The sequence below is a fragment of the Cuculus canorus genome, chromosome 3 (genome assembly GCF_017976375.1).
Source record: "Cuculus canorus isolate bCucCan1 chromosome 3, bCucCan1.pri, whole genome shotgun sequence".
Lineage (NCBI taxonomy): Eukaryota > Metazoa > Chordata > Aves > Cuculiformes > Cuculidae > Cuculus > Cuculus canorus.
This window is the reverse complement of record NC_071403.1, coordinates 114,620,003-114,908,360: the sequence shown is the minus strand read 5'-3', so window position 1 is coordinate 114,908,360 and position 288,358 is coordinate 114,620,003. Positions and strand designations below refer to the sequence as shown.

The 288,358-nt window shown below is 39.5% G+C and overlaps 6 protein-coding genes across 19 annotated transcripts; 2 read left to right on the top strand and 4 right to left on the bottom strand.

The window, feature by feature from the left end:
* Positions 1-41,810: 41,810 nt before the first annotated feature.
* KCNS3 (potassium voltage-gated channel modifier subfamily S member 3) lies at positions 41,811-71,349 on the bottom strand. 5 transcript variants are annotated; one of them, XM_054063176.1, is made up of 6 exons: positions 67,937-69,239; positions 67,022-67,234; positions 66,524-66,925; positions 64,775-64,930; positions 54,281-55,587; positions 41,811-51,951 (listed from the first exon to the last, which is right to left on the bottom strand). In XM_054063176.1, exons 5-6 carry the CDS (start codon positions 54,329-54,331, stop codon positions 50,419-50,421), a joined length of 1,584 nt encoding a protein of 527 aa, XP_053919151.1. In that variant the 5' UTR covers positions 54,332-55,587; positions 64,775-64,930; positions 66,524-66,925; positions 67,022-67,234; positions 67,937-69,239; the 3' UTR covers positions 41,811-50,418. The 5 variants fall into 5 exon arrangements, with proteins under 5 accessions (XP_053919151.1, XP_053919152.1, XP_053919154.1 ...); XM_054063177.1 differs by adding an exon at positions 52,646-52,825 and having other exon boundaries at positions 67,022-69,238; XM_054063179.1 differs by lacking the exons at positions 54,281-55,587; positions 64,775-64,930; positions 66,524-66,925; positions 67,022-67,234; positions 67,937-69,239 and adding an exon at positions 70,716-71,349.
* A 15,921-nt stretch (positions 71,350-87,270) lies between these two features.
* Positions 87,271-99,588, top strand: LOC104055544 (uncharacterized). Its single transcript, XM_009556678.2, has 21 exons — positions 87,271-87,293; positions 87,541-87,593; positions 89,054-89,146; positions 90,452-90,579; positions 91,265-91,408; positions 92,092-92,175; positions 92,701-92,868; positions 92,937-93,033; positions 93,130-93,353; positions 94,145-94,298; positions 94,374-94,582; positions 94,674-94,791; positions 94,940-95,145; positions 95,598-95,715; positions 96,108-96,277; positions 97,015-97,088; positions 97,167-97,294; positions 98,112-98,301; positions 98,733-98,874; positions 99,167-99,263; positions 99,569-99,588. Exons 1-21 carry the CDS (start codon positions 87,271-87,273, stop codon positions 99,586-99,588), a joined length of 2,640 nt encoding a protein of 879 aa, XP_009554973.2.
* Positions 99,589-106,555: 6,967 nt separating this feature from the next.
* On the bottom strand, positions 106,556-107,074 carry MSGN1 (mesogenin 1). The gene has a single exon (XM_009556689.2). The coding sequence runs from the start codon at positions 107,072-107,074 to the stop codon at positions 106,556-106,558; it is 519 nt and encodes a 172-aa protein (XP_009554984.2).
* Positions 107,075-125,579: 18,505 nt separating this feature from the next.
* Positions 125,580-144,359, bottom strand: GEN1 (GEN1 Holliday junction 5' flap endonuclease). Of its 6 annotated transcripts, none has more exons than XM_054064225.1 (15): positions 144,244-144,322; positions 141,199-141,253; positions 140,837-141,034; positions 138,901-139,087; positions 137,538-137,714; positions 135,863-135,973; positions 134,031-134,104; positions 133,411-133,502; positions 132,526-132,676; positions 132,372-132,408; positions 132,186-132,266; positions 130,776-130,906; positions 128,944-129,005; positions 128,278-128,421; positions 125,580-128,045 (listed from the first exon to the last, which is right to left on the bottom strand). In XM_054064225.1, the coding sequence occupies exons 3-15, from the start codon at positions 140,995-140,997 to the stop codon at positions 126,613-126,615; spliced, it is 2,841 nt and encodes a 946-aa protein (XP_053920200.1). In that variant the 5' UTR covers positions 140,998-141,034; positions 141,199-141,253; positions 144,244-144,322; the 3' UTR covers positions 125,580-126,612. The 6 variants fall into 6 exon arrangements, with proteins under 6 accessions (XP_053920200.1, XP_053920197.1, XP_053920199.1 ...); XM_054064222.1 differs by lacking the exon at positions 144,244-144,322 and adding an exon at positions 142,901-143,397; XM_054064224.1 differs by lacking the exon at positions 144,244-144,322 and adding an exon at positions 141,809-142,481.
* Positions 144,271-179,825, top strand: SMC6 (structural maintenance of chromosomes 6). The gene is made up of 28 exons (XM_054064219.1): positions 144,271-144,409; positions 146,464-146,615; positions 149,386-149,534; positions 150,951-151,068; positions 151,825-151,930; positions 153,005-153,141; positions 153,702-153,763; positions 154,648-154,728; positions 155,254-155,355; positions 155,543-155,662; positions 155,746-155,844; positions 156,977-157,123; positions 157,496-157,584; positions 158,033-158,197; positions 160,056-160,234; positions 161,321-161,522; positions 161,658-161,772; positions 163,492-163,652; positions 165,301-165,436; positions 166,285-166,365; positions 167,245-167,415; positions 170,243-170,380; positions 171,150-171,295; positions 172,019-172,144; positions 174,187-174,292; positions 175,577-175,729; positions 177,451-177,548; positions 179,362-179,825. Exons 3-28 carry the CDS (start codon positions 149,391-149,393, stop codon positions 179,468-179,470), a joined length of 3,291 nt encoding a protein of 1,096 aa, XP_053920194.1. The 5' UTR covers positions 144,271-144,409; positions 146,464-146,615; positions 149,386-149,390; the 3' UTR covers positions 179,471-179,825.
* A 3,485-nt stretch (positions 179,826-183,310) lies between these two features.
* Positions 183,311-274,743, bottom strand: VSNL1 (visinin like 1). 5 transcript variants are annotated; one of them, XM_054064229.1, is made up of 5 exons: positions 274,587-274,730; positions 273,503-273,637; positions 232,822-232,988; positions 185,411-185,626; positions 183,311-184,297 (listed from the first exon to the last, which is right to left on the bottom strand). In XM_054064229.1, exons 3-5 carry the CDS (start codon positions 232,981-232,983, stop codon positions 184,100-184,102), a joined length of 576 nt encoding a protein of 191 aa, XP_053920204.1. In that variant the 5' UTR covers positions 232,984-232,988; positions 273,503-273,637; positions 274,587-274,730; the 3' UTR covers positions 183,311-184,099. The 5 variants fall into 5 exon arrangements, with proteins under 5 accessions (XP_053920204.1, XP_053920202.1, XP_053920207.1 ...); XM_054064227.1 differs by lacking the exon at positions 273,503-273,637 and having other exon boundaries at positions 274,587-274,743; XM_054064232.1 differs by lacking the exon at positions 273,503-273,637 and having other exon boundaries at positions 232,822-232,984; positions 274,587-274,732.
* Between the last annotated feature and the right edge of the window lie 13,615 nt (positions 274,744-288,358).

Genomic DNA, 288,358 nt, shown 5'->3' with positions numbered 1-288,358 from the left:
AGCCATGAACTATAGTAAAATTTGGGATGCAAATACAATTATCTTACTAATGTTCCCTGCCCCCTCAATGTCCCATTAACTCTGACATAGTGTGCAAAGAAACGGAGCCATTCAGATGGTGAAAACTATGAACTTCTACAAATGCAGCTAGTGATGTAAATCATAGCAAAATCTAAATAGGAATAGATTTTTCATTATAATTGCTATTTTTACTGCTACATTTTATAGATCAGATGTGTATGCATCAGTCTGCCCTGAATTTATCCTCTTTAATTTAAGCAACATATATTCCGCTTAGCTGAAGGTCAGGGTCCATCTCACCTAACTCCAATCGTCCAAAAATTAGACACTTGCAAATCTTAGCAATTCCTCTGAACCTTCTCCATGATCTTAAGACATAGAAAGACACCTTCAGAATGTAATTCACACTACAGACATTAAGGGTCCAAGATGAGAGGCAGCGCTTTCTGGAGAATCCTCCGTCTTTTTCTTTACAGCAGAGGAAGCCAAGCCTCTTTACACTATCTGGGCACATCTTGTAAATGGTTATGATTTGCTGCACTGTTGGCTTTATGACACTTCTAGTAATGAAATTGTGGGAATATACAGCTGGAAGGAAGGAAGGAGAAGCAGGTACAGATCACAGATCAATTTCAAGTGTCATGTGGCCACATGATTTTTTTTTAATGTGGTTTTCAAGGTGGGTCACATAGTCCTACCTCTCCATAATCCAAAATGGTCTGTGTAATGCAGTTGCTGAGACAGGAGAATGTGTGTATACAGTAGGTGTGAAAAGAGCGCTTAAAACTTCCTGAGAAGACGTTTGCCCAGAACTGATTACAGAATCATAGAATTGTTTAGGTTGAAAAAGGCCTTTAAGACCATTGAGTCCAATGCTTAACCTAGCACCACCAAGTTCACCACTAAACCATGTCCCTACGTGCCACATCTACATGTCTTTTGAATACCCCCAGGGATGGTGACTCAATCGCTTCCCTGGATATTCTGTTGTAGTGCCTGACAACCCTTCTGGTGCAGTAATATCTCCTAATACCTAGCCTAAACCTTCCCTGGTACATCTTAAGGCCATTTCCTCTCATGCTATCACTTGTTACTTGGGAGAAGACACCAACATCTGTCTCCCTAAAACTTCTTTTCAGGTAGTTGCAAAGAGCAATAATGTCTCCCCTCAGCCTCCTCTTCTCCAGACTAAATGGCCTCATGTTCCTCAGGCACCACCAGTCAGTTGAACACGAACCATGGAATGGCAAAGCAACTGCCGTTTCACAGGAGTTCCTCCCCCATGCGTGCACCAGGGTTGTCAGGGGGAAATATGGGTTCTGGTAGCTCTGGAGCACCTGCATCTCCCACAGGAGAGGGGGTGGAAATAGGCACTGGACGCCCCAGAGGAACCTGAAACCCACACAGCCTGTCAAGGACTAGGGGTGAAGGAGAATTAAAGCATTTTAAAATAAGTTATAGCAGGAAATTTCAGAATCTGTAAGTATTTAGTAACATTTTATAAGTGCTAGAGCATTGTGGGTTTTCTGCTGTATTTGATATGAATCCTGAATATATAGTTCGCTGGTTGATGTTGATTGTGTTGTTAAGAAATCAATAAACCATTTTGATCATGATTTATTTTAACCAAATAAAATGAGTAGGTTTTCCCTGCATAGCTGTTACCATATGACATTAATTTGCTGTTAGTTTGAGGTCACTCATGCATCTACTCGCAATTCTGGTCTTCATCGAGGATGAGATTCCCACTCTTTCCAGTATGCCAAACAGTGACATAATTTTGAAATTCAGCTGCTCAGGCTCTGCTTGTCAACGTTAGAAACTCTTTCTTGTCTGATGTTGAGAACTTCTGCCTAAATATAGGAAGTCTATTTATTATATTTTTTTCTGATGACTCCTAAAAATTAATAATAATGTCAGTACATCATATGGCAATGGTGATTTCATTAAGATTAAAACAGACAGAAATAATCAGTCTTTTTGACACTTATTGTAAAAGCCAAGACAACACAGAGAAAACAGATTTTTCTGTGCTAAATTTACCTTAAATTTTGGTCCACTTAATGTCTTTCATCAATTTCTATTGTCTTAGTTTAACAAATGGAATCATAAATAATGCAATCTACATCAATTGCACTTATTTGCAATTAGAAGGTTTTTTGGTATTCTGTTTTATGAATATTTAATAAACTGTGTAACCTTGATGGAAGGAATGCAATTTAGAAGGACATAATGAATATTTAGAAAGTCTTGCTTTGTGATCTCAACTTCTGATTTTAAATTAACATACAGTAAATCTTTCTGCACAATGAGCAGCTCAGCAAATCTAACATTCTCCTGACCTGGAAATACATGGATAATTTCAAGATACTTTTTCTATTTCAAAGGAACTAGGTGGGTTTTTTAAACTTCTAATAATCTAAAATTTTTTAGTACATATTTTAGAGTGCATATTCAAAAATTAAAATTGGTGCAATATGGCACTGTGAGATCTTAGGCACATCCCTCCCTCCACCTCACTTCAGAATTGCCTCAGGAAGCTGCTGGAAGAATTATGCTAAACACATAAGACGTCTGTTAAAAATGTGCTGATTTCAGAGCCTACAGACACCTACAGTTCAGGTATTTGGGGGAAGCTGGAGATGGGAATCTACCCAAAACACAAAATTAACCAAACACACACTTTCTTCACTGAAGGGGTAGTGTTGATTTTGCTCATGTTACACTCAGGGAAATTAATTATTCACTGCAGAATGAAAAAAAGGGGGTTGTTCTCAGTGATGTCACTCACTGTGGGACATTGTTCTTCTGCAGGCAAAATGGGTTCCCTCTTCTGCCCACTCGGTTGTTGCCCTGAGCACAGATCTCAGTGTTCTGTAAGCAGCTGCTGGCAAATTGCCTAAGTATTATATAGTAGCAATTGTCTTCCTCCACACTGTCAGGACTGAAGGGAAGAAAGACAACATCAATTTCAATGAACACGTTGACCAAAGGCAAAAAATTAGAGGGATACCATTTCTGACTTACTCGTTGGAAAGATGAATCTGTTCTTGCAAAAAAGTTCATTCGCTGGTAGATATTTTGCAGTTTGCAAAAGATATTGGAAGAGAGCTACTAGCTAGCTGTAAAAACAGTTCCCTTCAGCAGGACAGTGTGAGGAACAGGGATGGGATTCTACTGCGCAGGGGGCAGTCTGGTTTCCCCTAGACTCTCCATCTTCATAATCAACCTGTAATTACGTGGCCACATGGGCATCTCTGGAGCTATCTGACAAGAGTAATCCTAACTATCAGTAATAACGTCCCTCCTTTAGCAGATTCCTACAAAACTGGTATTGGATCTTTAAGCCTCTCAGCACTACCACTCATAGCAGAGTGCCTAAACTCTGGTGTAGGCAGTAAAATGAAACAAGAATTTGATTCCCGACAGTCTTTCTTTTGTTTTAGAATAATGCAGAAGTATCAGTACAGCTGCAGAGCCCAGAGTGAAAGAACTACTTCAAACACAGATTCATTTGGAATCTGATTATTAAATTACTTGAGTTTGGTATTTGATTATAAAATAGTTTTGAGCTTGTTGGCATTTTATCTGCTATTCTTATCAAAGTTGACATGAGAAAATATTTATCTTAGCTCTCAGAATGGAAATTATCTTGCGGAATATGAACATTACTGCTTAATATATGGGTTTCAATGTCTTCCTAAGCAAGCTATTACTTTGTTTATCTTTCATTTGAGAGTCAAGATAAAACATAAACAGAAATGAGCTTGTTCCCCTGAAGCTGGAACTGTTTTTAAGAATGTTCTAACTGCAAAGATGGAAACAAGACTTCAAGTATTATTGTGGTAAATTTATTTAACTAATGTTTGATGAAAAAAAAGGGGAGGTGGGGGAAAGGAAAAAAGATTAATTTGGCTGAAAGCTATTATATGTTTGTATTTCAAATGGAAAATTTTCCATGAGGAAAGAAATGGTTTTCTAAAGGACAAAGGGAAATGGTTGATCCCATAAAGCAATCACACAGAAGGTGCTTTAAAAGAGAAAGAGCAAGTGTTAAACCTCAGGTTAGCAAAGTCAAGAGCTGTGATTCATAGCTCCTGAGTTACCACTCTGACTTAGAGACTGGAATTGCAGCTGCTAACTTACACTGCTGTTGTTGAAGAGTGATGTGAATGATGAAGTCTTTGTTGCTGTGTGGTTGAAATGCTATTTTTTTCTTCTTTGTTCTACTTTTAAAGATAACACACCTTTAAGAAGGTAAGTAAATCAGACCATGAGGGGAACCATACCTAGAGACTTCATTCATCTTCAGCCTTCCAGTAGTCAAATAAGATGTTGGCCCTGCCTGCACAGAATTTACATTTCCAACATAATTTGGTATTCCCTAAAAAGAAAGGGGCTATTACCCTATGATCTCTTTTCAAGGAAAATATTCAGTTGTCAAAAGAAACTGTCTTGCAAGAACAGGTTGTCTAACCAGCAAGCTGTGTAAGCAAGCTCCATTTTTTTCTAGTCTCAGTATATGTATATATACCAGATTTATAACAGTCTTTGAAAGACTAGGGCCCCAGACATTGGTTTTTCATAAAAATGAAACAGCATTTCAGCTAACTGTAAAACACTATTGGTTTTTTTTGCAAAAATATAACTTAACAACTTATATGCTTATAAACCATAAATTCTGATCAAAAAATTATCTCTATTGTGGCTGAGATTACATTAGTTATTAAAGAATTAAGTAATGATTTTTGTTTAGCTTTTTTTTAATTGGAAAAAATCTAAGGGGAAATAAAACAAATAAATATTCCTACAATACTTCCTTAGAAGTTCAAACTACATTCCAAAAAGACATTGCAAATCATTGGTATAATTCAAAGAACATCTGTAAATTTAGTACTGAAGAAATAAATAGTGCAGCCAATTTTAGTGCTACAAACAGACAATTTCTCTTAGTTTTTTTTTTTTTCCTTCTTTTCTTCTTCTGCAATCTGGAAATAGTGAGATTAGCTTCAATAGGGATGAAACTATGAAGTTATGTGGGCGTTAAATTACAACGAAGTTAAAGGCAATATGTCTCCAATCTTAATAGTATCAGGATGTTATTACAGGCCTTCAAGCCTAGGGACACTGATCAGGTATATGATACCACAACTGCAGTTTGTAGAGCTGGCTTGGGTCAGCTTGGAATTAGTTGCCTGCTCAGAGCAGATAAGATGGACTTTATGCCCTGATCTGCTTTCAGTATGTCCACAACCAGGTTGTACCTATGCCTTATCTATCCACCTCAGAGACACTGGAGACAGTAGCATCTCCAGAACCCTGAACAGAACAGCTAGTTCAGACACTGACATGCCTTCAATGCTCTGCAAGCCTACTTGGTTTTCTCATACTCTGTACCACCAAGCTAGCATCATCAGTCTTTCACAGAAGCTTATTGTTCTTTGATAGCTGTCTACTCCTGAGCAGCCTGCAGGAGAAACAATGACTACAACACCTTTGATGTGCTAAGACTTTCTTGTAGAGGCTGCAAATATCAATACAATTTTATCTAATATTCCCACTGCAGACAACAGTGCGACTCCTACTGGTTTAAATCAGTACCTCTGCAATCACTAGACAAGCACACGTTGTAAGATGGCCATGGACCTCAGCTACTGAACAAGAGACTTATCGAAAAGGCCATAGTTTTCTCCCAGCCCATATGCCCAGATTTCTTTCCAAACCAAATTAGGATACACCAGTGTATGGTCACACTCGGGTCTCACTCTCACAGACAATTGGAATGATGTCAGATTGCAAAGCTAAGGACCACAGCCAATGGAAATGCAATGAGGAATATCTGCCCAACTTTACTTGCAGAGCCAAAGGGCTCATGATGTTGTTTCAAGTGAGAACTATAATTTCTGGACAAAGACTTGCAACACAGAGGTGAATTTCAGTCTTTGTTGTTACACTTTTCTTATTTCATGCTCAACCTTTGTTACTTCAGCACTAAGAGTCCACAGGATGCTGGATAGGCTAAATGAACATTGATCGGGTAAGTTAAAAAAAACCAAAAAGTCTAATAGTTACCTAAAAATTGCTTGGAAATAAAACAAATGCACAAACCTTTATGATGGTATCAAATTGCTGTAAAATGTATTTTGTACACAAGTTCTTGTAGGGCATGAACAGACTGGAAACAGCAGCAAAAGCAATACAGAGAAGACCAGCCAACGGAGTAAGTCACTCTGACAGAGCTAATGCAATAACACTTTTCAAACTGTACAAACATTTGGAATATAAATGCTCTATTCCCTTCCTTTAAGCACAGCATATTTTGCTCTACAAATATCTCAAGCTTTGATTTAGCAAAGCATTCAGCCATGTGCTTGCCTCTAAGCACATAGTTAAATTCTACTTGCCACATGCTAGATTTAATATATTGCAGATCTGGAAACCCATGGTGTTTGACAATGACATAGAAAGCTTCCTTTTGCCCTTGAGAAGTCTGTAATTCATCTATCAGTCAAGAAAGTTTCGCATTTTCTTTTTTTTGCACTGATTGAGAAAAATGCGCTTCAAGGGAAACAAAAAAAAATAACCTAGGCTGTAGGAATGAGCCACTCCAATAAAATAAAGTTGGTCATGTACCAACTTTATAGCACCATGATAGGTTTGCAAAGCCTGTTTCAACTTGGTCAACATAGTACTCCTCTGCTTTGGTCTGTGCAGAGGAGGTTGCAGGATCAATCAAAAAGAGCAAAGGTATGCACACATAAACCCATGGACCAAAGTGGAGCAGAAACCATACAAAGAAGAATGTTTCCTGATCTAATATTGTAAACAGCAAAAAAAAGGAAAGATAAATGAAAATCACAGTCTAAACAAACCCTAGAAACTGGATCTGAGGAAAGAGGGGTATTGGGACTAGTTTTGACTAAAAAGATTCTGTAAGATTCTGTTGTTGTCTCTTGTTTCAGTCACAGTGTGTTCAGAGGAAAAAGGACTTTGAATTTTCTTCCCAATTAACATCAAAGAGCCATCTGAACAACTGAAACAACCCTTAAGTTCCTGCATTTTTGTTTAAGTGCTTAGATGAAAAGCAATCATTTTAAAGATCTCTGTTCTTGTTCCCTGTCCTTGTCTGCCTCTGAACTGACTGCACAATAACTCTGCATTTAGGTTTATAATCAATAGATTTATATTTAAAATACTTTTTCCCTTCCTAACCTCATTGTATTTTAATATTTTAAAGCCATTAAATTGACTGTGGTGAAATTGCTAATCATAAAATACTTATTATTTTAAATACCTGTGTTTCATTAAGTATTTTAGAGCATCCTCCATCTCCTTATTTTTCACTGGTATCTTTTTCATTATCTGCATCCCTTTCCCTGCAGACTACTTTGGTGTATGACTCTATACTTCCCCATATAACCTTCTAAAATACACTTGAAGAATGTTTTGGGTTTTGATGTCACTCCCTTAATTGAAGGTAGAGTAGTAAGGTGTCCAGTGTCTCCTTCACCGAGCCTGTTACCACATATCATGAAACACTTTACCAGTAAAATTAACATGACAAAATAGTACATTCTGTGCCATCCTATTACTCTGTGTCTTAAATCTTGTCTTCTTCACAACATCCATGATTCTCTTATTAAATCTCATTGAAAAAAAAATGACAGGTCAGTATTCCATACTATTTGTCTGTCTTCTAAGTTTTATGCTTTCTAAAACTTCCTGAATCAAATATGCTACATAATACAGCTCAGGATCCCAACTTATTCAAGATTTAGAAGTAGTAGTTGCTCTAGAACAAGCTGTAATGTCTCTTTGGACACGCGATACCGGAAAACTATTCGTCAGGCTTCTCAGACGTGGCAGAGGTCACGAGGCAAGATACGTTCAGCATGTGAAAGTAAACCCAACACTGGTCTTAATACTCTCCAGGTTCCAAAGGTGGATTAAAACTGAAGACTGAGACTGCAGTTCCATGGGATTCTGTTCCCTCCTCACAGCTCTTCTCATTTTGAAGTACTAATGAAATGGTAAACTCTTTTAAGTATTTTTGCATTAAGAGAAGGAATGTTTCATGTGCTATAAACAGTATGCCTATCCCCAAATTAATCTTCTGGCCTCTTATTTTGTTATTTTTAAAGAGATGGGATTTTATCAAGGACTGTGCTGTCTTCTTTGGGGTTCTCATGGGCTCTCTGGCAGTCCTGGAACTGGAGCAGAAGTTTAATTGATGACCCACTCATATTTTTGACAGATGCAGTTCATTTGATACGTTAACGAATATTTCAGGTTTGGTAGTCTATTTAAGGTTGTTGCCATGAAATTGTCATAATTTATCATTGTTTGTCACACAGTGTTATCTAGAGTCTGGCAATATGCCTTGGCTTTGGAATTGAAGCTAAGAGCTACAGGAAAACTACTGGCCTTTTGACTCTGTCTTTAGCCTAAGGCTTATTCTGAAGACATTTCCACCATTAAAATGCCAGTTCATCTCTACTGTTGCAGCAAGATGGGGAGTGTTTGAATGGGAGTCCTTCTGCCTGAATTTAGATATTAAGTGAAATTTAGCCATGAGGTTCTCTCTAAAGATGCTACACAGAGCTCAGAAACTCCAGAGGACAAGCCACTGCTTCCCGATGTATTTGTGATTAACTGATGCATTGAGTTACCTTTTTGAGGTATGTGCATAGCTCAGACTGAACAACCAACTTCAATGCAAGAGTTTCATGAGAGATTAATCACCTCTCTAATGAAAAGTGTCTTCCTGAACTTCAAATGCTATGGCAAAAACTTTAGAAACATAGGAGATGATTCTGTGAAGATGTTTGTATGTTGTGCTGCAGTATCTCATTTTCCATGGCCTTTCCCCCAACAGAATCCAGAGGCTTAACGGACAATTTTGGTTTTTATTTTGAGTGGGGTTTTTTAAGTAGCTAACTGAAAGTCGATCTCATCAGCTGGAATATGGAGCTTATAAAAAAGCTGAATGCTGACACTTGCAAGACAGCAGAATATTAGCCTGACCATTAGATCTGATAAGTCCTTGGAAATTCAAGCCTTTCATGCTGTAAGACAGCAATAGTTAGTGTTAGAGCATACCTGAGTTTTCTTTTTTTTCTGCTGATATTCTCCAAATAAATATTTTAAGTAATATCTCCTCTATTCTTAGTCTCCTCTTAGAAACAAATTTCGAATCAGGTCATTTGACTGGAATTTATTTCAGACCATCCTCTTTAAGACAAATAAGATTACTTGTTCACAGGTGAACAAAGTAGATACCTTTGAATGCAGTGAACAAACAGGGCAGGCTGACTTAGCCCACTCAGATACCTGTGAAAAGTGAAGGTGTTAAAAGCCACATTTATCATCCACTACTCCTGCTATTTAAATAGTCTTTGCCCTTCATATCAAGCAGATTCAACAGGATAACATGATAGAAAAATCAGATATCTCTTGCAAGGCCTGCAGACAGAGCACATGAGGAAAAGGTCTCCGTAATTATGGTGCTGAATCAGGGGCTCAGCAAGTTTGAATTCAAGAAAAGACACAGATGAATGTAAGTTCATAGAAAATGGGCACAATGCAATTTTACTGAGTGGGTCTCTTTGTGAAGACCTTTAGAGAAGGCTGTAATGGTACGTATTCCACAGAGACACTAAATATCCAAAAATCCTTCCATTCTTAAACTGATATTTGCTCTTCCTTTCCCCATCATCTCAACATACCAACTAATAGTTGTGTGTTGGTGATTCTGCCTTTCCCCTGACATAAACTGGTGTTTAAGGGTCTGTGAAAAAAAAACAGCAGCTGTCCTAAAAGTAAAGTATTACTTAGTGCTTAACTAAGGCTTTACGAAAGAATCTGTTAAGCAGAGAGCTAACAGGCATTTGAAACACATGCTAAAATAGCTCCTGCCTTCTACTCCTCAAACCTGCCCTTCTCCGCCTCAGCCAAAATTTTCAGAAAGCTGTTTGGATCTTTCTGTGGAGTGAGAATACGTGCATGGGAGCAAACTACTACAGGACAGTCCTGCCCCACACAGGTGGATTTGGTCATGAGCAAGCTTCTTCCCTGTGCCAGGCTGCAAATGGAGAAATACCTCCAGGCACCTCCACGCATATAAGCCCCAGCATACAATCTGTGTTTGCCACCAGCCTCACAGTCCTGTATTTCTTGTTGGAGTTCGCAATGTGTTTGGTGTAGCATATTTGACCCTGTCCATCGCCTTCCCCTGCACCCCTGGACTCCAGGAATGAAACTTCCACACGTGCCCACTTGGCACCCTGCCTTCCATCCATCAGAAGCAAGTGTTGGTGGCTTATTGAAACAAGGATATGAGTCTGCAAGTGTACCCATGTGGTTTTCTACCACTTGTTTTCTTCCTATTCCTTCCTTCTTTTCCTTTGGGAAAACTGAGATACCAAAAGTTCAGCGTAAACAAAATAATCTTGTTCTACGGCAAACAAATTAATCAGCCATTAACTGCCACCAAGTATGTCAGTTTGGCATTTATATCTTTCATTACCAGTAAAAACAAATATCACTATTTGAGAAAGGCTCTGCATCAGGCCTGGAAAAATGCTAAGAAAAACATCTACGCAGAAAAAGGAAAGAAATAAAACCTGTGTTCTCTGAATCACCAATAAAGTATCCCAAACTATAGCATTCACCACAGCATAAATTTAGGACCAAAGGATCATCCCAAGCATCCATCCCAAAGTATTCTCCCAAGCATCTTTCTGAGAAGGGTCTCTAATAGTTGCACACGTATCCAAGGGTGGCTGACTGCTGCTTCTGCTGCCTGAGAGGAATGTTTATGGAAACTAAAAGAGGCCAAAGTATGAGGGAAAAGGAATGTTCAGAGGCAGAGAGTCTGTTAAGCACCAAAATATTTCCAAGCAGCTCTGCAGGAATGGACCAAAATGGCAGAGATTGCTTTTGATACACAAATAGAAAGAATACAAAACCCGTTCTCTGCTACTCATTGATGAGTCCTCCATGTTATTTCAGTTAAAGTCTCTGCTCTTTCCTGTCCCTGGCAACCATTATATCAGGAAAGGAAAAGTGAAGAGGGAAAAGAAATATATAAATATTGCCGTAAAGTGTATATTGCTTTTTTCTGTACAGAAATATGTGGCATTTTAATTGCTTCTGTGCAGAGCAGAATTCTCAGTAAGGGCCATAGGTCTGCAAAATCTTAACAGCCAGTAAATGCATTCAGTTTTTCAACCTGATTTGGACTGTGCTCTCAGGCTGGAGACCGGCTGATACTGTGCAGGGAATGGAGAAGCGCCACCTTTTACGTCAGTAAAAGAGAGGGACACGAGAGAGTCATGATCCAGAAAAGGGTCGCTAGATATTTTATATCCCGACAGACAGGGAAAGAAGCCGTAACAAATTGAAACGAAATTCTTGTATAGACTGAGAGTTATCTTCTGAGAAGAAAGGATATGCTTTTGCTAAATGGTTCTCAAAGCTGTGGATCAGTAGTAAGTGTTGTAGCTGAAACCATAACATAGTTCTCCACCTAAAATATAACTATATATGACAGTCCCATTTTGTCGTGGGATACAGTATCTTCTACTAGACCATAGCTGGATTTCCATCTCAAACTAAGACATTGAAATCATTGTCTGCAGAGGGATTTCTTATGTCAAGAGATGTTTAGTCTCCCAGCACAGTCACTGTGGTCTACGGATGTATTCATCTGACCCAAGATAACTGTGAAATTCAGCTGCCTGAACAGAGCTGAGTAGTGTGACTTCAGACACCGCAAGGGTATCCAGGACATTCCATCCCCCATTTCTAGCAGCCCTCAGCAAATGTTTTGGAAGCCTGAAGATATCTCAAACAGCACTAGGTGCCTAAGTCTAGGCAGCTCTCTTATTTTGGATGAGCTGGACAGACTTCCAGACTCCACTGACAGCACTAGCTGGGTGTCCACTGACTACTCAACACTAGATCATATCAAAGCACCTACGCATAAACACCTGAAGTCAGGTACATCGTTCCGAAGATAAATCCCTTTCAATTTTAGATCAGATCAGAAAACAGAAGTCATAACAAGAACTGCAACTTAGATTCATAAATACGTTGTGATCAATAGTAGCAGTGGCTATGGAGTCTTCCTGCTGAAATAACCTTTTCCCTTTGGTTGACTTAATCTGCCTCCACGGCTTGCTGGGAGTGGAGCTGAGCTTTGGGGCCCATACTTGATCCTGAACACCAGTAAGGACAGAGACATTTTTGCTGCTTCCTTATCTTTCATAACACAGTACCTGAGTATCCCAGAATTTTTTAACAGAAAAGGCATCCTGCAAGGCAGCAATACTGTTGTTGTTGCTATTATTACCATTTTAGAGAAATATAGTCTGCTGAGGGGTCATATTTTTAAGGTATCACTGACACTATGGGCACACACCGCCCAAGTGAGTTTTTTAAAGCACCTCAGACTCTAATTTCAGCTGAAAGATTAGACACTTTCTGTCTAAGTGCTTCTGAAAATCCCACTAGGATCCCATTTGCTGGTTCATTGCTAACTAGCTCATAAATTCTGCTGTGGCTTGTTCAAGGTGACACGACATTTGGATGCTACTTCTCATCTCATTCTCTCCCCAGCTTGCTTTAGTTTTGATCACTAATCTTTTCCTCCCTGACCCCAATCCCAATCCCACTCCTAAGGCCATCCAACATGAGTGGACCATGTTGGGATGGGGTTCAGCTGGTCAGTTCACCTGCTGTTTTCCTCCACACATGGTAAACCTTAAGGGGCTCTTGCTTTTGCCTTGCACTCACCCTGCATTTTTGCTAGTAAAAATCCCCACAGCCTTAGTACTGTTATGTGGTTTATTTATATTTAAGTTAAGCACTTAAACATGTCCAATAAAACAGATTCCACAATCTTTCTAGGTGGCTGGTCTATCACAGCTAAGGAAAAACAGTAAGTTTATTAATATCTAGGACAAATCTTTGGTGCAAATACAGCCAATTCCTATTTTATTCTAGCAGCAAGAGACGTGGAAAAATAATCCGTCATTTTTTCTTTTGAAACCACATTTTCCAGACATGGAAACAGTGAAGAAATTTTTTTTTTCTCTAAAGAAAATAAATGCATTTGCTCATAGTTTATATTTGTTAAAGTTTTTGTAAGATTTTTATGTCCTCTATAGTCCTTGATTTGTCCATACCTTTTAAAGGCAATTTCTCTGTAACTAGCAAAGTTGCTGTTATTTGATTCATCTCCCATTTAAAAGAGAGGATGCATTTTAAATAATGTAGCTGAACTGAGCAGGAAGATATAATTGCGGAAAAAATGTTTTTTGAGAAATTGTTCTTTTCATAAAATTCATATTACTAAAATGTTTGAGCTATTCATCAACAAAATACTTTTAATCTAAAATTATGATATTAAACTGAAGCAGTTTAAACTTTCAGACTAATTCAGTTTGCTTTATGACACAGTGACATGCAGATTTGAGAAAGTGTAATAGAAGATGGCACTAATAAGTAAGAAATGGTTTCATCCACTGATTAGATAACAGTTTCTCCCAGATTATCTCAGGAGAGGTTGACCTGTTGCCTGTAAGCTACTTTTCGAACACCTTGTACGTCTACAACAATATATACAGAATGAAGAAGCTTTAAAAAAGATATCTGTTCTAACGTCAGTGACTAATTTCCTCGGTATCTTATACAATTTTCCAAGGCTATAAACTAGGATACAGGCAAATTAGCTTATAGCTGTGCTGTAATTTCCCTAGCTAGTAAATTCAAGCTCTATCTCTGCATTTAAATATGTTTTATAATAGGAAGTGAGTTTTGTAATTCATCATCCTTCTCCCTCTTTATACGCATGTAAAATTAAGCTCCTGATCTTGGGTGATGTAGATAGGCAATACTGAAATTCAAAGTGAAAGAGGAATTTGTACTTTTTGGAAGAATCACTGTATCCTTAAGTCCAAAAATCTTGTTGGTTACAAATAGTTTAGAAATCACAATGGAAGCCTCATATCCAAAAGAAAACTGACTTGCCATGTAAATGACAAATGTCCACCAAGAAAGTACAAAGGCCAGTGCAGCCAAACCGACAAGACACTAGTTGAAGATAAAAGCATATCCCAAAGGTTACTAGCTTGAAAGACTTGGAAGAGGTTGTAGAGATGTAATTCACACAGGTTTTGCCACTGTATCAGTAATGATGACTTGCTTTCTGTGCAACTGCATGAGACAAGGATCAGAGAAAAATATGTGGCTTCTGCGGTGTGAATGACTGCTCATTTTGTGTCAACTAAGTTGCTAATTATTTTCTAGTGGAAATAAATTAGAAGTCCCAAACATCCGAAAGACAAAACATGCTTTTTTTTTTTTTTAAATTTTTATGGAATCAAGTTTCAGAACAAAATATCTAATCAAAAAGGAAAATGAAACAAAACTTTTTGCCTTTTGAAAATGAAACAGAATACAAAAGCAAATATATTCTACATGATTTCCTGAATAGCTGTGGTTGATTTGGGTATACAAATAGTGGTGAATAAAGTAATAGGTGGCATTTTTTCATGGAATGCATTATTTTTAGGAATGATAGCAGGACCATGTTAAGCATTTTTAACAGATATTTTAAAAAATATACAGCAATACATAATTTAATATTGTGGCAAAGAGAAAGGTTATGTCTAAGTTGTTCATCATAGCGCTTCTGCCTCAAAAATGTACAGTTTGTCTTATTTTCTTTAGGTTTGAGAAAAGATTTGGCAACAATTATATTCAAGAAAAGGAAAAGTTAAACTGTAACTCTGAGTTACACTGGGTCTACTTCTATAAAAATGTGACTACCAAAATAAAATAAATTATAAGGCCAAATTCACGCAACGGTAGTTTTTTTCAGCATACAACTCTTGTTTGTCCTGTTCATTTACATCAAAAGATATTTCAGAAATAGAGTTTTAGGGTAGTTCAAGGAGAAGGGAGAAAGCACAAGTATACAGTTTCCCAAGGAAACAAGCTTTATACTAACCCATTTGTCTGCCAACCTTTCACTTTACTTCGACCAAATGAATTCTGAACCAGTTACACTAGATCTCATATGTCATCCCATGTTTACTACAAGACTTATCAGTAATTAAGCACTACTAGGTGGAATGACAGGACCCATTAAAGCCTGAGATCATATTGCTGTCATGTAGTAGTCACATAAACACTAGGCTTCCATATACACTCCTAAAATGCTACTAGATTTTTGTAAGTACAAAGTTCATGGCATTGCTGTTAATATTCAGCCCAGTAGATCCCAGTGGGCCGTCTACTCAGTATCTGGAATCTACAGAATATAACCAAAGAATTCCAGAGGGAGGTGTCCCTGCCCATGGCAGGGGGGTTGGAATTAAATGATCTTTAAGGTCCCTTCCAAGCCAAACTCTTCTATAATTCTGTGAACTGGTAAACCTGAAAAAATACTCTTTTGTTTAAGTAAATCGTGTAGCCCTAGTAACTCTGAAGGATTTACAAACTTGGACCAAGTCACATTTGTCAACCATCCGATCCTTACGGCTTACGTACAAGCTATACACATCCTTTAAAGTGTAAAAGAAGGTGGTTGACATGCAGAGAAATGCACTAAACACTTAATAACTTCTGCTCCTTGACAGATGTTTTCTTCTTATATATAACATCCAAATAGATCTCAATATTACAGTTTTATTTTCTCCAGGAATTTCCATGCAACCGTAAGAAAGATACGTGTTACAGTTGCTGCTCAGAACATCTGACAGTTTTGCAGAATGCCAGCTAAGCCCAGGTCATATAGCTGATTCAGTAAGCATTAATATTCATTAAAAGCAATAATGAAGTGATATTGCCCTGATTTAGAGCTCCAAAAGGAGGCTGATGGCAACAGTCAAAGCTGGGTCAGAATTCCCTTTCTCACTCTTAACTCAAGCATGCACGTGCACCAGCCCACAGCTCATTAGGTCCTGTTGTTAATCTAGTGCTGTCCAACCAAGAACGATGAATTGATGGTGAAGTCCTACATCAGTCCTGATGTCTTCACACTATAACACCAGGCTGTGGCTTGCCATCGACTAGGTAAGCTGCTTCATTGGTACTTTGGGGCTAAGGTTTTAGCATGTCAGTGCTTAAACATATATTTGAATTATAAGCAAATAGTTTAATATTCAGTGTTGGGTTTGTATCAAGCAGCTCTAAACAAGTCAAGGGACAGCTAAAGATTTTTTGGTATATTTTGTCATCCAAAATTAGAAACAGTCTTTCTGGACATTTCAGAATATTTCAATCATCAATTAAGCTGATGTTAAAGAGGATTTTTCACAACTGGAATGAACAAAGGACCAGAAAAGGCCCAAACAGATCTTTTCTATTCAAAACTAAAAGTGAAAGGCAGTTAGGATGATCAATACTAATTTTATGCAAGAATTTTTTATTTACTTTGAGCAATGAAAGACTCATGGTGAGGGAAAAAAAGAGCATGTAAATTTTATCAAGTAGCCAATGTCATGAGCAAGAGTTTCTGATTCAAGGCAGAAGGTGGCTTACACCTCAGTCAAGCGCATGTGATACACATAGTTTGCTTCACAGAGGCATCCATTCCTTCTCTTGAAGGTATCCAGCCTTTTTTGTTGTGAAGAAGTTTCTGAGAGGTCCTATGCTGACTGGTGCTGGCTAGTCTTGCGTGGGGCTGTCAGCTGCTGCCATCAGCATGTGCTCCACAAAGAGCAGGGACTGCTGAGAACCAGTGCCTGCAGCCAGAGCACCGGTTGGCAGTATAATAAACCCAGATTAGCTATAGAACAAGATGCTTCTCGTGTGACTTTGACAGATCATTGTGTCTATGTTCAAAAGAATAAATTAAATAGTGCAAAGGAAGGTTCCCAAGAAGAGAAACTTGACTCTACACAGCTAAGCTGCTAGAATCACCCAAACTGGCATTTAAGTCTGCCAGACAGCCCCTGGACATGCTTTGTAAACCAGTATGGGCCAGTGACCACTGCCAACAGTTACTTTTGCTAAGTCCAGTCAGTGAGAGTAAAGCTCCCTGCCTTGGTGATTGTTACAGGTTGGAGCCACAGTTCTCAAACATGTTTGTGTATTTTGTTCACTGCCTGTTTAACATTTAATCCATAAACACTGTTTAGGAAAAAAAACAGGAATCCACAACTCACCCTTTTTAAGCAAATTTCTTGATAACAGGGTTAAAGACTTGAGCTTGTTCTTGTGTTTTCTGCCCAGTACAGTAACTCTTTGGTTCTTTGCTGCATGATGAAAAGGCTTCAAGGAAATAGGGAAAGGTTCAACAGACTCTAAGTTTATCTCTGGTTTGGGTAGTCTTCCAATTAATGGTTTTGAACTTCTTCAGCATAGAAGGCTCAGTGGGAGGTGTTACCTTTCCACAGGGTGAATTATCCCTAACGTCTTATCTAGGTGAACTACAAATTAAGTGATTTCTCAATCTCTTTCCGGATAATTGATCAGCTAGTCTTATAACATTAGTTCATGTGGTTGTTCTCATTCCTACAGGTGCCCCATAGGTATTCTCTGAATACCTCAGATCAAGTCTTTCAAGAAACTAAGTAGCAAAGCAAATTAAAGGGTTACATGAGAAATAAAACTGCAGGAAGGAGCATTTACAGGGCAGAACCTTAGGCACCTTTGCAATTTCACCAGTCATAGCAAGGCATTGTAGACCTGAGGATTTCAGCTTTTTCTTCCTCAGCTGACATCCTAGATTTGACTACATTCCTTTTAAAAATTCAGTTGAGAAGTCTATAGGCTTCATTGATCCCATGTTTTTCTGCCTCAGTTTTTCTTGTTGCATATAGCTAGCACTATTTCCCTGGTTATGGATGAGGTTTTGAGAACAGCTGCTGAAAACTAGGAAGTTCTTGTGATGTTAAAAATATCCTTGGATGCAGTTTTCTTCAAGAACTCTGAATTCTGACCCCTGCTGCCAGAAAGTTAGATCAGTATCAGCGTAGTGACCCAATGGGAGACTGAGGATAAAATTATCTTTCGATCAGAAAGGAAGCAGGCCAGAAAATAAAACAAAGGACAAGGAAGATTGTGGAAGACCAAAAGGAAAGAAGAAGTGGGAAGGGACAGATTTGCTGTTCAGAGCCCCAGCAGGTCATATCCTTGGCAATAACTCATTATTATAATGCCTGATTGGAATAGATAGTAAAAAATAGTTTCCTGCAAAACTTATCTTTGCATGATGTTGTTTAAAGTGGGGCCCTTAATTTCAATTGGAAGTATAAAAACTTTATTCACTCTTTATATTGGAATGTCAAATTGAAAGAAATAGAAGATTCATAAATCAGAATGTGTACATTGGATGTGTTTATGTTGAATCAACTTAAAAAAGGTAGCATCCCTCCGCAAAAGCTCACCCTCGCAGTATCTCAGTCCTTAGTGCTGGCAAGATGCTGAAAGAGTCTGAAAACAAATTCCTCCTACTGATTCTGGTTGACTGACCAAATAAAGATAGTCTGCATAGGAAGCAGATTTTACTATTTCTCATTAAAGGGTTTGAAACTGAAAATAAGACTTAGGTCCTACATTTAAAAAACAAATTTGAGAACTGTCTCCTGTATGGAAAGGAGTCTGTAAGAACTGTGCTTTGAAGAGAAAAGTCTCTTCTAAACTAAACTTTGGATCTCTCAGTCCAGTCCTGTTCTAATCTGAAGTTAGACCAATATTCTTTAAAATAAAGATGTGTGCTTTTCTGAGTTATAATACTTCTAGGATTCTTTCCCCTTTTTAAGTAAGGAAGGCTGGAAGACAGTCCATCTGATTTAAGTTATTTTACTGGGAATTTCTGCCATATTTTGAGTATGTTCCAAGTGGCAGTGGAGATAAAAATAGCAGAATAAACAAACAGCTGTACAAGCAAAGCTGAACAGTCAGAGACCAAGATTATCGGTTGTTTCTGCCATACTTCGAGCGTGTCCACATACCAAATGCAAGATCATATGACAAAAAAAATCTTTATTGCCAGTAGCTAGATTTGGGGTTTCTTCATTCCCTAATTCTGAAGTGAGTTTTTCAGTATTTTCATTCTGAGAATAGATAAAGTTATATTAAAGCCACCAACAATTAAAGTCCCTTGATTTTGAGCAAAAATCCTAGGTTTTGCATTGCATTTCTATGTGCTTTTATGACATCTTCGTAAACATAAGGGCAGCTATATGATTGTGAATGAAGTTCCAGAGGTAAAATAAAGTGTTCTTCCCTCTCTAAACCTACTCTTATTCAAGACTCTGATTCAGGAAGATGTCTATAATCCAATATTTGTATGCAAATAATATTTATGATAAAATAATGATAGACATAAGACTCTCTGTGTAACATATTTGATTATGAATAGAACTGATTTGGCATTTCCCTGACTATAAGCACAAAGAAATAGACAATCCTGCATAATGAAAACAACTGGAATAATGAGAGCATTGTTATAATGCCATTCATCTAATAGTCTCTACAAATGCAAATAAGTTAAAATATATTTACTGATTGCTGAATAAATACCTGTCTTCACTGAGTTTTGATCTGAGGTTATGTCCTCCAGTTCACAGGACAATATTTTCATTAAACTGAGTCAAAGAATGTTTTTCTTGATGGGCTTTAGTGTATGTGACCAAAATGTTTAGATCTGAAACAGGTTCCAGAGCTCTGGTGCAGAAGATGATTCATGATTCTTGCCTATAAGGAGCAAGGTCTCTGCTAAAAGCACTGTGAAGAATCACATTCACTTTAAAGTCTTGAAATTAAGCAGAAAAATGAGCTTCTTTCATTTATTTTATTGCCATTTTCAATGGTGTAGTAGCAACATTTGAAAGTTTTGCATTGGTAGTCTGTCACTAATGTGCAAAGGAGACTAAAGTGTATCTTAAAGACTCACTCCCTAGAAGTCATTTTTAAACTACTCTGAAATTCTTCTTATTTTGACATTACTTATGTATTTTGGCTTATTTATTTCAGTGGGAATTTAAGTTTTTCCTCTAAATGTTCCAGTCATTTTTAGAGCCCTTGCAGTTCATTTTCAGACTTGAATGCAGGTCTGTTCTGTTTCAGGTTCTTATGGATTGAAGGTTCTTATGTTTTATGTTTCAGGTTCTTATGCATTGAAGCATTTCCTTCTTAAAAACCTGATCTTTCCTTGTTGTCTTCTTGAGTGATAGTTGCATTTGTGAATCCTGTGAGTATGACTGCATTCTGAAATTGGAGACAGTTCATCTAGGAACACTTATTCTACTATCATTTAACCAGCTGAGAGGAAAGTATGGGATGCCCGAAACATTTACTATATTGGACAAGAAATTAGAGCCTTTTGAGCAACTTCCAAGTACTTGTGATGTTTGACCCATCCATTAGTCACATTTGGACTATGATCTCTGGAGCATCTTTTATAGGAGGTGAACTAATAGCCACAAAAGACAGATAGTCAACTAAAATGCTTAAAGGTATACAGCATGTCAAAACATGACAGAGTCACTCTATATTAATAGTTAAACGGTAATAGTTATATGTCAATAGTTAATATGACAATTACCAGTATCAAAGTACTGTGGAGTGGGAACTGGTATGAGCATTCCAATGTGACAAGTAATGAGATCCAGCTTGCCATGGTCATCCAAACAGTATATGACAGAGTTAAGGGTAAAACAAAGGCCTAAGAAAACACTGCTTGTGATAAGCCAATAACAGCCTCTATAACAAACTACTTACTATCTAAATAGATGAGGCATGGGAGGGGAGGAATGATGCAGAGCAGAGCAGTGAAGAGACAGAGTCTGAGAAGCAGATGTGAAGTGACTTTTCCAATGAGATTCAGTAGCCAAACCCACCACCCACTACTGCAGTCACGTTCACCCTATCTCCAGGACTTCCCTGGTGCAGTGTGGAGGGCTGCTTTTTCCTGAATGATCCAGTTGACTTTTATAACACTGAATATCCAGGCTACTAGATATTTTTGAGGACTTTCATCAGACGTTATTAGGCAAAAGCTGGAAGAGGTCATTTTTGCTTTCTTTAAGGTCCTATAGATGTCACTGGTTTTACCTCATCTCTCTCTTATTATCATCCCCATGTCGTCATCTAGAACATTCTTCTCTTTGTGCATAACACTGCTAGCTGCCAGCATCCAGTAAAGTCCTCAGTTCAGTACCCTTCAGATTTCTCCGTGTCTGTTTTTTTATGTAGAAACTCACTTATACGGTTATGAAATGCCCCTCAAAGTATTTCTTAACCAGGATACTTTACAGTGGTTAATAAACTGCCATTCTGAAGTTTTATTGCACAAGTAAGTAATTCTACGATTACTTATCTTCTGTCTGCATCCAGCTGTGGTCTTTAAATTTAGAAGCACTTAATACAGGGCAGTTCAGGTTAAGGAAAATAGTATCCATGCACAATTGACGTATAAATGTGTTTGTCTTTCTCCCTCTTTAAATCTGATTAACCTAGAACATGATCCAATATGCACTCAGTTAGATATGAGAAGACATTTATGTCAAAAACATGGACTGTCGGAATTCTTCCTCAACTCTTACCAGGCAGAATATGACATTGAGAAAAAAAAAAAAAATTCAAGAAAAGCTGTTTTTTCCTGTGTAACAAAAACTTTGCAGAAAGAAGCTGTATAGACCCTACTCAGACCTGTCAGGAGAGACTCTTTCCTCAGAGTAGGAATGGTAAGATTAACTGTAATCATGCAATACTCCTGGGAACATTACTCCCATTACTGGTATTACCAGTTGAGAATAAACACAGTTCTCTTGGATATTTTAAGTTATTTTTAATATTTTTATGCCTTTTATATATTGATGTGCACTGTGTTGGTTTTATTTCATTTGCAACAGCTAAGATAATCTACCTTGAAGCTGATGATTCTTATCATAATGGCATACATTCCAGGACTCTTGCTTTGCAGCTAGGAAGTAGGTTAAAATTTGTAAATGCAGAAGTTTTTGTTCTCCAATGAATAATCTGAGTCTTTGACCTCATACTATAAAAATAAGAATAGAAAAAGAAAATTACACTGGACTTCTTTCTCTAATGAAATTGTTACTGTTATCAGGCAGAAAAATATTTCTAGCAGTGTGGATGGCTCCTGACTCACCAATGGTTTGAGTCCATTTATAGAGGTTTCCTTTAGTTTAAGACAGGTACAACATTATGGAGAAACTGACACCTAGTGTAGACTTTTAATGCTTCATATAGACGTGGAGCAAAAATCTGAGATTTGCTTACGGAAATATTTTCTTATCTCCTATAATTCAAAATATTTATTACTGTGATCTTTTATTTTTGTCTATTCCACCAGAATTTCTCATATGTGTGCAGGAGACAAACCTGATGACGTACCTCATTAAAAAAAATAAAGCTAAACATTTTGCTCAAAAGGGAAGTGTGCCATGTCTGAGAAAAGGAGTTTAACATCATTTCTTCTCAACCTCGAGGTAATGAGCCACTTTACATAGAGCTTTGATTACATTGGGTGAGAAAAGGGTTTACTGGCTGACGTGAACATCACTGCTTTGAGCTCTTCAGCTATTATCTCTTCCCATCAAATGCAAATCACTAACCATATTATGGTTTTCTGTCTCTCTTTTTTCTACATACTGCAGTAAATCGTCCAAGACAGTTAAAGGAATCAGAATTTTAGATTTTATGTCCTTTCACTAATCTTGTGACATAAATTCAACTCAGCTTAAAGAAAGCACTCAAGCTGAGCATCCTGTTTTGCATGCGGATCTGCCAGTTGTCAGCAACAAGCTGAATGGAAAACAAGGCCAATACCTCAATATTTGAACAACCATTGTAGTTAATAATTACAGAAGTGCCATACTTGCAGAATGAACATATTAAAGCTATGCAGGCTGTGCCTCTAAAGTGCTTACACACTACTTGAACACAAATGAAAGACAGAACACATCAATGCAACACACAAGAAGGAAAGAAGAAATGAGATGCAACACTCTATCAATATTTAAACATCACCTATATCTAAATTTGTCTATAACTAGATTAATGCAACCAAGCAACCACATTTCCAAAAAGAAGCTCTGATAAACCTGAAGGGGAAATGTCATCCTGTATCTTGTCACTGGTTCAAGATAATCTGAAGTCCCAAGAACAAATGCAGTGTAATGAATTATATCTTCTCATTTCACATATAGGCCATTTTGTATGACTATAACTTGGTCTCAGCTCACTTAAATATTGCTTCAGGCCACCATGAAGTGTTTGAAGTTGATAATACAAAGTACACAAAGTTCGTAACATCTGTTTCTCAACTTGATTGTTTTGCATAGTTCATTTTTTCTCCTTTCTCAGGCACTAACACGGTCTTTTCCGTTGTTCTGAAAACATAATGTACCTTTGCAGGTCATATCACCTACTCCACAGTAGTTGAGTCAAAGAGTTCACTCTGTTCTTTTATTATATTTCAAATAAGGAACAATCTTTAGGGAAATAAGGAAGCATAGATAAAATGGGCTGTCTCCCCCATCTGTCTGAATAAGTGTAATTCAAAAGTAGAGAAGTGCTAATAAAATAGCAGAATGGGACATAAAACAGGGCATGAAAAAGTTGTGGAATAGCCTTGTTTTTTAAAGTCAGTGAGGGACTTGAGTGTTTAAAGTGAATAATGTGAAATGAGCAAGATGAAATAATTATGTATCATTGGCTAGCACAGAATGAATTCTAAAAGGAAAGCAATTTTCAATTAACTGGTCATGCTACACTTACCTGAGGTTACATTGCACAATAAATCATGAAGAAATGTTATTTGCCTACTATTTATGAGCTAGATGGTCCTAATGCTTATTTTGAAACTCAAATACTATTTTAGAAATGGGGGTGGGGCAATGCCATAACTTGCCTCGCAGTAAGAAATTAATAGCAGAAATTAGTTGATATATAACCACAAAATATTTTGAAGAGATAGATATTATAGCTGTTGGCATCAAACATCAGTTAAAATATGTTTTATTTTCAGTGCAAGTATTAGTCTTCTAAACTTCTCCTTGGTTACTTTTATAACCAAAACTGTTCACCTCTCACATTATTGTAAACTGTGAAATTAAAAATAGGTAAAGTGGTACTTAAAGGGATGCTGGTCTCGTGTTACCTCTTCCTGTGCTGAAAGATGGCAAACAATTCCTTAAACTAGCATTTATATTACATCAGGTAGTGCCTTTCAACATGCTCTTGAACAGGTTTCTCTCCCGGGAACTACAATTGCAATCCCATTGCACCTAAACCTCCTTTTCAATGTAACTGCAAGGCTCTCCATCACCCATCTCTGTACACCTGGAATTGTACTGAAGACGGCAAAGCAGACAGGCACAGTCGTACATAAATCCTCTCTGCAGCACCTTTTAGACACAGTGAATCACCGAATCCAGCGCTGCATCCAGACACCACCGTTAATAAAGATGCAATGTGAATGCAATGGGTCAGACCACTACACACCTTCTGGCTTTGCACTCGCGCTGTGAACAAATGTAGATGTACCCAAACAGTGACACAGGGAGCTGTGGGCACAGTCTCACACACACAGAGTGCAACACAGCTGCAGTAAATGCCTGACTGTCTCTGAGAGACTTACTCTGGCAAGACAGAATTAAGATTTTTCAGAAGGGATCCATGATTTTGAGCTTCTCCTGAACATAATGTGTGGCTATGCTGAGCCTGTTCCCTTTTTTAAGTTCAAAGCCCCTGTAGCACTGAGATCAGTACTAAGCTCAAGCCATAGAATCATAGAATAGTTTGGGTTGGAAGGGACCTTAAAGTCCATCCAGTTCCATAATTAAGCAGCAGTGTGCCCCTAGTGCAACAAATCACACAACAGTAGAGATGTACAATCTGCTAGAATCTGTTCAGTCAGGACTTAAGGATTGTTTTACAGAAACCAACTTGATAAGATGACCAATATGCTTCACTCCACATTTATCCTTTTTTGCAGTCCCCTATGGCTATCACTAAGAAATGCCAGCAGCTTTCTGGAGATGAAAGGAAAACTTGTCTCTACATTCTTTGTATTCCTGGAAACACTGGTCGATCACTTGTTTATCTTCTGCTGTTAGCTGTCACCACAGCTCCTCCCAGGCAACTTCATGGGGAGAAAGCAGGCAACCTGACTTGACTGACCCCATAAAATAGCAGGTTCTTACGTTCTAAGTGCTGTCTAAGGTCACAGACAGGAAATATTCCATAAGAGTTATCCAGTAACTCTCTTAAGGCTAAGGATTTACTCCTGGAACTGGGTACAGTAGGGGTTTTAGTGGCAGAAGAGGATCTCATCTGCTTTCCCTCCCTCATTTTCCTGCCTTCCAAGAATGAGGTCATAAAAATAGTTTGGGATGCTTATAAAACCCTTTGAACACCGCTGGGAGCCAATGGCTGATATGACTCAAGACTCTGAGAAAAAGAAAGAAATTGTTTCTCAGGCAGTGATGTTACTCAAATCCCTTTAGCAAACAGAAGCTTGGCTTAAAGCCGATGTGTCTGGTGCAGAAACATTTCACCAATTTCATCAGTTAGACGAGGATGATTGTCTCAGGTTGTGACATATCTTTCTTCACTACTTTTAAAATCAAACCAACTCCACACAACAGGTACACTTTTCTTGCATATATACATTAAGGTCTATTGAAATATCATTGGTATCATATTCATGCATAAATATATATAAATTTTATTATACGTACATATATATGTATATGTATAAGTATATGCAACCAAAACATAAGCTATTATAAGTAAAAATAATCCCTGTTTTTTGTGCTGAGTATTCCAGTCAGCATACTCTGATATGCTGCCTTTCTTAAATTCCCTGTTTCCAATTCAAAGAGTAGAGATGGAATTGCATCCCTTTTCAACTGTTAAACTTACTCAGCACTTTTTGTTCCAGAGAGGGGATTGGTACTTTGTCAGAGCAGTAATTTAATGCAGGCTCCCACACAGAAATTCAGACCAAAACTGCTCTAACAATGCAGTATTCCCTTCTCCTGCAGTATAACTGCACTTCAACTTATTGAAATCTGAAGGTGATTCACTGGGAAAACGTAAGAAATCATCTTGTCCTGAGAATTATTTATAACCTAAAGATATAGGGACAAATCCAAAGTGATTTGAAGAACCTAAAACAGATATTCAAAGGAATGAGCTACCTAGATCCAAAAATACTGCACTGTAGTCACTTGAGTTTGAAATGTCTACATTCCCTCTCTGGCAACAAGGAAATGTAAGTGTATTGAAAGTCTGCAATAGGCCAAATTGCGTATTCCTTGAACTTCACTGACTGTATTAATTATTCAGGTCTTTGTCCTATAATTCACCTGAGCTGAGGAGAAAACTAGTTTGAGATGAAAAACAAATTAAATATTCAATACACAAATTCAATAGTATTACTATATTACTTGCATTTAACTTGACAAGTCATACGGTTTATTTATATCAGTCAGCAAGTTTCATTCTTTAGTGCAAAAATAGCTTCACGGAATTTCCTGTTTCTACATCATCTGAGTATCTTGCTCTGCAGTTCTTGGAAAAATGTGTGTGTATGTATAGAGATCAGCCTGTAGTTAATTAATAAGATATTAAGGTAGGGTGTACCAAAAAATATAGCCTGTGAGGAGGCAGATGTGTATGGTTGTTTCAGGGCCTTGATTAAAGAAGGGTGTTAGGGCTTTCATTAAAGAAAGATGTTAGTGCCTTGCTAGAGATGTTCCACAACAGAAGATTTGCATAGCAGAAGACCTGATCAAATAGCTCTTTCAATGCCACCCAAGCCTTTTACATCAATCAAAAGTACTTTACGAGAAACTTTTATTTCCCTCACCACCCTCATAATGTTCTCCCTACCTGAATATTTCTATAGCTGGATATGAATTCTGTATTGTGCCATAAGCTTTCAGTGGGTTTTCCATGAACAGACTATTCCTAGGCCCATACAGCTCTTACTAGGTATGTGCATGTTTAGGTTCAAGATTTCCAAGTCCCATGGCTGAAACAATTTTCTCTTTGGCTCATGTCGCTGGTTTTCAGACTCATTAGTTAGTCAACTCACGTTTTTGCAGGCTTTTCCAAGGTCCTCCCAGGATGAATCCCTTGCCTGACTTTTCTGCTCATCAATGATGATGCCCTACAAGACACCCTTTTTAGGAAACTTTGTCACCATCCCTACCGGAAACACCACAGAGGCATGAAACCACCTTCTAGTCTGTCACCTCTAACCATATGAAATGGCAACTCAGGGCTTGCAAAACTCTTTATCCACACATTTTATTCAGGGGTCAAGAATACATGGCTTTGGGAAGAAAAGCAGCACTTCAACTCCTGCTGTAGCCTGATCTCCTGGATGGGAAGGAAGCCATCCTATCTTTGCACAGAACGGTGCAGACAATGTTGTGGCTACGTCCAAGCCTCCTCTTTCTTCTACAATTTACCAAATGCTTTTAGTGAAAAACTCAGCACCTTATGAAAATCCTGCCCAGCTGGAACAACAACTGTGGTTACAGAATTCAGCAGAAAAAGGCTCAGATTCAGCTCTGTGCTGGAAATACGTTGTCTATTGAGTAGGAGTGATGCATAAAATTGAGTATTTTCCGAGGTTAGATGGCACAGCAGGTGCTTGCCTGCAGCTTCGATTGAAAAGACAGATTGAGGGGCTTATGAAAAAGGTAATGATAGAACAACTCTGAGAGCTTCCAAACGTACCCTGGTCCACCATAAGCAATATCAGACAACATTCTTTAGGTCTTAGTGATGTTTAGTGCAGTCTGAGAGTGTACTCAAAATATGTGGTATAGCTTGTGTACGTACTTGGCTGTGCTTCTAGTCTTCAGCCAACTACTACTCTTCTTCATACACTTGCTGTTTTCAGTAAGATCTGTTTTTGGATCCCCAGAAATGTGTGCAGTTCCACAAAATTCTCAAGGATTATTTAGAAAATATGTTTGAGGCAGATTGTTTTCAGGATGAGTTTATTTTGTGCTGAAAAAAAAAAGCAGCTTAGTTGTATGACGACCTAGTTTCCTTTCCAAGACCTTCAGGTTACCCAATATATAACAGAAGATCACCAGTAATACGAAGACTCATGTCAGGGACACTGGATGCAGTGGACTCCCTAGAGTTGGTTGGCAGTGGGATAGAGTAGGAGTAGCAGACTGTGAGGCTACAACAACATCAGGGACTGTAGGAGGATTGTAGACAAGCAAATTAAAACTAGTCAAGTGGTAGTCAGCTTTGTTGCCTGCAGGATGCCTATACATGACCCTTCTCTCCCACTAAAGCATCCCTTTTTTTGCTGTCTGTTGACACAGTTTCAAGAGAGGGATGAGTTTCGGGTGAAGGTTGGCCTGGGACCTGCATGTTTGAAACCACTTTGGCTGAATGGAAATTCACACTTGGCTCTCCTGCTTCCTAGGGGAGCACTGTAAACATTAAGCAATTAGTTACAGTTAATTATTGCAGAAAGACTGCAACTAGCTACCCCCATTTTCTCTTCTTAACAACAAAGCTGTGACTGAGGTGTCAGAAAGGCTTCTGTATAGTTTATATGTCATCAGTGTGTCCTATGAACAAAGCTTCTTAAAACATTTAGGAAAGAAAAGGTGATTCATATTAGATATGAGGCAGGCTAAAACGTGGCTGGATATGAAACTCATTTCAACCCCCTTAATACATAAAAAACTATAGTAGAAGAGAGCATTGGGTGAAGTTCAGTATCTTAAGCAGCTGCGTTTCAAAAGTTTAATCAAAATACCCTCTGACAGAAGACAGCCTTAATGGTTTAATTACAGAAAGCACAGCAGCTTTATTTGCAAGTCACATGCAGTTCACAAAACAAATTAAAGAAAAATGCTCTGCGAGACGCAGAACATACTGTAAGTCACATATTGTGATCTTTCCTTCAATTTAGTAATGACTTTATTGCATCTAATGTCAATAAGATTTGCTTACATAAAGACCCTAGAATTTGGCCCAAAATAATATTGTTCTAGATCAAATGACAAAGTTGGTTTTATCTAAAGCAGTGAGATTAAAGAAGGAGAATTCACCAAGAAACACAGGGAAAAAGTACACAAAGAATGTAATATCAACATTTTATTGGTGTTGAGGTAGCTTGCCTTATTGTGGAATAGTCAGCTGAGATATTTGCAGTTTGTACAGTGACATTTTTCACTTTTATTGGGATTTTAAACAGTAGGAGCAAGGAAATAGCAAGGAGTATCATTTGCATGTCACAGCATATCCAGATTATACAAAGGCAACAGCAAATGCCGTCAGATACGATACGAGCGGCTGCACAGAACCCAAAAGCTCAGTCAGTCACACAAGCAGTGCGAGTTGCACAAACAGCAGACAAACGGCGTTAAAAAGGTTGGAGGAAGGAGAACGATTTATTGTAAGCCCTTCCTCACAAAGGAGAATAATGCTTGTTGGTAATGAAAGGTGGATTATTAGGTGGTGAAGTGGGTATTAGCAATAGGCTCTACTGGTGAGAAGAGCCCATTGTGACAGGATCAAATCTTCCACCACTGCCTCCTTGATAAAACATAGAGTATGATTTTGGCCATGGGAGATGGGCTAGACAGGTTTGCTGGCCATTGGAATGGGAAGGTGCTGCTGCGTCTCTTCAGGTGCTAAGGAAGATATTGCCTAAGTCATGACGGGTTTCATCAGAAATGAACCCTTGAAAAGACTAAAGATGCTCATTCTATGAGGAAGATAAACACACTTTTTAAATGGAGGGCAGAACGCAAAGAATCTTGCAGATCCCATGACTTGCTGGAGGAAGCAACTGAAAGTAAAAAACAGAGACTTATTTTATTAATTTTTTGCTTGTTTTTGTGTTTTGTGCAAAGGAAATGATGCAGCTTATTTTAATTTACTGAAATTAGCATATACAGTGTTTAAGCAGTAGGACAAGAATATGCAATTATATTTGACTGTGGAGCAAGAACACATAGTTTTTCTTCATCTCTTCTTATGTTAAAGAAGCAGCTGCAATTTTTATATTTTTTTACTGCCAGTGCATTTTTGCTGTTTGGAAAACTAAATAAACGGTTACAAATGAGCCCTAACAGAACTTTTCTTTCCCACACTAAGCTACAGAGAATAAATATTTAAATTTTCTTTAGCTTACTGGTAGTAATTCTGCATAAGACAGAACATGGGTGGCAAAGTTTAATTCCAAAATTTATGTGTAAACATTGCTATGTGTCTAAAATCCCATCTCTTCCCCCTCCACTCTTCACAAACATCACTTCATTGCACTACATCACAAAAAGAGCTTGCTTATAGATGTAAATATGCAGCTTAAACAGTTCACAAGACAAGCACTACAGAACAGCTACTGGGTTTTATTTGCAAATTATAGCTATAGATTATGACGGATTTTTAAAAAGAGATATTAGCATTTCCTACTGCTAATTTTGAAATACAGTTATTAGGAGTGGATCAATTTTTGAAAGGTTAAGTAGTTCTGGTTTGATTACACATTTGAAAATCCACGTCTAGACTTCTGCTTAGGAAAGTGAACTGGAATTTTCTTTACATTTACAGCAATTACTGATTGCTCTTAGATTAGAACTAATACACAAGTAGTCCTTACGGGTATTTTTTAAGTTATGCTTTTGATCCTTATCCGAATGAAGAAATTATTCCAGAGAAAGAGTGGAGCAGAGATATAACATGGCTAAAATTTCAAATCTCATCTTTTATTCCTTTCTTAGTAACTGTTATGCTACACAGTCCATTCTTCTGAGAGCAATGACAGTTTAAGAACTCAGATACATTTTAAGCTCTGGATGTAGTTTGTGCAAAGGAAATGATTGCATAGGGATTATCTGAAGGACTCCAACGGAAACGGGACCTTCATCATCATGCTGGTGAGCATAGCAAAATGCTGAGTAACTTGCCACCCTACCCAAAAGTATGCAGTCCATCACCATCCACACAGGACAGGTTTTTGTGGATTACTAGCACCACTTCAGATTCAAAAGCATTGGTTTCCACACCCAGCTGTAGTTCCTTTCATTACTTGTTTTGTTATTGCACTCAATATTGAAATGATATGGCTTGCAAAACCAGCAGGAAAACACTACTCACAAGTGCACTGCCATCTTCTGGGACAATCTATCCAATTTTTCAGTAGGATGAATTAGCCTCTTAGTGCATTTTCTGTTCAGTGCTGCGAAGATGTTGATTTCCAGCTAGCCAACAGTCCAGCTAAAAGCTTTGCATTTTGATTTTATGGTCTCTTGCTTCATTCAGCTCGAAGAAACAATCATCATCATAAACTATAGTTATAAGCACTAACAGAGCAAACAGCTTAGGAAATCTCTCTCGTGGCCACAGGAGGCAAGAGATCAGCATAAACCATTAGTTTCAAACAAAGTGTTCAAACCCTTAACTATTGTCTCTACAGTTCCTGCTCCTATCAATAATCCGAAGGAAAAGACAAGAAAGTGGCAGGGTTCTATGTCCACTCAGAGATTCATTAGGAATTTGAGGTGTATTAGCCAATCTTCAAACAATTAAAGGATTATTTTGTATCTATTTTTTTGCCTAATATTGCACACTGGAAATCAGCTTCAGGAAGTGACACGTGTCTCTAAAACTATTTTAGTACTGCTAAAAAAAAAATCTAGATATCTCAGATGAAAAGCAAACACTCAAGCCTTTTGAAATATTTCTCTCAAAACAATTCTGTTCTTTTTCATAGGGAACATGGGAAAACAACACTTAAAATCTGTTGCAGCAATCACATTAATTTGTAAAGCTTCTAAGGCAAATATATACTATATCTCCATTGCCCTTCATAAGGCAGGATACAGAAGCTGTAGGTCCTGCAGTGCAGAGGTAAGGAAATAGAGAAGAGAAAATGTTTACTCCATCCTATTCTGTGGGTAAATGCTATTAAGTGAAACAACCTGTTTAACAAACTTAAAATATCTTTTTGATCAAGCCTCAAAATTCTTGAGTAACAGTATATTTTGTACATGTATTGGTAAGCCATGGACATGCCCAGTACCATCAGCTATACCCAAGAAAAACAAAAGTTGTGTTACCAAGTAATTAATTTATAACCACCAAACTCACCAGGTTTCTTAGTTATCCTCTTCCTGTTCTATCTCCTTTTATCATAGGCTGGAAGTATGTCAGACTGAGGAGATTTAAAAGGACTACCCATTAGCCAGTGCTCAACCTCGTATTTGCTATTTATGCTAATAAGCGATTCCCAAGCCAATTTATCAGATAATGGACTCAGATTCTCAGTCACTCTACCAGGAACTGCACTTTTCAGATTTGAAAGCAAATGCCTTGTCCTGAAATGAAATGAAATGAAACAGCTACTATAGCCGACAAATGCTGGTAAGCTCAGGACATGATGCAAAGATTTCAGAGAGGTCAGTGACTCCTCCCCTGCCACCATCGTGTCACCGCTCAGACTCTAACACAGCAAAAGGTTTCTTTTGTTTACTGTTTGTCTGCTACTGTCTTCTTTTTTCCATGTTCCATCTAGCTCTGACCTCCAGGGGAGCTCAGCTGAGGCTCTCTGCCCTGTGTTTTGAGAGCAAAAGTTAATTGCAATCAATTAAGCTACAATTATGTTCTCTAATGAACTCAGCCCAGTCACGTACCTTCAGACTCTGTGTACCCAAGGATAACTTTGCTGTTCAGCAATGTCAATTGGAGGTGTTTTCTATGCTGCAACTTGGTTGGACCTAGTGGGATGTCCCTGCTCATGGCAGGGGGGTTGGAACCGGATGATCTTTAAAGTCCCTTCCAACCCAAACTATTCTATGTTTGTACGATTCTACGATTCTATGACTTTTAGGAACTTAAACACGGGAACCTCTGCCAAGTTAAAACAATGAGTGTCACCTAACAGAAAAGGCTGCCAATTGCAAACTTTTGTCAAATACCTTCTTATTGTCCTATTATTCCCTGCCCAATTAAAAAGACCCTGCAAAGAATGGCAGTTAGTGAACAGAAAGAGAGGTTCGCTGACATCAGTAATGAAATTCATCTTCAGTGCTCCCAAGAAAAGCTTATGCGTGTGAATAGGTGTTCACAGAAGGAGGCATATATTTCGCCTGCACAGTTCTTCCATGCGGTAAATACACTTCTGAAAACTTAAAACAGACAGATGGTAACAGTAAAGAGGTACCAAAGTTTTTGGGGGGAATGGGAGAGGACAGGGATGCGAGGGGTGAGTGATTTCTCCTTGGATTGCGATGTACAGAAATGTAATTATGATCTAAGTGTCCATGGAAAGGAAAGGAAAGGAAAGGAAAGGAAAGGAAAGGAAAGGAAAGGAAAGGAAAGGAAAGGAAAGGAAAGGAAAGGAAAGGAAAGGAAAGGAAAGGAAAGGAAAGGAAAGGAAAGGAAAGGAAAGGAAAGGAAAGGAAAGGAAAGGAAAGGAAAGGAAAGGAAAGGAAAGGAAAGGAAAGGATGAGGATCAGAAATGGAAGGACTGGAGGAGCCTATGGTACAGCGATTATTTAAAATCCCTCTGAGCATAGTCATGACTGCTCAGGCTCCTTTGCTCCTCTTGGTTTCTTCTGTAAACCTCTGATGGTCTTCGCAGGCAGTTCTTCTACTGTAGGTGGCAGTAAACAAGTGTTCTAGAAATATTGCAGGTTGGAAAATCTTTGCAAATTAATTTTCTTGTCCATGAAAACAATAAACTCATGATGTCACTCCTTGGCTCCGGACTACATCTGCTAGTCCAAAGAGTTTGTTTCCAGAGGAAGAAGTGCTTGCATTTCTCTTTCTACCTCCTGGCCCCAGGACCCCTGCCCTTGCTCCTTGCCTCCCTCCCAGCCTCAGCCTGGCAGAGGCTTCCCCTGGGCTTCCCAAACTCTCCTCCCAGCTTACTAGTGAGACCCTCTTTGGCTGGGAACCACACAAATGTCAGTCTTTGCCAGTAATCCCCAAGGAACAGCAGCTCTTCCCCAAGCTGGAAGAAGAGCCCTTCACTTCTCTCCTATATATCTGCCCTGCTGGTGGACTCATACTGGGCTGCAGATTCTGGTTTTCTTCCAGCCTGAGTCCTTTCGACATCCGTTGATTCGTATTCCTGACAGTTGTACATCTATCTGTCCTTCACAGTGAGGACAGCTGCAGCTTTCTAGTCTGCTCCTAACAATATTTTTATGGAAGAAATAATTATGCTTTGATACAAATTATTCTACAGTATTAAAAAGCCTACAGTATTTATTAAGGATGAATATTTGCTCAGGACACAATGAAAATTCTAGTTTAAAAATTAGTTGAGCATCTCATAATTAAATGTCAAGACATAAAAATGAAGAGTCAAAAATCATTAGATAATTAAGCAAAATAAGCAATATATTCTTGCCGACATTTGATTTTATACTGAAAGTGGATTTCTTATATTTACTAAGGATAAGAATTTTGACTGAGTAGGGATAAGTGCTGGAAAAATATAATTGTTTCCTTACACACTTAGAATTCAGAAATGCTACTTCAAACTCTTACAAAGGCGTGGGCTGGAATACATGTTATGGTGAACTAATCTGTGAAGCTCAAAATGAACAAAAGTTATTGCTCCCTTTCCCACAGGAAGAAATCATCTTAAAGCCTCACCCATGCTCCCTTTCTTGTATGATTAACCGATACTTCTGAAACAGTAACACATGACCTGCAGTAACCATTCACAAGGGGCTAAAGTCATAAATAGACATAGTCTCAAAAATATTTATCTAAAAGCAAACAACTCTCAAATCAGCTGAGCAATATGATAGGTTTCCTTGGCACACAATTAGATATAAGGATTGAATCTTCCCACAACTAGAGCCTATGCAGTTTTCTCAGACAATCCATGCGAGAAAAGCAATAAGAAATATAACGACTAAGAGGAAAAAAACAGATTTAGCTATAAATATCTCTGCTGGTAATGAATACAGGCTGGCTATATTTCATCGATGGCAAAAATTAAAAAGCAGACCAGTTTTATCATGACTTTCAAACAGGAATAGAGAGTCATAACGAAGCTCAGATCTCAAAATCAGTGGAGGAATCGATCGTATCAACATCAACAAAACTTCTATAATATAAATAGGTATTAATAATGAGAACTTCACCAAAGTTATAAATAAATATAGAATAAGCCTACAGATAAAAAAAAAAACAAACTGCAGATAACAATCTGAATAGATTGTGCTTGAAGTTAAATCTTATTAATGCTTTACTGAAATGAAAGATATCTTCTAGTAACATGGCGTTCTCTTTAGAGTCAGGAAGCAGCTGGAAACATCTATTGAGGGAACCAACTGTTCTCCAAAGATGCTATGCCCAGAAGCTGCAATCCACAGAACATCAGCTTTTTCAGTTGTTTTGTAAAGTTCTCCAATTGTCATGTGGCAAAGCAGAGTTTAAAGGTTCCAACTGCCCCACTAATTCACTCTGGGATTTATCCTGCTGTCAATGACTCACATGTCAGCGTTGCTGGTTCTTTTCTCCTTTAATGAAAGAGAGGAAGAACTGCAGAACTGCACAGCCAGTTGTTATGTGTGCTACCTTACTTCAGTTTACAGAGAAGGGTCAAAGATTAAGGGGAGGTTTGGGCACTTATTAGAAGTACTTTCCCCTTAAGTTAAAGAGCCATGCGCATATTCCAGCTCAGCTGGAGAAGAACCAAGCAAGAAAACTGGCAGGGCTCAGTGTTGCACAACAGTATTTACAGTATGATTCGCAGATTAAACACTTGTTAGGAGGTCACAGAGACATCATTTGTTTCAGCAATACTTGTGGGAAGAGCTAAACAGATAGGCAAAGCACAGAAGACTACTGCATCCCTGACTTCCCTCCGTTCTTCTTTCACATTCAAACTTAAGAGGCTGCTTGAATTTAAACTATGTAACTTGAAGTTTCATAGCACTTGTGGTAAAATATCTGGTGGCACAGGTGAGGTCAATGTTAAATACAAGGAGATTTTATCATTCACACAGTGAATAATGAAGCCTTACAAACCGCAGAAGTCTGGCATCTACTCAGAAATTAATTGTAATATTTTGCTCAGAACTGCAGGAGACATAGTACGAAGTTTAATGATCATGTAGCTGTTATACTATTTATAAGGCACTCCAAGCATGCCCATGAACTGATCAGCATGCCAAACGCAGTAAGATATATGAATGTAAGAAAAACATAACAAAGTAAGTGAGGTGCTGACTTTAAAATATTAGAGGCTATATTCCACAGACTTGAAGCCAGATTTAGAATAAATTTAGTGATTAAAAGTAGTTCAAAAAATAATAATCATACAGTCATAGAATCATAGAATTGCTAGGTTGGAAAAGACCTCTGAGACTGAGTCCAACTATACCTGTCCACTACTAAATCATATCCCTAAGCACTTCATCTACCTGTCTTTTAAATACCTCCAGGGATGGGGACTCAACCACCTCCTTGGGCAGGTCTTCCAGTGCCCAATAACCCTTTTAGTGAACAAAATTTTCCTGATGTCCAATCTGAACCTTCCCTGGTGCAACTTGATGCCACTCCCTGTGTCCTATCACCTGTAACTTGGGAGAACAGACCAACACACCCCTCTCCACAACCTCTTTTCAGGAACATGTAGACCGTGATAAGGTCTCCCCTCAGGCTCCTTTTCTCCAGGCTAAACAACCTCAGTTCCCTCAGCTGCTCCTCATAAGACTTGTGCTCTAGATCCTTCACCAGCTGTGTTGCCCTTCTCTGGACACGCTCCAGCATCTCAATGTCTTTCTTGTAGTGAGGTGCCCAACACTGAACACAGTATCAGAAGTGTGGTCTCATCAGTGCCAAGTACAGGGGCAAAATAACCTCCCTGGACCTGCTGGTCACACTGTTTCTGATAAAAGCCAAGATTCCATTGGCCTTCTTGGCCCCCTGGTCACACTGCTGGCTCATGTTCAGTCGTGTGTCAACAAACAGCCCCAGATCCTTCTCCTCCAGGCAGCTTTCCAGCTGCTCTTCCCCCAGTCTGTAGCTGCACAGGGTTATTATGCCCCAAGTGCAAGACTTGGCACTTGGCCTTGTTAAACCTCATACCATTGATTTCCACCCATTGATCCAGCCTGTTCAGATCCCTCTGTAAAGCCTCCCTACCCTCAAGCAGACCGACACTTTCCCCCAGCTCAGTGTCATCTGCCAATTTACTAAAGATACACTCAATCTCCTAATCCAGATCATCGAATCATAGAATAGTTTGGGTTGGATGGGACCTTAAAACCCATCCAGTTCCAACCCCCCTGCCATGGGCAGGGACACCTCCCACTGGCTCAGGCTGCCCAAGGCCCATCTGACTTGGCCTTGAACACCTCCAGGGATGGGGCAGCCACAGCTTTCCTGGGCAACCTGGGCCAGTGTCTCACCACCCTCATGGTGAAGGAATTCTTCCTAATGACCACTCTAAATGTGCCCCTCTCCAGTTTATATCCATTCTCCCTCATCCTATCCCCACAAGCCTTTATGAATAGCCTCTCTCCAGCTTTCCTGTAGCCCCTTCGCGTACTGGAAGGTCACTAAAGGTCATTATCTAAGATATAAGATCGCTATCTAAGATATGGAACAGAAATGGACCCAGCACTGAGCCCTGGGGAACAACACTTGTGACTGTCTTCCCACTGGATTTAATTCCATTTACCACCACTCTTTGGGCCCGGCCATGAACCAGTTTTAATAGTGCTCCTGTAAGGAAAGAATTCGACTTCTGGTATAAGTATAAAATGTGGCTGTGTTTCTGATATCAGCACAGTGAATCAAATTATATCTGAAAATTTAAGTAAGTATTAAAAAACCCTGTCTGTCCTGTCTAAGGAGAAACAACACAATTCAGTGAACTCAATGGAGTTAAGGGGTTAAGGACGGAGATTCAAAATGCTGGCAGGGATAAAAATGCAGACTGATGTATTCAAAAGAGCCCAGGGAAATGAGACTCTGTGTGCAAAGCCCACCAGAAAACAAAATTTCCTGTTGCCATAGAAATTGAAACAAAACCAAAACCCATTCCCAATCACAATGGAAGAGTGAGATTTTGAAATTTCCTCTGGAAGAAAGTTTCCAAAGGAAAAAAATGATTAATTCAAAGCCATAAAAATATCTTGTTTCTGACATACGAAATGCTTTGTATAGGGAAGGATTAGTTTTTCATTTCAATAGTTGAGCTCACCTCCATTTATATAATTAAAATATTAATAGCTATATGATAACAAATATACTTAATACACAAGAAAAAGAGTACACCAAAATATCTGTATGACAAATTGAACAGATCACAGAGAAGATGATTAAATATTTCTGGTTTGCATTTTGACTTTTAAAATCAGACATGAAATGGAGTTATTAACACTCACTACAAGTGTGCTGCTGGGAAGATAAATCATATCTGTATAGCGCTCACATACCAAAACGAGCTATACCAGGAAAAATGAGCCAATCACGCCAAAGATTGATAGTAGCCTCGGAATTTGCTCATGGCAGACTGTCACTGTATCTCTGATATGCTCCTTTTGCTGAGTAAGAATTCCCAGTTTCCTCCCTGGAAGTCCCTTCTCATTTTCCACCAGTGAGACTATGGGAAAATGTTGGCTAACACCACAAACTTCTCCCCTTAAGTCCAAGACAAAGTCACAGGAGCAATTCAAATATACAAGGCTGGGTCCCATCATCTACGTTTTCTCCTCACCATGGCCCAAGCTCTTCAGCCAGGGACATCTCTGTGGCACAGACCTTATGGAAGTCACTGAGTCAAACCCTTAATGGAGTAAGTTTTCCTGCCTCAAACAAACTGACAAGTTATACAAAACTTTGGACTGTTGCCACAACTATGGAGTCACTGAAAAAAAAAAGAGTTGGGTGTCCATTAAAAAAATGATAATCCCGGGTCTTTTCCACTTTACAGGCTCACAGCTCCCTTCCACCTGCTCAGCAGAGAATTATCATTTTTTCTAAACCTGGATCATAGGTGCAATCTCCTATTTCATTACACAGATTTATATCAGCATGACTGAGATAATGACCAGCTGGGGCCAGGCAAGGAGTTGCAGAGACGTGGGAGGAATTCTTGAACCTCTTTTATCATCAACCCTTCATCTTCTCTCTCCCTGGCTTAAGTTCATCTCCTTTACTCCCTAAAAAGTATAGAAAATAACCTATGCTTTCTCTTCTTGCAAAAGCTTATCATATAGCTTAAGATTGGTCTAACTGCCCAAGCCTTCTCTTCTCTAGACTAAACAGTATAAATGCTAAATAATAATAGTATAACAATCTCTCTCTAACCTATCTATTCATTCTAGTACCCTACTTTCACTTAGCAGCCACTAAAGGAGTTACAGGTTGATGCTAGTTGGTTTACTGGAAAGAGCTCTGTTCAAAACATATTCACCAATTATTGCAGAACATAAATATCCATTTGTAACTACTACTTAAAAGCAATAGAAATTTTCTCTCTGATAAGCCTTCACAGTCAGATTCCTGTCAAAGAAATCACATGAACAGATGAGACCCAACAGAGTTTTCATGTGTTTTCTTTCTTTTTACTTCATAACGAAGTTCTCACCCATAAATTTGTTAAACTGGGCTCATTTCCTTTCCCAGGGTGTGATTTTCTTGCAACTGCTTTTTATTTTCTCTCTTCAGCAAACTGTAAGATTTATTTCTCCTTACCAACCACCACCTGAGTGTAACACACATTGAGGGAAGGCAATGGATCAGCCAATCGTGGATGTGACACAGACTATTTATTTTTTCCTGCGTCTGAATTCTCCAAGGAAAACGGCATTTTCCAAAGAATGCAGCTAAAACTGCATGAAAACAATTTTGTGAATAGAAAATTCATTGAAAAAGTCTGTGACTGGGAGACCAGCTTTATTTCTGAGTCCAGCCCACAGTTGGTGGGAATTTTCCACAAAACAAACAAACAAAACAAAAAAAGGCAGGAGGGATTTTGGAACAGTGCATATTTCATTGTGAAATTTTCTGAGAGCATCTTGCTTCCAGAGACGCTGAAATGTAGCATTTCAACATATTCTAAAAAAATACTTTTACATTGTGAGGGTTCTTTTTTTTTAATTTCAAAACAGCATAAATTTAATTAGATGCAAAAGAATTAACCCTTCAAAATCAAATGAAACATTGAGTCAAAGACAGAAGTCTCAAGAGGTCTTAAAATATGGATTATTTTAAACTATTTGGTTCAGTAATCAAATAGAAAAATCTATTGTTTGCTGTAATAAATTATACTACTTTTTACATAACTATGACTGGGCAGCACATGGGACAATTACTTTTTTCCCCTCATATTAATACAGCATTCATTTTTTTTCTTAGCCATTTCATTAAAGACAGCTCATTTTAAATTCTAAATGAGCTCTTCCAACAAGGCGTCAACTTTTTCCACTTCTCCACAGTTAAGTCATCACTTTCTCAGTAACATGAGGTCTTCTTCAAGATCACCCCCTCATTTTTGACCACTGCACTCCCCCTAGGGAAGCAACGTGTAGATTTAGAGACAACTGCTGTCCTACATAGCTTAAATGTCAGAAAGCCATGACAGATTCTGCATGACAGAGTATCTGGCACAGAATCACATGAAACTTCAATTAGAACCACAAGGGAAGATCTCAATCCTTTGTAGCTGAAAGCCGCTGCTCTCCATCACAACAGAGCCAGCCCACAGCCATCCCTGATGCTCCATCCCCTCCTGCACTGCAATACCTACAGTTTTCTCTTCCTGATGGAAGTAGGATCGGTGTCTGATCCCTTCAGCATCGTTGTTGCCAAATGACCACAACAAAAAAACTCAGCTCTCCATTTTCCCAGCACTTCAGTTGCCTTCACGCTGCCAAAGTTAACTTTTAATTAAGGTGTCAAAAACTGACAGGATTGATCACAGAGATGGTTTCCTCCATGCTGAGCTGTCTCAGATTCCAAACTCCTTTTCTCAGCTACTTTTTTTGACCACTTAATTAATAAGTGGTTCATCATCTAACCTGCCAAGAGAAAGATATCTCAGTCTCCATGAAAGGAGTAAGGGATAGGAAAGAGTCAGCTATTTTTCTTTCCTGTCCTTATTTTTTTAGGCTCAGTTGTACGTATAGTTTCATTTTGATGATTTAGACCAACAAAGTTCACTCTGATAACTGTGGAGTTATTTATCCATGAGAGCTATTACTCAAATATTTTTGCCTGCCTTTTTTTACTACAAGAAAAAGCCATGGAGCTTTTTTTTCTCCTCTTTTTCTCCTCTGTCAAAAAAAAACCCCAATCAATCAGTCCATGTAGGGTTTATTGCAAGTGTTTCTTCTGTATGGTGAGTCCCATTTGCGATGGGGAAGTCACTTGCTTTTTAAAGAAACTGGATACTGAGATTAGACTTAGGAGAACAGGATTTTAGCAATACAAAGGATTTCTTCCTGACCTCATTCCCTTCAGTCTTTCTTTTAGATTGCTGAGTAGCTGGGAACATTGCACGGCTCATACAGCTTGACACATGCTGTAAGTATAAAACGGGAGTACACGTGGACCGGAAAACTTCATAACATGTGGAGTAAGATTTCCTAGCATTTTTGCAACATGTCCTCTCTATAGCCATGTGTCCTGCCATCAGCCCCCTTTTTCTGTCCCATTGCCTCCATCCAGCTGCTCTCATTTCATCTCTCCTCTGATTCCAGGACTGAAGAATCATTTTACTGCTTGGAGAAACTGGCATCAGATTGAGAAGGACACTGTGGATAGGGCACACAGGATATGCAAGAGAAAAACACTGGTGCAGAGAAGTCATCTTCTTTTCACCCGTCACCTGAAGCACAGAGTATGCAAAAGCAGTGTGGCACATCCAGCGTGCACACTCCCCATCCCGATCCCCAGATTCCTCCAATACTTCATATGGACTCGCAGTGGCCCTAAAGACTCTCCAAATACAGAATTTTCACCTCAGCTTTGCTATGCTACTCCCATTCCTGCCCTGTCATTACTCCTATGACAAGGCAGAAAAGCCAGAGAAAAAAAGTCTTTGAGACATCTTTTTCCCCTGATCTCAGTATTTGCTCTCAAGGAATCCTTGTGTTTTCTAAACCCTTTCCAGATAGCCTAAATTTTCTCAGGATTAATTAAAAAATGAAATGTGTGGCACGCAGAGGTTTTCAGCAGGTGACAATACCCTGAAAGCAAGCCAACAGAAACCAGCATTTCTGCTGCAAAGCACCGTTGGCAAAGCCCCACGTTCCCACTTGCGCGCTTGTACTGCATCGCTTAATGGGATCACTTTGCATGCACCGCACACTCCTGTAATGCAGCAACTCCTCAGCAAGTGCCAACACAGTAGACTAACGGAGGTTACCTTTGGTGCCAGACTTCTAAAAGCCTTCACAATAATGCTTTGACAGCTGCCCAATCAGTCTGTATATGTCTAGATATATAAAATACCCAAAGCACTAACCTCCCATTTACAGAGGCAGTCTAAAAGCCAAGAGTACATCACTGCACCAAAAGCTGCAACTAGAAAATAATCAGATAAATATGTGAATTTCTATTAACCTTTCACTCGCTGAACACAGTCAGCACTTTAATTTTGTGGCTTGCGATACATTAAATGCACAATACCTATACACAAATCCATATATTCCTTAGGAATGCTTCTGATGAGCTTTAATTTCATTATCAAGCCCTGTAACAATATATTTGACATCACTCCAGTCTGAAATGCTCTAGCTTATCTTTTCCTTCAGACTCAACTGCCTAAAAAAATTCTCCTGATCAATATTGTCTATTATTTATTTTGATTCTTCAGTCAATACAAAGAAACACCAATGCAAATGTGTGTGACGCCAAAGGCAAAGGAATAGAATTACAAAATAAATTATAAAAAATCCCTGCATCTTGCCTACCAGCCATTTTCCCTTCCACACCTACAGCTAGAGCTAATTTAATCTTAAATCTTTAATCTGAAATCTTTAATCTTAAAAAAATATCCAGGAAGGAAAAATATTGCTGTGGTTTTGGTATGTTATGATTTTGCCTTTAAAAACAAAAGCAAAGTTGGAACAGCATGAAAAATTATTGTCCCAAGGGGAGGGGAGTGTTTACAAGAAACTCATGTTTATTTTTAACTGCCTTAACTTCAACGTGCCCCTATTTCATTCAACATTCTCCATCAACACAGAACAGCAAGATTGTTACTACATACCCACCTGAAATATTTTGAGAAATAAGAAAAAAATGTGGGTTTTTCCCCATCCAGGAGGCTTATGAAGCCATGCTGACAGACACCAGCGTCCTTCCAGCCCATCAGGAATTCCTGTGCACTCAATGAGCATTCAACCAGCATTTTGGCACCACGAGTTATTTATTCACCACATTTCTTTTCCTGAAGAGCCACGATCCAAATATGCAAGATTGCAACCTCATTTTCCAAAAACCAAAGAAATGGATACTTACTGTGTACTTGGGATTACACCACCTGGAACAAAACATCAAAATTATCTATCCACTTATTTTACAACATAAACTAGTCTTCAAATAATTGATGAAAAAAGTACATAAAGTTCACAAACCAGGAGCAGAGAAATTCCCTTTCTGTGAAATGCGCAGCATCTGATGCTGTCAAAAAATATTGGACTAGAGAAATTGTTTTGAACTCTTTCCTGCTAGTAGTTTCCAGGTTTCTAGGAAATCGAGCAGAAGCTGTGAGGATGATTTATAGCACGTGCAACACTTCAGAAACATCAGAATTCAGTCGGTGTGAAAGGCAGAGACAGCATCGCATCTAGAAACTGGCTTAAAGAAAAAGATATATTGTACTTGCAACTCAAAGCCTGTGGGAAAGCAACGTGTTATTCCAGCTAATGGAATGGGTTCAAGATTATATATGAATATCTACCTGCAACCCAGTAAAAGCCCTTGGATTAACACAGCACAGAGCAGCCTTCAAATGGCTGCAGCTAAATACCTAAACCTCAAACTTCTTCTGTGTTTCTGCTTTCTCTCCCAAGTGTCTTCTTAGAGGTGTAGGAGGATCGTGACACCAAATTCATTGAAATTATTCTGCCATCCTGAAGGTCATGTTATCTTCTTACCTGACCCTATTCCTTTCTAGGGACAGCTGGCCACACACTTAATGGTCCCAGGAAAGGTCTGTTGAGCCGTCCTCAAGGCTACAGGGGTCTCTCAGCCTATAGGCTCAACCAAGAAGAGCTCAGTGTTAAGTCTGTACAGGAAGAAGTGGAAACCCATGTAGTGGCACCTGTGCACAGTCCCTTGCTCCTCTCCTCCACCAAGGCAGCTGCCAGATTAAAAAGCAGTTGCAGCTGGACAATATTTCTGCAATTTTTTCAAGCATGGAAATTTTTCCAGCTTCAGAGCTGTAACATTTGGCCTTGGCTCTCTATTATATTTATATTAATGCACAGGGGCAGATTTTACAACACATGACACAGGAGGAATATTTTATGTAGCTTACGTGAAGCCAAAAAATAATGCAGATTTGGGTCACAAAAGTACTGTCAGCATATTGTGCCTGCCTCTTTGCCAACAGCAGTTTTCTCCCTCTGGTATTTTATTATCTTTTTTTTTTTTTTTTTTAATTACTACACTTCAACTTGCAGGTCATTACAGACTCTATCAGACAGCTTTTTCAGAAAATCAAAATTTTCTTGTATAGGAAGCTGGTTTTAGTAATATTACACTGGGTTAATCGTTGACTAACAGCCACCACTAACTGGCCTTCAGGCTTATGAATGAATTCCTGTCTCTGTCTTCACGTCACCCAGGTTTGGATCAGCAACACAGTCCTTCCTACACACATAGCATCAAGAAGGGAAGGATGGCATCATCATAGAATAACAACCCTACTTCTTGCTGTCCAGCATTCATCAGATCTAACCTCAGGCTAAAGGTCAGGTATCTAACCTAACTAAACCTTACAGGCTTGTTGTACAGTCATCTTCAGACAGGACCCATCTACAGATAATACAATTCAATGTCTCCAGAGCAGGTCTGTTGTTGAGACAGCCCAAATAACCACAATACCTCATGTCAGAGGAGATCAATGTGGCCCAGAGTGCCTTTTCTTTCTGCTGATACAGAAGAAATGCTAGCAAAATAACACTAGATTAGGCTATACCAACCTCTAACATAGTCATATGCTGGACAGAGTAGGATTTGCAGTGCAAATAGAGAAGAATGCTATGAAAATTTAGGTGACTCGGGCAATATATACAACATTAAATAGTAGAAAGTAACTAAAGATTAAACCACTGCAATTCAATGCTTTCTTGGGCTCTACTTTGAAATAGTTGTGAAGTAACAGTGAAAGCAGATTACCTTCATAAATCATCACATGAAGTTGCATAGTATTGATTTGAATTGGCAAAATACAGGATCAATTAAGGTTCTCCTCCACCACCAGCCCTCATCTTGGGAATCCAGCTCCTTGACCTACAGTTTCATGGGTCTGTTGGGGATGGTAAAGTCTGTCCCTTCCATCGGTATACGGGATTTGGAGAAACTGGTGTGCGCACATATAAAGAGCCCTTGATCTGCTAAAACAAGTAAAGACTGCCCCCTCCAATATGTTTAATTAAAAAGATCTGAGTTGCAGGTTGTCTCTCAAGAAAAGTGTTGTATTTTATATTTAATCTGATTGCTTTATACACCTAAATGATCTCTGCCCAGAAGGCATATATACAACTATACATAAATTATGTCCACCCTCCAGGAGCTCTGTCTTTAATTCCTTAACTACCAATAACAGCTATCAGCCTATAGGAATTACCACTCCTTGTGCTCTTAGTTGTGCCAGTTAGGTGGGAGGGCAATGCCCAAAATAAAAGTAAATAATAAAGGCTTGTAACTTCTCTAGAGACGCACAAGTCACTTTTGCTCCTGCCAGATTGTGCTTGAAACATACGCTCATCATTAAAAATTAACTACAAATACACAAGAAATTAAAAAGAATTCTCAGCACGTTATGACATTTTGCTGTGCTTAGAAGGGATGCCACAATTACTGTGCAGTGGGAAAGTGCTGAGATGGTTTTAATGGCATTTGCTGTGTCTTGATTGACAAAGCATAAACATTTCAGAAATACAAGCAACAGCGCTGCAGCCATACAGCACTAGAAAGCAATATTTACCAGGCAGCAATATTTACTGCTTGCGACCGAGCTACTGCTAGCAGTCACAAATTGCACATCTAGCACAGGGTTATTCTGATTTTGTTTGAGAAATGTGCTCTTTTGGATGAAGAGGTATTAGGAGCTTCACAAACACTGTCAGCTAATTAAAAAATATTAGAGGATCTCTCCACAGCTTAGTGGTTTTCCGTCACTTGCTCTAGATGTTAAGAATGTGTGGAAATGAATAAATGTATTAATACACAGCAGCCTGTCAGGAGCCCTTGGCACGCCGTGAGCCCGTGCACTGCGTTTGCCAGTCAGAGCTCCCTGATACTCTCAGCACTCCGCTACAGAGAGCCATTTGCATGGGAATCAGCACAGAGTCAGCTTTTAAATGGTAATTCCTTGCATTATGGTGCCTGACACCAATTTCTACCTAAGCCATAAGCAGTATTTCATCTACAGGCCTGACACAGATGTGCCGCTTATTTAGCTCATGTTTATCCTCATTGATTTCAGCCACATTGTACCTTTTCTTACGATAAAAAAAAAGCACAGCCCGTGTGTTAATGGCTGCTCATATACACAGCAGGAGTCCTCACTAATTTCATCCCCATTAAGTTCCACCTGCTGCCAGCCGGGTGGATGCAATGTGCCTTTCTGGAGTCAGGAAGATCCTCTTTCTGGGACAGAAATGGGATTGCTGGACCACAGGCTGGGTGGGAAGGGAGGAAGCAGGAGGGGATGTGAGGGAGAAGGGGAGGAAAAGAAAGGAAAGCACTAGTGGAACAAGAAACAAAGGGAAGACAAGTGAGGACTCTTTTCCTTTCTTCTACAGTCCTCTTAGGCTCATCCTTTTTGATTGACAGCTTCCTACCTTCTCCCGTTTCCTTTTTCTCATTCCTCTACATTGGCCTTCTCCCTATTCTATAATAACACACACCAAAAAGATGGTGACGGAGCCCACTCCCAGCAAGGTACAAGCTGTGGTCAGTTGGGTGCTACCCTCTCCCAGTTGGAAACTGCCCAAACACGGAACTGCAACACAGCGCAGCGTTGTCTTCCCAAGCTACACTAGGGAAAACCACTGCAAAGATGGACGGTAACCTGGAAATACTGCATATCGAAAATGAATTGTTTGCCATCAAGAAAAAGAAACTAATAATGTGCCAGTAAACTGTTTTGTATAAATACAAACAAATCTCTCCTGTACAAAATGGAATACATATCTGAATAGTAACTTTTTCTGTACTTTACTGTCTGAAATGGAGCAGCTGGGTGGAGAGAATTTATAAACTGTCTTAAAAGACAAACACGTGCGCTTCAGGAATACAAAAACAATAGAAAATCTACCTTCTGTTGACACTGATATTACATATTGATAATATGTAGCTGTCAGGCAAGGAAGAAGACAAATTAAATAAGAAACAATCCCGTCTTATGTTTATTTCTTACTAGCAAATTCTTCTACTAGAAACTTTTCCTAGCAGGAGGAACATGAAGTATCTCAGTATTTGCTTTCATCTGTTTTCTTCAAGTACTCAACACCTGTGATGTTCTTCAGTACCTGTGCATGTGACAGGACTGCAGTTCTGCCTCGAGGGGAGTACCTCTTGCCATGAAACATGGTTCACATCCTGCTCCCAGTTACATCTATGTGAAACCACGGTGCTGGATTTATGCCAGCAAAGGGAAGAGAAAACAACAAAGCCATTTTTTAATATGCGATGAATTTGAAAAAAAAAAAAAAAAGCCAAGATCTCATCATGAAAAGTAAAATAACATACACTGCAATGATAGATGGCTGTGTATTTGACCTTCTGATGTGTTCCAAAAGTCATGCCTCACTTTGCTGCAAGGTGTATCAATGCGTTAAAAAAGTCAGGGGAACTTAAACAATGTCACAGCCTTAAGATCGATTGATGTGTTTGATCAAGAGCTTATCAATTTCATGACAAATTACCAGTCAGTGAAATTTAACAAAAGATCTTTGAGCAATGCTTGATAAAATGGGGGGTTTTTTGTCAAATATTTAATACTAATTTCTTGTGGTTTTTGTTGCATTACAATATTTTTCATTGCTTTTGAACTTTAGTGGCAATGTTGTATACCTTTACATGAAGACTACCAGGAGAGTTTCTTTGGACAAAGAGTAACTTTTATGCTGTTATTCTGCTGGTTCCTGTTAGATTCATATGCACATACACATTTAATATTTTATGTAATTGTCTTTTTGTAACATTAATTGTTCAGTAACTATTTAGGTTAACTTTCCCTTTTGGTATTCCTACACCAAGTACAGGAAGAATTAATCTTAAATTATCTGTGAAGCATCACATACATTTATAACACTCAGCAAGTAATAAGCCAAATTTTGAAGTTTCTCCAAAGCTCAAAATATTCTTTTGAAGTCCCCTGTCATTATCTTGGTGCACAGCAGTACTGAGAGGCACCTTTTTCCATGGTATCGGTTGATCCTTTTTTGTTTCTCCACCTCAAAAAGAGGTTAGAGATCTGTGCTTCAGTAAACAGAAATGCAACTCAGCTACTTGCTTATTGTATTTTGCAATAAAAAACTTGGCAGATACACCAAAAATCAACCCTCTGCAAAGGCTAAAATCAATTGCCATCTTCAAGTTTGACTCAGTCTTGAAGTCAACTCCTACAGAGTTTGATCTGCCTGAGCAGAAACTCAGGAAGGGCTTTAGCATTTGGCCCAATAATAATAACATATACAAAAAAAAAAAAGGGAAGCCTCTCTAAGGAAAATATCAACATCACAGTATCTTCAATCCTTCATTGCCCAGCATCTAATTTAGTCACTAGACAAATGAAAGAAAATCAGTGTTCAGAAATGCTATGGACTTCTACAAGGTCCTTGAGTTTCTCTAGCACTCCTTTATGCTAGGCTCAAGGGCTGGCTTTCCTTTTAAAATAGCCCTGGAAGATGCAGTTTGAACCAGAGCAGGATTCACTGGCTGCATAAGAAATCCCTGGAGAGGAAAGGAACACACAGAGCTGCAGCATTCTGCCAGGCAATGAGCACCACTCCAGCCCACAGCACAACCCAGGAAAGCCGCCGTCACCAACAGATTGGCTGTAGAAAGAGAAGCTGAAATAGTTTCATATATACATACTCACATGCAGTGCCCATCCTATATCCCCGACTGGTGATATATGGTAGAGGAGAGCATGTTCACGCATCTCCGTTGCTTGGCACTACAGTCCTGCTGGACTGAGAACCAGCACAGCCGAGATGCTGTTCACATTTGCTCCTACCACCAAGGCAGTAACCTCCAGCAAAGGAGCAGTGCTCACAGCAGGGAGCAATAACTTCTAAAGACCACCACAGGTATTTGCTTCAGTGCTCGCAAAACAAAGCCTCCGGCGAACCCACTGACATGGTCTTAATCACAGCAGGATCTTCTCCAGGCACCACAATTGCTCAGGTTCACAATGGTAGAAGAAATGGCTAATAGGTACAAAAGCTCTTGTCCTACCCTATCCCAGACATTTCATAGTGGGACTAGTAATTTAGATCCTTTAGGACCTGACAGAGCTTGGCCATGCTGGACACTGGGAAAAATATAGGCACAATGGGGTTAATTTATTTTCACTGAAAATGTATTGTGCTTTTGGAAAGAAATTCATAAATGTTATGCTTCCATGGAGTAAAAACAATATGTTCCAATATATTTTCTGCCCCGACTTAGTCAGCAGGATCTAAACTCCAAGATTACATAAACGTGTTAGTGAGCACAGTTTTACATGTACATAATTCCTTCTTTTACCTTATGTGTTTGCAGGTAAAAACTTCACTGACTTGTGTGATAGTTTTTACGTGTTTGTAATATATCTCTACCTGAACAGCAGCAAATTATAAAAGCAGATTCTGTATGAGCTATCACATTGCTGCAGGGAAAAAAATCAACCAAGTAAACAAAAAAGAAACCCTCCACAAAACCAAACAAATACTGTTCTGATATTTAAAACTGTTTTCCTGACTTTTTCTCCCCAAAAATGCATAACATTTGTTGTGTAAAAATGAAATCACCATATGAGGCATATTTTAAAGCCTCATATAAACAATGAAGCTTTTATGGCATCCTCAGAGCTAAGAACGTCCAAATATGGCTGAGAGTTAAGTACCCTGAGAATTAACTGCTCTTAATAAATTCACTGAAGTTTGTAAGTCCACATTTACCAGGAATCAGAAGAGAAATAAAGGAAAGAGAACGTGATTCAACTCATTTTCCTGTACCATTTTCTAAAGATGTTGTGTTATAAACATCTTCCATATCTTGGATGCTGGAAGCATCTGTGGAATCTTGGTCGCTGACTACAATTCCTACTGAAGAAAGGCTAGAAATGAAGGAGTGCATCTTTTTGGCATAAATATCCCTAATGTTAAAATAAGGTAGGTCATTACATTTCTCTTTGCGGTCATTGTTGCATTGGTCTGGATCCATATCTTTTTGTTTTTGATAGTACTTAGAAAACTTATTGAAAATAATGGTGATTGGAAGTGCTACCACTAGTATCCCACAGATAATGCATAGGGTGCCAAGCAGTTTTCCAGCAAGCGTGACCGGGTAAGTGTCCCCATAACCAACAGTGGTCATGCTGATGGTCGCCCACCACCAGCAAACAGGGATGCTGTGCAGTTCTGATGAGTCATCGTCTTTCTCCACTGAGTAGACAAGCACTGAAAAAATAGAAATGCCAACAGACAAAAACAAAAGCAGAAGTCCAACTTCCTGATAGCTGTGTCTCAAAGTGGCGCCTAAAGACCGCAGTCCAACAGAATGCCTGGCCAGTTTCAGGATGCGAAATATCCTCATTAACCGCAGAATCTGAACAACTTTCCCCATGTTTTCAATACCTTCGCTTTCTTCTTCCTTTGTGTCCACAGCCAATGTGGCATAAAATGGAATAATAGAGACAAAATCAATGATATTCAATGGTTTCTTCCAGAACTTCTTTTGACTTGGAGCAGTGATGAGCCTAATCACTAGCTCAGCAGTGAACCAGATGATGCATGTAATCTCCACAGCTTCCAGCACAGGATCTTCAATCTCCCTGTCGTTGGCATCCAGCCGTTGAAACTCTGGCATGCTGTGAATGCACATGGCCACAATTGACGCCAGGACAACACTCAGGGACGACACGGCAATTAACTTGGCAGACAAACAGTAGGCGGGATTTTCCATTCTGACCCAGATCTTCTTTCTTATTTCACCAAAACACAGATTGTCAAACTTTTCCAGCTCTTTATCAAATATGGATGACTCTTCATTAGAGGAGTCTATACTTCTATCATTGCTTTTCTGGTCCCAGTCTTTCTGAGGACCTTCTTCTTTCCTTTCTTGGTACCGATTGCTGCAGCAGGAATCAATAAACAGCTCATTTATGCCCCAGTACTCTATCTCCTGGCAGAAGGAAAAGACACAAAGTTCTTCCATGACGTGAAGTTTGCCCGTGTAGTAAAAATTCAGAACATATCTGAACAAGGAAGGATTCCTGTCAAAGTAATATTCCTTGTCTGCAACACTGTAGTCATCACACAGTTCTAGAATAGCCTCTTCGGAATGGCATTTGAGAAGTTTCCCAAGTCTGGTATGGGGAAATCGGAGCAAGGTGCTTTGATCCACCGATTGCTTAAAGCCACCCACATTCAGATTGATAAGTTCAGCATCTTTGCCAGGTCTGCGGAAAAATTCACCATAAACCATTTTGAACAGAAAATTCCACTGCAGGTCCCCAACAAGATTACATTGAACCTGAAAAGAAAATAAGATATTGTTAGAGCATCTAATTAATTTTTCTTCTTGTGAAACATTCTTTTTTCCACCTCCAGTTACTGTGAAATGCTATAACAAAAAATGAAACTAAATTATGAATACCATTATTCAGCATTTCACAAATGCTGAATCATTAAAAGGTTTAAATCAGTTTGATGGTTTAACACAGCTTTAACAAGTTTGAAAGCAATAGGTTCTCATTTAGCTCTCCTTAATTTTTTCTAGCATGGAGGAAGAAAGCCTAGTTCATAGGTAAATCTGTTTCAGTTCTACAATCACATTGAAATTAATAGTCATGAAATAAGTCTACTTCAATGATGTAAAAAATCTTTAGTTTAAGGATAGAAAAATAGTCAATCCATCAGTCAGGACATGCTTAAGAGCAGGTGCCTCTCAGTCATGGTTACAGTAGAGTTGTATTGTTTTATATGATGTTGCAGTTTGTAATTCATCACTGTCAACATTGTCTGCCTGAACATGGACTGCTGTTACTTCTGTCATCGTATCAATTAATTTCTTTCTAGAGTCATCCACAGAAGAGTATTTTGTATCCATGAAAACGTATCAAAAGTGCATTTGGAGCTTTTCAGTTCCTGACTTCAGCATTTTGTCTAGTACTTATTCAGGTATCTGCACTCCCTCGAGGTATTTTTCTACCTGCCTTCCTTCTCACCTGGAGTGTCCCAACCCTCCCGACCTCGGTCAGTTCCAGAAGCTCTTCCTATTCTGCCAGAGCATAGCCACAACCACTAAAGTAATGCTGAGAAGTTGGTGTTGAAATGTCATTTCTGGAAACAGCTTCCAGAGATGGAACTTCCACAGAAATTTTGCCACAGCGAGTAATTGTGCACACCTGCAGACAGAAGGACATTTCAATGTTTCCATATTTTACTGTTAGTTAAATCATTCAGCTGAAACTAAATTAAAAAAGACAGATATAGTTACTAGCGAATAAGTAAACTTTTTCAGGAGAACTTAGCTTTTGCTTTCCTTCTAAGGAACAATTGCCTTCAAACCAAAATTGGCAGTTCTTATACTTGTCAGGAGATTATATGTAACTTCTGATCATGAGGAGAGCAAATTTTTTTGATCTCTGAACTTAAACATTAATTGATGTATTCTAGGCTAATTTATTTCAATTTAATATGGAAGTCAATGAATTTTAAATGTGACAAGTGAGCATTGTAATTCTCCAGTCCTAACAGATGGACTCATATCAGTCAAAATTGCTTTGGTGCTCATTATTGGCTTGAGGAAGTTATTCAGGGAACAGAGAGTAATTTCTATACATGTCCATCTTTCAGTGCCTCCTGCAATAGCACCAATTAGCACTCAAAGCTGAGACATGGAGTTTGAATATTTTTTGCTGCTCCACAAGGTCTCCTGACTGAGTTAATGAAGGCCATTGAGGTCATATCTATTTCCCTCTTCTCATTGTGTGCATCATGGTTGTATCCTTGCTGTATGTCGGCATGAGAGCGGAGCGGGAGGTTATAAAGGACTTTCTGAACCATGATCAGAAAGACAACTCACCTCGCCTTTATCTACCCCGTGTGCAAAGGTTTCTTTACATTTGTCACAAATATCGCTAAAGATCTACTCAGCGCTGTTCTCCTACCAGTTTCCTTGTATTATTTTTTGATAATACCTCGCATAAATAAAAACACAGGGTCTGATGCTATAAACCTCATGTATTCTACTTCTTCTTCTTCATGGGACTCATTCCAGCCAAAGCTACTGATAATCTCACAGTAATCTCCCTGTGTATAACAACAACTGACACATATAACACATGAGCAACCAGGGCCAGAAGATGCTGAAACTATGTATTTTCTTTGGTAATTAATTTTGCAAAAATAGATCCCTATTCAGAGTGAGTGTTATTTATATAGTGAAAGAAAAATGTTATTCTGAAAAAATTTGGAAAATTTATTTATTTTCCTGGCCACACCACAAGCCCCTTTAAATAATTTACCTTAAATCCAGATTAGTTTGAAACATTAATTTTACTGTATGCATAGCCTACTATACAATGAAGATAAAGATCTTCTTCTGCTAAGATTAGGGAAGGGAGGAACCTCTATGGGAGACAAACTGTTTTCTAAGTAAGCAATCCAGAGAGTAGTCAGCTTTTATGGCATGATAAACTGTGCACATATAAGTGATTTTACACTTTAAGATGTAGTTTGACGACAGGTATTTACTAGCTAACAGAATGATTGTAAGATACAGTTGCTCCAGGCATTTCCCAAGGCTCAGCTTTTAGGAATGATTAAGACATAAAATAAAGGTACTGATCTCTACTCACAGATGAAAGGCAGCAGGACTCAGCTGACAAAGAGTACCACACTTCAGTCATGATCTAGAGCCAAGATGCGGTTTACAACACAATAAATTGAAAAAAAAAAACCTCATGAACTGTGGTGACTGGAGGTCAAAATATATTCAAACCCAAAAAGACTCTATTTATTGATTAATTTTAGTAACTAAAATCTCTGCTTCACTTTCAGCAATTTATTAAGATGAGAGCACTAGCAATGTAAGCTAGTACTATAAAAAAATCTGAGGCAAGGTCTCAGACTGTCTGGGGGCACCTCTGACAATAGCAAAAACAGAGCAAGTTTTACTCAGAAATAAGTAAAGCAAGAACTTAGTGCTCAGCAAATCCTTAGCACACTCGACTGCCTTACTGTTGAGACAGCAATATAAAACCATATTGATTATGCAGATGATATTCATAATGGTGCCTCCACGTAATTGCTCTATATAATAAATTCAGTCAGCAACAATTTACTGCTTTGTTTTGAGGGCACTCTAGTCATAATTTGTGCAAGATGCAGAGAGAAAATGGATCTTGCTTAGAAAGGCCATGATCCGGAACCCGCTATGATACTACTATTAAGTGATTTTTAGATTAAAGCAAGAATGTACAGGAAAGTTTCATGATAACAATGTCAAAAGTTGCTTCACGACCTGCAGAACATCTTGTTTCACTTGCGGGGACCTTGATCCTTGAGGCATGGACCAGGACATTGTTGTGCCAGGCACCATCGGAACAATTTGTAGCATTTAAACAAGTGACTCCAGCCACAGAACAGAGACCACAGACGACAACTTCTGTCGCAGCACAACTCTCTACCCAAGAGAACCCTTTACTCACTCAACCAACTGTTTTACTCAAGGGTAAAACAGTGCTCAGCTGGAAACGATGCTTCCTGCAGCGTCAAAGCCTGTGTCATGAACATCCTAAGAACACTGAGCTACCACAAACTTTGCAACTCTCAACTTGAAGTACGACATTAACCTCTTTGATCTTCTGTAAACAACAAGTATTCATATATAACATAACAAACTGCTAACCATTCCAAAGCACACACTGCTTGCCCTGAAGAGAGTAAGCAAACACATACCAGATGTTAGTTACTTGGTTGCTTTAATTACTTCAGTTGTTTCAATAAGCTACTGGGTAAGAACTCATATAGAATAGAAAATGAAACAAAGCACAAAAGAATCTTACTGGAAGGATCAATGTTATTTTCCAAGACACTGGAAGAAAAACTTAACAAACAGAAGTTCCAAATGTTAAGCTTGAGGGCCAAATAAAAGCCAGGAAAGCTGTATGAAAAGGATACAAACATTAGAATAAAAACCAAAACAACAGGATCCAACTCTTCCCAATCCAATTTAGAGATGGGCTCTAGCCAACACTTCTGCAGTCACACATTGCTGGTGAGGCCACAGGCCCATTGTCTGCCTTGGAAGGGGGATAGCAAATTTCTGTGCTTTTAGCACGCTATGAAATCCCTAAAGCTCACAGAAGGACAATCACAAAGACAGAATTTGTATATATGGTTCCTCTGAAAGAGCTATGCCACAGATATATAACATACCCCAAAGTGCCATGGTTTCCAGCCTATTCCGGAACAACCTCCTAAAAGAGTTTTAGTGGCAATATGGATCCCCATACCATAAACATAATTGTCAGCAAAGTTTCTTGTTCTCAGTTATCTTTCATGTATTCTCTACACAAAGTCCCCGTATTCTGTGAGGTCCTGCATCACAAGCTTTGCCACATCTTTTTTGACGTGTTGCACATTTGAGCATGGTATTACCTCAACTACTGGTAATTTCAAATTGGGACATCTTCAGCTTTTGTTAGCATTAATCTGTTTGTGATTATCCAGGCACAATGGAAAGAAAGTTGAACTGATTTACAGTTGGATAGACTATGTTGTTCTTTGCTACTTAAAATACTGCAGATTCTCTAACCATTTGCTTCAAGGCTGTGTTGCCTACAGCCTCACCTCCTGCTTGCTATAGGGTAGCACTTCATAAACCTCTGAGGACTAAGAAAATATACATTTCAGGAAACTGAAAGAATACAGATAAATAGAGCCAAGTCTTGCTCACACCGAAGTCAAGAGGGATACAATACTGACACGAACTTGAAAGGGCAGGCAAATCTCTGTGACTCTACAAACAATTTACAGGGCTCAAGGATGTTTTTTTTCTAAAGAATCTCATGATTTTGGAAGATTTCCATATTAGGTTTCATAATTCAGAAAACTGAGTTTTGAGCAATTTCCCTCTAAAGAGTCTTATTTGGGCAACCAATATCCCAGGCACCAGCTTTTGTCTTTTAGTGACACAGACAACCAGCTGGACCCTAACTTCTGCAAATTTCCAGAGAGTTAAGAGATTCAGCAGATCACCCCAGCTACACACATGCAGTTTTAGATATCTATGTACCTTTAAAAGGGTGTGGATAACAGCCTAAAAAACTTCATCCTAGGATCAAAATTTTTCACTGATTTTTTAAATGTTTTAATTTGTCCCCTCAGCATAAAACAAACAATAATCTGATGCACCACCTACCAGTACTATTTATGCTTTCTGACTCCCTGAGCACAGTAAAATATCCAAATGCATGTATAATTTACTTGATCTACTGCAATAACAGATCTGGACTGAAATCCAGTTAGTAGGACTGAAGCTATTGCTTGTCAGCTGGGCAGTAATAACTGCTTTAGCACATGTAATTAAGCCTGGAAAAATGTAAGGAAATATTACTTGGCACAATGTCTTTCACTGTGATATAAGCTGTAAACATCAGCTCTCCTTTTTAATATTTGACATAGTAAACTGTAAAATCACTTGCAAACAGTCTGTGGAGGCAGAGGTTAACTGTAAAAAGTCATCTGGCACAAACAACACAACCGTCTGACGAAACTGCTCTGTGGTTATAGACATTCTGTGAGGCAAAGAGAATAAATTCATCAGCTACATTATTTCCTTCATTGTAATTTCTTTTTTATAGTCCATTGGCAGTGACGTCCTTTATCCAGAATATTGCATTAAAATGCCATGAAAATAACAGAACTACGCAACTACATTTCTCTTAAAATGGATTCAGTACAACCTCCCAGGAGATCTTAAGTAAATAAAGTTCACGTTGAAGTATCCAGGGCCAAATTTTGTTCTGATGTCACTTCTGCGTGAGCCTACTTGCCTAAATCCACGCTGGTACAATTCTACTGATGTCACCAGACTGTTTCAGAAACTTAATTTGTGCCAAATGTTTGTGCATCTTTGCAATGAAATGGAAATCAGAAAGAAACGATCATCATTTGGAAACAACAGCAGCTGCTAGGAACATTGATGACAATGAAATGTAAAATTATTTAAATATACATATCTGTGGAAAAATCATCTTCTAAACAAAATATAGTTTCTTTTTAAAAGAATTAACTCCTCCAAAAAACTGCATAAGGAAGAAATGGAGCTATTATAACTCAAAGTGAAAGAGCACAAGCAAGAATAGAATGAGAACCTCCAACCCATGGTTCATGACACTTAGTTTAGGTGCACGTTCTCAGATGGAGTAAATCATCCACTGGAGAAGTTCATCACTCTATTGACCAGATAAGCAGTCTGTATCACTAAAGTGAGTAAATTGCATATGGCTAATACTAGGCAAGAAGAATCAAAGTGAAATTCTGCTGATTTTCACTATGAGGATGCCGGCAAGGACAGAGTATACACCAAGGGGTGGGCAGGAGAAAAGGGCAAGGAAAAACAGCACCAGCTGTAGAATCACCAGGCCAGGAGTATCTTTGGGAATGCAGTCAGTGATTTGACTTGCTTTTTCATTTTTTTTATTTAAGGGGAAAAAAAGGAGAAAAAGATATTCTCTTCCTAACTTGAAAAGCTCCTGAAGATAGCGTACGCCAAAACAGTTAACAAGACTTACTCCTTGCAACACTCCCAAAGGCTCTGCAATTTATATTATGTTCATATAAAATTAAAAGATCATTATCCACCTTAACTGAGTGGAATTGACAGACTGAAATGTGTTTGCTTGAAAATCTGCTGGTAAATCCTCACCAATTAAACGTAGTTGAAAAGCTGCAGTTACACCACCTCTCAGCTTCCACCAAAGCCACCCACGTCAAGCATTTCCATGAGCTGTATTGTCCCAGTTGCTAAAGTTCACAGAAATATTTAAGAAAATGAGAAGACTCCCTAAGGCATTGTCATGACCAGGTCAACACTGCTGTTGTTTCATGGCAAAATCCTCTCTCTCCAGTATAATTTTTTGGCTATAATTTTGTTTGACAGGTCATCTTAATGACATCCACCAAGAGCACAGTTTCAAAACAAGAAGTACTGTTTGAAGTGAACTTTGCAATATGTATGTCAAAGGATCTCTTCGATGAGGGCAGTTTCTATAAATTCTCTGCCTCAGATTAATACTCTGGACCCTATTTTCCACTGAGTCCTACATTGTTCCTATTCAAGTAGTTCTCCAATAAGCATGATGAACAAAAATATCCTACTGTGATGCCTATTGTAGTAATTCATAGTACTATTAGTGGTCAAAAACACCTGACAACGATCCCAGCACCAGATGCTCATACATACAGGAAAAATGACATGGAGTAAAAATAAATCGACATATTTCTTAATGAGTCTAGAGTCTAAGGAGGTCCCAGCTGAAACTCTGTTTCACTCACAGAGGTAGTTTGGCTTTGAAATATTGTTCTACCTAAGCAAATAAGATGCTGTAGATACACCTGTAGGGAAAGTAGCATGCCTGAGGTCACACAGTGGATCGGCAGTCCACAAACAAGTGCAGCCCGCATTCCCTGACACCAACACTCTCTTCAGACTGGTACCCTCAGACACAGGATTGGGTGTTTGGGCCCTAAAACAACAGTAAAATCATTCTGACAGACCAGCGCTATAGCAGGCATTTCCAAAAAAAAAAAAAGTGATTTATAAGGTTCCCCTCACAAAGGGGAAGGACAGTCTCTAACTGGACTCAGTGGCAGGTTCAGTAGCCCCTGTTCAGCATGTATGCTGCTGCTGTTACTCAGCAAAACTACTCATTGGGCTGTAAATATTACTATGCCAACTCATTTTTCCTGAAATAATACACCTTCAAATATTTCTTCATTTTTAAAAAAATATTTTTCATTGGTTTATAAGGTAGTTTCAGCAGTCAGCAGCTGCATTGAGAGGCTGTGATGGCAGAGGTGAGAAACTGCACAATCTATCCTACCACCACAACCCCTCCAGAGCTAACATAAAAGGATAAACAATTAGACATATATTTATTTGTTTCTCTAATACACCGGTCCATGAACAATTTAAGACTGTCCTGAGTTTTCAAGCAGAATATTAATGATTCACAATCCTCTGCTCAGAAGTGAATTATATCCACAGTGAACCGCAACTCTTCCATGTTAAGGAAAGGAATATGGAGTTCAGTGAAATTCAGACTATTTCTATCTCTTGTGGAAGGGTAACAGAGAGTTAAAATCAAGATCTAACTCACCATCGGGAAGATTTACCTGATATTCAAAATTTTCCATTTGTTAGCTCATGTTACATTGTAAAGGAAAACTAGTTATTCTCATTTCTCACTTTGGAGTCTGAGGAATTGTCCTCCAATTCCTAGCACAGATGACTTGTCATGTAGCAGAACTGTTGATCATTTCTGATCCTAGATTACCTCTTTCCCCTCCTAATCCTTCTTATTTTTTTTTCCTTTTAGAAGAAAGATGGTGTTTCTCAAAGTCCAATCACAACAGTCAGCTTCACTGGGTGAAAAAGTTGTTCTGAACAATGACAAATCTATGCACCCCATACAGCAGAACTTTTCCACCTTATGATGGGAAGAGACATCTATGAACATAAATCGCAGGACTACTTTACAGTGCATCATAGCAGAAAAAAAACTGCAGAGAGAAATGTGAAATCAGTCCTGCCTCTGCTACCAATCACACCTTCACTAACACTCTCACAACCAAAAGAGCTACAAGGGCAATTCAGCCACAGATGGCACGGTGCTAAACCACTCAATTGTCGATCTATAACCCATTATAATTTTATTCTGTAAAGTCGTAGCACTGGGATAAGCTACTTAAGAAGAATCTCCCTCTCCAATATCATTATGAGCGCATCTCAGTCACTTTGGGTATTTTCATTTATAAACGAAATGGTCACATTAGCAATACACTATTGACTATAGAAATAAGGTTGGGATGGATCTTGAAGAGTAATATAACTCAATGCTTCCCCCATCCCAAGGCAGGATCAGTTATTCCTAAACAATTTTTGACAGGTGTTTATTTAAACTCCCATGACAAATCCTGCTCAGAGAGGCTGAGGAATGTAGTTCAGTTCTTGAGCGTCCTTGTTCTTTCCAAACTATTTTCCTACCATCTGCTTAAGTATCCTGTTCTGCAGTTTAGGCCCATGGATGTATATACTTAGTGTAGATGTGAATGGGATGGAGGCGCTGAGGATGGAAGGCAGAAACTGGCTATCTAAAAATTCTCCATTACAGTTCCATTTCTTCCTTTGCTATATATCTAATTTTACTTGGCAGTCTGAGTAGCTAAAGTTGTGTGGTATTTATTTTTTTATGTTCTGAAAAAAGTCTATTAATCTCAGAGATAAACGAAAGTTTTCTTTTCCGCGATGAAATTCCCAAAGCAACTTGCACAGTCTCTTAGGCAACAAGAACACAAGCAATTGTTATTACTGATAATTGGGGTGAAACCTTCAACTGAAACACTGTAAAAACCTTTGTGTTTGAAGCACATTAATTTCACTAAAGGAACCTGTGTTGTTCAAAAAAAAAATTCTCTTAACAAAAGATAACTCTGAAGCAAAGCTCTAGAGCTCAGTTATGTAAGTCCGGCAATCTGTTTCCATCCAACAATCACTTTCAAAGTATTCAAGTGACTTTTACAATGTGTCAGCATGTAGGACATGAAGCTACATGCTAAGGGAGGATATGTGGAGGTAGCTGGAGAAAATACCTGCAAGAGAGACCTTATTGAGCACAGAAACCTCTGGATGCAGAAAAGGAATTGGATGCAGCCTTCTATCCAACACTGGGAGCAGCTGATCCTGCGTTCTATAAGTCAAGACAGCCAGCTGTGTCCATCAGGTGCCATCTCAGAGTCCAAGGTAGAGTGTAGCATGGTGCTACAGAAACATTAGATGCAGACCAAGCTCTTGGGACATACTGTTCAGAGCCACTGTGTAAGCCTTATGCATACTCAGCCCTCTAGAAGGTTCAGTTTCTTGTCGCACTCACATTTTGGGACATAGGTGCACCAGTCCTATATTTGACATCATTTTGTTCCACCCCTCCTCTTGACTTTCCAGGCAGCATTACAAACTAATTTGTGTTGAAAAGGTCATCATGTCTAACTCAGTGATCAAAGCTGGACCAGTTAGAGCAGACTGTTCAGGACCAATTGATGTTTGAATATCTCCAGGATTTTCCAAACTCTATGGACAACCTAGGCCAGTGCTGGGTCCCCTGTTATGGTGAAAATGTTTTTCCTAGAGTTTAATCAGACCATCTTTTGTTCCAGCTTGAGCTCACTGGCTTGCATCACATCACTGTGCATCTCTGAGAAAAGTTACCCACCAATAACTGTAGACCACAGGAAGGTTTCCTCTGGACCTTCTCTTCTCTATATTGAACAAACCCATCTTTGTCAGCCTCTCCTTGTATGCTCTGTGCTCCAACCCCCAACCATCTCGATGGTCTTCTGTGGGACTCAGCATGTCAATCTCTGTAGTGGAGAGTCTAAATCTGGACACAGTCATTCCTTCTCTCACCTTATTCTTACAAATATATTTTTCGAAGATGACCCATAAAAATGTCCAGAAAAAAAAATCAAGACAGGTGGCTGGGTAAATCCTAATCCCAACAAATCTGCAGAGGTTTTGCAGAAGACTTTAAGAGGACAAGGGATTTCTTAGGTTTTTGCCTGGGTTTAACTTCAGCCAGACAGATTCATAAACTCCCACAGTAAGTCCCAAGGATTTCAAAGGCGGCACAACATATAAGGAGCCCATGTCAACAGATCCAGAACAAGATCTGAGACTCTGACAATACATCTTCGGGGAAAGAATTAGATTTAATTAAGCATATACACTGCGTTGCAAGAAACTACTTCAAGTGCAATACACAATTCGTTTTATTTGGTAGTTTCCCTTTATAAGCTGCTGCTTGAAGCAAAGTACCAACAAACATCACTTTAAGCAAAAACCTGTTTGGCTGTGCTAATTCACTACTCACCAGAAGGAAGAAGATGATACTTGAAATTGTATTTCTTTCTTTGGTCTGTGTTTCAATGAAATATTTCGGTATATGCTCAGTAAAACCTTGGAGAGAAAAATGATGACTTCTGCCTCTCATTTCATTTGTGCAGCAGCTTCCCAAAGGCCCCAGGGGCCTCGAAGATCTTTAAAGTTCAGACTTTGTGTCTGAATACATAAACACTCAATACCAGCTGAAATCAGTGAGATTTATCACTAAGAGAAACATCTGACTGCCTAAGATCCAAGTCTTAGGCACAGGGCCAGCAGCTGTCACAGCGGCCAGCTGAGACTCAACCCAAAGTTTTCAGATAGAGGTAGATATACACAAACAAAGAGACTCTCAAGTCACGCTGGACTTCTTACAAGATAATGAACAAACTTCTTCTCAAATATTTTCTTCAACTGCGGCTTTTGCTCAGCTCCAAGGAGGCCTGATAGCTTAAGAAGGCTAAAACACATCCAATACCTCTAGCACTTCCAGAAGGCCTCAGAAAAGGTTGGCGTCACAACCAGGAGATGGATGGGGCATCCCAGAAAGCCAAGAATAAACACATAGCCAAGTACTAAGTGCTTCAAAATTAGGTTTTTCACATTTTTAAGACTCACAAGTTTTAAGGTGTCCCCCAACAACTCTTATATGAGTGTCAAATCTACCACAAGACCCAAAGAGCTAACTCATCCTTAGCTTTGTACTCCTCTGTCCTCCTAAAAAATTAATAAAAATAAGTGAGAAAAACTGTTCTTTGTCTGGCGTAACACACGGCAAATAGTAAAACAAAATCCCAACTCCATGAAAATAACAGCTTACAAAAAAATGAGACCATAAACACTATTACTATTCCCAGACTAACAGCACTACGCTAAAATGTCAGCAAAGACTTATGCTATCCCACTTGTTTGGCTCAAGCTCTTACCAGTTTCATGGGTGAATTTAAAGAGTGGTAGTGATCCGTACTGTCTGTCCTTTACAGTGCAAACATCCCACTGGACAGGGGAACACAGAAATCTTCTCAGCCCACAAAGAATATACAAGGCAGCATCCTTTCCAGCTGCTTATTCCAGGAAAAGGTGTCTACTAGTAAAATGTCATACTGAAACCATCCTTCAGCGCTTGCCACTAGCTTGGGCTAAAACGTGCGGGACTGATTGAAATTTTTGCTGCAGTAATGAGTTGGTTGTTTTCAAAATCAAAACCTAACTTATGGCTTTATTTGTTCTTCTCCCAACTGGCAATAAATGGAGTTCATAAAATTACAAAGCAGCTTTGGAATTGTAATCGAGTTAAATCAGCGGTTACAATGATTCAGATAACTAAGGAATTTTAATTATAAAAAAAAAAAGAAAACATATAATAAAATCTTCAATAAAATGGAGTCTTCTTTAGGACATATTCAGTCCTCCACCACCCCCCTTTTAAACATACTGACTGACAATAATTGTATACTAAAGCAATATTATAGATTTATCACTGCACTTCACAAACTATGAAGTCAATTCTCTCGCTAAACTAAAGAATCCCCCTGCCCTCTGCAATCCACTCACATCAAAGTTTCTGAGCTGAAGCCTTCAGAGCAATTAACGCTGCTGGAAGCAGCATCAACTCTCCTCAGCTCAAGAAGAGGAGGTGAGGTAGAAGAGAAGGAAGGAGCAGAGCAGAATTCTCAGAAATGCTTCTAACTTTTATCAAACTACCCAGGCTGTCTTAACTCCTCCATGCAAATCAAAGCTGTTCACAGACTCTTCCTGAGTCAGTTATCTGCCTCCCACAGGTGACCTGCCTGCAGTTACATCAACAGCAGCAATTTGTTAGGCTCAGAGAAACAGAGGAAAAAAACCCCAGAGATATAGAAAATGCCCCCGATATGGGGCAGCACATTGCTAATACTAAGTTTTACAAGACTATTACTGTTTTTGTCCATAAATCTCACAATTTTTTATCAATTTAAAACTCCTGTGAGGCAGATGCAGCAGAATCAGTATACTTCCAGAGCATTCACACCTTTGCCAGCACAAACCTTGCAGGGTGAAAGGGAACAACTGCATTTCTTGCTGCTGCTGGCAGAGGTAAGGATGGTGCAATGCTGCCTGAATGCCACTGCATGTGGATCAATTCCGCTGGATCAAAATCAGGCAGCTCCCCCTTCCAAATTCAACCTTCAACAGATAAACCCACCTGGCAGAGATGGTAGTAGACTCAGGTCAGGCTGAATTCTGCAGCCAGGGCATGCAGCTGCTCTGAAAAGAGCAAAGTCCAAAAGGCTGAGCTGTAACAGCCTTCTAAGCGGCCATGAGAGCCCGTAAATTGAGACCCATCTCAGCTCCTTCTCACCTGCCAGGAATGGGAAGGCAAAATTAATGTGGCACTTTGTTGTGAACAGTGAGAAGATGAGCTGGAGAGCTTGTGGATAAAGAGATGGAGAACAGAAAATCACACTAAGACCAAGGACATCAGGAGCACCTAGCAGAACAGTCATCAGTGAGGGAAACAATTTAGAGAGGGCAAAATGAGTGAAGCCTTTCACAACCCTTTATATCAATACTACCAATAACTCAACCAGAGAAACCTCCACGCTTACTCCAGACGTACTCTAATTCCTTGCAGAATAACACATGAAGTTCAAGGTCTCCACCTTTATCTCTGACACAGGGAGTGACCTGAAGTCAGAATAAACTAAGCTCTAGAACAAGTACAGTATCATTCTAGCACCTCCTAACATAAAAGGTCATCTTCCCAGAAAAAAATGTCTCTTAAAACAATACTGTGGAACGATTTCCCTCAGAAAATAAGATCAACATGGTAAACACCACCTTCCTCTACAAGCAAGATAAGTATTTTAGAAGTATCTATTCTAGAGCAGAATAAAAGAAAATCATTACAAGCAACTGTCAGAGAATTCCTTTCCAAGAAAGAATGAGCAAGTTATCCCCAAATGACAGATGACAGCAGTTTAACACACTGCTGTTAGGACATTACATATGTTATTAATGATAGTAAGACAAGACAGGATAGAACAGGTTCAAACAAAATACAAAGTGAAGCATAAAGGGAAGAAGCATCAGTAAATTATGGTAAAATAAAAGGGGTCAGAAGGAAATGTGGCATAAGAAATAACAAATGGTAAAGAATAGAGATGCATACTGGGGTTACACCTTGAAGCAGATGAACACCTCACATTAAATGGTGCAGAATCATTGAGTGGACAGATCAAGGACAGTTTCCATCTCATAGGATTTGGCTCTTTACAGAGAGCCAGAGGACAAGGGCAGTCAGGTAGCATCCTGCTTTGTTTTCTGGATATTACTTCCCCCTCAGGCAGTAAAGAGGGAACATGGGAATAAAATAAGATGATCTCACATGTGGAAAAGGAAAAAGCAAACTCTAAAAAAGGAAAGAGCAGCTAAATAGAAAGCAAAAGATGAGGAGCAAGAAATAAGAACAAAGAGATGGGGCAAAGACAAGATAAGAAGAAAATATCCACAGGTTAGTGGAATATATTTTATTTATTCATGAGCTCTGCTATATTATGTGTTCTTGGCAGATGTCCCATAACTGAAAATTTGCAAGGCAGGGAATGATGTGAGTTTAGAGACCTGAGCTTTGTTTCTAGTCATTAGCCTTGGGCAGGTCTCTTTAACGTATATGCTCCAGTAGCAAGTAAACAAGTTCTTTAAATCTAGAGCCTTTAGACAGGAGGCACACTGCAAACAAATGGGCTCAGACACGGAGGGGTTCTAGGAGGAAAGGTAATAAGCAAGCAAGGCCACAACCTGCTTTCAAGTAACCAAGAGGAAGGATGGGCTGCTAGGAAAGACATTGCCCAACAGGATACAGCCTGCTTCTCACTCTGACTCTAGCTCACATCAGACTCCACAGAGCATCTGCTTTTCACGTGCACTTCATGTTAACCAGCACTCAGTTTACCTGAAAGCATGTGGGGCTCAGCTTGCTCAGCCACCAGGGAGGAGGGATGCAAAGAGCAGGCAGCCACAGGAGCAGCGGCGGCGGTCTCTGGCAATGATCCCAGCACAGAGGCAGGCAATGTGTCCAATCCCGGCTTCACTGGAGGCTCAGCCAGAACAAAGAGCACACTTCTGGCTGATGCACCAACTCTGAGAGGAGAAAGCCCAGCTTTCTCCGCAGTCCATGTGAATTCAAGGTGCTTTGGAGCTCAGCTCAGTCACTGCTGAACCTTGTTTTGCACTGAGGCTGAACTTGGCCCATGGGCTTGGCAGTGAGTATTAATATAACAGCTGATTTAACCTTTCCTAGAGCTGTAATTCCACAGTTAAGGTGATACTGATGGTCGGATCTATTCTTGTTGCCCTGAGAAATAAAGAGGGTGAGCAAAGAAATGCTTCTCCTTCAGGACCTCTCTCTTTCTACAACCGACATTTTTGGAAAATATCCAACCTCACCCACCTCAGGAATAATGGTAGGGATCACACCGGAGTTTGTATCAGTTCAGCAGAAAACCTCTGTTCTCTTTTCCTTTGCCCATACTCAAGTATAGGAAGTTGAAGAGCTGCTCCCATGTCTGTGGGGTGCCTTAGTGCTGAGACTGATAACAAGACACAGACATTCAGACACAGAGTTCAAGGAAGGTCTCTTCAAAAGGAGCTTTAATGTCCTCCGCTATGAATAAATAGAGATTTTTTCTTATTTTAAGATAAACAAAATTTTTCAGCCTATATAAAGGAGGTCCAAAAGATAAGTAAAGATCTGTGACTCTGAAAATTTGGATAATATTTCTGGACATTTCCCTTTCTTCAATTCCTGCAATTATATTGAAATAATGATACTGCACCTCATTATAAAAAGAACAGCTTTAAAATCTACAGATAACATGCACTGTATAAAATCTAGGTATAATTACTGTCAGCTAAAGCTCTTTTATCATATTTTTGCTACCTACCCATATGCAAATAATTTACACAATTTCAGAACATAAAAATGTTGTTGTGCTATCTCAGTCTACAGTTGTGCTACAGTTGTGCTATCTCAGTAGAGGTTTATAGACACAGAAACCTTCCCACTCCCCGGAGAACTACCTTTTTCAGCACTGAAATCTAGAAAAGTAGAAGGCAACAAGGAGACAATAGACTTCTCTATACAAATCCCCTCCATTCTCATCAGAAATAACACTTCCCCCCAGCAGCAGATAATTAACACACTCTGCAAAGCCCAAAAGCCACTTCTGCTTTCTACTGAGTTTAGGAGATCAACCCTGATTGAATCCTATCAAAACTGTGGATTTAACCCTAATTGCTTAGAGTAGAGAAGGATTTGGTAAAATACCGCACTTGCGACTGGAGAAAATAAGAATGCAGGACTCACCTCTGAAAATGAGACCTTCCCAAGGTATCCCGAGTTGAACCCCCAAAATCTGGCTGACACATCCCCTCTGGAAATCCTGGCTCACGTACAAAGTCTATTCTTGCCTCCTCTGCCCCCTCAGGATGTTACTCTGGGTACCTTATGCCACCTATTGGCCTACACCAGCGACGAGTGCCCCGAAGAGAACTTTAATTCTGGGAAAGCGACTGCGTAAAAAGGAATCTGTCGGTAGATCTGTAAATTCTGCTAATGGAATCAATACGCTGCTCGGCTCTTGAGGTCTCCCTTCCCCAGCAGGCACTCCGAGTTCAGCTCCCAGAATAACCAGCAGTGGTGCTTTGCATTAGGCAAAAGAGAAATAGTATTGCCACAGGGCTATTGCACCGGCAAGAAAATCCGGAATACGAGCAGTGAGGATTGTAGAAGAACAGAAGAACATAGGAAAAGTCATTATGAGAAAAAAAAACCAAACGAAAAAAACCCCTTCAACAGCCACCTGAATCTAAAATTAAGGAAACTGTCCCCAACTGAGTTAAGTCTACTTTAAATCAGCCACAAAGAGAAAGGAGAGTTCTCCGCATTTTTTCAGCCGCAGAGGCTCCGATGGAGATCCGCTGCCGCTTATGTCTAGTTTACTTTTTAATCTAAATGTGTTTTTAAAAGGCAAGGCAGAGCTCTGCAATGTGAAAGGGATTCAGAGACATCTCTATCGATCCGCTCCCGCACAAGCCATTAAACAGCATAGATGGAGAAGTCAGCGAGGAGAACAGCGTGGGAGCCCTGGTCCCCCCACAGCTGCTCCTTTTGGGGGGTTGGAGCGGGGTGCGAGTCCTGAGCCAGAGAGCTCAGCTCCATTTGTTAGAGAAATAGAGCAAGAAGGGAGAGGGGGGAAATAACAGAGAAATATAAAATGCCCCCTCTAAGGGGCAGCAAACTGCTAATACTAAGTTTTAGAAGACTTTTATAGTTTTTGTCGGGAAATCTCATAACACTTCACTAATTTCAAACTGCTTGTGAGGCAGCTGCCTCGAGCTCTGCGCTTTGGAAGACAAACCTGAGATTTAAATGACCTATTCAACGTCAACATGTTCTACTTACACATTCCTAAATCCATAAGGGCTCTGCCTTCGCATGGCTTTCAGTGAAAACCAAAAGGAGAAGGGGGTGCAGCATCCCCCCGCACGGGCTGAGCTCTGAGCCTGCCGTTAGAACAGCACCGGAACAGAGCGATTAACCGGTTTTAGGGATACGAGCCCCCCCAGCACCGCTTGCACCCACTTCTTCTCTTCCTCCTCCTCCTCCCCCCCGAGCTGCTCACCCCGAAAAGCGCCAGGAGAACCCACGGCACTAAGCCGAGCCGCTCGGGGCTGGCAGCCACCCGCGGGGATGCTCACCTGGAGCCGCCGGGGACCGGGGGGCTGCGCCGAGCGGGGACGGGACGGGGCGGGTTCACACGAGTCCCCACCCCCGCCCCGGGCACCCACCGCAGCCCGGACCAGCTCCCCGGATCCCATCCCAGCTCCCCGGATCCCATCCCAGTTCCCTGGATCACATCCCAGTGCCCCATCACGCTGGCACCGTCACGCGGAGACGCTCCCGGGGGGTCCCGCATCTCTCCCGGAGGGTCCCGCATCCCTCCCACAGGTCCCGCACCGGTCTCGGGAGTCCCGCATCCCCTCCAGGGGTCCCGCATGGTTCCCAGGAGGTCCCGCATCGCCTCCGGGGGTCCCGCTCTGCACCCCAGAGGTCCCGCGCCGCTCCTGGGATCCCGCATCGCCTCCCGCATCGTTCCTGGGGTTTCCGCACCGGTCCCGGGAGTCCCGCATGGCCTCCAGGGATACCGCGTCGCTCCCGAGGGTCCCCCACCACCTTCAAGGATTCTGCATCGTTCGCGGGATTCCCGCATCTCTCCCGTGGGTCCTGCATCGCTCCTGGGGATCCCGCATCGTTCCCGGGGGTCCCTCATCACCTCCAGGGGTCCCGCATGGTTCTCTGGATTTCCGCATGGCTCCCAGACATCCCGCACTACTGCCGGGGGTCCCGTTCCACACCTAAGACGTCCCGCATCGCTCCCGCCCTCCCGCACCACTCCCAGGAGTCCCACCTCGCTCCCAGTGGTCCCGCACATGCGGTCCCATTCGGTGTTCCCTGAAATTCCACTCCACGCCCTGGGGCTCCTGCCCCGTGGCTCCAGGGGAATCCCACATTGCCCCCATCCCCACGGTGCCCCTCTCCTCTCCCGGGGAGTTCCCGCACTTTGCCTGGGCTCCCTCACCGCATCCGTGGGGTCTTACACTGCATCTGGGGGTCTCATACGGCATCCGTGGGGTTTAACAACGCATCCATGGGGTCACACGGCATCTGTGGGGTCTCACACCGCATCCATGGGGTCTCACATCACAACTGTGGGGTCTCACATAACATTTGTGGGGTCTCACGCTGCACCCGTGGGGTCTCACATCACACCCATGGGGTCTCACATCACATCCATGGGGTCTCACACTGCATCCGTGAGGTCTCACATCACACCCATGGGGTCTCACATCACACCCATGGGGTCTCACACTGCATCCGTGGGGTCTCACATCACATCCGTGGGGTCTCACACTGCATTTGTGGGGTCTCACATCACATCCATGGGGTTTCACTTCGCATCCGCGTGGGTCTCACATCACATCCGTGAGGTCTCACACCGCACCCGCGGTGTCCCGCTCCGCATCTCGCGGTTGTCCCGCACCCCCCGGCTCCGGCCGCGCCTCCCCCTTCCGCAGCCACCTACCAGGCACCGCCAGGCGGTTCCCCTCTCTCCCCCGACTCGGAGGAAGATGCGGGCAGAGGGGTCAGCCCGCCTGGAGAAGGTGATGCTTCCTCCTCCTCCTCCTCCTCCTGCCTCTGGGCTGCGGCAAAGTGGTGCTCTTTCCGCGGGTCCCGGGCACACTGGGCTGCTCCTCTTTTTTGCCTTCCCGCTTTTGTGCAGCGCCGGTGCCCGGCAGCACGCGGGGAATGACAAGACGGACGGGATTGATCCGCTATGGATTCGCTGCCGCTGATTTGCTGGAGCCGCAAACGCACGGCGAGGTTTGCGGAGCGGCTCCGCGCACGCTGCGGATCCTCCGAGGTCCGTTTCTGCCTTGGCCAAAGCTCGGAAGGCTCCGAATTTGACTCTAAAGCACAGCCGCACCGACCTTCAGCAGTGGAACGTTTTGCCGATTGGTACTGGTTTGAGAACTGCCGAGTATGAGCGCAGAGGTTTATTCCTTTGTTACAAATATTAACACCAAGGAAAGTATTTTCCCCACTTTTGGCACGGTTTTTCAAACTTCTTAGTTAAAAAAAAGATCTCTAAGGCGTCAACCTCATCATAGCCAACTGCACAATTTGGGGAAAAAAACTCTGCTTAATAGCTATTTCTGCCACTTGGATCCCACTCAATCTTCCCTTGAAAAAAATAATGCACAAGAGTTGAAGAAAATTCCCCTCTGAGTCTTCTCTGTGTTTTTTGTTTGTTTGTTTAGTTTGGTTTGGTTTCTGTTTTGGGTTGGGGTTTTGATTCTTTTTTTGGGGGGGGGTGGTTAGAATGTGATAGATGCTTGAAGAAAAATAATTCAATGGTCCCTTGTTCAGTCAACATAAACACCACACTGTTTTGTTCCTGGAAATAGTTTCAAAGTCTTAGAAGCATCTTCGGTTGTGGAAGGGAGATTCTAAGATAATATATTTCTCTCTGATTGCATTTACTGGTATTCCCTTAAGTTGCTATTGATTTGGAGAAAAGGTTCTTTTTCTTATGAGTTACGGTGTATAACTGCATTAATAAATTGCACTGTTTCTCACCTTCCTTTTTGATTAATCACAGAAATCTTACTCACTGCAGAATATGTCTTGTCCAGCTATTTTGTGAACCCTTCAATATTTTGCGCAATGATCTGCAATCCTGCTACAATTCTTTTTTTCAAAAAACACAGTTAATGAGCAGTAATATTAAGAGCAAAAGTAATGGCCTGTACAGAATGACATTTAGTTACAGAAAGTTAGTGAGAAAGCAATGCGCTGAGCGCTGAGTGAATTTCTCTGCGCTATCCAAATACAAGAATGTGAACAGAATATTTCCTGGAGACAAATGAGGTCGTCATTTGAAGATTTCAGCATAAAATTTGAAAGATTCTGCAGAAATATTGTCACTGACTTTGGAAATGATACTGCAGCACAGCAGCCCATTAGACGGTTATGCAACCTAAGTCATCACAGACCAGAATGGGAGATGATGGAAAGTGCCCAGGAAGGTGAGCAGCAGCTCCCTGAGCAGCAAGGGCACATGCTTTTCTGTAACACATGGTGATCACAGTGACAAGGACGGATATGGTGGGCTCATTGCTCAGGTCAACATACCCAGTGACACTGGTGACCCTGTCCTTACCCACTCTTGTGGCCACTGATTATGTTCCATGGTCCTGCTCTGCCTGGCGTGGAGAGCAGAAAGGCGCTGCCTTGGCTTCTTACTGAGCCTATAAAGCTGCAACCTGCGCCATCACAATTTACTGTTCCTTACATCAGCATGATCTTGCATTGCTCTTTTCTGGACAACAGACCCAGTCCCTTGGGGGCAGCATATTTAGAAATGCCAATTCTCTCCTCCCACTGTTCTGCAGACACAGACGTCTTCTCTTTTTTTATCTGCATCAAGAAATATCACAGGATTTAGGAACTGCATTTATTTACTTGATGCATCATGGTTTCTTTTCACATAAGCAGTGTCAGAGCACTGAGCTGGCTGAAGGAACATCTCCCCTTACAAAGCAGTTTTTCGTGTGATTGCACTAAAACACAGCAACTCTCTCCTGAGCTTTGCTCATGCTTTTACACAGAGGGCTGACTTGAGATTTTTGGCAGGTTTTTGTGTCTTCCTTTGAAAACCTGTCCTAGAATTTGCTTGACTTGTTCATCTGGAAAAGGAGAGAGGTCATTTCTAGCTGCCTAATGCAGGAAAACTTACTGGCAGCTTTTTATGGTGGGCATGAGCTTAGCTACTGGCGGTGGGCAAAAGAGATGAAGGGAAACCTAAGCTCTAACACTATCATCTACATTGCACTGCAATAGTTTATAACACTGCAAAATGGTGTTAAGTGTTGCCCACCGGCTTTAAAGGATTGTGAGATGAAGACTGTTAGGAAAGTGCAATCTATAAGGCTGGCTCACAGTATCTTGTGCTCTAGCAAAAGGTCAACCAGAAATATTTGTATTCTGGAACAAACCGTTACAAGGTGTCTGGAATAGTTTTTGTAAATATTAACTCTTTCTAAGCTGTTGGTGATAAATCGACTCAAGACAAAACAGGTGTTCTAAATCCCTCTTAAGGTGAGAAGATTTTCAAGTGAAAACTTCACACTAGTGACCATATGGCTGCAACACAAGGGATTGTGATCCCCATAAAATGGCATGCATCCTTTTTATGGGTCTTTAAAGCATGCAGTTAACCTATCCAAAGTCAAGCTGCCACTGACTAATCTAAACTGGAAACAACAATGCCCTGAGCACTGTTGTGCATAAGTTTGTTGTGTTTGTGTAATGCTGCCATCCCTAGGGGCTGGCCATTTTTCCCTCTATTTGTTTTCTTCCCTGAATTGCCTTCATTCAACCACATTCTGTCAGCAGTTACACTAGGGGGATCCTATTAAAGGCAAATGGACTCAATGTTCTTCCTCCACAAATGCTCATAATTTAAACTGCACAGCTGTAGGACAAAGCGGGAGTAACTGTGCCTTAGGTACTTTCTTGAGGAGAAAATTTAAAAAAAAAAAAGAAGAAAAAAGGCATTTAGAACAGCAATTCTTCTGTCAGCAAGAGCTGATTCTGATCTGCAATCCCACCTACAGGAGGGCACGTGAGACGGGGACTGCAACACGGCTTCCAGTCTCTGTGGTTCTCGCTGGTGTATATCCAGGGCCACCACAGCAGCGAGTGCAGGGACTTCTTGTTTGCTGCACAACCACCCTTTATGGCTTTTCACTCTCCCATTGACTTATGTGTTTCTCAGTGCTGGACCCTGGGTTTCATTTGCACCCTGGCTAGATGCGAACTATCTCATTCAATTGAGTTTTACATGGGGTTTGCGTCACATCCAGAGAGGCTCAGTTCTCCCTCTCCTACAAATCAAAGAAACTACTGTTGTAACATCAAGATTTTACATTGTCACAAGTGAGAGGTAGATTGGAAACCAAGCATTCCTGTACTTTCTTTTCTGTCCCCAATCCGGGGAGTGTCTATGTTCCTTTGACTTAAGGAAACCAGTGCGAACCTACAACTTTTGTTGTTCAGTCAAGTAAGACAAACTTTCTCTGTGAATTACGGGTTCTCTCTTTAATCAGCTTGAGAAAATATTTTCATATAAAGCAACATAGCTCCTTCATCTCACTAAACAGCATATTTCCAATGATAACAAAGTATTACCAAGAGAAAAGCAAAGGGCTTTAAAGGGTTTGTGAGGCAGCATGATCTGGTAGCTTGAGGGAATACTACATCTGCTGCTGAGCAAGGAACAGAACTCTGAGTTCCAGAGTTTTTTTACTGATTTTTAAATGCTGAGTTTAGTAGTACGGTATGAGTAGTCAGAGAATAATACTGCTAGCACTTGAATTTAAAAGCATCTGTAAATGTTTCTAAGAATACATGAACCATACAAGATTTGCAATCAAGCAGGAGGAAAGAAATTTATCAGTGCCAGCTACTCACTGGTTACCAGGCTGTTGACACATTTCTTAGGAGGAAAAGTCAAATGTATGTGTGCATATTCCATGTCCAGAAAGTATGTTTGTGATTTATTCTGAAAACACATCAAAGCAGAAACTTGTTTAACAGAAAACGATAGGTGGCAAGTTACTGAATCGCTGTTCACTGAGATAGAAAATTCCTGGTACCTTTTTTAACTCAAACTGATCTGAATCTACAATGTGACCTGTAGCGGAAGATGTCTAAAGTAGATAGATATAGCACAATATATAAGTGACAATTCATGTGGAAATACTGAATGCAGCAGTTACACACGCTACTAAGACAATAATTACACTTTGGATATATAATCTGGCTTGCCTGTCACAGCTGAATACTTGCTTACAACAAATACACTGGGTTTTACAGTGCTACACCTTTTTAAAAATTAATAGGAAAGCATAGCACATACATAAGACTATGAAACCTAATGAGATGCATCCCAGAGTCATGAGGGACTTGGCTGATGTAGTTGCCAAACCACTCTTCACGATATTCGAAAAGCCATGGCAGTCAGATGACATCTCTGGTAGCTGGAAAAGGGGAAATATCGCAGCCATGTTTTAAAAGGGTAGGAAGGAGGACCCTGGAAACTACCAGCCCGCCAGCCTCACCTCTATGCCTGGGAAGATCATGGAACAGATCCTCCTGGAAGCTATGCTAAGGTACATGGAGGACAAGGAGGGTGACTTGAGGCAGCCAGCATGGCTTCACCGAGGGCAAGTCCTGCCTGAATAACCTTGTAGCCTTCTGTGATGGAGTGACTACATCATTGGACAACAGAAGAGCTACAGGTGTCATCTATCTGGACTGCTGTGAGGCCTTTGACACAGTCCCCTGTAACATCTCTAAATTGGAGAACTATGGGTTTAATGGGTGGACTGTTTGGTGGGTCAGGACTTGGTTAGATAGCTGCATCTAGAGGGTAGTGGTCAATGGCTCCATTGCCAGATGGAGCTGAGTGATGAGTGGTGTTATTTCTCCCTTGCTTTCTTCTTGGTTTTCAACTCTCTTACTATTTAGTGTTACTAAGGCAGTCCCTTAGGAATCTCAGTCTAAGTACATAACTTCATTTGGAAGGATGTGATACAGTCAAGTACAAAGGAAGAAATCCTAACAATTGGATAAGACAGTCAGGGCTACAGAAGAAACTGAAAATAAGGCCTTGGAAGGCAAGGTAATACTAGATTGAATTAAACCTATCGCAGTGTTTCAATTTGCTGATCTGATACTTTTAAATAATTTCTTCTCTTTCTCTTCAAAATCTCCGATACTTTTCCTTCTAGTTCTCATTTCTTTTCTGTTCTTTTAAGGATTTGTCCTCACTTTGCATTTCAGTTCAGCTCTGAAGTCCTTGACTTCCATCAGTCACTAGCTGTGTGGGTGAAGGATAGAATTGCAAAGATTTCCTTCAATACTTAAGAGAAAATATGGGCCAGGAATCAATATTGCTATACAGGAATATAGCACTGATTATTGAGATGTAAGTGTATTTACATCTGAAAGCATTCCCCCATGCTCTTCTCATGAATAATGAAAGAAGTTGTGGGTCTGGGTTAGCCAAATAAAGTCTTTGGAGTGTATGAAGGGACTAGTACACCTTCATTGCCATCCTGTGTTTACTTAATGTGTTCTGGAAAAAAAAATAAAGCACTAAAAGCTAAGAACTTTGTCTGCACTTTGGAAAGTTTCTATTTGGAAGAATCTATGGAGACAGACCATCGACACAGTTACAAAATAAGTTCCAAAGAGGGTCAATGCAGAAGTCTTTCAGCTCTAAAGAGAATGATATGAAGTTCACCCATTTGCATCCCTCCAAAAGTCTAAGATAATGCTAGAACCTTCCTCTGTCAGTGAGAAGCGATTTCTCCCATATATCTTAGATACACATCTGATAAGGAGAATTTATATTTTACTGGTGCTCATTTTCATCTGACTGACTAGAGAAAAAGCTTAAGCCTAATGGCTTAGGCTAAAAGCCTAAAATCCAAGGACTAAAAGCAATGTAAAGTGAATCACATTATATGTGATTAAAGAACAAGGAAATCTCTTTCTGGCTAACACAAAGGATATTTACATGACAATTTTTTTTTTTTGTGATTTAGCAGTTATGGAAGAAATACTGACCAAAACGGCAGCACCAACAAAATGACAGGACAAACAAAATGACTGCAGAGGCCATTGCAGATGAGACACTAACACATTCTCAGTGACAAAACCTAGAAGAAATATTCATGTTCAAGAATGAGTACTTGTTCTGCTCTCAAAAGAATTGATAACCATCCTCATCCCTATATCTACAAATTGGCTGCAAATGTACACGCTGAGCAAAGAAAGTGGATGAAATGGAGAATTTTTTACCCTGCTTTGCTATCAGCTGTAAAGTCCTGCTTTGCCAAAACCTTTTTTTGGCTGTTATTTGGTTTTTCCATCAAACAGCAATATGTTCTGTTGCATTACGCTTGGTATGCCTATAGTCTCCTGAAAAGATCTCCCTGAGCCCAGAACTCCAGCACCTCCGAAACCTCATCTTAGAACCAATGTCAGGTCCACTGCTCAACAAGGGATTATTAAGCAGGACACCGGCTGCACTGGTGGTTAATAGTGCATATGACCGGCTTACTTTTCACACTGCACATATATTTTTTGCGGAGATTCTTTGCCCTTTCTGGAAGTTTTTTTGAACGTAAGCAAGCCACATTTCTTATAGCTTTATTAATAGGATGTATAACATGATAAAACTTTGTGCTGCTTAAAAGTGGGAGTCGTTTCATATCCAGCAGCAAAAATGCAGCAAGGAGATGTGCCTTTTGCTGAATCCATCTGCTCAGAGTTTTGACCAGAAAGAACAGAGACAGATGTCATTAAGGTAATTGGTCACAGCATGGCTATGAGCCATCAATAGAGCATAACTATAAAAAACCCAAGATGTTTTCAGTAGAGATAGAGAAACATTCATATCTTTACACATAGTGCTGGTGAAAACTCATCTGTATTCACTTCTGATTGTCCATATTACAGAAAAATAAGTCAAACTGGAGTAGATGACACTAAAATGTTCAGAGGAATGGAAAATCAAGTGTAAGAAATGGGATGAGAAAGACTAGGATGCTTCAATCCATGAAATGAAGAGCAGCAGTGAGTATTTTGAAAATGACAAATAAAACCAGGAGGTGAATAAGAGTAATTTAGGCTCAAGAGCTGTACTGGTACAAGAACAAATCAATACAAAATGCTCAAGAACACAATCAGGATAAAAATTAGAACATTTCCAGATGTCACGGGAACAAAGATCTGGAACATTCTTTCATTAGAGAGCTTATTGGGGAAACAAATTTTATTGGCTTTGGAGTGGGTTTTAATCAGCTGATGAAAATTATTGTGCAGAGGATTGCCTGCAATAGTGGGGCATTAAACACATGTATTTATGGACTCATAAACCTCTTTCCAGACCTGAGATTTTTAAGGATACCACTGCAAGAAAAGGTGGAAAATCTCCAACTTAAAGTAGTAGCATTTAACATTTGCACCAAGGAAGCTGTGAAAAGTTACCCTGATCGAAAGCCTTTTTGATGCCATATCCATTTTTTTACAGTGTTTAGAATCAGCTGCTTTAAAAACTGTTTCCTTCAGCAACAGACATTCATATGTCCAGTTTGAATGTGGAAATGGTAGATGAACATAGATGCAAGTAATGCGTTTGCTGAGACTGGGCTTACCAAAATAAAAGCAGGTGGGACAATTATAAATCAGCTATAGAGCAATCCGATCACTTAATGGAAAGATACATGAATTCCATGATGACTTTAGATTTAATGCCACAGTAGCACCCCTTGTACAAATGAAATAAATAGCTCAGAACTCAGTAAAATATTTACCTGGATGAACTGTGACCGTTCTAACACAGTGTCAGAACGTGAGCATATTGACCCTACGGGTGTATGAAATTTTTTTGCTTGACCCCTTTAATACTTGGATTTTTCCAGATATCTGAGTTAAAGTAGTTGCAGCAGAATCTGCTATTTTATTAATATTTTCTTGAACTCCAGCCACTGCTCATTGCCTTGCAAAAAGAAAAAAAAAAAAAAACCTCATTGCCTTAAGGAGCTGAAGACATTCAAAGCACATAGTGCTTTCTCAAAAGAAAATCAACATCTGCATTGCTTCCCAGTCCTGTGTTATGAAAAGACCAAAAAGGAGTTTAAAGCAAACGGCTTTGCAGACATATGGGATTCTCTCGCTACATGCAGGAGCTCTAAAAGCAGTTCTGGGAGATCAACTGGACTACTATGCAATATTATCAGGCTGACAGTTTTAAAAGCTGCATCACTACTCCTGTACTGACGTCAGTGTTCCTCTTAATTATACAAATAGCATTTTACAACTTATGCAAAATTAAATTGTATCACTAAGTCTAACATGATTTTATTCTTAAGCTGTAATAGTCTTTCCTCTAATATGTATAGAATCTAGAATAGCACATTTATATGTAGTTTAGGGTATGGCAACTGTATCATTAAAAAGAGTCACGTCGCTACTGCAGAGCTATTTCCGCTGTTTTCCCCTGCTCTTTCCCCTGAGTCAAGAGTGTCCTGATAGGCGTGTTCTTGCTGGGAAGTATCACAGGTGCAGTCCTGCAAAATGTACCTGCACATCTAGTTTGGTAACACAAGTTTTACAAACAGACAAGGATTTGAAGCATCTAAACCGCAATTTTCAGGAGGCTTCTCCAGTAGTTTCGTGCCTTGATCAAATCGCAACTTACAGATGCCTCACTTAGGCATCGTGACTGCAGGAGTGTCACTAAGTTCAAGACAGGACTAAGTCATACTCCCTCCTATTCAAGGTTGCCAGACCATGACTGTCTGCAATAACTAGCAAAAGTAGTCAAAACATCTATTGTGCTGAAAAAATATATTGTTTGACAATCTGTTATCAGTACCAGTATGCCAACTCTGCAGATGATCCCTCCCCAACGCCAAAATAACCCAGTTCCTCTCTCCACTCCACCCTCCACCGTCCAGTTGCGTCAGCGCTGATTCAGGAGAACTGCAAAAAATTGTGTTTTCTTCTAATGGTGGCTCAGTCGGCCAATTCAGGACGCAGCATAGTAGTTGAAATGATGCTCCTGTGTGGGCAGAACCTTGCAATGTGAGCACAGAAAGGTCTACCAGATCATGGGAACCAAGCAAGGAAGAAGTTAAGGCAATTTTGCCACTGTGGGCAATAAATAGTCAAGCCCTATCCTATTCTTAGAGGAGCCAAATAAGCTAATAAACAAGTGTTTTTTCACTAAGCTGCACGAAAAGCACTCCTGAACTCTTCAAGAACCTCTAGTTCTACATCCCTCCAACAACCTAAATACTGAAATTACAGCCAGAGCCTGTTCAGAGCTAGATCGTGGGTCATGCAACACCATGCTTCTCTTAACTGGTCTTTACTGGTTTCAAAAGAATTATTCCTAGTTTCCTCTACTAAGAGTAAGACCATAAACAAATATTCTTTTTCTTAGATAAATTAAGGGTTTTTTTGAAGAACCACTTTCCTGTTGCTTCTTTTGAAACTGAGGCAAAAAAACCTGTTAGTGTTTTTAGTAGGAAATACTGAGTTTTTACATGAAATCAGTCAGGGCCAATTTATCAATATTTTTATTGGATTCAAATTCTGAAAACTTAGTGAGTATTTTCTGTCAGCAAAGTGAAATTAAGAAGCAAAGCTTAACATATAAGTCAAGGTCAAATCAAAACAGGGTGACTTATGCCCCCTCATCCATCCTGGGATTTCAGCGTCATCCTGGCTCTTCCATTTCTAATTGTAATTACTGTAGAGTAATTCCTTTCAGCAAGATGACATCAGTATCTATATTAAAACTTGCCGTGACTTATTGCCAAACTACTAAGTGTCCATGCAACTCTAAAATGATTATCGTTGGCATACTGTCATCAACTACCATGGTACCTTGTGGAGGCTGTGGTTCGGTTGCTGGATAACTCCTGTTCTTATCCATTATCTTGAGCCTCTTGCCATGCAACATCTTCCAGGACATGGGACAGGCTTATCCATCGAGATACCAGAGTACATTGCAGATGGGGAAGTCTGGCAGAGGAATTTGACCTACTGTGGAGAGTAGTGAGATAAGACATTTAGCCTATAATCTCCAAATGGTACCACAGAACCTCAAGAAGTTTCAGCCCAACATCAAAGCAAGATGAAACAAAGCCCTTAAATTCTTCCGCACTGAATTTCTTCTAAATTCTTTCCAAACTAAAGTTCAGTTCTCTGAACTTTCTCTTCTGCTAAGCATTTCATTATTTCTGCTCTTTATATCTATTTGGGAGCAAAACAGATGTCAAACTTATTACCAGGACATAATGTCATTTTTTTTTTTTTACTAGAACTGATGAATGTTTAATGACATTTATTGTTGAATCCATAGGAGTATATGAAACACAGAAAAGACGTGAGCAGTATCCTTATGCCATGAACTTCTCCCTTCCTTGCAAAATACTTGATCTAGGGCCAATTTTCCCTGTATTTATTCAAAAGCAGTGTAAAAGTTCATTGATTATATTTAAAGCAATGCGGCTACAGTAAAACAGAAGTGTTCTTCCAGACCGATATGACCTTTTTGGTACAAATATCCTGCAGTATATGTGCAGTTTACAAAGTTCTTTTGTATCTTCCCTAAGAATATTGTGAAGCATTATTAACCTTGTCTTATAAGTAGGGAACATAGATGCAGATATTTAACGAGACTTCCAAAATCACATAGAAACTCGGAAGCAGACTCACCCAGAATAACGTTTGAATTCAGTGCAATGATTCCAATTTTGTCTCATTCTGCAAAATAATAAGGGGGGGTGTGGGGAAATAAATAGAAGATGAGTTTTGAAGAGGCAGCTTGGCTTTTCTTTAGCACAGCCTTTTCCACAGACTGCTGTAGAGCCCAATTGGAGGCTAAACCTGTTTTGCTTTGCCTCTTTGGTTCACAGGGTTGTCTCCATATACAAGAGACTGACTTGTTCATTACACAATCCACTGCACAAGGTGTGGATATACCCCTACTTCATCCATACCTCTCATGGTCCTGCACAAAGGTCATTCATCATTTGGCTCTTTATGATTAGAGTCTGTTTCCACAGAAGAAAGAAGCCAGGAAAAAAGCCAGAGGTGCCCCCTAACTACTGTGAAAAGTGCTGTTAAACCTTTAACTTAACACTGGGCGGCTTCCAGTTCTGGAGAGAGGAAATGTGTCATCCAAATTTGAACTTATCTTCTTCCCTACAGGCATTAAGGAGCTCTATCAGCAGAGCAATGCAGATAAATACTGATGCAATTGAATACACTTCTGAATTTCAAAATAAATCAATCAATTAAAAAAAAAAATACTGTTTACAGTGTGCTGGGAACACAGTCAACCTTGTCCTCCAAACTTTGAGAGCCAACTCTAAAGCTCACTAAAACCAGAGAGGATCAGATTGTTGTTCACTCAAAACTGCAGCATTAAACCTTAGAGACTTCACTAACAAGCACAAAACTGTATTTAAATAAATTACAGTTAGGCTTACAAGCTACATTTTATAAAGATGCTCTGAGAAGATTACTCTTTCCTTGGTTTTCCATTGCTTCATTTTCACTGCTAATACTGTGTAGAATTACTCGAGCAGACGGAACAAATCTGTTTGTTTTCTGAAGATGGCAAATTATTTTCACTTGCTGTCTCTGTTGCAACAGAGTCTAATTATTACTGGCACATAGTCTTGCATGAAAGAAAAATTCCTTCCTTCTTTTAACACCTAAGACTTACTTACTAGGTAAAGTCAATGGTATTGCAAGATGCCAAAGATTTTACATAAAGAGAAAAAATATAGGATTTTGAATCAGTATCAAACAGGTATAAATCCAGAGAAGTATTGTAAGTGACCAAAGAAAAGAAATCTATGTCTGAAGAGAAGCCTGGTTTCTAAGCATAAGCCTGAATGTTTCAGGTTCTACAGCATCACAGAAAGCCTGAAACAGAAGATGAACTAAAAATACAAAAGTATTATATCTGCACGACCCATCTGCATGACAGGAGCTGGTTTATGTGTCCATTACTTAACGGGATATAAATGGGCAATAGTATCTTCAAATACAAAGGGAGAGAATGGGAGGGAAGAGTAAAATGTGTGTCTGTATTTGAAATAGAGCTAGATCACAGATTGTATTTTCAATTTAAGAACAAGTAATTCTTTCCTTGTTTATTACAGTTGTCAAGTAACCATATATAACTACATATAGACAAAGGCAGGGTTGTACAGGGGCAGCAATTAGTAATGGACATCACTGAATGACAAAGAGCTAGCTCAAAAATGGTATTCATTGCACACAGATGTCTGGACTATGGGCAGATGTCTTAAATTGTCTACACAAAGAGCTTTTGTGCTATCGCAGTAATCTAAATTGCTTTGCGTTTGGTTCCAGACATTTCCACAGACTGTTCTCCACTGCGCATAAATTCCTGTTCTCAAATCCTTACTGGGCTTCAAGGGCCAAATCACTTCCTGGTGATTTAATTTGGCTATGTTTTATTGATGGAGACAGACTTTGAGAGTGGTATTCTCAGCTATAGGTGACTTCATACATAGAATCACAGAATCATAGGATGGTCTGGGTTGGAAGGGACCTTAAAGATCGTCTGGTTCCAACTCCCCTGCAGTGGGCAGGGACACCTTCCACTAAATCAGGTTGTGCATAGCCTCATCCAATATGGTCTTTACATTTCCGTTTCAGGGGAGAGCATCCACTGCTCTTGCAGCACCGTGTTGAAGGAGGCAACACTCAGAAAGCACGAGTGGGGAGAAGGCAAGCTGGAGGCATGGCTTTGTGCACGTTCTGTGTGCAAACGCGATGCACTTCGCAGGACACTATGGTCACGATCAATGTGCTTCGGGGAATGCCTGTTTCAAATATCCTGCTATACTTCTTTCTTCCAGAGAAGAAAGCACTACCGTAGTATGTCTTAAAATCTTTAACTAGGGAGATTTGTCTTTTTAAATGTTTTGGTCCTTGGTTTAATTGTGAATTGTCAGCTGACAATCATCATATCTACTGCTGCTGAATATGGGGGAGCCCAAAGGAAAACAGCCATGTATCTGAGACAGATGGTTTCCTGACACTGTGGGGATCTTAGCTCTACTGTACACCCGTAGCAAGACTGTGCCTAACTGAAAATCAAGTCAGTGATGATTTAGGAAATTATTCATATCCCCAGAGGAGGCATAGCTTGCAGCAGAGACAGCCCAGCCTAAGTTGCAGAGTTTTATTTAATGGCTTCATTCTATCTAATGCGTCTGCTCTTGCAGATTTCACTTAAAGATGAACTGTGTTTTCTGTCTCTCTGGTTTTTTTACATAGAAAATATTTGAATTAGGCTAGCATATAAACACACTGTCTAGGAACAGATTCATGGGAGGAGGAGGAAACGGAGGGAAACAGATAGAGTAGATGATTGAATATCTATTATTCTGAATTGCAGCCCTGTGAAGAAAATGAGTAATACATTTCCTGGTGGACATTTTACAAGAGTCAATTTATAATGGTGAGGCTCGAAAATCTCTCTTAGTTATATTATTCCTATTAGCATAGAATTATCTATTACCTAGTCTTGGAGGTACAATGATTTGATTTTATGATGCATTTCAAGGTGAACTTAACAGATGGCCATATTAGATTGTACAGATCTCTTTATTTCTTCATCGAGGGGTCACGGCACTACATGATCTGACCCTGCTGCCAAGTCACTGTTTGCTGTGGGAAAATTATCAGTTGCCAGCTGAAAGACTGGTAGCGCTAAGATAGGCTGACACCAGCACATGCTTCCACATACTTTTTAGCATAATACTTCATCATTTCTTCTTCTTCCTGCCCTGATATTGGTTGAAAGGCCAGAAGGAAAGCTTTGTCTGTCATCTTGGACATATGGCCGTAAAGTTTAAATAAACCTTTTTAGGTTTTAGTAACCTTTAGAAATTAAAATTGTGACAGTCAAGGCTTCTTGCTTTTTGGTTACGTCAGCTGGTAATTTAGGTTTGACAGTATATAAATAAATTCAGGTTTGTGTTATTGTAATGTCCAGGATCATAATTATGGTCCAAGACAACGCGCGCTGCATACTAGAAAAAGATTTATAAACCCACAATGACCCAGAAACATAAAAGTATCTAGGAATTAATCTACATTTGTTTGGTAATAACAGAAAAAGAAGGAAACAAGTAGTGTGGGAGTAAACTTTCAGCACCACTCTTATAAGGCTGAATTGTAGCTGGACCATCGCAACTCTCCTCCCATTCCAGCATATGGTTGCTAGTCATCATGATCCTGTTCAAACTGCAAGAAGTGAATAAGGCACCTCCTGGGTGCCCCACAGTCTCAGCCCGCATGTGATTATTGGCAGGTTGAAGGATTAATGGAAACACAGCTAGAATCTAATTAGGGTGGAAAAGCATGAGCAAATTCGACGCTTACCATATGATTGGTGTGATGGGCTTGTCAACATGGCAGATCTGCTTTAAATTCAGGTAGAGTTGATACAAGCTAGAGAAAAATCTCAGGCGCCTTCCTGGTAGCCCCTAAAATCAAGTTCTGGAAAAGTGTAATAACCTTTTTGTAATGTTGCAAAAATGCACTGCACAGTGAAATAAAGCCATAATTCAAATGATCTCCACTCCAACAATAATAAACAGGGATGCGCTATCTAATATTTAAGCCCTGACTCCCTGATCATAGTTTTATTTATTGTTGTAATTCGTTATTTATATAGCATCCTTGATGGATAGTGCTTCTCTCCCTGTAAAGTTAAAAATTTATCAGATAGGGAATTTCAGAAGGGAACACCACCACCACCACCACAAATCAGTTTGGTTGTTTCTGCGGTAATATCCAACATCTTTCAGCAAACTTTGGGGTTTACCTTCAATTAATTTTTAATAATCCAGAAGATGCGTGAGCGGTGCAGTCAGGTGAGCTGTGATAAGTAGCACAAAGACATATGTCTGTCTAAAATGACCCTATGTAACTTTTTCTAGGTTAAAGAACAAAGTGAACTAAGGAGGCTGCAGAGGCTGGAGGGAGCTGGCTGAGCCGTCGGAGAGTCTCAGGCTCCCTCTCGAGGACATGGGTGTTAATTACAAATAGATCCTCCAGCTCTGCTGCTCCAACAGCCTTCACTTGGGCAAAGGAAGGAGCAAAACCCAAATGCTACAGGCACAAGCATCCCCGATATGAGGTTGGTCAAGTATATGAAATACAGAGAGAGAGAGAGAGAGAGAGGGATGCAGGCAGTTCTGACCACTCGTTAGGAAATCCTGCCAAGCTTCTGTCTTGACAAAGATGTTTGAAAAAGAAGATAGGTATATGTTGACACACACGATATTCCTTATATCCTGGTAAAGTTGCTAGAAAATATATAGATCCACAAAGAAAACAGGGAAAAGATCCACAAGGAAAACTGGGAAAAGATCCACAAAGAAAACGGGGAAATCGAAGCAATATTTTAGCCATGAAAGAGGAGAAAATATTTTCACAGGTGAACTGTGGCTTTGAGAGCTGAGGATGTATTTGCACAGAGTGACTGACGGCTGAACTGAATGATGACCGAGACAGGAAATATTGAATTCTAACACCCTTTATAACATAAAACAACATTGCAGCTATTATTGTTCATGCTATTGATGTTGCTGTATTAATACACAAACAGTGCTCAACACTCACAGAAAATGTGAACAGACATCACCCCTTTGCACAGGTGAGTGACCTGGCCATCTTCTGACCATCAGCAGCCCCAAGGACTTCACATTCTCTTGGATCACTCAGAGTTACCAGGTTGTGCCTACACTGATGACAGAAACCATCACTGATCCAGGGGCACAGGTATAATGTCTCTGCCATCAGCATGCAGCAAAGGTAGGATCCTTCTCTCCAATCCAGTCAGATCCACCCCCCTACAGCTCTGGGGTAAGCTTTTCCCAAACTGGGGGGTGATTTCTAATCTAGATGTCCCAGTGTCACCCAGTCAGTTCTTCATTTAGTTTGTGACACTCATCAGCTTCCAGCTGGATTCTGTTTTACGGTTAGTTTTGACCATTTACCTTAAAGATTGCCTTAAAGCTACAGCTTACACATTTACCTTGGCAGACTTAAGGCTATCCAAAATCCTTCACAGAGGAGACAAGGTGAAGAGAAGCATTTGCCACGTGCTTTACCAGAACAGCACCAGTCATCCTACTGCCCCCAATGTCCTGCTAGGTGGGAGCTGGCAGACATCAAAACGGGAACCTAGAGACCCAGGTGGGGGGAGATGTAGTCAGTAAAGCAAATGAACAGGTGATTTGAATTACAGCTCTGTTTTAGGAAGGTAAGCACCTGAAAATTAGTTTCATCGGTATAAAGAGGGCAGCCTGTCTTTTTAACCTGAGATTCTGAGAGGTCAGGAAGGCTTTGATTTCTGTGTAAAGTTGATGAAGGAATTTTTTGTCTGTGTGTGACTATAAGAGAAGAAGCACCACAGGTACAGGCTGAGCAAATGCACCATGGAGCTGAGTCTGGTTCAGAGGTGAGAGCTTCATGGCTACGAAGCAAAAGTGGTCTTACCTAAGGCATCAAATATATTAATATCTCTGGTTTACCTTCTTTAACTTTCTAGTGGTGACTAAGGAGGTTCTGTTTTGCAATTTCCAAGTCTATATCTGTAGATCCAAGCTTAAGAGTACCTTAGTAGCAGGAATTTCCTGAGCACAGAAATTTGTTTGCAAGCTGTTTTCACAGCTGAAGCTGCTGCTAATGCTCATCTTCTCTTACAGGCTGGTACTAACAGGGATGTTAATCTCTGAAACATGGACCCAAGAGAGATCTGGTAATGCTGCTGTTAACAGTTATGCTTTCAAGTAACAATTTCCAGCCTTTTTCATAGGTGATATCTGTGTTTGTGTGTGTTTCAGAAGAGTCTGAAGCTCTTGTAGTACTTGCACGTTTTTCTGAGAAACTCCAAACATGGAGGTGTCTATTGGTAATTACTCACAGTTTGAGCAAATATTTCTACCCTTCCTCACTCTCATAACAGGCACTGGTGAACTAATAGGGGCTCTGTTGTTCTTATTTTCTTGAACCTAGTTATTGTTATTGACCATACAATAAGTAAGGCCTTTTAAATAGGGTAAAAATACCAGTGCTTTGCCTGAGAAGATACAGCTTTCTTAGCGAAAGCTGCTGTTTGCTTTAACTTCTTCCTTACAAGACAGGGTTGGTCTCAGACCAACAGACACAGAGTTGGTTTGAGGATTGTCTGCCCTAATCACTGTAGGTGCTGTATCAACATATTAGCGTTTACCAAAGATCAAAGTATGAAGATAGTGGAGGAGGTTTCTGCATTGAATCACTTTGGTAGCTTGGAATAAGGGCAAAATAAAGGTATGTTTTCCAGCATCTGCCTGATGTTCCTTAGTATGACCATCTCTGAATTGGGAGTTGCATATCTGGTTAACTTCAGGGTATGGTGCTGAACTCTCTAGGAAAAATTATCCTCTCAGCCCTCAAAATGTACCCTTGCTATAAAAGGTCCAGTTGGCATTAGCTCACTATGCTATAGAAATTTCTGTTTGAAACAACAAATCCCAGTTTATTAGAAATATATGTCAAATGAAAGTCTTCCCTGGTCCTATATTTAGAAGAGTTTGTACCCATTTCCTGCCTTTAAGAGGTTTGGCAGCCATAGCTTCGTTTATGCTGTTGTGACTGCTTGGGACTTGAGGTTCTCAAGCCATCCTCATTGCTCCTGTGTGGTCCTTTCCCAACTGGCTCCTGGTACTGGTACTTGGGTAGGAGAAGAGGGTAGGCTGATAGGTGATACAGCTGCTCTGTACCCAGATTTGGTTTGTGGCTCATCTTGTCTATAGGTATGCGTGGTTTGAGGGTTTTTTGGTTGGTTGGGTTTTTTGAGTTTTGGAGTCGGATTCTTTCCCCTTTTAGGAAGGTGAGAGGATTTTCTTATTGTCTTATTCTATTTAAGGTGTTCAGATTGGGGCAGCCAATGTAGGACTTTTTGACTGTATTCCAAAGTCCTATTTCCGCGATTGGCGGCTGCAGGTAGCATTGCCAGCTGATCAAACACAGTTACTACTGGAATACTAATTCCAGGCTGGCCTTCCTTCTGGAAGTAAAGTTTGTTTTAAAAACGTCTAAGACCTCCTGACCAGAGATGCTGGAATATGATTATCATAACACTGACTTTATAAAACAATCTGAGTAGTTACAAATTTCTGTTTGTGTGTTACCTTTAATCCCCTATTTAATAGCCTGTCAATGTTCTCAACACAGGACCTATGAGTTCGGAGTGCTTGGGGAACTTTTTGCGTATAACACTGCTAGCAGAATACTTTGAGGACAAATACCTATCTTTTTCTGTTGTTGGTAAGTCAATAAAGAAGACCTCAGAGAGGGAATTGCACATGGTAAACGTTTAGAATTCTGAGGGTCCTCCTATACTAGAATTCTCTGGATTATTCTAAGATCATAGAGCTTAGTACGTTGGACCTTATCGTCATTAAGGTCAAATGCTACCTTTATTTCTCTATAGCCTGTCCTGTAGACTTGTGTGATAATTTAGCAATGTCGAGTCTAATCACAGCTATCAAATAGACATGTATGTGCTAGTTTCTAGGCATGGTAATACTGGTACATTTCCCTTCTGGTAAAACGTTCCTCGGAAACAGCACGTACTATTCTGAAAGTTCACTAATTGAAGCTGGCACTACATCACTGATTTTTGCACTAGTGGCTTTCCACCTTCCTTGCTTACAGTTAAGGTAGCTAGTGGAAGCATATAAATTCTTAATGAAGTTAAGAAAAATTAGCTGGGCCCTCTGGCTATGGGTTTAGTAAACAAGCGATACATTTGAGTGAAAAGCACCACAAGCACCCAGGAAGAGCAGTAAGAACTTTTGGACTATAAACATCAGGTGTAAGATTATATACATAAAATGTAAACTTGCCCTTGAACTAGCTCTCTGTGCTAGTCAGCTGTGTAACTAGATAGTCTGTGACATCCATAAAATAACAGCCATTCTAGAATGTTAAAACCTGTGTAATGAACTGTTTAATTTCTGCTCTTTGTTCAGAGGTCTCCAACCATACATAAAGACAGACATTCTGCAACTGGGATATGTACAGCTTGAAAGTAAAAAGCAATAATTTTTTGAAGGGGGAAAAAAAAAACCTGAAATACAAAATGATAAAAACCAAACCCACGAAGACAGTTTCATAGCCTAAAAAAAAAAAATCTGAGCTGAGCTTTACTCTTCTCAGCACTCTGGTATGAGCCTTGAAGAAATGGTTGAGTGGGCAGGCATCAGAGAAATGTGGGGCTGTGCCAGCTGCAAATCAGACTCCTGATGTTTCTAGATTGTCAGCCTCCATCAATCCTGAGCACCTGACTGTTCTGTGCTTACTGGAGTTCTTGCCCCATTTAGGATTTAATATCCTTCCATGTTGGTGATTTATTTTTCTTTCCCCCCCCCATCTTCAGTCCTTGAGCTGCTGGTGTTCCCTGTCCCAGTCTGTTTGTAATTTGACCTTTCTTATTTTCGATAGACTTTTTTCTTTTTACCTATCTTTTAATATTACTTTGCAATTCCCTCTTGTCTGAGCCCAGGTGCCCTGAGTTTGCAGAGCAGGAATTATACTTTATTAATACTGTTCTTCATTAATCGCCTGTAGATCAATCTGGCATAGCCTGGGAGCTGGATGAGACCATGGCATCACAGTGTGGTTATACAGTAACTTACAGCAATTGGAGTAACATTGAGTTTCGTGCTTCTGCACTAAGCTGCCATTCTCGCTTAGAGGTAAGTCTACTACAGATGTTTTGACTACAGAGCTGTTGGATATGACTTTCATACAAAAGATTACCAAATTATTGATCGGTATTAAATGAGGTGTTGTCTCGAACATTTATTAGCAGACAATTATTTAATTTTCTTTGAACGTATCAAGAGGTCTGAGGATGTTCCATAGTGCTGAGATTTGAATGTCCTACTGCAAAGCACAGATGAGCAACTCAAGAGGCACATCAGACAAATGCCCTTAAAGGACAACTGCTTTCTCTTGAATAAGAACAGACATTTCTGTCTGGCAGCTGTTGTGCACCCTGTTCTAGTATTTAGTGCCAGACATGCTAGAGTAAAAATTCAAAGGCTTTTTCTACTGGTATTGCTTGCTCACTGCTACAATGTCATAAAATACAACATCAGCTATATCTTAGGGGGCCTTTATTTTTATTCAGCTGTGGAGATATATGAAAGTTTGAAGGTGGTCCCCAAAGTATTTTTACTGCTATGTAGCTATACATCTGTATGCATATAGCCTGTGCAGTTAATTGGGTAGAAAGCAATGATGCTTCGATAGGGAGTTGGTCTTCTGTACAGGGGCTACTGGGTGGGTTTGGTAAGCTACTTTTAGGTTGTAAGTATAGGTGGTGCCTAAAGAGGGAGAAGTCGGTCTAACAAGTGAATGTTCCCTATGTTCATGCAGAAAGATGTGTTCACAGTAACTATAGAAATCAAAGCATCACATAGTCCTGATATGAAAAATGCTGCAACTCATCTGAAAAGTGCAAGTTGCCCTTATGTCCCATGGAGCCCAAGAGAGTTAGTATGTGAAAGTAACTACATGGAGGTGAGTACTAGAAGTACTCATGGGAAGGTACTTAAAGTGAGGAAAGGAGGCAAATGCTGGAATATGATCTCTTTGAAAGATGATTAGGTGCTAAAAATATGGATTGGAAACAGAATTTGAATGCCCCACCATGAACAGCTCACTAGTGAATGCACAGCGTGTGTCTTTAGTGATTCATTTATATATATGATATATATTACGATATATTACGCATTTATACTACGATTGCATAGCCTACTGGCCAGCATCAATAGTCAATAAAGTTGTGAAATAGTATTCAAAGGGGGGAGTTAATGGATTGAAATCACTGGATGTTGCCTCAATAAATTTTTATTTGAGATCATAACAGAATTGTCTACTTTCTGAAGGAGGTTTTCCTACTGAGTTTACAGGGGTGGGGAAAGGACTTTTTCTTGGAAGAGAGTATGGGCTTTAACTGGAAGTAGAATTGGGAAGATAAGCAAAAACTAAGAACCTGAAATCAAATGGACTATAGATAATGCACAATGCATGATGGCATTTTATGCCATTTTGTTGAAGGGAGTGGAGATCTCTCTGTAGGAATTTCCAGACTCCCTTTTCAATCCTATACTAGTCTGAAAGTATTAAAGACTTTTAGATTGTTGGAGACAAGCAAACAAGTGCCACCAGCAAACTCTTTATAGAGATTTTTTTCCCTGCAGGTTTCTGTCAGGAAGGAGATTCCACAGACTGTAAAAGACTTCACTCAAGATAAATCTGAGGACTGGACGCTTGCCTTTCCAGAGGTAAAATTACAGGCATTTTTCCTAGTGGAAGACAGTGCCATCTCTGGCACAACATCCTTCTATTGTATGTCTGCACAAGATAAAACTTCTTTGTGAAAAACACCTGCGTAGGAAGAGTAAGAGTAAGTTTTATCATGGAGAATTTACACATTAGATATATATACAGCTATAGGCCATGTCTCCAAGGAAGAAAGGATAAATGATTGCTCAAAAAGACTAGAAGTTAAGCCTTCTCCAAGCAAGAGACTGTGCAGTGAAAGCAGTATGTAAGACCTTATGGTCCTGAAGTAAACTGTGGACAGGTTTTTTTCTTCTTTGACTCTATTTGTAAGTGCAATCTTTGATGCTCTTAATATGGAGAGTTTTCTCTATGTGAGAGACTGAGAAGGGGGAATGTTAAAGGGCTATGCCACCAGCCTTATTTAGAATAAGGCAATAAAACTGTTGGGCAGTTCAATACAATAAATAGTTCAATATAGTAAATTAAACAGCATATTCAAACTGTTGATTAATTTTTCTGGGTAGGCAGAAGCAGGAGAAACCTCAATATGGCAAATAGTGTTTCATCAGCCAGAAGAAAAAAAGGCTCTGCTTGTGAGTGATGCTTGGAGTGCAGGCTATGGGTTCAACACCACAGACACCAGGGTTCTGCTGCGAATACCGTACACTGCCATGCAAATGCAGCTGCTAGAGGTTGGTATGCTCATTCTAGCCCAGCAAGGTGCCAGGATGAGTGGATCTAACCAGATCTCTTCCTACAGGCTCAGGGAATTAGCTTTTTTACAGTGAGATCGAGTACATTTTACAAACAGCAATGGATTATCCTGATGGTAGATACTTCCGTGGCGTGTCCTGTAGGTAAGAAATATAGTGCCTTGCTCTGAAGCTGCAATGTACAGGGATTGACTTGCAACTAGATTAATGAGCTGACGGTTTTCATATGTTGTGCCTAAGATGGTGTGGACTACGTTAACAGAACAATCATCTGGACTGTTCCAAAATATATTCAACCAGTCTCTGCTGGAGTAACTATCTTTAAGGATGTGCTTGTTGAAGCTGGTGTGGATCTACGCAAACTCTCTGCCAAAGAAATGGCTTCCAGGAAATATGTGTTATTGAATGACCTAAATACAGTCACAATGAAGATACCGATAGGTGCAGAAGGTGGCTATTACAAGGTTAGTCTTCTATGTTAGGTGGCAGGTAAACTACCCTTTGTTTGTTTTGAGGGGGCTTTTGGTGGGGGAAAGGAATAGTTCTTCATCCTGTTCCTTTCAAATGAAGGTGGAGGTGAACAGAAAGAAAGGATATATTAGAAAGTCCCCAAAGCCCTGACCAAAGACAGCTGTGTTTGTAAGCACTACTTTGTAAGAAAAGAAATTCTTTATAGGCACGGATGGACAGAGCTCTATACAGAACTATTGATTTGCTCCTTCCTCAGTTTAACACAGCTTTTGCCTTTAGTTCCTTGGAGACAGTCCCTAATTGGATGGTAAAGCATACACGAGTTTTAGTGTGTATTACACAGACTATTTGTCTGCTGGACTGTATGGTATGAGGATGACCTGAGACCATACACTTAAAGTTAGTTCCTGGGAGTGAACCGAATCCTGGGCGAAAGTGGTAACAACTGAACTGCAAAGGAAGTTGCAGGAGGAGGACTATTTCACTAGTGAAGTAGTCTCCTGCTGCTTTGAAACTTCAAAGTGGAGGACCGTTTTGAAAAGGAAATCTTCTGAGACAATCTTAATTATTAGGCCAAAATAGAGCCCATAATAATGATACAGCAAGTGGCACTTGAGTTCATGATTCCTTACAGGTGTCTTTTTCACAGATTTCTTTCCCAGTGTAAGTGCAAGGCCACAGAGCTCAGAATGGCAACTGTTTGGAGCTGTGGCTCTAGCTGACTTTAAGATGCACTTTAATGTAAAATTATGTTATACTAAAGGATGTTAATTTGAAATTCTAGACCTCTGTGAGCAGTGGACAGTATGGGAAAAAATACAGCATCAACCTGTTCTTGGAACATCAGTGGGAAGATAACAAATGGGAACTAACCAAATATACTGTCATCAAGGAAATAGAAACACCATTTGAACAAGTAGAGCTTGCTATAACCAGCAGTAAGTAGCCTAATGTTGAATCTACTGAAGTTTTTGGTGGTGATAAGAGCTTAATATTCTTGTGTTCCTTTTCAGACTCAAATCTGACTGCAAGGATAATGAATGTGACAGTGGGAACTTTCCTCCCAGATGTGGACCTTGTGAACTTAACCATTGAGGGGGCAACTGTTGCTGTATCTGAAGCTGTTCAACATGGATATCTAATATACCAGATAAGATATGCTAATGGAAGCAAAAGCTATGGAATACAAGTCCTATTTGATGCACCAAGCATTAAGAAAGAGGTATGTACTAAGACACTGCAGCATATATAGTATATATAGTATAGAAATGATTTTGAATTGGTGATTTTTTTATTTCTAAATATTTTCCCAGTACATGAGAGCAGACATGAGAGCGTACACCCTGAATGTCACGCTTGGATTCCTAATCCATCCAACAAGTGAGATCTTTAATGTCCCAGTCATATCAGTGTCCACTGTCAAAGATGCAGGTAAACTAGTGGAACTTGAGTAAAACTGTACCAGCCTGGCTGTGAATTGTTAACTGGGCTAACTTCAGCCAGGGATACTAAATAGTCCTAAATAGCCCCATTAAACTCTGATGGCAGCTAGTATGGTTGACTCTTGTCTGTACTACAGTACTGCCCAGCGCAAGAGGATTTTGTGATAGGAGAAACCTTCATCTCATTATGACCCATGGGAATGTGGACCAAAACTGGCTACCGTTCATCTCAGACTGGCACCTGACCCCAGAGGATGCACAGAAGTACAACTACAGTCTCAAGGACAATGGCACTCACTTGGCAATCTCTGTCCCTTTCCTTTCACCCCATGTGAACTATGAGGTAAGGATGCCACTGCGTAGGAATTGGAGGGCATGCTCTAGCTGCAAGATGTAAACGTTACATGCTGTCTTCTGGGGTCCTAAAATAAAGCTCCCCATTGAAATGGACTTCAAAGTATTAATGGAAGACTATTTCTTGCCCTTGAAAGAACTTTTTAATTTCCCTTGGTTGGTATTGGCAGAAGTAGTTAAGAAAAACATTCTGCAAGATCTTTAAGGATGAGCTATCTTTTAAAGGTAATTAGACGTGCAACGTAGTTTGTACTGCACTCCATTGAAAGACTACTGAAAAAGCTAGTTGTGTCGGCTTCTAGATCAAAAATATCTCCTGTGGATTTGATTCTGATTAAGCACCATTATCTTTGACTCGTAATAACCCTCCCTCTTAGCTTTTGCATACTTCAATTGAATGGGATGTCTTTATCTTGTTTAACCTGTGGTTGTCATCTCTAGGTTTTTCGTACCTCTGGAATAAAGGCTTCACTCCACTTAACCTTAAAGGATGGCATGACCTTGGCTAATAGGAAGGACTTCTCAATTTCCTGCAGAATTTCACCTTTGGAGCTAATACGTAATAACATGTTGGGGATTTGCTGTTAATGCTCTTTGAGTTGCATAACTAAGCCATAGAAACCCACACAGTCTGAGTTTACACTTGTGTGATACCTTATCTGGCTGTCAAATTTCCTATTAAGTAATATACTACAAAGCAAGTCAAAATGCAGGTTGGAGCAACTATCCAGTCTAGAAGAGGAGAGGAAGAAGGAGAGTGGGAGACAGCACTTCCCCTCGCACCTTCAAAAGCATTAAGCTTTTAAAGGGGTTTTGGGGTTTTTATTCTGGGTGGGTTGTTCTTGTTTGAGTTTGAGCAAATCCATGCAGAACTATTCTGTTGTGCTAGACTACAGAGAATAAAGGAGCTTGAATCTCGATTTGTGTGGAAAAGTGTATTCTCTCTTTCAGAGTGCCTACCCAATGGCACTGTGGTTATTACTGCAGTGAAATTGGTGGGAATTGCAGACCTGGATACCAGCCTATTTGTCTTGAGGGACAGGCAGTGCAAACCCAGCCTGGTGACAGAGAACACTGCAACCTTCAAGTTCAACGTGAACACTTGTGGAACAAGTAGAAAGGTAAGGGCTTGGTCACTTGAAGTTTACCCTGTAGGTTTGTTACTAGAACTGGCAGAGTCTCAGAGTTCAGCAGAAGCTGCAAGAATGTCACAGCTGACTCTTTGATAACTAGTATACTTATTCACCTTTTCTAAGGAGACTAAATTCAGTTGGACAGAAGATCTTATTTGGTAAAAAAAGGTGCTTTCTGAAACCCCTTCAGTTTGACACCTCTATATTTAGTAATGGACTTGAATGTGAGTTTACTTTGTTGATATATACTTATATGCCTTGCAAAAGCTGGTAGCTGGTTAGGCATTGCTAATGACTAATGTCTGACCCAAGACTAGAGTCAGTCCTGTTGCTTCCACCTGTGTATTTGCATAAATAGCAACCAGATAAATCAACATGCTTAAATTCAGGTTGCCATAAAAGCAAATGTTCCATCTTATGCTAGACATCAATTCTGTCAACAGAAGTGACTAATATCTTGAGCCCAGTACATCCCTTTCTGGGGTGTTAAGCCATCTTCAAGGCACTGTTAGCTAATAATCTGTTTCTTCTTGACTGTGCTGTAACTGTCAGTTGTAGTCGGCTTTAGTTTAGTAGGCATAGGCCTGTTGGTCAGGAATTTTTGACCATTCCAAAGCATACTGTGCTCAAGGCAACGTACTAGTCACGTGAAGGGATGTGGATACTGTGTTGAAACCAAAGTAGAGTCTCATGTAATGATTTTGTTCATAATATATATTTTTCAGTTCAATAGTGCAGCTATGACTTATGAAAATGATGTGCTGTATTTCAGACCTGGCAATGACAAACCAATATACCAGTAAGTGTCATTCCCTAGAAAAATGTCCAAGATATTTTGTTTCCTAGAATCTAATATTAGTTAAACCTCTTCCCTCAGACTGAAATTTGCGTGCTCATATGCAATCAAGCAGACTGTTGATGTCAGATATGAATCTAAGAAGAACCCACCACCCAGTATTAAGCCAGGGTTTGGCTCTCTTGCTCTTTCATTGAAGCTTTTCAAAGGTAACTTTTATGGTTAGACTTCACAGAAGGATTGACATGGGAAGGGAACTCTGAAGTCCATCTTGTCCAATCCCCCCTGCTCAAGCAGAGCCACATAAAGCAAGTTGATCAGGACCATGTCTGGATGACTTTTGAATCTCTCCATGGGTGAAGTGGAAATCTCTAAGGCCTCTAACGGAGGTTTTCCATTCCACAATGCAATACAAAAGGTCAACTATCTATAGCAGATCAGACACTGGTGTCACTGGTGACACAAGTGTGATTTTCCCACTTTGTCTAGGCATGCTAAAAGTCTTGTACAGGGGATGTGGTATTGGCTTCTCTCCCCTGTCAACTTCCTAACTGTCCTTAAGCAGAGTTGGCACTGATGAAAATAATCATAAGCTATGTCAAAGAAGGAAGCTACATGTAATACTGCTGTAAAATAACTGTATTGGCAGAAAGGGCTAACTGAATCCTGAACCAAAACCTCACTCTAACTGGAGTAGCCTCAATACTTTTTTGTCCTTTTTTTTTTAATTAAAGTACCTTTCTAGAAATAGTTTTGAATAAGCATCTTATTCCAATGTTTCTTTGCAGAAGGGGGAATGGCTCTCTTTTGAGTCCTCAGAGCCAAGGAATACCATTCAGGTCTTTACTTTTTTTACGAGTTCTTATTCTTCTGCTATCCTATCCCCATTTGCCGACATCCACATGCCATCCCAGATTTTATCATTACTGTTGCAAAATAAATGGTGGTGAAAAGAGGACTGAAGCAGGGAGTTCATAGCTACTTACCCTTCAAAAAGGTAACTCTAATATCAATATTCTCTTCTAGAGAAATCCTATTCACATCCTTATCAGGAATTGGAATATCCTGTGGTAAAATACCTGAGGGAGGCACTGTATTTTGAAGTTGAACTGCTCCAGCCTGAAGATGCGAGACTGGAACTAAACCTGGATGACTGCTGGGCTACAAACTCCCAAAGCCAGGACAGCCTCCCACAGTGGCCCATCATTATAAATGGGTAAAGAGGGCTTCCTTCCTGTATTTGGTAACTGTTCAGCACATGGCCCCTCACTTTAGGTGGGAAGAAAGAGGAAGAAGATAGAAGCCAGCTTGCATGTGTTGCTTTGTCCTGATAGGGAAGAGCTGCCAGGCTGTGGAGTGCATGTCAGTGTCAGCATGGTAGGGTTACCTACTGGTGGCAGCAGGTCATAGGAATGGCTGGAAGTGTTTCTAGCTAACAGCTTCCAACTGGAAAGAAAGAACAAGAAGCACTCTTGACTAGCTAAAGTCAAAGACTGTGAACGTGGGAGGCTCTAGCCATACCCTCATGGCATGAAGAAAACTGTGAAAGCAAGTTCCTCCATAGCCCATCTCCTTAATTTGTTTAAAGATCCACTTGGAGTGGTGAAGTTGTAAATCAAATACATCTTCTTTCACTTTCCCAAAAAGGTGTGAAAACAGTGAAGATTCCTACAGAACAATCTTCCACAAAGTGAACTACAGTCCCAGAGTAAAACAACCTCAGGGCTTAAAAAGATTTGAAGTGAAGATGTTCACTTTTTTACGAGGCACAACTCTGTTACAAGAGCAGGTGAGATGTCTCTGGTTTTCATGCACTGTTGGCAGTCCTGTGGGAATAAAGCTAAATGTGTGAATAAAACGTGTTCACCTGGAAGGGTGTACCCAGCAAACACTGTGGAAGATCTTAGCTAGCCAGGTGCTGTCTGGAGCAATTGGTTGCCTCCTTGAAGGCATTGCACTGTGGGAATAGTAAATATAGACACTAGAGAGTTCAGTTCATCTCTTTATGGGTTGGTATACATAATGTACTTTTGCCAAATAAGACCTTCCCTGCACATAATACTTATATTCTTGTCTTGTAGCTGTATTTCCACTGCAGTGTGGTGATCTGCAGCACTATACAAGACCCGTCAGACTTTCATTGTCCAAGGAGATGTAATCCTGGGAAACGCAGACTTGGTAAGCAAAAAAGGCACTTCTCAAGTTGTTCATGAATCTTTGCTTAGTAATATGGCACATGCTCCCAGGAGCTGTGTTGGATGACAGACTGATAGCCCTTGTGTGTGCTGTACATAAAATTAAAAGCTGAAATGTCTCACTAGACCACAGTGCAGAACCACATCCCCACGGACAAGCATCATCTGGAGCAGTACTTGTTAGGACAAGCAGTAGAGGTTGGTGTCAATCTTGTGTTACGCTAATGAAATACCGAGCATGCTGCTGGTGTAACATAAGATTTCTGTATGTCTCTCTTCTCCCTGTAGGTGAATACACTGAATTTTGACAGAGACTAAACAAGAAATATTTACTTTTATGAAGCTGCAGTTAAGTGGCCTTTAAAAGTAAGAACGTCTCAAAAGTTTCTGCTGGGAAAATGTTGGTTTCTACTGAGAAGTCAGCTAACCAGTTTGGATGTATCTTTGTCTTTAAGTTAAAACAGTGTGTTGCTGTGTTCTGTTCCTCTACTGTGTCAAACTCTTAATCTTTTGAATGACTTGCATCTAACCTAGTCTACTGAGTTAATGTCTGAAACTTGCCTGGTCACTTTGCAGTAGGAAGTACCTATTTAGGGACAGAGAGAGGAAAGTGCCATGGATGTGAAGTCAATTGTAAATCATCTTGAGCTTTTCTTTAACGCTTCAATATTAACAAAGGATTGCAAGGAGCTTAATGTCAGTAAGAGAGTCTTTTTTGAAGAAAGATGGGTATGAACTTGATCCTGTGGTCACTGTTGACAGAAAAACTATAAACTGTGGATTTCTCCGGAGTGGCTTGGCTCTGCAATGTCAAATTCCCTTTCTCTAATTGGGGAGAATTGTTTACGGGTAGCATCAATGAGTCGTCTTAGCTGAGTAAACTCTCAGTGGAAATGAAAATAAACTTTTAGTGAAGACTTGTAGCAACAGTAATGACGATACACTCACTCTATCCACAAAGTGTTAAGAATTCTTCCTTACTAGGTAACAAGATGCTTAGGAGCTCCTTTCAGGTTGTCCTCTCTCTTTGGTTTTCAACAGGAGAAAATTTTCTTAGTTTCTTCTTGGCATCTGAACAGTGATGTGAGAACTGTTCAGAATCAAGATCGTATTTTCCTGTTCTAAGGAAGGCTGTGGCTTAATATGAATAATTATTCCTTAGGGCTAAAGGATACAATAACGGGTGTCTAATTTTTAACTTTACATTAAATGGAATTGCACTACAGGGAATATTTGTGAAGGTTAGCTTGAGCAAGAAACTATTTTTGTGAATCTACTTGCACTTTATGAAAAGGCATGATGTCTAAAATATTCATAGCTCTGTTGCTACAATACCTGTACAGAGGTTCCTTCCATTAAACAGTTTGTGCTATAATTACAAGCTCATGTTTGTAAGTCTTGTCTGTCTCTTCAGTCACCTGCTAAGCATATCTATAGTAGATGTCTTACTGTCATTTCTGGAAAAAGCTGTATGGGCTTTGTGATGAGGTACATGTCAAGTCCCTATCTATGCATCGAGAATCTTTTCCAACAGAGTAGGCCACTGTACTAAAGAAGTCTAAAGGAGTCCCGTTTTTTTTTTTTTACTGCTGTGATAAATGAAGACTAAAGCCATGGATCTTTATGCCGCTAATATGCTGTCAAGGTTTTACATCTAACAGAACATCAGTACGGGCACTTCAAGTGGTATGGTGGCTTCCTTGTGCTGATTGTCTCACAAGAAATGGTACTTAATGTAGTGTTTTGTCCACATAGGTGAGTGGCAACTTTCATCTACGATGACAGCACTCTACCAGTACAGGATGGGCCGCCTTGTGTTGCCTGAGCCACCTCCCCTCTTATAGTGGCACGGGGGAGAAAAAATGTAGCATCTAGAGACTGTAAGAACCAAGCATCAGGAGGTTGGGCAGTTTGAGTACTGTCAACTTGGGCTCAGTTGTGGCTTCCTGAATTTCTGATTTGTTTCTTCAAACCAAGACTTGAGTACAATGTCACATAGGAATAGAATTGTGGTATTTATAATCTCTTGTCTAATGTATTTTTTTTCCATCAGCTTAGTTAATGTCTTGAGATCACTTGTCTCTTGGCAGGGATTTAAGAGCTGTTGAGAAGTAAGATGTGCCATTTTGCAAAATAATACAAATAGGATAAGGTGGTCCTTTTGTGTTTTTGATATTTTTTTGAAAATTCAAAGAGATTCACCTCCATGGTCAGACTAGAGTTTCTATAAACCTTTGTCAGATTTTCAGCAGCATGAGATGCAAGATTCGTTTGATAATATCAGTAAAATCTTTTAAAGAGGACATGATAGTAATGATCTCTCCCCCTCAGAGGTGTCTGTTTATACTAAACCTCAGGAACTGTCTTCCTTGAAATATATTTATATATATAGGAAAAAAACTCTCTTCAAGTGTTGATTCAACACCTCTTTGGCTTTTAAGTGGATATTTTATGACCACATGCTTTTCCCCTCAGTATCTGGGATGTTATTTTTATATCCCTGTTAACACAAGTTGAAAGGAAATCTATCTTCTTTGTTTATGCTTAATGTCTTCTGCGATTTCAACAGGTGAATGATAAAAGTCTAAGGGAAAAGAGAAGTCTGGTGTGATTTGTTTTTATAGGAAAATAGGAACAATAATAGAAAGGTATTGCAGACAGTTCTTTCCACTTCAAAAGTCAATGCTATAGACCAGTATATCTGATCACTGATTAAATATTTTTACTGTAGCCTGTAACTGGTGAATGTGGTATTTAAAAGCTACGTACTGCTTAACTGATTTAAAGCAGCAACACCTTATCATTAAATACTCACATATATACATAATGTATAATGTGTAATTTTACTCACATAAAATACATAAATTGAGCATAAATAAATTGACACTCAATTTCTGGCCCAATTATCTCTCCCTTCTATATTATTTTGCTTTTTGTTTTAAATCTCAGCATCTTCAGTAAGAGTAAATACTCTGTGCCTCAACCGAGGGGAAAACATATTAGGACAATGACCCGAGGATTTGGTTCAAAGTTCTTGCTTCTACCAAAAGTCTCTTTTTTAATCTTCATGTAGTCAATCCCACGTAAATGCTGTTTCTGTTTGTGTGTGAGTTCAGAAATGCCTAAACATGGGCTTAGATTCCGGAACCCCAGACAGGCATGTGCTTTGAAAGAAGTGCTTTAAGGCAGAAATAGGCTGAATTGATGTCCTTACAGTAGTCAGTGTACTGATAAAAGAGCAAGCCTAGGCTCATGTTGCTGTGTGAAGAAGCAAAAAGTCAGAGGCTTGATCATGGAAGGGGTTCAGGTGGGCTCAAATTCTATAGGTCATTAAAAACACACTGCTTTACTGGGAGCTGGTCCTTCTCTCCACAACGGAGTTTCCTACCTGTTAAATGTATTAACAGCGTTTGTTTGTATGGCAAGTAAGTTGAAGAATAGAAGTAGGTCAAATACTGGCTTAGAAGCTGTGTTATGTGTGTTGCTGTGGGATATTTGTGGTGTTTGATTGCTTGGGGTTTTTTAGCCACTGCCATGCAGAGCTGGAGGGATAGTTCCGAGCATCCTTGGGCAGAAGGGGTGTGGAGCTGTAACAGCCACCACATAAGCAGCTCTTCCAAGGAACTTGGTTGAAGCCCTTTTGCAGGAGGCTTTCTCCCCCCACTCCAAGCGCACCTATACGCAGCCCAAATGTGTAGCCATAAAACCTCTTGGCACCTATGTGATGCTCCTCAGTATAGAATTTCAAAGTCCTGTGTGCATGAAGGCAGGCGGCCCTGGGTTCCCCCCCCCCTCTTTGGGCATGGGGGGTGAGCCCCGCTGCTCACAGAGCTATGCCTTGCCTTGCTTCCATGTGTGATCCTTTAACTGCTGGGAAATATTTTTTTCCCTGAGACACTGTCTTCCCCCTGAGAGGGAATTTGGCCTCCTTGCCATCTTCAGGATGCTTTTCTAGCTATTACTGCTACTGGCAGACAACGCACTGCTGCACACTTTGTAGGGTGGGCAAAGAAGTTGTCACTCTCCTAACTGAGGTGAAAAGCCTGCCTTGGAGAGTTAAGATCTCTTCACATCTTCTGAATCTTGGGATTATACCCTACCTCCTGGGCTTCCTTCTTTCCATTGGTGTGCCTTCTGCTAAAGAAAGCAGCATCATACCCTTCCAGCTGCACTAGAATAAAAACCTAAACCGTGTTTTCCATGCTAAAAAGAAAGAGATAAAGGAGAGTGAGCTGGGGTTAGTCCTAGACAACGAAATGAACTCTTCCAGCTCCAAGATCTCCTCTGGCTTTGCATGTCACTGGAATTCCTCACTAATATAGAGAACAGAACACAATTACTAAAGAAGAAACAAAGTTTTCTACTGCATTCACAAGTTTCTCATGCATGAAGTCATACTTTGAGGCTTACCAGTCACAGTTCTGAAAGGGCAGCAGATAATTGCTCAAATACTGAATAGAGGAAGGATGACTCATTTCTGTAAATTATAAATTTTAGAATCTCAAGAAAAGCCTTGAGATACAACTAGCTAAAACAGTAAACTGAACAGTGTGAGAGCACAACGTCTTCTAGTGAATTATTGCAGCACAAGGAGTGATTTAGGACAGACCAAGGCTTGTTCCCTAAGGTCAGCTTGGATGCAGCCACATCGTGCTGGAGATCACTAGATTTCTGGGGCTAGAGAGTGTGTACAGGTAAGGTCTAGTTCACTGTCAGAAACAGTAAAATGTCCTTCTGAAACTCAAATTGATTACTGGGAGCTGTTGTTCTACCTTGGACTGGCAGAGGGGAAATCTACGGGCAACTACCAAGCTGTATCGCAGTGCTTTCAGGGCCTTCAGCTACTACTGTCTCTGAGGTGGTGGGAGATGCTGGATCTGAAGCACTTCTCAAATCTGCAGAGTGCCTCTTACTGAGCTGTTCTCCTTGCATACTCTGTTACTTAGCTTTGTCTATGAGCAGCAGCCTTCTTAAGCAATTTGCTATCAGTGTCTTCATTTATACATGTGGAAACTGAAGCAACAATTTTGGATGAGTAACTAAGGTTGTAAATAAGCCAGTAATAAATGTGAATCCTTCCAGCTCCTTGTTCCTCTGCTTTAACCATGACCCTACAGCCTTCCTTAGCTAAAGAGCTTAAAAAACATAGATTGTTGCTTGTAGTTTCAGGTGTGGAAGATTTAAGGAACAAGGTTAAGAGTCTTCCCGATATAACAAACTAGTGTACTTGTTAATGATGATGGTCCTTAATTGACATCAGAATGACAGGGCTATCTTGCTGTGCATCTGGTAGTGTTTTGCCAACACCAGTGGGCAGGTACCGCTTTACAGCATCAAAGGCTTTGAGAAAAGACTTGGGATCAAGCTTAGTTGTAGCCTTGTGCAAGATCTCACGGGCAAGGTACAGTTTCACTCCCTTGAACGTCATAAGGAGCAAATCCAAAACATAATCCAGATTGACCTTGTCTATGAGGCTCTTTGCTTGCTTAAATCTGAGGAATGCTATGCTGACATTAGTGTTATCACATGTGCACAGAATTTCTCTAGTTTGACAATATTATAGGGATTTAAAACTTATTCTACGTATGTTCTTGCTGAAACCCTGATGCTTGTGAGAAATCTAATGTAGGTTAAAGCAAAACTGGAGAATCTGAGATATATTTAAATGTGGCTACATCTTCAGGGACAGCACTAACAGCATAAATTTGAATATAGCTGCTTTTTTTGAGACACTGATGGATCTCGCACTGATTGCTCTAATATGCACATACCATGTGAGGAGAGCACTGAGCCAGCTTAGGCTGAGCCTTGGAGAAAAAAAAATACAGACAAATCCATTTCATTCCAAATAGAAGGAAGGTTAATTAAAAAAATTAAATTAAAAAAAGAAAGGAGTGAGTGAGAGGGATGCAATGAAGTTTTAGCTTTGCAGTGCCCTGCTACAAGGTGTACCTACAAACATAAGCCATCCACCCCACAGAGACATGCTGCTCTCTCCATCCTGGTGAGTCAAGCCTGCTGCTTCCTGGCTACTATTCTTTCTCTCCCTTACATTTCTCCATGGAGAAAAGGTTATCATGAATTAATCAGCTACACACAACTCAGTCCTGGGTTTTGCTCCTCTCTCTACACTGCTGGCCTCAGCAGCAAGTCTTATGAGTCAGTCTACAAGGAGATTTAGAAAGCAACCAATTTCTTTTGTGGTGGGGCGAGACCTGTGTGATACCTCTCAGGTGAAAGTAAAAGTAATTAAGGATTAAGACTACGTCCTCATTGGGTTTTAGAGAGTTTTGTGTATGTATTTTATAGGACTATAGGAAACGGCTGAACTGACAGCTTTTAATAAGGGGACATCATGGTTACTAGAGCACTTTTATGTTTCAGTACACCTTGAAGAAAAAAGCTCTGTATTTTTCTGATACCGATTCAATTTATTTCATACCAGAGAAGGAAAAGGAGAAAGATAACTCGGTCTAATCTTATTTGTTCTAGCAATTTGGTGTAAAAATGTCTTCCATCATTTATCAGACACTGAAGCAAGGCAGGTATACATTAAATACAGAAATATTACACGTTTCTGTGTATATTAATAAGATTAACAGCAATTTATCTGTACAAAATATCAGTTTGCTTATATTTCATTTCCACTATTTAGTGGTCACTGTTAGATTTTACTTATCTATCAATCATATATATAATACAAGATGCAGACTATGACATTGATATTTATTTATGAGCACAGATGTTCTCACTATTACTTAGTTTCTTGAATTTTAGGTACAGTGGAAACAGGGATAAATAGAATACTTGAAATAACTATACATGTTGTTCTTCATCCTAATATTTAAAGTGCCTACAAATCAATACACTTAGTATTCCTATAATAGTGTTGTCACTTACTTTTTTAAAAATCATTTTAAAACCTACGGATTTACTGTAGTCCTCATTAAACAGAACAATGATACGTAAATCCTAGGAAGATCAGGTGGCTACTTTTTTGCTTTTTTATCAGACTAGGTTTAGTAATTCTTAGAAGCTTATTATTAAAAAAGAATAAAATAAAAAAAAAGCAATATTTCTGTCTCAACAACCTGCAGCTCAGGTTTTAAGGCAATCCTACATCACCTTCCAGCATCATGTCTTATGTACAACAGCAGCCCTTACTCCATTGTCCTCTCACTCCCAGTGCCACCGTACTCTTTCGAGGAAGAAATTTTGCTGGCTTTTTGTTTGTAAAGACCCCGAGCGTGCCGGAGCAGATGATCCAATTGGGGTCTACACCCGCTTGACACTGTTGAGGAGCTCCGTCAGTTCACTGATGTACTTGATGGTGTACTTCAAGGTTTGTATTTTGGTGAGGGGCTGTCCCCTCTGGCTGTAGATGGGGGGCAAGTAGTTGCGCAGTGTGTGGAGCGCGTCGGCCAGGGTCCTCATCCGCAGCTTCTCCCTCTCGCTGGCCTTCCTCCTGCGTTGGGCAGACATCCGTACCTTGGTGCCCTTGGGCAGCCGAGCCTGCCCGGGACTGGGCAGGTAGGCAGCAGGGAAGTCCACCACGCTGTAGCCCACCAGGCTGCCGCTACTGCTGCTGCTGTAGGGAGTCTCCGCTGCCGCCGAGCAAGGAGACGATGAGTAAGATTCGAAGGAAGGCGTTGGGGATAAGCTCTGTGGAGGCGAAACAGGGTGCAGCTCAAAAGCCCCAGTGGCACTTTTCCAGTCCCAAGAGGATAAGCAGATGGAGTGTTCCGTACCCAAAGCATCTTCCATGTTTATCAACGTCTCATGCAATTTGTCCATGCTGGAGGAGCGCTGGGGAGAAGCGATGCCCTCTTCCCACTAGCAAAGGCTGGAGTCGCTGGCTGCTGAGACCTTTTATGATGGAGGGAGGAAAGTGACAGAGTGGGAACGTGGGTTTGGTGAGAGGAGTTCAAAGGAGCGCCACAAGTGCTAAGATGGAAAATGAACTCCTGATGTGCTAGTTTCTTCTCGGTGATAATTATCAACCTTCAGCTAAAAAACCTTTAAGCTAACAGGCAACAGCAAGAAAGAAGGAAAAAAAAGATTATCTTCTTGCAACTAAACCAATTAAGGTTGCGCATCCACACCTAACATTGCGCTGGGGGGGTAAGTGGTGAGAGAGGAAAAAAAATTAACCATTTTACAAAACAATTTACAGATGCAGAATTTATAGATAACGACCACTAAACAGCTAACACAAACTCTGAATTTAAGCCGCCCTGCCTTGATTTCTGTGTAAGTATTTGAAGGTGATGATTTTATCTGCACTGGCTGCTGCTGAAGGAGTCTGTTGTTATCTGCATCTTAATCGTGGAAGTCAAAGATGGTTTGTTTGGATGCGTGTGTGTTAGGGCTCTGTAGATTTCTCATGAGATTGCAGCATCTCTCTGGATCGTTTTGGGTTTCAACAGGAGAAAGGAGGCAAGGAAAGCAATGCATTCCTTCCAGTCTGTAGATTAATTTACTGTTTGAAATTATGACTGGGAAATCAAAAAAAGAAAGATGTAATCATGAACAAAGTCAGAGTCCTGTTTACAAAAGGAAATAGGAAAATGTAATTAGAAAAATAAAAACTCTAGGAAATAAAATGCACTGTGTATAAACTTTGGTCCCAGACAAATTTTTCATATAGAAATTTAATTCGAGGTAATATACAGATTACATGTGTGTTAGAGAAGACTAGAAGCTACTTCAGTAAAAGTATTTTATCTCTAGGAATCTATTCTTCTGCCAAAAAAAACCCCTTTTCCAGCCCCCACTCAATGCAACAGTGAAGATGCATGATAGGCAATTGAAGAAAAAATGCATATCCTATAAATTAACAGTATTAGTAATCAGCACGTTTCCTCTTTAGGCTTCAGGACAGCTTACAGTGAAAATTAATGATTTCTACTTCTCTATGGAATGGGATAAACAGAGGCAAGGAGTAACTTGCCCAAAGTCACACAGCAAATCATTAGGAGATGCAGGAAAATTATCCAAACTACTGAGCTCTGCGGCTCTGGTGAGCAGCTTGGCTGCCAGCCGTGATTTTGTATCAGCCCAAAATGGAAACAAAAATCTAATAGGTAATAGAAACAACAGCAGAGAATTGCAGACTGGAGGAAAAAGAAGATTGGGATTTACTTGAGAGGTTGCTTCTGTGTAATGATCTCTGCCTGTACCATAATCCACTCTGAAAAAGGGGGGGCAACGCCTCTGAGTGGTACGTGGCCAAAGCGGGCTGAGGCTTTCCGGGGTACACCATTTCTTTTTGCTTGTAGGATTCTCACAACAACTTCTCAAAAAACACCCCGAAGTCTAATGGTACTATTAATTAGGAAGGCTCCTGTGAATTTTTATACGTTTGGGATCAAAACGTTGGGAAGCAGCTTGTGAGAGAAGCTGATTTTATGCTGAGATGAATAAGAAAGAACCAAAAAGGGAAAGGTTTTCGCCTTTCAAGCCAAGCTCAGACGGTTTGACCACGATGACATCTACCACACACAAAATCTCAGATAGCAAATCACCTTGTTAGGATTGCTTTGAGTTTTACGGTTACTCAATTGTATTCTGAGCTCTGCTTTACTCTTGCTTTCGTTAAGAAAAGTGAGCTGAAACAGTCCTAAGAGTCATTAACGCCTGCTACAAATTAAAATTAAGACAAGATGAAGAACAGGTATTTTCTGTGACTTCCGTGAACTAAATGAGTTTGATTGAGCACCAAGACAGTAGTCACAAGACTGCAAGTTAGATATAAGGCCTAATTTAGCACAAATAGGGAACTCATTTTTGTCCCAGTTAAAATATCTCTCCTGCTGTTTTTCATTTGTCTTCTCTATATTTGTGCACCTTTTCCATTTGACATGTCCCCTGCTCTTAATTTATATCTTTCCTTAAACAGTTAAAACAATTAAAAGTCTACAAATGGACAAAAATCAGGAGGGGAAGATAGAAGAGGAGGAACCTTTGTGTGTGAAATAAAAAGGAGCTTGCTTATCTCTGTATTTGTGCATGCGTATATATATAAATATTTTAAAAATACATGTATGGAGCTTATATACATATACAAACCGTTTTGCTCAGGAGTTTTGATTTTGAAATAAAATGTTAATTAAGCATAGCCAAATTCTGAAGCAAGAATTTCAACAAGTCTCTTGTTATGTGACCATAAAAAATGCATGTTGCCAGTTAATTTGCACCCATAATCTATGAGTAAATCATAGACAATGTTGCTCAGACACCAAGGGTGAATTGATTTTGTGCATGTCCAAAACGCTATTGCTGCAACTGATAGGCCTATGCAGTCAGATTTCAGCTCCGTATTCTTATATACAGGGATTGGGATGAGATTAAGGAGGGAAGAGGAGTGCAAACTGCAGCAATAACTACATGTTTTCTCATATCTTATGGGTGAATGTTTAAAGTGACCAAGGAAGGATATTAAAGTTTGTGGCCAGCTGCTCTATTTGCACAAAAAAAATCCCTGGATCTTACAAGCTTTGTAGTCTTACAGACTGTTAAATGGGCAAGAAAAACTTTACAAGCATTTCTATATTACTAAATAATAGAGGGCTACTTGAAAACTGCCTTGCACTTGTGCACCCTGATGCTATTTTACCTTGGACTCAATTAGTTATGTCCCAGATGTTGCCTGATTGTGGTTCAGGGGATGCCACCGAGGGCATAGGAGTGAGCCAAAGGTTTCACCCGTATAAAAGCAACCTTTGCTGCGACACGTGTCTTCAGAGACAGAGAAGGGGCTGTGGCCCTGTGTGCTCTGCTGGTACAGATGCAGCCAGAGGTTCGATTTTTAAGAATAGCTACCCATTTCTACCCACAGCTCCCAGGTTCCCCAAACATACTCAAATAACGTGTGCCGCAGTTTTGGCCAAATCAAGAAGCTTTGTAAGGTCTCTCCAGGATCCCCGTGTGATCCATAGGCTGTGTAAATCTGCAGTCTCGTTGTATTTAACTGTTCTTGGATTAGTTAGTTTGGGATAGAGCAGCATTTCCACTCACAAGTATAAGAATCCTTAGCTAGGAAATTCTCTCACAAAGTAGGGACGATCTTAACAGGCAAAAAATGCTGCAGATGGTCCCCGTCATTGGTTTATAACAGAGCCTTAAAGGATACCATATAGGCAAAGGCACGCAGCCTGGTTTATTTTGTTATACCCTATGACTGTTTGATGCTCTCTCACTAAAGAGCTAAGCAAGTCAATATTTCAGGTGGTGCCTTCCCAGAAAGTAAATCCAAAAAGAGAAAAAAAGTCTTTGCAACCTTTATTTTATCCTATCTCTCATAAATTTGGGGAATTCCCTTTTTGTCTGCCAGTCATGTCAAAACATGGAAGAGTGGTGAGATATAAGGCTTGCACCAGTGAAATATGAACTGACATTTAAAAAATGATAAGGCATTTTCTACTTGACTGATACATTTGATTTTCATTTCAGTGGTTTATTCTGCAGTATAAAGGCTAACATCTCTATCTTCATCTCCTTTAAAATGAAAGATTCCCCACTCATATTTCTGAATATATTACAGAAAAGAAAAGAAACGTGGGTGCATGGAAGGAGCAAATCTTTTTCCATTTAAGAAAGAAAAAGATGTGGAACACAAAATTTTTAGACCTTTCGTATGTGTTTGATTCAGATTTTAAATTTAAAATAAGCTGTCCAGTTAATCTGTCATTCACAAGAATGGCAGATAAATGCATTTTTGGGGTAGAGTTATTTAGGAACTGATCTACATTTTTTTCTGCAAAACTTCTAGAGTGTATTTTCATCAAGCTGTTAGTTGGGTAGGAGAAACAGATTTATAACAATAAGAAGCCAGAGATCATATTGGATAGGAAGAGTGCAAGCTGAAATGGAGTAAATGTGGATAAATGTGTTTCAACAGCACTAATCCCATTCTGTTTAGTCTCTTTTACAATTAGGACAGAAGTCCAGTCCTATTTTATTTACAAGAGGCAGGTCATATCAATATCCTTGTACAGCACTTAGAGAATATAAGCCTCATCTTGCAGTTTGTACCATAAAAAAGTATCTGTCTCCCCAAAGCTTTCAAAGGCACTTCATCTCTTATTTAACAAGAGGTTTCCCAACTATGAGCTGTTACGCCACCCACTCAGTGTGGAGGTGGCTGTTACCATCCTGCTTTACAGAGGCGCGGACAAGGACTCAATCACCCTTACATAAAACATGGAGCGAGCAGCTGCAGGTCCAACTAACTTCAGGGGACGCAGCAGGTGTTCAACACTTCTGAAAAACTATGTTGAACACCTCGGTTTACACCCAAGCTGGCAATAAAGGAAGGAAGGGATTCACCACATTCGTTATCCATAGTCACATTAGTCACCACGTGATGCTTCTTTCCTTTTTAAAGCTTTCCCTCAATTTGGAGAGATATGTTATTTTTAAATGAGTAGACTTTGCAGCTTTTTTTGTACATGTGGATGATGGTTTAATCTGGGTCTAACCTCAACTGAAATAAATAAGACAAGTACGGTAAGCAAGCCGGTCAACAAATAGAGTTTGATACTTTTCAGGTCAATGTGCCAAGAATACAAAAGAAGACCCAGCTTTGGTTTCTAGAGGGAAAGAAGACAGTAAGAGAATTAAGACAGATCCTGAGTCCAGCACTATGAAAGGGAGCTCACAACCCTTATTATAATCAATGAAAACCATGTGCTAATTGGGTGTCTAATTGTTATTACTGCCTTTGGCCAAACAAACCTGTGGCTAGCACAAGAGAAAATGTTGTTATCCATTTGCGTTAAGACCAAAAATAAGGTAGTTGTGGTTAAAGCTGTTAAAAAACCTGCCACGAACATTTAAAATCTTTACTGTTCTCAAAAATCCAACTCCAAAAAGCTTAAGAGCTTTCTTATGGAGAAGAAACAGTCAAGTATCATTGATTTCACCAGGGTTTTGCATAGTGACAAGCATCTCTGGCATTGCTCTGTCAGGATTAGGACCTAACTATTTGTTTTACATCCTCTAATGTAAGTATTTGATCCTCCAAATAGTGGCAGTCTCCCTCGACTGACAAGTGACATCAGCTCTGCAATTCACTGAAAACATCTGATCTCCAAGCAACTGGCATCCCAGATGAAAAGGCCTATGTGTGGAATTTACACCTATCCACCTTTTAAGTAGGGAGTTTATTACCTAGTGGTTTTCAGCTGATATTTAGGAATGCCTTTTTAATACCCCTGTTAACAGAAGTTGAAAGAAGGCTTGACTATGTGGTTGGTCTTTAATGTCTACTGGCTACTTCAGCCAGAAGAAGAGGGTAAAGCCAAGGGGAGAAAGGGAATCCTAAAGAGGTTTATTTTGCTCATAAAATTAAAAGTAAGTTATATCATCAAAGCAATAGAAGCTGGTTTGGTAGGAGAACTCCACTATCATTTACTGCAGCTTCGTTGCATCAGCTTTCATATTTGGTTTCAAAAAAAATAGGTGTGTTGTAATGAAGTTGATGTATTTCAGTTTTCAGTTACCTATTACAAATACTTAAAAACCATCAGCAATGTCTCCCTTTCTACCCAAGAACATACATTCACGTTTAACAAATTATAAAGTACATTATAGTTTATCTCCAAGTGTTTCTTTTACTTTCTCTATGAGCAGCTTGATGATTGCCTTTGCCACGCGTGATAGTGGTTTCACAGGGCTTTCTAAAAAACTGGAGTAGCATGTAACGGTCCAAGAGGAAGTTCAAGGTTTGTACACTTGCTTTCCTGCTATTACAATGAGCTTTCATGCACTGTGCTCTAAATGGTTCATTTTGTAGCATGATGAATTTTCCAAAACTTGGTAAATCTTACAAGAAATTCCAATAGCCGGGAAAACTGCATTAAAAGCTCCGTTGTGACTATTTCTAGTCAAGCTGTGCTGCCGAAGCTGAGTATTTGTGAAGGCAGCTATTTATCAATTGCTGTGATTACATTTCAGCTTGGTCTGTTCCTTTTCATCCACTGAACCTTCTCATCAGTATCTGCTCACTCCTTCCACCCCCATATCCTGTCACTGGTGCAGAATTGCTGGGTGCTGCTAATAGAAAATATGTTTCATCTCGATGCTAAATGAAGTTATGCTTTGGGCACAGTCTGCGGTTCAGTTTAATAATTATAAAATGGATCAATAGTCTGGGTAAGAGACAACATACAAGTGTTGGGTTACAAATTTTATTTAGCTCTTACATATTTCACACTCTGTAATAAAGTGCAGTGCGCCCGTTCGAGCCGCCTTTCATGAGCACGTGGCCAACCCATGAGCAAGGGCCATTGATTTTAAATTGCAATCATAAATTCCTTGGCAAGCTGCTAAATCTTAATTTTAATCACATTCAACCCCATAAAAAAACAAGTCTATCCTCAACCTACTGATGAACAGGAACGGCATATTAAGTTTGGAGGTTTTCTTTGCATTTGGTGTGAATGCTTCTATGAATTTTGCCTAACTAATTAACTCAGTGTTATAACAGTCCTATGAATACATTTGAGTAAGATCATTCCCATTTTTTTATAGGTAAACTTTGCACATACAGAGGTTTTCAGGTTCTCTGAAGCTGGGGAAGTGGTGAATATATTAGAGAGCAGAGCTGCCATTCTGAGGGACCTGGACAGGCTGGAGAAAATGATCCAAGAGCAGTCTCAGGGGTTGCAAGGAAAGCAAATGCAGACCTCTGCGCAGCTGGGTGGGATAACCATGCAGCACCATGGGTTCAGGGTCACTCGCCAGGAAACGGCTTCCCAGAAGACCTGGGAAAACTGGTGGCTTGACAGCAAGACCAGAGAAGGTTCACCAAGGTGGCCAGGCAGCTGGCAAACAAAGAGTACGAGGAGGGGCCCAGGGAGCTGGGTCTATCCAGCCTGGAGATGAGAAGGCTCAGGGGAGACCTTACCATGCCTGCAACTACATGATGGGAGAGCGAAAAGAGCAACCAAGCTCTTTGCAGAAGCTCAGATTGGAAGAAAGGAAGACAATGAACACATCAAGTTCTGAGTCTTACAAGCCTACAACCTTTCAGTGATGCATTATGGGTTTCCTGCAATAATTATGGTGACAGAATGTACTCACATTTTTGCTGCCTGATTAGATTTTTGGGCAGTTGTGTTTAGGTAACAAGGGCATGATACAGAGGTCTGTATTTTCCACCACTGAAGACTCTACTCCCTTTCTCTGCCTCACGATCCACTTTTATTTTCTAACTCTTTTGAATTTTTCTACATCGATCTTGCCTCATCTATGATTAAACATTATTTCTTTTACTCTTTTCTCTGTCTTTTCCTTTCTTTTGTTTTCTTTTTCTTTCTTTTTTTTTTTTCTTTTTTTTTCCTAAGGTTTCATCTACCTGATTTTCAGTGTCTTTCTTATTCTTTTTGGTGCTTCTTGAAACTGACAGTAGAACACAATGCCTTTTTTAACCTGCTCCTATAAAGCTTCATCTGCTCAGTTGCATAGATAAATTAATGTTAGAAGCAGGAAACTTTAATTATCCACTTGAAAAGTGCTTTTCAGCAAGTCCAAAACACAGGTTATCGAATAAATAGTTAGAGTAGTTATAGTCACAGTATATAGTTACAGATAGGGGCTCAGCTAGGGTTGTAAAGTTGCAAGAAGACATTTACTTCAGGCCACCAGTGTTCAGAAAACTCTTATATTATTTTCATTTTATTTTGAAACACATAAGAAAGCAAAAAACCTATACTCCTACCAGGAGAACTTATGCACGTTCCAGTAAGTCAAGCTTATAAATCTATAAGGTCAAACAAAAAGAAGGTAAAATAAAGAGAAGGTAAAATGTGGAACTAGTGGGGATAATGGATTACTGATCAAATTCTTCGCTTGCCATCACTCTGAGAAACCCAATTAACTGTATGCTGCTGGCCACCCTGTCACTGGGATGAGACACAGACAGCTGGTTTGCACCCTGCCTAAGTTCCTGCTTAGTTAATGGTAATTTGGATGTGTAAAACCAGTGCATGCATGAATAAGCAGGTAGATCGTACAACAGCAGGCATGCAAATCTTGAGTGCAGCTGGTCCTGGCAAAAAATTCTGCCCTTTTGGGGTTCCGTTTGCTTCAAACCAAGGAGAATAGTAAAGCAAACCAAGGAGAATAGTAAAATAATGTGTAGAGAGGCAGCACAATCACACAGATTGGATATCAGCTCACAAATGTCCTGTTCACAGCCCTGCAACTGACCTGCATGATCATAGACTCCATCTTCTGCTCCTGCTCCCCCAAATCTCTCTCTTCCTTAGATACAGACTGTGCCAGGGGAGGGATAACCTCTCTGCAGAGATCTGCTATATGATGCCCACCACAGTGGTCAACTTAAAGCTTGTGACACTATCCTCTTACAAAATACAAAATGGAGACAGTATCAGAAAATAATTGAAGCTAAAATTCTCTATGTAATATGGCTTTAAACTAATTGAGCCGCTAAAGAAGAGGTTTCTAAAGTAAATACTGGCAAATGGGTTGTAGTTCAAAAAAAAAGGAGGGGAAAGGGAAACTTCCATTCCCCTGACATTGACCTGCCTGGTCAGGCTGGGATGCACGCTCATCAGTCTCTTGCTCTTATCTGATATCTGACATTCTGTGAGGAGTTGAAAGCAAAGTAGCACAGATGGATAGTGCTCCCTTTTGAAGAACAAAATGTACGGGGAATTGAATTTTTCAAATACATCCAACGTGAAGTTAACTCTTAGATTGCAGGAGTAGCTTTTAAGGGAGAGAGGAGAAAATACAAAGAAAAAAAACCCATCTCCAAAGGGCTGTTGGGGATTCTCCATTGATGTGCAGATGAGGTAAGCTAACATTTACATAGTCCTGCTACTTTCAATGCACTTCAGACAATGGCTAATCAATACTCATTACACAGCTTGAGCGTTGAGGGTGTGGGGGATGAGTTGCATCCTCCCAAATACAACCTGGAGCCTGGAGGCCAGACACCTCCATCCTTGGAGTTTTCCTGAGATCAGCCGGGCTGTCCCCTTCCAAGGAACCCAGCAAGCCTGGTTCCTCTTGCAGAGGTAACACTCGATTTGAGAAACATCAGGAAAGAATTTCATGCAGGAGATTTTTAATTAGGGAACCCAGCCTGCCTCAGGAACCGAGTCTGAGATGAGAATGAAATGAGGCCCTGGCTCACGGATCTGGAATTAACCATTATGATCCAGCAGAGAATACAGCTGATTACACTAAATCTTGGCAGTCGTGAGGGATAGAACATTCCTGTTTCACATATTGAGCTATGTTCCTTCTGAATCTTGGGACTCCCTACTTGTTTTGGGGTCAAATAGTAAACATTAAGAACATCTTTGGTATGGCCTCGGTTATACATTTAGCTCACACGTGCTCGTGGTGCCAGAAACACCTGGATTTTTTTTTCAAGGCTTTCTCTTCCAGCACAGATACAGCTTTCCCGCCCAGAAAGTGAATTTCTTTTTTTTAAAATTTATAATATTAAAGCAAAAATTTAAGTAATATTTGCGTAGCTGTGAGTTCATTTGATGCCAAAGTTCTTCAAGTGTCTTGCGGTGATAAATTCCATTTTAACAATGCGTTCAAACCTAAAGAAAAAGCCAATCTTTATGGCTCAATGCACTTCACATCAGGTTCTTTATTCCTTTAAAATCTTCCATGAGGATTTTCTCTAGCTTTAAAGAAATTCTACTAAAACAAGTTGAAATGGATTGCATCACGTAAAGGCCACTCAAACTCAGCAAAAGGATATTTTCTGGACACAGATTGTGAAATTATTTTTTTCCTACATCTTCAGAGTGACTCTCTGAGCTGCTTTTGGCACTGGATCTTCCACCTGGTAAAATGTGCCTGTAGGTGTCTGGCAAAGGACACAAACACTGGAGGGAAAAGATCAAAGGCCTATAAATGTGTCAAACTTTCAAATGCAAATCACCTGCCATAACGCTGCTGAGAACACATCCTTCATTATCACCATTCTGTGAAAGGCTTAAATTAGCCTGAATTGGCTGAAAAGAACAAGAAAAAGAAAGTCATTTATCTTCCTATGAGTTTATTACCTTTAGATTTATTTGGCTAATGGTCCAATAGCCCACTAATCAGAACATCTGCATAACAAATTCTTCAAATGATCCATAAATAAAATATGTGATCACATAATGTCACTATTAAAGTTAAACTGAGATTTGTGACAACAGGTTATTAAAAGAGTACTTACAATGAGCCACTCTTTTTAATTGCCAAACTATGAGCTACTGTAATTTATGTACTAAGTATTATCAACTGGCTTCTTAGCTTGAATTACATTCAGGGGAATTTTTTAATATGCATGTCCTAAACGGTATGTTCCCCAGGCAGATGCCATACCCATCCTTATTTTAGATTGTCTTTATTCTAAAAACATAATTACTTTCTTAAAAGGTATTATGTCTTGGGTTTTTTTTTTATAGGTAGTCTCAGTGATGTAATAAAATATTTGATTGATCTAATTGACTAAAAGAGCAAGAGTTAAAAAACCTCACAATTGTACTATACTAAATCTTTATTTTAAAAAGGGAAATCCTAGCACTCTATTTTATTAAAAGAACAGCTGCAAAGACATTTTGCTAAGTGAGCTTTATTGGGATCTTTGATCAGAAAGTTCTCGGCCAGGAAGGACCAGGGGCTTTCGGAGCAGAGGTGACTGGGGACCCTGAGCTCAGCAAGCATCTTCAGGAGGTGTCCTCAGTTGAGTCTAGAGAGACTTCCCAGAACATCTGTGCTGATAACTTTTATCTTCACCAGGGATGCTTTGTACCTCACTGGCTCTTCTGTTGGTTAAAGTTTTGATACATTCCTCCCCCAGAACTTTCTTCCTTTCTCAGTCACCTGCTTGGGTGATATTCGGAATTATGTGCTAGTTAAACACAATATTCAAACTAGGGTCTTTTACTCAGAGGCAAGTGCCAAGGTTATATGAGTTCATACAAGAAGGCTATATAAGGTCATACAGATACCTGCAGGGAAGTTGCACCACGAGGACCCTACAGCTTTGTAAGCTTTCCCCCTTTCAGGGATCTGAACAGGCTGGACTGCTGGGCCGAGACCAATGGGATGAGGTTTAACAAGACCAAATGCCGGGTCCTGCACTTGGGGCACAACAACCCTATGCAGCGCTACAGACTGGGGGAAGAATGGCTGGAGAGCTGCACGGAAGAGAAGGACCTGGGGGTGCTGGTTGACAGCCGACTGAACATGAGCCAGCAGTGTGCCCAGGTGGCCAAGAAGGCCAATGGCATCTTGGCTTGTATCAGAAATGGGGTCACCAGCAGGTCCAGGGAGGTTATTCTCCCTCTGTACTCGGCACTGGTGAGACCGCACCTCGAATACTGTGTTCAGTTCTGGGCCCCTCACCACAAGAAGGATGTTGAGGCTCTGGAGCGTGTCCAGAGAAGAGCAACAAAGCTGGTGAGGGGGCTGGAGAACAAGTCTTATGAGGAGCGGCTGAGAGAGCTGGGGTTGTTTAGCCTGGAGAAGAGGAGGCTGAGGGGAGACCTTATTACTCTCTACAACTACCTGAAAGGAGGTTGTGGAGAGGAGGGAGCTGGCCTCTTCTCCCAAGTGACAGGGGACAGGACTAGAGGGAATGGCCTGAAGCTCCGTCAGGGGAGGTTCAGGTTGGATATCAGAAAAAAATTCTTCACAGTAAGAGTCATTGGGTACTGGAACAGGCTCCCCAGGGAGGTGGTCGAGTCGCCTTCCCTGGAGGTGTTTAAGGAAAGGGTGGATGAAGTACTTAGGGACATGGTTTAGGGAGTGTTAGGAACGGTTGGACTCGATGATCCAATGGGTCCTTTCCAACCTTGTGATTCTGTGATTCTGTGATTCTGTGATTCACTGTCATGTCAAAACAGTTCCAGGTCTTGTGCTTCTGTGGTGAGAGTGGCCTGGAAGTTGGAAGATGTTTATGATTGCTGATAGTATCTCTAACTCATGGCCCCACAGCACAAAATGTTTGCTTGGTTTTTTTTTTTAATAAGAAATTAAAAAAAAAATACAACAAAACCCCAAATCTTAAGTTCCTGATATCTTACAATATAAATATGGTATCATAAAGAAGCTTTTGTAAGATACATACCTCTGTTATTGGAAGGAATATAAATTTCTTGAAGGGATTTTTCAGTTCTCTGTACAATTCAAATACTTCCAGTGCCAGAGCCAAGTGCCCATTAACCAGCGTGGGGGAAGAAATGTCCTTTCTGCAAGACCTCAGTGGTGAGCTACAGGTAACTGAGAAAGAAAAAGACTAGTGGCTTTTAAAAACTTATCTAGCAATCTGCTAGATTGCTATATGAAAATCAATTAACTATTATGGGATACCTTCCAAGCCACTCTCCAAACCACTAAGGCCAGAGGCTGCAATGTGGAAGGTGCTGGAAGAGATGGTACTGGATAAGGGGATTTTTTTTTTGCAAATAAAACCAAATGTGGCCTTTGCAACTGAAAAATTAACCAAACTGGAAAATGTCATTGAGAATTCTCCTTGCTTTCCATACTATATCTCAGAATCTATAAACTGTGTGATTATAGTAGTGTTTTGCCATGGTATTCCCAAATGAATATTCTCTAAAACAGAACAACAGAATAGCATATTCTATGAGCTTTTACAATCGGTGTACTAACAACCATAACAGTGAGCAACTGACAGTAATTCTAGGGAAATACATAAACATATCATCAACTAAAACCGGTATTCCTTTAGAAATCACAAAAAATCACAAGGCCGCAATTTTTCCCAAATATCTATCTTGTAAATTCTAAACAATCTGAGAGCAGTAAGATTTGGGATTTTTAGAAAGGTGAACAAAGAAAAGTCCAGAAAACAGAGTGACATTCTCTTTGATGACAGCATAGCAGCAGACACCAGAACAAACATGTGTTTGTGCTTGGAGATCTGTGAGTACAATCTTGTCACCTTCACTTGGACTTGATGGTAAGAACACCTATAAACCCCACACGTCACATGATGCTCAAAATTAATACACAGAGATTTCAAACCACTGTCTGAAACCATGCTGTAAAAGCTAGCGCTTTCAGTTTACAAAGGCAAGAGAGAAGCAAAAGTAGATGTTGGACTGCACGTGCCTTACTAAAAATTATGGCAGGAGACAGACATTGGGAAGACAGCAGTTTGGCACAGGCTTGTGCAAAGGCAGAGCTGTTCAACTCCGTGCCTTCGGCTATCCCAGGAGGTTGTTCCAAAACCTATAAAGCAAGTGCTTGGAAATTCAGGATTAATATATGCCCTATGACATCCCACTGTACTATCTACTGCTCCTCTGCTGTATCTCCTATTTTCTGCATAATATCAGCAGCACCTTTCTCATGTCTTTAATAACCCCTCACGGCAAAACCACCTTTATATCCTTATGTCCCCCCATCTTTTTTTGATCTGTCTAATAGCCAAAAGATAGCCCATGTCACAGCTTAGGGAAGCACGTGTGAGCTGACTGACCAGCTGGCTGTCATAAGAGCCACTCCCAATTTCCTTCCCTTGGGAAGGCATGAAAAGTCTTTCTCTCTTCCCTGAGCAATTGTATAACAATAAGTTATAGCCCTGAACCCATCAAATTTGGCTGAAATTTGCCAGTTATTAAAAAATATCAGTGAAAAACAAAGGGAAAGAAGTCACATGATGTAGACAAGGCGTCTTTCTGTAAGGCTTCATGCCCATAACTACGTAGTGTGGCTACTCTTCCAGAAGGGATGATTTGAACTCATCCAGGCCAAGAACAACTCTCAGACTCTCTATTAAGAAATTCTATAAAAAAAATGACTCTACATTCTTCTGGTCTATCCAACAGAATAAGAGATGCTTGATCAAGTCTTCTAAGCAGTGGTTCTTGTTACTTGCTCACAAGAAACTTTCAGCTATCTATAAACTCAAAAGAATGTGAGAGACTGGCAGCTTGTACCTCTCAGCAAGCTTTCTGTAGAGAAGTTAAACCACAAAACCAATTCAGGCATAGACAAATCCAATTATTATAACTGTCCCAGTGCCATACAGTCATCTATGAATTGCTAATTGCCCATTCCTTCAGCAGCAACTCGTATGAAAGATGCTGTCTATCCCAGCAGTGTCTTCCTAGGTCATACTGAGACATCAACCCTGTAACTAATTAGAAGAAAATAGACTATCTCCCGTATTTTGAACTAGCAGGTCTTATTTGGTAAAGAAGTTATTTAACACTTAGAAAAACAAGCAACATGTTAGTCTGGATGAAAAGTTATAAAGCCCCTGTACAGTAGGTGTGGATGTGGCTGAAACTCCTGGAGCCCTTTGCTCTATTAAACTCCAGGCTGTGCAGAATCTGAGCTTGAGCACAGGGCTTTTTTTCCCCCTCAGCTGCAGATCAAGCAGTGAATTTAGCTCACCACTGCACAGGATTCAAGGAAAACCACTACAACGCATCACAGGGGGCTGCAAGACAGAGAGCCTTAAAGGCTAAAGCTGCTTTAAGACCTGGCATTCATGCTGGACTGGAAGACAGTCTGAATTCTATCTGAAATGAGGCCACAAATTTCATTGGTTTTGCAGCAGTTAAAAGTTGGACAGTTTGCAGAGTCTGGGCTATCATGTCTGTTTATTACTGATTGTATGATACCACTCTCAAGGCAGCACTGGGATATTGGGACAGAGTGAGAAGAGAGCACCTAAGGGTTCATTTAGTAAGCTTGATCAGATTGATCCAAAACAGACCACACACACATCCTCTCACCATGTCCTAAAGAATTGCATGCCACAGATCCACTATTTGTCAAGAAAGGTTGGTGAGACAACTAACTTGGCTTCAAGCTTGCCTGGGGAGGTGGTCTAGCAAAGCAGATTGCATTCCAATAGAAGATATTAAAATAACATAAATGCTGATATACAGCTATTTCAACACTATCTTGAGGTTGAAAAGAGCCATGGCTAGCTTCTTTTCCTTCATTGTATTTTAGTTGGGCAGCAAATTCACTTTAAATATCCATCAGGGGGAATTTCAGTATAGGCAGCTGTTTTCATGGAGCACAGTTTTCAATGGCCTGTCCCTTTTTCCAGCAGTGCTGTCTTCGAAGTGACAAAATCTCACCAATTCTGTCAAGGGAAACTGGGGTGGGGGGTGGTAGCGATGAGGCTTGGGTTTAAAGAACTTTTAAAGCTTTATACGTGACTAACTGATTCAGCCAAATTAAGTTCAGTACTGATAGTAGCTACCACGCAGGACACATGAGCAAGAGGACTGTGCAGAGAGCAGTTCTGTCACCCGTCGTAATTTTGTTTTCTTAAAACAGTTAAAAGTGTTTTGTTTCCTGAAGGAAGAGGCTCTAAATCTAGCGCTGAGTTTACAGTTTCACCAGTAGCACTTAGGTTTATAACAACTCTCTGTAATATTCTACCCGCAGTTTCCTTTCATCTGCGGATATAATACAGCATGGTTTGACACCTTTTCAGACATGAAAAGGCTTTATCTCGTCTCAAGTAACAGCTGCCATTAGTCTCTTCCATCACTATTACGCTCCAAGATTCTTTCTTGACAGAAGAGCGCAGGGCCAAACCTGTGCAACCCCTCACAGTTAAACAATCCCTTTGTTAACTAGCAAAAGATTCATTGAGTTCATCAATTCTATCAATAAAGTGGAAATCGCTAAATGCAACAAAAATTACCTTTTCCTTTTGTTAATCGCATTCATGCATTAATAAGTATTTCAGTACTTTCTTTCAATGAAAAAAAAAGATGTAAATGTATGGGATATACAGAAACTGAGGGTGAGGATTTTTTTTTCCTTTCACATTATGTATTTTTAGCTCTCGATACATCTATTCCAAGTAAACAATATTTATTTTCCTTTCTGGTCGATTCCTCATAGACTCAAAATAGTGAGTTATAATCACAAGGCACGTCAAATAGCTGTTTCCCTTTGTTAAGCTATGCTTAACAGACGTACGCTACATCTACGTAGATGTTTAATACTGTTTGTAAGTGGAAATATAGATCTTTATACTGCTAAGACAGAATCTAGGGCTCTGCTCTGTATCTCTGCAGGATCATTCAAGCAGGATTCATTCATCTTTTACTGTCCTCATCCCCATGGCAGGTATGGGTTCATAGCTTAGACGAAGCACCGTGAAAGAGCCTGTTTGGGTTGATCAAGATAGATGATAAATGCAAATATATTCAGGGTCATTGGGCTGATACATCACATTCATTCATACTTACAGCCAGTTTAACAAAACCTCATAGGAATATTTCCCGCAGAAGAAAGTTATCTATTATACCTACTCAGTTTAAACATTTTTTTCATGCAAAAGGCAGCTTTAGCACAGTAAAAACATGTCCCAAGAAGGAAAATCATCCCTTATCCTAGGACTGAATAAATTACAGAAAGATGAGAAATCAATTTCCATTTTGTAACAAATCACAGGTTTAATTCAAGCAACAGTCACCCCAAATGCTAATGTTCTTCTGTTTATTCCATAGAATCACAGAATGGTTTGGATTGGAAGGGACCTTAAAGCCCATCCAGTTCCAACCCCCCTGCCATGGGCAGGGACACCTCCCACTGGATCAGGCTGCTCAAAGCCCCATCCAGCCTGGCCTTGAACACCTCCAGGGATGGGGCAGTCACAGCTTATAAGGGCAACCTGTTCCAGTGCTTCAGCACTCTCATTGCAATGAAATTCCTCCTCATGTCTAGTCTAAATTGGCCTCTCTCCAGTTTATACTCATTGCCTCTCATCCTATCACTACGAGTCTCTGATAAAAAGTCCCTCCCCAGCTTTCCTGTAGCCCCTTCAGGTACTGGAAGCTGCTCTAAGGTCTTCTTGGAGCCTTCTCTTCTCCAGGCTGCACAACCCCAACTCCCTCAGCCTGTCCTTGTAGGGAAGGTGCTCCAGCCCTCTGATCATCCTTGCAGCCTCCTCTAGACCCGTTCCAACAGCTCCATATCCTTCTTATGTTCATTCCAGAACTGGACACAATACTCCAGGTGGGGTGTCACAAGAGAAGATTAGGGGGGCAAAACCACCTCCCTCGACCTGCTGGCCACACTTCCTTTGATACGGTTGGCCCTCCGAGCTGTGAGCACACATTGCCAGCTCATGCTGAGCTTCTCATCAATCAGCACCTCAAGTCCTTCTCCACGGGGCTGCTCTCAATCACATTGTCCCCCAGCCTGTATTGAAACCACGGATTGCAATGAGCAGCTACAGCCTAAAGGAGAGGGCATCCAGTAGTTAACATTTATTGCTGCTGTTTTAACATCCATTGCTGCCGCTCCTAAAGTGCTGGCAGAAAACGGAACAAAGTTGAGATGCATTGCAAACAAAAAAATTGATTTTTTTTTCTGCTTTTCATGCATGAACTGTAGCCATGAAACCAGATTAATCTCTAGCTGTATCAACAACAGAGTATCTTTTTTTCTTCCTTCTGCAGTTCTTAATGTCTTATGATTATACCTCATCTCTGGTTCCCATCATCCCCAAAACATGAACTTGTCCTAATTATGGCATGGTATTTTCAGCAAATAATCCACTGAAGCAGTCATCCCAGCCAGATTTGGAAAAGCAACAAATAAACTCCTCTGAAAACCACTCTTGACTCCTAGTTCCAAACAAAACCCTAAACCACAGAAACTCACATACCGTCGGTGAAATTTTATCTCTCCAACAAATCACGAGTGAACTAGGAAGGAACAAAAGTAAGCTCATTCCCATGTTGGCATTTTAATTAATGACATTTTAAACTCTTGATTACAATTTTCAGCATTTAAAAATCATCAGCAAGGAAAAGAACAATAATCAATTAATGAATGTTTTCCTACAAAAGAAATGGTCAAATCTCCCCACTACTGACCACTGCATAAGAAATCTCTCCATTTACAGTCCCCAAGTGACTGCTACTCTAATTCTCCTTAGCAACTGTATTCATCAAGCTACCGTCTCACGTCAACTGGGTGGTTAAGTCTCCAGAAGGCAGAGACCATCTTGAAAATTGAAACTAAGTTTCAGTATTTGGGATTTTTTCTCAATTTCCATAATACATTTCCCATTTTGAAAATCAACTGTAAGTAAAATTCCTCCATCTGCCCACAGTGGAAAATAAGAAACTGCTATTTTGGCTAATTACAGACTGTATTATCTACAGACTACCTATTTCTTCCTGAAACACATCTGGAATTTAGCTTTCTAACTTTTAAAGCCTGAGCCTTTATGAAGAAAGAACTGAACATTTTTATTAAGGCATGGATAGTCTAAACTTCTACTGTTAACATTGTATGTTAGCAAGAGTGGCCTTCCTTCTGGCTAGTCCACAGAAAAAGTTATGAACATTTAAACATAGTCAATGAGGCGTTTTCTAATAAACTCTTGAAGACGGGGGGGGTTGGGGGTATATGAACAGAGACTTCTTCTATAATTAAAGAGGTAAGAAGAATACCATCAAAGATGAAATTGTATTTAAGTTCCCCCTTTAGAATCCAAACATTTCCATATTATTCAAAGAATCTGCACTATCATGATTAGATTAGATTTTCTGTAACTTAACCACCGTTCTATTCTAAGTAGAAGTGAGTGTTAGATGGGATTTCCTATCCTGTTTAAGAAAAAAATGCCCCAAACTACAAATTTTTAAAACAGACATCGAATATCCTTAAATATTAGATATGACAGCTACAAAACCAGAATATCCTTACATAGCTTATTCCATTCTTTGGAAGACACATGCACTCAAAGAACAGTTTATTATAAGGCACGGCAGATACAGATTTAGCTACCCTGCAAGGCACATCTGCAGAGTGTCTCTATCTGGACGTTCAGAGATAATCAACACAATCAACATCCCAGGAGCTGAAAACCCATTTTAAAACTATAAAAATTAAGTTAAAGGAGCAGAATGGAAAATTTCAGTTGGAAGAACTGTCTTATTAGGATATCCAACAGCAGGTACAGGCACTATTTTAGCAAGTCTGTTTTTATAAGCAGAAGGATGAACAGCTGTACACAAAACCTGGCCCCTGCCTAGGTCCCCTTTATTTCATAAACAACCCCCCCGTGCTCCCTTGTATAATGTATCCCAATACTTACACATCAAGCTCAGAATGTCATCAAATCCAGAATAACTGGCACTTGCCCATAATCAGCTATTTGGCAGTTTTACTAGCATTTTAATTTCAAACTTCAGCACCTGTACACAGTAATTCAAGACACTTTTTATCAAAACTGTGTTCACTTAAAATTGACAGAGCACACCACAGAAACTTTGAGAAAGAGCTCTGTAAGAGCTGAAAGTTCAGAGTTAATCTGTTTTATGGAGAACCTAATTGATGTTGATTCTTCCTTTTAGTCTTTCAGACAGGGGAAGGGGACTGTCTGCCCACACATAAGTCTGAAGAGCACTTTCGGCTTGCTGCGTGGGACCAGAACCTGACCTCTCAAACTGCTGCTTTGGATTTTGGGAACAATTAGCTTTCCCTACAGAGGATGGTTCTGGAGACACTCGCAATGACAAGCTAGTACCAGCTTTTTTTAAATTTGGCTTTTTCTTATTAAGGGCTGAGTCACTGTTTGTTCTTTTGCTAGTAACAGCATCATTCTTCGCCTTTGTGAGACGTTTTTTAAACTGAACAGGGTTCAGTTGACTTTTCTGCTGTTCGTAAATCATATTTTGTTTCATGTTCTCACCATCACTTTCCTCGCTAGAAGAGCATCTGTTCTGACACACACTCTTTTTAAAAGATGTTTTCTGAGTAGTTTGAGTACAAGCTTCTTTCACGTGACGGCCAGTTACAACATCTGCTGGCTTTTGTGATGCTGGAAGCACTTCATGTCCAGGATGAAGCGCCTGTTTTGTTTGCCCACTGAGGGCTAGAGATGTTGAACTGTTTATATTATGGTCTTTTTGCACCATTTCGTCCAAGCTGTCAGCTTTTCTGTACTGATATTGATAAGCGTGTATGCTGGATTCCCTTGCAGAGTTTTCTGATACCATATTTTTACTCTCCTGCACTAGTTTATTTAACCGATATGAAGAAGAGGCATAATTCTTACTGTGATTCGATATTTCTTTTGTTGATTTAAAACATTTCAAAGACTCCAGTTGCATTACACCTACAGACGACAAAGGCTTTAATGGAATGGAAGGCTTCTTAAGTATTCGCTCACTTAAAGACCACTCCTGAAGTTGTCCCGTAACATCTTCTGAAAACAGATCATCTGTACTATCAGAATACTGATCAGACTGCATAGCATCGGAATATTCTGAGCTATTCCTCACTGTTTCATGACTTAGGGGATGTGAGTGTTTTATCTGTGTAGTTAAGTCAGCTGCTGGATCCTGGGCATCACCCCCATGGGCTGGTGAAGTGCTGAAGGTTACTGCCCTATCAATGCTGCTCAGCTGTAGACCAGCTGTTACAGAGGAAGAGGATGATACTCCTGAATTTTTAGTCCATTGTGCTGGCAATACAGATGAGTCAGCCAATGTATCCTGTAAGAGCGAGTAAGGCAATGCATCCAGAGGCAGAGCAGCTGCTGATGCTGGCATCTGAATGGTTGTTATGCATGAAGCTGGATCTTTTGATTCAGTATTTCTTTGATGTATCTGATCTTCTGGGGGAATTTTTAGATCTGATGCGGAGTCTTGTACAGGAGGAATTCCACATCTAGATTTTAAATTCATTTTAGACAGAAGATCACTAACTTGATCATAAACATTTGGCAATTCCTTTTCTTTTGGTCCATCTTTCCTGTCTGGAAAAAAATAAAAAGGCATATCAAAATGGCTTAGTAACCACAGTTGAGATTTCCTAGTCCTAATGTGTAAGATAGTAAGATACAAGCACAATCCCTGCAAGATATCATGTGCTGATCTTGAAAAAACATGACATTGCTCCACAGTAGGAGGGAGATATGTTTGTTGCTTTTGCTTCTTGTATGCTGGCAAGACCTGTTAAGTTCCTAAGAAACAAGCCTTTGGACTTACTTTTCTGTTTCTTCTTCAGAACTTCTGACTTTTCCACTTGATAAAGGGCAACAACATCAGGATAAGCAGCCTGGAACAAAGACTCCTCTTCTACTGTGACTACAAACAGCTCTGCAGGCTCATCTTCTGCATCAACATAATGTTCTAAAAAATTAATGAATGTACATTAGATGTGTGTACATACATTCCAAGGTTGGGAACAAGAAAAGGAACAAAGAATGTATTTGAGTACAAAGAAGATATGTAAAAAGGTCAATAGCACAATGTTTGAGTATCTCTCTTTCGGGCACTCTCCTGGCACAAACACGCACACTGAAAGTTGACAACCTGTCAGCACAGAAAAATTTCTAGCTGGTAAACAGTCACAACTTCAGGTACACAGTGAAATAAGATATCAATACAGAGTCAAAGTCTTATTGAATTGTACCACAAAAAGTACCTGAAAACTAAGTCACTTGCTTTCTAGGTAGATGACTGTTTTATTTTCAAAAAGCATTGTTTTTACTTTCAGGGTATGTGAAATTCTATTGTCCTCATAACACAGTTTCCAATCTCACCCACGGTTCATTTCCTCATAATGCTGTCACACTTTTCCTCTTTAAAGCACGCTTTTCTCTTTTCCTATGAACAATTTTGTTCCACAATGTAGATAGAAACCAGACTAACCTGGTTTTTGCCACTCAATTTCAAAACAAGGAATCCCGTTTTTAACTCGAGTCTTGACTATCCTGTGAGGACAGAGAGAAGCCCATTAGATGGTTTTGTTTAAACAGAAAATGAAAACCCTAAGTAATCTAACAATATTTAAATACTCTAACTTGTAATGATTCAAAGGAGAAAATAATGTAATGGTGAAATGAACACATCTTTTAAAAAATACACTACTTTGTTTAAGTTATACAGTAAAACTTAGGGTCTACATTTTAATACTAAAACATTTTTGATTTTTTTTTAAATGATATAGCTGAGGGAAGCATAACAAGGTAACAAAAAACTACTTTGTAACAGACAACCATAATGCAGACTCCTACAAACTTTAGTTTCATGCCACAGAGAAGGTTGTTGCCATAGACAGTAGTTTTCTGAATAACCAGACAGGTTCATTTATATCTTTTGCATGAGAGCACGAAGGAAGATAAAACACGAACTGAGCAGGGACAGTCTTTATGAGATTTTTCTAAAAACATTGCCTACACTCCAGTTCAATAGGCTCCCACACATGAAGAGGCTCCTGCTGAATCATTACTGCATTTTTAAACACTTGTTAACAAAAGAAATCTTCCAGAGTATGCATGATTTGCCTTTTAAACTCTTGAAACACTAGAAAGTGTTATAAACAGAGGATGTCAATTAACCCACTCATCAAGGTAAATGCTGGTAATTTATCTAGCTAGTCCATTTAAAAAAAGAGTCCCCAACCAGTCTCTCCACGCTTTTGGAAGACAGCACTGAACAGAACAGCTTCTTTGCAAGTAATAATTTAAAAGACTATGACACATCAACCCAGACTAGATACTATCACATTGCTGCTGTCTGTCTGTCCTCCAAAATTAAAGTCTATAACACCTTGAACAGCATCAATGAACGTGGAAAAACTACTAACCATCTTGCAATACAAGAATCTGGGGAGGGAGGAGGCATTTGCATTTCATTTGGAAATGAAAATATCAGATATGAAAGCTAAAATAAGTCATAACTCTCTTCACACAGTCAACTGAAGCTCAGATTTGCCAACAGACACTGCAGATTCTGAAAGTTTACAAAAAGATTAGATCATTTAAAAGAAATATACTAAGTGCTGATAGAATACGGCAGCACTAATTCTGGCTCAGAAACTCCAAGTAACAGAAACCTGGATGGCAGGAAAAAATTCTAGAGAAAAGTAGCTACATGCTTATCTTGCTTGGGTGTTCCCCCCTCCACCTATCCATTTTTAGTAACAGGATACTTGATCATTTTTATATTCCTAAATGCAGTGGACCTAAATGAAAATGAAAATGTTGTTTTGAGAAGAAGGGGTAGCAGAATAGAACTGCAAACGAATTATTTCATCAGACACACAGTACTACGACAGTCAGTAGGTCTAATGAGGAATCAGAGACCATGACTGATTTTGCAGATGCTCATTTGTAAGCTTAGGCTCTTACTCTGAATTACAGAAGTCAAGTAAACTTCTGCTAAGAACCTGAGCAGAGGTTCAAACCTGTAATGTTAAATTTCATGTGCAGATCCAAGGAAACAAAATAGAATACTGTAGGTAAAAGCAGGCACTGGCAGTTAGAACAAAAGGAAACTGCTATACTTTTATTACTTTGTGCAGCAATATTGCAAGAATTGGTGAACTGGTCTAAATTTTTACCTCTATTCAAAAAGAGCCCAAAGTTTGAAACAGAGATGAAGAAAACCACTATATTTCCATAAAAAAGGAAAAAAAAAATTATTTTCATCCAGCAGCAGAATTAAAATATCTTAAATTTCAAGAAATGAGGCTACATTACCGTATTGCCTGCAGTTGTTTTGAGTCAACGTATCCAGATTTTCTCTGGATCATATCATAACGTGTCAATAGTGTTAACAGTTTCTTACAAGCATAATGTTTGGGCCACTCCATCTTCTCGGAAGCAAATATCTGTCAGAATAAAAAAAAAAAAAAAAAATCCCAAACTTTAAAACTTTCTTATTCTGTTAGATATTATGCTTAGACATTTACCTATTAGGGACAGGACAGACACAGGACTAAATACCGAAAGCATCAAGAATGTTTTTATACTTCAGCGTAGTGCCCAGCAATATCTCACGGCCAAGGGAGGGAACAGTCATCCCCAAGAGGGCAGATTCATCAGCTGCCAACAAGCCAGGGGAACAGTTGTGTAGTGGCAGCAGCAGCGATGAGATAGTTGCTAAGCATCTGACCAGATTCAGATCAGCTATGCAATGAGCTGTGAAACTTACGGATTTTGCACGTGAGAGAAGGATGAACATGGTTTTCCTTTAAAGCTACGCTGTTCAACAGCAGTCTACTATGCTATACACAACTCTCATACTGACATCAATCCCAGAAAATGAAACATTGTAAACTATCTACTTTCACGAATAAAAAACAAATAAAAATAATTATCAGAAAGCAACACTAACGTGCATATATTAACACTCCCCCTTACCCTTTCTCCCCAAAAAGAAGGCTCACAGGATATGTACCCTTTCTTCTATGGACAGGGAATGAGCAAAAGCACTTTTGAGCTTTATGCACTTTGAGTTAAAGGGCATCTGAACTTGAAAGCTGGCACAATTGCGCTAAATACGAGCTTGTCATCTGGTTTTGGGAAAACAGGTAACATTCAGAATAAAAGCCACTTCTGCTGGTTACACACAGAAGCTGGTTATCTCAATGATACCAAAGAAAAGAAAGTTTAATGTAAAAAAAAAAAACAAAACAAACACACAATCAAGACTTGCTAATACCCAAAGTTACCATAAACTCACTGTGTCAGCATGACAATGAAACAAGTATGAGTAAAAACAAGAACTGTATTTCTTAATACTTTTATGAAAGGTGGATGAAAACAAAAACGATAACATGACTGAAGCACATATTGTGCCATATAACCATATAGTACTTCATGCACTAACTATAATGATAATGCAGCACTCGGCAACCCTGGACAGTGAAACCTGAAACAATGGAAAGGAAGCTTTTCCCCCAAGTTTTCCTTCTTCCACTTTTCTACACAGCTACTTACATCATCTGATTCTCTTCAAAGTCTTCAATTTTAGGTTTCCTAAAATGAAGTATATTAAGAAGTTGCAGTAAAATTACCCATAAATATCACAATTATTACTAAGGAAGATATCTGTGATAAGGAAAAAAAAGCCCTATAGAGCTAAATATCCAGTATTTTGTTACATGCCTGAAAGGACAATAAATCGGGCCTTTGGCATTCCTTTATCTTGACCAATTTATTCTTGTTTACAAGAAATTCTTGGACAACCTGAGATAAAACAACAAAAAAAGAGGCCATTTAAGACAGGGCAAAAAAATTAAATTTCAATTAGTTGATTCAATATATGAAACTTTAAATAGGCTTGCTTGTTACCTCAGGGAATGGAAAGCCCTCACAACTGATAGCTTTTCTGCAGGTAAAACAGATGTGTTAGGAACTGAATACAAATGGGAAAAAGGCAGTATTTTTACACCCAGCCTGCACAAGAATGCAGGGAAAAACAGTTCGATTTTCAAGACATTCCTACTTTCTGATATTGTCCTCCACTGCACTTGTTTGTTTCAGTTGCTCTGAATGATGCCATTCACAAGGGCAGCAGTATTTGGAGTCACTGGGTTTGCAGTACTTAGTGCTTTCACAGAATTTACACCCACTGTGCTCGTGTTCCTTGTAGGATCCTATAGAAACAGATTCATTAAGTGTGAGGAGAAAAGAGATTTCCAAAATCACCAAATATACGAACACAACAGTACAAATACAAAGCTCAGAAGACATCTGAGCGCATTAGCTCACGTATTTACTTTACAGTGATAAATGTGAGCAACCTTTTTTTTGAAGACTTTTTCCCCAACTATTGCAGACCTTACGCTGAAATCTTTATTACTTAAAACTACAGTAGTTGTCTATGACATCCTGACAAACATAAATAATATATTTGAAACAAGCTTTTCTTTGTCCAAGTGACAGGTTTGAACAAGTTCACTGATGAAAGATGCTACCAAAATGAGGTCCCTTAAGATTAATATATTTTTAAGAAAATACTGCAGCAAATGCCAGCAATGCTAATGGATTGGGTCCTCTTGATGCAAGAGCAATTCAGGCAGCTAAAGAAATAGATGCTTGTCGGTATAGCACACGTTCTGTACTGATAAGTTTTAAAAGGAAAATATCTAGGATCACACAACAGCATGGTAAAAATATTCCATCTGCTATCAACTAGTTCCACATTTGAAGAAACATGGTCTCCAGCCTCAAAATTACCGACATACTGAAAATGTGAAGATAGCCCAGAAGCTGAATGACAAGAAAAGCAATTTTTAATGCTAGACATAACTCCCCCTACACTGCACACACCCAGTGTAAAAAGTAAACAATTAGGCTAAACATAAAATTCAGCGCTTTTCACACTGACCTGGATGATGGCACTCAGAACAGTGAATTACCCTTTTAACAACTAAAGGTGGATTATTATCATACCAAAATTGTTCTTTCCATTGCTCAAACCTAAAATGATGATATTAAAAGGATTAAGAAGTATTTTTAACTCTCATGTTTAAAATAAAACACTGAAAAATATTCCCTTTATACTTCTCAGGCACCCCCCTGAGAAGCAGTTCTCCAATTTATAAAACAGATCTTTATAAAGTAAGTTATGATTGTTAGATTTCTAACATTGAGACACACATCATGATAAGAAACATAGAAAGCATTTGATATCTTGGGTCCTGAGTCACAATACAATTAAAAATCAGCAAAAGTCTCTCATCAGTCCCCGTGACTTCTGTTCCAATATATCAACGCACGTGCTAGCTCAGGAGCTAGGAGACAGCTAATGTTTAAAATGATTAAGAAGCTTGCTTAGCAAAACACACAATTCATTTAGCAAATACAAAGAAAGGAATGTGGCAATCTCTTCCCCCTCTCCTCCCAAACTAAAGTACTACAATCACTGTCTTGGAGCTGAAGTACATATCTGCCAGTCCTTGAATCAAATCAAAGCACTTCAGCATACAACACAAATATTCACTTTACCTTTGCAGTAAGTTTTGACCTCGCAAAGTCTCAATTAACTTTAAAGCTTGTTCTTTCCCAACACCTGGAATGCCCTACAGACACAGAAACAAGAAATATAATAACAAGAAACAAAATAAAGAAACATAATAATGACAAACAGGAAATACCCAGGTTTTCATAAAACTGCCTTCATATCATTATGTAGAGAAAAAACAAAAATGACCCCAGATGATGAGAACAAATGGAGAAAAAAAAAGTTTGACCAAGTTCTGAACCCAGATAAGGTGACACAATTACAGCTGTACCACCAGTATAACAGGCAGTATGAAATGTTCTTATGTTCAACAGCTCCCAGGTAAAACAAGGTAGAGAAAGAAGGTAACAGCACACAATAAGACGAGAAGTTTTGGCTGTTATGTTTTTTTTTCCTTGCTATCTGCAACAGGACAATATAAAATACTGGTAAAAAACTGAAACTTTTCAGAATTGTCTTAGAAAGACAAGATGAAAACAGATCTTTTGCGTTTTAGAGTCAAAAGGCTGGAAGTTAACCTTTCATTCATAGGAAAGAGATGCTTTATGGCAACAGAACTTTTAATATTTGGAGACATCGAGCATTTACACAAAATCAATATGCAAATATTTTAGAGATTCGTAGGATGGTTTGGGTTATGTGGTCCCCTGCAATGAACAGGAACATCTCCAACTCCACCAGGTTGCTCAGAGCCCCATCCAGCCTAGCCTTGGAGGTTCCTTTTCTGGAATCTTACTCATGGACTGAAATCCAGAACTTTGTAGTAACCTCTAGACACACTGAAGATTGAAAGTCAGTTCATTCAAAAGAATCAGAGGAGGACCACAAAAATAGTCAGAGGGATGGAACACCTCTCCTATAAGGAAAGGCTGAGAGACTTGAGGTTGTTCAGCCTGGAGAAAAGAGGGTCTGCAAGACCTTACTGCAGCCTTTCAGTACTTAAAGGGGGCTTATTAAAAAAGCGGAGACTTTTTACCAGGTCTTGTTGCCATAAGGGTAATGGTTTTAAACTAAAATAGGGTAGATTCAGACTAGATTTAAGGAAGAAATGCAAGTGGTGAAACAGTGGAACACATTGCCCAGAGAGGTGGTAGAAGCCCCATCCCTGGAAACATTCTAAGTCAGGTTGGACAGGGCTATGAGCAACCTCATACAGTTCTGGCAGCACACATACATCTCCCTTGTTTCAGGACAGTGTAAGCATCTAATAAAAAAGAATCATGCGAGGTCTCACACAAAAAAATGAGACTCTGTGTGTAACTCTTTATTTAACAAATTAAGACAATCCACTATGATGACTTTATGAATAGTTCCCTTCTGAGCTGACATAGACCTGCATACGCTGATGTCAATGTTCAAAGGAATTCTGCGTATCATTTTCTGAAAGGCTGTTGAGGATGATCTTTGCTTTGACATCTTCTACTGATAAAAAAAGGGTCTCTTTGAGCACAGACATGATCTTTGGGAAGAGGGATACAGGTCCACCAGACAGGGTGGGTGCTCAAGCACAGTGATCTTTTTATCAGCTGAAAACTTCTTCACAGACAAAGAGTTATGGGCTGGCGTTTTGTCTTGATGTTAGCTCACTGTTCACTCTTGCACACTGACATTTTCTGACTGAGGGTAAGAACACATCTATATTTGAGCACATGTCCACTTGCACTGAGTGAAGTGATGTGAGTTGAGCCTGTCTCACTGTGACAGGTTAGAACATGTTCTATAACCATCTCTTTGTCTCTCCTCCCAACTCTTGGTTCCTGAGCTATAGGGGTAGAGTCATTTTTTTTTTTTGTGTGTTGGATCTCGTATCGCTTACCTTTGGAAGATAATCACAACCCAGAAGAACAGCTAGCCCAATCAAAGACTCTCTGTCACAACCAAGCTTCTCCTTAATAGAGGACATCGTGTAACAGTCAAGATGGGGATCCTGCAAGACAAATTTATTGCATGTTTTTTTCTGTAATATCATGATAAAGTAACTGCCATGAATCACATTCAGTTGTGATTGCATGCTCACCCCTATCCACCCACATCTGCAGGAAAACGGTCTAACCCATAAGAGGGGTCTGATAGCAAAAAAAATAAGTAGCAATTAAAATTAATTATGTAACATACAGACACCACATGAATAACTACAGTTATGGAATTTCAAGTTTTAAGTACGGGTATCAACTGTTGAAAGAAACTAAAAATAAGCCAAGGTGCATTTTGTTTCTTGTTTATTACGTGTAGGAAAAGTGTGTCAAAACTTTTGCAATTTATTCAGCACTAGTGGCTGTGTCAGTCATCGCAGGAAATGCAGCTTTTAAAATCAGTCACCAGGGACTTTACCTGACTGCCATGACTTTTCAAATATCTAGGACAGTGGCTTAGCAACTACATCAGCCAATTCCCTTAGGGCTCTCGGATGTATCTCATCAGGTCCTACAGATTTACAGTGAGTACGACATTGCACCCCCAGTCCTCATCGTGCACTCCATTGACTCAGGACATGCAGGAAGAAAGGTTGCCGCCTAAGACCCAGATGGCTACATTTTTGATTGCCTCATCCCTTCCGGCAAGTGCAGAGGACGTAGCTTTCTGCCCAGTAGATACCACAGCTATGTTCCTTCTGAGACGGTGATAATCACCAACTGAACTCCCCTCTTGAGCAGGTAGGGTGACTAAGCCCTCCCTGCGCACCCTCCTGCACAAACTTGTGCACCATACTCTGGCCGACACACCACACTGTTCACAGTACACCCCAGACATGGGGATGATCACCATTGCTGCTGGCTCCTGGTGGGTCTCTCCACTGCCCTGGCATTTCCCTGCCTCAGGAAACCTCTTATGTGCCAACATCTGCTGCTCTGCTGCATATTGGATCAGTTCTGGAACAGCTCCCCTTGGCAACTGCCTGCTAGTTTCATTGCACTGTGTTTATATCACTCCACTCACTTCAGCTTAAGGTCATAAATTGATTTGTTTTGTTGAATGATGGCAACAATTGATGATGAGAGAGATGTGCAGTCACTACCCTACTCATGTTCAATTGGAGACTAACAGTATTAACTGTAAGCATATTCATAGTAAGATAAACCTGTAAGATACGAGTGTGTGAACAGTCATTAGGCCCAGAAGGCTGACCACTTCCATAGACCCTATTGGTAAATTTATAACAAACAATTATTTCACTCAAATTCTACACTGAAGAGGAAGAAATGGGGAAAAAAAACCCAAATATTTGCTACTTAGCTTTGTATTACACATCAAAGAACACTACAAACATAGGCAGTAATACCCTTACTGCACTTCAGATTAGCAGTTTTGCTCTCACATTTGATACACAGATTGCCAGTGAATCAAACAAAATATTGCTGCCTTAAAACTGCTGTTTTGAAGAAAACTAGCTACTAGAGGACAAGTGTGATAATATTTAAGTAACTGTTTCAAGACCCTTCTATATACATTTCTGAAAAGAGTCCAAAGAGAGGGTAAGAATGGTACATTACCTTAGCATTCATGGCGAAGTTTCTATAAACTGTTTGAGCTCCATATAAGAAGACATCTCCATCATTGGTAATGCAGCCATCAACATGTCCTGTTGCATTTAGGTAGGCACACATTGCCTCTGCTTCCCCAGCTGCTTGAACCCAAGGGACACCTAAACACTCCAGCAGTTTGAGACACTAACAGAAGGAATCCACAAGAAAAGAGAGATTAAATGCTGAATTAGACACACTTATTAGCATGCATTTTCTCAGCCACAGGCGTATACCAAAACTGCTACTGTTGTGCTGTCTATTCAACACTACATCAATATAAGCACTACCTTAGAGGAATATAGTTTACTGTAACAGTCAAAAGAAAATATCCAACTAAGAACAAAATATTAATAACAGGACTAGAAAACAGCATGATTAACAGCTACTCCTTCACAAAAATCTTTACACTTTAAATAGTTACTTAGGATGCTTTCAAAAGAAGAGTAACAAAGGAATATTTATCTTTGTGAAGCGAGGCTGTTTACTCATAGTAATACTGGGTAGGCACACACATCTTTCAGACACCAGCCTCCCCAAGAATATCAAGCAGGAAGTACAGCGCTGTCAGCCTACTAAGACTGGACCGCAGTATAAGACATCCTGATAAATATTTCTTACAAATTTCAGACAAAAGATTTTACAATCCAAGAATAAAATATGAATCGATACAGTCAGTCAACTTAAGCCATGAGCATCTATAAATTCTATTTCATAAAATTTTGAATACACAAAAATGGTCAAATATCTGCATCAACAAACAAAGAAGAAAATTAGTGAGTAGAAGGTCTGTGCAACCAGAGTTGTCTCAACCATCTATACCAAGATGACAATACAATCTTCCTTTTAGCCTAATTCAATAGGTTTCCAGCAAGTGTATCCTCTTAGGTATTCAGCTAGTTTACCAAATCATAGATGTAGGTTACAAAACAGTTGTGTGTACCCCTTCAAAGCCAGCTTACATAGGTACACAACACATTCTTGCTTTCAGGTATAACCCAATCTAAGAGAAAAAAGTATCAATTCTAACACTACAGAAGAACAAGGTAGTTGAATACCTGTAAGGAATATTTAATTATGACTGTGGGTCACTACACCATAACGCGCACAGGATCACATCAAACAAGAAAATTATTCTAACTGACATTTTCTCTTTTCTACAACATTTAACAGATTGTGTAAGGTCCAATTTCAAGGGCATGTGTTCCCTCAAAACACTGCTGAAATTTGTTGTGTAGAAAACTATTAATTCTCTCAAATTCTTGTATTTAATTTGGTTAAGATTTCTCCCTATCCCACCAAAAATACTAAAACACAGACCTCAATCACTCACCTCTTTTAAAACAGCTTTAAATAAAGATCTCCCTGTTCTTGCTGTTCCAGCCTTCTTTGAAGGTCCATAGCGCACCTCATTCCTTTTACTCATGGTATCTGCTTTTAACTTGGGGGCCTCTCCTTCCATGACAAATACTAGTTTAATTCCCATTGATGTTAAGAAAGAGAAACGAAAAAACAGGTTTCTGCAATGAAGCAAAATGTTCCATAAGCTACAGAATTAGCAAAGTCCCATTTCTTCAGGTGTTTTCCCTCAGCCTACCCTAGGAACAATCTTAGCTTTCTCTCCACTTCTTATTATTCCCTCAGCTCCAAGCTAACAAACATCTTACCTCTATCCTTGTCTTCAGCTGAAGCTGTTCTACTATGAACTTGTAACTGTTTTTTAAAATGCCCAAGAAAACACTGCACAAGTACAAGAAATATCATTTTATAGGTGTAAAGATGTAGGCAAATATAAAAGGTTCTTTAAAAAAAAAATTCAATATCCAAAGTCTACTTCCAAACACATATCCACATTGATTCTTTTGTAACAAAATTTAATCCCTAACCTATTAATACAGGTACATCAGATTCTGAAGTGACTGAATGTTGTGGTATTACACAGACTCATAGATACCATTACCATGCCAATCTATTTTACATGCAAGTCAGCATCCCTGACAGGTGGAATTTTGCAAGGGAGCAACAAGAACTATCTGGTTTATAAAAGTAAAATTGAGAGCAGTATTATCCAGCATATGCCTTTTCCAGTAACTCCAGGCTCAATCTTTCAAAGAGTAGACCAAACATTTTTATCTCTTTGACTGACATGTAAAGACCACTACTCTAAATTTAATTTTGCATATTTGCTGTTGGTACAAACGAGTAAGCTGATCTTTCGAGGCTAGTTCTATTTTCACAAATGATATAAAAAAATCAATTGCAGTAAGTTTCTCTGAAATACTTAGCAAAGCAATTTCATTTCCAACTGCCTGAAACATTTCTTTTTTTTTGGCAGAAACCTGTTCATCCCTTTGTCTTGCTTTGAAAAGGCTGCCTAAGAATTCTGGACTGATGCTTCCATTCCACTGCACACAGGACATCCTATCAGAGAGAGGTAATGACTTTGGTCATCAGTTTTAGCCAATTACCCATTTGGGATCATAAGCATAACATTTCAAGAAATTATTCTCAGGAGATGCTGATATTTCCTATCAGCTGAATTCAACAGAGGCCACTGAATGTCCAACAGCAGATAGTAACTCAGTATTCTTGAGCTAAACAGTAACAGGTCATTTACAAAAATTTGGCTATATTTTCATTTTTGTCAGCATCACTTGCAGAAAATGGTACTTTGAAGTTATAACCACTTATACTTGCTCATCCCTTAACTATGTGATTCATTTAAATTAAAAATATACATATTCTTCATGGCTGTTTATAAGCCTGAAGAATGACTTAAGCATATGTAATTCAACATGAGGTTTAACTAGAATTTTGCTTTATAAGCCAGATCGGGCTAAAGCAGGTATGACTCTGAGTATGCTCTGAAATGACCAGCAACCAAACTGCAGGGTAGTTTAAACTCCCATCACACAGCTTCAGAAATACACAGGAATTAGCACATTAATTGTGTTCCTTGATAATCTGCATATCACATGGTCCTATATCACAGTAGGACAAAAGTTGTTCTGCTTACATTCAACTCATCCTTAAGTACAGCTGAGGCCTCAAGACAAGGGCCTAACAACTTGTTTGCACCAAAGCATTCAGCCAGTATGACCAAATCTTCACTTCAAACACTTTAAGCTTTTAGCGCGAGCGAAAATAACATAATCAAACCAACAGAGTCATACGAACTTCGGAAGTAGTTTTAAATCTGCAATAAGTACCACACCTAAATTATATAGCTCCAACATTTTTGTCTGCAATAACGTACATGGATACTATACCTCAGATGTGGCTTGGTAACTACTCCAATCATCTTTTTAACAGTCTGTGCTTCACAAACCCACAGACTTAAATCAACAGCAAGTGTTTTTCCTTTGAGACTGGTCAAGCTGACAGGTTGTTTCACAGGCTCAAGGATTTGCCACAGATTAGTCACTCCCATTGCTGTAGCTCCTTTGTTGTCAGTATGAAATTTTTATCTATGAAGACAAAGCAAAATAAAATACACTCAGAATATAACATGAAGTATTAAGAAGGTGAGATGTGGAAAACAAATATTTAGTTATTATCACTTTTACTTTCATGAGCAAGAACATGTGCAATCAGTCTTTTAAGGGTGCAGTGACAGTTTATTACTAAATACCTTCTTTGTCCTGTAGAGTTTCACTGCTGATATCCTGAACGCCAACAAAACCAAACTGGGGTGTGAGGGGTCAAAAAAAGAAAATAATTCATTTCCAAGTCTCATGTGTCCCTTACACATGCACAATCCAAGCCTTATTTAAAAACAAAGAAAAATGACACCTCTTAAGGGAATTATTTTCTGATCTGAAGTGGTAAAGAGAAACGTTTGAATGTAAATTTTATCTATAGGTAGCTTAAAGCTGCCCAAGGAATATTTACAATTACAACAGAACATAAACTCTCCTTAGTATTCCAAGATGATATGAGTAGGGTTAACAGCCACAGATTCTTGCATGGAAAATTCAAGTTGGACTTCAGGAAAAGAAACGACAGAGGGTACTGCATCACTGGTTGCCAGAGGTTGCAGAATCTCCATTCTTGGATATTTTCAACATCCAACCAGCATACAGTCTTACTGGTTTACTCCTATACTGGTGGAAGTCCCCCACTAAGCAAGGAATCAACATTGAAGAGCTCCAGAGGTCCCTTTCAATAAACTTTTCAGCATTTATAACACTGCAATGGCAGGCACATGCCATAAATAAATCATGACTAGATGAGTTGGATACCTGTGCTCCGAGATCTTCTGCTTAAGACAGGAGGAGCGATGCCACCTTGTGGCCTCCGGTGCGCACAGTCACGCTAAAATCGGTAATCCTCCACAGGCAACACCATCAGTCCCTCAGAACAGTAAGCCTAATTTTATAGAGTGCGTTGTTTTATAACCTAGAATCTTTTTAAAGCAAGGCAGCTCATCAATAACGCATCATTTCTGCCACTGCAGGAATTCTTGGCTGTTTTTCAATCAGGTTGTCATGTTAAGATTTACTTTCAACAAAACTCACATTTTGCTAATCCATTTCTTTACTTCAGCCACTCAACCTGACTTTAGTTGTACGCATACAAGGCATAATGTATTGCTTTTGTTGTTGTTATACCTCAAGCACATAAAATGAATTAAAATATAAACAAAGCATGCAAATATGGGTCTAATTTTTTGAAATCCAGGATGATCAATTTCTCTGATACACACGGAAGCCTAACAAAAGGCATCCAAACCTCAAAAGACAAGTGTGATGTTCAGCTTCAGTGGGGTTGAACAAGTGAATATGGAAAGAGATGTCTTTTTTTTTATATTATCATTACGTTCCTGCCACTCTACATCAATAAAGGCTGTTAAATAACTGTGCTAGTTGGTTTCTCAATTTTGCTACGGAATGTCACGTTCATTAACAGGAAAGACAAATACAGTACCAACACTTAACATTCCCTAAGATTAGAAATAATAGAGGAAAAAAAAAAGGTACATAAAAATTAAAAACTACAAAAAAAGGGAAAGGGGGGGAGGAAAAGGGGGGGAAGGAGGAGGAAAAGGGGGGGAAGGAGGAGGAAAAGGGGGGGAAGGAGGAGGAAAAGGGGGGGAGGAGGAGGAAAAGGGGGGGGAGGAGGAGGAAAAGGGGGAGGAGGAGGAAAAGGGGGGGAGGAGGAGGAAAAGGGGGGGGAGGAGGAGGAAAAGGGGGGGAGGAGGAGGAAAAGGGGGGGAGGAGCAGGAAAAGGGGGGGGAGGAGGAGGAAAAGGGGGGGGCGGAGGAAGTCACGATGCGTTTCTAACAGGTCTCCCACTCCCTCTCTGTGCTACCCCAGCACTTGGCACAACATTACCAACAAACTCGAGTCCCCGAAGCACAACAGTGGGAGCTCCAGCGCTTACAGACTCCTCCAGAACCTCCTAGGTTTGTTTTTTTTTTTTTCTCTCCGAGATGAAAAACAAAAGCAAGAAGCTGCCAGAAAGCGAAACAGCAACACCCGCAGGCACTTCTAGTGCAAGATTTTGAATTTCCCGCCGCGATGGGAGGCGGTGATAACAACCCACCGCGCAGAGCCCGGCTTTTCCCCGCCCCAATATGAGACAAAGCGGCTCCTATAGGGCTCTGCCTGTCGCCAAGAGGATGAAAACCTCCTCTCTCGCGAGGCTCCCCGCTTCCCTCCGCGGAGCACAGATCGTGGCGCCTCTCCAGGGAAGGGCTGCGCGAAGGGAAGGGGGGAGCCCGTCTCTAAGCCAAGTATTAGAGTCACAGAATTTGCGTTGGAAGGGACCTCAAAGCCCATCCAGTTCCACCCCCCCCCCCCCACTGGACCAGGCTGCTCAAAGGCCCATCCAGCCTGGCCCTGAACACCTCCAGGGATGGGGCAGCCACAGCTTCTCTGGGCAACCGGTGCCAGTGCCTCACCACCCTCACAGTGGAGAATTTCCTCCCAGTGTCTGATCTAAATCAAAGAATAATAGAATCACAGAATAGTTGGAGTTGGAAGGGACCTTAAAGATCATTCAATTCCAAGCCCCTGCCATGGGCAGGGTCACCTCCCACTGGATCAGGCTGCTCCAAGCCCCATCCAACCTGCTTGTGAACACCTCCAGCGATGGGGCAGCCACAGCTTCCCTGGGCAACCTGGGCCAGTGCCTCACCACCCTCAGCGTGAAGAATTTCTTACCAATTTCTAATCTAAATCTTCCCCTTTCCAACTTAAAGCCATTCCCCCTCGTCCTATCTCCATGCCCTTGTAAACAGTCCCTCCTCAGCTTTCCTGTAGCCCCTTCAGGTCCTGGAAGCTGCTCTAAGGTCCCCCTGGCGCCTTCTCTCCTCCAGGCTGAACAACCCCAGCTCTCCCAGCCTGTCCTCGGGGCAGAGAAGCCCCACGGAACCACAGAATGAATTGAGCTGCGAGGGACCCACAGGGCTCACGGGGCCAAACTTCTCTTCCTAGGAGCACCACAACATCCACTCCACGTGCCTGAGGGCGTTGTCCAAACGCTTCCCGCAATTGTCAGGCTGCCTCCCCGGGAGCCGTTCCAGGGCTCCACCACTCTCTGGGGGAAGAACCTCTTCCCAATGTCCAACCGAACCCTCCCCTGGCGCATCTTCCTGCCATCCCCTCGCAATCACCGGTCACTAGAGAGACGAGCTCAGCGCCTGCTCCTCCTCCCCTCTTTCCAGCCAACTTACACCCCGGTTGGAGCTCCGGGCAGCCCCGAACGGGCCGGGCACAGTGCGAGCCGGGGAACCCGCACGGGGGCGACCCGGGAGCGGCGGGAACGCGCAGGCGCCGCCCCCCCAGACAGCCGCGCTGCTTCCGCCACGCCAGAGCCGGGCCGGGCAGCGGGACAGGAGGGTGAGGGGGCAGCGAGAGGCGGGGGGGGCGAGCCGGGGGGCGAAGGGGCGAGCCGGGGGGGTGGGGGAGCGAGGGGCGACGGGGGCGAGCCGGGGGCGATGCGAGCGAGGGGCGAAGGGGGCTGGCGAGCGGTGGAGGTGGCGAGTGACCCATCGAGGGGGTGAGCAGGGGAAGGTGACGAGCGAGCAGGTAAGGAGCAGGGAGCGGCAGCCGCCCGAGCTTTCCAGCCACGCGAAGGGACTCGTGTCCCTTCACTGGGAGAGGAGTGGATCCTTCCGGGTCTTGCGGAGAAAGCGTCGGGCTGAGCAACGAGTCCCAGTGGGTTTGGAGGCGCGAGTGAGAAGCGATTTCTGCTTTTGTGCCTCCTTACAGAGGAGACTGAGCTCTGTGGTGGAGGGAGGTCACGCACTTGTGTTCGTGACCAGCAGGTCTAGCGTCGCATCTCCTCTGTTAGCGCTGTATGTTACCTGGCTTAAGAACTTACCCTCAGTGCGTTCCAGGAGTCTCCTAGGTTGCCTACAGCTCGCCGTGCTAATTTCCAGCAGATGCTGGGGTGGCTGAAGTCCCTCAGCAGGACTAGAGCCTGCAAAGACAGTGCCTCCCGTAGCTGAAGGAAGAGAGCTTCGTCAGCAGGCTCCCCTTGATTGTGCAGCCTGGAGTAGACACGAACTATGAGGTTTCCTTTGTTGCCTTGGTCTCTTGATTCTTAACACCCGTACGTTTTCAACCTGCTCATGGCTATCCATGGCATGGGACAGGGTTCCTGTGCCCTGGCTTGCGATGTATTTGGGGGGCAGTCATGAATGTCAGAGTCATGCATTCTGACGTGAGCCACCTGGCTGGGATAGCCTCTAAAAATATACGGCACTGCTGCTGGGTATGAAGTTAGGCTTTGGCTTTAATCCCCTGAAATGTGTCCCTTGTAAGTATGACAGATAGTGAGTGTTCCCATCCTTTGTTATTATAAACTGCTAGAGTTAATTTTTAGTTTATTTCATAGAATCATAGAATGTCCTGAGTTGGAAGGGACACACCAGGATCATTGAGTCCAACTTCCGTCCCTGCACAGGACAGCCCCAGCGTTCACACCGAGTGTCTGAGGGCCTTGGCCACATGCTTCTTAGATATTGTCGGGCTGAGCATGCTTCCCTGGGAATCTGTTCCGTGCTCCACCACTCCGAGTGAAGGGCCTTTTCCTCATGTCCAACCTAACGGTTCTCTGGCACATCTTCCTGCTATTCCCTCGACATTCTTTCTTTAGCAGTGGGTGGAGAATCAGACCTTCACATCCCTTTAATAGTAACACTTACACCAGCCTTGGTCGGAAAAGGGCAAGGAATGTTGGCTATCCCTGGCCAAAACGGTTGGACTTTCACCAGTACTGCATTTCTTCCAGAGAAACTGGCTGATTAGGGCAATTTCTTTGCAGCTCTGCCATCTGCTTGCATTACCCTCGCGATGCCCCATCCGCTTACAGCTGCCCTCGCACTGCTTCTCCTCCCTCACACCCTGTCTTCTTCCTTCTCTCCTCACAACGCCACCTCCCCTCATGATGCCCCATTCCCATGTGGCTGCTCTTGCTCCCCACTCCCTTATCCGCAAGACACCTCATCCCCTCACGGCTGCCCTCACTCCCTCTCCCCTCACTAGCTTTGTTTCTTGTCAGGTCTTATTAGAGTGAATTCCTTGTTGCTGCAGTCAGTTTCTCTTTCATTCCAGATTTTTTTGTACTCGATGTAGATATTGCATCTGCTGTTACTTGTTGTAATAATTCCTAAGTCAACTTCAGTGAAGTTTGTTTGCAGTTCTAGTTAAGTTTTGTTTGCAGTACTAGCTCTTCAAGAGTTTCTGAGTGCAAACTATTCTGTCCTTTGCCTTTGTTGTGCTTAGATTATGAGTGAGATTTCTTTAGGTTATTTTGTTCTGTTTTCCACTCTTACAGTCTCTTTTTCTTAAGTGTCTGAATGTCATAGGGATGGAACTCATAACCCAGATCTTTAGTTTGGACATTAATTATTGCAGCATTTAAATCTTTTGTTTCCCCTTCTTTCTAGAGGGAGATTTCAGTGGAACATCAGACTGAGTGAACGCTTGTCTTCATATTTGGGTGGTGGATAGATTCCAAGAGCATACCGGCAACTTCTTCCTGTTTTGAGTAAGCATTAAGACATGTTTATTTAGGAAACCGAAAGCAGCATAGCAAAAGGTACGTAACTGTATTTACTCCTTGATCTCTGTGTGTGTGTGGTATTTAACTATGTAACATAAAATGAAAATAACATATTCCCTGTGAATACTTAATAGACATAATAATAATCCAATATTTGATTTGGAATCCTTGCCATACAGAATTATTGGAAGAGTGGGAAAGGGATATTATATTGTATTTCTGCATTTGCTTTGAATTTTGTTAATTACACCTAAGGGAAAGAGAAGCATATTACTTTTTGTGTATCAGTTAGATGCTGTGTCAAAGAAAATTAAGGGAATTATTAGACATTGTATTTTATAAAACAACCAACAAATATCTAGACTAGAAGTTAAATACTTTTTGTAACTATGTAACAAACTTTAAGATGATGTGTTCCCTATAATAAATGCTATTGTCTGATGCTTGGTGGATTGAGCTGTCTGACCTTCCAGCAGTTGAAATCAGGTATAGTTTGACTGGAATGTGAAGCTGACCCAAGTAAAAGAAGCCACTCAAAGCAGCACTCTTTCTGCATAGTGACTGATGCATACAGATCTGCATGGTGAAATAGTTGGGGAACTTATCTAACTTCAAAAGAAAAAAAGTTTTTTCCTACATTAATTTTCAGTAGTATCAGTGCCCTGAGATGGTTTATTATTCTACTGCCTAAAGAGGCTGCTTGAACTCAGAGAATCATAGAATAGTTTGGGTTGGAAGGGACCTTAAAAGATCATCCAGTTCCGACCCCGTGCGATGGGCAGGGACACCTCCCACTAGATCAGGCTTCTCAAGGCCTCATCCAGCCTGGCCTTGAAACTCAGCGGATTAGACAGAAACAGAAGAGGCAGAGGGAGGCATTGTTGCAGCTCTAGTTCTTATGACTAAAGTTGTAATTTAACAGTCTATTTAATTGAGTTCTTTGCAGATTCTCCAAGTTAATAATCTTAAAAGCATTTCAAGAGTAAATGCAGAGTAAGACCCATGAAGAAGCTCTGGGAGGGCCTGAGGGCTTTAAGGAGGGGATCTCATGGGGCCCTGAGGCCGTGCATTGCTGCTGATCCACCTGGCTTTCTCATAGAGCACGCCATCTCCTCTGCAGAACATAGGAGATGATGTTAGGAACTGTTAGGCTGACCTGCCTGCCTTCTTTCCTGCACTGTCCATCTGTCTTGTGGTACAAGGAGGTCGTCACTCGTTACAGTTAAATGTGTCTGTGACTAGAAGCATTCGGGTGTCCAAGCCCCTAGTGTGTTTAGTCTCCACACAGCCTATTTGCTCTCAAACCATGATGCGTGGTGTCAGCTTTGGACATGCAATGTTTTTAATGGTGGTCATTGTTTCCTTTCCTGGACTTCACCCAATTTTTTTTTAAAAAAAATTAATTTATTTTTATAAATAAGCAGCCTACTCTTAGGCCATGTATCATGCAGCGATCTTTTTATAGAAGTGTATATTAATTATGTGTAGTGCCTCTGGATTTTGCTTGAAGCGGTGAGATGCATTTAAGTTCATTGTCATCTTTCTCATTCGGGCATTTTAGGTTAAATTCTAGTAAACAAAGTTGTCCGAGTTGGTGAATGTACTCCATTTCAGAGACTTTTTGATGTCAGAGAACTATGTAGCCATTGTTAGTTTTGGCTTGTTTTGTGCACTAACCATTAGATGACTTAACTACTGGTGAATAAAAAGATTGTGCATTGCCTTCCCTCTACTTCAGGCCTTCCCCCTACTTCGGGCAAAAGCATGTGAACTTTCATGTTTTGTATAGTGCTTTGGGACTGCACATATGAAGAATCTATTATGTGCTTTTGGGTAAATGAAAAAACATGCTCCAAGCTTATAGTTACAGAAAATGTGAGATTTTGATTGATCTTGGTGCCTGTTGTTTCAGTTTTATGTGACTTTTTTAGACCTTGTTACTTTTGCAACATTTGTTTCTGACCAGTCATATTACTGAAGGAAGTCTGTGCTTTATTTATTCATTTGTAGAGGAAATATATACGTATGTTTTCTGTATAGAAAATTGTTAGTAAAAACCCCAGCATTATTATAGAATCATGGAATTGTTTGAGTTGGAAGAGACCTTGAAGATCATGTGGATCCAGCCTCTTCTGCTGTGGACAGGGACACCTTCCACTAGATTAGACTGCTCAAAGCCTCGTCTAACCTGACCTTGAGCGCCTAACACTTTGTTAACTGTGATCACATTGCACTGCCTCGCAAAAGCAGGGTGGCTGTGTGCAAAAAAACAGCACAAGAACAATACTGTGAATCTAAACTTCCTATTATTCTACTTTCATGTATTCTGCATATTAATTTTCTAGTCATTTGTCAACTATATAAAATTAATACATTTTCTTCTGGATGCACTTTAATTAAACCTGCTTTGATGTTCCTGATCATACTATGGCAGTTATGTATTTTTTACAAATTGTGCTTCAACTCCATTACTTACCCAACCCAATTCTAGAAAATATCTCAAATTCTAAAAAGCCAAGGCAGACAGAATCAAAGTTGATTTTCTTGTTGATCAGCAAACAAACTCAGCTTGATTAGAATAATGAAGTTGTGTTTCTTTTGTTCTAATACAGCTTCTTCATAGTAAGGTTAGACTTATATTAACCAAGATTTCAGTTCTGAAAAAGTATGTTTGTTGCAACATATTTATGATCTCAGTTTTTCTTTTACCAAAATAAATAAATTGGTGTGTCTGTGCTGTCATCTGTAGGTATGTTTTCATCTACAAGTCTGAAACCCACAATCTTGCATTATTTTTGTTTTTCAGTGCTCATGGGTAAGAGAAAGGAAGAAAGTATTTCAAAGCCTGGATCCTGTAAAAGGCAGAGACAGGAATACACAAATGAAGATGGCGATGGGTCTAATGAAGAAGAACATTCACAGTCATCAGCAGAAAGTAGTTTCTCTTCGTTGTCAGTAAGTTGTTTAAGAACTTGTGTGAGGAAAAATATAAGAAAAACTTCATAAGAAAAAGTTCTGTGTCTTTGGTTGATGTCAAAATAAATGTCTTTCATGTAGGCTTCAATGGAACCAATATAAATAAACTAGGAGTATTGTATGTGATGAGGGCTTCTGCATTCTTATTTCTTTTGGGTCATATAGTTATAACAGCTGATGATAAAAAATAACAGTACTCGGTTTTATGCAGTGAATAAATGAAGTTGTCAAATAACCAAGTAAAGGAAACAGATTTTGTTTGATAGAAGTGTGGTATATTTGGTTTATGGTTGTAGTAAAACCAGAGAAAATATTTAGAAAACAAATTATTTATATAAAGGAGCACCAAATACTTTTTTTGCAGAGCTGACACTTTCGTGTCTAAAAAAATTTATTGTTTAAAATGCGTGTTCCAATGGAACTGAAACTTGAAAACAGAAATACATTTTTCTTCTGCTTTTCTGTATCAGTTGCGTTCTAATTTGACAGAGGATTTTTAAAAAAATCATTTCTGAGATAGCAAATGCTGTCTTGCATATTTAAACTGGACATTAGGAAGCATTTCTTTACTGAGAAGGTGGTCAAACACTGAACAGGCTTCCTAGAAAAGGTAGTTGATGCCCCAAGCCTGTCCATGTTAGAAGACGTTTGGACAATGCTGTTAAGAAGATGTTTTAATATTAGGTCAGTCCTGCAGTGGTCAGGCAGTTGGACTAGATGATCATTTTAGGTCCCTTCCAGCTGAAATATTGTATTCTATAAGACAGTGTGATTGATTTTTTAGGTACACAGAAGCATTATTCCTTGCTTCGTTTTCTGAAACAGCAGCTATTCTGTGTCATGTTTCCTGAGGACTTTGTGTTCTTAGAAAACATTGCATTTCTGAAGCAGTGGCAATAGAATCCAAGTTTCCTGTCAAAACAATTACTTCACCAGTTAAACCGTGGACTGTCCCACTCTTACTTTCATTTCTCATTTCCCGATCTAATTTAGCTTCCCTTGTTCCAAGCTGTGCTAAGAATTCTCATAAACAGTGTTACTCAAGTAGCAAAAACTGCTTTCTGTGATGCTCTTTATTACTGCTCTGACAACTCTGTAGAATCTATGATCTTAATCTTTTATGTTGTATTAATTATAAATTGGTTATCAGGAGAACTGAAAATTGCTCTCAGTGAGCAATCAGCTTTGGTAACTATTCCTCTTATTTTATTAGATAACTGCTCTGCAACAAGCAACTTTTCATAATGTCATGAAACCCATCTGGTCTCCTTGTAGCTTGTAACCACTGATGTTCTATGTCATACTGTCATGTGAATTGTCATTATATTTAAATAGGATGAACTATATTTCATTAAAATGCATGCCTAAAATCAGTTTTGATTGTTAATTCTTTAGACCGTAGGTGAAGTTGGGATAATTGAAAGTATCCAGCTGAAGAACTTCATGTGCCATTCGATGTTGGGGCCTTTTCAGTTTGGATCAAATCTCAATTTTGTTGTTGGAAACAATGGAAGTAAGTATTGATTGCATCATTTCTTTGTCAAAGAACACTTTTGTTAATAATTTTGAAGGTGTAAGTTTTATTTGAGGAAGAATTATTAGCAGTCTTTTAGAGAAGGAGATGGATTCACTTTTGGACTTGGGAACCACACAGGTCTCTTGCGGTAGTTCAAAGCTGGTGAAAAAGTTTAGACTTAGAATAGGAGATCTGCAAAAGGTAATGTGTCGATAAAGTTTTCATGCCTAAATCATACTTAATTTTATATTGAAACTAAATATTAAGTACTCCTATGTTCAATATTAAATACTCGGTAATTGTCCAAGTACATGTCATGTAGGAACTATTACAGAAGAAGGAAGTGATACTTATGCAAGTTCACTTCTCTTGGAGAGAGAATTTGAAAAATTCGACATAAATGTTAAAAGAGAGCTTAAAACCTTTCAGATAGTTATATAAATGGTAATGGATACAACAAAAGAAATCAGACAAATTTTCTGTATGCTTATAAGGAAGGGGAGGGTCTTTCCTCCTGAGAAAGGGCATCTTGTTGAATGCAAATTGCCTAGTAAGAAGTAACAGAAATTTGGCTCAGTGTGGTAGGGAGAGATTTGGAAGCTTTTTTTTTGAGAATTATCACTATTTTATATGTTTGCTCAATAAGGACAATTTGAGGTTTAAGTGCATGAATACATAAGCATTCGAATAAAAATCTGTAATGTGGTTGATTTACAAGAACTTTTAAAAAAAGGTTCAATGCTTCTATTACAGGTGGAAAAAGTTCTGTGTTAACTGCTCTTATTGTTGGACTTGGCGGAAAAGCCACTGCAACTAACAGAGGTTCCTCATTAAAAATGTTTGTACGAGATGGAGAGACGTAAGTAAAAATTTCTTAGTTTTAAGATTGAACACACTTAGTGATTGTAATTCAGGTTAGCTGATCAGTTTTCTGTTCACCTTCATTTTCTCTGTCCTCTTATTGGATTTACCAGATTCAAATAAAAAGCATAACACTGAAGAGACCATATTTAAAGAAACCCCCGAAACTACAAACAAAAAACGTATTAGAAATTTTACCAGTAGTTTACCAATAATATACCATTATCTCTGAACTAGCTAACAGAAGAATTAAGTTCATTAAGAAAAAAGCCATAAGAAGCTAATTATCGTTTTTCAAGCAGTGAGGTTAATTCTTTTTCTGCCTTTCTGGTGACATGAACGAATATACAATATAAAGACCTTGACATAGAAGTGGATTATTAAATGTGCAGGAAGTGGATTCATTTCGGCCGTAAGAGTGGGGATGCTTAGTGGAATAAATGAAACAGATATGAGAGGAGGCTTAAAAGTTTATGTTTGCATAATGCTGTAACTCAGAGCCCCTGGGCTTTTTCTTTCAGAGGTGCTTGAGTAAAATTGTTGGCTGAAACCGCCTTATGTCTAATAACTTAATGTTTCAGCATTCGCTTGAGAAACAGAAAGTATGAACTCAGAACTAAAACTGCATCTCATCTTTTGTAGAAGGATTCCTTAAGCATTCTGCTATAGATTACTTTGGTTAGAGATGGCTGTCGAAGCTAAGCAACTCATTTTTACAGAAGTCAGTTTATGGACAGGAGAACAACTAAAAAGCAACTTGATCTTGCAACCCAAAGATGGGGGCATTGAGGTGGGAAGGGAAGGTGGGGGAAATCTCACAACTATTTGCTTTGGGCTCATGCATAGAAGTGCAAACAAGTCAGTGTGTGGCAGCCTTTCTGGCCATGTGTCTCCAGTACTGTTTTGGTTCAAACAACATAAATACATCCTGTTCTGATTGGTAGTGTGACTGACTTCCAGTTGTGACCTCTACAAGATGTGAAAATTTTTGTGGAAAATTAGTCTGATTTTTTTTTTTTGTTAGATTTAGAGCTAATCTCAGTTGCCCTTTTTTATTATTTTCATTTTTTAGTTCTGCAGATATTTCCATAACATTGCGAAACCAAGGTAGAGATGCGTTCAAACCTGAAGTGTATGGCAGCTCTATTATTGTGAATCAGCACATTAATCTGGATGGAAGCAGAAGTTACAGACTGAAAAGCAAATCTGGTTGGTGGAAGTTTATTTTGTTCTTGGCCTTAAAAGCTCTTAAAATGTTTTCATTGCTTTAAATGCCTTGATAGTAGTAAAGGATGATTTTTTTCGTTTCATTCATCACTCACGGACGATGATGTCCATTTTTTTGTGTTTACCTCAGACTAAGAATGTTTTAGCATTTTAAAAGCAGTCGTGTAAAGTTCTGAGGTTGTACAGTATTTGTGTTTATGGAAATCTGCTTGTGTGAGGAAGCTGAGTGGACTTTTTAGTCTTTTTGAGTTTTTGTTGAATTTGCTGGTGTACCAGCAAATTCTGTCGCAGAGGGTTTATGAAGCATGGAGAGACTTTAATTAGAAATCTTTCTGTACAAATGTAAATATATCAATTAAAATTAAAAACACCCAGCCAATGAGTGTTTCTCATTTAGGACTAAATCTGTGCTATGAAAATACTAATGTCATATTTTATTTTTTCTTACATTTCCTGAGAAACACTAGAATTAATGAAAGGCTAGGATATTGTATGTCTTTCTACTTTGGACCTATTGGTATTTTTCCTTTTGTTACCGTTAGGAACCTTAGTTTCTTCAAAGAAAGAGGAACTCATAGGAATACTGGATCACTTTAACATACAGGTAATTCTTGTAGTGTTTAAATTCTGTGCAATGTAAGATATCATCATGTGATGTTATCATTCTTCAATTAAAAAGTTGTGTTCTATCTCATTAAATGAGAGATTCACCTCTTCCGTGTTCTTTCAAGATCAAATTCAATGGGAAAAGAAAATTGAAATTTATGCGTCATGCAATAAAGAATAACATTCTGTCCCAGACAGATAAGGATTTGCTATTATCCGTGAGCTATGAGTCATGTATCCAGTTAATGGAAGTCTTTACATATGTAGGTTTCTTTCATATCTGGAGGATTTTTTTCTGCTTATTACTTCAGTTTTTGCTCTTGCAAAAGTGTTGCTGTCGTAAGAGTGTGTTTTTGCTGCTTAAGTGATTAAGGAAAGATCAGATATTGCATGTGAAGTTTAAAAAATTCAACATATTTAGCCTTTCAAAGAATATTAACTTCCATTAGTACGTGTTGGTTTTATTTTGTGGAAACTTCTTTAAGAATATATAATTGGCCATTTAATGCAATACTTTGATCAATTAGATAATGAGAAATTAAACAGATTTAGGCAAAATTTCTAATGCTGATCTTGTTAAATAAATGGAAAAAAAAACCCACCGTCTTTCTAGAAGCTAATTATCCATGGGCAAATAGTTCCTTGTCCTTGTTATGGTTCTAATTTGTACTTGATAGAGCTGGATATTTATTTGGTTGGTTTGCTTTGGTTTATTTTTTAAAAAACAGGGTGGGAGGAGTAGAAATCTTAATTTCTGGACCCGCTCCTCTCAGCTGATTACTGAGGTGATTGGCATGGAACAGAGAGGTTGCTCACTTCCATGGATATGCAGTTAGACAAGAACACCTTACTTAAAATAAAACAAGTAATTTGTTTTTACAGGTAGATAATCCCGTGTCTATTTTAACCCAAGAGATGAGTAAGCACTTTTTACAGTCTAAAAATGAAAGTGACAAATACAAGGTGAGAAAAATTATTTAACATTTTGATTAAACATTAAAATACTGATTTCTAAGTTTTCAGCATGATATTTGGAGGGAAAAAAACCTCAAAACTCTTAATTTTAATGGCCTATTGTGGGTTAATTCAGGTAAGTAGTTACATACCACACAACTACTTGCTCTCTTTCTTTCCCTGCTGACTGCCCCTTGGGATAGTGGAAGAGGAAAAGAAGAGTAAAAGCAACAAAATCTGTGGATTGAGATAAAAAAATTGTTAAGAATTGTGAAGGAAAAGCTGAAGAAAGAAAGCAAAGCAAAGCAGTATGTTTTCAGCATTGTTTTGGTCGTCTAAAACAGTTGCTTAACTCTGTCCTAGGCAGATCCAGTACTAATCAGCTGTCTGATTCTAGCAGTCATCCACTTGTAGAAACAATTTTTTTTTTTACATTTCTTTTCTCTAAAAACGTTGATAAATTAAAAAAAAAGTTATTAAGACACTGATGAGTTAGTTCTGTATCCGACGTCTGTATTTTGTATTCCTTTGTAGTTTTTTATGAAGGCAACTCAACTGGAACAAATGAAAGAGGATTATTCATATATTATGAAAACTAAAGAAAATACATGTATTCAGATAGAACACGGAGTAGAGGTATGTGAAAGTCAAAGTAATTATTACTACAGATCTGAGCACTGAAATAACTGTAGGAGTTGAACTAAATAGTGTTGATTTGATTAGGTCTCAGTAATTTTAAATAGTAAAAAATATTTTTTTCCATGATTTCATATTTTATCACAGCTTTTTGCACTCATGATTGAACTTTTTTTTTTTTTTTAAGCGTCTTCGAGAACTTAAGCAGCTTTATTGTGAAAAAAGGGACCGTTACAAAAGCATTGGGTTTGTGAATGAGATGCGAAATCATCTTGAAGATTTGAAACATAAAATGGCGTGGGCAGTGGTAAATGCCTTGTTAAAATACGTTTTGTAAAATTCAATGTCCTACAGACATTCCGATACGTGGTAATACATGCTTCTATTTAGGTGAGTGAGATGGAAAAAGAAATACAGCCAATCCAAGAAGGCATCAGAGCTGAGGAAAAAAATGCAGAGAAGTTTGTTCAGAAGCTAGAAGAGTGCCGGGTATGTATATGGTTTAAACCATATGTCACTCTAGTTCTGGCTCCATGACTTAAGAATAAAAATAATAAAACTATGATTGTCTTTTAGCTTGCAAGCTACTGAAATTGTCCATCTTAGCTTTTCACATGCAGCTGAGAACATGCCCATTTAGACACTTTGCCGCCATCTAAAACTTAACAGTAACATTTGCGTTCTACATTTCATTGGATAATATTAGGACGCTTAGTTTTCTGTTATTTGTTAGGGATATATGTGTGTGGTTTTCATGTGGTTACTTTTGTTTCAGGTAAGGTTTCTATTATTTTGGCTAGGAGGTTGAGATGACTAGGATTGCATATGCCTGTGAACAGTAGTTTAAACTTTAATTGTTGAGAGTACTTAATTAAGGCCTATTTCTGTATTGTTAGAACAGCTTTCAGAGATCTGTCATGTTTTTTTTCTTGGGTATCATTACATATACAAAAGACTGATTTCAGGAGACGCCTGGAAATTGTAACATGTCTCTTTGTATGGTACTTAAGATTTCTGTAGGTAGCAAGAAAGAATAATTTTTGCCAAACTTTAATTCACATATGAAATATATCTTTCACAGAGAAACACTAAGCATCATCATTTTGAACTTTTCAGTCTGTTAAAGCTACTTCTCCAAAACGTCTGAATTGGCACTTGGTTTTCATTGTGTTTTTTTTTTTCTTTTTAATGTTTTTAAGAAGGAAGTTTTGTATTAGCTTTACAGTTGTGGTGTTTTTACTTCATGGCTTGAACATGTCTGTGTATTGTTGAAGGAACATGGTCCAGATACTCATTTCACTTCTTTTCCATATCATGGTACTTGGCCTAACTGTAATTACAAGTCCTGTATTTGACTAAACCATGAGTTAGAAAATAAGGTTGCTATTCACTTCACAGATTTGGTAGTCTGTTGGTTTCCTGGGTATGTTCCTTTAATTAATTTTCATTTGAGTGTACCCATAGTAGCAATGACTTGCCTTATTTTTTTTTAACATAAAAAAAGCAATTGAGACCTAATGGATGGATTCTTTTGTGAGAGAGTTCTTCTGTAGCATTAAGAGGTTTTGAAGAAAGTTTTGCTTCATTACTGTTTGTATATCGTTCTCTGTTTGCACCGAAGGTAAAAGTGAATGAAGCAGAAGAAAAGTACAAAGCAATACAAAACAGGTTAATAATGATAAGTGAAGAAGCACAAGCCCTGCATCCTCAGTGTATTTCTTTGAAGTCTGATGTGCAGGCAAAAAGAAAAGCTGTGAATGAAGCTGAGGTAGGCAAAAAAGAACTTCCCAAGTTCATACTAATTCAAAGCTTTGATCTTGTCCATGCTTTACATATGTGTACTTCTCAATCTGTGTCCAGGCTTCCTGAATCCATATGTTCAAAACGGGTGCAATTTCCTGCCTGACAGGCACGTAGTTTCTCTTGGGGGGGCTATGTGTTTACACAGGTGTTAAGTAGTGTTAAGTTTATGTCAAAATAAATGAGATTAAAGTTAAATGTGTTGCTTCTTCACATTCTTGCAATTCAATTTATGTTAGTCTGTTTTGATGCGGTTCAGTGTTTATTCAAAACTGTAGTTTTTTTTTAAATTATTTCTTGCTTATATTTATTAAACTACTGCACCCTATTCCCTTCATAGGTATTTTACAATCGTTTCAAAACTGAGTTAAAACGTCTGGGAAAAGATGATGAACAGCTACGTAACCGAATTGAAGAACTGAGAAGCAGGTAAATACAGATTACAGTGATTACAGTGTGTGTTAAAGTCTAGGTATGCAGGGAGTGACCTCTTCTGGCTAATGATTTCTGGTTAATGATTTTTCTAAATAATAATTATTTAAATATTAGTAAATGTTTAAATCCTGCTTCTTTCCATACCACAATTTTGACTAGATGGATTATTGGGCAGAGAATGCTTAATGTTGGTGATAAACTATATTTTATGTCTTCCATGGTGTTCTGAAACAAATACACTTTACACTAAATGTAATAGGAACGGAACTGGGGAGAGTTATGTGTGATTACAAATAGAAACTATTTAATTGGTATTTATGCTTTGTAGATCTTGTAAATAAACAGTCTTATAAATTTCTGATTCGTAAATCTTTTGTATGATACCATGTTACTTATAAATCATCAGTGCAGTTTTAAAATGTTCAAGTATGGTCTTTTCTAGTGCTAACCGGGCTTCAGAGCCTGAGATATTGGAAAGACAAAGGAAAATTGCACACTTAAGGGAACAGTTAAAGGCATTCCACGATGAAGAAATAATGATTGGTCAACAGATGGATCAGTTTCAGCAGGCTATGTACAAGTGTAAGGAAGAACATGCTAGACTTAGGTAAGTTACGCTTTTTGAATTTAACTGTTTTCCGTTATTCAAGTTATAAGAGGCTCCTTTTTATGTAGCTGCATTCACTGAGTTATTAGGCTTCAGTTTCTAATATTTTTTTCTGAATATATCTTAGGACTTGATGAACTTTTCTCTTTGGTGCAACATGAATTAATATAGAAACTTTTGGAAAATTAAGAAAACTGCTTGGTCATTAAAGGTGAAAAACAGTAATAATTTAAAGCCTGATATAAATCCATACTGTCAGTTTAATCCCCTTCTTCCTTCCACCATCTGTCCTTTATTCTCTTATACTATGGGCAGACTATAATTTTTCATGTTATTTAATATACTAGTACATGAAGAACAAGAACAATGAAGATGCAAGGGTTATTGATGTGTTAGAAACCACAGAAGCACCTGAGAATGGTCATGTGGGAATTAGAGTTTCTTTCTCCTTAAAGGTGGTGGGATCAACAGCCCAACTGAATTGCATCTACACCAATGTACGCACAATGGGCAACAAGCAGGAGGAGGCTCTGTTTAATAACTTTATCAGTGATCTGGATGAGGGGATTGAGTGCACCCTCAGTAAGTTTGCAGTGACACCAATTTGGTGGGAGTGTCACTGTGCTTGAGCGAAGGTAGGAACTACAGACGGATCTAGACAGACTGGATCAGTGGCCTGAGGCCAACTGTATACTCTTGAACAAGATTAAGTGTTGGGTCCTGCAACTGAGTTAAAACAACTCCATGCAGCGCTACAGGCCTGGGGGAAGTGTGGCTGGAAAGCTGCTCAGCAGAAAAGGACCTGGGAATGCTGGTCAACAGCTGGTTGAACATGAGCCAGCAGTGTGCCCAGGTGGCCAAGAAGGCCAGTGGCATCCTGGCTGATGTCAGAAATAGTGTGGCCAGCAGGAGCAGGGCAGTGATCATCGTCCTATACTTGGCGCTGATGAGGCCACACCTCAAATACTGTTTTCAGTTCTGGGCCCCTCACTACAAGAAAGACATAATTCTGTTGGAGTGTCTTTGGAGGAAGGCAATAAAGCTGTTGAAGGGTCTGGAGCATAGGTCTTATGAGCAGTGGCTGAGGAACCTGGGATTGTGTAGTCTGGAGAAGAAGAGGCTGAGGGGAGACCTTATCACTCTGATCAACTACCTGAAAGAGGGGGTGTGACGTGAGTGTTGGTCTCTTATCCCAAGTGATAAGATGAGAAGAAGTGGCCTCAGGCTGCAGCACGGGAGGTTTAGATTGGATATCAGGAAAAATTTCTTCATTGAAAGGATTGTCAAACATTGGAACAGACTACACAGGGTTGAGTTGCCGTTCCTGGAGGTATTTAAAAGACATGTAGATGTGGTGCTTAGGTATATGGTTTAGTGGTGGAGTTGGCAGTGCTAGGTTAAGGGTTGCACTTGATCTTGGAGGCAAATTTATAGAGATGTTGAAGCAAGTAGTTCAAACACCAATTTAGCCCATAACCAAGATAGAAAAACAAAGCACTCTGGCTTTGATTTTGAAACGTGAACCTAAACAGCAATTACCTGTCTTAAGAGGTTTGAGAATTGTTACTTATATTAGTACAATTGTCTTTTATGAATTATTGTAAACAACAGTTACTTTGTGTTCTGTTAACAAGTTTTGTAAAATTGTTGCAAAGGAGTAATTTCCTTTCTTGCTTTTTTTCTCATGTTTCTTGAAACTATAAAAGTACACTTGCATGTGTTTACCTAGCCATACATTTAAGTACTGAGGTCTTGATACACTGTCCTTTTAGTACTTGAAAAATGAACCTTTGAAATAATTTTAACCAAATGAAGGTTTCATCAGCTGTTGCTACTGTGAGCAATTCTGTTCTCATAGGAGAGAAGACTATGATGCAAGACAAGCACTGGATGCTAAGCAAAAACAGCTGAGAGAGCTGAAAGAGAGTAAAACAAATACCTTGAAAAGGTTTGGACCACATATGCCAGCATTTCTTGAAGCAGTTGAAGCATCCTATAGGCAAGGGCACTTTAAACACAAACCTATCGGACCTTTAGGTAAGAATGACTGCTGAAATAGAGGTATTTTCTCATGGGATTTATTGCATGGCTGCTGATTTAGAAAAACTTTGTTCTTTAAGGAGCTTCAAATATATGCTGAGCTAAAGTTTTTATACTGGTAGGTTATCTTTTCCATCTGTCTTTTTAATCACATGAACTAGCTAACATCTACTGCTTTTACTCTTTTCTGAGTTGTTTTTGTTAAGGTATTTTATGTAGTTCGAGTGATATACTTTCAGTGCACTTCTCCGGCTCCCCTAGAGCATCAGACACACCCTCCGAGCTTGACATCACTGTGCTTTGGCTGCTTGTTCCCTGGTGGATAGCACTGTCCAGCTCTTGGACAGATTTTGTTCAAAATGCCCAGTGGTTGACTTCTGGGCTTGTCAAACTTGAGGTGTTTTGATGGAGCAACTCAGACAGAACCAATTGATATTTTCTTGGAAAGTTTGGTTTCAGTAGTTTTTTTCGGCCAGCTCTGACAGTGACTGCTATTTTCAGTTTGTGAAATGGCATCAGCATATTCTGGCTGTAAGTGTAAAGGCCAAATACGTAAGTATTTAGCATTTACTGCAGGATAAGAACAGAACTTGCAAACGCACATTTTACTAAATTCGGGCAATCTAATAGAAATCTTCATGACTGCTTAACTTGCAGCATAGTTGTCCCTCTGCCTTCACCCTTAAAGCATTAAATTGTTGATAAGCAGTCTTTGCCTTGATATACTCCTGCAGCACTGCTGTAAAATTTGTGCCTGAATGGAAGTTAGTAATGACCTGTCAAATACCTTGGAAGAAAATTTAGGCCTCCAAATATGTGTATGTGTCTCTATAGAAGAAAATTATACGCCTGTGTTCTCAGGGTAGTTTGTCTGTTGTGGATGCTTTTATCGTCTAATTAAGTTAACTTAATTTTTTTTTTTTTTTCCCCCTTTTGTTGAAAGAAAGGTTTATTTTAGAGACTTAAAAAAAAACGACAAACCCATAACATAACAAAACAAAAACCTTCAGTGGTAAAAATGCACTACTAAATGTTTTGTTACGGAACACAACTCCTAACGCCTTGTCTCTTACATGTATTTAGGTGCTTTCATTCATCTGAAAGATGCTGAGCTGACCTTGGCTGTTGAATCTTGCTTGAAGAGCCTAGTTCAGGCATTTTGCTGTGATAATCATAATGATGAGAGAACTCTTCAGCAACTGATGTCAAAATACTATCCACGTGGATTTAGACCTCAAATAATCGTAAATAAATTTCAGGATAAAGTTTATGATGTTACACAGAGGTAGGTTATGTTTTGAATTTTATTGCTTAGCCTTGATGGTTCATATTATTATTATTAGTTAAAACTAATTATTTGTAATTTTTTTTAAGATCTCACGTGAGCTTTATGAACGGTGTTTTTTCTTCTATTCTTCAGAGCAGTTCATCATCCAGAATTCCCATCGGTTCTCACAGCACTGGAAATAGATCATGTAGTAGTTGCCAATTGTTTGATTGATGTGAGGGGTATAGAAACAATTCTGCTTATTAAAGTAAGTGTCTGTGTCCCTCACTGGTCTTTAAAAAAAGATGTTTTCTGTTTGTGTGGAGCATGTACAATACCTTCGGTGATACTGTCTGTAATAGACAAAATGAGTAGGGAAAGATTATTTCATTTTACTTTTTGCCCCTCTGAGGAGGAGAGGTGAGGACCTTGATATCTCAGTAGGCCCCAACTGTATTAGTTATCAGTGTTATAGTGCAGTGTAGACATGGACATTTCCCCCAGAGGACTTCTGGTAAGGCCTTCATGGCATTCAATAAATTTTGAGTATCCAACTTCAAACAGTATTTTCTGTCACAGGCAAGACAGTAAACTGACAACCTATAGTGAGTTTAGGTACCGGGATTTGTTTAAGAATCAGTAAAGTTAGAGCTTTTACTGTTACTTCCACACACTTGCTTGTTTCGTTGTCCCCCTGCTAGACTACCTGCACAGGTCTCGACTCCTGAGATCAGGGAGATCTCTGCTGGTCCAAGAAGGTCAGGCAGAAAGACTTACTGATTCTTGCTGTGAGGCTGCTCACAGATGCCTGTTTGGGCTCTTACTGGCCAAGGTGCCAGGGTATTCCCTGGGATCTGTCTCTACAGATCTCTCCCTGTGTTTTTCCAGGTTCTTCCCTGTTTGTTTCTGGGATGTTCACCATCATGGTTTTGGGCCTCTAAGTGGTCTCATTTCCCAGCTGAAATAATTCATGTGTGTCATTTGAGATGAGAGACTGCAAAGAAACATGGTTGTGGACAGAATCTGTTGCAACAAAGAAAATCAGTGATCAGTTATTAAGTAGGATTTGAACGAGGTGACAAGCAATGGTGTTGAATTAAGATTATGTACAATTTTGATAAGAATCTATTTTTTGGTCACCATAAAAATATGTTAATGGACTGGTCTCTGCTGTCGCTATTTCTATTCTTAACTAATTTTTGATTTTCTGGTAGTACTGAAGATACTTATAACCATATCTGCTGGAGCTGGTAAAATGTGGAAAGATAAAAATAAGATATTTTTCCCTGAGGAAAGCAGGGTGTTCTATGAGCAGCAGAAGTAAAAATACTTACTTTTTGTGGATTTAGTTTTTGTCCAAAACCACTTGTCCCAACGTGTTCTCTGACATTTCTACTGGAAAAGAGGCGGCTTATGGTATGTCTAGTGCAAAGCTGACTCTTTAAGCAGGCATGGCTATTACAGCATGGGATACGTAACAGCTGAACTTTCTAGGCTGTTTTTACAGCTGGCATGCTAGTTCTGTTCTTCCCCCTCTGCCTCATCTAAACACTGATTTTCATGATGTTACTACCTGTGAGCTCTACCTGGATAATTTCAACTGGATTTGAAAGAAGTTTAATAGGTCTTGTCTGTGTGAAATGATACTTGTGAATGGAGTATGAGATTGCCTCATGCCTCAGACAGAGGCACTTGTGACCACTTAGTCTGACACTAGCAATGTTTTGTTTTTTTTTACCAGCATGTTTCCTCAGAATTCAATTGAATTAGCAGGTAAACTAAGTGAGTTTTGAGAACACAAATGTTTTAACTAAGAAAAGCAGGTTCTTGACATGATAGACATTTTTCAGTTTTCATTACTGTATTTCTTATTTTACATCAAGAATTGTAATTATTTCTGGGTGAGAATGTCTAGACAAATGTTAAATTGATATCTTTAGTTATTGTTGCTTTTCTGTTGGTGTGATAAAGCCATTGTATTTTTCAGAGTAGCCGTAAGGCTCGTGAAGTAATGCAATCTAATCGACCCCCCAAAAATTGTAGAGAAGCTTTCACTGCTGAAGGTGATCAAGTATTTGAAAGACGATATTACTCTTCTGATTATGTCAGACCCAAGTTCCTAAGCAAAGATGTTGAAGCAGAAATAAGGTTAGCATCTTGTAATCTATTTGTTGAAAGTGCACTTGTTGACATGAGTAGTGAAATTGTATCTTTATCTGTTTGCATGGGCACTAATCTCCAGTCCCTCTCCATTTTCTTTGAGACTTACACTTCCTTTCTGAGGATTGTGGAAAACCTCTTTATTTCAGTGCCTTTCTATGGTAGATACTAACCTGAGTGGGACCTAGATAATTTTCAGCTTGTGGCATGTAAATCTTGCCCATCTAGTAGGGATTTGCTGAGCTGAATCTTCCAGGTAATCTAGCTAACTTTCTTTTTATTTTATGGCTGCTGAAAGAGTATGGAGTCAAAGCTGTTTCTTTTAGAATCTAATATCCAAAAAATGAAATTGTAATTTACTGGAAAGGAGGCCTGATTGTTCAGACCGAAATCACTGTGGCATGCATAGTCCTACTGGTTTCAAACTTTGCGTCTGTGTTGTCTCAGGCTTTTGACTTCATTTATGGTAGAAGTCTCTGATAAACTTGACTTCCCCCGCTGTCACCCCATTTTACTTTTTAGGTATTTTTTTCTCATTACTTTCAAAATGCTAGTTTAAAAAGCCAAATGTGTCAAAGCTTAAAATCTTGAGCTGTCACCCAGCAAATTGGTGGCAGCAGAATACTTCTGTTTTGATGGTCACATATTACGGATCTGTTGAGTAAATATTTTAATTTTAGTATTGATAGCTAATAGTGTAGATTGAACTGAACATTAAAAAATTATTTCTGCAAACTCAGAAGTTTTAAGTATGTCACTTAACTGTACTTTGTGCATATCGGTGTATAATGAATTTCACTCAAAGATTATCTTAACTTCCAAAGTGTTGTAGGCAGTTCATTACTGATATTGCTATGTGGGAATGATGTAGGCCAATTAAAAAGCAGAAATGTCTTCCCACCGCCCTTGCCTTCAGACCTTAGCCTAAATGGAATAGTATATGCATTTTATTAAACACTTGTTCATGGATCAAACTAAATCAGCCCATTTCATATGTCTGTAGCAAAAGTGTTTTTTTTTTTTTAAAGTAGTACTATTTCCTTTGCACGGATGAAGGTCTATCAAAGTTTTACTTATTATTATAAGTAATAATAAAAAATTGCTTTTTTTTTTGCATTCCTAATAGCTTTACCATAAACTGAAAGAATTAATAACAGAAATCTCTGTACATGGCTCCTTTTGTATAAGGAAAAGTATGAGGCTATGAAATATTTTTTTCTCATCCCTGTTAAACTTTTCTGTCTGGAAGTGGTTTGTCCTGGTCAAAGTACTTGCTTCCTCTCAAGTTGCAGTAGTATTTTTAGAAGTAATGCCTGCGTTTAATTCAAACACTAGGTCTGTTTGCAAAAACCGCTAACAGAGGGTACAGATGGTTCAGATCGCATGAATGGCTTATCTTTGAAGCATTGATCTATGACCATCGAACAGCTGTCTGCTGATTATTAGCTGAGTTCTTTATTGATTGTTAAAACCATCCAATTCATAACAAACTGCACTTATTTTTTTGGGGGGGGTATGTGTGTGTGCTTTTTTACCCTTTGACTTCACATATATTTGATTTTGTTTATTTCTCTGTATGTGTGTAATAAATATCTGTGTAATGCATAATATTTCAATATCACTTTATAAAAAAAAGTCACTTGGAGAAAGAAGTTGAAAACCGAAAGGCACAGATGACAGCATCTCAGCAACGTTTATATTCCATCGAAAAAGAGATTCGGCAAAATGAAGATCATCTTAATAGTCATCGACGACACCAAAAAGAACTACAGGTAAAATAGGTACAAAGTTATTCTTTAGGAATTGCTTAGTCTTCCCCTATTTCATTTTGACTTGTGCAATATATATGAAAGTATGATAGTTTTTAATGTTTTTCCTCTCTTTTGTTTGCTTTCATATTTTTTATTTTTGTAGTATACTTTCATCTTTTAAGACAAAATGGTAGAGGTCACATTAATCCTTGACATACTGTCGTTTTTGTACGTTATTTTCTTTTTTCCCTCTTGTACTAAATCTTTCTTTGACACAAATAGGAAGCTGTTGCGGTATTTGTTGCTTCCTTCTCCTTTATTTCTGTTGAGACTTGCCTTCTTGATTTGCAGAATCTTGTTTCTCCACGTGCTTCATTCTTAACGTATATAGTGAATATTTCACCTTTTAAGTTTTCTTAATGTAAATTTCTCTTTAAACCATTTTACAACTATTAATTTTCCTTGTTTTTCAGTACTTCTAGGTAGGACATATAATAGTGGTGGCTGATGACGTTAAAATTAGGCAGTGTAAGGTAATACTGCTATATAAGGTTATAGTCAGTAAATATAAGAACTAGCTGAAATTGCTGAAGAAAATATTTAAAGGGAAAAAATATATTTTATTCGATTGTCATGTTGAATGGAAACGCAATAATAACCTAATGGTTTAAAGTGCATGTGACTCTCAGAACAAGTTTTATCTTCTAATAATGGATTACACAGGTAAGTAGGAAATATTCTGTCTTTCGTAGGCACTAATGAAAATAAAATACCAAATATCTTGCTTTGTATGCTGACTTGAACTAACAAATGCAATCTTTTTTTCCTTTAGATAAGCTTAAGGATGTTTATTTCCTTTCTCTTTTCAGATAAAGATAAGAAAAACAAATGCAGACATAGCAGATCTTGAAAATATTGAAGAACACCAGTCAGTTGACATTCGTACATTAGTAAGAATGCATTATCAAATTATGTCTAATAAGGATATGAAATAAAGTCTTTTTAATGTTGGCAGCGTTTTGAAATAAGCAAGTACTGTGGGTTTTCAGCTAGTGTACAAGTGAATAAATGGAGAGGAACATAACAGTTTGCCGTAATTGTAGGCGTTCTGTAATGGCATGATTTTCATTTGTTTTTGGTGAGCAAGTGGTGCTGTAGGTTTAGAGGTCAGAAGTGGCAGCATTAAAGCACACATGACTCTGGAGCATAACTTGTCACAGAACTGCTGCTCTGCCCTAAACACATAGTTTCACATTGCTCTACTGTAGCTTTACCATGCAGAGATTAAATTTAAATTCATATATCGCCCTAGGAAAGGATCACAGTAGTACGATTGTTTCTGGAAAGATCTTATTCTTATCCATGTGTTCTTAAAATGCATGCCTAGGAGTATAATAGTCTAGGGGACAGTGACGATCCACTTATGCTTCCTGTATTCTTAGGTATACTGAACGTACATACTTTGACACAGATCCAGAGGAATCTTGTTGTTCTGTTTAAAGAAATTACTGTAGTAAAATATTATCATGGCTGGCTCTTCACGAGCTCCTGGCCTCTTTAGTCTTTTAATCATAGCTCACAAATAAAGTCCCCTTAATTTTCAGTCAGATAATTCCACTTTTGTGTTTCGATTTAGTGGTCTCCTTCAAGATCTGTCAGTCTGTTCTTTTGGGGTTTAGTGGCAGCTACATTGAGCTGCTTGTATTCTTATCGGAGTCATAGAGTATTTCATGTAATCTTGTACCTTGGTAGAGATAAAATAAAAGTCTTGTACAGTAATTTGCAAAATATCTCCTTTTACTGTTCTTCATTGTAATATATTTTGACAGGAAGATGAAGCTGAAGAGAATAAGAGTAAGATGGAATCTGTAAAAAAAGACATGCAGCAACAAAGCAGAAAAGTGGAAGAACTGAAAAATGTTCTTCAGGTAGCTGAAAAAAAATTGGAAGAAATGAGAGACAAAATTCATCAAGTAGAAGAAGTTGCTGGTCCAGTTAAGGTAGCAATAATTTCATATTGTACTTCTAATTTGTTCCTTTTGTGTGGCAAGGTGAATGAGGGTAAAAGGAGGCAGGAGAAAAGAGTAAGCTCATTCCTGATTTAATTAAGTTCTGTCTATGCAAATGGAAATAGAGCATTCCATCTGGAGCATGTCAAGAAATAAGCTTGGCAATATTCTAAAGGTTATGTTGATTAAGTAGTTGCTATAGTGTTTTTTGTTTAAAGAGGGTTTGTTTCCACATATTTTTCAATCATGGATTGAAAAGGAAGGAAAAATAGTTTCCTTGACTTTCCTTTTTAGTGCGTCACTGTTGTTTTGGCTTATTTGTTTCTGATAAGGCCTGGCTAAGTATGTTCATAACTGGTCAGTTTTCAAAATAACATTTGAAGTTCTATATGAAATGGTTATTATTCTATAAGGCTGCATAATCACAGAAGATGTCAGTACATAGTTTTTAATTATTCAAGAGTACAGAAGACACTTGGACAGTGCAGAGAAGTAGCAAGACTTAAGATAAATAGAAGAGTGGTGACATGCAAAATTTGATATTAGGAAATAGAGGACAATCTCACGTTGCCAAGAATAATTAATGGTTTGAAAATGGAAATAAGAGTCTAATATGAAAATTCTAAAGCTGCATTCTGTTTTAAAAGAAAATCTGTGTAAGCAAAGAGAATAGATTTATTCAGAATATTAGAACTGTATTGCTAGTTATTAAGCAATAGAGGGCAACTCTTAAATTCCTGAAAAGATTTTAGATTATACGTACTGCTATGTGCAGAAGTTGATCTTGAGTGCTCTCATGAAGCACATGCAAGAGAACCGAGTGATCAGGCCCAGTCAACACGGTTTCACGAAAGGCAGGTCTTGCCAAACTAACCTGATTGCCTTCTATGACAAAGTGATGCGACTACTGGATGAGGGAAAGGCTGTGGCTGTAGTCTTCTTGGACTTCAGTAAAGCCTTTGACAGTTTCTGACAGCATTCTGCTTCAGAAACTGTCAGCCTCTGGCCTGGACAGGCGCACACTCTCCTGGGTTGAAAACTGGTTGGATGGCCGGGCCTAGAGAGTGGTGGTCAATGGAGTTAACTCCAGCTGGAAGGCAGTTACAAGTGGGGTTCCTCAGGGCTTGGTACTGGGTCCAGCCCTGTTCAATATCTTAATCAATGACCTGGATGAAAGCATTGAGTGCACCCTCAGCAAGTTTGCAGATGACGCTAAGCTTGGTGGAAGCGTGGATCTGCTGGAGGGTAGGGAGGCTCTGCAAAGGGATCTGAACAGGCTGGACCGATGGGCTGAGACCAATGGCATGAGGTTCAACAAGGCCAAATGCCGGGTCCTGCACTTGGGCCGCAGCAACCCTGTGCAGTGCTACAGACTAGGAGAAGTCTGACTAGAAAGCTACTTGGAGGAGAAGGACCTGGGGGTATTGGTCCACAGCCGACTGAACATGAGCCAGCAGTGTGTCCAGGGGGCCAAGAAGGCCAATGGCATCTTGGCTTGGATCAGAAACGGTGTGACCAGCAGGTCCAGGGAGGTTATTCCCCCTATGTACTCGGCACTGGTGAGACCGCACCTCGAATACTGTGTTCAGTTCTGGGCCCCTCACTACAAGAAGGATGTTGAGGCTCTGGAGCGTGTCCAGAGAAGAGCAACGAAGCTGGTGAGGGGGCTGGAGAACAAGTCTTATGAAGAGCGGCTGAGAGAGCTGGGGTTGTTTAGCCTGGAGAAGAGGAGGCTGAGGGGGACCTTATTGCTCTCTTACAACTACCTGAAAGGAGGTTGTGGAGAGGAGGCAGCTGGGCTCTTCTCCCAAGTGACTGAGGACAGGACAAGAGGGAATGGCCTGAAGCTCCACCAGGCCATCAGGAAAAAAATTTTCACAGAAAGGGCCATTGGGCACTGGCAGAGGCTGCCCAGGAAGGTGGTTGAGTCACCTTTCCTGGAGGTGTTTAAAGGACAGGTGGATGAGGTACTGAAGGGCATCGTTTAGGGATTGTTAGGAATGGTTGGACTCGATAATCCAGGGGGTCCTTTCCAACCTAGTGATTCTATGATTCTGTGATTCTCCGTGGTCTGTGGTTGCTTAATGAACTGTTGACATACAGCAAGTTGTGGCTTTAAGGCAGACTTTGAAAAAGTTAAGAGCATCCATTATGGTTCATGATGGTTGGTTTTCTTGTTTTGTTGTTTTTGTTTGTTTTGGTGTGTTTTTTATTTTTATTTTTTTTTAATGTAATCTTTTTGATGGGGATGAGGAAGAAAATTGTCTTCTAATTTTTTCTTCTCTGGAAAGATAGAATATCATTTCAACTGTATAAACACTTTTGTAGTGTAGAAGTTGCTATACTCTACATAATATTATAGGCATAGAGGGACATTGACTTTTCACACAGAAATGCAGTTCTGGCTGATGTCACACAGGCATCAGAACTTCTGGCTAGAATATAGTATATAAAATGAAAGTAGTTTTTGGAGGTTTAGGAAAAAGAAGTTTGGTTTTGATGTGGTTTTTTTTGTTTGTTTGTTGTTTTTTTTTATTTGTTTTCTTTTTTCCAGAAGTTAAAACTTCCCCTCAAGATATGTTTCCTAAAAACATCAGAAGCTTTTTTGTTATGTCCTTGTCAGACCCCTGAGTGTAGACTTTCTGATAAGTTGCTTTTAAAGCTCCTGGACTTTAGAAGGAGTAGTCTTACTGAAAGCAAAATAAATTAGGCAGTGTTAAAACCAACATAATTACGTGTGGTAAGTCTGTAAACATTAGAGAGATGCTTAATCTACTCCTAACAGCTCATTTATCACATTTTGATTTATTCCGAACAGGATGAATTAAACGTAGCTGACTCAGAAGTGGAAAACAGTAAACGTCGACTGCAGCACTATGAAGACAAACAGAAAGAACACTTGGCTTGCATAAAAAGACATAAAGCATTACTAGCTGATAAAGAAAAACAGTTAGAGGTAGGAAGGTTTTAGGTCTTTTTTTCTTTTTTGAAGTCATACGACCGTGATCCTTTTAATATTTAACAATAAATCATTCCACTTTGTACTATGTCCAGACCATGTCAAAACTTGTCTACACAGTATTCTTTCAGCTGTGTCTTAAGCTGACTGCATCTAAATCAAGTAAAAGTGGTTTTGTATAAAGGCATCTAGGCCTCTTTTTGTCTGGCAGAGCACAGTTTCTTGTCTTGGCAGGTCAGTTAGGAGTTACGTATCTGAGGCTCTTTTTTCTATGTTTTGCAGTGACAAGATTAAAATGACGTAACCTTAAAATTTGTGGTTTAAGTTCAATTGAATAATACTATTTGGGTTTTTAAGATGCTAGTTCTTTCCTTGTACAAACCTCATACCTGATCCTTTGAAGACTTTATCCAATCAAGCTTTATTAAATAACTGAAATCACACCCACAAACAATTTTGGAAGACTGTCATGTTTAAATATGGTAAATTTGTTTCACTTTATTTGTATTACCTATATAACTCTGAAGATATTAATTATCTCATATGGACGCATTTCTTAGCACTGAAATAAATATCTGTCTATAAATGTTGTTAGTAAAATTGTTAACAATAGCTAGATTTGCTGTGATAAATACACAAAGGATAATACAAAAACATTATTCTTGCTGTGAGACCATGTTTTTCCATAGCACAAAGTATTTGTTGTGAAAATTAACCAGATTTTTCATAAGTGTAACAATTAATTGAGTTTTGAACATTAATTTAGGAAAAAATTGCACAAGCTCGGCAAATCTACTCAGAGCGCATAGAGGTCAGCAGAACTGTTAAGAGTCTCGATGCAGAAATGAATCGCCTGAGAGAGAGGATAAATTCAGAAAATGATCGCCATGGAAACAGAGAAGAAATAATACAGTAAGAACGTCTTCAAGGTCTAACATAGTTAATTTAAGACAACTTTAAGATATCTTTAATGTCTAAAATAGTTCAGGTAAGGTGGAAAAGATAGGGGAAAGGAGAGTTTTCTTATTGACTCACAATGCATTTATGTGTGTTTTCAGTACTTAAACCATGTATGAAGGCATGGAAATATGCTGTGCTGATTGCACAGTCAACCAGTACTGAAAAGGTTTACGAGTATTGAACTACCTTCTAGGGACAGTGTCTGTACTTAGATATCTGAAATACCAATAACCAGGTATCCTCGTAGTGTTTAGAAGTATCCCAATTATGACTATGTTGGTATGAACATAATGCAGTGAGCATTAAGCATACTTCTAGTTTGAATAACTAATGAAGAAATTAGGCAATTACTTGAGGTTTTGACTGCAGTGTATTTCAAGTAATTGCTTGCCTCAGATATTCTTCAGCATGGGGAGCCCAGTCATTCATTCTTCTTGGTTTAAGAGTTCCCTTACAAAAGAATTTAAAATAGAATTAAAATTTATTTTTTGACTGCTCTTCATTTGTGAACAGCGTTCTACTTGACTCATAAATGCTTTTAGCTTCAACATGGATCCTCACAAGAAAGTTTGTATTTGAACGTTTTGATAATCAAATTGATTACCAGCATTTACAACAATAGCTTGATTTTAGTGTAATTCATGTTTATCTTAGACTTTCTTTTAATTAAAACAGGCAATTTCATGATGCAAAGGAAAGATATGAGGATGCAAACAGTAAAGTAAAGAATTTGAAGAAATTTATTAGACTGCTGGAAGAAATAATGACACAGAGATTCAAAATATATGGACAGTTCTTAAGGTGAGTTAATTTTACTGTAACTTCAGGTTTCAGATAAACTAACATGTAGATGTGCCCACATTCCAGGGTGAAAATCATGGAGCAGAGCTGTGAGAATGGGATATCTTTAAGGTGATATTCACTGCAATCTTTCTAACCTAAACTTGCTCTCAGATCCAATACTGTCATGCCTGACAGTTTAGCAGCAGCCAAGACTGACAGCTGGGAAACCAACATGATCAGTGGAGGCTGTATTTTGCTTGACACTAAAGGTCTCGACTATGCTGACTCAGTCCATGACAGTTCTGTTTCAGTGCTTGTTTTGGTCAGTAAAATGTCAACACCTGCATGTTGGTTGACAGCCAGTTGAACACGAGCCAGCAGCGTGCTCTGCACTCAACAGCATCCTGGCTTGTGTCAGAAATTGTGTGGCCAGCAGCATTAGGGAAATGATTGTACCTCTGTATTTAGCACTGGTGAGCCCAGACCTCCAATACTGGATTCAGTTTTGGGTCCCTCACTGCAAGAAAAAAGTTGAGATTCTGGAGTGTGTCCAGAGAAGGGCAGTGAAGGGTCTGGAACACAGGTCTTCTGAGGAGCAGCTGAGGGACCTGGGGCTGTTTAGGCTGAAGAAGAGGAGGCTGAGAGGAGACCTTATCAGTCTCTAAAACTATGTGACAGGAGGTTGTAGTGAAAGTGACGGAAAATGAAGAGAGGAAGTGGCCTCAAGTCGTGACAGGGGAAGTTTAAAGTAGGTATTAGGAAAAATTTCTTCACCCAAAGGATTGTCAAGCATTGGAACAGGCTGTCCAGGGAAATGGTTGAGTCACCATCCCTGGAGATGTTTAGAAGACCTGTAGATGTACTTAACAAGTATTGTTCAGTCCTAAACTTGACAGTGTTAGGTTAAAGGGTTGGACTTGATGATCTTAAAGGTCTTTTCAACCTAAACGATTCCTTGATCCTATACGTATCAATGACAATTTTGTGGTGGCCTCCCCTCAAAAGGACAGATGGTGTGTTTTCCAGTGCAAGCCTTTAACATTTATCATTGCCTTCAGCAGAAATTGATGGATGTCTGTGTTGGCTCTGCTTTCTGTACTTCTTGATCTGGGCTTTGAAGGGGATGCCAGTATGATCCTGACAAATAGTAATGATCAGGAGAATCCCAGCCTTTGCAGATGGAAGTGTAGAAATAGTGGTGGATAAGATCTACTTGCAGAATCTGTTGCTTGCCTTATGGTGCCCATGTGTGTCATGGAATCACGTGGTTGGAGAAGACCTTTGAGATCATTGAGTCCAACCATACCTGTCCACTACTAAATCATATCCCTAAGCACTTCATGTACCTGTTTTTTAAAACCCCTCCAGGGCTGGTGATTCAACTACCTCTCCAGGCAACTGTTCCAGTGCCCAATAACCCTTCTGGTGAAAAAAGTTTTCCTGATGTCTAATCTGAACCTCCGCTGGTGCAGCTTGAGGCCATAAACTGAGCCTTGTTCCTGATGCCCAAATTTGAGTATGAATCTCCTTTAAGATGTGTTAAAGAACATAGTTCTTTCTTGAAGGGACTTTAGTGTATTGTCTATTGGCAAATTACTTGCTAAATTAGGGGAGTAGGGGGAGAAATTAGTACTCAGCATTCTTTAATTCACGGACTATAGAAAAGTCTGTGTAAATTTTTTAGCATCCCTTACTGTGCAGTCCTAATACTGGGTATTGTGATTCTGTGAAAGAAGAGGGATGTGGTAATTTTCTGTTGAAGTTGTGGAATAAAGGTGTAAAGATTGAGTTTATGGAAACAGACTTATAGAAAATAAAAAGCCTGTACATCTGTATTTCTTACCTTGTTACTTTGTGTTAGTGTCTCTGTCCAGTGTGTCCAATATTGCATATCGCCCACTGAAGAGCGTAATTGTTTTTGGGGAAAATGCTATTAATGGAGTAGAGCTAAATATTTAAGATTATGATGTGGGTCTGTTGATAAAAGCATGTTGTCGCTTTTTTGTGTATCCTGAAACTTAACTGACCTATATTTCTTTGCTTGATTTGACTGGTTTAAGGCTCCTTTCTTTACGATGCAAACTCTACTTTGACCGTTTATTACGTATTCGAGCTTGCTCTGGAAAAATACTTTTTGATCACAAGAATGAGACACTTTCAATAACAGTAAGTTATTTTGTAGTACTCCAGTTATTATAATACGTAATGATTTTTTTTTTTTTAATATCAGCTGCTAGAACATGCATTGCAAAGGACAGAGTAAATTGTTTTCTTCTTTCCAAAATATGATATGCTAAATTGTAGGATGTTGTTGAAAACAAGCAAGAACAAAAACCACGTTGGCATCTTATATGGGTAGGTTGCTAGATTACATGGAATAAATTTGGATTATTGTCTTATGTTGAGGAGAAGAATTCACTAGGGAGTCATCCTAGTCAGTCTTTCAAAATTACTTACTCCTGTTTTGTTGATAGGAAGGTTGTCTTCATTTGTGTGATTGTATAATTCAACTTGTTATTTAAAAAACCTCTAATGGCTGAAAACTTGAATATAGTTTTTCTGTGTATCTTTTAATGTATCACCCAGAAAGTTTTAGTCATAAGGGCATCTCCTTTTGTTTCTGTGAGAGACTTCCAATCTAGGAATTGAGAGGGAAAAATGTGTAGTGACAGCATAAATACATGTTGACACAGTCCTAATTAAACAGGTGAAGGATATGTATCTGGAGAACTTGGACTCGGTCCATAAAATGTCAAATCATTACCTGGCCTTATCAGAATACTTCTGTTTTATAGCTGATGTTTCATGTTTCTCATGCAAGCGATCTGTTAGTTAAGGAAGGTAAATTGAAAAAAGGAACACCCTACCCCACCAAAAATAACCTTCCAAAGGACTCTACTCCAAAATAATTATTTTCCTGCTTAGCTTGTTAGAGGTAGTATAATTAACAGGACAAATAGGTGCTTAAGTTTAATCTTAAAAAGGGAGTGCCACAAGATGTCATCATAATCAATGAAACCAAAGCACTATTCACAGTGTTTGGTGTATTCTGGTTAAGAAACTATTTCTCCTTTAAACTCCTGCTCGAAAACAATTATCTGCTTTTCTACTGTAGCTGGTAACCATTGGATTTAACTGTAATATAACTATGCTGGCTGACATTTATTAAGCATTGTTTAATAGCTATTAAAAATAGATAATTAAATAAGAAAACACTGGCAGAATCATTCAGTCTGTTCAGTGTGGTTTACTGTGATGGAGAAAGTTGCAGTGATTTAGCAAAGTGTTATTCAATGGTTAGGAGCCATCCCATTCCAGAACTGCAGTCGCAGTGAAGTACACAAAATTGTTCTTGAGTGACCTCTATCTGTTCACATGTAATGTATTTGCTGTTAAAATTATGATTCTCCATCTGAGAGTTAAAAATTGCTCTAATACTTTTATTTCAAGGTTCAGCCTCGAGAGGAAGACAGAGCTGCCCTTAATGATGTGAGATCCTTATCGGGAGGTGAACGTTCCTTCTCAACAGTGTGTTTCATTCTTTCTCTGTGGTCCATTACTGAATCACCTTTCAGATGCTTGGATGAATTTGATGTCTACATGGTACAGTTTAAACTTTAACTACATTTGCATTCTGATTTGTATAAGTCAGTGAAATAATTCAGTTGTTATTTGTATTTGTTAGATGTTAAAACACTGTAGTTAACTACAAATAATAATAATTTTTAAAAAACCCATGAAAACAAAGCCAATTCCCCCATCTTGGTAGGGACCTTGTTCACTTTGCTTAGTGACTTTTGAAGCTTACTTTGTTTCTGAAGTTGGTACTCAGAGCTGTGAGCATCTCTGTTACTTTACCTACTGAACTAAGGTTTAAAACTTAGTTTAACGTACTTAAACCTTTGTTCAGCAAAAAATAATGAAATATAACTTTTTTATTAGTTCCCTAAGCAGTTACTGTTATGTTTGTCACAGGTTACCTCTGCACATTGTTGTGACAGTTCTAGGCTTAGCATGTGCTTTGGCTTCTACTAATTTTGAGATCAGTGTGGTTCTTTTCAGAGCAAGTATAGCAACTGAGTTTGCTATTGCTACTCAGAAACTTGTTTTGTATTTGACCTAGTAGCATCTTTTCAAGATGCTGAAATGCAGAATAATGAACAGTAAACACTCAAGTCAGCTAAAACTGATAAACCTCATCTTTGTGTACGGTTTCCCTGTATAGGTGATTAACCTGTTTTTTTTTCTATATCGTATCTCCTCCTTATTAATATGCAGTGTGGTATGGTTAGAGAAAATCATTAGTTCTGTGAGAGAAAGAGTTGATACCGGATTATTTAATTCTGCCTTCAGTGTTCCAATCGATTATTTATTTACTGGGAATTGCAGACCTAGAAGGGAAAAAAAAATAAATAAGAGTATACTTGGGTATATAAGGAACTTGGAAAAAGGAAAGTATGCACCTAAGGTGGTAAGCCAGTCATTCCTCAGCCAACTTCCAATGCTTAGGTCCTCTTTTACAGGTTAGTTGTGTAGAAGATTATCCATCTATCCACAAAAGGGCAGATACTTAGGACATCTGTTCCATAAATAATTCCATGCAATTTGTTTTTCCACTGCTGTGGCAGTAAGTGCAACCTTACTGTCTCCGCGTTCTGTAGTTCCTTTTGCTGTAGTCCTGAAGATCCACCACAAGAGGACTCCATCTGCATATTTGCAAGGGAGATGCCTAGTTTCATGTGTAACAACGGTACAAAAGAAGAGCTTTGTTTAACCTCTGCTAATAACAGCTTCCCTTTACACATCTTTTTCAGTAAGCCTAATGCATAAAAGTAGTTAGAAATAGTAATAATAACAGTAACAATAATAACCGTAATAAAAACAGGCTACATAATATCTTAGCCTTCATGCAGCCCTTAAATAGTTTGGGTAATTTTTAGGCAGGATTTTATAGGAAACATTATTCTACTAAAATACAGTTCATCTCAGCATACCAATACAAGTACTATGTGTATATCAAAGCTGACAGAAAAATATTGTGAGTCTGTGATTTCTGTTGTGTATGTAGGCTAAAAAGTAGAGTTTAGGAATTTCCCAAACTATAATTTGTAGCTCTTAGAATTTAATGTTAATGTTTCTTCATCTTAGTTTTTATTATATTTTTCTTTAGCTAAGCTTTACTGTATATGAATCGGTTCCAGTAGGTTTTTCTATGAAGATATTTTCTAATTAATTTATTCTTAAGCATTTGTCCTTATTGGTACAATAATGGGTCAACGAAGTATATGGTCGGCATCACTACCTAATAAATGTTTTGTCTTTAGGACATGGTTAACAGAAGAATTGCAATGGATATGATTCTTAAGGTGGCTGACTCTCAGAATCACCGACAGTTCATTTTGCTCACCCCACAAAGCATGAGGTAATATTGATATGTTCTATTTCATGGTACAAGAACTACAAGGAAGTTCTATTGCAAGGAGTATAACTTGAAAAAAAGCAAATATGCAGAGAGAGAAGTCCGCTGTTTGTAGAACATCTGACAATTAAGCAATTCATTGCTGATGGTTCTGGGAATTTAAAAGGTTTTTCACTCTTCTGTACATAATGTCTCTTAATAGGGTAGTTCAGTGGGACTTAAGTGACTTTATCTTAAGTAGAACAGCTCTTTGAAATGTTTCATTGTGTAAAGTAGGCACCTACTACCTTTTATTCTGTATCTCCCTCTCTCTCTTCCAAAATTAACAGAAGACTGTGTTTTTCCATTTTTCCTGTTAATACTACAGTCCTTTCAAGATGTTTGTCATTTGAGTAATGTTTTTTAATATCGCTGAACTAAAAACTGATAACTTACTTGTTATTTTTGTTCTTTTTTTTTTTTTAATCTAGTAGCCCAAAACTCTTTAAAAATCATGTATGTCCATGGTAAAGCCATGCCCAGCTTAAGGGGACACTCAATGTCTGAACTTATCCAGCCAACTTTTCTGTTAGCCAGATGTAATCACTGTAGCCTGAAGAAGAAAATCAATAGATCTGCAAAATGAAGTTGATTTATTCTTAGTTGTCTTCTCTTACTAAAATCTATAAAAACTAGAATAATTATATTCTTTTGTTATTTAAGTGGAAATTATTCCTGAGGTACTTCTGTATTCAATAAACATGCAGAAATTTTCTGCATGGTTACTGTTTTATAGAATCATAGAATGGTTTGGGTTGGAAGGGGACCTTATATATCACCCAGTTCCAACCCCTCTGAGATCAGGGGCAGAGACACCTTCCCGCAGAGCAGGTTGCTCAAAGCCTCATCCATCCTGGCCTCGAACACCTCCAGGGATGGGGCATCCACAAGGTGGATTCCTCCAGTTCTCAGGCAGAGAGAGAAGAAAGAAAACTGACCCTGTTTTGGGAGGACAGGGAGAGGAATGAGATGAAAGGAGGACAGAGAGCCTTTCCTCAAATCCACTCACACACAGCGCTTGGCATCAAGTCGGTGCCAAGCTACGGATGCCCCACGTGCCACATCCCATGGGCCACAATAACAGATACGTAATAACTACTCTGAAAGGAATCTGGAGGCTGCCAGGAGTCCTCTAAAGATGGGAGAGAGGAAAAGTGGGAGGGACGATGGCACGAAAGGCAAGGAAGAGAAAGGAGCCCATGGGCAGTGGGAAGAAGAGAAAACGCAAGTTTAAAAGTTTAGTAATTCAAGTGCAGCTTGCTTTTGTTATATTTTGTTATGTTGCATGTTCAGCAAACTTCTAATTTAACAAAAGTACGGAGGCACTTTCAGGAAAAATATGTTTAGGATAATTGGTGGAGAAGCCAGTATAAATGTATGTTTATTAACTATGCTCATTCTTATTATGGTGTGAGTGATTATACCTGTATGAAGTGTGTGCCACTTCAGCATCTGTAAGGCAAATATGAACTGTATTTAATCACTATTTCATTTGGAGCTTCTCTTAGAATTCCTTAAGTATAGAAAAGGTAGTTTTTAATTGTTAATGACTGACTTCAGTCATAGTTTCTGTCTTCACCTCAAGCTTTTAATGAAGACTAGCTTCAATATTGTTTCAGCGCAAAGAGAACTTCACCCCATGTTACTGTTTTTAAAACTGTCAAAGAGGAAATATGGAGCTATTTAAAGGAAAAATATGTAATGGAAAGAATCAAAAGGAAATATTAAAATGTGTAGAGAAGAAACACTGTTTAAGTGATGCATACTTTATTTTTAGTTCTCTGCCTACGAGTTCCCGTATTCGAATCCTCCGAATGCAAGACCCTGAAAGAGGCCAAAGAACATTGAATTTCCGAAACAGGAATGACGAAGATGAAGATCAATAAGTATCTCTATGTAATAATATGGCATATTATTGAGGATAAATGCGTAATGACGTCTGTAAAGTTATTACTTCCTAATGGTGGATAAGAACATCTTCTGTTAGATGCTCTCAGGAAAATACGAGGTTGATGTGTTGTATTGTATTGTATTGTATTGTATTGTATTTTAAGGATTAATATATGTGTATAGATTAAGAGTAAGTGCTGTTCTGATGACTAAAATCCTGAATGTTCAATTGATATTTTTAATTGCCAACTAGTAGAGTTTTTTATCAGTTGTTCTGGTTTTTTTTCTGAAAAAGATTAAATATATTTTGTATAACTATGGAGTAATATTTTAATAAACAGTGGGAACTGATACTTGTGTTAATGTTTTCATGTCTCCACACACTTAAAATTAGCATTAAGTTAAAAATGCCAGTTCCTTTCTAGCTCTTCTCTGGTTCTTAAACATGTGCTAATTCATACATTCAGTAAAACATGTGTGGTTTTTTTTCCAGTGAAACCACAAGAGCTGAACATGAGAAACTGTTAGTACTTGTAGTGTATGCTTTCTTAGTTAGAGAAGTGGATAATTTATTTGCAGTGTGTTCTCTGGGCAGGAAAAAAGTACCTTTATTTATTTATTCCTGAAGACTTCACAGGGAAGAGTGAGACAAGCTTGCAAAACCTAGCAAATTGTGGCTTTATAAACTTTAGATTCTTAATTCAAATCAACTAAATTCTTGCATAGTCTGAGTCTGCAGGTATCAACTAAGTCTGTAGATATTTATTGTATTATAACAAACTGAAGTGACAGAAGTCCTTCCTACATAGAGGCATTAATTAGAATAAGAATTTTGGGAAGTAATACAGTAACTTTTCTGTAGCATTGAAGGCCTGTGTTTTGTTGGGTGTCCCCACCCTCCCCTGCGACTGCACCACAGCAGTTGAAATAAAATAAGCTTGTTTTTTTAAAGTAATATAAGCATTTATTTGGGATAAGAGGGAGAAAAAAAAACCAGATTCTTCAAACTGCTTAAATTACCTTTTTTTTCCTCCTTTCTGTAGGAACTTGAAATTGTTGGAAGCTCTTCAAAAACAATCACTTTCAGTTCAGCCATTAGACGTACTTTTTTCTGTTTTTTTCTGTAACATTATGGAGATGTAAAAGCCTTTGAGACTGTTCAGAGAGCAGTTCTGCAGTTTCTAGTTATTTATCAAATAGCAATTCCTCAGTAAAACCTCGTTGCAGCCTAAGTTTCAACTCGACTTTGTAGATGAATTTTTTAGCCACTGCACAGTAATTTTTTGTTCTTTAATGCTTATTTTTTACGCAAGCATGTATTTAACTTGTAGTTAGCTCTGACATGTGGAAGCTAGCGCAGAATTGGAGGAATATGCCGAGCAAGTCAGCTGCACTACTACTGCATTTGAAAGGTAGGAAGTATGTCTGTGATCTTTTAAAGGCTTCAGATGTTTACTTCTGCAAGGCCAGGATAACAGGCCGACAGAGTCCTAGCAGCCTTGAGGAGATTACGGGGCCAGGCTTTTGTTGAAGTGTGTGACAGAAGGGAGAGAGACAGAGGTCATAAATTCAAGTGGGGAGGTTCTGGCTGCGTAAACTGAGGGAAGACTGGTTCATGATGAAGATAGGAAGCACCTGAGCGTGTTGTCCTGACAGGCTTTTGCAATAGACTGCAGCACCTCCTGCAAGCAGGGCATTGGACAGGACTTCTGGAGGTCCTTGCCAAAGTTAACAGTTCCATAATCCTGTGATTTGATGGAATATATATTAAAGATACAACTTTAGGATTATGTGAAAGTACTGGGGGCAGGGAGGAGGAACCATACAAAGTGCATAGTTGGCAAAACTTGTCTGCAACACAAGTCCAGTTTGTTTGTACTGGGAGTCCTCAATGCCATTATATGATTGTGAACCGCACGTCTAGTTTGACTCAATTTTATGATGAAACTAGAATATAATTCAGACTCTTTTACAATATGAAATGATAGAACGGCATAGCATTTCCTCTCAGTTTTCTTCAGCATCCAAAAAAATAAAGCAAGAGTGCAGAGGCACAATGAGAAAATAATTCATCTTCATTAGTACTTTTATAAGAAGCTGTGTAGAGAAAAGCTCTTAAGGAAAATTACTACATTCCTACTGAACTAACACTTCAGCTTTCTCCTAAGTTTTCTATACACTACTTCAAATTTTTGAGCACTTGGCAAGAATTATGGTCTTTGGTTCAAAAATATATTGTGTTTATTCAACTCTACCACTGTACTTGATGAAAATGGGTTCCTGACTCTGTAATTGAAGCAACTGTTTTCATGGTAGAATATTAGTTCTGAATAAACAATTACTGAAGCACTTGCTTGGATTCACTTATTTTTTGCAGCAATCCTAAGGTCTCAAAACCATCTTATTCTTGGTACTTTAAATACAGTTTACTGTACCAGCTACTTAGAGGGAGAATTGCGGTGTTGATGTTGTATTTTGTGACTGTGTTTGAGCTGTTGGCCGTTTTGGATGGCAACACATTGCTTATTGCTGCAGTTAAAAGTCAATGGAGCCTGTCCAGCTATATAAATTCGAGGTGCAGGGAGATGTAGAATGAGGTACTACCACTCTAGTAAAAATATGAAAACCAAAGAGGCATAAATTCCCAGGAATATTCAACATCTTTTCTGCAATTAGTAATTTAAGCCTAAGTGAAAACAATGGGCATATCATTTTTCAGAAGTATGTAATGTTTTCAGAACACATTTTTTAAGTTACAGCCAAACATGCAAAGTACATGACTTTACTTCGTTAAGGATATGAGCTGTGTAGTCAGGTATTAAAAAATGTAGTTGAAATTTCTGCCTTCTCCTGTTTGTTTGGGATACGAAGAAACAAATATGAAAGGATGGCTGCGGTTGTGGCAACAATTAATTCTGTATTTCCCTCACCATGTTTGTTAGCAAAATATGTAAAACTGTTATGCTTAGGGGTAATTTTCCCCTGAATTTTAAGATAAGCTTCACTATTAAAATTTGAAAATACAGAGAATGATTTTGGTTTGTGTCATGTTTTATTGTCTGATTTAGCTATTACTGTTTCATTTCTTCATAGGGCAAAGATGAAATATCAAACATGCAATTGTAAGAGGTTCAGACTTTTTTTTTTTTGTTGTCGTTACCCCACCAGCAACCAACTATTTAAAGCAACCGGGAAACGTGGTGTAGGAAAGACTTTTATCTGCAATTTCTGAATCCGCTAGTTCTTGCTGCTTTCCCAGGCCCGTGCAGAACTTGTACTTGCCCAAGCGTAGAGAGAAACCCGATTGATGCACATAGAATTGAGGAGGAAGGTGGATCTCTTCACTGTCCTTTTTCAATCATCGTGCTTTATGGTTAAATTATTAGTAATGATGTTTTACAACATTTCTGTTTATATTAAAGCTGTGGCATTTTAGTGTCATATGATAATAGGAAAGACTCTTACTCAAGGAGGGGAAAACATTAGAAGACCAGGTTTAGTCTAAGCAATAAACTGCACTTGACTTCCAGCTAGCTTAAAAAGCTATATAAGCACAGGTCTAGCAGGTATACTGATAAATCTTAGCACTGGCATCTTAGAGGATAAACAACTGCTGTTGGTAAATAAACAACTGTGTTGGTAAATACAAGGACTGCAACTTTTGGGTTTGTATAATGTGACTTTTTGAGTAAGTAAGTACAAAGAAGTTTTCTTCATGTTTTCATCATGAAATATATGTGTATTTCCCACTTGTACAGTAACAGATAAAGAGAGAGATTGAAGGGATTATTTTCTGTAACCATGCTGAAGGCGTGAAAAAAAATTAGGGGAAAAGGTCAAATGTTATAAATTTATTTTGGGACATATATATTGCAACCTCTGTGGAAGCTTTTGAAAATTCAGGCAAAGATCAATACACTTCCAATAAAACCTTTTAAACTTCCAATAAAACAATATTTTAAACATTATATATATATATTTTATATATACTTTTAATTCAAGGGATCATTTTAGCAGGATTTTCTTTTTCTTTTTTTTTTTATATACTGCATTCCTCTGACATAGCTCTTTCCGGATTGAAGGGATGCAAATGAGGTAAGAATTAAGGCAAACCTAAAAGGCATGCAAATGAAATACATTTATATCCACTGACAATACAAGCACATGTGTGGATCAGACTTCAAGAGCTGAGGAACTCTTCCCCTCTGTCTGTCCAATACTACTTTACAGCAGAATGGTGACATGATTTATAATAAACAGTTAACATTGCCATGGGAATTCAGTGTCACTAACATTACTCAGTCTAGGAGACACAGAGCTAGCATCAGTAAAACATGAACAATAAATAATATAATTCACTGCAGCACAGGACTGCTGCACAGGCTTCAGAGGAATAGGGTTGTTATGAAATGACATTGCACACATCACGTTGTGGCAGTTTATTTTTATAATATATACTTTTAAAATTCTTTAGCAAATGACATTCTCATGCACACAAGTGTTTCAAACACAAGAAGCAAGTCCATTTATAGGTAGTCCAAGCAAATTTTTGTGTGTGTGGAAATAGCTGCAAACTGAATGGAACATTAAACTTCTGTGCAGTCTATGACGCATTGTACACAAGCTCATTTTTGAATGTCACACTGCAGAAGTAATACAATGGAAGGATCACTCTTTGCAGCTTCTTTGAATTCATCCAGTGTGATCTGGTCATCTTTGTTCTTATCCATCTTACTGAAGATCTTGTCTACCCGTTGCTCAGGCGTCAGACCGTCTTCATTCATTTTCATCATTATCACAGTGCCCACCATTTTGTAGATGGCCTTTGGAAACAAACCAAACAGAAAATTCAGCATACAAATTGGAACTTGATTTTCATAGAATCATAGAATCATAGAATAGTTTGGGTTGGAAGGGACCTTAAAGATCATCCAGTTCCAACCCCTCTGCCATGGGCAGGGACATTCCTCTAGATCTGGCTGCTCAAAGCCCCATCCAACCTGGCCTTGGACCTCCAGGGATGGGACAGCCACAATCACATTTTCTGATGTGATCAAATTCTAGAAAGATATTCCAACAATAAAATGATTGCCAGTTTCCCTAAAGATATTTTTTTTCCTTAGAATCTGATGTCCATATACTTAAAACAAGGGGGAATGTGGTTTTTTGCACTATTAGGATGTAGATTTATTTTGGTCGGTGCATTTTGCATCCTGGAATGAATTTCTCGGGCTGGCTGTTTCACAGAGCAAAACTGTTGTAACTTATTCTCTGGATCAACTACTTATTTGGCCTTTAGTCCCTCCATTGAAATAACTTGCATAAATTCTGAGTAATTATTTTTAGGAGTCATTGTCTTTTAATAGTTTTCTATGTGTACACGTGAGCAAAATCTGATATTAATTACTGTGGCAAATAGCGGGCAGATGATGAAAGCGACAAACTTTATCCTTCCTCTTACATGCTACGGTCATCTCAAAGCCCATCTGTGAGAGCTCACACTTGAAATAGTGTGTTGTCATCTCTGTAAATTTCTGTAATCACTTGAAGTTAATCTCTGGTAAGGTTTCTGCTACTTGAGCTACAAACAGGTAATTTCATGGGTGTCAAGTGTGTATTGAGATGGGCTTTGTAAATCCTTTGTTGTGCTATTGCAGTTAATCCATTCATGAGAAGCAAAGTTATCTCTTGAAATTTAAAAGCTCATATGCACACGTACTCTCTGCAATTCTCAAAGATTACACTTATTAAACTGTGAGTGTGTTGCACCGCTTGGGCACGAGTCAGTATAGGATGAATATGGGCAATGTATGCTTTTATTGATACAGTACAGCCTCTCATGTGCTTAATATCTAAACGATAAGTGGACAAGTAATCAAATTTTACTAATGTTCAGCCATTTCAGACATGTTATTTTTGCATCATATTGATCTCACCTCTATAATTTCCAGCATTTCCACTCTTGTAATTTTACCATCTCCATCCAGGTCGTACATGTTGAAGGCCCAGTTCAGCTTTTGCTCAAAACTGCCTCGTGAGGTTATGGACAGTGCGCAAATGAACTCTCTGAAGTCGATGGTCCCATCTCCGTTTTTATCAAAGGTTCGGAAGGCATGCTGGGCAAACTTTGAAGCATCTCCATATGGAAAGAACTGCAAAATAAAACAATAAACAAAACTGTCAGCAACGTAAGGGATAAAGCTATGTACCTGCCCACAAAATACTGGTGAAGTGTTCGTGAAGAGCTGCTGGTGAGCTTTGGGTGAAACTGAACATACGCAATGTGAGCTTCCGTAACAGTTAGTGTAATGATTATTAGAAACATATGTCTACAGAAATCATAGAATCATAGAAACATAGAATCATAGAATCATAGAATAGTTTGGGTTGGAAGAGACCTTAAAGATCATCCAGTTCCAACGCCCAAATCTCTTAGCTTACTGCAAAACTATATTACAGATATATGTAATGCTACTTTAAAGCTAAATTAACTAGATGAACCTTAAAATGAAGTTGGGTGCAAATGGGAGATTGGATGTAATGTTGTCTCACTATGAAACACAGCAACCGAGGTGCATTTTAACAGATTTTTTTCTGCTTGGGAATAACCAGCCCTTCACATGTTGGGACGAAGTAGATGTGTGGGTTTGTTGTTACATAACTTCATTTATTTAATAAAAAATAATCCACATATAGCACAAAAAATCAGGAACATGTGCTGGCAAAGGAGAACATACAAGTACATAAGATGAGAACTGAGACTCAGTTAAACGATACAGGACAATGCTTTTCATGTTTGATATCCACTATCAGTGAACACTGTGACTGACTGTAGCTTAACGAATTATTTTAAACCACCATGACTGATTTCAGCTGATTTTTTTTTTGTCAAGAAATGTATGATTCAAGACGTTTGAGACAGTGGTTCTTTCTGTGGACCAGACCCAAGAAAACATACCTCTTAAGAAAGGGAATTTTAATCCAGTCCCCTTGCAGTGAAGGGACTGTATGCAAATAATGACTGTTTCCATATTCCCTGCCCAGTTTTGTGTAGGCTTTCACCCTCTTAGGACATACAGGTACAGCACTCCCAATCTGAGAGCCATCTCCTTTTGTGCTTTTCTAAAATCCAGTTCACTTTGGTTGCAGCCAAGGAAGTGGGTCTGCATTTTACAGTTTTCCACATCCAGAGCTCTGACTGCAGGCTCACACTTGCTATGTTTCAGCTGTGAAAGCCCTTGAACAATCAAACTCGATGGAGGATCTTAAGAAATGGGCATACTAACCGTCTGACTAAATACAGATGTAGAATATGGCAAACCTTTGCTGCTTTTCCTTTGAGGAGGCCAAAAGACCACTTAAATTTTGTGTCTTGCCCTAAAAAACAGGCAAAACTTAGTGCATGGCCTGCTGCTTGCAACAAATTTGTGGCCATGCAGGTCATGTCAGGAGCCACTGCTGCATAGCCAAACAGGTCCTAACCTGAAAGTTTCCTTTAAACTTATTATTTTCTCTGATATCAACTTTTTAAACACAATTCTGGACAACCTTTGCTTTGCTGTGAGGTAGGATTGCTACACAATTTTATCTCTGGTTTAGTGGAATCATATTCAATGTTATTTCTTCCTTAAATTTTGCCCACCTCCATCCATTCAGAATATTGCCCTGTTATGTATTAGAAGGAGGCCAATTGCTGTGTTACCCTAGAAGAGGTATCAAATATACCCATCTCACTTCCCAGGTATCTTTTCAGGCAGATATTTGAAGAGAATGTAGAATGTAGAAAAAAAGAGAGAGAGAGGGACACTGTACCCATTCCAGTGGCATTTTGTCCAGCTTGACATTGCTGTTAAAGTCACAATTTTCTCATTTGACTTGATGTGGGTCTGCCTTCAGCTCCTGCTTCTAAACCCCTTCTCCAATAGCTGAAAGTGACATTTGGTATCTTCTTCTGAAAAAGTAAGTTAGGTGCCCCCGTTTCTCTTTTAATAATCCAAAGTGATGTGCTGTTGTGGCTCTTTTCTGTACTTTCTGGTTTTTGACCTTTCAGAATTTTTGAATGCCGGTATGGTAAGCATGATTGGGCTCATAAACATCCAAAGATGTATGTATGGATTCTCTGATACAATTCAGAATGGTAGTAACTGCAGTTATCAGACCTTGCCGAATTGCTCTTCTAGTGCAAACTTCAATCTTTTGTCAAAGGAAACAGAGCTCCCTCCATGGAAAAGTAATTTGGGCTTACAATTCTGGGTTTGGTTGCATCAGAACGAAGTTATGTGAATGATACCCAAAACCTAAACATTATTTGCAGGTTATTGAAAATCCTGCTCGTTACTTTCTCTTTTTTATGATCTACCTTATCCCCAACTTCTGCATCAACTGCAAATGTTACATAGGTGGTATTTAATTTTACGTGTGTGTGTATAGATATACGCACACTTCTGCAGATCACCTGTAGGAAGTTAAGAAGAGGTTCCACTGGGACTCCCTTTCTACTTCTTGGGAGCTTGGTGGCTTTTCAAAGCTGAAAAGACAATTGAAATAATCTCTTGCTTTTTAAATCGGTACTGATCACTGTCCTGTGACTTATAGGTTACAAAGCAAAATAACTTCCAAATTTTAGTCTTCCAAGTATTTTGGATGCAGCCCGATCAGTATCTCTGTGTCTCAGTCACTCTGCAGTCTCGTTAACAGAAAGACGAGTAGCTAGAGGGAAACAAGATCGTCCTTTTCACTGTCCAGAGAATGAAAATACTTTCCAGAGCTATTCTACGATCCAGACTGAGAAATGGTACGTATTTAGTGGTGGAACCAAAGAACTAAAAGATGCAGTGAAGAAGCTCTCCTACAAAAATGGCTAAGAAGCTGCAGACACCAAGAATTATTCAAGAGCCCAAGAATGAAATCTAGATTATTCTTGGGGAGACATAAGCGTATCATTCGCTCTCTCATTAGAGAAGTATAAGCAATCCATGTCCACCTCTTGTGCCAGTCACACCATGAACCTCACCTCGCAGGCAGAAAAGCTTCCTTCTGATTTTTTTATCACAGACAAAGGAATGAATTTTTCTCTTCTGAGGTGAAGAAGGTGATGGCACCGCTCAGAGCTAAGCCTCGGCATTTACAGCCTAGTTAAGCGAACAAATGGAATTGATGACTTCCACCCCCCATTTGCCTCTCTCTAGGGAGCAAATACAATAAAAGGTCCTTCAGGGACTGAAGGCATTCTTCTCCAGACTGTACCTGCTGATTTGTATTATTTTTAGCTCAGAACAACTAAAAAACATTGTCAAAACTTGTTTAAAAATTTACTTGAAGACTTCCATTGGCCTCTTTTGAAATGATGCATAAATAGGAAAAGAAGTAAAAGAAAGACACAACAATTACAGAGCAAAAGAAGAAGGCAGCTCTGATAGAACATTATTGATGGCTAAAATACCGTGAAGTTTTAGCAGGTTCTAAAGGCCTTTTTTCCCCCCATAAAGACACAGACTGTTAACTACTTTAAGACCAGTCTGAGCCAAGGACAATGGGAGAAAGGGATCACTGGAAGACAAACACTCATTTTTGGCAAGGGGGATGTGAAGGTGGTTTAGTCTGTCTCATATGTCACTCTAGCATAAGGTCAGGGAATGCCTCAAAAACAAGGAAAGAAATGCAACCGGGATTTTCAGTGGCTACAGCCACTGGGCAGGTCAGTGAGTTCTTCAGCCTCCTTGTTAAACCCTCGTCCAGTTAATCAATATAAATAGCAAAGCAACTATTAATAGCTCCCTTCTGCTACAATGATGCTACTGAAAAGCCCACTCTGCACACCAGCATTGTCTCCTGCTTTACCCTTTTCACCCAGAAATCAAACTATACCTGCATGGGCTTTTTCACAGCAGTTCCACAGGTGACCAAACACTCATCATCCTTTTGTTTCTTCTTAAATAGTCTCATTTCCTGCTTGACCTGTGTGTTTTCTGACCAGTTAGATCAACATGTTGGTGTGTGAGAAGAAAGGGTTATCCCTACAGACAGCTATCAATTAAGAAAGGAAAAAGAAGAGGAAAAAAAAAATATAATCCCTCTTATTGTGCTTCTAAATTTTGGAGAAGATTGTCTGGAAGATTCTTAGCTCTTAGAGCATTTCTGGACACCATTCTTGTATATGAGGGGGCTTTCAAAGGGTCCTGGAATAAGAATATTTAGTAAATAGCATCTACAAATCATACCTAAGTTGGGGAAAATGATAAAATACCTAGAAATATTCATCTGCATGGCTGCGGATGTTTTAGCATCTTTGAAGTGATGCTGTAGACAGATAACTCTGCGACCAAATCTATTCAGATCATCTTTGGAAGGAAGTTATTGAAAAAATACAAAGCATATGCTAAAGCATATGGCTAAAGATTCAGCATATGGCTAAAACATAAAGAAAAAGTGAAAATCAAGAGCAATACAGTTCCCCAAATTCTTCAGTGATGGGGAGTGAGCACCAATAAAGGAGGTTCTCTCCTTCATTAGCAGGATGGGGTTGAGCAAACCCACAGAGTGCCCTAAGCAGCACTTTGTCTTACATGTGATGTTTTATCACGTTTGAGCTGCATTTCTATTACAAGGGAAATTCTGCTATAAACTGAAGAAAAACAGAATTAGGGTAGTGTACAGAAAGCTGAAGATGCTGCCTACACATGTCCAGGTGATGATTCGATCACTGATGTAAACCCACCAGCTTCCAGCATGGAGGTAGGAGCTGGAGCACAGAATGAGCAGCAGTGGTACAGGGCTTCTGTATCCCAGGCTTGGAGAAGATAGAAGAAGCAGCTGCTGGAGGAGATGAGATGCTCTGTTTGGGGCTCAGCACTGCCACAGTCTGCTGAGGGCTGAAGCAAGTGAAGAGGGCACAAGTGGGGCAGAGTCAGCGCAAGGAGTAGCATCAGCATCACTGGGGGCTAGTGCATGGAAACAAACCTTGCAGCTGCCTCCCATGGGAAAAACCTTACACAACTGGTGCTGCTACGCTTCAGGAAGGAGTTGCTTATCCTTTTTATCTACTTTGTTAGGAGTTTCTTTCCCCTCTTTGATGTTTACTAGGCAGCCAGTTCACCTTTGTAAGCGGAGAACATGAGCACTTTGTGAATCAGAACGTTTGGCTGCCAGTAGAAGCTCAGACTCTATTTTGTTGGGTTTTTTTATTGCAGAAAACCTCTTAAATTTGAACTCAGATGCTGATAGCTGCTGGTCAAGCCCCATCTAACAGATTCTCAGAAGTGAGGTCATTGAGGGGATATCAGTGATGACTGGGGCACAGGTTGCTGCTCTCTCGTTTTTCAAGAGGACTAAGCTCTGGGTTCCTGCCAGCAGTACAAATGCAGGGGTCGAGGAGATAAGAAAAAAAAGATTACTTTTTAATTTTCTGCTTTTGAAAAAATGCTTGTAACTTACTATAACCTACTGTACTTTTGTACTTGATGGGTAAAGGCGTGATAAGGAGAAGAGATGTACAGGCTGCAACTGTTGGGACCTGTTCGGAAGGTTATGCTGCTCTGGAACCAGGGTTTCAAAACTGAAAACTACTGTAACAACAGCATAACCGCAGCAGCATAAAAAGACACAGCCAGAACACCTGTCCTTCTTCTGGAAGAGATTTGACTGCTTTGGGAATTCACAGTGCAAGGTCAGGACAAATGTATATTTAAAATAGATAGCGACACATTTCAAGACTTCCTGAGGATATGTGGATTAAGAATGGATAAGGCATGATGTGCCCTTCTTATTCATGTTATGTCTCACCCTTATTCTCCTGAGTAATGTCAGTGAAACGAATGTGAGATGTTGTGAGCTACCTCCATGCCCAGTGCCGGGGCAGAGAGAGCCCACCAAGAGTGGTGGGTCTGGTGGGTAGAGGACCAGCGGGACAAGGCAAGGCCAAGTGGGATGGGGCTGTGACAGGAATGCCTGTGAGTGTGAAAGACACAGCATCACCCTGGATCAGTGCTGTGCACCACTTTTTGGTCAAGGGAGAGTGGCTTCTCCAAAGAAACAACCAAAGCGATCAAATTAGGTGTCAGAGACACTCTTGACTGGCTATAGAGGGAACAGAGGGATCATTATGCTTAAATTATGGTTTTTGCTGAAAAGAAGTCTTGACAGTCCTAAGCAGAGAGACTTCTAGTCCTTACAATTCTCAAAATAGGCCTCTTCATAGCTATCTTACACATATTTTTAGCTTAACAAATATTTTCAGTGCTTGCCTAAAAAAAAGGCTTTTCAAAACCACAGCAGTGGGATAAGGCAACATCCTTCCCCTGCAGAAAGGCCTGACAACTGGGATGAGGAGACCTCACGCTCGCTTCCCTACCTTATCTGAGCCAAGTCAAATGGGCAGCTCAGGAGAAAGTCCCAGCTACAACATAGGAGAGATCAGGGAACTATGTGCTCCCAAACTGGGAACAGCTTGTGTAAGCTAATATTAAAGGGATCAGAAAGAGAGCAAACTTATTTTTAACAAATAAGTGGTTGAGAAACTCCTTTATCGGGGGAAGACTGGGATTCTAGCATTTCCCCCACTACATGTATGTTAAAATCTACTTTAACTCAGGTAATTTTCACAATTCTCCCTCATATCTGCCTCTTAACCACTAAGCACAATCTATACCATTAGCAGCACGGGCCAATGCAAACAATCCAATTATTTCAATGGGGTTTGAATCAAGCCTATTATGCTAAATCTAAAATAATTTCCTTACCACTTTCTAGTTGTGTCAAAGGTTTTCCTTGAGTTACTACTCATCGGATGAGATTTTAATGAACTGAAACACATCCAAATGTTGTTATTGAAGTCCAGACCCCCCTCGGGCAAACAAAGAAAAACCCACAAAGGGACACAGGCAATGAAAGGTACTGAGCAATCACCTCCATAGCCTGATCTCTCATCACTTTAAGGAGTCCTAATGTTTTGGCTGTGAGTTTCTAAGGGCTTTTCTCACACAACTCTTTTGTCTAGACTTTGAACATCCTGTTCCCAGAGGCAATTAACCACACCTCATAATGGTGAAGTCCTCTTGTGGTTCCCATCCCAAACTGCCCTTTGGTCAAAAGCATTTAGAGGCATTTAGATAACCACTGAGGATTTGAGTCTGCAGAGACATTACAGGCATTGAATGAGCACCCAAGAATTTGGCTCCATGGAAGCAGAAGTAATTTCAGCAGCTAGGCATGCTCCCATTAACAATTTAATCAACCGCTAAGGGATTTAGATGGCAGAGATACAGATGCTCCTGTCCTGTTCCCAGCTCTCAAGCCACAGAGTAGCAGCACATCATCATCACAGTAAGGCACATCACGTGCCTTCAAAAGGTCTGGGGCAGTCTTGTTCCTGTGCATCGAAAATAAAGTGAAGATTGCATTAATTTAATTTCAATACTGAAATCCCAGAGGGTGGATTTGGATCATGTCCCTACAGTGTGCTGGAGATGAGATGCTCTAACAGATCCAGACACAATGTTCAGATGTGTGGTACAGATGGGATCCTCTTCTCAACCTCATCCTCTCTTTCTCCCCACCCTACATTATCACTTCATTATGCAGAGAAATCCTAGGAGAGAGCTAAAAGCTCTCCCAGTGGCTCCCTGCTCAACCCGCAGGTTGGTTGGGTTTTTGGGTTAATCATACAGGTAAAAACTGCCTGGAATAGCAGCAGGTTTTGTGGAAAATGTTTCAAAGCCAAAAGCCTTACTCAACCACATCTTGTGTGTACTACCAGGCTAGTTAACTTAAACATTTATTTTACTAAGCTATTTTTACTTTACAGATGAAGATGGAAAGGGCAAGCATAGTCCTAACAAACTCCATTCATGGTTAGTGAATTGTATTTCCTCTGTCTTCCAAAACACAAATAAATGAATAAAAATGGCACTATTGTGTTGGAGTTTCTACCTTTTGAAATCCAAGCTCAGTCTATTACTCTCAGGCACTAATGTGACCAAAGAAACAGTGAGATTATCAAAGCAGATGATGATACTTAGACTGTCCGGGTGTAGGATTGCAGCTTCTGCTGACAGAACACGCAATGAAGCAACTGCATCAATGTAGATTTTCCTCTTGCATGTTAATATAGCTACACTGCTTCAGAAGTCAGATTCAGTTTGTGTTCCTCCTACGGCTGCTTTTATATTATCAGTCTCCCTGTCTCTCCCTCTTCTCCCAGACAATATTTGAAGGGTTATTATCTCCTTCCAGCTTGTCATACATGTACCAAAGCACTTCACACCTAAAGCATGTGCGTCCCTGCTGGGTATCTGGGAGAAAGAACATTTTTCTGGCTCAACTTTAGCCTTTTTGTTGTATCTTACACAAATAAAAAGTCCACTAGGCTGACCTACTGAAACACTGGAGGACTGGAGCATGCAATATCACCACCCAATACTACAGGTTTGCATGGGTTTTACCAGCCAGATTTATTCAGAACAATCAAATCCCTCTCTCAAGATAGCCAAAAATATGAGTCTGATTATGTTTTGCTGAGTATAAGGTAAAAGATTACCCCATAGGATTACACTAGATCCATACACATGAATCTTAGCTTCAGGCTGACAGGATATAGAACTGAACCTTTCAGCTGGCAAAATTCATTGCTGCAAAGCAGAAACCGGCACGGTATTTTCTGCAGAAAGGCAAATATCAAGGATGAAGCATCGGTTGCAATGCAGGAATGATAAAGAAAAATGAGAAGAAAAAAATGAAACAACCTCATACACTGTCCCTGAGCCAATCTTAATCGTAAAAGCTCTCCAGCCCTTTGCTCCCACAGATGCTGAGTCTGTTACAGCTGCGTTCTTAAGCACATGAGCAGTGTAAGGTAGAAATGTCCCATGTAGGAAAACTGCCTCCAGCATCCACAGCTGTGGGTCTATAGGTTTCAGCAGCGGCTGAGCCTCTGGAAAGGATAATCTGGAGGACCACTGAAGACTAGAGCCTAAATGACTATTTAGATCCAGGTCTCAGTTCTCTATGTGTAAATTTGAGAGATGCCTCCACCTCAGAGGCACATTGCGAGGATAAACATAACAAAGGATTGCGACTATTTCAGATACTGCTGCAGTGAGAGTCATGCAGCTCTCAGGAACCGGGGAGAACTGCCAAACCTCCTGGATGTTTACTGCTTAAGTCTCTGCTCAGCAACTTTAATGCTGTGAACACATATGCATACATATACACATGGGAAGGCTGTTAGTTCGTCACATAAAGAAAAAATATTTAGAAGAGCTAAGAAAACTGATTTCTCTCCTTCACAGGGAAAATTCACAACTTGTAGAGGCTGAAGTGGGAGCAAAGTCTCTGTCTTTCCCAAACCTCCAAGGACTGTGATAAGCTTTTACATTATTATTATTACTATTATTATTATTATTATTATTATTATTATTATTATTATTATTATTCACTCTATCTTGCAGACATTTTTAGTCACTACAGAAACACTTATCTGAAGCACATGGAGAAGAAATATATGAGTATTTAGGATCTACCCTTGAATTATCAATACCAGCTCCTTGCAGTTGTGTGAGACATGGTTTAAGTTAAGAAGCCACAGAACAAGTACACACCACAGGCTAGGATAAAACAAGACCCACAGCGAAAAAAAAAGAAAGCCACAGTTAGCATAATCCAAGAGGTTGGAGGAAGATGGATGGGAAAAGAGAAGTCATACGTCTTCTTCTCAAACATGCATTTGGCAAGGTCTACCTCTAAAAAAAAAATCTTTCAACCTGAAAAGTTAATCTCCATATTCACATTTGTGGGGGATTAGTCATTAACTAGCAGGAAATGAATCGATTTTCGATCTCAGCTTTTCTCTGATTAGATTTGGGCAATAAGAAACTTAATTGAGCCATAGTTGTGCTATAAGTCAATACACTGGCAGATCAGTTATTACTCAGTGCTGACAAAATAAAAAATCTTCAGAGAGAATTGTCGTCAAAACAATTAGTATTACTAGTACATAACAGTATGAGTACCGCTGATTAAATGTTATTTCTCTTTGATCTTCCTTAACTGAGCAGTAGCACTGGAACACTTTATTTGTTTCAGGTTTGGCACAGTCTTCCACTACCCCAAGGTCAGCAACAGCACAGGGCTATGACAATATCAGGATCCTGCTGCGCTGTAGCTACGCCCCGGCCTAATTACAACATCCTTTTTCTTGACACCATGTTGTCTCTTTAGGAATCTGGGAACATACCAGATGGAGAATACACTGATCTGGGACATTTCCTCTCCCTCCCCCCCAGTAAAGATCATCTGATTCCTTTTTATTTCTGAAAAAGGCTTTATTTTCCCAGTGAGTTTTGTGTCTGAAGGTTCAGAGTATTAACTTGAATGCTGTGCCTGCTGCGTTGTGAAATCCTTAGTGCAAATTTCCCAGAAGAATCGGACTACAGAAGCATCAGTAAGTGCTATTTCTAGCCAAAAAGGGATTTGAAACACGAGTCAGTGAAGTCTGAGACAACCGTCTCATGAATATACAGATGGAACTGCAGAAAAAAATTCTCGTGCCTGAAATATCTGACTGTCTCATATACTTATATAATGTGTTCTCCTAAAATTCTTATGCATATGGAGTTGTTATAGCCTAGTACTGCAGAAAGGAGAAGTACTGCAGAAAGAGAAGGAAAATGGCTGTGCCTGGGAGCATCAGCGAGCTGAGGATTTGAACCTCAAGATCTCAGTGAGTGCAAAACTATGAAATCTCTTTTCTTGATATTGAGTGCAAAACCCTCTACTTCAGGAGTTACCAACAACTTACAGGAGTTACCAACAAATAGCTTTAACCTCTATGGAGAACTATCAGTCCTGTTATAAGCACAGCTCACTCCAGTGAGCTGGAAATTGGTGGACTCAGATATCATTTCCAGTTCATAAAACCTTTGGCTGTAGAGCAGTCCATAAACTTTTCCATTCACGGGAAGGAGCACAACCTGAAGTCCAACAAGATCAAAGGAGTGGAAAAAGAGGAAAGTTCTACGGTACCATTAGGACCTTGAGAGAACTTGGTTTCCTGATAGAAGCACTGACTGTTCAAGAAAACGGGAAGGGCTGACTGCTCCCAAAATTAAGGGGGAAACCCAGCCTGCACCTCCACGCAGCTGAGTCCGGATATGAACATATGTAATAGGATAAGTCCCTGGACTACAACCATGGTCTCCATTCAGCTGGTGAACAGCAGTGTGTAATTCATCCTTCTGTGCCCAATCAGCCCAAGGCAATGGACTGGGAGTGAACTACTGTTTGTGTTGCACCCAAAGTGCTTAACAAGGCCTAAGGGCTAGGGAGAGTTAATGACATGGAATACCTAAGAACCCACCTAGGTAAATCCTGTCATCTCTTTGAGGGGGTCTCCATCTCTTTGGGGGTCTCCGTCGCTTAGAAACCACACAACATCTGTCCCTAAGGTCCTGTGGTCTTGGCACATACAGAGATACCTCATCAAAACTGGTATCAGGAGAGTAAGGTTCTATGCAAGGCAAAAGGAGGAAGTGCTAAGGGAACGGAAAGGACCCCGAAGTCAGAGGTGAGAGGCAGGAAGGATGAAAGCAACAGGAGCAATATTTAACATAACAGGTAAGAGGCAGGTGGGCAACGACTTGGTATCATCCTTCTTTAGGCATATTCTATTGACTTTTATTTTTAGTACCTAGTTTCAAAACAATTGAACAACTCACAGAGAAACTGGATTAAAACAAAGTTTTTAATAATTTGGCATGGTAAATTTTTGCAAAGCCTGTCTCAAAGCTTGTGTTTTCGCAATGAGGCTGTAAGCAGACAGGTTTTCAGGCTTCCTTCTGAAAATTTTGTACAGCCCTACTTAGGAGATGTGCCCATCTGTAATCCTTTCAGTTCTGCTCTTATGGAAAATAAAAACAAAAAAAAAAAAGACACAACACAGTTTTTAAGATTCTGGCTTTGAAAGATAATGTATTTTCTTCTCTACAACACAAACCTTTTGAAAGGTCAGTGCCAAGACTTACAAGTCCAATAGTATATAAAAACTTTGAAATACCAGAATTCTGGTGCAAAGGATCATACATGTAAATATATAGGGAGTGGACTAAATAAGTTCTTGCCTAGAAAAAAAGTCCTGGAAGACAACTCTCTTGAGCTTACTAACATTTAAAACAACTCAGTTTTTTTTTACACCAAATGTGGAGCACATTTGTAGATCCATGTGTATAAAAGTATTATTTTTGCTGTCATTGATAGTCATGAACATCTAAGAAACCTGGCTGAGCAGCATTTGGATAAAACCTAAAGCTCAATATAGAACAACAAGAAAGAGGAAAGAGCAAAAGTCAATGCAAACAGCCTGGGAGACTCCAATAGATTTCTCCAAGGGTGGGAAAGAAGAAAGGAACAACACAGATAATTGTGTCACCTTCTGGGAATTAAGAAGAAGTATGGGCAGGTCCTGAATAAGCCACAGGTATTCACACAATGACAAGTCTTGAGTACATGGTCTCCTTGTCTCTTAACTCTGGAGATCAATCCCCTAAAGGAGATGGGTCTTGAACAAAGACTTTCAAATGATGAATGGAAGGACGTAAAGGAGCGTTACATTCTTGTTCTTTGACCAAAATAGTGCAAGAAGGGAAAATCCCCTTCCTATACAAATTATTTTGTCCATCAGTTATGTCCTTTTCCAATCTGTGGAAAGAGATGTTAAAAAAACCCCTGTGGGCCATATGGATCACTTTTCTCACGCAGAGATGCCACCTCCCTGGTTATGCTGTTGCTGTGTTTGTACTGACTGTGCTCATGAGCCAATGCAGATAAAATGTGGATATTGATACCAGTGATACTCAGGACCAGATGTTTCCCAACGCTGCCTTATTCTTAGGCAACTGGCCAGCTAAAGAAGACAGTATCATCTCACAGTGTAAAGCTCCTCCCCAGTTTCATCCCTCCTACTCTAATCAGCTCTTGGCGGATGTAGACTTCTATGAGATTAACTCAAAACTCAGTGTTTGAAGGGAGGAAATTACTCATAGATTCTGTTTCCTCAGTACTGTAACTTTGTATTATGATCTTGCACCGGGTTTCTGTGGTTTTATCCACTCTTCCAGGTATAACACATGACCACAAGGGCTCATTTTAGAAAAATCTGTTAGCCTGTTAGTATAAACTGGAACACGCTGCTTGTTGATTTAAAGCATTGCAAGTGAGAGGCAGGGTTGCCTTCTCTCCGGCACCTGCCTCCTTATGGAACTTCAGTCCTTCAGCAGATGGTACTTTTCAGCTCCTTCTGTATCGTGAGAAAACCACCATCATACATGTGCTGCACTGAAGCAAAAAGCTACAATGGGTCGAGCAGCTTCTTCTGTTACAGATAAATCAGGCAGCTAAGAGTTTACCCACTGCTTGATTCCTTTAAAATCTTCTAATTATTAATATACTTAGTCTATAAATGGCTTAACAGTAGAATGTAATAAGACCTGACATAAAGAGCCATACAAAGGGATATATAAAATAAATTCTAAAATCTGTAGAGAGCCTTTAATTAAAAATTGCCTTTTTCTAAAAAGATCAACAAACCTATACTAAGAAAAAAGATGCATCAATATGCATTCTTAAGAGAAAGCTGCTATCCATGTTTGGTTTTCCAGCACTAGGATACCTCATTGCATGCACTATTTGACACCATTATAATGACTAAAGTTTCAATAATGTAATTGTCAGCTGAAAGAAGACACAATAAAAAGCACTTAAGGAACAAACTTCTTAAAGCACTTAAGCAACAAACTTCTCTAAAGCACTTAAGCAACAAATTTCTCCAATGCTGATTCCCTGCTGCTTTATTTATCACACAAGCTTTGTGCAGCTACACATTCTCCTTTGGATTAAGTTACCCTCTGTGCACCAGAGCAACTGAAGGCACCTGTACCACTTCAGCTGCACATAAAATTCTCAGTGTGGCAAACGTAAAATCAATGTCTTCACTTTAGCGGTGACTGCAATTTTATTTCAAAATCAGATCTATCAATTCTTTTCCTCAGTTACAAAAAGATCTCTAAAAATCTAAAATCCCAACTAAAGCCACTTGCAAGGAGCAAAATACAAGGTCTATTTATAGACACAGAGAGGAATAACTAGAGGGATGTATTAAAATCAATGTTTTCCATTAATAAACATTACCTGAAAAATACGCTCAAAAATGTAGACTGATGCAATTTGAACTGCCCAGCAGTTTAATTATGGTAACTAGCTCACACTGGGGAACAACTGTTGCTTTTCCACACTGAGTAATGAATATGAGTAATAAATCTGACTTTTTCCCACAAGTATTCTGGTAAACATGTTAAATAAATCAGGTTGTAGGACTTCATGAATACACAACAGCAGCTACTCACTCCTTAGCAAGCATACATCGATACAACAACAATAATAATAAGGGGGGAGGGGAAAGAGCTTGTTTTGGGGTGAGAATTCGAAGGAGGATTAGTCATACATGCCTTCAGATCAGTTAGCTCTCTTATCTTGTGAGAGCAGCAGATCACATCGTCTTTAACATTCTTGTACCCCAGAGTCAATAAACATGAATAAAAAGCCCTATAGAAGTTAATGGTTGAGGGACGGATTATGTAATCATGACCAAACTGTTTTGCTGCCAACTGTTTTCCAGAAGGATGCTGGTTTATGCTTGCCAACAGGGATCCTCCCAGGGCCACTGTTCTTAGCGATGCCAGTTCCCAAAACGTCCTTTTAAAGTTTACCGCTGGGAGATACAGCCTAATTCCTACCATCCACAAGTTCCTTCATGTTTCTTCTATGAATTAACTGTATGTAATGCTCTTTAAAGACAAGTTATTTCTAGAGGAACAGTAATGACATATATTTCACACTTATTTGATAGACTGACATTTCACACCAAAAGTAATTAAGTATGAAAAATAACGAGCTAATTCTAGGAAGTTCTTAAATTCTCAAAAAAACCCCAAACCCACAAAACAAGAGCAACGTTACAAGAAAATGACACTATAACAAGAACACATTTTCTCAACGGGTTGCTATTATCACACAAATAACAAGCATCTTCTCCAGCATGGGTTTCTTTCTGAATTTGTCCTCCTATTGCATTCCTTTCTCAACATGCTCCTGGCTTAAAAGATCTTGCTGATGGTCAAAGGATTTTCAAGACTCTAAACACTTCATAGATGATCTGTGAGAGGCATTCAATGAGCAATCACTCTCTGAAGGCAGCTGTCTCTAGAATGCAACTATTGCCGTGTGGCAATTTATTTAAAATATACAACAGAGTTGGCATTTCATCCATTTTAGAGTTCATGCTCTCGTAAAAATAGAGCAAAGTCCTTCTTCCCATAGCATACGTTCTTTATGGAGAGAAAGAACGCCCTTAGACAGGACATGTCTAAAGGAAAATAATAGCTCACCAAGCTAATGGGCACCAGTGCTTTTTAGTAGCATCAAAATACAGAGAAGCTTGTCTTCCAGGCTTGAGTGGAGGGTTCAGCTAGAAAACACAACACTGGCATTTCTTCCTGCACCTGGGATGGAGCCCAGAGGATACTTAGCGCAGCTGCCAGGGCAGATTTAGCATCATCATCTGCCATGACTTCAGGCAGAGACACTCATGAGAAAGAAGGTAAAATCCTAAACCACTGCACCAGAGCTCTCAAACCAAACATTTTAAGCACTCACCTAAGCAAACAACATTAGTAGGCAGTAGCAGTATTCTGGGTTGTCTGAGTATGTTGGAAAGAGAATCCTGAAAGCACTGAAACCTATGAAAGTCAGTCAGGAACTGTAGAAGCTCTGTTTTTCCTTTCTTACACAAGTGTCAGAATCCTGAAAGCACTGAAACCTATGAAAGTCAGTCAGGAACTGTAGAAGCTCTGTTTTTCCTTTCTTACACAAGTGTCAGAAATTGAATCTGTACCTCCAATAGCTCAGATTCTCCTGCTAGAGTGTGAGTAGACCACAAACTCAGAAAACTCCTGGAGCTCAATCGTGTTTTCACAGAAGTCTGCCAGTTGGAGACTCCCTGTGTCAAGGCTTTGGTTGTCTTCATTTGGGAAACAGTGAGAGTACACTCCAAGCAAGCACAGAAGGCAAATTTTTCACAGCTGTCCAGGTTGTTAATGAAAAAAAATGTTTAAATTCAATGTAAATAAAGCCCTGCTGGCAGAGAAAGAAGGTCTTAAATTTAATTATTTCCACCTGCTGCCAGCATCAATACTTCTTCCAGCACCACCCGAAAAAAATGTTTATGTCTGGTTCTCTTATTGTCTAGATTTCTGATCTAGACTCAGCTGTGGACAGTCCTGATATCTAATCGGTACCACAGCACCTACATTTGTTATCTGTGAACATACTGTCTCTATTTTGGTAGCATGGTTTGCTAAAAAAATATTTTTGTGAGCTGATGTGTTTAAATATCCTGTCATGGTTAAACAGGCAGCCTGGCAAACGCCAATTCAAAGCTCACTGCTTCATTGTTCTTCATCAATGGGAAGAGATGCTGCATCTTGATGGGGTGATATATCCCAAGACAGGTTATATATCCCAAAAGCAGGCGTGACCTGAATCCCATTCCAGGTGAGCCCTTAGTGGTTTCTTGAGTTATGAAGGATTCTACAACTATAGGCTGAGTACATGAATAGCTCAGCGAAGAACAAGATTTTAATTCTCATCTGAAATATAAAGTGCTACTTCCTCATGCTGTCTTTAACTGATGCTGTGCCAATAACCTTTCCAGATTTGCTAATGAACGAGACAGACCTGTTGCATTGCGAGTAAAATCCTCAAATATCTGCAATCTACAACAAGCTATCATAACTGCTGACACGAAACGACAGGGAGAGAAAGGGATGGTGTGGCACTGAAGCTTGAACGCGATGCAGATTTGAGGTCACAGTATCATGTGTTTAAGACCTGTCATGAAGCTGAAATACAAGTGAAGTTATCGCAGCAATACAGTGACAGTAGAGCTCATCATGCTGATGAAGTGACTAAAATCCAGAAGGTTACAGAGCCAAGAGTAAAAAGGATGGGTTTTTTTGTTTTTGTTTTTCTTTTCTGCCCTATGTGCATTAATAGGAAAGATTTGGTTCTGTTGTCCTATGAACACACATTCTCTGAGATGTCAGTCTGAAGCAATGACTGACCTGTGCTATATTTATAGAGTGTCACAACACATCGACTTTTCAGCTGAAATGTATCCTTGGATACACATCTATTGCAGCAGTGGAGCTGAATGTGTTTTCACAAGAGGGCAATGTACATTTTCTGGTCACACCAAACAAGCTTGTGCTTTTTCTTTGACAGATATCAACACTCCCATTGCCTCAGCAGGGGTAACAATCCATGGATTTTGCTAGCTATCCCAATTTGTAAAACATGTGGTTAATAACAGGTTTTCAATTTTAAAAAGAGATGTTTTCACACCTAAAGAAATCTGAGTAATCCCAAAGTGTTTTGCTAGCATCAATCTAATCCCATGACTTACCCACACGGGTGGACATCAGAGCATCAGCAAAGCAAGGCGAAAAACCAAACAAGCTCGCAAGATAACTATCACATTATTACTTTTTTGGGGACCATCTGTTTGGGGTTTTTGGGTGGAGATCTGTGTGGAATATTTGTTTTAAGTAGCCTTCAGGCAAACTGAGTCCTCAGATAAAGGACTGCCCAGCATTTGCAGACTGAGTCCTCAGCGAGGCACATCGAGTCTGACACACACCAGGAGCACCAGAGTGGCTGCTCACGCACTGCAGAGTCAATCTGCACATTAACAACACACCCACAGCTGACATCAGTAGGTGCTAAGCTCATCGTTTCAATGAAAATTAGTTATACAACATACCAACATTCATTATACAACATGAAGGCATTAGGAGGTTTCGATCTGTTATTCACACTGCATAGTGTAGGAGCACACAACTGTCCCCAGGAAGACTACCAAGAAGTCCACTCACAATTATGAAAAACAGGATTTTTTGAATTTTGGATGTTTGCAGGAATTAACACAGCTGAATCATCTACAGCTCTTGAGCCAAGTGAGCAAACAGTGCACTACTGAGAGGGCAGGCAAATTTATCACTGCTCTGAAAAGCCCAGAAATTACAGTTTTCATGTAAAGCAGGTGAGATATTTCTTTCTAAATACTTTGGATCATGAATCTGATCTTCGTCTAAATTCTCCATGGAAAGGTTGGTTGGTGGTTTCAGGCATTAGAAACAAATGCTGAGGCCAACGAAGGAACTAAGATGATGCTTTTATGTCTGTGTTATGTTGCTGAACAAGTCCTAACCATTCACTTAGTCATTCACATTTAAATACTTCATCATTCCTTGCTTTACATTGTGCTTTTCAAGTCAGGTTTTCAGCTTTACTTAAAGAATGTCCAAAGCTGAGAGAGTATGAACCACGAAGTAGGAGCTTCCAGAATGTGGGGCCAATTTCATACTGCCCCTGTGTCTATTGCCACTTAACGTTTCCGGGCTGCTAAAAGTCAGGCAGCATCCAAATAAACTTCAGGGAATTGGCAGAGCTTTGTGGCTCTGAAAATAGTGACTGCTTTCACTGGAAAAAAAAATTTGGCGTTGGAAAGAAGATTCCCCCATGTTCCTCAGCTTGCACCAAGATCGGTAGGCTTGCCCTCCTTCTGCCTGGAGAGCAGATAACAAAGAGGCTACAGGACTGCTTTACCTCCAAAACCTCCTTCCACCAACATCTATTTCCAATTTAACTTGCAAAGATAAGAGTAATTTAATCTCTCCTGCCTTCAGCTTGAAGGTTTTATTCTGAATGTACTTTGACAGCAGAAATAAAGACAAAGTTTTAATAGAACTAACCGAACCACAAACTGAATTATGTATTTCCATTTCAGGAGACAATCTCACTGCTAATAACATCACTCTCCTTCCAAAAGCATGCAAGACAGAATTCAAAGCATTTCTTTGTTCTTTCACAGCATTTTGTATCTGGCAGTAGCTATGCAGCACACAAAGCTCCCTCTTACATGCGTATGTGTCATGTGTCTCACTCGCTTTGTCCAGGAGTTGGGGTGGGACCATCTGAATTGCTGAACCAGTCTGTCTGGAAAATTTGTATGCTAGAGGATTAAAATGCAGACTGAACCCTGGCAACATCCCTGCTTTGGATCCCTGCCTAGAACCTTTATTTCTTCATATTCAGTGTTCTCTGGAAACATACAGCAGCTGCAGGCTTTCTGTAGGACCCCAACACCAATAATCTTCCCCCAGAATGGAAGCACATGGCAAGGCAGGGTTTAAACCCTATTGACAGCTTGCAGCATCTTAATTTTCCAACATTGGATCTGTATTTGATTGCCATCTTACAGAAATGACTACAGCCACCAAGCAGCTTACTAAGCCGGGGTCGAATCCTGAATAAGATGCCTTACTCATAGATTTGTTTTTAATTAGCCAAACACCCACTGCAGTCAGCAAAACTGCCAATAAAACGAAGGCACGTTTTATTTTGTGACCATAAGGAAGGAGATTGAAAGAATTTACATCAGCTGCTAAACATATGCTCTAATGACCATCACTGGATTATTAGTAGTGACCTAGATGTAAAAAGCTTTGATCTTCTTACTCCTGGGTTATTATCCAGTTTCCAGATCTCTTAAGGTCAATCAGAGCGAACAAAAATTAGAATGGGTGAAAATTGTGTGTGCTGTGAGAGAGGACCATGGAATGGTCCCAGACATCTCACTGAATAAAGCAGGCAGACACCAGCAAAAATTATTAATAAGAGCAAGTCAGAAAACAGCATTACATTTCAAAGAAATCTAGGGGCGTATAGCCTGTGGTAATGAGATACAAAGTCTTTCACATGTAGGTCACCAGCTTTAATCCAGGTTTTGTCATAGCAAACTCTGGTCATTAATATCTGTCAGCTATCTGGCAGCAACGTAGAATGAGATGGTGGTCCTGGTTTAATTACCAGTGATAACTAAAAAACACAGCATGTCAACAGAACTGTAATGCTGTTAGAAGTCTAGGCAGGAAGGTCAAGGACTGACTGGGCATTAAGTGAGGACCTCTACCCTGTTACCAAAAAGCTTCTTTTCGTGTCAACTTAAGATATCTCAAGGGTAATAAATCTTTGTGAGGAAAGAGAGGGTAAAGAAAGTAAAAAGCGGTTCAAAGAGAGCTGTGGAAACTGCTGCCTTGAACCTAAAACAAGGGCCATCTCCCCAGCTGGTGCTTCCACTGGCCCAGGGCTTCTCCCTGACCTTTTCAACAAGAGCGGCACAGAAGTCAGAGCAGCGGATAAAAAGGCAGACATATGGAGCCATGGAGCCTGGGAACAAAGGCAGAGAGCAGAGCAAGGCCACGAAAAAGATCCTGAGAGGGCAGAAGGAGCTCTGAACAAGCTTAGAGGATGACAACACTTTAGCACGGGTCTTTCCCCACTCGGTACTCCCTGGTTTTCACATCTCAGTCCAGCGAAGAGTTTGCTATATACATCGTTGGTCCCACTACCGTCTCTGAGGTGGATCACAGCGGACACCACGGACTGCAGGAACAGCCCACATTGCCACATCTCACCAATCCATGCTGCCCCTCAGCCCAGGGTCACCTTTAAGAGTAACAGCATTAAGGCCAACCAAGAAGTAATGTGTGGGGACAGGATGAAATTATAACTCACTTAATCAGAATAAAGGGTCCACCAAGAAATGATGAAGGCAAACCAGAACTTCTCACTGCTGCCTTTTCAAAACCTTCTCTTCACAATAAGAGAAAGGACTGAATTTCCAAGGCCCATGTAAAATATCTAAGATTCACACCAAGAAGTGAGAGAAGAGATTATTTCACATATTGTGAGGCAGATCCTCCGAACTGCAGATCAGAACAGAGAGCTCTGATTTCTATGTTTAACTAAAAGAACTATTTTTCTTTGGTTTTTAGTAAAGGCTAAATTAAAAAATTGAACTTTGATTGATAAAAACAAATGGTGATTTTTATCTTTTTCTCTACTAACTGTGCCTTTATTTTTCCAGACAATATTTCTCTCACTGTTCCTGTCCCAAAATCAGGTATCACATCTAAACTAGTTATCAAAGTTCCTTAAACTGGAGAACTCCCTAGACTGGAGAGAAGCAATCACCTCTAACAGGAGACTTGTCTGTCTTAAAATGGGAGGATGCTTGGAACAGGTAGAATGATTCCAGCTCTCAGGAGGCGGTTGGTGGAGATGCCCAATGTATAACTTGCTTAGACTCCATCATGGCAAAATTCAAGCGAGTTCAGCACAATGTTTTGTAACCAGAGTGACTCGTCCAGTGTTTCCTGAACATTCTGCATGGGTTATGCTTTGAACAATATGCACTTGTCATGCTATTATATAGAACGTGGATATTTTTCACGTAATACTTAAAATACTTCAATAGATTTGTTAGCAAAAAAGACAAATAAAGTTCTATAAAATAAAATTCTATACTGATCTTCCAAATAGCCTCTCCAGCTGTTAAACAAGGACAAACCTCAGCAACATTAGATTCTGTTTTCTTTGAATACTTTCCCAAACTAAACAAATAAACAATACAGAAATATATTGAGGTAGAACAGGTCCTTGTGAGTGGTTTTCCAGCTTCCAGGATAACTCTGTGTAGTATTTTCCAGTCAGCTATCCATCAAGCTAGAAGATAGCCACTAGATGGTGGTGGTGTATACCACACATGGAGTACCCGACAGTTTTTGCTTGGCTTTCTCAGAAATCTTGAAGAAGGCAAAACATTTCTGTGCACTGTACAGTCCTCCACTGTGGTGTAGGCCAAACAATACCCTTGACCCTTCCCAAACTAGAGCCAAGTGCTTAACTTTCTACAGGCTGTTGCGTCACAAAAATTGCACGACAGAAAATCTTAATACTTTGGAAAAATGTCACGCCCAGTGTGATACAATTGAGTGCTGCAGTTCATTTACAGAAACAAAAATAAGGAATTCAGGAGTTTCTCAAGACTTCATTTAAAATAATCACATTCTGCCCCATCATGTTACAGCCACCTTTGTTGAATTTAGCTCTGTAATTGGTAGTGGAAACCTTTGCTTTCTCTCTCATGGAATTTACATGTTCTGCTACTCTTCCTTCAAGCCATGTAATTAAAAGAACCTGCTTAGGATAATTAATTTTCAAACAGGTTGGATGAAATGGGATTGTATCCCAAAGGCTTTTTCAGCATTAAGTGAAACTACTTCTTCAAGCGTACTGTAATCCAAAGTCACCTGTACATCAACTTCTTGTATTTTGCATTTTAACAGCTCTTCATTTTTAAAGGTGCAACCACTGGCAGCCCAGTTCTGCTGATGTAAACCAAGATCATGTGGGTCCTTCAGCAAACCATGTCCCCCGGAGCATCCAGCCTCCGAGCAGAGGGAGGCTGCCCAGTTGAGCTCTTCCGTGTTGAAGAGTTTTTGCTCCAAGTGACCTATCTTCCTCAAAACTCATTCCTGCAGCTTATCTGCAACAGCATTTCAGATGTTAAAGGGAATACTGCAGCCAGTCCTGCATAGCCAGCCAGAGGAACACTGAGAGGACAGGGAGGGAGGAACACCTTTCCACAGGGAGCTGGTGGGACCTCTGCTCCTGCGTGACTACTTAGACCAGCTGTGATCATTCTCCCCGCCCCAAAAGCAATTCTTCCTGCTACACCAAGACCTGGCATTACTCTTCCATCATGCCCATAAGGACAAGGACATAGAGAGGGGTCCTTTAGCGCATCACCCTCACTGGCACCTGCTTCACTTGCACGGCTGGGACATCACCCACAGCACTCAGCACAAAGTGCCCACAGGACCCTCTTTCTCCCTCTCCTGCCTGTGGAGAGGGCTGTGAAGGCACATACACAGCTCCAGCCATTCTGAGTGCTCCCTACAATTAACAGGCTACTAACTGTGACATCTACACTTGCCTTTTGAAATTATTTGTTTGCTTTCTTTTTTTAACCAAGAACCTCTGCCATTTGGTCTGTAACAGAGAGATTTCAGATTTCTTGAGCTCCATTTTATGACAAACTCATTTCCAAAGAGTGATAAAACAATCATTTTTGGCATTAACAACTTATCTCTAGAGACCTTTAATTTCAATACAATCACCACTGGCTGATAACAGCAGGCAAATGGAAAGCCCTACCCCCAAACCTCATTTAAAGCTGATCATCCCAGATTAAAAAGAAAGATTATTTTAATGATCTAACCTGAGAAAAGATTGGGTATTTTTACAAAGACAGAAGTACATGACGTGACACTGGTGGACAACTGATGCAGAAAACATGGTTCAGTCTCCTTTGGCAAAATCCTTCAACCACCTGAATTTACATGGGGACTAACGGACTTGAAGTCTGGCAGTGCAAGGGATAGGGATTATTTTCTACTAAAAGACTGATGTGTTGTAGATAAGCACCTATTAAAATCAGCTATCAAGCAAACAAAAGTCATTTAGCAAGGTCATGGTTTCTAATGATTATATGATATTGCCTGCCAGTCTCATTTCTATTTATGGCCCAGTTTAATTGCTTTTATGGGCAGCAATTTTCTAATAGAAACTATACGGTTCATCAGGTAGTGAAGTGGGTAGTGCTGCTCAAGATATCACTGATGGGGAACATTTGGGAGAGAAGTCAATAGAATTTACGTGTTTATTCATGATTGGAAGGGATGAACATACATGAGACTGTCTGAGACACTGAATTGGTCATTCCCTGAACATCAGGCATGAATCCCAGCTAAAAGTTGATCTACCAGTGCTTCTAAAATGTGAGGTAGTTTGAGCAAATTCAGTTATTAAAAAGAGATATTGCCTTTTATAATGAAGTCCTCTTTCACACACACAATCACCGTATCTCACCACTGGGGAGTTAAGGGATATATCACAAACAAAAAACCGTGAAAACAGTCTGCTGTGCATACTTGAAGCTTTAGTTTACAAAGTTATAGTTATAGGGATGTTTCTCAAGTTCTGTATGTAAGGCTATTAATTACAGTCTATTAGGTTTTAAGCAATAGCTTTAAAATCAAAACGATAAGACAAAATATAATGTAATATATTCTTTCTTATTTAGAAGTATTAGGAGAATGGGAGAGAAATAAGAAGTTGACTGCTTCCCTAGGCTTCATAATCTTAATGAGTTATTATCAAATACTTTATTAAACTCTTTAATAATTGAGTTTCGTTATTAACTGCAATACTGAACATATTATTAAACTTGCTGAAAAGGTGACAGATAACCTCTTGAGCAACAGACTTGGATGATTCATCGTTACATCTCACCATCGAGTGCCCACATGCATTCTCAGATAAATACGAAGGTTTCCGTGAATGTTTGTGTCTTTCCTTCGTGGGGATATTAATAGGCATGACTGGCCTCAAATGGATATTTTTTATATAAAATATGTAGTTTTTTTTCTTACGTGTGTGCATTGAGACTTTTATTCCTCTGTCTGAATCATGGACATAGATTCAAAACTCATTAGGGCAAGTCAGAAAGACAGACGGAAACATGCACACAGCTCAATCACTTATCTTTATTTCCTTAAGAAAGGAGACAGCAAATATTGTCCAGACAGATATAAAATGACAGACAGGACCAAGCAGTGACCTCGGTCAGAAGCTCTGACACAGGACAGACCAATGCTGCTCCCCTTTGTTCAACATAATATGGAAGAGGTTGAGGGACACTGACAAAAACACATTGATACCAAATGTCAAGGAGACCTTAACAGGAATTTGGAAATCTAAGTTAAAATACTGTCAAGTATTGTGAGTTTAAATAAAGGTAAGATTCCACCTCAGTTCCAAGCATACTTTAAAGCACTACACTGGGGGCTATAAAGGAGGGAGAAAAACCGTTTTCATGGAAGGCATGAATTTGCTATGGTTCCTTTTGCTAGGAAGGGGTCTCTGCTCTGCAAATCAAGAACTGATGGATACAGCCATCTTCAGCCCAGGTGGCAGTATGCAATGTTTCGTAGGAGCGAGGCTTAACCTAAATCCCCCTCCTGGACATTTCTTATCAGAGAAGCAGCTCTCCCCTGAAAACAGTATCTGAAGTACCTCAGGTCACCCACCCACCGAGCAGGCATCTAGACACACATCTTGTGTCAAGAGAGAAAAAAGAAAAATTATTTCCTCTGCAGTCTGTCTGGTTGGGTCAATTGGGTATTCTCCTGTTTCTTGAACATTTACATTATGTCCTGGTACATCCAGGACTTCTTTTGAACATGTGATTTGCATAAACTCTCCCCAATAATACTTTCCTCCTGTGCAGACTGGTCGTGTTACAGACCAGAGCACGCACGAGCAATTGGCAGCTCTTGCTTGGGAAGCACTTTATGTCCTTTATGCAGATTGTTAGCACTTCAGCTTCCCTTCTGAAGCCAGAGTAAAACACAATGGTGTTTAAGACATAGTTCTTCACACTGAACCATCTATTTCAGGTCCCTCTTTCTTGTCCAAAGCACATAAAGTACGATTTTCTCACATGGTGGTGCAGGGAAAAACAGATCAAACCCAAACAGACTCACTGTAATAAATGGGACCCTGAATTGTAAAAATAAGACTTGCCATGCTCACGGCCACAGCTCACACAGTTCACTGACCACACACATTACATGCTGAGCCCTCCGCTAGCAACAGAAGGCAAAACAACAACCGCGCATTCTTGGTTGCACAACATCGCAGAGGGACAGCTTACTGACATAAGTAAGCCTTCTTGCTGGAAAAGTGGTTTTACATACAACAGTAAGATATCTTTTAAAGATTAAGCCAATGAGAGGAAGACATTCGCTTAGTGAGTTCCAATATTGCTGCATAAGACCAGCCAATTATTTATTTCTTCATAATTTAGATAGGTGGTTCTCCAGAGGAATTAAAGGTTGTTTTGACTGAAAACATCGCAAATTTTGGACTATTTTTTTCCTTCAAACTGTCCATTACCAGAACTGTCCGTCTGACTATGACTCTCCCTCTATTAGTAGACTATTCCTATTTTACCAATGGGTTATTTTATCACAGACTGCTCCTATTGTAGCTGTATGTGAAACAGCACTGCCAGCTTCACAGCACTGTTTCTTAATCCTTCAACACAGAATAACAATTTACAGGGACACTTCGGGGTGACAGTTGGAAAAGAGGGGGAATAAAGACTACTTGCTTCTTCTGGATCTGTGCTGCAGTCCCAACTCCAAAAGCTGCCTGTTCAGGGGTGATAAGACAATCCCAGTCCCCCAGGGAGTCCTGGCTGGGGTCACTGCAAGCCCAGCTGCCAGTACACATATTGCTCTTGGAGCAGATGCAGTAGGGGCTCTGCTATCACCCAGAATCAGTGAGATTAAGGGGTTCATTCTCTTGGTTAGTCAACCTGGGAACACAATTCCTCAATCCTCCACTTCAACAGGGTTACTGATTAAGAATGATAAGTGGTTGCCTTGACTGATGTCATCCAGATGAATTTTTTGAGAGAATTATAGGATCATTTAGGCTGGAAAAGACTCTTAAGACCATCAAGCCCAGCTGTACACCAAACACTATCAACCCTACCACTAAACCATGTCCCCAAGTACCACGTCTATATGTCTTTTTTGTCTGTTTTGATTTTTCTTTTACTTGCAAGTGTTTTATTTGTGACTCATGACGCTACTTAGCCTTAGGCTTATCTTGCATTTCAAATACTCCCTGGGTACATTAGCTCAAATTCTTTCAGTTAAGTTAAAACACGTGAGCCCAGGTGAGAGCTTTAATGGAAGTGCTGGCGTAAGAAGTAATCAAATTATTTAGAGGTTTATTTTTCTTCCCATGGCTTTTCTCCACTGGTGCCAGTGATGCAACCGCTTATTCCAAGCACTTCAGGTTGGTGCCTTCGGGCACTGCTATTCAAGGAGTAATAAGATCCTCCTTTATGAATCATAATACACGTGAGAAAAGGAAAAGGTAGCCATATTCCTTGAAATATCAATTACGGCTCTGAGAACAGCAGCAAGATGTTCAAACAAGATATCCATTGCTTCTCCTTACATCTTCAGATATATCCCCAGTTAAAAAGACAATTAAGGCTGAGGATATGTTGTCCTTTAGAAAAACATTAACGTATTATATTCAAGAAAAACAATAAAGCATTGTGAGACACAGAAATCCAGAAAATCCATATAAAGACTCTGCATGGATATTTAAGAGAGCTGTTGCAAAGGCAGGGATTATCCAAAGGAGCCTTGTTTCCTGCAGGTCCACTGTAATCAATAGAGAGTGACAGGTTTCACATGGGGTCAAATCAGAGACCTTCAATGAGATCTTTGTTATGGATGATCCTGGCAAGGAGCCTATCTCTTCTTTGTAATTGTAAAGAAAACTAGGAGACACTCATTTCTCATTTGGTGAGGGGCTATGCTAAAGTCTTTGAAAAGTCAAATAAATGGTATCAACTGGATTATATCCACGTCTACTTAATTCTTTGAAGATGTCAAAAAGTTGAAGGAGGAATACATAGTGTTGACTCTTGCCCAGCAAATCCCAAAGCGTGAATTGCAGACTTCACGCTAGTGATGCTGACAGGGGAAATACAGCTGAACTGGACATAGCTACCTGGGTGCTGCAGAAAAAAAATATGTGTTCAGTTAGACTGAACCATTGATTTAATCTCATCTCTGTATGTCACTTTTTCCATGTCACTTGCCAATTTTTTTTTCCCTAAAAAATACAGTGCAGTTTTATTACAGAAAGATAAACTAGTCCCAAGTTTTCTAAATTATGTTGCAAACTCAGTTTTCTATTCTTGTTTTCCACAGCCATAAATGTGTTAGTATCATCTCTTCTGCATACTATTTTGTTTCATTGTTTTTCACAACCTAAATATTTTGCCCCAAATGTCACAACAGTTTTGTTGCCTCAGTTTTGTTAGTAAAACACTGTGTACCAAAGTACAAGCAATACAAGCAAAAATGCTTTGTTTCTTACAACCTTACTGTTAAGGGATTATGTGTATACACGTTATTTCCAAGTAAACCAAGGGAACTAAGAAAGAATTATGAATTTGCTGTGTAAACTGTCTGTCTAAAATGACATTTTATGACGCTGTATTTTCATCAGACTGGATCTTGAAGTGCAGGAAAGAGTAACCATTTCGTGGGAGACTTCTCTTAATTGCGTTAATAAAGACAATAAAGTATTTTACTTGACTTGTAGCATTATTTTAAAGGAGCCGATGCCTTAAAGAATTATAAAATGTCTTCAGAAGCAAAGAAAAATAGGAACAAACTTCAGAGGAAAATAAAGAGCTTCTGCTTCTGTTGTACATCATGAAAATCTGTCACTTTCTCTGTCCAAACAGTTTGAACTTGTTCATTGACAGCGTTCTCTGTCCTATAAAAAATTATCTTCACACTGTTAACACCACGCCAACACTAGCACAAAATTCATCTACCTTCCCTGTCATTTCTACCTGCAGCCTTTGTGGTACCTCTTTTTTCACTGTAACGAGGCACAAATGTAGATCAGCCCTTTACTTCAAGCAGCAATGTTGTCTTAACACTAGAGTTCTGGAGCAAGCACTGTTATTCACTTCTCCATTGCATACCCGCTGCAGGGTATGTCTTCCTCTTCAATATGTGTTCTTGAAATCTATCTGTGGCTACTCAAGTCTTGGAAATGGTCAGCTGGTATTTGAGTTGTGAATTCTTTGGAAATGGTCAGCTGGTATTTGAGTTGTGAATTCTTGGCCTCTTGGTGTTGTTTCATTATTCACTTTTCTTCTTGTGGTTTATTTCCCCCCATCTACCACCTCCTCCTTAAATGCAGACTATAAGGACTGCATGGTAAAGACAATCTTTATGACTTGGATTGGTACAACACCACTCATAATGCACCCTTAGACTTAAATGCTAATGCTACCAACTGCAACAGCATTTCTAACATCCAAACCATTTCTTAGAAACTGTCCCACGCTGTCAAGCTGAAGACAGGAGACCAAAAACACCAACAGAAAAGAAAGTCAAACAAGTCTTTGACAAGCACTTAAGACTGACTCATTTCTTATCCAAATATAATACACCTGTCTTTAAAGAAGAAGATGCAAAACCACTGTGCAGAATACTATGAATCAAACGGGGTCTGTTTAGGAACGCAACATATATTCAATTAAGTTTTCTTTTTGATGTTCCCCCTATTGGTCCCCTCTCTCCCCGCCAGCTATTATCTAACATTGCATGTAGACCTTACACTTTGTGGTAAGATTTAGCAAAGCAAAACCTATCTGGCAACAGTTTACTTTCAAGAACAAATCACCTAAATATAATAAATCGATTGGCCCTCTGAATTCTTTCATTGATTGACTCTCTAAACACATCCTATTTCCTTTATTTACATGTTCCTAGAATGGAACCGTATTCCTTTTATACCTCCATGTTTCTATGTTTTTCAAAAAAACATTCTTCACTTGTTATTTTAAGTATATTACACATCTATATTTCTATTCATCCTTTTTACAGACCTGGGATTTAAATCCAAGCTTTGGCAGGTAACTCAGCCCTGTTGCTTAGCAGCAGCTGAGACACATGTAAATGCAATAATGGAAATTCTCGCGGTTACAAAAGTGGAAAGCTCTTGCCTGCTAAAAGCGGATGTTTATAAATTGGCTGGAAGCAGAGCAAGTGGCAATATTAGATTAGAAAAAAATCTTTCCAAACAAAACCTTGAATAGAAAGCCAACCAGCCTGAGACAATCTAAGTAATAGACAGACTGAGGTTAAAAAAAAAAAAAAAAAAGGAGTCAATATTTAATTATGATTGGTTTTACGTATTGATCACTCCAGTGTTTTAACCGTCCTATTATTACTAGTAAAACTGCAGTCTTATTTCATTTAATGGGTGAAATAATGGATTCATGAAAGTCAACAGCAAAACTTTAACTGCCTTTACAGAACTGGGATTTCATATTATCTCCATCCTTTTAATTAAAACTTTCTTTTAAATGTGCTGATCCAAGTGTCCAAGTGAAACCAAACCCAAGTGCTTAGCACTCCATATCTGCTTAAAAAAAATACTTGCTTTCATTTGTATTAGACAGGTTCATATGCCCACAGAAACATGGATTACAACGGAAGCTTCTTAATTCCACGGTACCATCATCAACAAGAAACCAAAAATGATTTCTAAATAGAAAAAAAGGACTTGATAATGATCCAGATTAATGATGTGGGCTGTCCCTTCCTACATTGGCTTCTGCATTGCTGGTGTGTAGCAGCCTAGAGGGTTTTGCCTATGCTCGTCATTACAGACTTAAGGCTTAGTTCTTTGTATACGTAGGATGCAATTTATCTTATGCATCTAAATTGTCTATGTCTAAAAGACAGCTATGACACTTGAGAATTCTTTTATAGTGAATGGAGAATAGCATTATCAGTAATTTCTTCAAAAAAACAGAAAAAAAAAAGATCTGATTAAGTTCTTCGGGAATTCTCCTTCAGTCCATTAGCTATTAAAGAAACAAAGGTAGTTTTCTGTAAGATAGACCAAATGAATAATCCTCTGGAAACGCGTTTCTTCTTCCACTTTAGTTGAGCCTAAATGAGAAAGTAGCCTTCAGATGGCAAAGTTAATCCTAACCCTTACACCTGTGGTGAAGGTCCATGGCAGGGGTGAAGGTGACTAAATAAGCAATGACCTAGTGGAGAATGTGCTGGTTTTTAACTCACAAGCTCTCAGTAATATCCCTAAGGGTGCTAATAATTTCCTGAAAACTAACTTACGCCCATTTCCAACTCTAACACAGACTGATTCTTATAGTATGTAATGGAGTTATTTTGATACCCAGATCTTGTTTGGGACATTTACCAAGAGATAATTTAAAACGTCATATTTTAGTCGACAGTGCCACATTCCCTGAGCTCTAACTCCATTTGTTGTTTATACATCTCAGATTTACACACTGCACAACTCTGTTCAGCAGAAAGGAAGAAATAACAGATTTACCTATTCTGAACATTTAACAAAAGGGCTTATTTATTCCAGCTGAACACCATTTATGTGTGATTTTTTTTCCTCCCTTCTAAATATGGTGGTTTTTCAGACTGTGTCACTCATTTTTTATTCATTTCCATCAGCTGTGTCTCTGGGTCCCATGAGAACACCACTTCAATTTTGTTGCAAGGCCCAGAAATATGATAATCATCACATATTTCTAGGTCAAATCCACTGTCACAGTTTCAGCATGTTCATGAGAAATACCGATGCAATTAAACACTGATTTGCCACTCCACCTATCAGAAAGACATATAAAATACAGTTTGGTTTCTATAGAGGTTTTTTAATTGTCCCATCTTGTGAAAGATAATCAGTTTAACCGAAGAACTGAACCAGGAAAAATACTTAATACTTTCATGATGTTTTGCATTTTCCTGCGGTACAAACATTAACTGATTAAGCCTCACAATACCCAAGTGAGGATTGGAAGGAAGCATTATTACGATTATATATTATAATTATACGGTCTCATTTAGAATTTCCTGGCTTGTGACTTTTAAAGTGATTATTATAATTATCATAAAACTAATAAAAAGTCAGAAACAACCTTTTTTTTTTTCTTCAGTATGAATGCGCTCTAAGGTAAGCGAAGAGTTTACAGATGCCTAAAAGCACTATTTTTCTTCATGTGTCCCAGCTTCTATTTTTCCTTCATCCACCTGAGTCCACAGGATGTGGTCTTGCTTCCATCAAAGGGAAAGAAAAATTTGCCAAGAACCACAGCAGGTCTTTGATTTTAGCAACAATTAAAAAAAAAGCATTGTTGAGTTTCTCTTTCTTGTTGTTTTTTACTATTTGTAAGAAAATATTATGATATCTTGATATAAAACATTCTTATATGTTCCTAACAACATTATAAAGCCTCTATCATATCTTGCAATTGGGATTAATAATTTTTTTCCTTCTTCTTTTTAATTACGTAGTATAGCCCTAACAGTACACACAATGTGTCCATCAAAAAAGAAGAAAGAGCAATATCCAAAATACACATAATAATGTTTTGTTGACAGCTGCTTGGAAAAAAAACCAAAGAAGTTTAAAGATCTGATAATAAGCAGGTCAGGCTAAGATTTCTAGAATATTATTAGGAAGATTAATGTTCCTAACTTGCAATCCAGAAACAACCCAGAGCACGATTCAGCCTTCTAGGTTGACACCTTCTACCTGCGTACCCCAACCATGGCTCGACGTGGTGCTCAATCTGCCTGTTAGAAAATGAACTTGACTTGCACTCAAATGCCATCAGCAATGGTTTTCCATAATATAACTCCTTTCCTGCAGCAAGTTGAAAATACAGCCCTTGTGCTAGTTGTAGATAGTGTTTTGGCTGTACTTGCCTCTTGACACTAGAAAGACCATCTGGCTAAACAGATGTGGTAATCTGATTTGTTTGGCCAATGAACTGAAAAAAAAACCCACAATGGTTTGAATGGGAGTTCCCAGGAGTGCCCATCTTCTCTTGTGCACTTCCAGATGCTATATTTTTCATTTCAAGATGAGCTTTGAAACAGATACGAAGAGAGAAGGAATTTCCATGCAAAAGACAAAAGGACGAGAACATATTGTCATCACAAAAAATTAGTTGGAAGGCCATCTGTCATTCTTTTGCAGAGTATATCCTATCTTATAAAACAAAAAATGGTCTGGGTCCCACAAAAGGTGTCAGGTCTCCCATGGATTTGGACAGGGACCACTGGCTATTGAATTTGTTCATTTATAACCTTATTTAAAGACTGCAGTACAAATCTTTCTCAGAACAATTATTACAGATGTATAACCTTAAACATGGAATGGAATGGAATGGAATGGAATGGAATATCTAGAAAATGTCTTCCTCCTGACATTCTCATCATCTTCTATCTTAAGGTTTAAAATCCTTAGGTTTATAAAAATATACACAATTTTAAATCTCCCAAGGGCTACCACAAATTTGCATTTCTTCAGCCTCAATTTCTTATCTTTTTCATTTCCTTTCACTTCTTAAACCTGTACTGTTCGACACCACCACTGCTCACATAACTCACATTACTGGCAAAAAAAAAAAAAAATTAAAATAAAAAAAAAAAGAGAGAGGAAAAAATCTATGACACAGTAAATTAGAAAAGTATACGTGCAAAGATTAAAAGGAATGCATTTTAAAAATCTTTCTGAAGACATTTAATTTTAGTATAAGTAAAAGATTCTGGATAGTTCCATCTCTTAAAGAATTTCTCAGCTCCATTAAGAATGAATAAAGAACACCCAGCTATGCCCACTCATTTTGCTTTGCTTTGCTATGCACAATCTTGCCAGAGCTTGTAGACTTATATTATAGAAAAGTTTTCAGAGTCCTCCTTTGCAAAAAGAACTGGGCTGGAATTCTGTCATTGGACTGCCCTTTTCTTAAGGTAAAAAAAGAGACAAATTAAAATAAACTGACCCAAGCCCACACCAAAACTAACAGCAAGCTTCTCGTTATGTCGAAGTAAGAACAGCCCAAAAAAGCAGAGCCGCAGAAATTCAAATGATGGAGAAGAAAAAGACAAAGGACTCTGCAAAGCTGACAGCTAGAATAGCACAGAACCTCGGAGATGCTAAGGCTGCATCTCCTGGCCGGCTCCTGGGAGGAGGGCACTTTGCTCCTCGGGGAAGCTTTCTTTTTCCTTGCTTTCTTACTATATTGCATCCTGTGAATTTACCCTGTGGTAGCCAGAATTGAGATCCTAAGAGTAAATGAGATTTAACAATTGCAATTCATTTTTAGTCCGCCACGGATTATACTAAAAAACTATTCTTTCTTTGGTCAATACCACAATATTAATAAATATTTGGTCTTCCCACAATAATGCTTCCACTTTACCATACGTATGACTTTTACACTGTTGTAGCTCCCTTTTGTTATACAGTAAAATGATCTACACAGTAACTAGGGACGGCTTCTCTTGTAAAGAGGTTTTTTTTTCTTTCCCTTGTTGTTCTTTTGGCTCCAAGATATGCATTCTTGTCTGTACAGTAACATGACTGCAGCTGTCCCTTGACCCAGCTATTCCACCAAAGTGCTGGCAGTAAAACCTGGGAGAGACTTCTTCAACCAGTGAGCTACGTGAACTCTCCCACATCACATATGTACAGGACTTACATGGAATTTTTATAGCATTCCAGAACTTTACTTTACATAAAAGGGAAAAATAGAAAGGTAGAAAGTGTTCTTTCTCAGTGGTGGACTTTGCAGTTCGCCATCCCAGAGAAATCAGTGGCCCTCTTAGGACTATATTCTTGCTTTCACAGCATTGTACGTAGAACGATATTTCCATGAATCTGGAAACTTAAATATAGCCCAAAGTATTCTGGCAATATGTAAAATGCGAGTGCACGAGCCCGGAATAGATGAGAGCAAAGAAAACGATTGAGATGAACAATCACATGAACATAAAGAACATTGCGTACGAGTATAGAAAATGGAAACAAATAACCGAACACTGCCTGAAGGCAAATACTATTGGCGATAATGTAGGGATAATGTTTTCATAGGGATTAACTGTTCTGAAGCACTATTCCTGTGTGTAAAGCACAACATACTTTTTATTCGGATAGGTTGATTTGGCAGCCTCTTCATTGCTAGCAAAAACTATTAATTGTGCCTGTGGAGCAAAAATTCCACCCTTGGATAGCTAGAATGCAGTTCTTTTATCACATACTGACAATCGCCTGCTGGATAGAGCTCAAAAGCTAATTTCCCACTGATAGTCCACGTCCATAGGATGCCTATTAGAAGTTTGTGTTCCAAATTAATAATTTTCAAAAGTCTTTTATGAATTCGGCTATGCGTTAATGTAATTTTTATACTGAATGCTTTAAATTCAGCCTTTTGGAAAAAAGTTTGATTTCTTTGGCAAAATGTCATTATTCTTACAGAGAGGTACATCAATTTAAAAGGAACTGCCGAATACGAAGATCAGCATTTATCTTTTGTTAAGATTATTTTTCTTTAACTCAGTTTTACTGCCCTGGACCTGCTAGTGATATTCTTTATAAGCAACTTAATTTTCTGAAAGCGAAAACAGGGTTTTCTCACATGTTTCTTTAGAGCATGTGCTCTCTTTCATGAATGTTTCAAAGATACCCCAGGGTAGTAGACATAGGAAGCTGAAACTGTCCTTATTCTCTCTGCTCTTGGCCATACATTAGAATAACCCCAGAATTCATTTGTCTATGAAAGTAACACCAGGCCCATTAAAAATCATTTTTCTGCTATGCAGAAAAACTCCACGGGAAAATAATCTTAAAAATAAATGAGGAGATGGACTAATACACCATAGGGGCTAATTTGTAGTATGGAGTTTGTAATTCTAAAAAAAAGGCTACTAATTTTTCAGGCTTCCTTTGTCATATACTGTATTTAGCTTTACCAAGAACTAATTAATAGATAAATAATTTCTTCTTCAAGCCAAAATTAATATAGCACCCTTACAATTAAATATTACCATGATAAACCACCATATTCAGAATCCTGTTTATATCAGCTTTTCTTCAAACTTAAAAAAAAAAAAGATACATTAGATATGCTTTAAAGAGCTGTTTTAGATATTAACCACAATTTTCTTCCTGTTTTTTTTAAGAGCCATCATATAGTAGAACTCAGAAAACATACCTTTGTCAGGCCTATTGTTATTTGAAGTATTACTTTTCTTTAAGAGTAACCCAAACAACCAAACAAGTGCCACGTGTGGACATTGTATTTTTAAAAAAGTCAAATATTGGAAACGATGACTTCCTAAATTAATAAATGTAGTCTTGAGTCATCCCTTGTTCTGCACAAATGAGCAACAGAGGACATAAGGTGAAAATTGTGTATGCAGTATCATTACTGTGAAGCTGATGCTCAGCCGTACCTTTGTGGGTTTAGATATATGTTAAACGGTATGACTGCATTCCTCCAAGAAAACTTTGGGATTTGGTCACCACTAAACAACTGTGAACTCAGAGCGGTGGATTTTCATCTGAGCGACTTGTCCTAATCAAGAAACCAGGAAAAAATTAGTGTGTGTATATAATGTTTGTCCCAAGTTTACCAACTCACAAGACTCAATGGGCTGAAGATGCTTTGCAGTGAACTGTAGAAATGGAACCCCCAGGAAAGGAAATATTGTTTTACTCCTGAATGAAGTTAGGAGTGTTAATGGGGTGCAGGGGACAGCACCCGACCAGCCAAAGTATCACCGATATCTGTGACAGGGAAACTGGGAAGGAGTAATTTAGTGGGAGGAACAACTGCATTCTTTCCTGAGGGAGCTAAGGCATGTGTGTGTGGGCAGGGAGACTCTGAAGTGAACTAAGGACATCTGCATTTCACTGGGACCACATCCAGAGAGCATCACCTTCCAGCTGCCTGTGTTTAGCTGCTGGCTGAAAAGCCGTTGGCTGGAGTTCATTCTGGTGAAAACAGATCCACGCTAGGAGGGAGGATGTCTCCCAGAATGATCTGCAGGCTTTACCTGTGGTGTCCTCTGAGGCTTTCACAGCACATTTTTTTGTTTTAATTGGTCCATTCTTAGACAACTCCGTTACACAGTTTAATCACATAATTATCTGCACTGACACATATTATAAAATTGGGTACTGTAATTGCTCCATTAATAAACACCAACACAATTAAAAGTGTTTCCAGTACCAGAACAGCATTTAGAAGGACACAGATCTACTCAACATGGATACAAGAAGGAGCCTGTGAACACAAAAGCAAATTCAAGGACTGCTCCTTTTCATCTGCTCTTGCATATTTGGTGTCAGCATTAAGGACACAAATCACATAGCCAAAACACATGGATCTTGAAATAGGGCTTTAACCATCTCCTAGTTTGATCAGTTTGACAGGGAGGAGCACCTTTTTTTTTTCCCCAATAGCTTTGTTAACATGGAAATAATCCTCAACTGACTTTATAGAATCATAGAATAATTTGGGTTGGAAGGGACCTTAAAGATCATCCATGGGCAGGGACACCTCCCACTGGCTCAGGCTGCCCAAGGCCCCATCCAACCTGGCCTTGAACACCTCCAGGGATGGGGCAGCCACAGTTTCCCTGGGAAGAATTTGATATTCACTTTGAGGTGAACTGTAGTGTTGATTTACACTTCTGCTTATACTGCTGTTTCTAAGGACTACAGGCAGATTTTATTTAAAGCTGCATATTGAGTTCTGGGTTATCCATGTAACCAAACATTTCACAACTTCTTATACAGGTGGATTTCACACCAACCTCTTCTGAGAATCTTTCATACATATTTTAGCAAAATGGCAAAATCTCTCCCGTTCTGAATTTCCTTGTGTTGATTACTTTATCTTCCAAACCATATGTTTTTCTCATTTCATTTTGTTTGTGATCGAAAATAAAATTAAGATAGCTGGCTAATTCTCATTCCAAGGAGCGGTAAGTCATCTCAATTCAGCAATCAATAGGTTTGTCGGTGTGAATAGTTTATTCCTATGAGCCTTAATTAAAATGAAAAGATGGAAATTTACTCTCATTGAAGAAAAAGAAAGTTGATATCCCAAGGTACTGGAAACGTTCAGACTATGATTAGTGAAAACCTGACCGGAATCTCAACTAATGTCCACATGATAATAAAAACTGCATTTAACTTGGTAACTAAGCAAGCACACAAATGTCTCTCCGTGCCACAGAAGCTGAAAAAAACCCTTATGTTTCATTACCTGCATAGCTATACTACCCACAGCAGCATGCATTGCAGCGGTAACAGTGATTTGCCATCTCAGAGTGCCACAAGCAGATAGAGCAGGCTGAGATGTAACGTATGGCTATGAAAGCCATGGTCCAGACTCATCAGACCCCTTTAATTTTTGGAGTATTTATACCCAGCTACAGTGACTCACGTCTATCCATCTAGGAAGCTCTGGAAGTACATATCACGAAGGTAATTTAATTTCCTGAAGGACTAATTAGTTCCCCGGGAGGAGAGGTGGAGCTGAAGATGAGGCATGGAATCAGAGACATAGCATCAGAGTGAAGGGCCTCGGTTAAGAGTACGAAGTTCCCATTCATACCTTATGAAGCAACGATGATGTTTTCAGCCCCAGGTTTTGTGTATGAGCAATGTATTGGAAGCAGACTTTGATAGGAGTGGAAAACACTTCAATGTTTTGACATAAAGTTCTTTATGTTGTTGGATGGGGCCTTGGGCAGCCTGATTTAGTGGGATATCCCTGCCCATGGCAGGGGGCTTGGAACTAGATGATCTTTAAGGTCCCTTCCAACCCAAACCATTGTATGATTTTATGATTCTATGGCACTATGATTCTACGATTAGTTTATTCCAGTGCCTTGGTTTCAAAAGGTCCTTCAGGAAGCCTGTAATACCAAACAGAGTTTATTAATATTGTAAACAAATATAAACGTTTATAGTTCAAGAAATGTGACAATCTGAAGTCCCTGAAAGACCTTTGTTCACTTTGTCTCAAGTAATAAAAACACATGCTTACTAGCTTCAGAGTGAGTTTTAGGATGGTCCAGTTTTCCAAATCAAAGGTACTGACGACCTAACATACATGTTTCCACTAAGACATGGTCACAGTTTCAGTGTAGAGTGCAGGTCACAGCGCAGATCTAGAACAGACATTTGATTAAAGCCTGGCCCGAAGTGTCACCTATAACGTGCATCTATGATCCCAGGAAGTCATTCTGTGGGAAAGAAAACCTTCACTCCAAAAAAATAAAATAAGGACCATTTATATTTTACTCATGAAATAATTTCAGCCCTGACCTTGCTAAAAACATCAAGCAAATGGCTTAACCTTTTGAATCTCAACTGTCCATACATAATATAAAGACTTCATATGCTCCATTTGTGATTATTTTATTCAGATAAAAAGAAAAGGGAATGTCTCTGAAAAAAAGTACTATTAGTATCACCACTTTTTCTCTCCACTGCACATCTTCAAAGGTTTTCACTGGTTTTGTGAAAGCCTTTTCTTGTGATGAGAAGGAAGGCACTGAGGTGGTATGAAGGGAGATAGGAAATAGGAAGTTTCAGAGGAAAAAAATTAAACCACGTGAAGTTTGCGACGGGTTGGGTAAAGGTTGTGAACCACTGATGAGTCTTGATGAATGCGCTGAGGACTACTTAACAACGGGAAAACAAGCATTTTTACGACAAACAGTAGACCTGAACACCATAACAGCTCGGGGACTCAGTGCTATTTTTAATTTGAGGTCTTTGATAATGTGTGTTAACGATGGCTCTCTCCATCTGAGTTACACCACTCCTGCTGTATTACCCTTCAGGGAAATCAGTGTTTTGCTACAAATAATTACAGTATCCTGGATTCCTCATTTTGATTTCTCTGAGGAATCCAACACACAGCACAGGTGAGCTGTAAAGGAACAAGGTCTCTTATAAAAATGTAAGATATTTTTTGGAACTGGTGAGCTTCCTTCAAAATAAAAGATGAAGTAAAAGCAATTTGCATGCCATTGTTAGAAAATTTACCCAGCCTGGATTCTTTTACCGGGCTGTGTTGGAAACTAGAGCACTTATGTACATGGTGAAGTTTTGAAGCATTCCAGTCTGGATAATTTTGCTCTGGCAACTCTCTTCAATGCTTTGGACCTGATGTATAGTTTAGAGTGCCTCCAGGAACCACATATAACCACGGAATTACAGAACTATTCAATACTTAGTAACAATCAGAGGTTTTTACTAAACCTTCACATCCCCATGTATCCACTGATTCTGTAAGCCCTGGAGATGCCTTTGGACAGTAGGATTGCTTTATGGATTCACATGACCATCGCTCCTGCCTCTCACAGAAAGGGTTTTCAGCATCTGTTACTGAATTGTTAAGCATCAGGAAGGCTCATCCCACTGCCTTTGCTACTCCACAAGCTGCTATTTGGAGTGATTAAGATTTAGCTATTTAGATTTCATCTCTTAGAATTGTCTGACTTCCTAATTTTCTAGATTTAGAGTCTCCAGAGATCGTCTGGAGGATATGGGCCATTATGTGCTCTGCAACAGAAGCAAAGAAAACTATATTTTAGCCTTTAAAATTAGCTGCTAGCCATAATGCTGCAAGAACACATGGACTTTTCCTTCTTCACCTCTGAAGCTGTTTTTATACTAACTTCAGGACCCTTACTCTCACCACTCATCCATACAGACCTAGTGTTTAAATAACTGCTGCCTTTAAATGGCAACGAGCAATGCGTACATTCTTCACAGGTGATGAGAGGAGGTCTCCAGACTCTAGATCCAGGTTCCAGACCATGAAGCTTGCACCAGACTTCACAGGACCCAGGTATCATGAATGTAAACAATTTCAAGAGCTCAGTGCAATCCTAAATGCTTTAATAAGGATCAGGAATGAAAATTCCCATTAGCTTCACTAAGATTAGGATTTCAATCTAAACTGACTCCATTCTACGTTGTTAAAGGCTCTTAGTATCCAGTATTGTGATTTACAGCCATATTTTCAGAACTGTTCACTACCCCATGTGCTGGTCCTCTTCTGAAAATGACTGTTTAAATTTTACTTAGCAGCTTAGAGGAGAATCCATGTCTGTTTTATTTTTCAGTATGTCTGCTCATCTTTAAAGCTCTGGTTACTAAAACCAGATTTTAAAAGATGCTCCATAAAACGATATTAAGTCCTGCCATTATTTTTCCTGGGATCAGTGCAGAGAAAGAAATGTAGCAGAAAAGCAAGTTTCCAGTATCCTCCCCTCCCCCAAATCATTCAGTCAGATTCAAAGTTAACATTGCCTTCGAGGTTTGTTTGATTTTCGTTTCATATGTAAGAAACATTCTGGCCCTTTGTTTTAAAATTCATGCAGCACAATCTCAGCTTCTGTTTGAAACATATAATAAACCTCTTATGTGGCTTTCTAGTAGACCTGTATGTTGGCACAGCACCTGCCTGTTCATGTTTATAAGGAGAAGGTGGAGGAGGAATAATGGCAAAAGCAGTTTTGCATGGAAAACATCCAGGTACCAAGACCATAACTCTCTTTTTTTTTTTTTTTCCTTTTTTTTTTAACAAGTATGAAAAGCAATGGCAATCTCTTTTGGTTTTAAAGTTATCAAACCCCAATTTTAATACAGCTTTGGAGCACTAAAAACATACTTCATGCTGAAAAGCAGTCCCCTGTCATAATGTTGGACTGCAAATACATTTGCTTTTCAGCATATTGGCTTTGGGATTCTGCTATGTTAATTTTCCTTTCACAGGAACTTTCACTGCAGTTCTGGTGAAAGGCTTTTTACTGTTGAGGAGCATTTTGTTTCCAATGATTTTGTGGTAATTGTTTCAAATGTGTTGATTTGCATTAAATGCTTAAGGAATGCATTAAGAGTCTTTACCTCATAGACCGTTCTACAAACTTCCCCAAAGCAAAACTTCCATTGATGTCAATAGTGTTACTGTTATTTCTTTGTAGCCTCCATTTGCCTACCTAGATATATGCTGCTTCTTATTACCACTTGGTAATGTCCCTGGATGAGAGCTATTAATTGCTTTACTTGTTTACATCCAATGCTATTTCTAATTGTCTCTAATGTAACAATAATATTTTTATTATTTCATATAGCTTTAAAAATTCAATAACACTGCAGTGCTACTAACCTGTTTAAGGATTTTTTAGAGTCATGTTTACAAATAAATACACATGAAATTTTCTTTGCAGTTAAATTTAAGTGGCGCATACAAGAAGCATACTCTCATACTGTCCAGGATGACTGCAGATGTGATCACAGAATTGTAGAATGGTTTGGGTTGGAAGGAACCTTAAAGCCCATCTAGTTCCAAACTCCCTGCCATGGACAGGGACACCCCACTAGACCAGACTGCCCAAGGCCCATCCAGCCTGGCCTTGAACACCTCCAGGGATGGACCAGCCGCAGCTTCCCTGGGCAACCTGGGCCAGTGTCTCACCACCTTCATCGTGAAGAAATTGCTCCATATGTCTAGTCTAAATCTACCCCTCTCCGGTTTACACCCATTGCCCCTAGTTGTATCACTACAAACCTTTGGAAAAAGACCCTCCCAAATTTTCTTGTAGCCCCTTCAGGTACTGGAAGGTCGCTATGAGGTCTCCTTGGAGTCTTCTCCAGGCTGAACAAGCTCAACTCTCTCAGCCTGTCCTTGTATGGAAGGTGCTCCAGCCCTCTGATCATCTTTGTAGTCCTCCTCTGGACCCATTCCAACAGCCCCATATCCTTCTTATGTTAAGGATTCCAGATCTGGACACAATATTCCAGATGAGGTCTCACAAGAGAGGATAGAGGGGCAGAATCCCCTCCCTGGCCCTGCTGACCACTCTGCTTTTGATGCAACCCAGGATACGGTTGGCCTTCTGGGCTGCAAGCGTACATTGCTGGATCTTCTGGAAGGCAGCAAGAACACATGCTAAAACCGTCATATGAGTAGATACATCAGTATTTTCAATAATTAGCGGGATTTCAAAATATGCTGTATTTCTTCAACAATACAGGATTGGTAGGATATACCTAAATATATTAATTACATTAGGTATAATATGCCTAATACTGGTATACTGAAAAAGCACTCCTATTATAAGGAGAATTTAAGTGGCCAAACTGCACGCATAAAACCAGCACAGCTGTTCCAGTTAAAAGAGATGATCCTAGGAAAATCAGTTTCTGCCAGTGCAACTGCATCTGTGTTAGGGGCATCTGTAAACACAGCTGTGCTGTTCTGGAATCCCACTTCTTCACAGCCACTGAAAGCACTGAAACACAGCTCTAACCTAACATCTTGAGGAGCACTGTGCCATGTTTAGAAAGATCTTAGTCTGTCTTGAAAATCTGGGTAAAGTGGTTGCAAATATACCCACTTAAATTTCAACAGATTTTTGAGATATTTCCTTTGTACACATATTAAAACAAAGGACTGGAAATCAATACCCTTCAAGGTAGAAAATGTGAGATAGAAGCCAAAAAAATATGACAGATCATTTGATTGCAACTAATCAAATAGCATGACTATATGTTTTTTTAATTTAAATGTTATCTATAAAACCCCAAAACTGAGCTAAATAATAGAAGTGCAATAAATTCACAAAATAAACGGTATTACTTAATGCCAGCATTCTATCATGATCACTCCCAATCCTACCCTTCCAGTGACAGGACCATTGGTGCTTGTTTCTGTTACTAATTTAGAGGATACAGTTCTCATGTTCAGTGACCCAGTTCCAAGAAGTATCACAATATAGAAGCCTATTTTCCAGTTAATAAACATGCATAATTCCTGTGAACATTAGCACTGATTATGCACACTTACACACTCTAGGGCACATCATCTAAACCCAGTGAATCCAAAAGATCTAAAGGAAAATGTATTTGGTCCTCTAGACTGCAAGAAACCCCACAGAATGGCAGGAACCATCCAGAATATTTTATTGGTATATTTTATTTTAACAACATTTTTGTGTATTAATTCCTTCAGCTCTCTGCCCACAATGGTAATGATGTTTCAAGTCAGGATTTTTCAGGACAGGAAAAAAAAAGGAAAATTAAGAAAGACGGCAAGGATTAAGATTAATGGTTAGGGTATTATCTTTGAAGGTGGAAGCTGTAGGTTCTAGCCTGTCTGATGCTACTTATCACTATTTCCTGAAAAAAAAAAAGAGGTTAATTGGAATTTTGCCAGCAGCCCAGAAAGGCATCTCTTATCGCACGCAGAGTAATGAGAGGGTGAGCAGTGCAGATTCAAACTCTTTATAGGGACATGATAATTGATTCAGAGTTTCCTACAGCTTGAAGAGTACTTCAACCACTGTGGTAAAGAGAAGACACTCACATTATCTTCATTACTTAAGAGATGAAGAAAAAGGACTCCAGTCACTTCATTTCACTTTGCTTTCTAATGTCCTAAATAATTCTCTGCAGGAGAGGTTTGAAAGATGCAACTCCCACATGAAAACAGACGCATATACCCTGGAGAAATGTAGAATTTGATATCAATTATTGTCCTGAGCATTACCGTGTGGTTTTGCACTGGCACACTTGTTTGCAACACGCTGGCTTGAGTTTCAGCTTCCTCAGAATGGTACCCACAGATTTCTCCCTCTCCCATGCTCTGTGTAGACTGCTGGGACAGCTAACTCCATGTTGCAGCATTTAGGCATCTGTGTGGCTCTGGGCTTACAGTATAGGAACAATTCTTCAATAAACTATTCCAAAAACTGCTGAAGTATTCACCTCATTGACCATCATAGAGGGAAACATCAGCCCTAATAGCTTGGCATAGATTGTGAATCCCAAAAAGTATCTATCCACCAAAAAATGTACCAATATTTTTAATGAACCTGTTAGATTCTGACAATGATAAATACATTTTAGTATAAAGTATAAAATAAATACATTTTAGTATAAAGTATATTTCTACCTATTAGCTGCTTACTTAAAGAGGTGTTCTTGACTAAATATTTTTATAGACACTGCCACTGAAAGTGCCACAAATAATTTTCCTGTAGAGTTCGCTTGCATAACTGCTATTTATTTTAAGCACTGCATGATTCGTATTCATAATGGAAACTTCAATAGCAAAGGCTTCGAAACCAAGCTAGAGTCATTCCCCCTTTAGTCAATACAGTCTTCATCTACATCAGTAAGCGGCACAGTACAATTGATGCAAATACAGAGAGTAAAAGAATTGAGGACCTGACACCCACATTACACATGTTCTGGATGTTTAACTTCAAATCAAGTCTAAGTTGCTAGCAGGCATTAGATACAATAATACATTAGGTGTGATCCCAGGACACAACTTCCAGTCATATTTAATACAAAAAAGTACAATTTCTGCCCCCCAAGATTATGCACACCCTTCTATAATTATGATGGAAGAGAAGTAAGCGGAGATAACCAGCAAATTAATCTCAAAATATTGCTTCTTATATAATCTAAAACATTTTTGCTCTTCAGGCTGAGGATATTTTCTGCTGTGTGTGAGTAAAAGAGCTCTTTGCATCTTAGACCAACATCCTTTTATCAATGCACATCAAAGTGCATCACACAACTCTCATGAACAAAGAAACAGTGTCATCTTAAGAAAAGGTATATCTGAACTGAAGGTAACTCATATTTCTTTTCCAAATATATTGATTTATGGAAATAATCCTCTATAAAATCCAGTTCAGAGCAACAGAGAAATATCATCCCTCCCGACTATAAGTTCATGCAGAGGAATAACTAATCAATACATTTTTCCTAAATTTTCACCCTAAATATGCATTAAAGACACTGAAATGCTGTAAACGTATTCATAATAATTTGATTTTCCTGCTGATGGCTCCTCCTGGAAAGATCCCATTATGCATCCGATGTTTTATCTGCAGCCAGAAGCCAGGGCAGGCAGAATTTCCTACACAGGAGAAGTCATCACCACCGACTACGAGCTCCTTGGAAAGCTCAGGGCCATTATTTTACATTTCTGCGGCAGCTCAGACGTAAAGCTCTGGATTTACTACAGCCAATCATATTTCTCCTCTGCAAAATTAGTATTTTGTCCTTTATATAGACATTATATATAGAATTACAATAAACTTGACTAAGTATGCGACAGTACCACTACAAGAGCAGATCTCAAATCACGTAACTACCAAAGCAAGGGAGACAATATTATTTGATGTGCGTATCTAAAAATACATGAAGCCATAGAAGTAAAAGCCAAATATTGCAGCTAAGTAAGACTACAGAGCTGTCACCAAATTTCAAGAGTAAAATACTGCTGTGCTCTTCACATTCTCTTTTGCACTACCATTTTCTGTAAACGTGATATTGAATTTACTCTGAGATACTTCTTTATGATCAAAGTATCTTGTGAAATATCTGTGAACACTTCAAACATCCCTTTGAAGGTGGAAGTCCTAACAGTTTCAAGCTATTTTCAGATGATATCTTTCCCCACCACACACAAAATAGTTAAAGCAAAAAAATAAAAATCCCTTTACTGTGATTTCCCAAAAAGAAAGTAATGATTTCTAAAGAGTTAAACACTTGATATACTTTATTAGGAACCTCTATTTTGTAAAGACCATTTGCTTTCTTCAGAAACATGTATGAGAAATGATTAGATGTCTGATGTTGCTGGATGTGCACCAAGTACTGTTTAAAAGGGAAGCTCTAAATTAGCAGGCAATAACAACCATAATACCTGAGGCAGTAGAAATTCTTTCATCTGAAAATAATGGTTATTACAAAGTCAGTTGTTTAAGAAAGGGATTGTGAGGCAACATCTTGAGCCATAAATATTAAAAGAATGAAGACAGAAGCTTATTTATGTAAGCTGGAGTTAGCAGCCTTTGTTAGACCATTCATTAGAAAGAAAAATAGGTAATAACTTGCAATGTGCTCTGGTTCAAGGATGAAAGAATTTAGGAAAGGACTGTATTGTGCATGTAAGGGAAAAGACAGTCCCACTTCTCTGCAGAAATCGTCAGTCCTCAATATTAACTACTTACATTTGAAAGGCTTTTTTATTCAGCCTCACATTGTATTTATGAACTGTTCGATCCTACTGTTCCTCACTGCCATCCAATGTTTTTCCTAATTAAAATTACTTTGAAGTCTCTGACCTTTAGGCAGACACTTGATTTTGAATTAAAATATAATTATCTTTGTAACATGAATACACTTCTTATGTTGCCCCCACGCTCTTCTTGCTGCAGAATAAATACATAATAAGTATAAGGAAAAGACTACATTGAACTTGATAAAATAGTGAAAAATAAGAAGAAAATAAACCAAGCAGTCTGGTTTTCATTTCCTTTGCAAAGAGACAGTTGGGAAAAAATAAAGACAATACTTAAAATTTAGAGAAAGAAATATTTAGTATGTAATTTATCTGCAGGAAGCACTGTCATGAAACTTCACCAGTTCTTCTGGAACTGAAAGGACAGTCTTATATATGAGTGGGTTCAGCAGTCACAGTTGATATCCCAGTGGTATTACACAGGTACAGCACTGTTTATTGAACAGGATAACAACCAATTTTTGAAGGTGAAAGAGGCTCATAAACTGCAGAGTGCAAAGAACATATTTCTGGTGAGTAAATCACAGCTTTTTTTTTTCTAAACTTTTGGTTTTGGTCATTGTAGCTGTATGAACTGTGGGTGTGATAAGGGTAGCACTGCCCTTATCACACCACTGCCCTCATCTTCACCACTGCTTCTCCTAGCAAATGTATTCCATAGTCTAAATGACTGGCAGCTCTTGACAATATGTTTGCTTTACATTACTTTGCAACCTTTTTTAGTGCCAAATAATAGCAACTTAATAAACAACTTACTTTTACGTAGAGCTGCTGAAACTCCTCGAGGTTCAGTCTACCACTTGGACAGTCCTTTAGAAATCCTTTGTACCACTGTTTTAGCTCATGTTCATTGAACTCCGTGCTCTTCACCAGATCTTCCATCACCTCAGGGGCCAGCTTGCTATTTTGTTTCCCCATTCTGCCTTAAGGAGAAACAAATAAATACGATTAACCAAGTTGCTGTGAACATTTAAAACTGGAATTAGCAACAAAGCTCGAGTGCTTTTTCTTGGTTTTAGTTAAACAAGTCTTCACAGATTCACTAGTGAACAGGAACCTAAGATATGTTTGAATATTAGAGGCTGAAATGGTAAAAAAGATATCATTCTTCTTTCATTCAGGAGTCTTAAGACCTGGAGACAGACTGCTCATTTGCCTTCAAGTTAGGTAAATTCTAGCTTTTCTTCACACTAAGGCTGAAAAATATTATTTTACAATTTCTTTGAATTTAACAGGCACTTTTCACAGATTCAGGATTGTCCACAGAATTCGTCTTTATCTTTGCCTTGAAAATCTTTTCTGATATGACACTCATGTTAGCAGCTACTTCTCAAAGGCTGTGGGCACAGGCTTGAAACGTACAGCACGAGATGCACTGATGTTCCACTGAGAGGAAGCAACACATTTGGTCTCAAAAAGTTACGAAACCAAACTGGAAAAACAAATGTAATTTATATATATGCACATACATGTGTGTGTATATATACTTACATGTATATTTATTTATACTAATATATTTATATATTATATATATTATTATATATATTATTATATATATTTATCTATATTTATATATAGATACTATATTTATTTATACTTAATACACAACAGATATTTTATATCTGATCACTGTTAACACTGCAGATATCCACTACATTTGTTGTACGTATTTTATATACATCCTTACAAATACTAAACACAAAACATACAGAAACACAAAATATGCATGTGTTTAAAGATAATTGCAGTCATTTCAGTACTACTCAAGTTGGCCCTTTCAGAGATTTCCTGGATCTCTGATGTTTAACCGAAGATACCCTTTGGCAGAAATTTTGAGAAATCCTCTTTTTTTAACTTCTTCCCAATATACTACAGTTTATTTCATGACAGAAGATGCCTTTCAGTTATTCTATAATCAGGTGACAGACAGTACTTAACTTGTCCTGTACAGAACTACAAAGTGATGAGTAATTTCTCTCCTGAGCCCAGCTTAGCATTTCCATTTTTATCTCTCAGTAGAGCATCTATCACTAATGACAGCACCACACTGAATGCATTGATTTCTAGCTCATATCACCACCCATTCCTGATATTAATCCACTGCTTATGACACCTTCCCCTGTTTTGAAAAGGGAGTTTCTTTCCCCTCAGAAGGACATTGCCCTGTGCTGATGAAACAATATATTTATATAACTTTCTTTATGGGAACCTTCCTTGAACGGGTACAAAATTAACCGTTCGTTCGTCCTGGTTTCTGTGTGGCTGACACATCCCCTGGTGCTACAGGACCAGTTGCACCTGATCCCTCTTCATTTTGGCAGCATCCCTCTCTGACCTGTCCTCGCCTTCTTCCACAGCCCTCAACCCACTGGGACAACTGGAACTGCCAGAAAACCCCTTTGCCAGTAGCACACAACTCGGCCACATAAACATCCACGACACTGAGAAGGAAAATGTCTTTTGTCAAAGCATTCAGTTGGTGCAAAGTTGGGACATTTTGTCATCGGAAAGCACAAAATGCTACAACCTTTTGGGCTAGAAACTCCATCCAGAAATGTCTCAACACCCTTTTGACACAGCTGGTTGACAGGTGTGCTGTGCACAGATATAACTGGAGGTGGAAGTGGGCCACCATTTCTTAGGGTGCTTCCAGCAAGCAGATCCTCCTTCCTCAGGCTCTGCACATCCTTCCTTTACCAATGCTGCCAGATGCTGCAGTGCTTCCTTGCCTGAGGTCCTGCATCTTCTCTGAACTACAAGAACTAACTGCAAGGACTCACACAGCTTAAAGGCAGCTCGCTGCTTGCTCTAAACTTACTTTGAAGCTTTGCCAAGCTCCCATCCACACGTTTTGGTAAATTTAGCAGAAATATGGGAGGGTTCAACCTTTCAGTTAATTGCCGCAGGCCTAATTATACACGCAGATGTCCAGAAATTAGCCGTTTTGACTAAACGACAGGTTTGCAATTTATAGTGTTTAGAACAATTGCCCCAGCCTTATCTTTGAAGTCCCCTATCTCCTCATGTGTAACATTGACTTAATTTGGCATAATCTGAATTTAAATCCCATAGAGACCAAAGTATACTAATATAGTCATTTCTTTAGCTCCAACTCAGCTGGCTTTTAAATGAAACAATAGACTGTTTTATTTGTTTTAATCTTTATGGGCCTGTTTATTTCCCCTTTTTTCTTTTTTCTTCTTTAAACTGTGTTACTCTTTGCAGTCATAAGGTGTTTTGCTTAGGCCCAAAGGACACTTAAAGATTCTCAGTAGTTATAGTAATAACTATCTTAGGTAGGTTCATAAGGCATCTTCTGGTTCTCTTAATTTAGCTAAGTGTGCTTTCACTTGACTCTTTTCACCTGGTTTCCTATCCTCATTAATATTTAACTCAAAACCACTTACACATGAAAGAAAGCATCTTCAGTGGGCAAAAATCATGGAGGGGATGACTGCTGAATTTTCTGCAATAGCAACTTTTCTACATTTATTATGTTAGCTTTATAGCCCTTCGACCTGACACTACACAGAGGTGGAACAGACAGAACTATGAACTTCAGCACCATCTTCTAAAGTTAGTGATGCTCTATCCAGTATTGCAGATGTAAGATACTATAGAAAAAGGAATGGGTCTGTACATATGTAAGAATATATGAATAAGGAGCTGGACAAACATATCCACACATAACCTTTTCTATTCTCAGATTTTGAGAAACAAGACAGCAGTTTTCTTCCTCTGTGATACAAGTCCCTAGTTTGGGTCAGCTGCTCGTTCTGCCATAAGCTGTCCACTAAGTCCCAAACACCTTCCAGCCATCCCTGATAGACTTCACCGTAGAATATCCTCTAGTAAACCAAAACCACAGCTGACATTTTGATAAACACTTCAGTAACTATTTGTTCCACAGAATCACACCGGTATTTTAGGAAGGTATAATTTGGGACTGCTGGGTTCTGTACTCTTATTTGCTGTTCCGCCACAGCATGGTGCATAATCTGCTTGGCTCTGTTTGAGATGAAGGACTGAACAAGCCGACCGAGCCGGTCACAATGCTTTCCTGCAATTAGAGGCACTCATTCTTTCTTGTTTTAAAGCTCTTTTCTCATGGAACTGAATCATAATCTGCGAGAAAGCTCAAGAGTCTCATATAATTATCAAATATAAACTCACACTTTTGGCTCTGGGAGATTCATCTTATTTGGGAATAAAAACTCAAATATACAGATTATCTAGTTAATCACATTCTAACATCTTCTACAGTTTCATTGAATATCTTATTGTTATTGAAAAAGTACAATCACCCATTAGCAATGAGTATGCAACTGCCAAGACATTCAGTTTTTAAAATGAAAACTATTTTTAATTAGCTTATAATCATGGTTTCCCAAACATGCTTTCTTCCTTGTGAAAATCTATGAATATGCATTAGCAAAAGACAGGAGAGACCAGCTGCACAAGCACTAAGTTTTCAAGATGAGAAAAGGTCACTCGGCAAGCATTTCTTTGTTTAGTAAATTTTGTTCTTTTAAACCATAAATTTCCTTCCAAATGCCATGCTTCCAACCATGCAATGTGACAATCCAAGCACTGTTATTCAGCTTCTATTGCGTTTCCTGACTGGAAAGAATAATGAAAGGGAAAAAAAGTGATAACGCTTCAATTCCAAACCATCATGGTGGAGTGATTCACAATAAACAATGAACCAGGTATGTGGGTGGCACTTAGCATCAGTAAAGGTGTCAAGTCTGTTCCCAATGAGATTATACAGGCAGGAGAATGCTTATTAATATTAGCAAGGGCAACACAATTCAGATTAAAGATGAAGAAAAACATTAAAGCTCTACTGTTGTGCCACAAGTAGCATCAGCAATGAAGGTTTGGTTTAAAAACATGACTGAAACGCCGCAAAGAGGCTGTCAGCTACCCAGAGACACAAGCCTTTCAGAAATGCTTCGTAGAGTAGTACCTCTGTACTTTATTAAGTAACACCTTCATTGCTGCTTTTACAGATCCAGAGGAGGGTCAGATTTAAAAGATTTTATTAAACAACCGATCCCTGACTTGAAGCAGGCCGGGCTGTGCCCACAGCTGGCACGGACGGGACAACATGAGGATGTATTTGCCTGCTCTTTGCCCTGCTGGATCTCAGGAGATCCACATCAGCCAGCCTGGAAAGCAGGAAAGGGCTGGAGTAGTTGGAAATTATTCTAAAATGACTCAGCAGCATGGCTTATCAAACTGATTTTACACGATTTATTAGGGGCTTTGGACGTAATGGGCATTAAGTTACAGGCAGGAAGAGGAACACACTTCCTCCAGTTTTGAGACCATACCTGGCTTGAAGTCAGTGTTTCACTGTTTATATCTTTTGTTTGGTGTCTTTCCTGCAATGCCATCACACGTCCAACACATGATTGTGCTGTTTCAAAAGCTTTCTGCTTTCCAGGCAATCGCCATCGAGACCTCTTGGCCAATGGCAGGTCTTTGTTTTTTTCCCTGGAATGTTTTACAGCAATTCCTGCACAGGTTTATCAGGTCTGGCTCTTCCACTTGGCTTGCCACTATTAAGCCGCCAGTGTCAGCATTATTTTATAAACCAAAATTTTTTAAAACCCTAAGAAAAAAAAAAACCCAAAACTTTAAGCTTCAATAGCAAAACATGACTTATGGAAGATTCTTTGCTGCGTAATAATTCCAAAACACCCTCAAACTGTTTCTAACACAGCTCCATTCCTACCTGCTTCCTTTTTCCCTTCCTTTCCATTCCCCTTTGGCCTCCTTGGCAAGCGTTCCGTGTTCAAAGGGATCAAGTTCAAACAAATATCTCTGGCCGTTCCTAACAAAGAGTAAATTCAGTGCTACCAAAGATCTCCTATTTGTGCTGACAAAGGACCCAAATTCCTTTGAAAAGACAGCACCAACAATGTCCAACCATGGCCCTGACAACCCAGTCCTTTGCCTTTTTGCTTGCTTTCCTTAAACACAGTTACATAAAACCGTTTTCTTTTCAGCTTGCATTAAGAAAAGTGTTGTCAGCAGATTGAAGGAGGAGATCCCTCTCCTCTGTTCAGCACTGGTGAGACGCATCTGGTGTGCTGGGTCCAGTGCTGGGCTCCTTGTACCAGACACACATGGACTTAATGGAGTGAGTCCAACGAGGTGTCATGAAGGTGATGAGGAGACTGGAGCGTTTGTCCGATAAGGAAGGGCTAAGAGAGATGGGACAGTCCAGCCTTCAGGAGGGAAGGCTCAGGGGATTCTTATTAATGTGTGTCTAAATACCCAGTGGCAAAGCCACCCTCCTCTCAGGAGTGCCCAGAGGCAATGGGCACAAACGGAAACTCAGGAAATTCTGTCTAAATATAAGAAAAGGTTTTTTTACTATGCAGGTGATCAAACACTGGAACAGGTTTAGCCAGAGATGTTGCAGAGTCTCCATACTTGGAGAGCCCGAAAACTCAGCTGGACACATCTCCGAGCAACCATCTCCAGTTGACCTTGCTTGAGCTGGGGGTTGGACTAGAGCATCTCTGGAGGCCCCTTCCAACTTGGGCCACTCTGTGATTCTGTGAAACAGTCAGGGGAAAACGGGGCAGTCACACTAACTTTTGGTATCCACAGTAGCTGCCTAAATTCCCTCCAGGGTTATCTGAGAGAAAAATGGTCCATCCAAAGGATCATTTGGAGAAGATGTGCCGGTGAGTGCAGTCATCTCCCTCCTCTACTGACTCCAGGAGTGCAGGAAGATTCACCTTATGCCCCTCGGCACAGGCACCTAACTGAAGAGGGTTACTACAACTTATCACAGTACATTTTTGCTGCTTTTGATACCTGCTCAGGTTCACAGTCTTGTTTCCCCAGTAACTGTGCACGAGCTGAAGGGAGCAGCCAAGCGACCTCTCTGCAGCCTCACGAAGCATTAAATGAGTCCCCCTTGTATGGTGCATGTTTTTCTTGCTTTTCTCTGGCTTTGGGAAACAGGAATGAGTCGTGTGAACTATGCCAGAAGCAAATGACAACACTCACTTTGCCAGCTCAGCTGTGCTGGCAGGCACTCATTAGGTTGGAAAGAAAGCTGTGCTTCATCCCCACCCCTCTGCCCACTTCCAGCCCACAAGCTCCCACAGGAACGTGCTGAATCCTGGGCACTACATGTGAAATCCAGGCAGTCAGCAGGCAAGTGTGGTTGGTTTCTTTGCAATCTTTGACAAAACACAAACGTATAAACAGTACATCAAACGCTGCACGGACTCCAATAAATATACACATATAGGGATAACAACCCCCCGAACAATTATATTCTGGGGAAAGCACAAAACTATGTTTGTAATCTACAATAATAGAATAATTTTCATGTTATTTTTGAGCAGGCTGTTTGTAAAATTTCCAGCTATATCCTGATAACTATAACTCCTGACAACTCCCAGCACTGCTTCTCTCTCCTCAGGCTATTTCTCACACTGCCTTTTCTCTACTAACATCAGCATGAAGGATAGATAGAAGCAGGCTATCAAGTCACACAAATGCTTCACTCCTTCAAATACACTTACTGTTTCACAGAAGAAGAAATCTGCAGGAACAGCCTGTCTTTCACACAGAAAAATGCAACGATCTCATACTCAAAGCCCCAAGGAAATGAGTCCCCAAGGAACAGTATGTGTGGAGAAGAAGAGCAATGTTTTTCCATCCAAACCATGAACAAAGGCTACAACTAAAAAGTCCTCGCCTAATGGCAGTGCTTCAGCAAAAGCTGACACCGAGCTGAGTGGTGCAGCTGATCCACTTGAGGGATCAGATGCCATCCAGAGGGACCTTGACAGACTTGAGGAGCAAGTCCAAGCAAACCTCATGAACCTCACCAAGTGCAGATGCAAGGTCTGGCCTGCACCTGAGTTGGGGCAACCTCCAGAGTCGAGGTCTGTAATGACAGGACAAGGGGTAACATTTTTAAACTCAAAGAGGGTAGATCTAGATTGGACATAAGGAAGAAATTTTTTATGATGATGGTAGCGAGACACAGGAAGAGGTTGCTCAGAGAAGATGTGGATGCCCAGTCCGTGGAAGTGTTCAAGGTGGGGTTGCACGGGACTCTGAGCAGTCTGGTACAGTGAAAGATGTCCCTGTTCTTAGTAAGGGAGGCAGATGATCTTTAAAGGTCCCTTCCAATCCAAATAATTTTGAGATTCTATGCTTCCTAGGTTTGTGAAGCACCTCCCCAAGTGCCTTGCATAGCAGAACCACACTGGATTGCTAAAGCCTTTTTTCTCCTCCCAGTATTTGCAAAATATTATAATATTTTTGAGAAGCTTCCGGTACTGTTGTACGATGTATAGGTCTTTTAATATGCTGAAACCAAGTGAGTACTATATTATTATTGATCCTTTTGATAGGGGAGTCAGTCAGCTTGGAAGGAACTGGTGGTGACAGCAGTTGTCTTCACTGTTTCTCCTGTAAGCCAGCAAACTGGGTCCTCTTCAGTGACCAGCAGACTTTACTTCATGATGGACACTACACCATGCCATGACCTCTGAGGCTCTCCAAAATCCCCACGGGTCAAAGACTCCCTCACTTGGCTCAGTCCTATTCTCCTACTTCTCTCAAAACCCATGGCTCCAAACACACAGCAGCTCCACAACTGCACTTTGCCAGTAAGGAAATAGGATTCAGACAACCTGTAGGAGTGGAAGATGAAAGCCTCTAGGTGTTCATTATCAGGGCAGAAAAGCCAGGACAGCAGCACCAGCCCAGACATTGCAGAGGTACCAGGGGCCAAGAGTACGAGACATGGTGAAAGCCAAATAGGGTTGGGCAGTGCTGAGCACTGTGGACCTGCTGCAGCTGACCCTGCTCCAACCAGCGCCTTGCACTACACAGCCTTCAGAAGTCTCTGGCAATCTCTGCATTTCTGTGACTCAAGATCTGCAGAGGTCCTTTCAGGAGTAATTTTGAGAGAGATTCATTATCCAGTATAAGGACAGTAAATATACTTCCAGGATAATGGTATATTGCCTATCAGTGACCTTCGGAAAATTTTGTTTTCCCCACTGAAAAGCAAAACCCATCATGAACTTCTAACGGCCTTCCAGTAGCTGAAGGGGCTACAAGAAAGCTGGGGAGGGACTTTTTTGCACCGGTATGGAGTGATAGGAAGGAGGGGAATGGCTTTAAATTGGAAGGGGAAAGATTTAGATTAGACATTAGGAAGAAATTCTTCACAATGAGGGTGATGAGGCCCTAGAATACGTTGTCCAGGGAAGTAGTTGATGCCCCCTCCCTGGAAGTGTTCAAGGCTAGGCTAGATGGGGCTTTGAGCAGCTTGGTCTAGTGGGAGGTATACCTGCCCATGGCCAGGTTTGAACTAGATGATCTTTAAGGTCCCTTCCAACCCAAACCACTCTATGATTCTATGAACTACCAGCTTTCTCCTTCACGTAACAAATAGGGCTCTAATTTGAGATTTTAACCAAACTCATGCTTCCATCCCCAAATGATGGGAAATCCACCAGTGAAAAATAAGCAGAATTTGTGTGCATGTTCATAACGCCATACTGAAGTTAGAAGCAGTCTTAATTTATGGCTGATAATATAAACCCAAAACTAAGGCTGAAACAAACACAATAGGTTCTGATTTATATTACGCTACAGCAAAAACTGGGAAAAAAACAGTGATTTCAGATTACTTTACTGGCTTTACCAAAGATCAGATTCAGGCCTGCAATCTCTCCATTTAAAAAAAAAATGGGGAAAATAAAGAGTAATGTCATTAAGGAATGCAATTATCCAACTGAATTGAATAATAAATGGAGAAAAGGGGTTTAAGCAAAAGAAGAGAGATATATTTTTAAATGCTATTTGAAATGAGATGGATATTCAATTAAACTCAAGCAATTAAAAAAAAAACCCATTTGGAATAGTAAAAGCTGTGCAGGAGGACGCTCTAACATAACATCAACTGGTATGTAGGACTTCTTTTCCTCTAGGTGAATTTATTTCATTAAAAGTGTGGATTTGTTTTCTATTGAGTCTGAAATAAAAAAAAAGGGAGTTCTCTACATTTTCAACATGAAAAACAAGGGCAATGCCAGACTCATCAGTAGCTCCACTGTTAATGCACCCGTGGGTCATGCCAGGGCTGTGTTCAAAGACCGATGCTGAAGCTGACAAGTTGTATATAAACTAACCTGCACACACGTGGTCTGAAGTACATCGCAGGGTCTTATTTCTGCCCCTTCTCATTTGGATTAGGAAATTGCTTGCAAGATGGCATAGCTGGCTCTCCTCCTTTGCAAGTGGACATAGGATGAGGCATATAGCATACCGTAGCGACTAACCTGGGTTGTTCAACAAGACTCAAGTGCTCAGAAGAACACTACCAGGCCCTACAATTTAGCTTTAGCCTTGGAGATAAGGACAAAATTCCTCTTTTGCTTGCTCTTTTTCTCAATCTCCCTTTAAACCACAGTAGGAGAGTTTCCATATTTCTACAGAAAGATTAGGCTCTGGATGATCAGTGGTCCTTAAGAAAATTCCTACTTCCTCGTTAACTCCATTATTTGGCTTTGTTGCGTGCCATAACCTAAACTTGTTTGGGTATTTTTTTTATGTCCATTTCTTTTCCAATATTTCAGCAGAATTTAGTGACATATTCTAGAGAACTTAGGGATTAATTTCTGAAGAGAACAATATGCTTGTTAATGCTGAATGTCAGACAAACACGTAAGTATATTTGTTGCCATAGTTTCATTTTGCTCTCGGCTAAGCTTCTATCAGCTGTGGTGATCAGTGAGTAACAAGGAGGTGTGAGTTGAAGAAGAAGCCTCCGTTTTCAGCAGTTAAATGAGTATTTTCTTCACTGATTTATTCTCTTCAATTTTGTCCTTGTAAATAGTAATCTTAAAATGCATGCAGGACATTTAATCTACCTTTTTGTAGTAATTCATGTGCTGAATAACATTCCAGTCACTCGAGTGAAAGTTTAGTCTGATTATCCATAATGCTCCAACATCAGACCCTTGAATGCTATGACAAATTTGTTATATACCTCACACCAAATACAACAGGTTTTGAATGCTTTCTCTGAGATTTTATTCTAGAATGTGTTTTCAAATCTATGTTACATCATGAGATGCCCTGGTATGTTAACTGAGAAATCCACAACCTCCTGGACATCACTACTTCAAAGTGGCCACAGGAACAAGTTATGTGTCAGCACTAATGATCACTTTCCAAGCCTTGCACTTCAAAAGAGTAGCTTATAAAACTCTAGGTATTTCAGAGAACTATCCACTAGTCAGCATTCCACCTCTTCTGAGATAGTTGCTGCAAACATCTCTTTTTGTGGGGAAGCCTAACAAGGCATATCTGAACATTATAGGCGCCCTAAGCAGGTTTCAATCTTCTTCTGGAACCGTTGGACAACATTTATGTAGACTGTAAGCATCCATCTAGTTTTGTTTTATCAAATTAGATCAACACTTCCTCTGCCTTAGAAACAGAATTTTTGTCGGATTGTAAAGAATAATGTTAATTAAAATGCTGCTTTTCATTGAGCTAGACAACAGATGGTTCATGCTTGGGGATAAGGGGTTTAGACTCCAGACATTGCCATGACCACAAGCACCAGTTTTTGGGTTTTCTTTTGTTTGTTTGTTTTTAAATATTCATTTAGTCTGTTGTAATTGCCTATAAAAAAGTAATAGTGCCTTAGCTTGGCTTGCATTACAGCATGTCTTATTTCCTACCAGTTTGCTCTATTGCTAGTTTGAAATGTCACTGTACACGTCTGATGTGTGCAAAGCCAAATTCTCTAAGTTTGTAGGCTTATCAAAAGGTACTTCAACTGCTCACCTTCCAGCCTCATTTTAATTTGGGTTTGAATCCATTACATGCCGTCTTAGGACCACATCTCTGACTCATAAATCATTAGGATTTACTTAGTGATATGAGCTTCACTCTTCTTTTATATCCAAATTTTTCATCACAGCTCTACTGTGATAGAAGCTCTTCTTCATCACTGTCCTACTTTAAAGGCAGATGAATCGCATCCAATGTTAGCTGTTTAAAAAGACAGTCATCTTTGGTCTCTCTGCAGTCAATGGACATGACCAGAAATTTCAGTGTGAGTCACTCCATGGGGGGAGAGACATGTCTGAAAGAGGTAGGATGAATATATGCATAGTTCCTTTAAGACAGGAGGAAACACCATCTACAAGTGTCTCTTTCCTTATGCTGATTGTAGAGTTACGAAGTTGCTCAGATCTGAAACTGGATTTCTAAATGCTTAAAGCAAAGCACAAAAAAAAATCATACCTTGCTCATCAACAGTGGATAAGCAAGAATCAAAATGCCATTCCTAATCTCACTAGGAAGTACACACATTTGCCCATGTTAATTGTTATTTCTACATATCACAACCCTTATTCAGGTATGATTAACGCCACAAGTACAACATGCTGGTCTACCAATAGTAGGCAAGTGTCACCTGAACTGCTATTTACTTCCATCACAGCAGTGCTAAAAATTAGCTCTTTTCCAACTTTTTCGAGGCCCTCTAAACCAAAACAGTTTTAAGTAGCTGAACTGAAGAGATCAGGCTGCTCAGGACTGTTCCATTGTGCCCTTGTCATTTGTTGTTTTTCTCTTAGTACAGTTCTTAGCCAAGTAAAGTCCTCGCCTTAAAGAGTACGAAGAATATTTATTATTATTCTTTTATAAGAAATTTCACTCTGTCCTTCTAAATGCTATAGTAAAGTTTGGTCTTTCCCCCCCCCTATTTCTAATATCCATCTCTCCTTTTATCCACCGCAGCATCTTTAGCAGTTGTGTCCAACACTACAAGACACTGTCTCATAGTTCTGGATTCACAAGGAGAGGTGGGTATGGTGAGCATCGCATGGTCCTCCTCCAGCACCTGCTTGGAGTAATGGCAGCAAGATGCCTAGATTGATTCCTCTCTGTTCCCAGCTCAAAATGCAGCAATAGTGTCTCTTTTTCTCTTGTTCATACTCCTGTATCCTTTGATGGCAACTATGACTGACAAAGTATAAAGTAAAACTCTGAAGAGGGGTATCAGGATATGGCCTTTTACAAAAATATAGGCTAACACATAAATCTTTTGCTTCCATTCAACTTCTACATGGAAAAGGAACACTGACGACTCCAGTGTTAGCTCGCTTTTGCACACGCCATCCAAGACAGCTGTGAATGAGCTGATTTCAACTGATGATTTTGACCTATGTGCTAAGCAACTACATTACTAAAACCCACATGATTATATTACGACAGATATTAACAGAAGTGGTTAGCAGGAAAGCAGATTACAGCTTTTTATTTTACTAAAAACCTTTCAAAGTAAAAACAAAGTGTTTTCATCATTGTGGATAGTGATCCATTGGTGTAACGCCTGCCCCAAATTCATTATAAACCGATCGTCAGAACTATCCCTTGTGACTGCTTCAGATGAACCATGATTAAATGCAGAGGAAATACATTACTGAGAAGATGAATCATAATTCTGCAGAATGAAATCAATGGCTTTACACTTTTGAGTTGGACATTGAGGGGTGGTCAAAAGTGTTACTCATACAAACAAGTGAGCAAATGAATCACATAAGCAGCTTGAACAAGAAAATAAATACTTAAAATTTGACCGGCAGTAACCCTGACTATGAAAGAAACACAGAAGAAAACCTGAAAATGTTTTCTTAAGGAAGAAAAAAAAATGTTGTTAATCTTATTCATATGAAATGCAAAGTTTTTCTATCAATTTTGATTTTTATGGTTTGGAATAAATGTAATAATTTTACTCAAATCAGTTTGATGGCTCATTTGAAATAGCATTTTACTTCCTTCAGTCTAATTCTAAGGAGGCAGGTTGGTAACCATCTCACAGCAATGAGAGGACGAGACGCCTTATCGAGTATCGATCCATAGGACTTAAGCCACTCAGGTTAACTCAGCCGGCCTAGACACAAGGTGTCCTGGTTGGTCCTCGCGTTTGTATCTGCTACCTCTACGTGGATGTCTCAGACACTTTAGGGCCTTTCAGATGGCACTGGACACCTCGGATTAAGCAGATGAATCATTTGAATGAGATCTTGCCCACCTGATTTAGACAGCTAACTAACTATTGAAGCTGAATATGATACCAAAGCACCCTGTTTTGTCAACAAAGAAAAGCCAACACAGAGAAATCCTGCTCAACCGAAATAATTCATCAGTCTTATATTTATATATATAAATATAGGCTCTCTCTCTGGAGTCCATGAAGAATTCCTGCCTTCCCTTACTCTCACCTTACTCTAGGAGGACAGCTTTGTGAGAAATAAGGTATTTCTGATCTAGCTTAACACGCTGATGTTTCGTTAACCGACAAGCCGTCAGCCTTCCTGTCTACTCAGGCTATCGCACACGCAACCAGCAAAGAGTACACATCGAGTTAGCCATCACGCCTGCTGTGCCAGAAGGAGGACTGCTAAGCTCACTTCTTGTTTGTGCCTTTCCGTATATACTCTCCCTTTTGCTATGATATAGAAAAATGCACAAGACGTCCAAATCGTAGTTGAACACGAAGTCATTTGTTAGCCTTGACTAATATCCTTGATGGACATCGGAGCAGAAAGGTCAGTGCTGGGAAGTTTAAGTGAGAAACTGAACTGCTCCCATCAGGACTGAGTTTAGAAGCGTTTGTTGCTCTTCCTCCATTAGGAGCTTTACTTTCCACATAGGTCAATCCAATTTCTGTCATAAAGCATACAATTAGCTAAAAATGTAAAAATGACTTTAAATGCAGATTAAGAACAGGAGCTGTTCAGTACAGATTACCTACAGAAACCCAGCCTCAATAATGCGCATAACCATTACTTAGCATTTCCTCTTTAATTAGCAAATGCTAGTAAAACTGCTATTTGAAATCAGGCTGACAGGTAATACAGATGAGTCTCACAAGTCCTTCTTCCTGGAAAAGTGTAAGTATTTTTGAAGATGTCAGAGCTCCTAGCAAGGTTATATGTTGAGGTAAAAAAAGAATGCACTCTGACATTAATATTGATAGAAACTGCAAAATGAGCAAAAAGGACAAAGCAAAAGGAAAGCTGGCTGTCTCTGAGGATACTCTACATCCCCAGTATAGGAACCTCATTATTATTTCATGACCTTAATGTCAAGCCTCTAAGCCTTCTGTATGTCCTTCATAACAAAAAATTAATAGAATTAAATAAAAAAAAATAATTAAAAACACAAACTCAGATATGCAATAAGTTAAAGTTGTTACATATTTCTTCTAATTTTGACTTCATTTATACAGTACAATAGTTCTGAGAGACAGCAAGGTAAAACATATAACTTTTCATAAGATACAAAATATGAATTACAGCTTATATTCTTTCTATTAAAACATATGCCAGAGGGAGGCAGGTAGAAAGAGAAAGCCTCTCATGCTGAAGGACTGCTCAATTTTATCATTTCATACATTAAAAATAATTGGAACAATTTATTCCTACTGTTTTTCAATAAGAGCTCTACTGGAATAATTTTTTATAACAACTGGTTATTGTAGCTGTGCTAATAAAACTGATGTAATTGCTCAGCTGAATCTGTGCGTGCACACATGCCTTTTTCGGTGAAATAATAACAGATAGACAAAACATAAGAGATAAGAGTCTAAACTTCAGTACTATTTACCACGACCAAGAATAATAAAATCAATACTGAGGAAAAAGGAAAGAAAAAACAGAGGAGAACTGAACAATACATCACACATTTGTAGTATCACACCATCCATGAGAACTTCAGTGCCTCAAATTGCAAAGGACAACATATAAGGTCGAGTCTATTGGTTTTGTTGTTTGGTTTGGGAGGTTTTTTCACTTTAAAGAGATGCTTGATTTTCAAAATGCTGTTTTTCTAGGATACACAATTCTGGAGTTATTTTTTTGGTGATGACAGAAAAAGGTGAGCAAAAAACATGCTAGCAACAGTTTTTAATTAGATACCAGTGCATGTCGAATTCCTTCATCAAAGCAAATGGGAAGCCGTTACAAAGGAAAAGCTCTGGGACAGGTTGTAGCAATACATTCAACAAAGGAGAAAAAAACCCAATGGTTATGTAGAGAAAAATATGAAAGGATACAAATGAAAGCTATGTAAACATTTAAATTCTTGTGGTTATGAAATTCATCAAAAACACTGTCTGAATTCCTTATCATCCATCAGGATGAAGCAATTGATAAGCACAGACAAGCTGACTCAGAAATCTTTTTGAAGATCTCAGAACTGGAAATCTAAAGTATCAGCCTACAATTCTTTTAAATTGCCCAGGAAAATAAAATTTTTTTCTGAGTCAGTGCCCACCTCCGCTAGACAAGGACCCCCTGGGAAAACTACTTTAGAAAACCTAGCAAGAAAAAGATATTATAGGCTATGAATCCTAGAAAGGGTAACACGTAATTCTAATTCTCAAGAGGCAGGATGTATTTTCTTAACTCAGGGCTGTCCGTGACTGAATTGTCCATGGGAATAGTTGAAGCTCACAGACCTGGAGGACAAAGGAGTTGGACAGAAAAGAAAATATGACCATCAAAAGGCCATTTTAAGCAGAGTTGCACCTGCTGAGATAACCTTAAGGGTCTCGCTGATGATCAGGGATTCTCTCTCCAAATTGAGGGGGAGATGTTAGAAATAACAGGCAGGGAGGAACGGCCTGGACAGCATTCACATGGCTGAGCCTTTCACAGTAACTGCTGCCCCCAGATGACAGGAGACAGCAGTGGGTGAAATATTTTTATTCCTAACCATGGTAATAAGCAGCTGCAACTGCATTGACAGCTATCCCGGACTATTTAAATCTGTAGAATCTGGAAAGCTAGAAATATCAAACACTGCCTTCCTTGGCACTATCTCATGATTACATCACTCATTGCTGGAGACTGTGGATGTAAAAAGGTTTATGATATAAAACAGTTGTTGCTCTCCCTAATGGCTCCAGAGGTTGGGAGTGACTTTGAGGATGACAGAATCCCTTTCTTATTTCTTGTAGTTCTCCAATAAGGTACACAAATAAAACTGCTGCTAAGAAAGAACAAAAATATCATGGATGACAAATAGAAAAATTTCCCTTCTTTACAGTCAATGCCATCTTCACCACTTAATTGCCTCTATAGCTTTTTTAATTGCAAAAATGCTGCACAACTTCATTATATGAATATAACATCTGCAGTGGGATTGAAATGGCTTTAATGCTCTCAAATTTTGATGTCCACGCAAAGATAGTCATTTAGGCCAACATAGATATAGTTATCTCCAGTTAGCATTTCAGCAAGCTGACCCAAGACATTTCTCCTAGGAAGGGATGAGTCATGCTTTGGAGGTGCTGTTCTCTTTCCATTGACTCTCCAGACTATCATGCCTAACGATCACTGATTAAATTAGCTTTCCTGAATTTGTCTGATCCCTTTTTGACCACATTTATATCTTGGTCTCCACAATATCCTGTGGAAATCAGTTCCATAATTAAATTAAACGTTATACAATAATTTCATTGGTGACCCCATTTCTTGCACTGTGAGAAACGGTGACTATTTCTTATTAACCTGCTCCTCATCAGCCATGAAACAGACTCTGCCTAGCATATGCCACGTGTTTCCAACAAACTTTACTTCCTTCTTCTGCACTTTTTACAATTTTACTAACTTTGTGTTATACAAGTGACTGTAATTACAGGTACATGCTCCACATGCTTATACAGTAGAATATTTTTCTACTTCTGTCCTAGTATTTCCTGGATATTTTAAATGACATTTGTTAAGGTTTTCTATCATTTTTGGAGATCTGTCCTCACCAATGCCCCATTCCTCTCCTGATTTCTATAATTTAAACTATGGTAATCAATATATAATATTTTATTCCAAGGACATTATCTTCCTCTTATTGACAACAAACTCACCTGTCATTTTATCGTCCCAATATTCAGTATTACATAATCATGCCATAGTACCTTATAATCAGATTTAAATTTGGCTGTTATAGGTAATCTCAAATAATATTCCAATTTTCTCACTTCACTAGTCACCTCCGCAAGTCATTTATGAACATGCTTAGGTTTTTTTTCCCCACTCTCCATAAATTGTAAGAATGTGTGGTAATTGTTCTTATTCTACTTTTACCATATTACGAGTACGTAAGTACTACAAATGCCTTAGAAAATTCACAACTAGATAGAACATGATTTAAAAACACTGTTATCATTAAAGGCTATAAACTCGGTAAGATTTTTCATAGGTTCATGTCTTTTAACAACCTTTAAAGGAGTGTTGTGATTGTCTAAGAGGAAAACTGTAGAATTTCACACACGTTTCTGGTTCATCTCTAATCTTTGCCATTGAACTCGTGTACAGGTTTTAAATTGGCACTTGGTCTTGCTTTAAAGCCTTAAACCAACAGATAACCTACACAGTGTACAGGTGGATCAGGCCCTTCTTATGCTCAGTGTTACAGTGGTAGAGCAGTTAACTCTTTGTGGCTCAAAAAGAGAGTTGAAAAGTTAAGGGAAATGATGGCTACAACTTAGAAATAAGGCAAGCGGCGGAATTAAATAAAATAGCAAAGAAAAATCCTCAAATCTCCAAAGCACAGCACCGAGAAACAGAGTAATCCTAAAAGCTATTGTGGCACTTGCCAGGAGCTCGGAACAGCTAGTAAATCAAATTAGAGGACACGATATAATAAGTTGTTGGCTGCCAGAAAGCAAAGAATAGTTTGAGCTGGTTATAGTCATGGCACTTATTTTTTTTTCCTAAAAGACTCGAAAAACATTTCATATAAAGAGAAACTGTTACAGAATCTCCCCTGAAATCGAACAAGTGTCCAAATGATGGCCTATTACTAGTGATATTTTTCAGTCTCCGAGACAAAAGGGAATACAGAACAAATGATAATTCAGGAAATCTGCCAGCTTTTTAATGGCGGAAAAAATCCCTTCATCTTTCTGACCAAAGCAGCCCATTACTAAGGCCAAGCAGAAGAGGAGGGGACTAAGGTTACGTCAAGAAACAGATTCAGGGAAAAGGATCAAAATCTCTTTTCTCGCTTATAAAAAACTGTATTATATTCTGTGGGAAAATGTTTTTTTTTTTTTGAACAGAAAAACATAGACTTCAAGGCAAGCAGTATAAGGAGCCAAATTTCAAGAGACGTGTAAGCACTTCTATGAGCCTGGACTACTGGCTAATGCAGATGCTGTTATCTCATTGCCTTGGTTCATTTCTGTTCAAGTAAGTCAAGGTGACGTTCAATATAAACCCATCAACCATCTCTCTGGCAGCTTGAGTGCTCTTATGAAATCTCACCGAGTATCTAAATAGCTATGCAAATCTCACCTGAAGTATTTAGTTGCTGTATTCCCTGCTTAAAATGCAACTTAAACTCTGTCACCTCTGCTTTCTAAGAATATGACACCAGCATAAAATGCAGGCCAGGCACTGAGCTTTGTAACGCTAGCCTGTGCTTTCTTTTCTATGGTACTACTTCCTAACATTTTGAAGGTCCCAGGTTCTCACACGCTGCCACCATGAAAAACTCAGGTTGGTATTTGATTCTTCACTGAAACAGCCAGGAACATGAATAATCGTATGTCACATTTATGTTAGTCCTGGGGAGCTGCAAGCGCCAAGCTGTGATTGCACATTAATAGAGTGGGGTGAGGAACATGCCTGAATAGCCCAGTGAAATGAACAGCTATAATTTTGTTGAGAAACACCGACACATATATAGATGTGCACACAAAATAAATATAGGCTAAGCTGGTTTTATTATGCAGACGTGCTTAGCGTTAAGAGTGTCTCCACAGTATTACCACAGCTCCATTCTCAGAAAGATGATTATGTAACAGTAAATTGGTTGTGAATCTTGGCCCCAAGTTGTCCCCCTTCTTTCTCCTTGTCCAATCTTTTCCCTGTACCTTTGGCTTCCTCCTTCTCCCTGGCAGCACACTTGCCAAACCAGTCCCAGTAAATCCGTATGAGCTCATCCTGACTCTCCCACTTCCCTTCCTTCCTTCCTACCTGTCTCTTAGTCTCTATCCTATGCCAATTCTCATCACCCATGGAGATTTATCTGGACTTTTCCTTCTTTTTGGCTTTTCATCAGCAGAAGCAGTGGGAGCAGTTATCTCCATAGCATGCAAGGTGTATGCCTAAGGAGGAAAACAAGTAAAAGGTACGCTTGCTTAAGCTGCAGGGAAATTCATCTGGGCAACATCTCATTGACACACAATCTTGGCATCTTAAGGCACAAAGATAACACAACCACTCCCAAAGAGCTGAGAGCGACGGACGCCCAAGCTGCCAGCATCTTGCAGAGAGGCAGCTGCTGAACAGGAGGGACCGGGAGCAGGTCCCAGCACGTTGAAATGACGCTGCACGCTATACAATATTTGAGAGCATTTTGTATTAAAAAACAGGTTGTAAAGCTAAGTGAATTATGTAGCTTATAATTACGTTGTGTAAAGCTTAAATAACCCAAGGCAGCTATCTGAGAAACACAGCAATTTGCAGGCATGAGATGCAGAAAGCAAAGGAAGAGTGATACAAATGTCTCCCTCACATGTGGCCAAACGTGCAGCCTTTGTGCGTGTATGTGTAGTCCTCTGACTCCCCAAACTCCCTGTGGACCAGAAGGGAAAACTCTCACGGAGAAAAGTTGTCAATGATCAGGAAGAACAGGAGAACCTGCTATGTTTATTAGCCATGAGAGCAAATGAGACATGCAGCATGTTTCCAGGTCCTGAAGGGTCTTGGTGAATCTAACCACCTGAAAATTGTGATGGGAGGAAGAAGTGAGGGAGGAGTTGATATGCCTAAGAGAAGAGATTAATTTTGATCCTTTCAAGCACAAAAAGAGATTTCAAACTACCAGAGGCAGAGGTTGTTCCTTATATTTTCTACAAGTTATTCTACATCCTTCTTCTCTCCTTAACGCTAACAAAGCAGTTTTGAGCGCACCTATTTGTGGGTCACATGTAGCTATCACAGTTCAACCATCTCATTGCCTAGGTTTTTGTTGGAAGCTTGAACTGGTTTTGTTTGTTTGTTTGTTTGTTTTCCTCAGGACAAATACAGAAATGAACCTGACTTTTGCTGCCACCAGCCTGCCTCTGAAAAAAGGATAAAATGGAGACGGAAAAGCCATTGAGGTCAGAGATGTCATTTGTATTTGTACTTTCTTTATTAAAAACTAGCTATACTTCTCAAAAAACCTTCAGAACATCTAGGAAAAACCTTTTTTGTGCTTGAGAGGAACAATTAATTTGCTCCTCTGCTCACCATATAGATCTATTGCCAAAAAAAGAGTTTAAAAAAGGAAAAAAAAAGTCAATTCTGACAGGCACAGGAAAGCTCTGAGGAGCTGTAATCCCCCCAACATCCAAACAACTACAAAACCATCAAATTAGTGCCTTCCATTCAATAAAGCCACTGAAGTGTCTGCTCATCTTTCGCTGATGTCATACTTCCACCCTATTCCAGTATTGCTGCTCCAAACTTTTTAGAGACATTCTTCTCCCTTAACTTCAAAGGCACTAGGTTGATTTATGACTCCAAGAAGCTGGCCAGAATCCAGGACACCAAACTGCCAGACTGTAACTTAATCTGTTCTCTCAAGAAACTAAATCAAATTGGTTTTTTTTATTATTATTATTAATGATGACAGTAAATAACAAAAATCAGTCACAATTTTTAAAACTTTCTTATGAGCAAGGACAACAGAAACCCAAGCAACTGCACTGTTACTGCCAAACTACTTGAAACAATTACAGTGAAAACCAAGAGGACTCTCTCTAACACAGCATCCACAAATCAGGCACAGAATAATAACAAGGAAGTTATTATATAGTCAGTAGCAGGGAACTGGATTAATCCAGGTTACTTCTACCTGGGTGGTAGCCATTAGAAGTTGGGTATCTCATCTAAACTAGTCATCAAGACCCCAATGTGCAATGGAGAGAAACAGGCACCCAGTTCACCAAGAGGCAATTCATCCCACGCTGGAAGTGTGTATATATATATATGTGTGTGTATATATATATATATACACACACAAAATAAGTGGAATAAATTGCTCTCTGGAGGTGCCTACTCTCGTTAGACTAACAAGAAAGCCTACACAATTAGTTTAGACTAACATTTAACTTCTAGACAGTTAGAATGATATGAAAAAAAATTTCACTCCTTGAGCTCAAACTGAGTTGACTCTCATAGTTTGAGGACAACCGCAGAGCCTACCGCCAGACTGTGCTTTAATCCTCGTGACCCAAACGTGGGTACTACCCGGCTGGTAAACTCCAGTGAGCAGGCAGTGGATCTTGGCTGAACTTGTGGGACAAAATACTAGTTCAGTGTTACAGCAGCCCCTGAGCAGACTCCTACCGAGAAATTGTCTTTCTGCCAACACACATCCAGTTGCCAACCTGTTTCAAAGAGTTAATAAGCTTCTCCTGGATGAAAAAATAGGGACTATGTTAACTTAATTATTTTTAAAGGTATTTTTAATATTTTTGACAGGTTAGTACCATTGACCTGCTGACACTTCCATAGGGAATGGCTTAGTTACCAACTGGCTCCAGTCCTTAGTAATTCATATATAGGATAGAACATAAGCATTTCTACAGTACTATATTCCTATAATTCTATAAACTCGTTTTGTTTTAATGTATCAGTAAAAGGTAAGTTTAGAAAACAGCTTCTATCTGGCGTTACATAAAGAATTAGTTGCAATACCACCCTCCTGTATCTACAATGCTTAGTTTTAAGCACACGGAGATAGGTTGATACCCTCCAAGCTCTCCTTCTCCAAACAGCACAGGTCATTTTGATAGGAATAAGTTACCGAGCATCTAAGCATGGTGTAAAATAATGCTTTTTGTCAAAGCAAATCAAATCATAGTGAAGGGTCCCAGTTCAGACACCATGTAACTCTCTTTGCTTGCAGGTATCATGACATATTTCTCTGGATTCTTACTTTTCTTAAAGAATTGGCCTCTGAATATAGAAATGGTATGTAATCATCATTAACCTCAGCCTTGGTTAAGCTTCTCTGATTTGCTTTCAACCATGACACACTCACTTTGTCCTTGCTTTTGCTCTCTACTGCAGTTTATAAAACTTCAAAAAAGGACTGCTTTGTATCATATGGAAAATAACTGTGCTGTAAGGAACAATACCAAGGCTGAAAAGCCTAAAATTAGACCTGCAAGCTTTGCTTTTGTTGGCAGCAGTATGTGCGCGTTCATATCACCCCAATCCTACATTCTACCTCTTCTATTCTTGCAAAACACGCTACTTCTGAAAAAACACTGAAGTTCAAAATTAGCAAACCTCTCTGATTCAAGGGTATGTCGACCTTGGTGATTGGTTATTTTGATCATATTCACCTTTAATAGTGAATTGCAGGATCAGCTTATTTTCAAAAGCAGCAGCAAAGAAAAAGTGTCCGCAGAACAAAATGCTGAACATCTCCGAAATGGTGCCTGGAATAATCCTGTCATTTCCAGGTTGGCCTTTTATGTTTTTTTTCTTCCAAAGAAAACTCAAATCTAATAGCAGTATTTTCTCTACCCTGAAAGCAAGCTAGTGACAAGATAGGCAGTATATAAAGTGGCTGGTGCTGGGCAACATTGGACTAACAAGGATAATTTAGTCGTAACAGGGTAGCAACTGTGATATGACCATTCTCTTCTCAGCTACATCCATTCAGTTCCCGCTGTAATCAACAAGGGGAATAAATAAAGAGCAAAATGTATCTAAAAGGTCAAACTTCATGGATTTTTCAAATGAAGAAAGCCACAGAGAGGCTGAAGTGAAACTGATGCTAGCTGCTGCCTTAAAGATAATGCAAGCTGTTGCTAGTGCAGTGTTTATTTTGAGTGTCTCCTCACGGAATTTCAGGATAAAATATGGTATTGGCAGTCAGCCTGAAGGGGGTATAGTCAGAGCAGTCCAATTTCAACAGACTATCAAGATGAACTGTTGGGAGTTATTTTACAGGTTTATGGCTAGAAGTCATGCTGAAGTGCAGCATTATTAATATTTGTAGAACACTATGATATAAATAGCAAAACTACATCCACCACCTAGATACCTGCAGCATGTTCTGACAGAGCACTTTTTAGATAACTAAATACAATTAAATGTGCTGCAAATGCTATACCCTATTTATACCTTATTTACACCCAAATACAACAACTATTTATTCATCAAAAAATGCTGATGTGCATCTCTTATGTAGCACTAGCATTAACAGGCTTGGGCACTAAATCAGGGGGTGATTTTCTGTCAGAAAACAGTATTTAATTCTAGCACCGTTACAGTGAACAAGGAGCTGAATAGCTTATTGGAGTTAGGACCAGGGGAAGTCTAGACAAAGTTGGTCCTGAAGTGCTTTCACTGTTTCCCACTGGAAAATCTGCGGCCATAAAAAGTAATGTTTTCAAAGTAAGACAAAGTGCAGCCAGAGAATACTATTTATTTCATCACACTGATTTTGTCAGTATTTCCTAATGTTTCCGACACCTTGGAAACTGCGTAGGCTGTCCTTCAAGCTTCACTTACCCAAGAATCAAGCTCCATGGGTCACATGGTGGCATTTCAGACAGTATTGAGCTTTTGGAAAAAGAACTGAAGCTTGTTGCATCACTGAGACAAAATGGAGATATTAACCACCAAGTGCCTTGTAATCAGGCTGGAAACCCTGAGAAAGGTAAATACACCTTTCTCAGGACCAGGAAGTTTTGTTTGAGTTCCAACCCCAGGATGAGGTAATTTCTTCCTGGGACAGTCCTCCTTTGTGCCTGATTAGGCAAGGTAATTACCTCCTGGATTTTGTGGGTAGGAACACCATGTGCATAAGTCCATTTATGGAGCTGTGGTTTCAGTCTCAGGCTTACTTTTCTATTCTTACATATACAGAGTTGCTTTTACTGCCTTGATAACTGTCATCCTTCAAGTTTCTGTAATTCTTCCAAACTCTTCTAATGATTCAGTCACTATGGACGTGCCTCTACTTGAATACCAGTTCAGAGTAAAATTGGTAGTAGATATCAACTACAAAAAGTATTCCTGTGAAAGGAATTCAAGGAAATAACATTCTTATCCCTTTCTCATTCTTCAGAAAAGTATCTTATTAACACAGCTATGTGTCCAAAGAATAACAATTCTCCAGACTAATAGTATCTATACATGGAACTATTTTGGAATAGCTTTTCCCAAAGAACATCAAAAACACAAGAGCTCCTCTTTCCTATTCACTTTGCTATATAAATGTGGTCTCTCATTTACGTAGAAGAAATAAGACCCCATGGATCTATATACTTAAAGAAATTTTATATTATTTATTATTGATTATAATGGATAATCAACAGTAGAATTGGTTCTGCTGAGATTTTATCGGAAGTACACTGGAAGAAGAATTACACCATAAACCAAATCAAAATTGTTAAAGTTTCTGTAGAATTGGTAGAATTGTTTCTGCTGAGATTTTGTCAGAAGTGCACTGGAAGAAGAATTACAACATAAACCAAATCAAAATTGTTGAAGTTTCTGCAGTGAGCTGTAGACTCCTTTAATAAAGATTTAAATTAAACTAAATTAAAATTAAATTAAATCTATTTCAAAAGTTTCCCCACAGATCCCCAGATAGGTATGCACACTGCTAAGCATTTATAAACTTTACATACCCCATACTATACCATAAAGAAATTCTGCAGAGAGGAAGGAGGTAGCTTTGGAAATTTCTTCATTAATAATGTAGAGAAAAGTAAGTTCGGCTCTTCTGGAGCCAGTTTACAGAGCAGAGGTAATGGCACGATATCCTGAATCAGTATGTGAAATAGCTGAGTAAGAAACTTTTCCTCAAAGCTTCACACAGACCTTGGGGAAATGTGAGGTTAAACTTGTGACCTGAGGATAACTGATGCGGGATGTTTATTTCTCAAGAAAAACAGGTTATCATTCAAGCTCTCTGTGTTGTGTCCGGGTCTTTATTCACCCAGAGTGTCTTCGTGGTAGGTGCCAGCTGTCATTAAAGCAGTGGGTGCTGAGGGGAGCAGTGCACCGGATGGCCGAAGTGCTTCAGCTCCCGGGTACCTCCCAGCACGAGCTGCAGAAGCAGGACCCCAGCAGCAGCCTCTGTGCTTTCCTCCGTGCCATCCACTCCCCAACGAAGGAAGTACTTCTCTCCAAAGTAGTCTAGACATGAGCTAATATATACAGTGCAGATGCGCTGGAGATTACCTGACAGAAAGAACCATCTGATAAGGGAAAAAATGTAGACAAGTAGAGTAAACCTCATGCTAGTAAATATATTCCGATTGTAATCTCCCTTTTGAACATCTACTTCATCTGCTCAGCGCAGAAAAGGCTGCTTGCTGCTTCCGACTAGCCATACTTTGCCGTTCCACTAACGGCTTGTTTTTATTTTAGCTGAGTAGAAGGAAGATTTGGAGAAATCATTGTAGGAATGGCAGAGTGCAGGGAGCTGCCCTGCCTACCGATCGATGCACGCTGCCTACAAAAAGAGGCAGGATGAGTGCTGTTTCCTCCCTGCTCGTTCAACTGTCACCCCTGGGAACAAGCAAAACTGCAGTGACACATTAAGGCATATGCTGTCAAAGTGCTTCAGGCAGAAAAATATGCGAAGTATCAAGTGGCTGAGCCCCTTCAGCTATCCAGGGGATGTAGGGCTGTTCCAGCCAAAGCAAAGTCCTACTACAGCGAAACCATACCTTTAAATTTTTCATTTAGAGCGCTAAAAAGCCCCATTGGACGGTCTGAAGCTACAGGAATGGGAAAAAAACGGCAAGCTATTTTGCTGAAAAACAACCAGACTGTGGGGTTCTACTTTCAGAATATATACCTAAGCTGAAAAGTTCACAGTATAAGCTCTGCAGTCTTGCTGTGCTGGAAAAAATGGTATAATCAACTTCTACATATGGCAGATTTTCATCTTGTCTTTCCATAATTTGGACTTGGCTGACAAAACTTAATAACTACTTAATGGAGCTTGATACAGTTGAATTGGCTTACATCCAGTATGATTGGTGCTCAAATGATTCCACTTTTAATGTTTTGCCATAATAATAAATGGGAAGTAATGATGACCCACAGTTGGCCAAAGAAAGAGATTTTTCAAAGGAAAAACAGGGAGCACACAAGTTCTGGGCCATTCCATATAAAATATGTATCTTTCAGTATCTTCTACTCTTTAAAAAAAAAACTTTTAAAAAACCTCCTTTTACCGGGTCTCAGTCTTTACAATGTCATAACCATTCCCCTCTGAAACGAGCAAGAACAGATAACAGCCACTCCTGCCAACTCTTTCTGTAGTGACAGATATCAGGCACAACCCACAGATCAGCAGAATGGAACTGGTCACACCTATTTACCGCACTGTACTGCGAAATCATCACGTTCCTGTGTATTCAGTCAAACTGATTTCTAGGTAATGCTTCTTGTGTCCAAGGGGAAAAGATACAAAGCCTATCTAAAATGGAATTCAGCCATAAATTATGGCAGAGCTCTTCCATTTATAGCCTGCCATAAAGCACAGAACCAAAAAGAGTTCAGTTGCTGGTTTCTTTCTGAAAGATAACTTCAAATCCAAATGAGAATCTCCTTTTTTTTCATAGTCCTTTGAAATGTACGTGCATGAGCAATTTTCATATGTGCAATGGAGTGTTGAAACCTGCATTTTATTACTCAAAAAACCTAAAAAATACATCAAAGACTCTGTCTAACCTGATACCTACAACTGTGTAATAATTGTATGTAAATGTAATATAGTGATGTAGCTAATCCAATGCAATTAAACCCCAGAGATAACAGAGACGTGTATCTCCTCACTTTGTGCTTAAAAAGCCCTCCGCAACCCACCTCCTCATCAGCTCTAGTCCAAGAGGATCATCGTTATGGCCCCACCATCTGCCTGAGATCTCAGCAGCAAAAGCACAGTAACCTGTGAGAGATGCAAATAACTGCTTATTTCCACTTTATAGATATTCCAGAATTAGACTGGTGGTGGCCTAATCATTCATATTTAAGGAATTGAATAATTACTTTCAGTACAATAACATTCTTATTTAATTTTGTTAATTCTGTAAGAATTTATAAAGATAGCAAATAACCACAGTGTGTAGCTTCGTACCAAGTACCACAGAGAGCCAAGAGGAAAGACAAGCCTTAGGAACAGGTCAGACAACAGACAGACAACGATTACAGCTCCATATTGGTCTTATTACTCCATGGGAGGATGATTACACAGTGATTTCAATCTGATATAATCCAGTTCTGCTGCCAAAAAAAGGTTCTACCCTCCAAAGAAAACCTCTGTTGTTTTGGGAAACAACTCCTCACCTGCATCTGGTGCATACCCTAGGATTTGTATGGCCATGTGCAAAGGAGGATAAGAGGAAATTGGCCATTCCTCTTTATGCCTCAGCCCAAGCTGGTGCCACTGTTCATCCTCCTGCTGCTGGGAACGTAGATCACCTGATGCGGAGGTAATCAGATGTCAAGTTTCACTCAGGACAAAGCAGTGTCAAATCAGAAGTCCAACGGGACACAGCTTTCATCCAAATTTCTAAGGTCTGCATCTTCACTCTTTTCAAACCCCAAACTGGTCACCCTACCAGCATCTCACTGCCAGATGCAGAAGACAATAACCAATATGGAACTATAGCTGAACTGTATGGGCAATATACAGTTTGGCCTTAACAGATGTATGGAACTTAAACACATGTGGCTTATTGGTGAAAACTTTGCACAAATGCCAAATGTTTTTCCATCTTGACTTGTAACAACTAGAAACAGAGATTTGATGGTTTTACCCAACCCCTTTCAAATCAGCAGTGTGAACTGAGTTCTTCCCATGAAAGGAACTGCATTATGGCATTGTGATCAAGCAAATAGGTAAATCGTGGTCTACAATTCATTATGAACTGGGTCTTAGTTTCCATCCTCTGCTTTGCCATCATTTTTCTAAAAGCTCTTGGACAAGTCATGTTTCTGCCTCCTGCTTCATCATGAACGTAATAAAACGTGAATGAAATCCTTTCAAACTCTATAGATTCGCCAATACTGTAGGAGTCATATCCCATTCAAAACTGACATCAGTGGTAAAAAACTACATGGCACATAAATACAAATGAAAAACAATGAGCAACTTGTCATTTAAACACTTCAAAATCAGGGCCCCAAACCAACAGCTTTTTACTGCGGAAAAGCAAGTTAAAAGCAGCAGTTCAGTCATAAGATCAATGAATCATATGATGAGAGAACATATAAAGTCTTATGCAAATGCTTCATATTTTATTTTTCAATCCTTCTCCCCACTTAGTTTCATGTCCCAAACACCTCTAGACAAGCAAATTGCCCTATGCTCACACAGAACTGGCTGCCTGAGGAAGCCTGCACTGGGAGTGTTTCTCTGGTCATTTTTTAGGGCTTACTTGCACGCGACCTAAAACCATCTCAGTTCGCCTTCTCCTTCCCAAACAGTGACATCAATCACCCATCTCACACATACATACAAGCACAGTTACCCCAGCTCAGCTCAGCTAGCTATTGGCATCTCAGTACGGCTTTCTCGAAGCACCTAATTCAGACGCTTTTGCCCTAGTATAGTTCTGACACAGTTTGGCTACCATCACATCTGAAGAAGCAGTTCAGAGAAAAGTTGAAAAAAATCAGCTGGATTTATCAAATTCAATGTTTCCTGGAAATTCAAATTTTCCCTGTGAAGTCTTCTCACACCTAAAAAATGGTGAAAAGTGGTGAAACTGTTGGTAATTTTCTAATTAATAACCCTTTCTGTGAGATCTCCACTCCTCAGTTTTTCCTAGATTCTGAACACCTTTGCCTGTCTGCTACCTACCAGATGCTATTGTACTGCTTTTCCTCGCTTCCCCCTTGCTTTTTGATTAATTTAAATTTCCCTAGCACTGAAATCCTTGCAGATCTGATCCTGCCTACATCTATTACATGATTCATGGTCACACCTTCTCCTTTTCCCCAAGTCTCATCTCCTTTAGGCTATGAGCTTACTGAGCACTTACACCTACATTTCTAGTCAGCTCTATGTGTTCAAACCAACAGATTTTCACATATATTTAAATCTAATCACTCGCTGAAGTGTTTTGGTGGTTCAGGATGTACTTCTCACTATTCGAATCTATTCCTTTATCCATTTTTTTCCAGTAGGGACCTGACGGATCAGCTCAGAGAATGAGTCCTTGTATTTGTATGGTGTTGGATTTTGGTCCAGCTACTTCAGGATGTGACTTATTCAGAAAAGAAATTTCTAGTTCATATTCACCTCCGTAGGAATGTTTAATAATGAAGCACCATCGAGTCACCCTCCCATTTGCTCCTAAATATTTACTGATGTCTGCGCTTGTCAGCATCACTAATAGTGCCACTGCCTACTAATGGCATACATTTCCTTTCATGTACAACCACATCTAAGTCACTTTTAACGTAATTTGAATTTTTGCAGCACGACCAATTTCCACATCACAGTTGACACACAGTGACTTTGCCCCTATAACTTGTGTGAAATCAATCCCTTTTTTTATTCTCCTAGATTTGACATTATAAAATTCAACATTACTCAAGTGTCTAAAGTGATACTACTAACTTCAATCACTCAGAAAAAAATGAAAACCTGCAAATTTCTGCAGACTTTTTGAAGGTATTTTCAATGGAAAACAGATGTACAACACTGAAATGGCTATTTGCTGCTGTGTAGGTCCTACTAGAATCAGGAAACTCATCAATTACTATTCTGAGTGACAAAATGCAGAGTTGCAGAAGAAGGAAATCTGTTAGTTGTCTCACGCAGCTTCAGATGTTGAAGCTCTTCTAAATATATCAATGCTGACAACAGTAAACAGTTGGGTTTATTGGGCAACAGCTTCAGATATCTCTGTTACATATAATCCCAAAACAACCTTGAACTCTTTCTTTTATCTGGAGATGAGCTGACATCAATTTATTGTTATTGGTCATCACCAATACACTCCTATTGGCAAGAGGGAGGTGTATAGAGCTGAAGTCATTCACATCTAGCAACACCTTGCATTTTACATGAAAAAAAGTGGAATTTTCAAAATATCTTTTTGCCTCCTCCTTGGCCAAGCATGGAATATAAAAGGTATGCTAAACCTCAACCTATAGTGAGACAGTTACTTTTCACACATCTGAAGCACATGAAGTTGCAAGAAATTTTTTTATTTCAAATTACCATTCGTACTTCACCATTAAAACAGCAACAAAAAGTAATGCTAGAACAATTTGATACTGAAATAAAAACTATTTTATTATTTTGTTACCACGCATATTTCTCATGCAGCCAATAAGAACCGTGTTAAATTGTTTCACTTACTTACAGCTGCGTATTATGAAAAAATCCACACGGGTGAAAAATATTTGAATGATGCACTAATCTAAAGTAACGTATATCACAAGTAACAGCAATTAACCCACAAACAGTTCTCTACCTCATTCTTGTCTAAAGAAAGCAAACTGCTTTGTGACTGAACAACTCACATTAATAGATTTTGTCTAGCTAATTAACAACACGGGTGTGATAGCATTAAGTGATGTGCACATATGACAGGAGGATAACACTATATAGGAATAAAAAACGCGGAGTGTGTTGTGCTGAAATATTATAACATTTTCAATCTTCCACATCACACCTTCTTACCCAGGCACTACACACGCACACAAAAAAAAAGAAGAAATACATAGACTATAGTCCTACTATGCATATTTACACAGTGTCTATGTCTTGGGGATTACAACTAAGATGTAGGGAGTTAGGGAGAGTGATTCAACAGACAAAGCAGACAGACACACAGAAGGAGCACAGCTGTATTCAACACCTGTTCATATTGTACTGTGACTTCTTATGGACTTCTCTTTGAAAATACCGGTCTAGAAATATCTGGACACAAACGCAGCTGTTTACAATGCATTCTAGGGTTTATCTACACTGCAGCCCATGCAGCTGCAGCAGAGCAGGTGCCCGAACCAGCTTTTAACCTGCTGGCTTTGCCACTGCAAACAGCCCCACCGGGGACAAAGCAGAACGTGGTGCGGGCTGTATAACCTGCTCAAGGGCAGGATGAAGACCTGAGTACTTAAGCCATGCTAAGCGCTGTATTGCTGTGTCTGGCTTGCTGCAGGTACATCATATATTCGGTTTAGAGCTAGTTTGAGTATGTCAGCATACTTCCCTCACAACCTAGTGTAGAATAAATGTATCCTAATTAGCTTTGCAGGAGATGCGCTCAGTCACTGCTATCAGACACACATCGGTTCAAAGTCACTCTGAAATCCCTGAACATGTCTTTCAGCACAGGCTGTAGTTACAATATCTCTTATATGTTGGTAAAACTCTAATAAAAATATTTACCTTTATAGCACTGTACATAGAGCTGCATTTCCTAGAACATATACAAAGGCCAGATCCTTGTCTTATGAAGCTCACAGTTTAAAAAAGCAAACAGATAGGCATAGTCAAAATGCAAGATGAAGGAGGCATCCACCGTGGTCAAACAAGCACCACCAGGTATTGTTAAGGAGAGGGAGATTCTTATGCGAAAGGAGACTGTTGGATCAGAATCAAAGAGAGGAAGCAGAGCCAGAGACGGAGGAAAAAACGGATCAGTAAAAGCTGAAGGATGAGATAAGACATGAGGCAGAGTTAGCACCTGCTGACACTTCAGGATTACATTCTCATATAACAGAGTGGGAAGCCTGGATGAGTAACATTCACCTCTTAAACCGTGTAGAAACGAATATTACTTATTGATCTATGTTCCAGTAGCACCTCTTTGTGGCAGACACTTGAGAAAAATGTAAAGCGTCATAACCCCTTCCAACCCTATTTCCCCAGGCAAGAATTAAAATAAATGAAAAGTAGCCATTAAACTAAGCAGCTAAGCAGTCGCCCAATGTGTACCATAGCAAGAGACAGCTCTTGTAAACAAAACTTCTGAATGACGAATTATAAAGACCATTTTGTGATCTACTTACCATACCTGAGGCAGAAAACAGATTCTCAGTAGCTACTACTCATAAAAACCCTGGCACTTCAGTAATAAAGTTGTATCATTGGAAATAACATTGACAGAAGGCGGCAGGCATATTTTATGTGTATGTGGAAAATCAGTGCGTGATTCTTTGACTTTCCTCATTTAAGGATGCATAATACAAAAGTTTTAACAAGGAAAAGCATCTAACATTCTGATTTCAAGGCCAAAAGCATGCTAATCTAAATTTACTCGTTCTGCAAGGATGCCAAGGACCAGATTCCAAGACCACTGGAGCACACAGCAGAGCATCCTTCGACTTTACAATGTAGTTCACGTGATGACAGTCACGGAGTGACAGTCACAGAATAGTTGAGCTTGGAAGGGACCTTTGGAGGTCACCTTTGTCCAACACCTCCTGCTCAAGCCGAGTCCCTAGAATCACGTACAGCAGCACCAATAGACTTATATGTGCCCAGTGAGCTCAGGGCCTCTCCTTCAAGAAGGCAGAAGGCAGCAAATAAAAGAAGTCATCTTTCACAGCGATTTATGTGCCATTTACCCAGGTTCGCAGAAGGCACATCCCAAACCCAGCACGCAGTTGACCACCTAAGAAGAAGATTTCATCACAAGGGACGTGATGAAATCATTAGGTGATATCCTTGTATATTATCCCAAGGAATTCCTATGGATGAAACACCTACACAGAACATCTTGGTGGCTATATGCTGGACAGACAGCTGGAACAAACACATCCAAGAGTACATAGGTATATGAAACTGTTTAAAAGAAAAATCACCCTCCTATCCCTATATGGATGCTAAATTCCTATCTGGAATTGAGCTCCGATACACTGTCACTGTAACATTGCATTATGATTACCTACAAGAATATCTGAATCACTAAATGATTCCCTTTCATGTCTTCCTCTTTGTTGAGAGAAGTAATGGATCAGGTGTTCTAACAGGGTATACAAGAACAACACAAAAAGCTAGAGTGAAGAGTTTCTGTTTTATCAGAGACCTGTATGCATAAAGATGACTACAGATGTGAAAACAAGTCTATATCTACAACAGAGATCGCAAGAAACTAACTGAGTAGCAAAGGGTGGTATTGATGTAGATCATGCAGATGATGTTCCATTACTTGGCTTGGATATGACTTTTTTGAAATGCTGGTCATCTTAATTTTTCAAGCTCTATTTCAGCACTACAAAGCATTCATAGAAATAGATTAGAACAATTATGTTAATAGTTTGTGGGAGGAAAAATAGTGTAAAACACTAAAAAAAGAGAGATAGGGTCTCTCAGAAGAATCATAAGAACGCAAACCAGAAAAACTTTTAACTTTCTTAACCTCAAGTAAACACTGGAGATGGCTGCCTTGTGTTGCAATTGACAGAAATTAAGTTCAACTGATATTAACACATTTATTAAGTATTCTCAGGTGGATTACAGACAACTCATTAAGCTTTCCATTAAAAATGCAAACAAGTAAATGTGTAAGTGCATTAGTAAAAAGAAGAAACTGCAGCATTACTCGATCTCCTTAATTTCATTCTGCTCTTGCAGTGAGGTACGTGCACAAGACTGCGTATAAATTACTCATGAAAATGTTATGCAGAAAGCAGTATTAGAATCATCTGTCTCACAAATCCCATGCTTTGCAGTAGCCACAGATCTGTAAATTTCCATACTTTAGTAAGTGATTTATACATACTGCAGAATCTCTCTTTATCTAAAGGATAAAAATACTCGGAGCATATCCAAGAGTACTAACGTATCCAAGTCAGATGCAAAAAAACCCCAAGTGAGAAATACATGTCAAACTTTGTTACAGGGCATTTGAAGATGCAGTCATTTCGTATACACTGGTCTGATTTGCACAAATTGTCAGTATAAGCTGATGTTTGACGTATCAGACTAAAATTCCTTTTCAGGTTATCATACTTTCAAACTGAAAGCCTTTTATGCAATCCAAGACAGGTACTTGAAGACCATCCCTGAATGCCAGTACTCATTTGTATCATTTGAAAAAGAGATATATATTTAAAATGAAAGATGACTGCTTTCAAAAAGTACAGTATATGTCCTGTGGTAATGAAAGAATATCGACTATAGCAGTATTGACTGGATATGTGCTGGATATTAGCAATACTTTCAGAAATACATTTTTGCAGTGTTACCCATTATGTAAGCTGATTTTATTTTCATTGCTAAGGCCTCGTAAGAATGTTCATTTTTACTAACTTTCTGAAGTTACTTTTTATTCTATGTATATCAACTTCTATTAAAAAACCTAAAGCATTTTAATGAAAACTACTAGTATCGCGAATTACATTCTGTAAGAGTCTTCAGTTACTTTGTATTTCTAAATAGAGTAGATAAGAGTACGCAGAAATATGCTGTATTCTAAGAGCTTTTATAAACAAGATGTTCTAATTTTAGAGGACTCCATTCTGAATAAAGCCTAATTAAATACACAGATATTCTCAAATGCAGTCCACAAAAAGGGTAATATTCAGCTCTCCTCACTGCCATTTAATTCCATCTTATAGTGAATGACTTAATATCTACTTTCGAGTAAAAATATTTTCTGCCAAGTGGAACGCTATTCTTTTATTTAAATATATATATATATTTCTAGTAACATACTATCTTTGTAAAATTATTTTCAGGTACTAAAATCCAGTCGTAGATACTTTACACACATCTGGCTCAACAAGTGACCTATTTAATATTCTTTCAACTACTTCAGGGATCGATTGATTCAAGAACTAGTAATGAAGGACACAAGACGCAAGGTGTATGTTTTAACACTAAGGATAACTGAGTATTAGAGAAGCTTATGGAGAACAGAGATAAATTTTCCATTTTCTGTGGTCATTAAATCAAGACTGATTTTTTTTTGATCCCAAAAATATGTACGTGGTTCATGAACAAGAGACTTGTTAGAGACATCTCTGAGTCCATGTTATGGACTCTGCTACATCCTTGGTTAAAATTCTCATTATTATCCCTTGCAGAATTAAATCTTTATGAATCTGAAAACTTTCATCTCTAGAACACAACTTCCTATTTAGCTACCAGTTAAAACTAATTAAAGTAATTTTCATAAAAAGGTTTAGACTCTTACATTTAGTAGTCTAAACTCTGTAAATTACCATCACAGCTTGTTTTCTTCCTGAGTATACATTTTGACTTGTACAGTGATGAAAATTTATTCTTCATCAAAGTTTTAGCTACCAAGGTAATCCCATTCATTGTTGTTTTTATTCTGGCTGATTTGACTCATTGGGAGTTAAACAAAATTCCAGTATTTTCCTGTGCCAAACTATGGGATGTAGGATCAAACCAAAATCTAAACATACAAAAAGAGTTAAGACACTATTCATAAGTCTTCCCATCACAGATCTCAGTTTTCAGGTCTTTTTACCAATGAACTTGAAGATCTAAATCAGAGAGCAAGAAATAGGCACAGCAATTCTTTCTGGTATTTATTAAACTGTACAGTGGTATAACTGTGATAATAAAGAAGGCAATTTTAAAATTCTTCATCTTCCTAGTAGGAAAATATTTTATTATAATTATCTTAAAATATCCACTTGATTACATCAAATTATAGATTCTCATGACTCCAGAAATCATGCGTTAACAAACTCAAGAATGAAGCAAACTCCTACTTTTTCAAAACAGTGAAACTGGGGAAGCTATAACATGTTCTGTTAAATTCCTATAGTCTGGGATTGAAAATGTGACTTTATCAGGCTTGTTCCAGGCAGAAAATTTTCAATAATATCTATAACGCTTCTTCCTTTGTCCTTGACACCAGAACTCCAGAACACATCATGTTTAGGTCAACAAAAGATGCATTTATCACCTCACTCCCAGTGAATGCAGTTTATTTCAATTAACTGTGGTTTTACAAGTTCTTTTACAAAATATATTCTGTTTCTTGCCCTTCTCGGGAGAATAATCACAAAGAAAAGCAGCTTGATATTTTTATAAACACATCTGTGAAACTAAGTGTCAAGTGATTTCTATCTTTTCCTCTCCTTCAACTGCCCAGTTGAAGCTACTTACTTTTTACAACTTTAAGCTATGAGACCATCTCTAATAATCTCCCTTAATTTCCTGCATGTGCATTATTGTCCTTTGGGTCATATTCGTATTTAGATGTGGAAAAGCTCCTGAAAGCAGAGAAGCTGTTCATAACGACCACGAAAAGTTTTAAACACAAATTGAAGAAATATATTCTTAGCAACTTAAATTGCAATTTAAAAAGCAATATGGATTTGAAGCACTACCTGGAGATTTTGTATTCTATGAACAAGTATCCTTTTTATCATCTGTTTCATTATCTTTGAAAAGGATTATAGCTATTACTCTCAGAGCAATAGTATAAAATTCAAAAGATAAGATTCTCTTTTTCTGTGAATAAAGACAAGTTAGAGATGAGGTAAGAAAGTGCCTCCCTGCGATGGGAGCCCATCTGGGTCCTTACATTTTACAGCAATATATATGTTCACAGTCTTCCCTACTTGTGTAGTATCCTTGCACCAGGCAATGCTTTCAGCAATGCTATGCAGAGAAGCTATAGAGTAAGTCACGATCTCTCCCAAGGATTAAGGGAAATAAAGAGCAAAGAAGATAACTGGGAAAGAGAAAAGCGATGCAAAGATGCAATAAAGTCACACAAAGATCAGAAAAGAAACAAAATTACACTCCACAGGAAGAAAGGAAAAAGCAAAGGAGGTATAGAATGGCAAAAGGTATCCAAAAGCAGGTAATGTGGACCCACAAGAAAATGAGGACAGGTGAAATGGGTACAGTCAAGTCTCAGCCAAAACAAAGCATAAGGAGTAATGCAGGAGGAGCACACGGCTGCTCTTCTCTATTAAAGTTAAAGGAATGGGCAGAACCCATTGGCAATTAAAAACACTGAAACAAGCTTGGTTTTAGACCACTCAAACGACAAAGAGTATTTAGCCCTCTGCACAATATTAAAACATTAAAAACAAAAAGGACAAAGACCAGTGCTGAAAATGTTTGCCATTACAGACAATGAGCACAGTTTCTCATGGTAAGTGCTATGTGTTTCAGTTCCAAGTATTCTAAAAAGAAATTTGCTTTTCATATTTTAGATTTCCTAACTCTAATTTCAATTAGTGTGCATTGCAGTTTAATCCACAATTAGAGGATGAGCTGCTATTATTTGCTCAAGTGACATCAACTTCTGGAAACCCACAGGAATCTGCAAGAACTAAATACTAAAGTAGAAGTGTGAAGCACAAATATAATATGAAAAAACACAGAATGCACAGTGCATCCAGACATAAAATCAAAATTCCAGAACTGAAACGCAGAAACAGAATAACAGCTTGAAAAGTAAACAATTTTGCAAGCTCCTACAATGAAGTTCACCATACTCTTGTGTTTATTATGAAGAACCTATATTCTTAGACTTAGATCCTGACCGCAGCTATATGTAGTACAAGCAGAAAGAATAACCAAGAGGGATATATATATATATATATATATATATAAAATACACTGAGAAAAGAGAAGAAATGGAGCTGCGGGAGCACAGTACTGCAGCCCTTTTGCCATGCCCTCAAGAGAGACTGTGCTGAGAAGCACACTGGGCTCCCCACACACCCCAAGCCATGCTGCAGTCAGCAGGATGTCGCATTGTGGGACACGTGCGGCGCCTTTTCCAAACAGCACCAAAACCAGCTTCACTGAGTCGCTTCCATCCTACACAGCCAGCTTGATTTCAGCACGCTGAACTGGCAGCCTTCTGTTCTGCTCTGTCCGATCCTATCCCATCTCATCCCACAGTTAGATTTTGCCTAACCATTCTGGCCAGAATGTAATTTTTCTTCTGGTTTGTACTACAGTGTGATACCAGCTATGGCTCTTCTAGCATGTTATATCATATGAGTGTACATAGGAAACTGGGAAACGAGACTGAGAGCAGCGGGGACATCGCTGGGATTTGCTCTGCGGTTGCAAAGTTACGTAATGCTGTGATAGTCTGAAGTAGATGTCGCTCGACGGCACAGCCGATATGCTGCCGATAGCTGGACCTTCCAGAACACACACATCAAGAAACTAGTGGAAAGTCAGCCGTGTAATGCTGTCTGTAGGTATGCATTTGTATGGCGTAAAAAGATAGGGCAACCTAGAAAACCAATTAAATACTGCAGTTCTGTGTCAGAAAACTTTGAGGTTAAATTTATTTTAAGCCCAACATGATAAGGATTCAGCCCTTAATTAAAAAGCAGGAATAAAACACAATGAAGATCAAGAACATGTTTCCTTCTTTTTCATGACGGCAGCATGAGCCCAGACTACTTTATGCTTTGTTTGAATGGAGAAGCAAAATGTAATTAAAGTTTTAATTAAAATTTATCACAGTTCACAAACCTGAAATGGATAGTGCTGTTCTAGCACTACTGGAATACTTTCAAGTAAACTGATGATATTCTTAAATGACCTGTGTTCTTTTCTTTTTTTTTTTTTTTTTTTTTTAAAAAAAAGGCATTCTGTCAAGGAAAAGGGTAGTAGTGAAAACTAATGAGTCTGAAAATGTGTCACAGAAACAAACCACTAGCAAGGATGTATTCTGAAAGGGCCAGCGAATATATATTTTACAAAGCCTAAGCCTTCTCTTGTACTTATTCTTCTCTGAGCATGAACTTGCTGTTATCATATTTCACTTAGTAAATATGTGTAACTTTTCTTCTCCATCAAGAGATGGTGGTACCTCTGAGAGCTAAACTTTCTAATACATGAAGGCAGGGAGCGCCTACCCTCAGGAACACTGGCTACGAAATACTGCAACAAATATTCTGCGAGCAGAACAGCTGAGAGAGGTACCTGTATCTCTTAAACACATCTGCCACATTAACATCTTCTGCACAAGGACATGGGATTTATTCCTGTATTTGGGCTTTTCTTGCGTGCAAGTAATCATATTTCAATTTTAATGAAAAGGCGGTTGTTTCTGGTTTTTCTTTTTATAATTACGGTGTTATCTGCATGGTTTCTGTGTCAGCTGAAGCGCCTGGAGGTGCAGGTGATCGCTGCCCCTCTCCCCTGGCTTTGCTGAGCTGCTCCGGGAGGGCGATGTTGGATTTGGGAGGGCGATTCCCACCAGCTGCCCCGAGGGCTCCCCCTCCCTGTCCCGGGAAGGCGGAGAGAGCCCCGTCCCACCTCCGAAAAGCCCCTGAACCGGCTCCTCCAAGCTTGGGGAGGGGGGGAGGATATCTGCAGTTGCATAAGATCAAGCTCCTTTCCCCCCGCCTTCTCCCCCGCCTCCAATTTCCCACCGCTTCTCCCCACGTCGAGGGCAAGAGCAGCCAAGGAATGGGAATGCCGGCTTGTTTCCCCCCCAGAGGAAAGGCTGATGGGGTGGGGGGGGACACAGGATGCAGAAGGGGGATTGTATGTACAAGGGCAGTGGGGGGACATTGGAGGTGGTTGCATGCGGGGGGGAGGGCGACAGCCCTGCTGGGGGGAGGTGTGGACCAGTGGGGGGCAGCAGGGAGAGCGGGGGACTCCGAAAGGGCTGGGGACACCCCCGGGGAACGGGGGAAGCCTTGCACCAGGGGACCCGTCGGCACGGGCATCCCTGCAGAGGGCAGCGAGCGACGGGAACGGAGCGGGGCGGAGGGGCTCGCTGTGCACGGAGGGGGGAAAGCAGCGCTGGGGGGTAAGAAAGCAGCCCTGGGGAGTGGGAAGGCAGCTCTGGGGGGCCCTTCCGCAATCCCTGCTGTCGGGAAGCCTCCCCCCCCCTCCCCGAGCCCCGCATCCCGGCACGTCGAGGAGCATCCCCGGCGCCGCGCGCTCCCGGGGTCCAGCCCTTCCCGGCTGGGGCTAAAAAGCCCCTCGTGCGGGGGTTTGGAAAAGGAGGGAGAAGCGGCCCTCCGGGACGCTGGCAGGCACGCCTCCCCCTCGCCCATCTCGCCGGGGGCGGACAACTCACGGTGCTTTAAGCGCAAAGTTGCGGCGGCCAGGTTGCCCCCCTCCTTCCCCACGGCTGCTCACGATCTGCCTCAACCTGCTCCTCCTTTTGTTTTGATGTCTGGAAATGCAATTCTTTCTCCCGTCGTCTCCTTCCCCTCCTCCTCACGCTTTCGTGGGGGAAATGACTTGGATGGCACACCAGCTTTTTTTGTTATCTCCTCCCACCTCCATTTTCACTCCGACTATTGATGCCCAAGTAAATAGCGAGGAGCGCGGCACCTCCACCCCGCTTCCCAAACGCGACCCGCGGATGATGCTGCCAACTCCTGGCACGTTAAAGAAAACTAAATAATAAAGAAAAGGGAAAAAAAAAAAAATCTCTTACAGGCAGTAAGAATATCACTAAAGCGATCGCAAGGATCGGGAGCACTTCTGCCTTCCCAGTGGGTGCGATGACCTTGCGAGGGCTGCTCCCGCTCTTCGGTTTCACACGGTCTTTTTGATTTGTTTGGTTTTTCCCCTACCGGAAAAAAAATTACGACCTTTTCTCTATGTACAAGAACGCCAAAGACTTCCACTTTCACCAAAACACTTCCAAGCGCAAACTGTTAAAGCGACCGATCAATGCCTCCTTTTGATGTTGTCTGTATTGGTATCCGGATCGATGCGGGGATTCGGGCTCTTATCTCGCCCCAGCTCCCGGCAAATCGCTGCGGACACAATTTCCCTCCGTCTCGCCCGTCAAACAATAAATCCCGCACACGGAGCGCCGAACACCAAGCGCGGATATTAACTTTTTTTTTTCCCTGGAGGAGGATGTGATCCCCGAGCGCTACAGGAGCGGCCGCGCTCACCGCATCGCCCCGGGCAGCCCTGCGCGCCTCCAGCCTGCCCGGGAGGGAAACCCGGGTGCCCCTCTGCATTCCAGGGAGGAGAACCCGGGCATCCCTCTGCCTTCCCGGGAGGAATAGCCCGGGCATCCTTCTGCCCTCCCGGGAAGAGAAACCCGGGCATCCTTCTGCCTTCCCGGGAGGAATAGCCCGGGCATCCTTCTGCCCTCCCGGGAAGAGAAACCCGGGCATCCTTCTGCCCTCCCGGGAGAAGCCGGGCATGCTTCTGCCCTCCCGGGAGGAAAAAACGGGGCATCCCTCTGCGCTCCAGGGAGAAGAAGCCCGAGCATCCTTCTTGCCCTCCGCGGAGGAGAAACCCGGGCATCCTTCTGCCCTCCCGGGAGGAATAGTCCGGGCATCCTTCTGCCTTCCCGGGAGCAGAAGCCCGGGCATCCTTCTGCCCTCCCGGGAGGAAAAACCCGGGCATCCTTCTGCCCTCCCGGGAGGAGAAGCCCGGGCATCCCTCCGCCCCCCCGGGGCGACCCGCAGGCAGCCCCGTCCCTCCCGGGAGGCGCATCCCCGAGCCCGGGTGTCGAGCCCGGAGCCCTCCCCAACGCTTCACCCCCGGGCACCACTTACAGAGGGGGGCTCGGAGCTGCCGGCGGTGCGGAGGAGGGCGCTGGGGATGCCGTGGGGGGACGGAGGGACCCGGCGCCTCGGTGGGTGCGCGCCCGCCCGCAGATCCGCTCCGCGCTGCTCCCGAGCGCGCCCCCGCCTCGCCCCGCGCGCCGCCCCGCGCCGCCCGCCCCGCACTGCAGGGACCGCCGCCCCGCGCACGCGCACAGAGCACGCGCGGCCCCGCGGGGGGGGTGGGGGGGAGGGCGGGAGCGGGGAGCGGGAGGCCCGCGGCGGGGGGAGCGCGGAGCGGGGCGGGGGGCGCAGGGGCTGCCCGGGGCGGCAGCGGAGCTCTGACCGCAGCGTCCCCGAGGCACACACCATGCCATTCCTAAGGCATAGACCACAGCATTCCCGAGGCACAGACCATGGCATTCCCAAGGCACTGACCACAGCATCCCCAAGGCACACACCATGGAATTCCCAAGGCACACACCATGGCATTCCCAGGGCACTGGCCACAGCATCCCCAAAGCACACACCATGGAATTCCCAAGGCACACACCATGGCATTCCCAGGGCACTGGCCACAGCATCCCCAAAGCACACACCATGGAATTCCCAAGGCACACACCATGGCATTCCCAGGGCACTGGCCACAGCATCCCCAAAGCACACACCATGGCATTCCCAAGGCGCTGACCACAGCATCCCCAAGGCACACACCATGGAATTCCCAAGGCACTGATCACAGCATCCCCAAGGCACACACCATGGAATTCCCAAGGCACTGGCCACAGCATCCCCAAGGCATAGACCACAGCATCCTCAAGGCACACACCCCATGGTATTCCCTAGGGACACACCATGGCATTCCCAAGGCGCAGACCACAGCGTTCTCAAAGCACTAACCATGACATTCCCAAGGCACAGATCACAGCCATCCCCAAGGCACATATGATGGCATTCCCAAAGCACAGCCCTCAGCATTCCCAAGGCACAGGCCGTGACATTCCCAAAGCATAGACCACAGCATCCCCAAGGCACAGACCACAACGTTCCCAAGGCACAGACCACAGCATTCCCAAGGCACTCACCATGGCATTCTCGAGACATAGACCACGGCATTCTGAAGGCACAGACCACAGCATTCCCAAGGCACTCCTGTTGTCTGGAGTCATCATACGTGCATGGCGACATGGCCTTGAGGGCTGCACTTCAGCTGGTGGCTTCTCTGTCCAAGGTGTGGAACCATGTGTGATGCTCACGTGTGTGGGGACAACACCTTGTGGTGCAGGCTCCACTCAGGTTGATGACACTTTTATCCCATGTGTGGAGCCACCTGTAGCCACCATGTGCAGGTAGAGTTATCAGCTTGCATTTCAAGACACGCTTTTGTTGGTGGCTCCTTCCCACAAGTTTTTTTACAGTAGTGGGAAGTTCATGTTAGATAGTTGAACTTGCATAGCGTCATTCAGCTGTTTGATGGAACGTTCATGCAGAATCACTGAATTAAGTTGGAAAAGACCTTTAAAATCACCGAGTCCAACCATAAACCCAGCACTGCCAAGTCCACCACTAAACCATGTCCCTAAGCGCCACATCTACTCATCTTTTAAATACCTCCAGGGATGGTGATTCCACCACTTCGCAGGGTAGCCTGTTCCAATACTTGACAATCCTTTCAGCAAAGTAATATTTCCTACTGTCTGGCCTAAACCTCAACTAATCTTGCCCTTCAATATAAAATCCAACTCATGTTGCCTGTGCTGTTGTCATTGTCATCGTAGTAGTCGCTGTTCTGGTAGGAGTAAAGATCAAGACTCTTTGACAAGAGGTTTCACAGCATATGACTAAATGGTAGGCTCCTTCTGAGGGAAAGACCTACATAAATGTTTCCTTTCATGCATGGAATGTTCTGTCTCTGAATGTTTACAATATATAAATTAAGCATTTTTAGTATGTCCTAAGCGTAACACTAGAGAAAGCAGATGGATACAGCAAGGAGTTGAAAGGAGGGCAAAATAATGACACATATAAGAAAGAATATCTAAATCAAGCTGTGCCCATTTTAATCTTGCTACTCATTATCTCAGGAGAAACAAAAAACCAAACCCATGAATATTGTGTAATACATGGTAGGTGGTAATAGCTTTTATTTTATTGTTGACATGCCCAAAGAATTCAATTAGAACTCAAACTGATGTATTAGGTTTTGTACAAATGAACCTGAAGATGTGATATTTCCACTTTGCTAATATATTGAATATAATTGAATTCATTAGTTACCTGTGTGATATGCAAAAAAATGCTGATTTTACACCCACATTTACTTTTTTTTTTTTTTCATAAGACAATAATTTAATGATTTTATACTCTTTTGGAATATCCCAGATCATTCCTCTTCCTCGGATCATATTTTGATTTTCGATGTGTGCAAAAATGCAGCCTGAAGATGCTAAACATTTAGGTTGTGCTAAACATTTAAGCTTTAGCACAATCAGTTAGGAGGTGGTTCACTTCACTGAGTATGTCTGAAATTCCTGTTTTATTTGTTCTGATTAATTTAAGTTATTTCCTGTCATCTTCATATTTTGCTACCTCATTGCTTGCTTGGCCTGCCAGATCATTAATAATCATCTTTAGCATAATGAAAGGTTGAGTGCTGTGGCATCTGCTGGATTTAACCACTTTGTTCCCTCCTATTTTCTGTCTCTTCTTCAGTTCTTTGTGAGTTTGTCTTTTACCATCACAGTGCAACATTAATTCTGTGTGACCTATTTCGATCATGTCCATATTGCGGTTACTGCATGACTTCCTCTCATCTTGGTAACTCCTCTAGTGGCAGCAGCGTAGCTACGGAGCTCTGTGTTAGCAATAAGACCAGGTATTTACCTTGTGTCTCGCAACAGTTTTGCTGCTGTTTCATTCTTTCACAGCCAACGAGGTAACATCTTAGTCAGCTGGTTGAAAGCAGGCTTAGGGTTGTCCGTTGGGTGACTGGCACTTACAGATGATGTGCCTTTCAATATTGTCAAGGGACACGCTTTACAAAAAGGAGATGACCATTTGCTTGCCCGCAAAAAAAAAGTATAGGTTGAATTTTTAAACATTTTAGCTGCTGCATATTTAAATACAAATTTTCATAAATGGTAATTTTTTTAAATTTATTTATTTATTTTTGCATTTAATTCAGTGGCAGAATTCCCATCTACTTTAAAATTTTTAGATTAAGCAGAAGGTACCACGTAGTGTGTTTTCATGTACAACTTTCCTGGTCTGTATTTAGAGAATTCTGTATAAAGTCAGATTGCTTAGACAGTGTTTTCAAATGTATTTGAATACATGATGCTCATTCAGAAAAAAAGAACTCTTAGGAGTCATTATAGAAAACTTTGGCTTTCATGTACTACATCATAGTAACAATGCGATACAGAATACCTTTTGAAAAGTAAATATATACATAACCTGCCCATTTGTAGTAATACTGCTTAGTCCAAAATGCCCATGAAGAAGCTTCATTTTGACTTAAATCAACAATTTAATAAATGTTGCCAAGTAAACCATGCACAGGGTTATCAGGTAAAAGGTAATAATGACATTATCAGCAGTTTTGCTGTTATGACATATCTTGCACTGTGCTGTCCTACAGCTGAAGGCTTTTGTAATCTGGGTGTATAAGTTTACCAGTTCAGATCATTGGCATTTTCAGCCACATAACCTTCATTTTTAATCTATGTAAATGATAGTATTGTATTTTAGACTGTGAGAATTAGATCCACTGCAGTAATTCATCATATAGATAATTGTGGGATTTTTGATGCTATTCAGTTCTTTGGATTTTGCAAATGAAACTAATTGTTGCAATTCAGCAGCTTTAAATGTTGTGGCGTTTTTTAATTTAAAGAACAGATTGCTCATAATGGAGCTACAACAATAGAAACAGCGTCAGGATAAGATTTCTGTTTAGTGTATATATTTTTTTTTCATTTTAGCATCAGAATTAATAGTGTAAATATAAGAATTCATAGCATATGAATGAGTAGCACAAAAATGTAGGTACTTGCTCCTTTTAGTCTGCCATGGCTCATGTGGGTTTCCTTTAGGCTTTGATTCCTAAACATTCTGCTTATGCCTTTGAAAGAAGCCAAGTGATGCCCTTAAAGCCCCTGATCTTGCCAAGGGAGATAGATAGGCATCTTCAGAGGGAAATTCAAAATCTAATGAAATTGAGTATCTTCCTTTCCTTTTTTTTCCTTTCCCCTCTTTGCTCCAGAGCAGAGAATTCAATATTAAAAGACACAGTAGTCTCTGAGAGGAGTCACTATCTCAGCAGGTGGCTTCCTGGTAATGAGATTTTTATTTATTTTAGCATGATCTCCTGCTTTACAGAGCAATTGAATCGCAGGATACCATTTCAGGAGTTACATTTTCCCCTCTCCCTTTTATGCTCAGTATTTGCTAAGAATATATTTGTGTGTATATTATACAAGAATCAACAGCAGAATAAATATAAGGAATTTAAGTCTGTATCTACATCGATAGCTGTATGCTTTATGTTATGCTAGGCCTTTTGAAGGAAGCATTTCCTTCCTCCCTTCTGTGTTCCCTTCATGCAGTATCTGGTCACTGAAATGTACTTGTCTGTTATACAGGGAACTGAAAGCAGCAATGCGGCTGCAAGAATTGGCAGAAAGGAGCAGCTTCAAGGCTTTACGATTAAATGAAGCTGCTGCAACATGCTGCAGTTGGGAAAGGGTGAGATTCTTGATACTCAACAGCAAACAATGAGTGTGACCGAGGTTATCAGTTTCAAAATGACTGTAGATTGTCTTGCTTCTTTAACGTGTTATACATGATTATATGAAAATCACATTTTTATGTGTATGTTTTATCTTTCACATTCATCTCTCATTCGCTTTTAATTCTTAGGGAATTAAGAATGTAGATGAAAGAATGTACTTACTTTACTAATGAATCCAAATTTAATGATTTCATGTATACAGATAACTTTTGTATGTGTCAAACCAAATAATTTATAATTTAGTCTTTTTATTAATGAGATTATTTATTAGTCTTCAATTTCTCAGGCTCATGGAATGAAGTGTAAAGAAAATACCGTTTATGTAACATTATCTCTGCTGTTGCATAATACAGTCACAACTGGGTAGTGCATGCAATGCCTAACTTTAGATACCTAAAGCTGATGGCTAAATTACTTGCCTATTTCATTGCATCACCTCTGATGTCAACAAAAATAAAAAGAAGCCCTGACAAGATGAATCAGACTAGGAACCTGGCAACTAAGAGGCACCTAAATGTCTTTAGTCTAAAGCTAAATGGCACAAGCTCAGGTTTTACCCTAGTAGGCTGTTTCCTTCAGAAGTAGTTCCAGTTGTTCTTCATAAGAGAGACTTCTGCTGAAGTGGAAATAAAAGGTTCTGGACCTGAGAAATATAATCTTCAAGTAAATAATGGTTGTTTAGAAGGATAGGAATGAGAAAACTTAGAAGCATTTAATTTTCTACAAATGTCCTAAACATAGCATCGTGCTTTCCTCTGCCATTTAGCTCAAGGCAGAACTCTTAGATATACAAAATAATTCCTATGAAGTCAAACCAGTCATGCAGTCTTGAGATGTTCCAAGAGGGCTTTGTTTGCTTATTTGATCCATGAGTGATTTGCCTTAGCTAAAATATTACAATGGTCACATGTAAAAAATTGGAATGCAGCTGTGGAAATAATAATAAATAATAAAGGGAATAAAAATAAATAATAAACTAAAAGCCTGCAAAATTCAGACAGGCTAGCAGATTTATTAATAATGAAATATAGTTTCACCAACACACAATAAAACAAACAAGATGCCACCTAACTGCTTCGGACACCAGATTATCCCACTCAGTTTGCTTGCATTTTTGTAATTATTTTTATTATTTCTGTTTGAAATACAGCTGTGTATGGTTAATAACTTCTACGCTGTGATATGAGTGTACTTTCTATTAAAAAATGCTGGGGAGGGTAGATGGAGAATAAAAGTCGCAGAAGGACTACTTACTTGTTTATGGACAAAATGTACTCCAATCTAGGTAGCTATCTTTTTACAATTAAACTGCACTGTGAGACATGTTGACTTCTCATAACAGTCTTTATTTCAGAAGTAATACTTTTAATAAAAATTTGTTTGAGAAAACAGCAGTGAATCAGCGCTCTTGGACCATAATGCCAAATGCAGGATGTACTGCTGAGAGTGGAGATACATGTCTGAAAGCAGGCTTCTGGATATGAAGTAAGTTCAAAGTCACTAGACAGAGGTGGTCCTCAAAGAGACATTAAACAAAACATTGAAAAAATACTTCATGATTTCCTTTGCAAAGAAATCTTTGTATCTGTAATATTAGGTAATCTTTTTTCTAAATCTGTTAACCCTTAAAATAAGTGCCAGTCCTCCACACAGACCTTTCTAATTGCCAATGTCTCTATTTGTTAAAATCATGCTGTTGCTTCTCTCCCCAAATGCAGTGCACAGTATCTAGTCTGGGACCTGGCAGCAGAGTTGTCAGGGTAAGAAAATCTTACTAAAAGTAAAGGAGTTACATGATGTTTCTTTCACCTCCCCTTCTAGTAGTCTGGAGGTGAGGAACTTGCAGAGCTAGAGTTTACGTTTGGATCAGGACACTTAACAGGTGTTGATGAGCCTTGTAGTCATGCATTCATAATTATTAAGTAATTTATATCTTGTTTTCTATAACTACCTATTGCAATGAGATAACTGTGGAATTAACTATTAGATATTTCAAAAAATATTCACCTATAGCATTAATACAGAACTCTAACAGTGCCCTGCTGAAAGTAACTTGTGTAATAGAAGCACATAAATCTGAAGTAACTTCTAAAATACATTTTAATAAATATTTACAAAAATACTGAAAATAGAAATATCCCAAAATGAAAAATTGCTAATACTGAAATAACTGTACTGATTTCCAAAAATCCACACACCCCCAATCCCACTTTTTAGGCTTGTAAGCAAATATTCTGTAGCATATCCCATCACCATATGCGCTTGCTACAGAATTCAAGGGCCTTCCCCCAAAGTCAGACCTCAGGGAGCACCTGAGGTATGTATGTGCTGATGGATTATTATATCTGATGGAGGAGGATGAAAAGGGTAGGAAGAGGGCCGGTGTTCTCAGAACCTGCCTCTTAAGCGCTTGAAGATGCTTTACCTGTGAGAACCATCCTAGGTGGTTTAGCCCAACATCAGCCACTACCGTGAAGTTTCTGCTTCCCTGAGCCTTCTTGAATCGCTTCCATTCCCTTTTGAAGCCCCATGGTTAGCCCTTATTTTTAAGTCTTTCTTGAGTCCGTGTCTGACCATTCTGTACACTGTTTACTCCTTCATCCCTGGCATCTACCGTGTTCTCTGCTACATGGAGCACGAGCCCTCTTTCAGAATGACTGGTTACTCCCAGAGGAGGCTTGTACCACAACATAGAAAAGGGTAGCTGGGTTCATATCATATTTTAAAGTTAAAATGTGTCTTATTATCTTTTGTGAGAGAAGGACAATTTAAATACTTTCACTTGCTCTTGAGATTTGTTTTAGCATTGATAGAAAAGTAAACTAAGTAGAAAGGGGAACAGTCTGCTGTGCCTGTCACAAATGATTCTGTAGCAATACAGATTTGAAGCCAGACACATGAAACAAATGCAGCAGATACTTTGTAAAACTGCTGTCTCAAATAAGCATTTACAACTTTTCTAGCTCTGTTTATTGTTCTGTGGTTGCCTGAGATATTTGTGTATCAGAAGATTAATGAAAAATATTACTGCATTATTACACTTGTTAGCTTATCCAGGTTAGGTATAATACAGCAATAAGAAATGTTTGCTATGTATATAAAACCTTTTTCCATCTTTAGCATGGGTTTTTAATTTATTCTTAGCAGTTTAGTAGTTGAGTTTATATTGTATAGCACTGTACAATTAATCTTTCCCCAATATTCAGTTTCTTTACTGATCTTGATTTTTGTATCTATAAATATATTCTACATGATGTCTAAATTACTGGTCACCATACTTCAAGTCATTCCCAGCTACTGTTTTGTGGAACAATGGGGCCATCAGTGTTTTTAATGTGGGAGGTGAACCAAAAATCACGGATTAAGTTGAAATTATTTTAAAATCAACTCAGTGCAAAAAAAAAGATCGCCCCTAGCTCATTATTTCATGATTGCAGGCTGCTGCTAACTGGGTAGTGTATTGCAATATAACAGTGCACCACAGCATGAACAGCAGAGAAATGAAACCAATATTGAGCTGGATGAGTTTTAACAAATCCAGAAATTAACGGAAGCTTTAGACTGGGTATTTTAACTTACCATTATTTATAATATCTTTTCATCAGATTTAACAAGGTCTAGGGAAATGCTGAGTATATTTTACTTCATGTAATGTTATTAGACTCTACAGTCTTGAGATTTTGAGCAGTAATTTGTCTTTCCAGATCAGAAGTGTTAGATGAGTAGCCAAAATATTTCTCTATAAAATGCTTGTCATCCATTGCCTTCGGTAATTTTAAAAAGAATTTTATGAGGAAAATGGTTTACTCTGAAGGCTGTTCTAAGTCAAAAGAGATAATATCTTCCCCATTAAAAAATTGTGAGCATAGATAATTTTCAAATAACTATACAAGAACTGAGTAGGTCTATGAATACAGCAAACCTGTTTAGACCAGTTCCCTTTATTTATTATACTTCAGCATCCACAGTTAGACAAAGATTCATCACACCTTGTGCACATATACTAGGAAGTGTTTGTTTCTATGTGTTGTATATAGGTAAAACAGATCCTTTCTTCACATTTCTTCAGTAACTTAACCATTAACTTTCCAGAAGCTGATTACAACATACAACTCCTGTGCTCTAAACTAGTTTTCTTATGAAGGGACAAGATGGAGGAGGGATGCAGTTCATCATTACTTTTGCTCGGAAGAGTTTTCCACTAATAAATGCACAGTGTGTCCTGCTCTCTCATTTCCAAGTCTGGCAATCCAGGAACTCAAGAGGAAGACTAGACAGCTTAGCCTAAATGTCTCTTTCAAGCATCAGTGTCAGTGAAGATAATGTTTCTCCTGTGATCCCACTGAGCTTGCCCAGTGGAAAAGTAACAGCTTAACTATTGGTTAACATTCAATAAAAGAATAGTGTTGGTCAAAAGACATGTCTGTGTTTTGTAATGCTATTCTAGATAGAGACACCTAATCCTGAATGAGTTTACCTAGGTTCCAGCAATAGGACAATCATGTTAATGCATCCTTGAGTTGAGATTTATCTACTCCTTGGTCCAACTGTTTCTTATTGGCAAAAATTATTAAAGGTCATGACCTTGCATTCTGCAATGTAGTTCATTACATGACCTTTTGTCACATTATTTTATCTCCAACCTTTCCTGAAGCAATACTTTACTAACTTTTTCTCAAATGATTAACATATAATTGCAAACATGTGGACTAAGATTCAGTTTAGATTCAATTCAACCAAATTTAGACATCAGAGTAGCCCTCTACTTTTGAGTTAGCCACACTGTGTTCCCAGTAGTCAGTTGAAACAAATAGGCATTTTTAACAGTTTATCTCGTCCTAAACATCTAAAATACTTGAGATTTAATGCCAGCCCAGAAGTGCCTATTTTTTTCCCCGCTGTCTATAAAGGGAAACTTGAGTGGTTTGCTCAGACACAGATGTCCTAAATTAGGTTACATGAAAGGCACCCTGTGGTTTTCAGACTGATAAGAAATATCGCTAATTGTAAAAATGGCTGTCCTGGTGCTCAAATCTGTGGGATCTACACCATTGACCCAGTTGCTTCACTGTTGAATTTGCATTAATTTAGATTATATTTTCTTTTCTGCACACATAATGTATTTTAGAAAACACAGGGAGATCGAGTCCCCATGCCATCATTTGACTAATATTCTGTTAATCAGTACTCTGGTTTTAATCTTATCTTTTAGATAAGTCCCGTAAGAAATGGGTGATAGGTCAATTGTAGATTTAACTCTCGGACCTACAGCATGTTGATCTTTCAGCAATTTAGGTGGAGATAATTTTACCTAATTTAATCTTTATTATAAAGAAATCACTGTTACTGCAACTCATTTTACTGTCACTCTGTAGTTGGATGAGGAACCACTGCAGGCAGTACATATTTCGTGTCTTAGAGACTTAGATAAATCACCATCCAGATGAGTCTTCCACACTGGACATTTCACTTCTAAATGACAGAAGATAGGTGATAATTAGCCACACAGTGAGAGGATCCAGAGTTCAGAGCTAATTTGTTTATTATCAGGATGACCCTTTTTAGGCACAATATTCTAAGGAAGCAGTAGTTTAGTCATATTGTGTTCTAGATTCATTGTCTTTGCAAAACAGCTAGTAATACATGACCCTTTGCTCTAATGCCATTTTAAGTAATGATACACCAAGTGTTTTTAATTTTGAATAATAGATTAACTGAGATTCTGTTTCTCTTAAGAAATTTTTCTTATAGCCTATCAGAGTTGTCTAAATGTGGGTGGGTGTATACCTCATGTGGTGAGCATGCAACGACGCGCGGGCACACAGTCTTTTAAATCTAGTTGATTTGTTGCCCAATCTCATGTGTTAATCCTTCTGTTTATATATTTATCTAAATTATTTATAGTCTTGTTTACAAAATTTTATTTATAAAATTTTTAGGCTGTTACTTACATGCCTCATAATTGCTTTTTAGGCTGCTGGTTAGTTTGATTACTTTAACCTTTCTGTGGAATGGTCCCTTTACTGATTTGTTGATGTTTAACAGGACATCTGAGCTATTGCATAGATGTTTAATCAGCTTTTCTGTTTCAGCCTGTTCTAAATTACTATCCATAGTTGAAATGGGGATTGAATGCAGAGGTTTTGTGAAGACCTACATAACTGTCATTTTTTTAATATATGCATAACGTGTCGGTATGCATAAGAGTGTATTTTATGTAAAAAGTTATATAAAACTTTATAAATTTACAAAACTATGATACACAATAGATATTATAATTTTATACAAGTATAAAATATATATATGTAATTGATTGATATATATAATATGTAGTTGACGTGTCTTTTGTGTGAGAACAATGCTGATCAGTTTACAAGACAGTTTATAATAAAGAAAAGAAATGTCTGCTCTTTCTCGTGTCATTTGTTGATAGTTGACCATGTTTAAGACTGGGCCAAGCAGGAAGCTATCTAATGTTGCAGCTGTTCAGCATGAGCCTTGAGAAAATGCTCTGTGTTCTTAAAAAGATTTTTTTCCCAAAAAAAACTTTTACTGAACACAAATTTCTGATTCATATTCTTGTAAAAAGATCATTAAATTCTTCCTGGATTTATGAACCAAATAGACCTTGTTCAGTTTCTTTTGCTTCCACTCATAATTTCTTTATTTTTATCCTGAGGCTGCAAAAAACATTTTAAAGGGAGATTTTGATAAAAATTATGGACTGACTTCTATTCATACCATGAGTATCACTGAAATTCTGTATCTCCTTCAAAGTAGCAAGACCTGAATATATGAAAATATATTAGAATAATTGCTGAATTTAAAAGCAAACTGCTTATTAAATCAACATTGTCTAGCAGTTGTTTTAGCAAGCAGTCAGTGTGGAAACCATTTGCCAGTTGCTAGGATGTCTCATTTATAGTGTTGACCTTCAGCTATATCAAATCACTACATGCTGTGAAATAGCGGAGAGGAATAGCCTACGTACCTGTGTGCTCTGCCTGATTCCTGGGGCTTGCTGAAGACAGATATAGTGCTCTTGCAATTCACAGCAGTGTCAGGAAAGCCTGGGATCACAGGAAAATATACTCCCATCTAGCCCACTCGACAGGATGGGCAGAACTGAGTGCCGATGACTGGACATTTCATCCCTATGTTTGTCTGCTTTAGGTACTTTTCCTTTCTTTGAGTGTTTTTCTGTGTCTGTGGAGAAGATGATTTCTGTAAATAAATGTATGTATATAAATCAACACTGTAGCCATACTGTGACTTCATGTATATGACAGAAAGCATCTTATACACGAAACTATGTGAACAAAGGGTGGCTGTTTTTTTAAGAGAATGAGAAAAAGGCGGTTATTTTTATTATAATAACCTGTTGTCTGATTGTTGAAGCTTTGAAGAAACAAAAAGGAAGACTTCTATATTGGTCTTATGTTATAGAACCACTAACTAACAGCAGCATGCTACAATGTTCCCATCCAAAAATTTAAATAGCTTTTATTTCATTTTTATTTAGTGTGTATTTATTTTATATTTATTTTTACACGTAGAAGATTGCTCATGTTAATCGTCACATAACATTTTTCATCATTACTTCCATCCTTTAGTATATCATGTTATTCATTTTTCCTGATCTTTGCAGTCTTACAAGGTAATAAATTAAAATATGTATCTTGATCATTTAATGTATGTTTCTATAACTGGACAATATAATTCAGACTAAGATAGCTTTAAAAGGTACTAAGAGGAAGGTGCCATCCACTATGCTTAAAATTGACTTGCATAAAACATTTTAAGTTAACTTGGTTTCACATTAGAAATACTGTTAAAGTTGTCTAAGTGTTTTTATTGAATATTCCAAATTCAACAGATGATTGTGAGTTGTTCTTTGATGGGGAATGGACTTTAATTACCAGCCATTTAGAGCATTTTATCATTATAACCTACAGTTTCCTCAAATACTAGCAACAGCATTCTTGTTTTTGTGATTCTCTGTTAAGTGAGTTCCAGCTTTGTCAACATCGTTTTCATCATTCATCTTTTAGTCATCATTTTAAATATAGTAGATATTTTATGCACAACGAGCCATAATCAGCTCCCAGAGGTTCCATATTAAATGCATGAAAAGACAGTTATTAAATGCCCAGTTATACAAATTGTTGAAAAAGTGAGGATCCAGTACACTAAATCAATACATTACTAGCTCTTCGGATGTCCTAGATATACCTCATCTAGATGTCCCAGATGTACCTCTTTGTTAGATATTTTCCAACCTAGAACCAACCAAACATAAGAATTTGCGTTTCAAAAAAGCATTTCCAAGGCTCATACAGATGCAATCCATGTTTTCACTTTGGTATTAGGATGGTAAATTATACTTTGGGAAGACAACTGAGACCGATAAGAAGCATTTTTTCTGTAGTGCAGAAGCTTGATGTTTCCCAGTTTTTCAAAGGAAGGAATCAGCTTTCACCCACATTATTTATATTAACAGCCACAATATCTGGAGTTTATAAAATTAACGGGGAATACATAAGTTGCTCACATGCACGGTGACACGCTTCAGCTACTTATTAGTCTTGTGGGCCTGCCAAAAGTGAACCCCTGACATGACTGTGTTTTATGCCCACATTTACTGTCCACAACTAATATTATTTATTAGGTCAGGATGAGGGAGGAGGATAAAAAAGAAAAATAATGCAACTATCAATTACAATTTGCTAATTTCCTTACGGTGTAAGCAATACATTTGATTTGTTGGTATTTAAATCTTGCTTCATGGTTGGCAAATGTGTGGCCACCACACTAAATTAAAGAATTCAGAAAATATTTGTCATAGCTGATATACAGGAAGACAGGAATGTGGGTCTGGAAGTGAGGGTGTTTTTTTTAAAGTACATGTATAGTTAGGGTTATTTTTCTTTAACATAATAACATGCATTTATAAATAATGAAAGTTATTTAATGTTTTTTCATGCAGTCATTT

What these genes read in the sequence shown, in the direction of transcription:
- GEN1 (XM_054064221.1), bottom strand. Translation starts at nt 140,997, where the DNA reads ATGGGAGTGACTAATCTGTGGCAAATCCTTGAGCCTGTGAAACAACCT. An exon ending in TTAAAGCTGTTTTAAAAGAG is followed by an intron (nt 137,715 to 138,900) that starts GTGAGTGATTGA and finishes TCCTTCTGTTAG; the next exon opens with TGTCTCAAACTGCTGGAGTG. An exon ending in TCTGAAGAAGAAACAGAAAA is followed by an intron (nt 128,046 to 128,277) that starts GTAAGTCCAAAG and finishes ATTTTTTTCCAG; the next exon opens with ACAGGAAAGATGGACCAAAA.
- LOC104055544 (XM_009556678.2), top strand. Translation starts at nt 87,271, where the DNA reads ATGGAGCTGAGTCTGGTTCAGAG. An exon ending in GCTGCCATTCTCGCTTAGAG is followed by an intron (nt 90,580 to 91,264) that starts GTAAGTCTACTA and finishes ATGTTCATGCAG; the next exon opens with AAAGATGTGTTCACAGTAAC. An exon ending in GTGAAAGTAACTACATGGAG is followed by an intron (nt 91,409 to 92,091) that starts GTGAGTACTAGA and finishes TTTTCCCTGCAG; the next exon opens with GTTTCTGTCAGGAAGGAGAT.
- KCNS3 (XM_054063176.1), bottom strand. Translation starts at nt 54,331, where the DNA reads ATGACTGAAGTGTGGTACTCTTTGTCAGCTGAGTCCTGCTGCCTTTCA. An exon ending in AGTCCTGCTGCCTTTCATCT is followed by an intron (nt 51,952 to 54,280) that starts GTGAGTAGAGAT and finishes TTTTCTTTTCAG; the next exon opens with GTTCAATGTAATCTTGTTGG.
- MSGN1 (XM_009556689.2), bottom strand. Translation starts at nt 107,074, where the DNA reads ATGGACAAATTGCATGAGACGTTGATAAACATGGAAGATGCTTTGGGT.
- SMC6 (XM_054064219.1), top strand. Translation starts at nt 149,391, where the DNA reads ATGGGTAAGAGAAAGGAAGAAAGTATTTCAAAGCCTGGATCCTGTAAA. An exon ending in CAGTTGACATTCGTACATTA is followed by an intron (nt 166,366 to 167,244) that starts GTAAGAATGCAT and finishes ATATTTTGACAG; the next exon opens with GAAGATGAAGCTGAAGAGAA. An exon ending in CTCACCCCACAAAGCATGAG is followed by an intron (nt 177,549 to 179,361) that starts GTAATATTGATA and finishes CTTTATTTTTAG; the next exon opens with TTCTCTGCCTACGAGTTCCC.
- VSNL1 (XM_054064227.1), bottom strand. Translation starts at nt 232,983, where the DNA reads ATGGGGAAACAAAATAGCAAGCTGGCCCCTGAGGTGATGGAAGATCTG. An exon ending in TTCAGCAGCTCTACGTAAAA is followed by an intron (nt 185,627 to 232,821) that starts GTAAGTTGTTTA and finishes TTTATTTTGCAG; the next exon opens with TTCTTTCCATATGGAGATGC. An exon ending in AAATGCTGGAAATTATAGAG is followed by an intron (nt 184,298 to 185,410) that starts GTGAGATCAATA and finishes TTGTTTCCAAAG; the next exon opens with GCCATCTACAAAATGGTGGG.